Source organism: Poecilia reticulata, chromosome 5 (genome assembly GCF_904066995.2).
Source record: "Poecilia reticulata chromosome 5, P_reticulata-male-v2, whole genome shotgun sequence".
Taxonomy (NCBI): Eukaryota; Metazoa; Chordata; class Actinopteri; order Cyprinodontiformes; family Poeciliidae; genus Poecilia; species Poecilia reticulata.
In genome coordinates this window covers 18,952,643-19,187,621 of record NC_088834.1, presented here as the reverse complement: position 1 = coordinate 19,187,621, position 234,979 = coordinate 18,952,643, and the positions used below count along the sequence as shown (strand labels likewise).

Here is a 234,979-nt window from a genome sequence, read left to right as displayed (position 1 = left end):
ATTAAAAAAGACCAGGCATGCAGTATAAAATATAACAGGCTCAAGTAATGATGTTAACTAAAACTATGCTCTTATTAGCTGAGAAATGGTATCTTTTAAATTCATCACTTGTTTTCTTTTGAATGGAAATTATGTTTTCAGTTTTTTTCTACTTTCCATTAGTTTTTTCCTTTGTAATAAGACAAAACCAACTTACAAGTAACTTTTCAGCAAGAAATGTGACCTTGTATTAAGTAAATAATTCCTTCATATTTAAAAAAAGAAGTAGATCCATTGACAGATTATTTTCACAAGACATTTTTCCCATGTTATATGAAAAATAATCTGCCAATGGAACTAGTACTTTTTATCAGAAATGACTGACTTAACACAAGCTCCTATTTCTTGTAGAAAAGTTATTGGTAAGTTTTTTTCTTATTTCAAGTGTACTGAGATATTTGCACGAGAAACTACACCAAAAATACTTGGTAAGATTTTTTTTTTGTAACACCAGCAGTGTAACAGTGCAGCCCCCAGGGCATTATTCTTCTTCTTATTATTATTGTTATTATTATTCCATCCATCCATCCATTTTCTGCCGCTTCATCCGGGATCGGGTTGCGGGAGCAGCAGCTTCAGAAGGGAGGTCCAGACTTCCCTCTCTCCAGCCACTTCTTCCATGTCCTCTGGGTAAATCCCAAGGCGTTCCCAGGCCAGCCGAGAAACATAGTCCCTCAAGCGTGTCCTGGGTCTTCCCCGAGGCCTCCTCCCAGTGGGACGTGCTCGGAACACCTCACCAGGGAGGCGTCCAGGAGGCATCCTGACCAGATGCCCGAGCCACCTCAACTGGCTCCTCTCGACTTGAAGGATCAGCGGCTCTACTCTGAGTCCCTTCTGGATGACCGAGCTTCTCACCCTATCTCTAAGGGAGAGCCCAGCCACCCTGCAGAGGAAACCCATTTCGGCCCCTCGTATCCGTGATCTCGTTCTTTCAGTCATGACGGAAAGCTCATGACCGTAGATGAGAGTGGGAACGTAGATCGACCGATAAATCGAGAGCTTTGCTTTTTGCCTCAGCTCTCTCTTCACCACGACGGACCGGTACAGCGCCCGCTTCACGGCAGACGCTGCGCCAATCCGCTTGTCGATCTCCTGCTCCCTTCTTCCCTCATTTGTGAACAATATCCCAAGATACTTAAACTCCTCCAATTGGGGCAGGACGACCCCCCTGACCTGGAGAAGGCACTCTACCCTTTTCTGGCTCAAGACCATGGCCTCGGATTTGGAGGCACTGAATCTCATCCTGGCCACTTCACACTCAGCTGCGAACTGCAAAAAGCAGAGATGTGATCCTAAGGCCACCAAAACGGATCCCCTCAACACCATGGCTGCACCTAGAAATTCTGTTCATGAAAGTGATGAACAGAATCGGTGACAAAGGGCAGCCTTGGCGTAATCCAACTCTCACCGGAAACGAGCCCGACTTGCAATGAGGACAAGATTCTGACACAGGTCATACAGCCCGTATCAAAGGGCCCGGTATCCCATACTCCTGGAGAACCCCCCACTGTGACCCCCAAGGGACACAGTCGAATGCCTTCTTCAAGTCTACAAAACACATGTTGACCGGTTGGGCGAACTCCCATGCACCCTCCAGGACCCTGCTGAGGGTGTAGAGCTGGTCCAGTGTTCCACGACCAGGACGAAAACCACACTGCTCTTCCTGAATCCGAGGTTTGACTATCCGAAGGACCCTCCTCCCCAGGACCCCTGAACAGACCTTACCAGGGAGGCTTAAGAGTGTGACCCCTCGATCTCATCCACCCCCGGGGCCCTGCCACCTAGGAGCTTTTAACCACCTCGGCGACCTCGACCCCAGAGATTGGAGAGCCCGACCCAGAGTCCCAGCTTCCTCAATGGAAGGCATGTTGGTGGGATTGAGGAGGTCTTTGAAGTACTCTGCCCACTGGCCCACAACCTTCCGAGTCGAGGTCTGCAGCAAACCATCCCCACTATAAACAGTGTTGGTGCTATACTGCTTCCCTCTCCTTGAGATGCCGGATGGTGGACCAGAATCACCTCGAAGCCATGCGGAAGTCTTTTTCCATGGCCTCTCCAAACTCCTCCCACGCCAGAGGTTTTGCCTCAGCAACCACTCTAGCCGCATGCCGCTTCGCCTGCCAGTACCCATCAGCTGCTTCTAGAGTCTCACAGGCCTAAAAGGCCCAAAAGGACTCCTTCTTCAGCCTGACAATCAATATCCCTCACTGAAGGTGTCCACTCCACTCTCCGTTTCCTAGGACCTGTCTCCAGTACCCCCTCCAAGGACTCCAAGAAGGGTGGGCAATCTGAACTGTTGTTCGGTCCGTAAGCACAGACAACAGTCAGAACCCGTCCCCCCACCCGTAGGTTGAGGGAGGCTACCCTCTCGTTCACCAGGGTAAACCCCAATGTACAGGCGCCGAGATGGGGGGCAACAAGTATGCCCACTCCTACCCGGCGCCTCTCACCATGGGCAACTCCAGAGTGAAAGTATGTCCAACCCCTCTCAAGGAGACTGGTTCCAGAACCAGAACCATGCGTCGAGGTGAGAGGGAGTGCTCCTTCCCCACCAGAGAGGTGACATTCCACGTCCCAAGAGCCAGCTTCTGCCGCCGAGGATCAGACCGCCAGGGTCCCCTCCCTCGGCTGCCCCCCATCACACAATGCACCCGACCCCTTTGGTCCCTCCCACAGGTGGTGACCCCATGAGAAGGGGGACCCACGTCTCCTCTTCAGGCTGAGCCCGGCTGGGCTCCATGGGTAAAAGCCCAGCCACCAGGCGCTTGCCATTGTGCCCCACCTCCAGGCCTGGCTCCGGAGTGGGGCCCCGGAGAACTGCGTCCAGGCGAGGGAAAACCAAGTCCAAAGTTATTGTGCATCATAAGGGGTCTTCAGGCTGCTCCTTGTCTGGTCCCTCTCCTAGGACCTGTCTGCCTTGGGTGACCCTACCAGGGGCATGAAGCCCCAGACAGCATAGCTCCTAGGATCACTGGGACACTCAAACCCCTCCACCACGATAAGGTGGCAGCCCAAGGAGAGGTATTATTATTATTATTATTATTATTATTATTATTATTATTATTATTATTATTATTAGTTCAGATTTCAGTTTATTTACAAACATCACATGGTTGGCGGATTCTGTCTTTTACAGTTTTTTAATGCGTTGCTAAGAGACAGTTTTATTAAGATCATGTTCTCCAGAATTCCTTTGCTGACTCACTGTTGCAGTTTGAGTTGTGTTTTCTTCCTCCTCCAGCTATATCTGGTGACTTGTTCCTATTAGCTCCAAGCGGCTTTAGCGTTTTCCTAGATAAGGAGAATGTTATGGTACTTCTGGAGGGTCCTGGTTTTTCTTTGGAGTGAGTCAAAACCGACTACGCTGGTGTTTCATCTGAGCTCTTCTGGGATCGGCTGGAGCTGACACTTTAGTGCCATTTTTCGTGCCTTTATCACATATTTGCCTGAGCACCCCACAAGATGTTTCATAGTTATGAAATCCTGTCTGTGAGCTTCAGAGGGGCTGATTCGCTTGTCTGGATCTAAAACTATCATCTGCTTCAAGAGCTGTATGAAGGCTTTGATGTCTTCCTGTTCATATGGGTCCCGATAAGTTGAAACTGTCTCCTCCAAGTCGTGAAAGCTTTGTACCGGATTGGATGAGTATATGTGGTGTTTTGGCGTATCCTTTGACGTCATTATATATTCCCTTGCATGTTTGAGCTCCCAGATTTCTTCAGGGCTTTCCTGGACCAAGTTGAAAAAGTTTGAGGTAAGCAAACCTTTTTTCAACAAAGAATTATTTGGCTGGCCACACAACCTCATGTACGTCTTCATGTTTTCATATTGAGAATATGAAGGAAACAGGAGCCTACCCAGGTAAAAGAAGGCCAGCGTGCAACCGAGACTCCACATGTCCATACTCTCAGACAGTGGCAGGCCCAACAAAACCTCAAAGGCCCTGTAGCAGTCGGGCTGAATCCAAGTTCCGGTACGTAATTCTGATGCATGTTTAGCAATGCCAAAATCAATGAGTTTCACCTTGAAGGGAATTAACTTATGATTGACAAACATTATGTTGTCTGGTTTGATGTCGGTGTGAACCATGGCAATGCTTTTCAGCGCTTGTAGGGCCACAATCATTTGTTGTGCTATCAGTCGTATTGCTGACACGGACAATGGTTTAAAATGTCTGCCTCTCATGAATTCAAAAAGATCTTTATCCAGCATTTCGAAAGCCAGACACTGGTGATCCTTGTGCACAAAATGATCGGTCATCTTGATCAAGTTGCATTTGTCTGGGTCAAGCTTTCTGAGAGAAAACATATTTAAAATTTCACTTCTGCCAGTATGTGTGAGGTTCTTTTTTATCATCTTAATTGCCACTTTCTCTTTTGTGTTTAGATTCTTGCACTTAACAACTTTCCCATAAACGCCCCGACCAATTACCCTAACAACACTGTATGAACAGTAGCGACCTGTAAGAATTACTTTTCGACGCATCCAGGGACATTTGCACATCTTTTTACAACACTTGTTTCCCATACTTGAACTGAGATTGAACTCAAAGGGGCAAATGAATGAAATAAATTCAAATATCAACTAGTTTCTGGAATAATAAATCCCATCTCTCCCCAGCTTGTCAAAGTGCAGAATTAATTCATTTCTTTCAACATTCTTTTCCAACATTCCTCTTTGTGACACGTTATGACACACACGTTGTGATGACGTGAAGGAGCGCCTTTGCGTTCGCTTAGAAGTTCCGTGCAGCTATGGCAAGCCGTTTTAATATATAAAATGGTTTTGTTTAACTATCTGTAATTACGTTCTAAATATCTAAAAAAATTGTTTTGACTTGACACAACTACATTTTGACTATTCTGATTAATAATTTAAGATAATTTGGATTCTCATAAGAAGAACAATTCAAGACCTTATCAATTACATATTGATGGTTCAAACTTTCTTTCCAAATTCCTTTCAAATAATACCAAAGGTTTGTCTGTTGAAGGATCACACATTTGTAATTACAATTCGAGATATCTTGAACGTAATTATGTCTAATCCAAATAAAATTTTTAGATATCCAAATATAGAAGTTGCATTCAAGCTCCCATGTGTTCAAACAGAACAGAATTTATGTTCTGTTTCTGTTCTGTTATTACTTGTCTGATTTGTGATGGTTTGTGTTTTTCACTTGATGACATTTTATTTTTGTATCTTTAAATGACATGGAGTACTTTTTCTCTGGAAATAAAGACTTAATCAAAAAAAAATTGAGTCCGATTTTATGCTAAATCGGCCTGCCATACATGTCCTTGAAAAGCGGAAAAAAATGGATGGATGGATATTTATTCTATTTTTTTTAACATGTATTTTGCATTTGTATAAAGGTATAATATTACATGTCTGAAAAACATTATCTTGGTTATGTATAGGTTTAGGGTCGTATCACTGACTTATTTAATGTGCCAATGACAATCAAAATGTTTTCATGCCTTTTATATGTTCTATATTTAAGCACTTTGGATTTTCCAGCCTGGTAAAAACCAGCCTTCTGTTCTGTTCTTTGCAGAGTTTCTGGACTCTCTGAGAAACGATTACTTCCTCAATTGGTGACTGTATGATGTTTTCTTGGTGTGATGTGATGAATCTGATGGTGACACTTGTTCAAGTGTGCTATACAAATAAACTTGACTTGACTTCCTGGAGCCGTGACCTCGATTGAGGTTTTTTTTTTTTCACGTTCTCTGCTGCCATTGCTAAAACTACAGGCAGACGACAATTCTCAAACAGAAAATGGATGTCATTGTTCACAACTTCTCCTTCTGTTCAATGATTGGACCTGTTGGAAGTTCTACCGCAGGAATCCAAGTCAAAGGGAGAAAGCAAGATTAAAATCAAATGGAATTGCACAGAAAGGCAATGGCAAGGATATTTTTCACCTCAAATGTCGTCTGGACACCGAAGCATGTTATGAGATGAGGATGGTGTTTAATATGTTGATGCTCTTGGTTTCCTAAGATTTCTCATAACAATTTTCCTGTGATTTCAAATCTTTTCAAAATCTGAACTGGACGCTCAGTGAAAAAATGTGTGTAAATGGAGGGCTGGGTTAGAGAAAGAGCAACTGCATTTCCCACCACACTTCTATTTGATGGCTTTGTTGAGCGTGTATAACAGGTTTATTAGGTATCTCTTTGATTCTCACCTGAAAATGGATGGTGAGTTCATTTGTCTGTTTTGCAAGACAAAACTTGTAGAAATATGTAGACCTGAAACTCTAACTGAAACCATCTGGGTATCTGCCTTGAGTCTCAGTGCTCTGGTCTGATAGAGCTTTAGGTCATTAAACAGAGAAGCATTTTCAAACACGCTATATGAGCTGTATAGGAGTTCTTTGAGATTGCTGGTCATTTTGCATTACTTACTGAAGGAAAGTTATTTAGAATTAAAATTATTATGTGACAAAATGAACTTGAAGGGAATTAAGATTGTGCAGTGGGCTGCAGTGGGCTGCAATGAACGTTTACAGAGAGCATGTTAAGAATAAACGAAGACGTATTTTCAAATTCAGCTGACCAAACCTTTGGAAGTTAGTTCTGTCACAGCAAACGTGAAGCTGGAGACTGAGTGCAAAACAGATCCATCTGAAAAGATTAGAATGTCATAAAAAGGTTTGATCGTTTGTGTCACTCGTTTTAGAAAGGCAATTTTAGAAAGCAATGCTTTCTAAATGCTTTCTAAAATGCTTTCTACAGTGAAACTATTACAGATGTTGTAAAATATTGAAAGAATGTGTACATTTTTTCTTCGCTTACCCTTGCAAAGGAGTGGCACTTTGGATATGTACTATTACCTCTCATGTGTCTTTATATTTGTGTTCACTTTTATTGACATCATCGGCACTGCTGATGTGTTTTACTAAAATCTGCTTAAAGCTTCGGCTTACAAAGAGGCATCCAGATGCTGGTTTGTATTTATGTCTTTAAGGCTCGTGGTGAATACAGGAACACAGACCAACCCTCAAATACCAGAACTTGGACAGCACTGAAAGGGTCTCCTATGAGAGACAATACCAACAATGCACACATATCCTGTTCTTTTCCGAAATATTTCCTGTTCCTGTTTTGCCCTTTCTCTGAGTTTGTTGCTCTCTCTCTCTCTGCCTCATAATTGACCCTTCACATTATCCCTGGACATGCTCAGACCGGTAGGAATGAAGTGGTTTGTAGCTACATATGTGACTCTTATGTACAGCACAACAGTCTCAGTTACTAAATAACCATTGAGGAATGAAATCAAGATTTATTGATAACTGATATCTCATAAGGAGCTAAATCCTGTTTACAGTTGTACAGAGCAGATCACATTGTTTTTATGTGAACAATGGCTTAAAAATGTCTCTGAAACATTCCAGCTCACCTCTTTTTTAGAGGAGGTGGTGCAGAAAAAAGAAACTTTGATTATAACAAACTTCACTGTGTCAATGTTTCTAGATTTTTGATTTTTCAAAAAAAAATAAATCCATCTCTATTAACTGAAGTTCAATAGCAAACATTTTGCAAGTTTTAAAGAAGTACAATACAGTGCAATAAATTCAATACCATCAAGGTCAGAGGAGTTTACTGGCCATGATCACTGAATCTCTATATTTTGATTTCTCATAAAAACACGTGGCATGACATATTATTTTTATCTTGTCCTTAGGTGAGACTGCCCACTTCATCCGTCTTGCCGATTGTAAGGTAGCCATACTGTCAGTCTGCCCCGGGGCAGCTGTGGCTACAACATAGCTTACCACCATCAGTGTGTGAATGTGTGTGTGAAAGGGTAACTGAATGTAGTGTGTTTCCTCTGAAGTCAATAAAGTGCTCCACAAATCTTCCTGAACCTTAATGAGTCACTTCAGGGCAAACATCTTAGCTGCTCATCTGCAAACACCTTTCCCAAAAAGCCAAATCTGTTGTAATACGATTAAAGAAGTTAAAATAGGTACTAGCATAACAAATGTTAACATGTTGTAATTGTTCAAGCCAGGTATTTGAACCAGTATTTTCTAGTTTGCTATGAAATACACAATCATAAGTTAATTAACGATATGCACATGATAAGAAACTGCTTACTAGCAATAAATCTCTGTTGTCCTTCCACTTTTTATTATTACTCTCACCTTTAACCTAAATATCTTATCTATATCTAAATTTTTCCCATAATTGCATTTGTTGTTTAACATTGATCAATTCGTCACTGATTTGCTCCTTTATAGCAACAAAGCAAAGCTGGTTATCCATAAGTGTTACCTGTGTTTCATTTATTTTTAACAGTTACTCCAACCCCATACATGTTCATGCAGTCATCCACACACACACACACACACACACGCACACGCACACACACACACACACACACACACACACACACACACACACACACACACACACACACACACACACACATGCCTGCACCAGTATCGTTACAGGGACAGTTCAGTGGAGCAGTGGGTCAGTGCTCAGCTGCTTGAGACAGAATTAGAATGGCTAACAGCTGAGCTTCTCATGAGTGATATCATGTGACCTTTCCCACCCACAGGCCCAAAGCGTTAGCGTTACCATTTCCAATTTCCACAATGTCTAACATGGATGAGTGTTTATGTCTTCCTACATGTTTGCGTTACAGTGGGGGAGCTGTAATGGAAATCTGTCAGTAAACTTCTCCTCCAACCTGCTGCTGGTAGCCGCGCCTTTATGTTTGAACCTGCTCGCTCTGGCCTCTGTCCGTCCTCTTTCTCCTTTGACCCACTTAGGCATTTTTATTCTTATATGGAGCGGCGTTTTCGGCAGTAAAGAGACAGAACACCTCTGGCAGTTTCGACTCAGGCAGTGAGAATGTATCAAGCCGCCCACCTTACCTGTGATGAAAGGAACAGCTTCTGCAGCACATTTGGGATTGTTCAGATGTATTGTTTTCTTGTCTGCAGAATAACAAAGTGGCTTTTTTTTTCAGGGTCTGTCAGCAAAGCATGTAAGGCTGAAAGGGCTGAGCGCTGCACTAGCCATTACTCTTCTGAGTCACCTATGAAAGGTCTTGTAACAAGCCTCTCCACTACTGTTGGCGGCAACGTTTTAACTCACAGTTCAGTCAGATTTTTTGGTTACTCCTGCAACCTTCCGAGGCACTAATAGCAAACAGCAGCAATAGAGCTCTATTTAAAGTGATACATCAGTATCCAATAGCATTCAATAGCGTTTGTGTTTTATTTTGAGATTTTCTGTGATACACCAACAGAAAGTAGAACATAAATCTGAAACTGAAGGGAAATGATGCACTGTTTTTAAAGTGACTAAACTGCATCATGAACTCAACCAATCCAGCAGACAGGTCAGAGATGAAGTTGTGGAGAAGTTTTAAACATGAGGAGGTGGTAAAACAATAAGCATTTCGTGATGCAGTGTTCGATCCATGACGCTACTGCTCAAAAAAAGACATAGATTTGCCACAAGCCATGAAAGCGACTTAACAAAGATGTGATAGAAGTAAGATTTTGTCTACAAGTAGCACAAAAGTGCATTTCAGCATGTTTAAACCATCACCACACCACAGTGAAACATGGTGGTAGCAGTATTATGGTGTGGGGATGCTGTTCTTCAGTAAGAACACAAAAACTGGTCAAAGTTGGTGGAGCAACAGTCAAACATAGACAATCTATTAATTGCTGCAAAAGACTTGACACTGGCAGCAGATCAGCAACCGAACCATGCACTCAGAGCTACAATCAAATGGTTTATTCCAAAGCATATTCAGATGCTGAAACAACAAAGTTCAGATCTAACAGAGAAGTTGTGGCCAGACTTGAAAATATATGTCAAGAGATTGTATCTGTCCCGTCACTGGACGAGCAAAGCTGGAAGAGATAAACCCTGAAAACTAACAGCTGAATCTGGTTTTAAAGGGAGGATAAATGCAAATGCCACACATTTTCTAATTGGGGGCGGCAGTTTTAGGACCCCAAAACTTTAAACCATTTATTCATCTCACAAATACATGGTACTCTATGTTGGTCTATCAAATAAAATCCTCATGAAATACTGGATGTAAAAATAAACAAAATGTGAAACATTTAAAGGGAATTAATATTTTAGGCAGAGTAAAATTAAGAGGAAGATCTCACATTTTGCTATTGGCAACTAATCTTTAAAACATGGCTCACATGTGTCCAACATGTTCACGTGTGTGTGTAATCCTATCTGAAGCTGAAGCGGAGCATCCTGCAGCGCCATGAGTGTTTCTGGGTGGTAACATGAGCAGCCTATAACATAACTCTACATGCAGAGTCACAGCTGTGCTTCTGTGTGCAAAATTACCTAAATGTGTGTAATTATCGCCTCAAAAAGAAAGAAAAAAAGAATGTAACTGTGTGTAAATGTTTGGATTATCAAAATAAACTACAGGTGAAAAAGTGACTCCACTGAGTCAAATATCTGAGCTGATTTTACTGCATGTTTGCAGAGTGATGAGTGCTGCGTGTGTGTGTGTGTGTGTGTGCGTGCGTGCGTGCGTGTGTGCGTGTGTGTGTATGTGTGCGTGTGCGTGTGTGTGTGTGCGGTGCATTGAGGGGGATGGGTCACAACAGGACTTAGGTAATATTGACACGGTTGCTTCAAGCCCTCCCTCCCAACAACACTCAGATCAATGCACCGGATCGATAGAAGTCATTGGCAATAACTGAACTTCTCATGTGATCACTGAAGGAGAAAATTCAAAAGAAATCTGCCCTCGCATGTGTCCCAGCACGCCCATTCATCAAACTGAGGGCTTCCAATCTCCCAAGTGGGAGGACACTCCAATGCACCTCTGCACACACTGATATATATATATTATATTTATGCATGCATACATGCACACACAGCAGGGATCATTATGCTCTTCTCTGACACTGCATGATTGGTCACTTTTCCCTCTCCTCTCTTTCCCTTCCTGCTAGAATAGTTTGAACAAAAGACAGAAGGGGGAGGAGGTGGGTGCATGATTGGGGGAGGGGATGTGTGTGTGCGTGTGTGTATGTGTGAGAGGCTCTGTTGTCACCAGGAGGGAGGGACGGAGGTGGGAGTCAGATGGGGGAGGGAGAGTGGGAGAGAAGAGGATAGGGTCCCACAAGTGAGGGAGCGAGAGAGAGAGAGAGAGAGAGAGACCCCCCCACCCCTCCTGAACACTCAACTACAATCCCGTTTACATCGACTCCCCCCTGCTGTATTTTGAGGAATATTGGATTACTTTCCGCACCGGAGCACTAACCGAGCACATCCAGGGATGGTCAGGTCTGTAAGCATTTCCTCACTTGTTGAGAAAGTTGTTTTTATTCCCCTAAACGATGCAAATATTACCTCAGCTTCTTGAGCATTTCTGTCCATCCGCTGCCGTTCTCGTAATTTATTTTCTTTTTGCACACTTTTTTTTTTTTTTAAGTTTGTCTCTTTGCACTCATGGCCCGTCATTTTCTTTCGAGTCGTCATTCTAACACGTCAGTTCAGTCGGCCTGTTTTCGCTCGGGCTTGACTTTACAGAAACGGGAAATCGGTGTCAGGCAGGAGAAAGTCCTCTTTGAAGGAAGAGTGCAAAGTTCTGCTTGCAAGTGATATGGTTCCGAGTTTTTGGGATTTGAAAGCGCGATTTTTTTTTCTTTGCAAAGTGAAGCCTGTTTTGTGTCAGGTTGCTAAACTTTTAACACAGTAAAGTGAAAATAAGGCTTAGAAGAAGAATATATGCGCATGACAACCCCAGCAAATGTTGACGATTTATATATGGGGGTCTTTTTTTCCCTCCACTTTCCAAAGCTTGACCGCATTAAAAGTGCTTAATGTGTCATTAAAGGAATGAAATTAAGCATTAGTATGTTTTTATGTCAAACGTCGTAATATCTCCAAATGGTCTTTAACTTAAAGGTCGAAAAACATTCATATGTGGCTTCAGTGGCGCCACCAATGGGGGGCCAGTGGTGGGCAATAGTCACCCCTATAAATTTGCTGGGCTCCAGCAAATGGCCAGACAGTTTTACGTGCAAATAATTTTTTACGTGTGAATTTAAGACGGGGAAGGATGAGCTTAGAAAGGTTGCATACATTTCATTTGTTTATTTTGATTTCTTCGTATTGTCTGTTTTAATGTCTGTTTCTTAGTTATGGCCAAACTGCTGAGTGATTTCTGAATCGCATATCTAGGTGAAAAATCAGAAGCTGTTTTGTCTTTTAGTAATACGGACACTACATTTCGCTCGGGTTGAAAATAAAAATGACCTAATATGTTAAGTCAATTGATTATTGGTATGTAGGTACTTGAAAACAGGAATTTACAGACTATTAAACTTTTTAAAAATCCTTATTAGGGCTAAGATTAGATTTTTTCTGACTATTTTTTAATCAGTCCTAAGTTTGATATTATTTCCTTTTGTATTATAGGAAAAATGTGAAATAATTAATATTTACATTACATAATCAGGTTCTATCCTTTGGGTAATTATAATCCTTTTATATTTTTCACATAGACACACAAAAAAGATGACTTAAAAAAACACACTGCTGTTATTGCATAGGTGCAGGATCCCATTATTGCTCATTTAAAATCACACTACACTTGCCAGTATTTGGCACAGAGAATAAATCTAATGTTTATTCAACTATTTCATGGAAGCGCAGCAGAATAAAATGGCCTGTATGATTTGCTTTCTTGCAGGTTTGATTCAAGACATTATCAACCAACCACCCCATTCGTACACATTATGGGGATGTTTCACGCCTGCTTTGGCTAAATCTAAACTAAATTAATTCATCATAATCATAGTCTACAGTAGGATTTTTTGGCTCCAATAACATTTACTTAAAATGTTCTCACACTAAAATCCTCAGGTTCCTGCAACTTTTTGTGTCTCTGCTTCAACACACCTGACTAAAATAGTGACCTAATAATAAACCTCTGTTGAGCTTGACTAAATGCGAAGGAGACGTAACCTTTTGATTCAAGTGAGTGGGACCAGGAGTACTAATAAAAGTTGCCGCAACGTCTTATAACAGCTGGCGTTCTGCTCCAGAGATATTTCAGTTTGTTAGACTGGAGTATTTCACAAGGTAAATCTGCATCTGAACCAAAATAAGACAAAACTGGGTGAAAATCTTTCAGATAAAATAGAAATCACCACTGAAATGTTAGTTATTATTGAGGTTTCTGCATTATGATTGACTATCTCCATAATATAAAGTGTATATTAAAGAAACACACAATTGTTTACGTACATGAATGGTTACTTTATGGCTATGAAACAGATGTAGGAAGGGGAAAAATGGGAACTTGTGGCAATAAAAAGGTGTACAATTTGGCAAAAGGGGTGAAATGACCTGAAGCCAAATGAAACTTCTCAATATAAGTTATGTCTTTTAGTTTTGCTTTGCATTCTCAACATTTCTGTGTCCCTCTTTACACAAAAGCACTCCTGCATAAATAACATTGTGGCCGTTCCCCTCTTCAGGTGGAACGTTGGTGTTGAAAGTGTGAGCTGAACCATGGAGCTGTACTTGAGCCTGGCCACTTGCAGAGACAGCAGCCATACAGTCTACAGCAGGATCGACTTGGGCCCCATCAGCATGCAGCTGGGTCCTCAGTAAGGACAAGTGGACCGGGTCATCTCCTCTTCACCTGGGGCCAGGGCTGCAGAATGCTCAGTCCTGCCACCCCATACAGTAAGTCCTAGCAGCTTTTGGTGTGTGCAGATCCTCACCTTCAGACTGTTTTTCTGCACTCATTCTTCTTGTGGCTCATCTTTTGTCCGTCTCCTGTGGTTTGGTGAGAGGGAAGCTGCAGGGAGGGTGAGTGAGTGGAGGGAAATGAGAGGAGGAGGGGGTGCGGGGTGCCTTTGAGAAGTCATGTTGAGAAAGCAGAAATGCTAATGGTTTTAACAGCTGAGCCTCCAGGCTTCGTTTGGAGGAATTTCACAAAAAGTGTTCAGTTGCTGTTTTTCCAGCCTCTCCATGTGAATGGTGTACAGTTTAAACAGCTATTAGACTCCAAAACATGTTTTGCAGTAAAGCAACTTGTGCATCTGGTGCTTTTTTGTTCAAAGGAAACCTTATTTATTTTGACTCTGCAGTTCTATGAATAAAAACAAGCATTCACTGTTTGATCGGTAAATTCCAGGTTTTAAACTTGTTAAATTATTTTTAGGTGAAGAGGCAGCTCAGAATTAGGTAAGAATAAATATCAGTGTGTGAGCTAGTCAAACCTGGAATGGAAACAAAACAAAACAAACAAGGATCCAGTTTTCCCAGACATAAGGCCAAAATCTACTTACTTCTATTCGCGTGAGACTGATGTATTGTTACATCCATAAAATAAAATGAAATTACATTGTTAATTATTATTAATGTTAATGTGTTGAGTTAATGACACCAAAAACTGAGTTTTATTTTGACTTATGGAAAAGTAAAGCGACTTATCCCAGGAACACGTAACGGTAACTCATTTGCGCTAAAAATACTTCTGAGACAGTATTTTTATTTCTTTTTTTACTTCATTGTAATCATGAAAATAGTGTAAAATTTAAAGAGAATAAAAAAAAAATACAGGCAACAGCAGTTAAATCACATTTCGCTAGACTGCTATGACTTTTCTGAAGAAATAAAAATAAAATTAAGTAATACATGTGCCTGTGTACAATAATCAATTGTGAGGAAAGATGGAGAAATAAATGTGTATTCGTGGGATATAGTCGGATGACGTCTTTAGTTAATCTCAGATGTGCGTATTCTGGTTCCACCAGGGGGCGCATTGACATCGTAAATACAACTTTCACAGTTATGATAATTATTATTCATTAAGGACAAAATAGCTGCCTAGGAAAATAGGTTATTTTGCAGTTCATAAAAATAATTGTTAGTCTTTGTAGATCTACATTATAGCAATTATCCGGGAATATCTTTTTTAGCACACGTGCAAATGAGCTGCTGGTACTGACTGCGCTTCTAGGACAGATCGTGCAGCCACACTACCTGCAGCTAGCACAAGCTAATGCTAACTAATTTTTCAAATTGGTGTTTCGACCAAAGAAAAAATTATAAAGTCAATACAAATAAGCAATGTTGTATGACACGGATGCAGATATTTTAGACATTATGAGTATGTTGCCTTCACCTCTTTTTAAAACCCCTCGACTATCATGAGGACGCCGGTGTCTTGCATGTACGTGTGTTAAAGAGCTAAACTAATCATTTTTATAGCACAAATAAACTAAAAGTGAAAAAATATACTTTTTTAAAACTTGCTTATTAGTGACGTTTGTCACCTGAGGCAAATTGTTGGTTCGAAAACCCAACCCAGTTTGCTGGCTCAGCCATTACCCAATGCAAAGTATAGGTCCAGAACTTGGTTAGCAAAAAAAAAAGGCATGTTTTTCATCCCCCTAGTTTTAAGAGTCCAGGCTTTTTTCATATCCTTATATCCTTATATTGACTGACTGGGTTATTGATCAGGTCAGGCTTTAACAGGATTACGACACTAACCTGATTAGAATAAAGCAGAGGGAATTGCTTTCCATGTCTACGCATTGTGAATCAGACAGAAAAATGTCCTGTGGCTTCAACAGAGAATGAGGGTGTTGTCTGAGTAGATAGGAGTTTTTGGTAACATGCATTTGTCACATTCCTTCCTCAAAGTGACTCACAGCATTGTGTTAGATCTCCTCCGTCTTGACTAAATGCATTCCTAAGATAGCGTTCATTCGCTTTTTTTTCACCCCACAATAAAATCTGCCACACTGACCCATCATGGATCAGTCTGCAAAAACAAACAAGTAAACATGTAATCACCATGGTCCCACACCTCATTAAGGGCGCTCTGTACATAATGATGATAGTGTGACGCCAAGAGAGAATGATGAGGCGTTTTAGCGCTTTTTAAAGTCGACAGTTACCGGGGTGAAGCAGTGCTGTGAATGAAAGCCACATCGTTAGTAACCCGGTGTCAACAGCCTCTCATTAGCTTTGAATGGTGGGCCACATAAATGTCGGCCTCCACAAATGCATTACCCCTCTAACAGTAATTGTGACAGCTTGTTAAGAAAGCCGCAGCCCACCGTAGATTCCTCATTAGGAGTTTAGGTGAAGATGGGAGCTGCGGCGACTGAGGAGCAAGCAAAGGGAAGGACAGATGGGGAAGACGTGAGGAGGGACTGGTCAGCTGCAGGGTTGATATATGAGTGGACACAATGAGCACAGAGGAGGAGGTGGGGCGGGGGGGCACAGTCCGGCCTCTGCCACATGTGTGGAGCTAAAGGAGTGGGGGAGGGTAAAAAAAAGTGACCACACAGATTGGGACAGAGTCACATCTTTACTATATTGCACAAGAGATAAATATAAACGAAGCAAACATAAAATATTTAAAGCAGATTCTTATTAGTCTTTGGATCTTCTGGTTTGGATCAAACTGAACCTGGTGTGGTGCAGAGTTTGCACTGCAGCCTGGTTACACTTTGCACACCAGGAAAAAGGAGTAAAGGGAAGTTCGGAGAGCGGGAGGGTCCGTTCTCCTTCACTTTGACATTGTGTTTTAGCCAGTGGTCACTGCTTACATAACAACGTAGCCCTCATTTACCGTGTAAGCAAGGACACAGGCAGCTTGGCGGTGAGTCCACTGGCTTTAGCCTCAGTAATTATTACATATTTCTAATGTAGACTTGAGCCGATTTCTTGTTTAAAGCTACACCAAGGTTTTAAAAAGTTAATGTTTCAAACTGAGATTTGAATTATAGCTTTTCCTTTTATTATGCCAGAGAGAGTTCCTCCATTACCAGTGTTTTCCAGTTTCATACAATAGTGGCCCTCTTCCCCTGGCCATGGCTGTACACTGACTGTCAGCTGGCTGAAAGAAGACTGTTTTTTTTCCCTGGCTGGTTCTGGGTACGACAGCACAGCCAGTCAAGGTGTGGAAACTATGGATAACGCCACCTACTGGCAGGATGAGAATCAGCTCCAATCACAAAACCCCAACAGCTGATATGTCGCCAGCATTGTAAGCATTTCCACTGTCCTTTTCCCAGATTTTGGAAATTTCCCAAGTCTGCTGAGTGTATGGAAAAGATATCTGTGTTTCAGGTTAGATTCCTGGCATGCCTGCAGCCTGAATCATCCAATGGTTGGTCAGGAGTCCCTCTGCTTGCTGGCCATCCAAAACCCAACGCTGCAGGACGAACCGCAATGTGGGAGTTCACTTTGCTGTTGGGGCTTTTCTCTGTGTGTGCGTGTGTGTGTGTGTGTGTGTGTGTGTGTGTGTGTGTGTGTGTGCGTGTGTGTGTGTGTGTGTGTGTGTGTGCGTGTGTGCGTGTGTGTGTGTGCGCGCGTGCGTGTGTGTGTGTATTTCCAAGTGTCTGTCCATCTTCAGGGGATCTCTTTGTTTATTGTGAGTGGAGAAAAAGCGCTAACAGAGACCCTTCAGCTACAGAGGGGTGACTTTTTTTCTTTTTAACTCATCCAGTCCAGGAGCCATCTCTGATGCCCGACAACCCCCAAATCCCATCACAGCAAAGCCCTTCCCCCACACGCACTTCCATCTTATTAACCCCTAATTACTCATACTGACCATGCAGTGGATCGCCGTTCAAACTGGAGTCCACTCAGACCCAGAGATCAAGAATAACTCGTATATGCTTGCGTCCTTGAAAGATAAAAGCATGTAGTTTGAGAATAAAACATCCAAAAATGTAAGCAACAATGGTGACAATGCGGATGTTTGAGGTTTCTTTCTTCATAATGCAGTTCTGTGGAAAAATATTTGCCCCACATTTCCACTCTTTCTACTTTTTTGTCGCACTTTGACAATTCAGTTGAGCAAACAAATTTTAATATCAGACAGAGAAAACCTGAGTAAACACAAAAGTCAGATTTCAAGTTATGATTTTATCTATTATGCAAGGTTTTCTAAGCAAAACTATTATTATTTTTAAACTTAACCTGGGTTAAATTACACTTTCCACTCCCAGGTCTGATTACTTCCAAAGCTTTGGGAATCAACAAACAGCTTAAATATATCTGTCTGCTAACATGTGGCAGGACGGAAGGTCTTAAAACAGAAAACACCAGGCCCTGATTGAAGTAATTTGAAGATCTGCTGGATGCAAAAGAAAATCACTGACATCTATAAGACCGAAAAGGTTTACGAAGCAATTTCTAAGGATTTAGGACATCAGTGAACCACAGTGAGAGTCATCATCCACAAATGAAGGAAACATGGAACAGTAACAAACCTTAGAGGGATTTGGCTTATTGGAATAACTTCAAGAGAGCAGCAAAGACTCCTCCTGAGCAACAACCAAAGCACTGCAGGCCCCCACTTGGCCTACTGATCTCCAGGACGTTTGGAGAAATATTCTGTAGACCAACAACATGAAATTCACTTTTTGGAAGGAGTGCATTCTCATACGTTCTGCGTGAAACTAACAAAGCATTTCAGGAAAGGAATGTTGTGTCGACACGATGGAGGTGTGACGATCTGTGGTGCTTTGCTGCTTCAGGACCTGGACGTCTTGTGATTAATGGAGCCATGAATTCTGCTTTCTATCAGAAATTTTACACATAACACATAAGTTATGCAGCAAGATAGTGTTGTGCATTATCTCCACCCTACAGTCAGATTGTTTTGGATATATATTTTTTTACTCAAGTTATCTTTGTCTGATATTAAAAACAATTTAATATCAGACAAAGAATTTTAAATAATTCTGACAACAGAATTTTAAATAATTCTGTTGTCATGGCTAGGTCCGCCACAATATGCAACAAATCAATTAATTTCATGATAAATTAAAATGAGCTCAATAATTTCTATTTGATTGATTTATCATTTTTCTCATTTCTCTCTCTCTTCCTATCAAAAACTGAATGACAAAAGTCTTAAGTCTAGTGCTCTATTCTCCAGTAGTCTGGTCTCTGCCTTGCCTTCACTAATGATTATGAGCAGAAAAAACATGAAGTCTAAAAATCCTCCATGTATGGAATCGATTGCTGTTGTTAGACGGTGCATGTTTTGGGTATTCAAACCCAACTGAAGTAGACTAAGTTAAGTTAAAGGTTGAAAGAATCCTACAAAGTTATTTTTTTAGCTAAGAATAATTGATCTGATTTGAGGTCTGAGATTTGTGAACATTTTCCGATCTACAGTTTTTGTAGCGGTTTGACCAGCAGATATTGATTTTTGTCAATTCTGATTTCCTTTTAACACGTACAAGAAAATATTGAAACAGCCTTCAAAATAAGCTGTTCTGCCTTTTGAGGTGGATAATTATTTATATTAGGATGAGAGGCAGTAGAGAAAGCAGTAAAACATGGTTGTATTGATGCTAATTCAACAAAGACAATATTATGATGGAGGTGACATTTAAACTGTCATCAGCACCTTATATTAGCACCGAGTACTAAAACAGCAGACTCTCTGTGTGTTTTCTTCAGAGAATGTCCTTTCCTTAACGACAAACAAAAGTATCAAATCTTCACCTTCCTAAAACAATGGGGGGGGGGAATTGTCAAAAGACGTTTAGGCAAAAAAAATAATCAAAAATTACTTTTGGCATAAAATGACATAGACCAGGTGATGAAATACTGTTTATCCTCCCTGTTATCTGTTAAAGGTCAAGCTTGTGCTCTTCTGCAAGCTGAATGGGATTGGTCCAAGCTTTTCAAAGTGATTTATTCATCTGCATTAAACCACCGTCTGTCCAGTACTGCAGGCTCAGTAAGTAGATCTGCAGAAGCAGATCAGTCAAACTAATGGGTCCAAACATATAGGCTTCTTGTTTATTTCAACAGTATCAATATCCTACTTTATTCAGCTCTTCTTTGAAATACATTAAGCTTTGAGAGTAAGCAGTGAAAATTTGAGTTGCACATCTACTCTGTAAATTCAGCTGCTCTTATTTAACCTCAAATTAGAGACTTTTTTTACAGTGTAGATATAAACTTGTCACAGTTGTAACCAGCTCATATCATAGATTAAAGTAATAATAACAATAATAAAAAAAACCTCACAAATCTGCAGTGATTTATCAGTTTTCAGAGCATTTAAGCAGAATTTAGTTTGCTTTAATGAGCAACTTCTTGTAAGCACTTGGAACAAACATGCCTCATTATTATCATTATTATTATTGGTGTGTTGTATTATACAGTAGTGATTAGACATTTACACTCTTACAACAACATAGATAACATATTAATTTGGGAGATATGGGGTAGTTAGCCAACAAAACGTTTTTATGTATTTTAAAAACAAAAACCTCATCCATCACTTTAACTTTGATGCAAATGTATTACTCCTGCATTTTATTTGTCAAATTGTTTCCACGTTATATATTTTTAAAGTTTGTTTTGTTATTGTTCTCCATTTGCCTTAGTCATTACAACATGTACTTCTGCCTTTCTTGGCCCGGCTACCCTGCTGAAAGAGATATTGATGTCAATGGATCTTTCTTCTGGTTAAATAAAGGTTTGATTAAAAAATATGACAACACAGGCATATAATTTTAAATAAAAACTCAAATATAAACATAAACCCACATTAATATTTGCTGAGTGTTAGTTGGCATTCAGCAGGTTCTTGTCTATGAAATCAATTAAGAACTTGCATCATTTCGTTTTTGATACCTTTTGGGTGTAAAAATCTTTTGGATGCGCTTCAATCTTCAAAAGACTATAGTATTGAAATGTGATTAATATTGCTATTTAAGTCATTAATGTTAAAAGTCATGCATCCATTATTTATCCAACAGCCTTTGTGGGGTCACAAGGCGTGCTGGTGCTTATCTCCAGCGGTCAAAGGCGAGAGGCGGGGTCCACCCTGGACGAGTCGCCAGTCCTCTGCAGAGCAGCACCCTGCAACACTTTTATTATTCACTGTAAAAAGTTGCATCTTTTAGGAAGCAGAAGGCTCAGAAAAAGAAAGTAACTAATTTTTGGTTGTAAAATCCTGCCATAAAAAGGAAATGTTCTCCAAACCAGACTAAAATCTTCTGGTAACTTCCTCCTCTGTCCAGTGCTGTTGCAGGAAAACCCCTAGGCCTGAGATTGGGGTAGTTTAATAATGCTCTGCAATGCCTGGAATGTCAGCCTAACTCCAGTTCAAAAAGACCAGCCCTCAGCCTCTAAACCAGTGGATTACCCAGTCTACATGTGGACGTATAGCTGCTCATGTCACATGAGATTTACATTTGTTTATTCTCTGGCCTAATCAATCATAACTAAAGCGGCCATCTGTATACGAGTTCCAGTTTAGCCTCCATGTAACATGAAGGAACGAAATACTTAGATTTTTCTCCTCAGGGACCCCACCCACTTTCCCTCCGTCCAGCAGACCCCTGAGGTTTGGGCCGAATTAGATCACACGCCTGGTGGGGGTGGCTTTGTGGACTATGAGACTCACAGAGAGACAACAATGGCTCCAATGTGAGAGGAGCAGATTCAGAGGGTATAGCATGCAGGCTGATCGAGGCTTATCGCTGTGGAGACCAGGCTGGGGGGCTATGCTGGCAGTTTCTCATAGGGGTTAGGGTTGTTGTCCCCTGCCTGGATGAAGCTGAGTATAAGAGCACGGGAACAAGACTGTGTAAAATGCTTTGTTTTTATGGTGATTATGAAAACAGACGGTTTGAAATGACTATTGAAGGGTTCAGTGGTCAGTACTGCCATCTTGTGATCAATTTATCATTTTCTGCAGTTTTACAGATGCATCAAGCAGAGCTCTGCAGCTGATGCTCAGGTCTTCCATATTTGTAAAGCTTTAAGATGTCGACAAACATTAGCTGATTGATCATTTTAAATAATAGTGTTTATTTAATGTCCTAGAGAATGTAGATGCTTGCCAACCATTTAGAAATTCATCATGTTGCAACCTAGACAGAGGTTAAACCCACAAAATAATAAATCACAATTCTGCTGTAATATGTTCAGCCTTCTTGTTATGTTTGAACTATTTTTACATATCTGTGCATTTCCTCTGATGTTTTAAAACACATAACTGGGTGCTATAAGGGGCTAGCAGCGTCCACACTGTAGAGTGTTGTTGCTACTGCAATCTGCTATTGCTAAAGTACTTAGTCAAGACTAATCATTTTTGTGAGTTGACTCATTCTTTCTCGTTTCTTTCAGGTCTGTTGAAGATGCACTGGTCTCCGGAGCACGGCGCCCCTTTATCTCAGTGGCCTGAGCAGCACCTAGATGTGACGTCCACCACCTCCCCGCAGTCTGCCCACAAACAAGACCCCTACGGTACTGCTGCCCGGCGCACCTATGCCCCTGCAGGGTATCCTTGGGCCAGTGACGATATATCTGCTCTTACAGCTTCTTCGCTGCTCAAGCGATATGCGGAGAAGTACTCAGGTATGGAGTTGTCATATGAACGCCCTGCTGCAGGCGCCTACTCTGAGTCTGGAAGTTTCCTAAAAACTGAAACTGAGCCCTGGGCTCTGAGCCAAGGCATGGATTGCTACCCCGGACTCGAGGCACTAACTGGCTCCAAGGTGGGGTCTGCCTCTGTAGGAATCCCGGCCACGGGAAGTGTAACGTTAGTGAGTAGTAACTTGGTCACGGAACCAGGCTACGGTGGCACTACGTCCTGCAGCGCCCCATCATCTCAGGAATACCCTCCTGCCTACAACAGCGCCTATCTGTCGCCCGGATACTGCCCTCAGCCCAGTGCAGCACTTCCGCCTGCCCCTCTGCACACCTTGCAGCCAACCCCTACTCTTGTGCCAAGCTACAGCACCAGCACTCCGGTCTACAACTACCCACCAGGTTGCTACCCCCAAACCAGCCTTTCTTCTGGATACAGCCACCCCAGTGCCTCCTATCTTCCCTCAGGAATTAGCGCTCCCACACCTCTAGCCCCTCGGCCTACCGTGGTCGGAGGTAGTTATAGTTACCCATGCCACAACCTTGGAGGGAGCGCTGATGGAGGTCTTAAACGCAAGGCCTTTGAGATGACAGATGAAGTTCAGGAGGAGGTAGAAGCAGAGGGATCGCGCTACAAAAAGTATGTTAACGGTCCAGGAAACAGTCACAGCAAAGGTAACGGTAATAGCCAGGCCAATGGCTATGATGTTAGCCGTCCTGCCAACGACCAGCAGGCCTACAAACCTGGAAAGCCTCTGATTTCACCTCCATACAATAGAGCAGGGAACTACAGCCCACCGTCAGGCCTTGCAGGGGAAAGCGTAACAGGGGAGCACAGCTTTTCTCAGCAGCAAAGAATGTCTGTGAAGATACCTGCATCTCACACGCGAGCTGAGGACACCACTGGTGGCCGCTGATGATCCCAGTCAACATCAGGGAGGAGTACCTAAAGACTGAGGGGTTCTGGAACAACACTGACTTGTTCTGCAAAAGGTGTAATCTCTCTGGCAAACACAAGAGGGCACAAGACTTCTATTTCTTGTGGATGTCCATCATTTGTCTTTCCTCATATTTTTCCAAAGATTCACAAGTTGAGCTATTCTCTGCATAGACAGTCTAAGTATCAGAGTGTCTCTTTCTCTCAGGATCTTATCTATTTCCTTTTGGCTACTTGCCGTTGTTTAAGAAGTTGGTGTACTAATTTGTGGCCATTATTTGTGTATAAAGGCCTTTGACTGCAAAAATGCTCTTTGGCACCACAAAATGACCAAAAAGGAAAGCAAGCAATAACGAAAATGTTGAGATTGCCATTCTACTTTAGCATAATCACTGATAAATCTGACTGCAGGCCTTGGTGTGTCATTGGGCCTTGGGAGATTAATGTCACAGTTCTCTCTCCACCTTCTTTTGCATTTATTTCCTATCGTGGAGAACTATCTTTTCTGCTCAACAACAGTCAATGCTGAACAGCTTAAATGTACGTACAGTGCTGTGATAAAATATTTGTTACAGATTTCTTCAAGTTTTATATTCGGCAATAGCGTTTCAGGTCAATTAAGCTCCAAATAGCACAATAACAATTTCAAAATGTTGATTTCATTCATTAGAGGAAAAAAAAACCAACCTGATCCTTTCTGAAAAATGAATCCCCCCCATCTTTGTACAATCAACAAAAATAACAAGAACTATTAAGAATTTGCTTTGAGCTTTTATATATATATATATATATATATATATATATATATATATATATATATATATATATATATATATATATATATATATATATATATATATATATATATATGGTAATGGCGATAATGGTGGTAATGGCGAACCAACCGGACATTGTGGTGGTGGATAAAGAACAGAGGAAAGCCGTTGTGGTGGATGTAGCAATACCAAGTGATCACAACATCAGGAAAAAGGAGCATGAAAAATTGGAGAAATACCAGGGCCTCAGGGAGGAACTGGAAAAGACCTGGAAGGTGAAGACCACAGTGGTGCCTGTGGTCATCGGGGCCCTCGGGGCAGTCACCCCCAAACTGGAGCAGTGGCTCAAACAGACCCCAGGAGCAACATCAGACATCTCAGTCCAGAAATGTGCAGTTCTAGGCACAGCCAAGATACTGCGCAGAACCCTCAAGCTCCCAGGCCTCTAGTAGAGGACCCGAGCTCAGAGGATGAAACAGACCACCCGCGGAGGGTGAGAAGGGAATTTTTTTTTTTTTAATATATATATGATTTTGGCCCGCTTTTGCTTTGATTCAGTCACGTTGTAGTGATTTAGAGCTTGTAGACTTTGTTTAAGACAGTGCCACAGCATTTCAATAAGATTCAAGTCTGGACTCCAATTAATTCAGTCTGTCGTCTCTTTTGTTGGTCTTTTGGTCATGGACTTGTTCGTGTGCTTTGGGTCACTGTCCTGCTGGAAACCAAACTGCTCTTAATCTTAAGGTTCCAACCTGATAGCTGGACGTTCTCCTTCAGGATGTACTGCTGAATAGCAGAGTTCATGGTTCCATCAATTATAACATGATGCTATAATGACCAACCATCACACCACTATGCTTAACTGCTGATATTATAATGTTCTTTGTAAGACTCACCTTACAAAGGTTCCTTTTTTTGTCTCCTCGGTGAGCAGAATATTTCCCAGTTTTGTGGATCAGCAATCAGATATTTTTGGACTGCAGTGGCTTTGACTTTTGTTTGGTCCAGTCCTTTTCTTAACTTAACTTATGAACACTGGTCTTCACTGAAGCAAGATGCTGTTTTGGGTTTCTTTGTGACCACCTTGATGCATTGTTGATGCACTTTGGAGTAGTTTTGGTAGGTTAGCAACTCCCTGGAAGGTGGGCTACTTTTCAATGTTTTCTCTATTGTTGATGATGACACACTGTGTTTCCCTGGAATCCTAAGGCCTTTTGTTTCCCATCTATTCCTGAATTTCTTTAGCTTTCTGACAGAATATTTTAGCTTACTTCATTCTTTTTAGCTGATTTCTTGATTGTACAGGTCTGGTTGTGATTGGAGAAACTGAACCAGTAATACTGGATAATCAGAGTTAAAAAATTGATTATCAACAGGGGATAAATAGATTTTTACACAGGCCCAGGTTGATTTGGACAACTTGCTATAATAAATGAAATCTTCACAAAATCATTATTCTGAATTTACTCTGGTCATGTTTGACTAATATTTGAACTATTCAAGGTTAAATACTTTTTTCATAGCACTGTATAAAAATAAACTTCAGCAATATACATGAAGTCACTGTTTAAGCTTATTTCTATTACCAATGATTTAAGATTTTATTTCCATTCGAATGTATATTTAGCATTCAAAAAATTGCTAGACACAAATATCTGTAGGTTTTCTTCTAATGGTGTAGTTACCAGGCACATTTGTGGTAAGCTTAAGAAAACATTAATAGCATCCAGTTTACCATCCAATAAAGGTTCCTTATTGTTTGGATGCTCTTCATGCAGGTTCCAGTGCCTCAAACACTTTCTGCTCAACATTATAGTCTTTATGAAGAATTGCCTGCTTGTCTGCTTTGATTTACTTTTTTTAATATGCAATCTCTTTACTTAACCCTATTAGAAGGATGATTTATAGACATGTTATTGAAAAAAACTCAGGAAGAATATTGTTACCTCAGAATGATAAAAGTAAGAATGTATGTTATAACCTTAGGGTGTTGGTAGCGAGCTTTACGGAGCAAGATGGTGAAAGAAAACAGAGCCGTGGCTAAAAAACTTCAGGGAAACCACAAACGTTCAATGCCTTCAATAATATAAAACGTCAGCATGCTCGCACAATTGCACACGTAGGCAAACACAATCCCATCCGTTTTATTGCTCTGGGAAACTTGAAGTTTTCTCACCAAGGCCCGAAATGTTGAATGTAATTCAGATATTTTTTTTAAGGACAATACATGCCATAATGTACATCAGTGATGTTTTTTTGTTTTTTTTAGATATATAAAACATATTTTCTTTGTGTATAGCTGTAATTCTCCTATAGGTTTTGGTGGAAAAATTAATGCTATGTTAAGTGTTAGTGTAGTTAGTGTTAGGAAAAAGGTTTTGCAAACCAACTGTCAAAACAAAGCACTCCTTGTTAAAAAATAAAAATAAAAAATCATATATCAACACTTACATCATGTTGGAATGCTTGCTACATGTCTTAATTAAAAGTCTGCAGTTCACTGTAATTATTTTTTTTTATTTTTCAAATCTGAATCAAAATCCATAAAAAAATGTTTGAGAAGATGTTGCTCTAGAAGTTATTTGGTGATATTATCTTGCTTTCTCCTTAAACACTCAGACATCAAAAGAAACGCAAGTGTAGAAACTCTGCCGTTTTTTAAAAACCAAACTTGTGTTAAAATGTCACAAACAAATCCTCCTTAAACAAAGGCTCTGTACTATTTCTAAGAAAAAAATACAGATGTTAATAACGGATGAAAGCAACTTGACTAGACTTTTATAAATTTGAAGCGCTTAGCTGAAAGGACTATACGCTCTTCAGTGCCACATGAACTGCATGTTTTATAGTAGAATATGCACAGCAGCAATTATTTCACATTTTTTGTTTCTCTGATGCAGAGAAGGATGTGGAGTCAAATCTGAACTTCTGTGTTACCTTTTAAACTCACTCGTCATCATTTCTTGTACATTCTCCTAAACTGTTTCTACCTCACTTTTAAGACATTGTACATGGAAGTATTTATTTCATGTCATTTTTAGATGCCTGCATAAAGAGCAATGTTTTTTGCTGTTGACCTGTTTAAGTCTACCTCACTGCCGACTGTTCTGTCATGTTCTATCAGATGAAAATACACAAAAACAAATCATGCTCGACTTTCTTTGTCTTTTGTCTTTCAAAACAAAAAGGAGTTTGGTTCATTCATACAACTTATTTTGTGATATAAAAGGATTTTACAGTGTTTCTCTTCCTTGATTTTTTTTTTATCTAACTAATCACCGAGCTAGCTAGCACAACTTGATAGTTAACAATTTTGATAGCAAAGTTTAAATAATACCAACACTTCTGAAAAACTCACTAATTCATCTGTTATTTTCTTCTACAACTCACATGATGGAACTCCAATGCTGACATGCACAGTGTCAAAATATTCATAAGCCTTTCTCCCATCTGTCTGTCAGTCAGGACTACTAAAATAATTTAGATTTTCCATAGAGAGAAAGATTTTCTTTCTTCAAAGTTAGATGTTTTACTCAGGTTTGGATAGGGCGGATAAAGATGTCACAGTTTTGTAGCCTGGATTATATACAATTATACAGGTACATTTAAAAAATATTAATTTGAATATTTTTTGCCACTCATTTCAGAAAGTAAAACTTACATATTATATAGAGACACATGGGGGGAAATATTTCAAGCCTTTATTTCAGTCGTTTTGATAATTACGTCTTACGGATGATTAAAGGCCATAATTCAGCATCTCTACAACATAGAATAACACATAAGATAAAAAAAAAGATATTGTATGAAAAGTATGTTCATGTTTATAGTCTCAATTCCTGACTTTTGCATAAATCACTGCTCAATTCAGCAGTAATTCATGCAAAAGGAGGTAAAATGTCTTACTCTCCACTCTTCCTCCAGACTCTGGGATCTTGATTTCCAAATTACCTCTGAACTTTGCTTTCATCTGAAAAGAGGACTTTGGACCACAGAGCAGCGGTACCACACTCTCTCCTCAGTCCCAGTAAGACACCGATGTCTCTGGTTCAGGAGTAGTTTGGCACGAGGAAGTTGACATTATATTAATTATATATAATGCAGTCATTACAACTTGGAGTGAACATTCAAGGAGATATACCAAAGTAAAAAGAAAGTTTTCCAAATGGCTCCATGTGAAGAAGTAGTGTCCTCCTTATTCTACATAAATAGAAACTGTGGGACTCCAGTGATCCACAGTGAAAGACATTATCTACAAATGGAGAAAGCAACAGAGGTGAACCATCGAACAAAAGAGCACATTGATGACTTACCCAGAAGGTTATAAAAGAACCCAAAACAACATCAAAATCATTGCCAATCCTTCCTGCCTCATAGTCAGCAATAAAACATCAACCGGATAAAAACGTCATCTGTGAAGATGTCTAAGGCAAAAAAAAAAAAAACATTGTTGTCCTAAAAGAACAGGTCAGGGATGAAGCTGTGGAGAAATTTAAACCAGAAATATGTCATAAAACAATAAACCAAAATTCTGAACATATCCTACGTTCAGGATCAAAGAGTTGTTATACTCTTTCATCCAAAAATGGAAAGAGTATGACACAACTTGAAACCTAATCTGGCAGCCTGCTAAGATGGGTGAGAGAGTCAGCCAAAAGATGAAACTATGCAGTCAGAGCTAGACTCATAGGAATGGTTTAGATCCAAGCAGAGGGTTGTACATTAACAAGAAACCAAACTGATCAAAGTAAATGTTGAATTTTCATTGTTTCTTCTTGCATAGAAGAAACAAACCTTTTCAGAAGAGGACGTCAAACACGGAGTCCGTAACATCTATTGATTTGTTGCTTCAGGATTTAGATGCCGAACAGAAAACCTGCCATAAGTTTGTGACTTTAAACTCAAGTGCACTGATCCAAAACTACCCAGAAAGATCAAGAATGAATGAATGAATCAAAACCATTCTGCAAAAAAGAACGAAGCCAAACGTTACTCAAGAGACTCATCGCACGTTTTGACAAAAAATTTGACGGCAGTTGTTGCTTGCAAGGGTGAAAGAATCGGTTAATAAGTTACTTTATCATTTAAAAACAGCATTCACGTTTACTTAAATTATTGCTGTCAAATATTAAAATTTGTTGGATGACCTGCAACATCAGAAGGGGACAAATATTTGTCACAGTACTGCATGTAGGTGTTTTTTTAGTGACTTAGTTCCTTGTAGTTCACTAGAGGGCGGTAGAGAGCTGTAAGAAATAACCGGTTTATTATTATGTCTGCTTTATTACCGCAGACGTAATAAAGCAGTCTACAGTAGAGTTGCAGTTTGAGCAAGTAAGCTGTAGAAATGCAAATTAATTTAAAAACTAGTATGGCATATTTTGTCATAATTAATGCAAGTAATGAAAAGCTGTTGTATCAAGACTCAGCAGGAGTTTTTATGTGGGGCAGCAGTTGAATTGATCTACAAATATCCCCAGAGGTGGGATAAAATGCGAAATTCAGACGGGACAGGATCTGACTCACTTTGTGATCACATTGTAGAGACTTAAAAAAAATCAATAAGTTCATGAAAGTATTTGCTTATTTTGCTCTGTATTTTGTAATATGTAACATACTGTACATTAAGACAGAAGCCATGCTCCTCTGTTGCACGCAGGGAGGGACTTTGGTCAGAAAGGAAAATGGCTGTTCTGTGCTTATTTAAAGGAAACCACCTGACCGAGTCAGTTGATCATGACTCAGATTACACCAATTCCCCGAAGAACATCCTCCATCTCTGAATGCCCCCCTTACATAAACACACAGTCTACCTCTACACTTCTCAGATCTGCTGCCCAGCAGATCTCACCAACGACCCACTTAATCGATGGCCTATACCTCTGTCCTACATTCAGGTAGGTTTTTAAAAAGACAGAACCTTACCAAGGACAGAAATAAAACCAGAATGGTTTAGAGTAGATATACATGTAAAGAAAAACAACAGATTTATGCAATTATCAAAGAAAGAAATTCATTTTTATGTGACTCTTAATGATGTGATGTGAGTCGAATCAAACAGCTGGATCATTGGTAACAGGCAGCTGAAGGTTAAACCCTTAGCAGAGCATTTGCTTTTGACTGCGTGAGCCTGTGTTCATTGTTCTCATTTACGTTCCTTCTCCCTGAAGTGGCTGCCTCTCCCTCTGATTTGCTCGCTGTGGGTAAGTAGGTGCTTTACAGTGCACTGTACAGTCTGAGCCTGTTGGGAACATGCTGCTGACTCAGCCCAGGCCACTGCATTCATCTATCTGCACTGCAGTGCTCTCCCTCTCCCTTTCTGCTTACCCCCTTCGCACTGCTCCCTCATTCAGTGCTCCACACAAACACACAACACAAGGTGGCGAGAGACACCCATGCACACACACGCACACACACATGCACACCCCCGCACACACACACGCACACACACGCGCACACACACCAGCACAGTTTTGGTGCACAAGAATCTGAAAAGTGTGGTGTGTAAGGCGTTTGGCCCCTATTAATTGTAGCTATCCACCATTTGCTGCAGCTATTGCTACATGTTTTTTTTTCCAGTTTCTCCTACTCAGAGTCTGTAAGCCAAAATAGCTCAAGCTCAGTCAGATTGGATGGAGAGCATAATTTTTCAGGTTTTCCCAGAAGATTAGAAATGATTTAAGGTGTGGGCTTTGACTGGACCCTTCATTCCTATGTGCATAGCTCTGACTGTATGGTTACATCTTTTGGCTGACTCTCTCATCAGTATCCATCTTAGCAGGCTGTCAGTTTAGGTTTCAAGTTGTGTCATACTCTTTCCATTTTTGAATGAAAGAGTACGACACAACTCTTTCATCCTGAACGTAGAATATGTTCAGAGTTTTGGTTTATTGTTTTATGACATATTTCTGCTTTAAACTTCTCTGCAACTTCATCTCTGACCTGTCTGCTGTGTTCCTTGATCTTCATGATGTTTGCTCTCTAATATTCTCTAACAAACCTCTGAATCCTGGAATTATGTTGAGATTAATTTGAAACCTTTTTAAGAAAATTAATTGCATTGAGTTAAGTGAACTGAATACAAATGTTCGCCACATTTATATTTTTGTTAAAAATTAAAAAACATTACAGTCCTTCCACTTCACAATGATGCACTACTGCATCTCTATCACATAAAATCCCAAAGAGGAAGATTTTTACACCCAAAAACGACACGGGCCACACAGATAACTGGAAGGCTGCTTTATTGTTTGGAAATAGGTTCGTGCTCAAATGAAGACATTCTTTCACCGATTTCTCACTTAATTGTCCCATGTGGTGTGCAACATATACCCTCTTTCTTGACTGTAACAGTGGAAAGAAATGACAGTCAAAAGTTGTTCTTTTTTTTTTCTTTTTAGTTAAGCTATTTTCAAAGAGAAGAAATTCATCTCAGTCATGCTACAAAACAATGGCCTCATATACTGATTGATAAACCAACCTCTGAAAAAAAAAATAAGAAGAAAAGAAAACAGAAGTGTAAAACAGAAGGCAAGCTGTTGTCTCCCCGGCTGACGAGCCAGCAACACAACAAAACACAGAGAGAGAGAGAGCACTTCCTACAAGACTCTACACGATGTTAGTCCAGACAGTCTACGCTATAGGTGGTGAGTTTTCAGTTCGCTTCGAACTCAACATGTCGTCATGCTCCGCTTTTGATTCGCTCTGAGGGTGATCTTCGTTGCAGGATTTTATCGATAGAAAGCTAAAAAGGCACGTGCCGTTAAGATATTGCACCATAAACAAACATTACAGACAGTTAAGACAACTAATCCTTAAATTGTTAGATATACCTTATTAAAAGTGTCAGCAAAAAATCAAGGATCGACTCTAAGCTGCAGCAAATGTGTTTAAGGTTAAGGGTGGGGGCACATGACGGGTTAGGGGCTGCAGCAAGCAATTGAAGTGATCTGGTTAAACAGCAGTTGCCTACAAAAAGGCCAAAATGAGTGTCTGTCTGTGGTGTGTGTGTGTGCCATTTTGCATCTGTGTACACAAAGTGGGGAAACTATAGGGGCAAGACATCTTCACACACGTACAAAAAAAAGAGAGAGGAGCGTGTGTGTGTGTGTGTGTGTGTGTAGGGGAGGTTAATGGGGCTTGGTATGCTGGTAGTGCAATCCTCTCACCAAGGCAGGCTCCACAATTCTCAGCAAGCAGCCAGTACAACATCATGCATTGTAGGCCGATACTCGATACTGGGGAAAGTCCCGGGCAGGCCAGACTTTACGAAATTCTCTGAGCGTACCGCACAAAGAAAGAAGCGGGATCACTTACACTCAGTGGATCTGATGTCACCTCAATGAGAGTGGACAGGAGAGTTGAGTTACAGACATGGTTCTAACGTATTTATATATAGATACCTATACACATATATATACATATATACTTTATATATACATACACATATATATATATATATATATATATATATATATATATATATATATATATATATATATATATAGGTATAAAAGAATATATATATATAACACAGCTCTGAATATGTGCATTTTGATACAGCTTTACACACAATTTTCTGCTTTTTTAATATAGATTCTTTTCACTTATTTCCCTCTTTATTATGAAAAGTGACACAAAAAAAATCTACACCTTTTAACAATGCATCACAGCCTAACAAGAGTGACAAAGGGGCATCAGCTGGAAGCCATTCTATTTATGGTTATTTGTATTTAGAGTTAAAACTAATAGCTGTAGCTTTTTTCTTTACGGTAATTTTGTATTTACAAAAATAATTTTTAAAAAAGCAAAAAAAAAAAACTCAAAAAAGAAACTACACATGCGCTTAAAATGATATATTACATTATTTATAGTTCATTAAAAAAAGATAGCTTTTGCAATTTGTGCCCTATGGAGCATTTATTTATGAATTTGTGTATTTATTTACGGCAAAGTCCATTTTTTAAATCTCCCCCCCATCAGAAAAATCTTGAAGATGTTGGAGAAAATGCACGGTGATAGCTTTATGCTTGTCATTCAGATTTTTATTTGGTTCAAGTTGACACCCACACTGGTTCTGGAGATCTCATGCAGCAGCTGGAGCATGGGAAATAACGGATGAGGGGGGGCGGGGCTTATTCACAAACAGGGAAGTGACATCGCTGCACAGCAGGAAGTGCAAATGCTCCGGGTTGTGGTGCTCAGGTTCACAGTACCGTAAGAAGAAATGCATCCGGTGCTCTGTCGGTTATTTGGTATGGTTTTCTTTTTACAGGTAAGCGACATGAAGGAAAATGGAAAATGAGAAGCTCAAAACTCCTGCTTACATTTGGGGCTTTTCCACTTCTACCTGTGTGCTGCTAAAAACCCAACAAATCCCAACTCACTCTTGTGACATCTCCTCTTGTGACCTATGTTTTACAATCGGGGTGAACTTTTTTTTTTGTATTCAATTATTTCAATCCACACTGAAATGGCCCCAAACACAAATACGCCACCGGTTATAAGCGGGTCATGTCGCCTGGTCACTGCGGCGCCTCTAGCCTTTTGTTGGCAAAGCATCGGAAGCAGGAAGCGCTAAAATGACCCCCCCGACCGAGGCGGCTGTCGGACTGAGACGGCCAAGAGCCACTGTCCCCCAAGAGCGGCACAAAACAAAAACGATTAAACATGATTTTACATATAATGATACTCCCGCCACATTCAATTGCATTTTGTTGCAGAGCTCTTAATACATCTGTAATATCTCCTGAGAAAAAGGGAAGAATTTTTCAAGCATTGCATACATTTCTAGGGTCTCTCTGTCTGATAACGACAGCAGAAGGGAAAAAAAAAACCCAGAATGGGCAGTCCCACTCCGTTGGTAAAGGACAACAAGGGATTACAAGGCAGATCTCTTTGGCTTCTCCACACACAATGTTCTCATCACCCATTCATGAGTTTACATCTCTCACTTTTAACACCCCAATCATACCTTTCAGCACAAAACAACAGCTTTCCTCTCGGCTTGATGCGGTTTATAAAACTGTAATATAAGCCTCATCGCCCTCTGAAGCATCAGCATTACACAAGGGAAGAAAACAAACATTTACATTAGCGAATAAAACCGTTTAAAACGAAACTCCAAACTCTCCCCGAGCCCTTTTTATAAAGGTTAGAGAAAAAAATAAATAAAACAGGAACCGGAAAAGGGTTTGCCAAAACCCAAAACCCAAATCCCAAACTGCGGACAGTCAGACTCCCGCTCACGTTAAAGTAAAAAGGCAGATGATGCGAAACATTAGACAGGAGCATACAAATGATAAACATACACTTTTCAAGCTTCCTTAAAACATTCCAGTCCAAATGAAACATTTCAGTCCATTGATCCACTCGGACGTCTTTTTCTTCGTCTTACAGACCCAAAATCTTCCGAGCAGCAAAGAAAGTGCTTGCATTTCACACATTGAGGTGGTGTTTTATTCTACTGTTTATAGATTAAACATCTGAAATGTGTCAAATGATGAAATCAGTTTTAGCCGATCAACCCACATACCGTTTGTTTTTGTTGAAGAAATTACCTCCAAAACTCTTAAAATTTTGACCAAAAGAAACGCCTCGATCGTACGGATCATCAAGCCGCCGGTGAAGTCTGCGTATTAGTGTCTTGTGGACTATGATAATTCATGCAAGATTTCTGATCAAAACATGCCTCATGCAAGTCATTTCTATGCATTGAACAAGCACAATTATTTATGTATTTGTCTGGAAATCTTTCTGAGTAAATGGAAGCCCTTTGCCCCGAGTTGAACCCCTATTAATAAACAGACCCTTTAACCAATTTGGTGCAAAAAGCCCATGTAAAATAAAGCATTTTTGTATGTGGGTGTAACAAAGACAATGTGAGTAGTTGACCGACATGGGCAAACTGTTTGAATATTGTTCTCTTTTTTTCTTTTTTTTTGTTGGTTTGTTTCTCGGTTTGCATTTTTTGCTGCTCAAAAAGACAAAAAAAATTCTAGTTTTAATAATAAAACAAGATAAAATACTTTAGACTCTCAGTTTGTGTCTTTCTCTCACTCACCAGTCATCCCTCTGTTTGCTCATAGAGTGAGTCTGTCGTTTGTGTCTCTACACACTGACACAGAACCACTTTGACCGCTGAAAGACCGAGCAGCTTCCTTGTCATCTGCAGCCACACGGCGCTGGATTCCCGTTTTTGCTTTCCAACCTCTTGGTGTAGAGTTACTTGGTGGAAAAACGTTGGATTTTCCCCCTCTTCCATCTTCCTTCCCCTTTTTGTTAGGATCGGTTGTGTTGATATAACAGTGCCACACAGAATGCTGATTATGTTTGGTTTGACTAAAGTTCAGTCGATTCTCGCCCCGCTCCGCATCCATATAGGAATGAAGTCTGTAAACAAAATTATTGAGGACTATTTTTTTTCTGACTTGCAAATGAAATAATCTGTACATCTGTGTGGGTGAGTTTCCTCTCACTCTGCTTGAAGTTACATTAGTTAAATCTGTACTGTTATTAATGTGGTTATTCGTCACCCCTCCCCCAGCCTAACACTGAGACTCCCTGATGTCTTTTTGGTTTCTGCCCTTCTCTTTCCTCTCTCCCCTGCCCTCGTTGTTGTCGTCCTTCTTCTCCTTCTCAGGTTTGGTCACACTGTCATAAGAAGGCAGGGAGGCAGTGGATGGAGTGCCCTCCTTCTTTTCTTGCTCCTGATTCTCGGCTTTGTTGTTGGCCGGTTTGCGCTTGCACACAAATCCCCGCCGGGCCAGGTGGGAGCGGTAGGCCCGCTGGATGATCCTCGCAGACACGTCCTCCTGCTTTCGCCTCAGAGTGGTGGTAATCGGCTCATAGGAGACTTTAGAGGGATTGGCAGCCACAAAGCGCTCCTCCATTTGTTGCCTGAGCATGTCCAGCTCCCCGCTGTCACCCAGCACTCGCTTGGTAAAGGCAAACAGGATGTCCAGGCAGTGGATGCGGTCTCCACTCACCATAGGCATGTCCATAGCGATCAGCTCAATGGTGTTGGGCTTAGGGACACGCAGCGGGTGCTCAAGCGCGTCGGCAAAGTCAGAAAGCTTGGCATACGTAATGAACTGGCAGGCATCAGGATCAAATTTCTCCCAAATTTCATAAAAGGTCTCAAAGTCGTCCTCACTGAGTGGGTCTGCGCTTTCCTCCGTGGCCACACTAAAGTTCTCCAGGATGATGGCAATGTACATGTTGACCACGATTAGGAAAGAAATGATGATGTACATGACAAAGAAGAAGATGCCCACGGACGGGTTGCCACAGTCTCCGGTTGCGGGCGTGCCGGCGTTCTCTAAAAGCGGGTCGCAGTCCGGCGGGTAGTTGAGGATGGGCAGCAGAAGGCCGTCCCAACCTGCCGACGTGGTGATCATGAACAGGATGATCATGCTGTTTCCAAACGTCTCAAAATTGTACATGTCGTCGATGCCGGCCCCGTGTTTCACGTAGCCAAAGTTGGACATGCCAAAGATGGAGAAGATGAACATGACCAGGAAGAGCAGGAGGCCGATGTTGAACAAGGCGGGGAGCGACATCATGAGGGCGAACAGCAGAGTTCTGATTCCTTTGGCGCCCTTGATGAGACGCAGGATCCTGCCGATACGAGCCAGACGGATCACCCTGAAGAGTGTCGGCGACACAAAGTACTTCTCGATCAGGTCAGCCAGAAACATACCTGAGGTTACAAGGAAGAGACCAACCATGCTTGGTTAAAGTGTCACAATTTTTACAAAACGTGTCAGTCCAGACAGAAATTTCACAAAGACGACAATGCACTGTTTTTAGGCGCTCTTCTGTATTTCACCTCCACTTGTTGTTTATTTAATGCTATTTATTGAATTTATTTACTCACTACCTTAATTACTACTTACCTAAATACGTACACAACATTGTATGCATGTGTTTGGTATCTTAGATTTGTTCTTGCTCTTTATGTGCTAAAGACACATTAGGCTCAAAATCAAACCACGTCAACTAAAAACTGCAAAACTCCTTTCAGAAATGATGAGTTTTCTTCATATTCAAATAAATCCTTCAGTTCTAGTTGTGAAAGCTGCAAACCCAGTTTTGTCTTTATTTGTCTTCATCCATCTTTTTAAAAATTACCAGATAAATTAAAATTCAGGCTACAGACGTAAAGAAGTTAAATAATTACAATAAAAAAAAACTCAAGTTGCATAAGTTCCTGTTTATCACTGTCTATAAACTGTCTTTTTAGCCCATTTGAATGGGTAGTATTTAGGCTACACTCAAGCAAACTCTTGGTATTCCTTCATCCACACGAAGCATTTTCTGAATACTTGCCCACAATAGAGAGGATGACCACCACCACGTCGAAGATGTTCCAGCCATTGGTGAAGTAATAGTGGCGCAGCGCAAACAACTTGAGGAGGAACTCGCCGGTGAAAACCACGATGAACACGAAGTTGACCCAGTAAAGCACGACCTCCGTATCTTCTGACTGGTCGTCGGTCTCCACCATCATGGTGACCATGTTGAGGCAGATGAGGATCATGATGGAAATGTCAAACACCTGCTGTGTCACAAAGTCAAACACCATTCCTTGGATCTGGTTCTGTAGAAAACGGAGAGAAGAAAAATGATTATTTCTGGAGGAAGTATGAATTTGTTTGCAGGTGACAAGAGCAGCGATGTCTACCTGAGGCCTTGGTATTGGTTTTTGTGGTTTCTTTGACCCAAGTTTTTTCATTGCATTGTAGTATTTCTTTTGCTCTTCTGTCATGAAGATATCCTGACCTCCAAAGTAAAGGGGACAAAAACAGTTTGGTTACAATCTGCAGAATCTACTTATTCAAGAATTACATTAAAATGTGTTGACAGAAAAAGTGACCAAAGAACAACATGGTTGATAGTTTACATGATTAGGAGAAACTGCTTGGTAAATATCAGCCACACTTCACTTTAGGAGAGGATTAATTTTAACATCTGTTATATTTTTTCCTCATTTAAAAATAAAAAAAAAACAGCAACACAACAAGTAACTTTTTTCACTTGTTCCCCTTTTGCATCAAAAGAGTCACTTGGTTTCAGTGGATGGTATTTTTTCCCCTGCATGCTATGACAAGAACGTTTTTAAAAGTGCCAACATGTTAGGCACCTGCGTTTAAAAAACTAAATTGTCCTATAGTGATTAGTGTCAGATTATGCTACTACAGCGTCTGTAATTATAATAACGTTTTTTGCACATCTCTACCATGGATGCTAGCTGCAGATCTTCCCTTATTTTCTATAAGGCAGTAATCCTCTCTAATTCACACACACTGCTCTCTGAAAAGGTGAAGTTAAAGAAAACGGTTCTTATCTTTTTCTTCTGTTGATTGAAATTATCGATGATGACACCAATGAAGAGATTCAGGGTGAAGAAGGAGCCAAAGATGATGAATATGACAAAGTAGATGTACATGTAGAGGTTGTCCTCATAGACAGGCTGGTCTTCCACCTGTCAGATGGCAAAAGCACATCGAAGTTATTCTAAACTGTGAAGTGGAGGTCAAGCAGTCAGAGCTGCAGAAGCGTACCTTTCTGGAATCTATTGCTGCATACATAATGTCCATCCAACCTTTAAAGGTTGCCTGTGAAACAGGTGGAGAACAAGATGTTAGATTTAAAATTTGCAAGAGGGAAAAAAAAGTTTCCCCAAATAGAAAAGGTTTCTTACCACTTGCAAAAGTGCAAGATATCCTGCACCCACGTTGTCAAAATTGATCTTCACGTTTTTCCACCTGACTTCAGTGTGATTATTCTCAATCAGCTCCAAGCACTCGGTTTTATTGTTGACGTCTTCCGGCAGAAAGTACTCTTCCGCCGTCTCGTTGAAGCAGTAGTAGTATTTCCCGGCAAACAGGTTAACACCCATGATGCTGAAGATGAGCCAGAAGATGAGGCACACAAGCAGCACGTTCATGATGGAGGGTATGGCGCCCACCAAGGCGTTCACCACAACCTGCAGAGAGCCGTGAGGAAGCAAAACTGTAGACCGACAGTCGCACTGCAGCTGCACATAAACATCAACACACACAGAGAAATGCACACTCTCTTCTCACACAGGAGGCTCAGGTGTTTTGGTGATTGCTAAACCCTTTTGTGATGCACTGATAGGGAGTGTAACAATACTGAGCAGGACAACACACAATACTGAAGCCAAGTTTAAACTCACGGTAAAAACTAAACAAAAAGAGAAGAAGCGTTTTTCAGACATCTTCTGCGTCACAAAACAAACTCAAAACGTAATTGTGACTGAAATAAATGTAAACAGATGTGAAATGAAAGAGCTACGGAAAGCTTAAATAAGATAGAATTATGTAATGCAACAATAATTCTACAAAATGCAAAAATTATTATTATTAACAAGAATATAAGTAAAGCAAAAGGAATGTAGAAAACATAAATATGAAATAAATATTTCTAAAACAATATATTTATGAAAAAGTATAAATAAAAATGTGAAAACAGATAACCGCATGTAGAAAAAAAACATATCTGTTAATTAAGAAACAGCGAAAATGAGTTTCGGACTAGATTTCACATGTGACATATTCTCACCTTTGATGTAAAGTTAAACATGACATTTTGAAGCCTTGCCGTCTCCTAGCATATTTTTAAAGGTTGTGAAACTTTTGACAAGTTGGTCTTTAGCTGCAATTTGACTTATTAAATTGTTTTTACACTAGATCAAAAGCTTCTGACGGACGTTTTCTGCCATATCGTTTTGTTACACTCCTCCGAACCAATTTCAAATTTTCTATGTTGATGTTAAAATATATGTACGAAAGACCAATTGGGTGTGTAAATATAATCTCTAACAGTCCCAATGGAATATATGCCAAGCTAATTTGACAAATTAAATCATCTCATGTGAAAAGAAACTACTCTACAAAAATAGCAGGAAGGGATTGAAGCCTTCACAGGTGAATACATGAATGTGCATTTCTACATACAGAGGTGCCATGAATACGAAAAGCCAAACAAACCAAAACTATAAACATATACTTCTTTTTTCCTCTTTTTGCATTTTTTTTTGTTCAGCCCAATATCATATTAAAAGAGTCAATGCACTGATGTTAATATAATAGCAAAAGTGTGATGATGAAAACCATAGTGATGAGAAATCACTGAAGACTGATAAGCAAAGATGGCAGGGAAAGGGAGGGGGGGTATGCAACCAGAAGTTTGTTGATCTTCCAGTGTGACAATGCCAAAGCCAAACTGTGATAAGATCAGGTAACAGGACACCTCAGGCAGAGCAAAAGTCAGGATGCTGAGCCCAGACACGGACAGGACTTTTTGTTTTCTGCCAGACAACAACCAGAGGCTGATCGGAGCCATCACACAAATCAAGTGCCGCTCAAAAGTGAAGATAGTCGTAACAGGAGACAAAAGTTTTAGATTTCCTAATAACGTGAGGTGATACTGTAAAACTCACCAAAGATTTTAATATGGAGTCACATGAGACATAATTCACCCTTCTAATACTTTTCATATTTCACCACATGACAACCACAAAACACGTCTTTTGTTGGGATTGTATGTGATAGACCAACACAAAGTAGAGCAAAGTATGTTAACTTACAGCTCTGGAAAAAATTTAGAGACCACTTAAGATGGTCAGTTTCTCTGATTTTACTTACTTTTGTAGGTAAATGTTTAAGAAAATGAACATTGTTCTTTTATTCTATGAACTACTGACAACATGCCTCTGAAATTTCAAGCAAAAATGTGAAATTTCTCATTTGCAGAAAATGAGAAATGGTCAAAATAATTAAAAAGATGCAGAGTTTTCAGACCTCAAATAATGCAAAGAAAACAAGTTCATGTTTATTTGGAAACAACAATATTAATGTTTTAACCCAGGAAGAGTTCAGAAACGAATAGTTGGTGGAAAAACCAGGAGGTTTTCAATGCAGTGGGCTCTTCATTTTTTTCAAGAGCTGTATTTACAAATGGAAATCTGAAAAGTGTGGCAGGAATTTGTATCTGTTCCCCACTAAATCAATAATTGGTGCAAAAACACACCACCAGCCAATCACAGACAGGCGTTTTCCGTCCAATCAGAGTATCTGTAGGATGAAAAATAACCAATCAAATCAAAATAAGAAATTCCAGCATGGTAGGATTTAAGAAAAACACAGGAGAATGTTGTACACCTGAATTTTGAAACCTGAGGATATGTATTTCGGACAATACTCCTATATATAAAGAGGCTTTTATGAAATAGATGTTGCTCTGTATTTTCTTTAGGGATATCACAGCAGGTGGGTCTGAAAACAAATGCACACCACACTTCAGACATACTGATTTTCTATCCATGTTATTACTACATTGGTTTGGTCTATCCCATAAAATAATAATGAAACAAATCACAAGTTTCTGGTTGTAAGGGGAAAAAATCTGAAACAACACAAACACTTTGAAGGGTATTGTGAGTTAATTTGTCTGAGTACTTTAGGAAGACCACCAACTGGTAGCAGATTGGGTTTATTTCATCTTGAATTTGAATTTAAGGTTTTTGATGCGACAGTTCACGCCAGCCTCTAGTTGTTTCTCAGCTAGCACCAATCAGAGCTGACTTTTTTTTTTTTTTTTGCTGCATCATTCAGGTAGGTCAGAGCAAGATATCTTTAGAGTGGGTCATATTTTCTACAAATACTTAATCACTAGGAGCTTTAACAGAATGCTAAATTTATCATATATGAAATGAAATATGATAAATCAAATCAGATGTATTAAACCATCTGAGATGATCTTAATCCATGCAAAAAAAGCTTCTTGCCTATTAAAAGGGTTACTGCAAAAATTCCCCTCTGAGATTTTCAAGGGTTTATTTTTTGTTTGTTTTTTTGCCATTTCTAGCATGCGTTGATGCTTTTTGTTAAATCGGCATGCAAAAGGAGCAGCTGCCTGGAGTCTTAGGTCTTACCCTCATCCCTTCAAAACGTGACAGGGCCCTGAGGGGTCTCAAGGCCCTCAGTGTCCTGAGTGATTTAATCGGGCCTAGATCGGAGAAGCCCAAAGCATTAGCTATAAGGCTGACTATAGACACCTACACAGATAGGGACAGAAGGAGAAGGAAAGACAGAAGCAGAAGAAGAAGAAAGTCGCCACACAGTTAGAAGGGATATAGAGAGAAAGTTGGCCCTAAATCAACTGTAAGGACGGCTAAATGATTATATACAGAGTACAAAAATAACTCCTTTATGTGTAGGAATATTTCTACAACATAAAGGTTCAAACAGTAAAAAGGAAATGGTCAGTAATGTGTACCCAGAGTTTGTTTTTTTTTCCCCCTTGTTTAAAACCTCATGTTTGTGTTTGGTTTAGTTTTGGCAAGCCAGTCTAGCGTGACAACCAGCTTAACAGCACAGTGAGCACACCTGGAAAGAAACTTGTGGTTGACACAGTGAGAGGAAGAGAAGAGAGTCCAACAAAGGGACAAAATCGGAGGAGAGATGTGTTCACGAAACACTCAAAATCAATGTGACACGATAATATAACACACAGTACACAGTACAAAAACGGTACCAACACCAGCGGGCATTTCACTCAAAGAAGGGAGAGAGAGAGAGAAAGAGAGAGAGAGAGAGAACGCAGGAGGTTGAGGACAACTTTCAGGGTTAGAAGAGAGAGGGTAACCTGTGAAAGTAGGATCCCCACCACAGCACACAAACCTTACCCTGGACCCCCAAACACCGACCTCCCTGTCCCCCTTCTGAGGTGCACAATGTCTCTCTTAGCTTAAAGAGAGACAAAGTTATTGGAACCTGCTGTGAGAGAGAGGACAGGTCAGTGTTAGGGCAAAGGACCGAGTCGTATTTACAGGATGTGACGTAACTAGTAATGCATCAGCTTTGTATAATTACAGTCACCTTCATAAAGTTCAGCAGCCACAATGACTGGTCATTCTCTTGTTTTGACCCTCTTAAGGTTTTTATTGTTGAATCAATGTGTTTGCCTACTACACTCAAATTTTAACCTGGACTTATAGCTTATAGATGTAGGTACAGCCAGTGCTGTGATTAAAACGACGTGTTCATGTGACGGACGTCGCATTTGAGAACTCACAATTTTACTTTCAGTTTCTTTGGTCAAGAAATAAATTGTTTTTTTTGTGAACATGAAAAACCTAATCTGTCTATCAAATGCAAAATGGATCAAACTCTTAATTACTACAAAATAAACTTCACTAAATTTAATATATAAACAACCCATTCTCTCTCTCTCTCTCTCTTGAATATATATTTCACCCAAATTTAGTCATTTGTGATGAAGAATGTGTTATTTATTGCAAGTCCTACTGTAGTTTCCTATATTATTACATATTCAACACAAGAAGTAAAGAAGCTTGCTGGACTTGGCTGATTATTTCTTTGTTGCAGCAACCCCTCACAGCAATAAGGACATTACTTGTTTGTTAGAGTTGTGTGTGTGGGCTGTGCCCACGACAAAATTTACCCGATCCCCTTTGCCGATGCCAGACACCTTATTCTGGTGCCGACACACACTTGTTGGTTTTTCAGATGCCTGCAGTTTGAAGACATGTTGGTAATTTTAACAGTTCATTTCAGAGGTTTCAATAGTGTGAGGGAGAACCATGCAACCACAACACCCCGTCACCCTGTTCTGTTTGTCCGGTGGGAATCCCGTCCCCTCCTGTGGGATCAGATTACATTCTTTAATCTGGATTTGTCACAAATAGCCAGTCTGGGTGGTTTGGCCACTCTGGCAAGAATCGCACAAGATGACGAGCAGTTTCCTCCTCTCTTCTCCTGAAACCAGGATCAGCTCCGCTTCTGTGGAGGAGAGCGCTGACATCTTGGACGATAGAGTTTGGTTTCTAAGGCTGGAAATATGGGATTTCCATTGGTTGAATAATCTGCCTGCAGTGAGATTACCTCCAGTGATCATGAACATTACTTTGAGTGTAAGGCCACTCCTTCACACTGCCTTCATGAGTTTGGTTTTGGCAAAGAGGATTTAGCAAATTCATGGGGACAAACAGCATCACTCTGCTGCTCAACCCACAAAGGCTTTTTCCTTTGGGGAAAATGTTAAGGTAGAGTAATAATTAATTACTTTATTAATTAAACAAAACAAAACAGATACAAAGAAAACAATTTATGTTTTGCTTGTATTTTTTCAATCTTTAAAAATGTTACTTTTTTTCCACCACCAAAAATATGGAATGTGAAATAGTAGAAGATTGGACTTGTAAAGCAACAAAGAGAAAAAAACATCTAATAACACAACAACGTGTGTACAATGCGACTATGAAGGATATTCAGATATTCAGAGCCCCATTCTAAATAGATTCACACAAAAAATATAATTTGTTCAGCTTGTTTTATTATTCATTATGCTTTTAAAATGTAAAATTCAATATATTTTTAAATTGATTAGATTTTAAATTAGGAAATATAGTACGTATAATAAAATCTGGTATTCCAATAACGAATATTGTGTTTACTTTTCTAAAGCAAACACAATAGTTGTCATACAGACGTGTATGGAGATAGATTAAAATAAACAATTATTTTAAAAAAACAATACATTGAAAAATTTTATTTTTGGGGAGGTATGTGGCAAAATGACAGGTATACAACAACAATAACCTTTTGCAACATCTGAAGTTGCTGAAGTTTTTCAGATATTAAAAGCCGACTCATACTAGAGTGTAACTTTGGATTTACCCTTGAACAAAAATACAAAGAAGTATGAAAAATGAGTAGGGCACATTTCCGTCTTTTGGCAGGGAAGGATACACAGGCTGTATTGGTAATTTCTTCTTCTTGAGTTAGATTTACTAATGTAGGACAAAAAAAAAAACAGACACAACCCAAACTGGCATTCAGACATTGGCATTAAAAACAGAAAAAAAATAATAAAAAGACACAGAACAAAAATCAACTGAACTATCAACAGATACTTTGCAGCAGGTTAAAGTTGTGCACATTTCTAGATTATCTGTATTCCAGTCCAAGTAAAATTAAGCACAACTTCTTTTTTAGGGTTTTTCTGGGTTTGCTTAGTTTTCCAGGGACTTTTAACTGTTAACTGTTCAGTTTCACTTTTGTTTCATAATAGATGACATGAATAAATATGTGGTGTGTGGTTTTGTGCAGCTGACATAAGATTTCAGCAACTGTATAATCGGGTGAAGACCAGGTCATTTATACGTTAAAACCCTAGAACTGAAAGATGGTGTACTTTTTTGACTGTGAGAAGTTATTAGAACAATAAAACAAACATACTGAAATCTGAGGAAAGAGAGATTGTGTTAGGGGTTCCCCAAGGCTCCATTTTTGGGCCCTCTCAGCTAAGATTATGAAATACAATAACATCTCCTACAATATACTTGAGAATAACCAACAATTTCATATTTCTGTGCAGCTGCCATTTAATATTTGTGTCTGTAAAATGAATATGTAGAGCTTATTTATTATATTAATTAATATTCTATGTTTACCTATAGTTCACTTTGCTGTGAGCTGTAGGTCCTTCAGCAATGTCAGTAGATATCTGGACTCAAAAAAGTCTCATATTAGCTCAAATCAAAAGTTTTCTTCATTTTTGCACTGACAGATTTGCCAGTGAGCAGCAGTGAAAGTTTGGGTATTTCGTAAACAAGGACAATATAAAAGTAAATAAAGGTTAAAAACAATATCCAGCTCTACAAACTGCTTCAGTGAATTAAAAAATGGTCTGGAGTCTCTCTCTCTCTCTCTCTCTCTCTCTCTCTCTCTCTCTCTCTCTCTCTCTCTCTCTCTCTCTCTCTCTCTCTCTCTCTCTCTCTCTCTCTCTCTATCTATCTATCTATCTATCTATCTATCTATCTATCTATCTATCTATCTATCTATCTATCTATCTATCTATCTATCTCTTTCTCTCTCTCTGCCCATCCTCTCTTTTCTCTGTGCCTCACCTTAAACCTGACATCCAACACTGTCACACATCCAAATAAATAAAACAACATAACAATCTGACAGCCATCAAGAAAAAAGAGTTTTACAGTTAAGATCTGTAGGTTTTAGTTCAAACAGAGGATGAATTTGGACCTTGACTAAAACGAAAAGGTTCATCAGAAAGGTTAGAAATAAAACATAAGAACTTAAAACTGGAGATGAAACCTCTTTCTTTAAACAAAGAAATCCTAACCTGAGCACCTCAATATTAATTATAGTTTCAAGTCTATAATAGCATTATGTTCTAGATCACTGAAATGCAGCATTGCTACAAATTTGCTGCTTTCAGAAAAATTGAAAAACCATTTCTTCAATTTTGTCCTGGTAGATTTTCACCCACACAACTGTGACTGAACAGAGAAGGATCAAATATCGTACAGCGATGCTTGTGAAAGGTTTGTGCTGGTGTCTCTGAAGCTGGATTTTATGAGGCTGATCGGAGTGGGTTTGTCTTGGTCTGAGCTAAATTTATTTACATCTTACTTAGTAGGGAAGAAATATTTTGTGGAGCAAACAAAGATGACGCGGGGTACCACAAGGTGCATTTCTTGGGCTACTTTTGTTCAACGTAGAACAACAAGTTCCTGTAAAACTCAAAACATGTTGCTTTATTCAGCAGCACCAGACTTTTTAATGTTGATTATTAAAACATTTTTAAAACTGATGGGAAAAAAATTATGAACAACAATGAAAAACAAGATATTCAAAATAAAAGTTATTACTAAAATCATTTCATAACCTTAGATGTGTTTTGAAATATTTATTGCCAATGAGTTCTGGTAACTGAATTTATAATGTGCAATATTGTTTTAATCTTAAACTAACCCATGATATGCGTTTTCTGAAAACTTCCTCTTCTTAAATCTCCTCATGGTGGAGATTAAAAAATAAATAAATTGGCTTAACATCACCAGACAGAATATAAGTGTACTTACATCCACAATGAAGAAGTCCAGCCAGCACCAGGCATTAGTGAAGTACTTGACAAAGCCGTAGGCCACCCATTTCAGCAACATCTCCAGGATGAAGATGTAGGTAAAAACTCGATCGGCGTAATCTAGAATGATGCGCACCGTCTTCCTCTGTTCAATGTACACATCCTCAAAGGCCTGGAATGCAGCAGAATTACAGTGGACAGAAGATTAATTGTGAAGACCATTTCTTGACATCTGTATTTGTATTGAACTTGAGTGCTAAGGGAGCTAATTTAGTCTTTCTGACCAAAGAAAGCATAAAGCAAATAAAAAGAGCTGACATTTAGGGTGCTACATGTGCACAATGACACAACAAAAGCTATTAAATAAATACTGAGGTAGATGCAGCTTCCTGTCCTCCGGTCATCAACTGGGTAAGTCAAGTCTACTGGTTTTAACTTGAACTTGACATTGGAGACAAATCTGTTTTCAATAAAAGCAGAAGCTTTACACAACATAATAATAATAATAATAAAGAGAAGGGAGATAAATAAAATATGAGGACTGACAAGTCTCTGCATGACATGAACGCCAGAGGCCTTTTTTTTTTTCCTTCAGAAAGCTGTAAACCTAAGGTGAAACTTCTTGGTTGAAAGGTTGGTGCATTACAGCACTTTGCCATCCATTAAGGACTATAACATCAAGAAGAGCTGCAGCAAACAAGCAAGAGACCTGGATGCTCCCTTGCATCTTTAGAGGCCAGTGATTTTCACCACACATAGATGAACGTGTATTTATGCACTTATTATTGCAATCTACTTCCCCAGCTCTTTCTTACACCCATATTAAAGTTTAATATAACCCGGCAACTAACTATGTCTGATTCACTTCATAATAATCTATACTGTCAAATGTAATTGTTGACTACTTGGTGGGTGTGTTTGTGCTTTTACCAGAGCTCCACTGCTGAGGAGGATCATGAAGATGATGAGGGTCTCAAACCAGTTGTGCTCCACTATCAGGTAGCAGGTCTTCCTCAGGAACCACCAGTGCTTTCCCCATCCGTGAGTGATGGGAACATCGCAGCACTTGTATTTGGCCACACACTCTGCGTGATTAATGAAATATCCGAATATATATATATATAATGCATACAGCAGTTATAACATTTGCTTTATTTTGTGGTTGATAAATTACTGAAAAATACAAACAGAAGCATAAGCATGTATTTATTTACATATTTAATGTAAGTATTTGTATGTAAGATTTTTTATTATTATTATTTCAAATGCCCTGTTATGCACAGCTTTGGTTAATACAGCCAGAAACGAGTGATCAGGTCCGAAATCTGGGGTTAGTGATGAAGTCAGACCTGAATATTCACAGACACATAAACATAGTGAGAAAGTTGGCCTTCTATCACCTGAAGAACATTTCCAGGAATATAGGAGTAAAGCGAGATCCAGAGAAACTCATCCATGTGTTTATCATGAGTCTTATTGATTACTGCAGTCCAGAACGCTCTGGATCCAGGAAGTTAAACCCAGTTCTAAAGTCTCTACACCGGCTCCCTGTAGTTCAGAGAAGAAACTTTAAAATACTGTCGTTAGTTTATAAAGCACCACAGCACATTAAAGATCCGCTGCTGTTGTCTCAACCTTCCAGACCTTCAGGTCGTCTGGTTCTGACCTGCAATGCTTCCCTAGAACCAGAACCAAACATGAAGGAGCAGCATTCAGCTTCTCTGCTCCACTAATTTAAGCTCATGATGCCGTGGACTCTAACAGGGTTCCTTTGAAAGAGAAACATCCCCACAGCATCGCAAATCCTCAACGTCACTTAGTAGCGTGAAAGAGGCGTTTCACCACAAAGTGTTTGAGTTTAGCCAGCTCTGTGTTTACATTCAGATTTGCAGCACAGAGAAGGCTTTTGTCTTGGAATGCCTACCATACAACTGGTCTCCATATCGCAGTGTTTAATGGCTGTCATGAAGACTTGGTAATACTCCGCTGCCACACTTCAGTTTTCTATGTGGGAAGATTGCAGATTTTTATTTTCTTCTTTTTACCTCCCTTACTCAGCCACCAGGGTGCAAAGATACAGTTAACGTGAGATTCTGCTACTGAAGTAAATGCACTAAAACATACATTTTCTTTAAGGTTTTGTTTCACATCTGAACCACAAAGTCTGATAGAAGCTGAGCATCACGTACCGTCAGTCCAGCAGGCGTCAGGATCAAGATACTCTTCCACAACTTCAACCACCGCCACCTCCTCTACGTCCGGCTTGATGTCTATCGTGCTGCCCTCAGATGAACTGGTGTCATCCAACTACGACAAAAAAACATCAACCCATTCTTTACAACACAAGCTCAGCTAACTAATTCGATACAGAACTATATAATCTGCCACACAGCAGGGGAACAATACTTTTACGTACTTCCCAATTTTCTAAATATGCAACTGTGCTACTAACAGTTTTCTAGTAAAGTAAAAAAAATATATAATCCGTGTATAAATGTGAACATAAATTATGATTGTATTACTACTGATGCTCATTTTTATATTTATTTAAAAAATCCAGATCTATAAGCAACGAATGACACATTTGCTATGAACTAATGGACTAAACTGTATTAGTTAATCAAATAAAAACGAAAGAATATCAACAATGAGGCTTTCAAATATATAGTTCTGTTAGCTGCTAGCAGTTTTTCCTCTGCTAGCAGCTCTGCCTCCTCTGCGGGGTGTTCTGTTACTGCATGCTGTGCAGGGAGGATGAGTTGAGGTGACTGATGGTATAAGAACCAGCTGCAAGTATAATTGTGATGCAGCTGCATAATCTCAATTTTTCCCACTGTGAACCAAATGAAGGTGACCTGCATATTATAAATGCCTACAGGTTTTTGGTCTGGCTTTTGCTGTTTGTACATCATAACATACAGATGGCAATGCTTCTATTGCCTCATCAGACTTGCTCCCTGTCTGTCTCAGGCTTTTTTTTTTTTTTGTATACTCAGCATTCAGTGTAACAGCATTCCTGTCTAAATGGATGCTCTGAAATGTCACGCCAGCTTTGTGTTTTCATCTGGAAGTCGACACCAACTCTGCGGACCTTGGTTAAGATTTTAACAAATGTGATAGTGACATACTGATTGGAAACTCAAAAATAACATTTTTCTCCAATAATTTATGCACCACACATGTGGAAGTTGTTCCTGAGAAAGGAAGCGATTTATAAGACCAACAGGGTGTTGAAAATATGGTCAGAGGACGCAGAAGGATTGAATTATAATTTCTACACGTAGAAACATGTCTGTGAATCGTTCAGATTCCCAATAAGAGCAAGACTTTCAGCAGATGACAGTAAGGATAAAGGGGCTCCTGTGAAGTTCCTTTGTTTCATTTTGAGCTTTCAGCCTCTGCTGAGTAAGAAAATTGCTGGATTTGTAAATGTTGGCAACCTTTTGGAAATATCAAACTTAAGCAAACGATCAATAATGTCAAAACTATATTCACCAAGAGTGATGATCATGTAATGCTAGCTGGACTAATAGTGCTAATCACTAAAATAAGATACTGAGGACAGCTTTAAATGACAGTTTAAATGTGTTATTATAAAAAATAATTATAAAATTACCTTACCGAGGCTTCCTCTGCTCTTAAAAAAAGAGGAGTTAATGATCGCTCACAGCTATTACAAGAGCTGTTTTTATGTCTCTAATATAATTGTTCTGTGTCAAAAATCAGGCAAAATCATTATTGTTGGGTCTAAGCTTTACAGAAACTCACAATGAGAACATTGTTATTTTTCTATTTCAGACTTTTCAGTTTGAGACTATTGAATTCAAAGCTTCAGACAGTTTCATCTACCTGAAAAATCTACTGAATTCTCCTCAACAAGCCATTTCTACTCACATCTTTGCTGTTTTCCACATCCGATTCGCTGCTGAAGTCCTCCGTGTTGAGGTTTTCAAAGTCTGACTCTCCAACGGCGATGGGAACGCACACTGTGAGGTTGGGGTTGTGGATGAAAGACATGTAGTCGTCGTCAATCATGTACTTTCCCACACTGCTCCCGATGCCGCTGGTGGTGCCGTTGCCGTTTTTGGGGTAGTCCAGTTCTCGGTTGATTTCAACAGGGTGGTTTGCTATGCAGTTGAGCTTTTCCTCATAATCCAAAGGCTTCTGCTCGTCCTCTATAGGCTGCTCATCAGGAAGGTAAAATGAGACAAACAAAAATGCTGTCAGAAAACATGGAGGTAGACGATGACGTTGAGATTTTAAATAGCAGATTTTTTTCATAGAGCATATTTAAAACATTCAAAAGAAAATGCAGTTTGGGTAGCTGAAAGTCCCAGGTACAATGCTAATTAACATGCAGCCAATCCAGAAGCCCCATTAATTTTTCTTGCCAATGATTGGCTGAAATCCAATGTATGAATGCATATTAGGGTATATTTGGTGTTTCAACTATTCAAATAGGCAGTAAAAAGCGTTTTTATTAGGAGTCTCAAGCTTTTGCAGATTTCAGTGTTTTGTGGATGACTGTCGTCCCTGAACCCTCCAAATACTGGGGGTGTACCGTGTCTGTTGAGGCAGCAAGACTGCAGCTCTCTTCTAAACCGACCAGCGTTTCCAACTCTTCAGTAACAAACGTAGCTACTGGTTGTCCTAAGAGACTTTAAAAGTTGTTAAATGACCTCACTGTATACGTTTAGAAGAATGATTCCAGTCTCTCTTGCTGATCTTAAGTCTTTTTTTTAAATCTCCCTAAAGTCACAATTCCAGGACTCAATCAAAGATTACCCAGAGACCCTCTGGTTCTGTTACTTAGGCTTATCAATTTTCTTTTATTAATCAATATTTTTAAAATGTCTTTTGTTTCATTTTTACTGACACTTTCTCATGAACAGCCCTTATGGAAATCTTGGCAGCTTTAAAACCATAACTTTTTTAAACCTTTGGCACATGTTGATGCCTAAGCGTCATGTACCTTTTTGAGAACCGTGGCTACCAAGATTCGCATGTTGGCTTTAAACCAGGCGATCCCTATCTTGATGCGGGCAACAGCGAGTTGGAGGTTGTTGGGTTCTCCGTCGTCATCGGTGGCAGCGAGGTTGTCTGCACTGAACGAGCTCAGCAGCAGAGCCAGAAACAGGTTCAGCACCTTACAGGGAAACACAAAGCGTACTCTGAAACCTCAGAGCTTAGTGTGCATGCGCTACTACGATTGTGCGATTTTTTTTTTCTTACCACCAGATTTCCAATGACCATAACCATCATGAAGACGATAATGCACATGGCTTGTCCTGCCACCTCCATGCAGTCCCACATCGTTTCAATCCACTCTCCACACAGCACTCTGAACACGATCAGGAAGGAGTGAAAGAAGTCGTTCATGTGCCAGCGTGGGAGTTCGCAGTCCAACGCGATCTTGCACACACAGTCCTTGTAGCTTTTTCCAAACAGTTGCATTCCCACCACGGCAAAGATGAAGACGATGATGGCCAACACCAAGGTCAAATTACCCAGAGCTCCCACCGAGTTCCCAATGATCTTAATCAGCATGTTTAGTGTGGGCCACGACTTGGCCAGTTTGAACACTCTTAACTGTGAACGGAAAACAGGATTAATTGGTTTTATTTTGAACTCATTTAACACATATTAGCTAAGGTAGATCAAGTCAGAGTTTAATCCTAAACCTGAGCATCACATAACAGAAATCTGATGATTGCATCTCATATATCTGTGACATTAAAACGAGACTCAAGTTTTCGCTTACCAATCGGAAAGACCTGAGAACTGAGAGTCCCTCCACGTCTGCCAGCCCCAGTTCAACCAAACTCAGGGTCACGATGAAGCCGTCAAAACAGTTCCAGCCTTCCTGGAAGTAGTAGTAGGGGTCCATGGCTATGAGCTTGGCAAACATCTCACCAGCAAAGATGCCGGTGAAAACCTACAGGGGGAGGCAAATTTTAAAAGAGATGCCAGTGAGACTCAGGAGGAACATATCACTTCACTGCTACTCATAGGTTGAAGCAGTGATCTATCAGCATTACATAGTGTTGAGATTTGCATTATCTTAACACTTCACTCGGCATGCCTGGTGCTCGACACGGCTCAGATGTCATGGTAGATAAACTAACTTTCTGATTTATTTAACTGATAATTATTTGACAGTTTCTCTTTAAAACGTTAAGCTCTTATTCGCAGATGTTAATTGATAAGTAAGTTCTGTGTTTTAGAAAAAAAACAAGATGGTAGTATTATGGCAAAAGATCCTTACTCTATCCTAATGTGATAACAGACTGTAAATGTTACACACACTATGTACAAAATGTGGTCATGTGACAAGACTTGATATTTCATAAAAGACACTTTATTTTTTTTCACTTCATGTTTGTAGCCAAGACAAAGAACAGTGATTAAAACGCATTTTGGTATTTCCACTGTATAAATTTAGCATGTAATTGTTTAATCACAGTTTTAATAAATAACAATATGAGATCTGGGTCAGGTGGCACTCTGTGATTACTGTGATGGTGTAAGTACTTTTCTACCTTTGAAAACAATGTACCTCACAAGAAAAAACTTTAAAGTGGCAATCAATAAACATGCAGTCAGTTTAAAACAGATTTAAGCACGTTGAAACATGAGCAATCTTGAAACTTTAACACCTTAAATTACAGCCAGTCGCTATAAAAAGGAGTCTTTACATATAGAAGGCGTAAGTAAAAAACTTCTGTACGCTTAGATAAAAGTGGTAGTGATGATAAACCTCAAAAGATGTCATGTAAATTATCTTTGCACAACCCCAACTAGCTTGCTTGCAATGACCTTAAAATGTATTAGTGTTAAAACCTTAACTCTGTGCAAATTTTAAATGCCAGCATAAGGTCAAAAAATCTACACATTCACCAACCCGACAGCTAATCATGTGTCCAGTCAGTGCTGCAGAAGACACCCAGTGATTCACACTGCACCATCCAGCTTCTAATGCAGGGTGAATTAAATTCCTGTTTCACTTTGGACAGCTACCAACGCTTATGACCTCATTTCCTGTCTCAGTGCTGACGCAGAGTGAATACTGCTGTGCTACAGTGTTTTTTTTTTTTTTTTAGGAAGCCGGGGCTGGACTCAGTCAAATCAAAATGTCTTCTTGTTTGGCATGTTCACTGCTGAACTGTGTCGAACCACATCTACGTACGTCTTCAGGTGGAAGGAAGTGTGCCAAAAATATGAGACATTTCACGTATTTGTCGAAGCACAGACTTTGTGTAAGAAAAGTGAACGAAAAGCTGGTGATGAGACTGCAGAGCTGACTAGATGGCAACATTAAAATGGAAATAAATATTTAATGAGATTTCCATCTGATAACTCTATGTGGTCAGTTTGAGTTCTTAAGTGCACATACGAAATGATGCATTGTTTTGCTTAAGCGGACAAATGTGAAACTCCTCCATCGCTCCGGCGGAGGAGAAAAGAAGACGGTAAACGTTGTCGTCTCTCACCAGGTTGCCGACGGACAGGACCTCCTCGAAATGTGGCGTCATCGGGTAATGCTCCATGGCCATGAAGAGAGTGTTGAGCACGATGCAGATGGTGATGGCCAGATCCACAAACGGGTCCATGACAATTAGATAGACGATGTGCTTGAGTTTTAGCCAGATGGGGCAGCATTCCCAGATGAGGAAGATGTTTGCAAACTTGTACCAGCAGGGAGGACACTTTCTTTGAGACTCTTCTAACTCTGCAAGATGAAGGAGAACAGGTATTGTTATTATATGTTAAATTTAGGTCATGACCCATTACTTGCAAAAGTAATCCTACCCCTGATCTTTTTCACCTTTTGTCCCGTTACAAAAGAAAATGTCAATGGACTTTGATATTGCTGTGCACAGTCGCAGAGTGGGAGGAAAGCGGTACATTATTTTTTATTTTACAAAAAAAATAACTTCAAAATACCCCTGTTGTATGCTCAACTCCTGCTGAGTCATTACTCATTCACATTTCACTGGGCTGGACTTTAACTGGGCCATTCTAATACAGAAATACTTTTCTTAGCAGCAACATTGTCTCTCATGCTTTATGCTTAGGGTTGTTGTGATGCTGAAAGGTGAATCTCTGCATCATTCTCACGTCTTCTGCAGCCTCATGTTTTAGCTAAATCCTTCCTCCCATCAGCTTTGACTGGGAAAAAAATGCATGGTTTTCAATGTTTTTCAAATAAAATAACTGAAGGGTGGTGTGTATTTGCATCCAGCCCTATTGAATCAGCTGTACTGCAACTAAAGCTGATTAAAAAGTTAGGGCTGTCACCATTACGATCAGATTTGTGAAGTGCATGAATAATATTTGTCTCATCCAAAGAATGAACAATCAGAGCTACTGTGGGGCTATGAGAGGTTGAGCAGCTAAAACTAAAGCCTTTCTTCTGCCTACATCCCCCAGAATGCTGCGGAGTTCAGTGGAATTACTGACAATTTTTAAAAAAATGTATTTTCTCTTTATATTGATCATGTGTCTCTCGTGATATTTACTGATTTATCACCCAGCCCAGTTTAAACTTGCAACATAACAAAATGTGTTCAGGCTATCTAAACACATCCTGATTACATGTACATTTGAAAGCAGGTCATTTTCGCCATTTCTGTGAAAGCATTACAAGGTTTTTGTGAAATAAGCGCACCTTCTAAGAGTGTGTTGGTGACCACGCTCATCTGACTGTTGGCACGGTCCTTTCCTTTGAAGGAGGAGTTGAGCTGATCCACAGAAATCATGAGAGAGCCGGAGTGTTTCTTCTTAATCTCCACATCTGTAGTCTGTACTCAGAGAAAACATGAATGATCATTTAGAAAAGCACGAGACGCACACAGAAATTGAAAGCAATGCTTCAGAGCTACCTCAGCCACTAAATAATACCCGTGTTCCACTGAACAGACCAAATAAAGAAAACACATCCTAGATCTTCACTTCAAATCTGCAGATTACGCTGAACTCGTCCTAATGCCTTTGTAATATTGAAATTCATGCAGTGGCATGCATGTCATGTCAACAGAGGGGATCTCAAGACATCGTTAACATCTACACCATGCTAAACTTCAAAAGAGGTAAACAGGTAAGAGCAGGTTGGCTGGCTGAGAAAAGAGGAGGTCTACCATGCGTGCTGCAAGGGGAGAAATATCATTACAGAAAAACTGTTTCAAGCTTGTTTGTTGCACCATCCAGGGTTAGGAACGGAGAATAGATGAAGACAGGAGAGGAGGAGGTGAATGAAAGAGAAAGACAGACATGGAGAGAAGAGGGTTGATAAGAAGAAGGATAAAAGCTTAAGAATGGGATTTCTAAGTAGAGACATGAAGGGAAAGTTCCTCGGCAAGAAATGTTCATTTTTGTGAATTTTGTTGACTAGTTCATTGGTTTGGTGAAAATGGGAGTTTGTAGATATGTTTCTGCTTGTTAGTCATAAAAACAAAAAAACAAAAAAGCATTAAATCAAAGAGTAAGTGGCTCTGCAGGGTGACGTTTTAAACAGAATCTGGTTATTCAGGAGGAGAAAGGAGAGCTTAGAGTTCAGGAAACAGAGAAACAAGGGAGGGGGAGGGTTTGGGCTTCGAAAGAAGGAGCTGCAGAGATCAGGGCCGTCATCATGCCTAAACCGTATTGGTGTCCCATGGACGTCCTTACACTGTCATCAGTGGCTGCCTTATCTATTTTCACCTCAGGCAGAAGCCGTCTGCCAGGCCCGGGGCCGATGAGCGACACCACGCCGTTGCAGTCCACCGTGCTGTTCCTCTTCCCTCCAGAGTGTGGCGCCAGTGGGTGGATGCGGGACGAGCCCTGGCTGTAGCCGCTGTAGCTGTTGCGACGGTAAGGTATGAACAGTGAGCCTCGGCGGTCTTCACTCTCCTCCACAGTGCTGTGCTCGTCGTCCGCAAACTCGTTCTCCGAGCCCATGTCCTTGGAGCGGCCCTTGAAGCTGAAGATGCTGCTGCGGCTGTTGTGGCGCGACATGAAGGGCGAGCCGGGGATGCTGAGCAGAGACTGAGGAGAGACAGATTTAAACAAAAAAAAAAATGGAGGTGTTGAGGTTGCTGAAAACAGCTGGAATTAGAAAATACAGACCAAGAAAACAGAGTGCAGACAGAGAGACGAGAAGCAAATAAAAAATAAATGATAAAAACCAGGAACTGCTGGAGTTTACGCTGTCACTGCATAAATAACATTTTAAACAATAACAGTGATTTATTCCATGTTTTTGTCTCACATGTGTTTTGTTATGCAATTGATCAAGAATCACTGCTTTCCTAATTGTAATATTTCAATTTTGAGCACATTTTTAATTGCTTAGCAGAGAAAAACCTGAACAGAGTCTCAATGAAACACAAGATTTAGTGATGGAAGAAAAGCAGCTGGTGTAAAATGACCAAATTACAGTCAGACCTCAAAAGATCTGAAGATCTATAACATATATTTAGTTATTTAGCACAAGTGAAACTTGTGTATTATTATTTCATCATTACACGCAAATTGATATATTTGTGTTTTTTATTAATGGAGTTATAGGGAATAAAAACCTAAAATTCAGTCCCTCAGAAAACATTTTTCAATCTTACAAGCCAATAAAAATTCGGTTTGGGCCTGCACAGTGGCTGACAGCAGAACTGAAAAACTTCCTGGTTGTATTGGAATGAAAAATTACATCTAACTGAACGTTTAGATAATGCATCAGCTTTCCCACCTGGTTTGGACAAAACGTCAGCCAACACAAAATGGCTGCATATCCCCTGTTAAAGAGGAACCTCACAGGTCACTGGGCTGGATCAATAATTTAGGACCGAACTGAAGCCGAACACTTCCAACCACTAAAAGCTCATACAGTTTTCAAACGGATCGCTTTGCAGAAGCCGACACGTTCTCTTCTGACTGCACCTGGTTCATGATGGACGTCTTCCTGCCCAGTCGGGTTCCTGGGAAGCGGATGGTGCTCTTCTTGCTGCCGTCGTCCGACTCAGACTTGACTACCTTCTCGCTGTCTCCTTTCTCCTTCTCCTGCTCTTTCTGTCGCCATTTCTTCTTACGATTGCGTCGCTCTTTGGCGCTTTTTGAGCTCAGCTTGGAGACCTCTGAGGAGCTGCGGGACAAGTGACCCCCTTCTACGTCCTCCAACGCAGCCTCTGACACGGTCCCTGCCGATGTGGCCATAGCTGCAGCCTGAAGCGGGGAGAAAATAAACAAAATAGCCTCACATCGAGCACAAATCAGATGTTTGCATCTCAGAGGAAAGCCGAAGCTTACCTGCGTCTCCTCCTGCTGCTTTTTGAGCTGTTCCAGCATAGCTTTGAATTCGGCCTCTTTTTGCTCAGCCTCCTCCATTGTGGCCTGATTCTGCTCCTCATAAGCCATGGCCACCACAGCCAAGATCAGATTGACCAGGTAGAAGGAGCCCACAAAGATGACCAGCACAAAGAATACCATGTAGGTCTTCCCTGCAGCTCGCAGAGTCTGAGAAAACAAAAATAAATAAATAAATAACACGGAGGTCGATGCATGACTTTATGTTATGGACCAACACAAAGTATAGTCCAAAAATGTAAAAGCGCAACAAAAAGGAGTTGTCATCTTATTTATTTTATTCTTTATAGATTAAACATTGAAAAGTGCATTTGAAATGAGTCCCGTTGGTTCAATACTTCATGAAACTAAAATTTTATGAAGTATTGAGGTGGGGTTTGCTGTACCACAGTGGTCTCAAGCTCCAGTCCTCTAGATCTGGTGTCCTGCAGCTTTTAGGTCCATCTCTGCTTCGGCACACCTGCCTCCAATATTAGCTCATTAACAAGAGCTCGACTGCATGCCAGCGAGGCCGTTCAGCTATTTGATTCAAGTCCATAGCACAAGGGACACGTCTAAAAGCTGCAGGATTCTGGTCCTCGAAGAACGTAGTTTAAACCACTGCCTTCCAGATTTGAAAATTGTTCTTCTACCTGTGAGAAAAATCAGCTCAAGCTCCATCAGGCTGGATGAAAAACATCTGTTCTCATCAGTTTTTATGTCTTGCTATAGATTCTCATTTGGATTCAGATGTATTAGGTGCACAGTTAATAGTAGCTTTAATAGGCTGTTAGAACTGAGTTATGGATCTCTGCAGCTCCTCCAGAGTTATCATAGGTTCTTGGATGATTTGCTGGTTAATCATTCACTTTGCCTGACCTGTCAGGGGAACTCTGTTTAATTATTGGGTGACCTCTGGAAGAAACGGATTGTCAGATCTAAGCAGTGGGACAGAAGAGATATTTTATAGAAAAGATTTGTGACAAATCAGGAAAACTTCTCCTCACCAGCATGTAGAGATTTTCCCAGAAGTCTTGAGTCATGAGACGAAAGAGGGTGAGGAAAGCCCACCCGAAGCTGTCAAAACTGGTGTAACCATAGTTTGGGTTTCTTCCAGCTTTCATGCACATGAAACCCTCTGGACATCGTCTGAAAGGAAGTCACACAAATGTGTCTCAAAGAAACTGTTCAAATGAAACTAATTGTTACTTTTAGCGTCATCTCTGTGTGGTTAATGTGTCCCTCCAGATATTTGTGCGATTTTAAAGAGATAAAACCGCATTACACAATCAATTGTTAAAAAGGCGACATATAATTTATTCAAGTTTTAGATTAATTTTGCAATAAAAAAAACTATTTAACCAACTCCATGAACAGAGACAGAAAATATCCATCATGAACTCACATTAAATCGCAACTCACCCTGAGTCTGAACTGTTTCCACACAGCAGAGCGTCCAGAGCACCGGGCAGGAAGTAGAAATTTGCTGCAGAAAAGCAAAGACAGTCACTTTCACCGATCACTGCCTATAGGATAAATTAGTCAGTGTTTCTGTTTATGTTTCGTAAAAGCAAGATGAAAAAATATTGAATTTCAGTACTAGGAGTCTCAAACATGTCTAATTTATTTTCTATTCAAAACTCCAAATTTGTAAAACTCAAACTCTGTTAGTTTTTCAAAATATTAATGACAAAGTTTCCAATGAATGAATATTTCTGCAGCTGTTAGGCTGCTATGAAACGTGTAATAAACATAAAAATAAAAAACTAAAGTTGGACTTTTACAGAAACGTACACATATTTTTTCACGCTAGACTTGCACTCTGCACGAGCCCCCAGTTTAACCGAGGGTCAGGGGTCATACTCACATTCGTTATAGATGTATTTGTTCCAGTCGAAACCTCGGCTGCCGTTTTCCAGGTACTGCTCGGTCATGTTGATCGGCCAGAAGACGCACTTGTTGCGGAGGTTCCCCATGAACAGCTGCAAGCCGATTAGCGCAAAGACGCTGAGACAGAAGACGGTCAGGATCATCACATCCGACAGCTTCTTCACAGACTGGATCAGAGCGCCCACGATGGTCTTCAGGCCTGTTCACACACAAACAACACACACACACGCAGATGTGCACAAATGCACAAATATGGAAACGGCCCGCCTCACACATTTACACCATTGCACAGATTCACACGCAAACATGAAGGAAGGAGTAAGAGAAAAAAACGACTATTTTCTTTTTCTGGAATCGGGAAAATGATCCCAAACACATAAAAAGTGTCACGAACAGACAGACTAACATTTGGAATGAGCCTAACTCAACTTTATTAAAAATTTGTGGATGATGCTTAAAAGTAGAGGGAAAGCAACAAGTTTAAATGAACACCAAATTAAAAGGGGTCAAAGTTCACAATAGCATAACTCAACTGAATGCTAGGAAGTGTTATGACATTCATGCTGATGATGAATGTTCATACGCGTCTGAGTGACAGTGTAGCCTCATCAAACTGAGTCTTCTGCGGCGTTGCCACTAGCCTGCTCAACAGTGATTATAGCTCATCACTGAAGTGTCACTTCAGATAAGAAACTGCAGTAAAAAAGGTAATGAAAGATAAGTATGGTGTAATTAATAAGCTCCTTCAACAGAAACGTCTGCCGGAGCTCGAACAGCAGCGGGATCTCTGAGTTCAAATGAATTAAGCTGTTTCTTCTACATACAACTAACATAAAGAGCATCTGAACAACAGCTAAATTAAGGATGCAATAAATAATTTTTTTTTAATTGTTTTTGTTTAATGTCATGTTTCTGATTTTAGCAATTTATTTATTGTCAAGTCTGATCAGAGCAGATTGAGCAGAATTCCCCAAAAGAAAATGAAAATATGCGTTTCGGAGTTCAAAAAGGCTTTATTTCATAATAGAAGTACTTTAAGATTTTATGGGATGTACAGAATATTGTATCGCAATACTTTGAAGAAGATGTTTGAAAACTATCACAGCAAATACTCAAGTCTTGTGGGATTTTTCCATCAGAGAAATATGCACACGTGTAAACAGATCTCAAGAAATAAAAAGAGTAGAGCGACACGACAACTCGAGGAAGATTTAAACAGAAGAGGAACGGTTTTAACTTCATCAGTGGAGAAATCCCAAACCAACTTCAGGAAGCATTATGCACATCATATTAAACGCAGTACATATATAGTTAAAAAGTGCAAACGATGCACAGATGCAGGTTTACGCAGGGAAGCAAGAAATGAAGAAGATGATGAAAAGACATGCACAAAGATTTAGCTTCAAGGAGCTCTAGAGTTGGGGTATAGGGTCAATGAGAGGAGGCATGCAGGTCATTTAAACGCCAAGGCTGAGGGAAATGGCCACATCAGTATAAATAGTATTAAGCAAAATGATTAAATTATTCTAAATGAAAGAAGACTAACTTTTATCCCACCTTCTTTTCTTATTCTGAGTGCTCTTTGCACTCATCTCATTTAGGATGCTGAAGAGGGAATATCCACTGTTTAATGACACATTTTTGCACCATTTTTCTCCCTTATATATAAAAAGATAATATAAAAATTATTTTATATCAGTTATTATTATTTACTGATGTTATTTTTGTCGGATTTAATTGTTTTAGAGGATCTGATATGTGTCAAAAAACAAAGAAGAAATCTGCATGGAGAACATCATCCTGAAATATTCAGATTCAACCGAAGTAACTCCTTGATGGGCAGATGTTTTTTCACTATTTTCACAAGCAGTTTGCAATGTTAAGTCAGAGGTTTTGCTCTCAGGTGTGTTTCTTTTGTTTTTATTCCCAATGCCTTAATGGCTGGTTCTGTAATTGAATTATTGCCAACATCTGGTGAGACAAAAGCTCTGACTGCAAGGAAACGATACAAATCTAAACTATGTAGGATTTGCATAATACTGCTTATTTGACACATTTATATGATGTGATTATTGTAAAAATAATCTATAACTCAGTATGGACTTAATGAAAATTTAATTAAAAAATAAATCAATGACCCCCGAATTGGATTTGAACAGTGAGTTTCAGAGGATCATGCAGCACAGGCCTGGCAGTCTTACAGGATTAAACTGTTTACATGACAACAAAAGGCGGAACCGTTGGAGTCTGGACACAAACCAAATCGGTGCAAATAGCAGATGATAGATTTTTCCCCTCTCACATATTTCTCACCTAATATGTACTTATAAAAAAAAAATACTTATTGAACATTAAGAAAACACAATAAAACTTTTCTGGCAAATAATCCCTGAGTTTTCTTCATTTCTAGAATCACTTCCGCTTCGGAGCAATCCAAACATTTTAAGAGAGATGCAAGTTTTTTACAGTCATAGGGAAAAGAAAATAAGTTCCTTTTTCATTTCTGAGGGTTTAAATATTTTTTTATATCTTTAGAGGTTTTGGAGTTTGCTTATTTCCTCACAAAAACTTCTACTTGGGCAAAAATCTGCGTTTTGTGCGGTTTTACACATTTTAATTTGGATTTTTGAACTTGATACAAATCAGATCATATCAGGTTCAAACCCGGCAATTGACTCTTTTCACTATGACTGTACATTTGTCCTCAGCGTAATCCTACGAAACATGTAAGCCCACAAGACTGCCTGCAGACTGCTCAGCCAATCAAAAATGCTCCACATTTTTGATTGCAAAGAAAAAAAAAAGGAGATACACAAAGAAAAACATCTAATTTTAGGATCAGCCTTAGTGTTTAAATGGGAGTCTCACCTGGAATGACAGAAATAGTTTTCAATGCTCGGAGAACCCTGAACGTTCTCAGCGCCGAGACATTCCCAAGGTCCACAAACTCTGTTATATATCTGCAACAAGGTAGGATGACACACAGAACAGAACCCTATGATACACAACACACACGATAACAACACACACGAATGATTGTGCAAGAACATGACACCAGCACCACCACCGAAGACCGGGAGGGGACACAGAGGCTGAACACCTGTCCGCCCAGTGAGAGGAGGACGGAGGAGGAAGAGGACGAGGAAGAGGAGGGAGTGAAACACAACCACGACTAACATGAAGCCCCGTGGGTCGCCCTCCCGCAAGACAAACACCTGCCTTACCTGGAATAACTGAAATAGTTTTCAAAGCCCTCAGAACCCTGAACGTACGCAGAGCTGACACATTGCCTAGGTTTACAAACTCTGTTATATACCTGCAAGGTGGATCAGATACAGTCACTCAGGAGTTATCCAGGTTAGAGGAAGAGGAAAAAAGTTGCAAAATATTTTAGTAAGCATGGCTAACGTGACGGGACTGAATGCCCTGGAAAAAAGTAATTTCATTTAATCTAATCTAATTTAATTCATAAGGTCATCCAATCAGTCGAAACTACAATAGGTTGGTTTGTGTGAAGTGGCATTTTGAGAAGTACTTATGAGTCGTCAGGGTTTTTTTCTTGAGGTGGAAAACATATTTCATGTTAGGAAAACAGGAAGGAAATTTGATGATAGCTTCTCAGAGCAGAGCATCAGGCCGATAAAACGACTGAAATACAGAGATTATATGTTTTTTTTTTTGTTTTTTTAGAGAGAAAGGTGTGATTATGCAAGAACTTAAAAACAGTGTTAATGTTTACACCGCTGCTATACTGTAGGTACAACACTGACTCACTCTACTACTCCACACAACCCCTCTGCAAAGGTTTACCCCACCAGCTAGAAAATCCCCAGATATACAGAAAAATATAAGTATTAAACTTAAAAAGCTAAGGGGGGATTTAACCAGGCTAAAAACATTTTTTTTATTTTAAAAAAAGCTTCAACTGCAATATGATGAGAACATAAGCAAATTAATATTTATGATTTATGCTCCTTAACTTATGGAAGAATTTGACAATTTCTCATCACTTAAGTCGACTAAATTCTCTTTTATCTACAGTTTATTCTAGTTATTTCTCTGTTTTGATATTAAACTGCAATAACAATGCAATATTCAAAGATTTATTTTGAATTAATCAAAGAATACTCAAAATATACAGTGTCATGATAAAGTGTTTGCTTTTTTTGTCACACTTAAATGTCCCATCAAACAAATTTTTATGTCAGACAAGTATAATCAAAGTAAATAAAAAAAAAAACACTTTTCAATTTTTTTTCAAATGTATCCAAACCCAACACTAACTGGAAGTATATTGCCCATCTCCTCTTGAATTAACTCTAATTTACGCATTTTTACCCGACATCATTTAAACAGAACATTTTTGGCAACATGAAATGGGTTACAAAATCTAAAAAAAATAACAAATTCTGCCCCAATTTGAAGAAAATCAAGAACAGATACGAAACAAAAATCCTTTTAAAAGTTTTTAGTCCAATGAACCACAAGTGGAGGAAGCATGGAGAAGTGGCCAGGATGCTAAAACGACTCCAACAGCACATCAACAACTAGAACCTGGAGAATCACCTGAAGCAATGCAGACCTCGCATGCCTCAGTTACTGTTTATGATTCAAAATAAGAAAGAAAAAAACAGCTTGATTTCTAAGGCCAAAACCAACGGCGACCAAAAAGAGAAGACACAGACCCACCACACATTTACCAAAAAAACATTTTGATGAGCCTCAAGACTTGAACTGACAAGACAAAAATCAAACTCTTTGGATCAGTCACACACTAACGAGGCATTTCGGAAAAAAAAATAACCTGCCAGGGTGTTAAAGCCTCTTATCAGGCTCAGAGGGCAATTACTTTTCCATACAGTGCCAGTGTGGTTTGGATAATGTTCATTGAAACAAATCATATTTTAAAAACTTCATTTGGTGTTTATTTCTGCAGTGACAGAATATGAAAACACCTAAGAGGTATTAATACTTTTGCAAGACACTGTGTATTTTAAGTTAAGGTATATAGGTATTATTAATAATACACCTTCTCTCTAAGTCTTTTTGATATGCCTTTGGCTTTATATTGTGACTTTACAAGAGCAGTTATCCACTAATGCTGCAAAAGAGACAACAGGATCCTGGGATGCACAGCCGCAGCTGCTCATGTTTGAAGCTACACTTTAAATATACAAGTAATAAAAGTACAAGAAATGTTTTCACTGCTATTTTTAGTAGATCTGCTGAAATTTTATCACTAAGGCGGATCACGAATAATTTACACGTTGCGTTTATGTGCTTGTTTATGCAACTAATGAGTTTTCTTGTAATGTTACCTTAAATCTTTTTAATACACAACTACACCTCTTTTTATGTAAATAAGACAAGTATCACATAAACATATACTTACGCCATTGAAATGACCATGAAGTCCAGCCAGTTCCATGGATCTCTGAGAAACGTGAAGCCGTCGATGGCAAAACCTCGGGCAACGATTTTTGTGAGCGACTCGAATGTGTAGATACCCGTGAAGGTATACCTGTGAGAGAAAGTCCAGTGGAGAGTGAGGAGCAGCGACAGGATGCAGATCTGCAAGTAATTTGGGGCAAAGTATACTGTATACTTACTCTACTTGTTTGGACCACTCTGGCGGGTCACTAAATGTCATGAATATACAGTTGGTCAAAATGGTACACATGATGATCATGCTGAATAACGTGGAGGCACAAATGTTAAGGAAAACCTTGAACAGTGCGCACATAAAACAGCAAGATGTGTTCAATCTTTTTGGAAGGTAGGAAGAAAGACGGTAATGTGATTTAGAAAAACAAGAAAATTATTATTATTAGTTAACTTGTACATCTTAAAGTAAAGACGACACAATGTAAGTTCTTCCTAAGAGGAAATGTGAATTAACAAAGAGAAATAACAAATTTAAGTCACAGCAAAATATGAATAGATGTTTCATTATTAAGAAAGAAAAGGAGTCACATCAATAAAAGCTACCGTCTTCTAATTGAGGAATACGTTGCAGGTGATCATTTTACACAAATAAACCTTTAATATATTGGATTTGTTGAGCGTTGTGCAGTTGAATATGTGGGAATCAATCCAACTAATTTCCTTTTGAGCTTTAAGAGGCTCAGTTATCTAATGAACACAAATCTACATAAGAGTGGAAAAACATTCCTCATCAGTAAAGGCGGACTTCTGTTCAAAAGGCAGGAATAGCTGAGAAATATTTCTGTTTTTCATGGAAAATGACATGAAATCCTGTCAGTGTTAGAAATTCAGAGTGCCATGGAAATTATACAGTTCCATTAGTTCCTTATACTTTAACGCTTAATTACAAAACATATTTTCTCTGAAATTACAACCCAGCAGATCTCAAACATTTTAGGTGTAGATTCTTCAAGGTAATTGATGGATTTTCTGCAGCATCTCAAACAAGACAGATTATGTTGAATAGCAGCTTAAACGACGCGCATTTGTTGAGGCAAAAAAATTACAGCATCCCTGAAACGATGACCTAACATAATTTTTATTACTAACTGTACATACTCATAAAACTTTGACAATTGCATTTGAGTTAGCCACTTAAATAATTTTGTGAGACGGTGATAAAAGACGCCGATGACGAAAACGATCGGTTTCAATGATCGATTGCGACTTTAATTGATTAATCAGACAACAAAGTCTGAAGTTTAACATTAAATGACGGTCAAGTTGAAACTCCTGAGCAAAACATTTCACAAAAAACGTCTCAAAGCCTCAGATTATGTTGCTCCTTCAATTTCTTTTTTTATTTGGTTCGAGCACACGACATCAGTAACTTGAAAGGATATGAATGTATCAAAATCTTTATAGCTATTCGCCTAAATGGATTAAAAGGGCTTATGATGTACAAGGAGGGTGTGGCACTGAAGCGGAAGATTGTTTTCCCCTTGTTTAGGACTATAAATGTCTGTGGAGAGAAGAGAGAAAGAGAAGAGATGAAAGTTAGTCAAATATTTGATCCATGTCCTGAAAAACTTTCTGACGTCTCGCTTTAAACCAGGAAATTATTCATGACTTAGGGGACTTTTGTCATAGAGCTAAGCTTAGTAATATCACTGCCATGTTATACACAAGACTAAACATCATATGAAAATTATTGTATATATGTCCCACTCAAATGATCATCAAACTCATTTTAAGTCAAACAATGGTATGGTGATTAAGTAGGAAAAGCAGTTTTCTTACTTATTTTTTATGAAGCTTTTTATCATTATTATCATTATCGTTATCGTTGTCGTTGTTGTTATTATTATTATTGTTTGCATCCTTATGCAATTGTTCCTTTTTAATATCAATATTGTCTAGTTGTGGGAGCGATGTCTTCCTTGTTTCTATACCCATTTTATTTTTCCCATTTCTCAACAAACTGGCCCTTTTGCAATCTCAGTTCAGATGAGAGTTTTTCCATCAAGGAAATCTAATTCCTCAAGGCACAGCCACTGCTCCAATGTTGGAGGTTCCTCTTCATCCCATAATCATGTGATGACTTTTTTTACTTTTTTTTTTTTTGTACCAAGTATTTCTTGTTTTTTTGTAGTATGCCATGTATAAAGCATCCCAAATAGTGTCTTAGATGTCCTTATATTTGCTTTATCCCAGTATTCTGTTATTTTTTGACATGACTCCAAAAGCAGTTTTCTGATGGTGATTTCAAAAATTAAAGGAAACAAAGCAACCCAATTTATCATGGCCGATTGTGAAAATCTAAACCAAAGAAAGGTTTTGTCCTCCTTTGGGAACTCGCATTTTACATCGCTGTGCACAAATTTTGGCTCACTTTTCTTTGAAAAATACTTTGTATTCAACCAGATTGAAGTACTTTGGAGCATGATAGACCAGTTTAGTTCACACTGCTGCATCCTGATTTATTGTCTTTAGATGTTCCTGACCACGACACCGAAAAGGAGGTAAGTGAACAAAACATGCCACCACTAAATCATATCATTAACACTAACAAGGTCTTCCACATTTAACCATTTATAAATAATTTCAACCTGTTTATGTTTTTTTTTTTTTTTGACTGATACTTCAGAACCACTTATAGTAAGGAAAATGCATTCAAAATGAGAGCAGGCTTTAACTGGTCCGTCTGAAGAGTCTCTTTTTTACGCCAATCAGAGATGTCCTTCTGCATGACCCCTCTGCCCTTGAGCGAAAGGTCACAAACTGGTTTCTGGAAGAGACCAGTTTGTGATTCTACCAATTACAGCGAGTCGTCCAAGTCCTAAAGCAGCTGAGCAGACCATCACACCACCACCGCCAACATGGACTGTCAGAACGATTATCTTTTTTTTTTTTTAAATAAATGCTAGATTAGTATCTGACGTTGTCAAATGCATTTTCACTTTCATCTTTTTAGTTAACATAGCATTTTATAAAAAGTCTACGGGAACATCCAGACGTTTTGGGGAACGTGAGATAAGACGTTTTCTTTTTCCTCTTCATAAATGAAATTATCAATTGAAAAGAGCTAATATTTACTCACTGTCACACAGAAGAATAAACTGAGAACATCTGCATATAAATACATTTCCACAGCACTGTGGAGGTAGCAAAGAAGTAACACTTTCCCTCATTGACATCACTTCCTCTGTCAGAGGCTGTCAAAGAGCGCCCCGTCAGTCCCAGCAGGACCTTCACTGTGACAGAAGCAGCGAGCGATCCTAAAGACAGGCAGAGAGCCACACAGAGAGCTTCTCTGTGGCCGAACGGCTCCCTTCACGTCGGGTTTAAAGCTCTTACTGGAAAGGGAACAGCAAATGCTGCCATCGATCAGGGAAGATCTGCTGACTCGGAGCTCGCTCGCTCGCAGTAACCGCTCCCTGCCCATAAACAGCGCTGGGCCGAGTGCGAGGGGTGAGGCAGCAGCCTCTGTTTGTTTCTGTGTACTCATGTGTGGGGTCTGCAGAGGCCTGTGCCAAAGTCTTGGACAAAAGGCACGTGAGGTCAGCGTTACGGACACGAGCATCATTTACAAACAGACGGCTGAGGTGTCACACGTTACATCCAGGCATCCCAGCTCAGAGCTGCTTTCGCTGGCGGCCAGTTGTTTTGGTGAACCGTGGATATTTGGATGAGGAGGTTATTCTTCGTTTAAAGTAACTCAGAACACAACTGCAGTGATGCACAGATGTTAAATTATGTATTTGTGATAAGAAGGAGGAGGACATTTACCTCGAAATCTAATTGTTATATGACTGAAGTTAAGCTCGGTATTTTTCAGTCAGATCTGTTTCACTGTGAGACAATTAACAGAGAGCTGGTTGAAGTCGACATGACTATGGTCATTTAGTTATGCCTTGGAAATATAAATGAAGTTTTTCACATTTTGTCATGTTAAAACCACAAACTTAAACCATAAATGCCATAAAAAGAAAGCTGGAAACATGACATGACATGGTCTTTTTTTATGTTTTACAAATAAAATATCTGTGCATTTATTTAGCCCCACTGTGCGAATCTTTCCTTGCATCCCCATGTGCGGTGTCAGTTTTCTGCGAAATACAGCGTTCTGACCACACATGACCCGTCCCAAACTGTAGATGTGATTTCAAATGGCTTTTTCTCAACAGACAGGGATGGACAATATGGATCTGAAATTTCATTCTGGCATTTTGTTTGAGTTTTCTGCAATATATCTATCAATTCATGACGTCAGAGAAACTATTGTTCATTTAAGGATCCCTAAAATTAAACAGGCTGCCACTTACATTAGGTAGTAAAACTAGCACTAGTCAATACAAAGTAATTACATACAGTTACCCAGTTGTACTGATATTAACTTGTATTGGTGCTAAGCAGAGGGGCAAAGAGCTGAAACAGGAAGAACTTACAAACTCTGCCATGTTGACACCTTTAGCGTTATGCAAACATCATCATTTTGAGTTTAATTCTTTTCATAATAAATCACAATTTGTATCACAATGGTCAAATTTCAGAGTGCACAACAAATACAACACTGGAAATCATGCAGTTTTTGAATTTTCCCTCCGCTGTACAACAACACGACACTAAGTGTTGGTCTGTCACATAAGCTCCCAATAAAAAGCTTTGAAATTTGTACTTGTCGTGTGAGAAAACAACAACACCGCTCCTGACCTTCCAGTGGAAAATATTATACTAAAAGTAACCACAAACACAGAAAGTATAGGGCCAACACTGTAGAGAAGGAAGGAGGAAACAGAGAGGTTGTGTTTCATCATGTGTTTTCGTCATCTGGAGTCAAAGTCACACGAACAGGAAACCAAGGGACCTGAAGTCGTCTTTTCTCTCAGAGGTCAAAGGAAGTGCTTTGCTGACCGGGTCAATACGATACGAGGAAGGAGGTGGTAATGTCTCATTAGGAGTTAACGTGTCCAGCATCACTAACTGTGATTTGATTCACTTAATTGTTGCCCTGCCTGTAGATGTGGGTTATTTTAAGCAGGTTAGTCTGTTCTTGCAACCAAATCCGTACTTGTGACGCTCAGCACATATCTGCCTTTTGTGAATAACATTTCATCCCTTTACTCCCATTTTTATGAGTGCTTAAAAGAAATTAGCCTCTGTGTCATCATATCACATTTATATTCCACGGGAACAGGACGTTGTACATTACAAACGTAAGAATCACAGATAATCTTTTTTTTTTTTTAAAGTACAAATAAAAACATAGGCATGTTGTTACTCAACTGATTTAATGTATCCAAATTATAGGGGTGGAATATTTAAAAATTTTTTAATTGAGAGGTGCTTCATAGCATTAATTTAGAATTTGATACTCATTTGTACAGGAGTATTGATAATTGAGGAAAATACTATATGGGCCATTTACTATCTTAAAAGAGGGCTAGGGCTACATAGGATCCAAATAAACATGAAGGAATCACACATGGAAAAAAAGTAGCCAGAATGAGCAGTGATTGGAATAATCTAGATGACTAAATGCCTCCTTATAAGCAGCAATGATCAGTAATCTAATCCCTGAGAAGGCCTGAATGTCACGGCATAAATATACTATTGATTCCTGAAATAATGCTCAGATCAAATAATCACTTAGGATGGAGAAATAGATTTTTCAGACTGTATTTTCCAAAATCAGAACTACTATTTCAGGCAAAAAGATAAATAAGTATTTCATGTGAGGGATTTTGCCTTTTAAATGCAGCTTACGGGTTGCATTAAGTTACAGTAGATACACATTCCTTTCAAACTAGTTTCTGCTAGTTTCTGACAAACTATCTTAAGTCAGAGTTTTGACTTGTAAAGATGCAAGTAGCCTGGAGTTTGATATCAGAAATAGTCAAAGTACAATTTGCAAGTATAAAGTAATTCTCAACAGAGTATTTGGGAAAATTTCTCCTTCAACTTGCATTGTAGTTAGTGACACTAATTTTTCAACTTGCAGCTTGAACACAGAATAAACTGTTAATAATAAATAGACACAAAACCCACTGGACCAGGCCCCAGTCTATAGTTCGCCATATTATATGCAGAACAATTAAAATAACATGCACAAGCAAGAACCAGAAGGGGGCTGGCAGAGGCAGGACATCAGCAACGAGAACCGAATAGAGAGAGATTCAGGGGGTGAGTGATGCAGAGCAGAAAACCAAAGAGCTGCAGAGAAGAGAAAGCCACACCTGGGATAAATGGGCAGATGTAGGGAGGAGGAGGAGGAGGAGGAGGAGGAGGAGGAGGAGGAGGAGGAGGAGGAGGAGGAGGAGGAGGAGGAGGAGGAGGAGGAGGAGGAGGAGGAGGAGGAGGAGGAGGAGGAGGAGGAGGAGGAGGAGGAGGAAGTATGCAGCAGAGAAACTAAGGAAGGGGAGGTGGGAAAGACAGACAAAAACAAAGATTAAGATTTAAGCTGGAAAACAACAGGGAGGAAGTCATGGAAAGGGAATGCACTACTTCTTAAAGCAAAGAGCAGTTTTAGCGTTCTGAGTCAAAAACCAGAACACACAGCTGAGTTCTTTGGTTTAAGTTTCTCTGTGATTTATTAATCAAATATTTGCAAGCACATCTACTTAAAAAAAAAAATCAGTTGGTTAAATTAAAAAGAGGTACAAGCAAGATAACATGAAGGGAAAACTCCCTCCAATTTGCAATTTAACGTATCTGTTGTAAATAAATTCATACCGAGGCCTGATGAGGGTAAATTTTGCATCTGATAGGGATAGAAATGAAAGAATCCCCAATAAATTCTTTAAGAGGTCATTTTTGAGTTATCTTACTTTTTTCTTTTCCAGTGTTCATGTTTTTATATCTTATCTTGTAAAGCATTTTGTAGCTCCTGTTAATTAACAGTTGTAACTAAAGAAAGTTCATTTTTAATTTTTATGATGATTATTGTTGTTGCTGTCATTGTTGTTTGAAATTACAGTTGTGTTTTCCGTGTCTAAGCCTTTATGTCCCTCATGTGAGTAAATCTAATTTCAACAGCCTGCCTGCTTCAGCTAGCTAAGATCTGAATCAATGTTTTAGGATAAAATATGCACCACTTGTTACAATATAAATGTATGAGGTGACAGATTAAAACTTTTCCTCATTACTTCACGTCTTTAGCGGTAAAAAAAAAATCTATATTATTTGTGAGATTTTCTGACCTCAGCAGCCCTCAGAAGTTTTGCACAAATATTTATTTTTGCTTCCTTGACTTTTGTAGGATCAAATTAAAATGGTTGATTGTCTTTATACTGTTTCGGTGCGTTTCAATGCGTCTTAAAATGCTTATTGCTCAATAGTGGTTTTTATCATCTGGCTAACCACAGAGGGCATCATTTCATCAGAAAGCTACACAAGCACTTACAAAAGGAAAAAGTAATAATTTGTGACCCAAAAAAGTTTTCTATTGCTTGTATCTCCAGTGAATTTGGCCCCGTTTTGTTACGGGATAAAGTAAAGGATTATTTCACAGAGGAATCTGGAATGCTTTTGTTTATCTCTAACTCAAAATACAAAAAATTGGTCAGACCTCAAATTAGATTATTCAGGGTTCTTGAAAACATAGTTCATATTCACAGGACCTTTATTTTATTTGTAAAAGCAAAACGATAGTATGTTTGATGCTTTTTCAACATGAAGATAATTTTAACATAAAAAACTGGAATTTAAATACATATCAAACCTGGATTAATTGACATACATTGGTCACAAAATAGTAAAAATGACTTAGAATCAATTGTGAAACCTTTATTTAAAAAGAAATATATATGGGTGTCGGGTACAGATTTCCCAGGTTAGCACTCATTTATATTATTGCTAATAACAATAATATAAAGCACTGCAAATTGTTTTGTAAAATGTTCATAACTAACCAAAGCAGCTGCAGGTAATGTCACAATAACAACTGAAGGACTGGAAACTGATGAATTAATAAGCTGCAAATAAACAAAAAACCTGCAAAAACAACAACAACTGCAAAAGTAATTATATATATATATAAAAAAAAACAAAAATAAATTCCTGGCTTTCTCCAACTTTCTTTCTTCCTCCAGCCTGCATCGCAGTGACAGCACTCAACCACCCCGCTCCTCCCACCCCCATCCACTTTTTCACTCAGCCGAGTACAGGAGGATGCTGTGTCATCAGAGACTGAGGACTCAGACGGAGCACTAAAGCCCGGCCCTCGGTCTAATTTACTACGCCCTGATAGAAAGAACGCCAGAGACGAGGCGGCAGAGAGGAGAGGGGAAAAAGCATAATAATGAACGGTGGTGGACTCCAAGAGAGAGCAGGAGGAACATAATGTAATGCTGTGTGGAGCGAGTCTCGGTTGCTGCTGCCGCGAGCTCACCTTGCGCGCCCTCTAGCAGCTGCTGCCGAGCACAAACCCGTGCAGGAATTACTGCTCTGCTGCACACTGCTGATACAACCGTCACAGCAGCAGTGGAAAAACTAGGCTTCGGGGGGTAAAAAAAAAAACTGGGGTTTAGTGTTGCTGCGCATACAGGCGGCGTCCGTCTGCGCACAGGGACACACGTGTACATGTCCTCCGTCCATCACGTCCTGCTCTGCCTTCCTTTAACATTGCCTTGTCACATCAGACATTCGGAAAGCCCAGGCAGTATTCTCCCCGTCACAGGGGAAAACAAGAACTGCAACTCTGCATTTCTCTTCCTCGCCACTGCCTCTTCTTCCTCTCTTTTATACATGAGTGCTGTGATCAGGTTTCCTGCAGCAACACTAACACACAAACACACACACACACACACACACACTTAGACTCATTGACATACAGAGCAATGTGGAGCGATTGGACGGATGAGCGTCGGTCAAGCAGAGGAGACAGACAGCCTTGAAAGGTGAGGGCAGAGACAGGGGGGGAGCAGTGGACCCTAACTTGTTACATACTCGGAAAGACTTCCTCACAGAGGGAATAAAGGTCAAATATCGGTGGATTAGACATAGTGCTGCTTCAAATTATATAAATATGGTGGGCGTCTGTACAATAAAGAACCTGAATGCACAGAAAAGCCACTGATGTAGTAAAACAGGCCCATCTGCAACTATAAGCAGCACTGGTTAAGCTGTGCACAAAAGCCTTAAAACAGATGGTTGTCATGGAGACTTTATATGGCACCCTTTGCTGCAGCTCTCTGAAAGTGAGCTTTGGAGATATTATTTATCTCACTCCCTTTCAGTCCTCCTCCTTGTGCATGGTGGTAAGCTAAACCTGGATCTCCGTCCGGCCTTGGTCGTCCTCTTAAAACATTTTCATGACCAATCGGACTGCAGAAATTCCTTGAAGCTATTTCAAGACAGAGACATTTTAAGGCATGTCTGCTCCTCTTTCCCATTTTGAAGAGCAGCTTAGCGTTTTCCCCTCGTTGCATCGTCTCAGAGTGAGCGCACTTTATAAATGTTACAAAGTTATTCATTAAATGTCAACAGTGCTTTACATGAGAAGGTAAATAGAAAGAATGGATTAAAATCTGTTCAGAAGTGGTGTTTGACCTAAATGTCCTGCTCTTTGTCTTTACAAGCAACATTTTTACATTTTAAAGGACACCAATCAAATTGTTAATGAGATTTAACTGTAAACAAAAAAACAAAAAAAAAGGAGGGGGGAAATTATTTTTGACAGTTAGTTTTGGCAAAGACACAATCTATAACATGCTTTATTGCAGTAGGTTCTGCAGAATTACACTAGCAAAATTTGCAATTACAATATTACTGAAGAATAAATAATAAATACAGTTTCAGTTATAATTAACCCTCATCTCGCTCTTTGCACACATCTAAACATTCCCATCACTCCATGAGTTTGTGGGTGAGAGTCCACACAGCCTTCCAAATACTTCCCATTAGAAATATACTGAAACTGGCCAATTGACCTGAAATACATGTCATATGTTGGTCGGCAGTTAATTCAAAAATAACAAAGAAATCAAAACAAATATGTTTAATAGTTATGTTTTGTGTAATCAATTGGAAGAAAACAGCAAATAAGCACTGAACACATGAAAAAACAATTATTTGCAAAGGCAAAGATGAGTAAAGGTAAGGAACCTCCTTGATCAGTGTTTTACCAAGGTATTTCAAAAGAAGCGTCTCATGATGGTTAATAGCAAAGTGCTCATTTTTGGGCTGGTTACAGGTCCGTTTCCAAACTTCCGAGTGCTCCAGAGACCATATTCTAATATTCACCAAATGATCCTCCCAAGATGTTGGACTAAGTAGTCAAAAGAAGAGTAAAGAGCCAAGGACCATTCAGCAGCAGCTTCAGACAGACCTGGAGTTAGTTGACAACAATAAGCAACGTACAACCGTAACTGGCTTCATCTAAACTCACTCTACAAGACTCCTCTGCTTAAGAAAAACTATGTTGAACGAAGCTTGTTTCAGATTTGTGCAGAAAATTTGGAGAGTCAGTGAATCCTTGGAGTGCAGTGTGATACATAAGACCGAAACTGAAAATCTCAATGTCATTGTCTTTATCATGTCTGGAGAATCGGCATGCAAATAACCTCCCAAGTCGAGGCTGTTTTGTAGCTGGGAGACGTTTTTCAGAGTTTGGTACCAGTGGAATGCATGAAGAAATGAACCAGGGAACAACAATGGACCAAAATATAGTTTCTCCATACCAGAAACTTTATGAGGCTGCTGCTGACAAAAAAATACTTCCTGTAATTCAATACATATTTCTTATGCCATTTAACTTTATTACACACAATGTAAACTGTGGTCTGATGTTTTTTGATTTCTGAATTTATGTCAATTACTTAGATTGCTGCTAACATCTGCTGCCAGTTTCATGTTAATGACCTCGTTACAAAATATGTTTATTGAGTTAAATTCTTATTTCACAGGTGGAAAATAAGATGCATGGCTCTGGTAAGATAAAAACTTGACAAATATTACATCCAATCAGTCTTTTATGATTGCGACATTACACATATTGAAATTGTGCAATTTGACACACTGTGGATGCTATAAATAAAATCACCTGAAACAACAACGACAAGAGGGACTAAGTCTTGGATTTGCGATAGGAACTTTAAATCTCTAAAAAATGCATTCATAGTTGGCTGAAGTCAAGTATTTCTGTTAGTACAGAAATACAGAAACAGTATAAAGCAGTATTTCCCATAACAATGTTGTTTTAAGGCTTGTTTTAATGCACCAGCCTCTCACCACGCGTAACAGTCTGCTAACAAACAGCATCACAACAGAGAGACGGTGTTCCTAGATCAGCAAAGTAACTTTGCAGAGCAGAGAAATGAAAGCTAAGGAAGAATGCGCAGAGGATCAGGAAAAGTTTGGAGGGATATTAAAGGCCATAATGTAACCCTTCCTGTGGTAACCACCGACCTGGGACTGTGGATCAATAGATCACAAGAGGCACATGCCATTGATGGTTCCATCTACCTTGGGAGGGAGTGCTGCACTGTGCGATTGCCAGTCTTGCTGACTGGCCATCTTGCTTCTATAGAGCCCACAGATTGTCTTATACATTATCACTGCCCAAACACAGGAGACAGGAGAGTCCACACAGCTGCATGCCCCTGCACTTTTCTCTCCACTTCCTGTCCTGCCCTCCATCTTCTACTCTAACTTCTCTCGCTCGCTTCAACTGGTGCAGAGCTGCAGGAAGGACAGAGCTCAGACACGTCTCTGATAAATAAAAGATAACGAATTTGGCAATGGGCCGAAGGGGTTTGAGCCAACTTTTCCACATCAGGCTAATTCAAAACCTGATTGTCATTCTGTTTTTGTTTATGCCCCTTGTGAAAAAAAAATCACACTATGTTCAGAAATAGCGCTGATACTGCAGCAGTGCCAGAATCAAAATCTGCAGAAAATGACAGCACAGCTGTACGTATATATGCAAACGTAAAAAGAAATTAGGCCAGATTAGAAATGAAGTGTAGCTGTAACAAAGGTTTCCCCTGGATGCACTAATTTCAGCACTTTTACCTCTTCTCCTGACAAGCCGACAAAGCACTTACCATCTCAAAGTGTCTTATCCTGACCAAAACTGTTAGTCATTGGGGCTGATTTTATAGAAGGTCAAAGGCAGACCAGTCCTTCCCCTCTGCAATTTCATTGTCTTTCCCAGACATTAACAGATGCAGTGAATCAACACAACTGGACAAAACATAAGATCAGAATTGCTGTGCAAAAGAAACCCGCAGTTGCAGGAAAAATATCTCAACTTGCCCGTCTATAAAGGAAAGCTATATTTGTAAAGAAGAAGCATTTTATATTCTTGGTGAGCAAAATGCAGAGAATGAGCACCGCTTCCTACGATGACAGAGAATGTGTAGTGGAGTTAAAAGTATGTTTTACCTCAAAGATTTATTCTATCTTTAAATTTTGCTTTTTTTTAGCACCTTGTCAGACACAGTTAATCTTAACAAACACACAAAAATGGTAAACTGTTGATTTAAAAGGGGATAATCTGAGGAAATAGAGGAACAAGTGAGAAACAAGTCCATTCATATCCTTCAGAAAGGATATTAAGTCTATAAGTCTATATGGTTTTAAAAACCACGGTAAGAGTCATTATTCCCAAAACAGTAGACACATCCCAGGAGTGACTGGGCTAAACAAAATTACTCCAAGAGAGCATCAACAACTCATTCAGGAGGTCACAAAACAATCCAGAATATGTTCCAAAGCAAGGCAGACCTCAGTTAAGATACGTTTTCCTGATAAAGTAATAGGAAAGAGGCTGAGCAAACAGGACATCCAGTTCAAGGAGAAAACCACTGCTGACCCCCCTAAAAAAACACACACAAAGGACCGTCTCACATGTACTTAAACAAAACTTTGATTATCCAGAAGAACATTCTGAGAAGACAAAAGTGGGACTTCATTGAAACACATGGGAATTTACATCCATTGTAAAACAGGGCTGCACAATTATTGCATTGCACTGTATGCAATATGTTCATCAAAACGAATGACTTGAATGGCAATAAATGTTACTTAACCATTTAAATGCATTGTACTCAGGCTCTCCATACCTGTGCAGTATAAGTTAACATTTGTTCTTTAGTACATCATAAAAGTTTAAGAAGGTGAAAAGATGGTAAAGTGGTCAAGATATTAAGAAACCACAACTATGTAAAAAATAAAAAAATAAATCAACTGTTGTTAAGGTGGAAATAATATATTTTTGTTCCTGCACCTGGACAACATGTTAATTATCTGAGTAGCGTTTACTATAAACCCACAGCAGAAAGACATAAATGATGTTTGCTTATTTCTTTATATATCACAATCATGCTTGCTGCAAAAAATTATCAACATTATTTCATTTTGCAGGTTTTCCTAATAATGTGCAGCCGTGTTTCAAAAGAACATCATACAGACAGTGGAACATGGTGGTGGCAGTGTGATGATCTGGGAATACCGCGCCAAATCAGAGCTGCCTGATTGATTTGCTGCTATTGACGGTACCATGAATTATGGCCTTTGTCAGAAAAACTCCTAAAAGAAAATGTCAACACATAAATTCAGCCAGTGGTGTCTTCAGTCACCGGACTGAAGACACTCCTGAAACAAATGTGTGAATTATCTCATCATGCCCTCAACTTCTACAAAGTCTTGCATCTGAGTAACTAAACTGTTACCTAAAAGTTGCAGGAGCCCAACCCTTGAGGACTTGACTTTGATATCGGCGCCTTGAGCCCAAGCAGACTCAGGCTGTGCAGCAGGACGATGATCCAATGCACCACAGCTAGTCCAGGCTTATTGGAAAATGGTAACTGGCCTGAATTTCCATGGCGGCTTATCAAGTCCGAGGACTCCAAAACACTTTACACAATAATCAGTCATTCACACGCTGACGGTGGTAAGCTACACTGAAGCAACAGCTGTGGCTCGAAACAAAAAAAATGTAGGCCTAGCCAAAGTTCATACTTAAATCTGATTTATAAAGTTTGAATTTAAAATGGGTTTAGGGTTAGCCAGCAATTGCTTTTGGGTTTATGGGCCAGGCCGTTTTGAATAGTTTTTCTCCGTGGAGAAATAAAACGGTTATTTGAAAAATGTTTTTGGTATTTTTTCAGATTGGTCTCAGATTAAAATGCGTTTGATGAGCTGAAATATAAACACAATAAAAAATTTAAAAAAAACAAGTGAAGCATGAAATCCATTCAGCTGCTGTAAATAGTCAATTTAACCTGAAATACTTTGAAATATTATCTATAAGGTTGAAGAGAACATTTATCCAATAACTATTTGGCAGCATGATAGTGAAAGGTTCTGGAGAATAACATAAGTGTAAAGGAAAATAAGTCTGGTATTATGACAGTGCGTGTATTTTCTTACTTTCTGGTTCAAATAGAATGGATCCAAGTCCTCCAGGGGCGTTGCCGCCATTCCGTCAGGAATATCGCCGTAGATGAAGGGCAGGCTCTTGCCTGCCTCCAGGTCGCTGTTGGGCTTCGGCTCATTGTCGTCAGATGTGTCGCGGTGACTACTGTCCGATCTGGGCTTGGGAGGCTTCTTGTTTTTCTCTTCCTGAATGCGCTTCTCGATGTTAGCGAGAGACTCCGGGGTGAACTTCTTGAAGCTGTCAGGTCCTGGGGGTGCAAGAAGGGGTGCGGCCATGTTTTCATCCTGCAGCTATTTCCCTTTTATTTTTTTTCCATCCCCGACAACCAGCTCTGGGAAGAGAGAGGCAGAGTGATTAGAAGGAGGAAGAGCAAAAAAAATTTTACATTTTTAAAAATTAAGAAAAAAAGGCGTAGAACTTGAGTTTTTTTTAACTAAAAGTTTGAAGTAGAGATCAGAATCTGCCCATTTTTTTCATGATCATCTCTGATTATATATCAGCAGAAGAAATACTGGAATTTTTTTTTTTAGTACAGTCATAAAATGCATCAAAACTAAAAATTCTCAACTATTTTCAGTATGTACTTTGATGAAAAAGTTATTTTATTTGACTTTAAAAAAAAGAAATATATATATATATATATATATATATATATATAAAGGGTAGAGGCAAATGGTCTGATGCATAAATGGGAATAATTTTGTAATTCCTTTATTTTATTTTATTTTTTTATTCAAAACTGCAATCAGAGTTAGCTGACATCTCCTCCAGAAAACCAGAAATGCCTGATCGGTGAATTTTTAGCTTTGAGCATAGAAGTGGGTCAGAAACATCATGCCTTCTTGCACACAAGAGGATTATTGCAGAATAATTGAAGTTCTGACAATAATTTGTCAATAAACATTATTATCAGTTGTAACAACAACTTTTATCATATCTGCTTAATTTGTAAACCCATTATTGTGCATCTATTACAGACTTTACTTTGCTATTTTGCAAATTATTCCAAATGATACAATAGGAAAAACAATGTTTTTGTGCAGCTTCAGTTTATCCCTAGAGGTTTAGAGTAGTAGAAAAGGGGAATGGGCTGATTGAGCAAGCAAGCAACCTATAAAATTACCTTTTTTCTTTTTGAATGACCCTAATCAAGATCCTGATCCGGATGTTAATACTATCAAATGACAGAGATAAAAACCGCACAATTCCCTATAACTTATAAACTGCTAAACAGTGACGCAGAAGAAGAACAAATAATAACTTACAGGATGTGTTTAATATATGGAAATCTGACCTATTGCTAAAGCAGCAAAACTGTAACTATGGAAACAGAGTATCAGCTTTTATTTATGTAGCAATGTTTGAGTTTAGGGAACAGGACAGCTCTGAAACACTGAAAACATTTTAATACAGTAAAGCATTAAAGCAATAGAAACTTAATATGAAAAGAAAAATAAAACTTGTAACTAAAACAGCATTTTAACTCTTGGTGGTACCATCAAACGTGAATTTCACTCACCAGTCTGTTTGGGTTCTTGTGCTGCTTAATTGACTAAGCAGATTATAAGCACAAAATAAAAATAAAAAAAACACAGCAGTAAAGTCGGGTTGAAAACAAATTTTAAAAAGAATCTAGAGGAACTCCACAAGCCGGAAAGCACCTGACAATCCTGTTTCATTAAAGACAAAAGGGAGAAGAAGTCCAGTTAAGGAGGCCAGACGGTGCAGCCTCCAAGAAGAATCTTTCCAGAAAGTTTACATGACCAGATCCTTCCAGGCGATCCCAAATAGGACACAAGAACTTGACCAGCATTGCATGTTGTGTGATTTTTAAAGTTTTAAAGACTTTGGCTTATGGCTGCACAGAAACACCTGCAAAAACTGCAGGCATCCCACAAATTTTAAATAATCAATAGGCAGCTGATGCAACTTTTACAGCATTTAGCGGCAGGAAAAAGAATGGAGAAAAAAAAGCAAAACGCTGTTCCAAACCAATATCATTTCAGCAAATTGCACCCAGCGCAGAGTTAAAGAAATGATGACAAACATTTTAAAAACCCATGCAGCCTTTTACTGCTTTCCAAGCAAAAAAGAAAAACTGTTTCACTGTCCTGTTCAGCAGCGTAGAAAGGAAAGTGGGGCTGTGTCCTCTGTGGCAATAGAGGCATCCGACTCAGGGCGCCACGCATCCAGAAACAGCTCCCTTTACTCTCCTCTGTGCGCTCAGGCGATCATCTGATGGGGTTTGAGCTCACGGGACATAACAGAGATCCAAGCCAGGTGGTCAAATCCAAGCAGGTCGTCCATCTGAGTCAAATGAGTTCCTCTTGAACTTCAATTTCCTTCTCCTGCGGTGTATTAATGCTGCCTGTTCTGTGATAGATCACATCCACATTAGTAACTACGTAGCAGCAAGGCAGGTTCGTGTCTCAAATCCAGAGCCGTCCCAAGGTTGTCCGAGGCCCTGAGTGGAATTTCATTTGGAGACCCAATTCCATTTAAACCCACCAACCACTGCAGCACCACTTACCTCCTTTTTTATACTCTCCATGCTTATTTATTTACATGTTTTTTTCTACTTCTGTATTGGTGTACTCTGCATGCAGCATCTGTTTTACTGCGAACTGGCAAGATAATAAAAAATTCTACCTGTATTTAGTCAGCTTTTTTAATTATTATTTTTAAAAATTATTAGTTCTAAAAAGCTTTCCTGATATCAGAGGGTTTTGGGGGCGGGGGGTACCTTTATTTAACCAAGTAAGTTGATTGAGAACAAATTGTCATCGTCAACAACAACCTGTTGTGGAAACAGCAAAACATCTACAGCACAATATCATACAGTAGAAAACAGAATAATACCATAAAATAAACACAAAAGAAAATTCAACCACATTTAACCTGACTAAGCACATTACATACACATGAAAAAGAAATTAGAAAAAGGTGAAAACGATTAGACAGTCAATCATCTTGTACTTTAGTTAATATTAAATTCTAGAGCTATGGAGGTCAAGTCTTTTCTTCATTTTTAATCGTTTGTCCTTCCGTACTTAAAGTGAAGTTATTTTACCGTTTCATTATAGTCAAACACAACAGCTAGCTGTGTTTGACAGCTAAATTTTAAATATGTGACATTTAGTTTGAGGTTTGGTCATCCAGCAGCTCTTTTTATTCTTTTTGGGAATCTTGTAATTTTCTAATGAAATAAATACTTAAATTATGTTTTATTGATCAAGTTCTTCACTGTCCAGGTTTATATTCAAATGACAGCAGAACTCTTGGCTATATCTGGACTGTAAAAGATATTTTGTGTTCAGGTTGTGAGGATTCTTTGGTGCTTCATTTTTAATTTTTCATTATAACATTATAGTAAAGTTCATTTAGCTGCAACTTCCAAAGTTTTAGACTAAACATATTGCATTTTCCATTTTTTACATTTGTTTGAAGATTTCAGTAAGGTTCACTTCTCTCTCTCGCTCTCTCTCTCTCTCTTTTTTTTTAAATACGAATCATCCTTAAAATGAAACTGACATATTACAGTTCTGTTTTTTTAGTATGCATACACATTAAAACATTGACTGTCTTATTTAAATTTTTGTGCAGAATACGACTTTCGTTAAAGTTTTTCAGTGAAGAATTTCTGTCTATTTTTTTCCCAAGCTTTAATTTGGGTATGTTGAGACCTATTTTAAACTCCCAATGTTCTTATATTATTATCTCACCTCCACATGTTATTCGTTTTATCACTTTTGCTTCATTCTGAAACTAAAACTAGATTTGTTGTCAGTGAGAGCTTTGATATGGGCAGTTGCCCAGGGCAGCATTTGATTCAGGGGCTACAGGTACGAGATAAAACAACTTGTTTTTCTGTCAGATTAACAAGTTTTCTATTGCTTGTGTTCATATGCAGTCAGTGAGGAGTGAGCGCCCCCTGGTGATGAGTAGAGGCCACCTGATTACTTCTGAAATTAGACGAGATTACTAGCTCCGTGAAGGAATGCAGAGCAATTTAGCACTTTTGAATTTCTGCATTTTGACTGTTTTCTAAGAGGTACACATGTTGTTGTCAATCAAACTGTGCCCATGTCTTTAGCATGACAACCTGAACAATATATTTAACTACGTCCCATGGGGAAAGAGTATAAAGGGTATAATGATATTTATAAAGAATGTGTTGGTGCTGTTTCTATGTGAAACAAAAGTGAGTCACTGCAGATTTTATGCTGAGAATGACTTGTCTCAAAACCTTGACGTGTGTGTTGCTTCCTGCCAGGGTGCAATTTTTATTGACTAGTTTTGTTATTTAATATTTGTATAATTTATCAGAAAAGTCCTGAGGCTGGATTTGGGTTAGAGTGCAGGAGGAGGGACTGCTGCAAAGTTTGATTTCACTTCAGTCCGGCCCAACCTAAACCAGACAGGATATCTGCTTCCTTCATATTAATCCATACAATTAATGTTTTTCTTTTTAGATACTAAATGGCATAACTGCCATATTCCTGACAAGTGGGATGAATCAGTTTTAGGTTACACTATGTACTTGCAGAACATCGCGGTGTCATAACAAATCGAGTGGATTTTGTCTCAAAGACAAAGTAGATTGAGAAGAAAGAAAACAAAACTCACTCTCTCCTTTTCCTTTGATAACTTCCTTCAATTTCAAATGATGACCGGGCTGCTCTCTTTCACAATGTCATATCACAACCACAGTGCTATCCCTGCCCAGACTGAGAGCTCTCTGTAGCCTGCAGTCCTCACTAAAGTGTTTTATTCCGGGGTGCGTCGTTGTTCTATAGGGCCAAAGCCTGAAATGCTGCAGTGTGCTGCTATAGGTTCTAACTAGTAGGTCAGTGGAATCTACAATCTGAATGCTGACAACTCAAACCTGCAGTAGCCTGGCAGCACATATGAACTTACTGCAACGCAATATCGCAAAGACATGTTTATTTTAAAGGAACATTAATCACCAAAAGGGGAAAGTAAACCGCGCCCTGTCAGGCCGAGTCGACAGGGATACAGAAGTGCGATATGTGTTATTTAAGAGTGGGTGAAACGATGCGAATGTCGCGTTTTAATGGGAAGCCTGAATAAAAGGAGAAACAAGGTGCCGCGGTCCCTTCAGAGGACTGCCAAACTATAGACGCACCTTCTACCCCCTCACGCAATACAGTCTCCGGAGAGACTGCAAGCGTAAGGCAGGGGGGTGAGTTTGGGGGGGGGAAGTTTGGGGGGGGGGGGGGGGGCATAAAACTATTACCGATACAAAATAATGTTAGGAAAAACATGCAGGTACAGTTCGGGTGCAAGCGTCGCATTGTTCCTGTAGACAACCGGGCGTCTGTTTTCCCACTCAGAGAAGTTTACACTTCCACATCATGTTTCTCATTCTGACACTGAAATGTCATCCCATCCAGCTGCAGGCCAACTCCCCAACATAAAAATAATAAATAAACGAAAGCCTCGCTACCAAACGCGCCGCATCATATCTTTCCGTTTAAAAGAAAAAAAAAACACACACACACACACACACATTTCCCACTTCTGGCTGAAGCAATCGCATGCACATTTGTTCATGTACTGGCAAGGAGCCCCTCCACAGCCTCTACAGGGGGAAAGATGCTGAGAGAGGGACCCGCTCTGCGGCACTGGGATGCAGTCAGTCGACAAAAAGTACGGCTGGGCTCCATCCCGCGGCCAAACATGCCGGACAAAGACGACAACACATTGTTCACTTACTTTTTCTCGTATTAACAGATATCCTGACAGCTGGCACTGAACTGCAGATGTGGAAAAGAGTCGGGAGTAACTGCGGCTGTCGCCATATTGGTGCTGCTATCTTCCTTCCCAGTGCGTGCCGCTGCCCTGCATAATTGATGACTCTCAGCAAATTGTTAGGGAGTGTCGGTAAATGCCTTCCCTCCCCATAACGAGCAAGAGACCGCAGCATCGTAAGCACAAAAAGACGTTCATTTAAAACAACACGCACATATATTGCGTTCGGCAACATTATCAGCATCTTTCTTTAATTTTATGCTTTGTGTCAAATACTTTCGTGTTTTTATATATATATATTAAAAAAATATTGTATTAGTTAAAAAAACCGTCAGCTGCATTTGCCTTTATCTGAACTTTGACTGTGACGATATAAAAATAAAATGTGTCACGATTACCGTGTTTAGACACATCATGGTTATCAATGTTATCGTTGATTTAATTAAAATCTGCTAAAAAAAAAATGTAAAAATGTTTTTTGAAGGCAGCCACCTACAAAGTAATAATAAGTGGCTAAAATATATATTTTTTATTAGTAGCAAAAGTGTTACAGAGAGCAATCTAAGAACCATTCATTAGGTCACTTGCCGTTTTCAGCCGTGGTTCCCTTAATGTTGGGCTCCATCTGTGTCTTTTGGATACCAAAATGTTTTAGATATTCAATAACGATATTATTGAATATCGTTATTGAATCCAATATGTAATGGATTCCATCATTACATATTGATACATTTTTGTGTAAATAAATTACTCCATCTCTGCCCCTTTATCAGCAAACACTCTATTAAAGTTTGCCATATAGTCTTAATTAAGAAACTTGAATATGTTTCTGAAAACAGCAACCTTTGAGCTGGTATCAAACATACTTTACATCAAGATCGTTTTTCTATATTGTGTCAAAATATAGAAATGTTTTCATTAGATGTGATTGGAATCTCATCGTGACAATCGTTACAGCAGAAATAAAGTCTTGAAAACACCAGCCTTTGTCAGCTGAGTTTATCTATTTGTGGGTTTTGTTTAGTACTGCTTTGAAAATCTGGCTTTGTAACTGCACTTACAGTTACAAAGTATGCACTTGTTATTATTACAATTATAAATAAAAGTTTTTACAGTTTTCTGAGTAAGGCTTATATGCCTCTGAATCAATAAAGGTCAAATAAAATAAATAAAAATGTATCATTTCACCATACCATTATGAAAACAAGGTAAAAAAAATTTTCCACTGGAATACAATTATTTAAATACATTTATGAGTGTCTAGTCTATGAAATGAATGTTTATATTAAACATTACTGTTTACATATTTCAAATATTATCTACTCCTATTTGATAAATATGTGAAATTTGTACTTGGCATGGGCTTTTGAGGTTTGAAATTCTTATTTAATGATTAGTATATCCTCCTACACAGTAAAAATGCCAGTGTTGAATTAACACCCAAAAGTGTCTATATGTGTCCAAGTCAGCAGGTGTTAAAGTAACACTTTGAAAGTGTTAAAAGATTGACACCCATTATTTTTGTTAAATTAACATTGGTCTATAATACTGAAATGGGTATTAGAAAAGTTAAACTTTCCATTTCTGTGTATTGTTTTGAATATTTTCCACTGGATGTGATTGATATTGACACCTCGTGGATCAATTATTTACTTTTTTAACACCACATATGTTTTGTGATCAACACTACACTGGTGTTACTTTTAATATATTTTAACGCTAACACTGTTGTAATGTTAATGTGACACTCTGTATTGTTGAATTTAACACCAGCTGACTTGGACACATATAGACACTTTTGGGTGTTAATTCAACACTGGCTTTTTTACTGTGTACCAGTAGTTCCTTTTCGTCCTCTGTAGAGGACATTTCTAAACTTGAATATCTCCCACCCCCTGCATTCTACTGAATTAAATCCTTTTGGTATCTGGCGAGGATATTTAGGGCTTTTCAATGATACCACATGTGAAGGGGTGCGACTTTTGTACGTATCTTTTTTCTAATTCATAAATATGCCGTTCATCAGTAATAACAAATTTTATGGGAAGAGACAAAGTAAGTGCATAAAACATTTTATTGTACAAATTTTGGTTAAACATTTTGTTGGAATATTCTAAATAAGTCTTTTAGCAGCATGTTAAAACATTCTATGAATTATTTTGACTGTATTTTATTGTAGTATTTAAAAGTTGAAAAATTGTCCTCTGTAGAGAACACATCATATTTCAAAAATAAAAACTTTTTTTTCCCAAAAAAATGTTTTCAGTATTACCTTACAAAGACGGTGGGATAAAAAAAAATGGTGATTGGACAATTTTTTTTTTCCTGGTAGTCAGGAGGATATTCCTGTTTGACACATTATTCAGTAAACAGTGTGTGACTTTATGAGGCCCACTGTAGTATTGCCCACTTTTTTAATATACTTAAAATGAAAATAAAAAAAGAAACACATGGGTGTACACTGCTCACATTTGGTCACTATTTTGATTTCAAGAGTATTTTCAACCTAATATTTATGATTGTCGCACCCTAGTGGAAGAATGAAGAACTGCGCTCAACACGTCCAAAGGGGGAAATAAAAACCCCAAACTTGGGGGGCCTGCAGCGACATAAGGATGATGTAACATCAAGCAACCTACTTCACAAGTTAAGCACAAACTTCACAAGCAAAAATCAAAATGATAGAACAAGCCTACTTAAAATAATATACTTAATAAGCCAACAATTATAATTGTGGATGGCAATATTTAATCTATGATATTAATTAATACAATGAAAACATCCAAGTATATAATAATAATAATAATAATAATAATAATAATAATAATAATAATAATAATAATAATAATAATAATAATAATAATAATCCATCCACGGTCTATACCCACTTATCCTTGCAGGTTCACGGTGGGACCCAATTACTGGAGATGCATAAACAGGTGACAGACGGATGGACTTAACGTTTATTATATTTTAAAGTAATAATTGAGTTAAATTTATTACTGCAATTGTTATTTTTGTTTTGAAAATTTAAAGTAACTTATAATCATTATTTAGAAATACATGTTGCATTATTTCTTTAACTAAAATATATAAACAATATCTGTAAAAAACCGTGTTTGCATACATTTCGTATACCCCATTAACCTTTCCAGGATCTTTGCTGGCCTGATGCCAATTTAAAGACTAATTGATTTCTCTAAAACTTGTTTTACAAAGCACTTTGTAATTTTCATCTATGAAGGTGCTACATAGGTAATAATAATAATAATAATAATAATAATAATAATAATAATAATAATAATAATAATAATAATAATATAAACCAGTTTAAGACAACACGTATTAGGAAAATAAACTAAAAACGCAAAATCACCTTAAAATTGTTTATCAACAACTCACCAAAGTCATTTGTGTTCCCGATGTAAATTATGCAACTGTAAACTGTTTACATTAAAAGTTTTACTAAAGGTTTAAACAGAGGTCACAAAACGAAACAAATATGCGAGCTTTTCCCTTCAAACCAAGCCCCCCGTATGCGCACTTGACAACTTTTATTCTGAAAATCCGCACCGGACGTGACGCTGGCCCTTGCCTGTTTCACTTTGACGGCTTGTATTTAACTCGGTCGCTGGTTCCACACCGTGCGCCTGGTGGACTGGATCGTGAGCCAAGATGAGTCTTGCAATGAGGTTTTGGAGCCTGGTGGTGAACGCTTTGTGTATTCCGATGCATATAATCAAAGCACTCGGTCTGTACGAAGGTTATAAACGCGTCTTTCCCATTTGCCTGCAACGCATATCGATAAACTACAACAAGAAAATGCACGACAAGAAAGCGGAGTTGTTTCGCAGTCTGTCAGAGTTCACCAAGCCTGGCAAAAAGCTCACACTTCTGGAAATAGGCTGCGGCACTGGGGCAAATTTTGAGTTTTACCCGCCTGGCTGCAAGGTGATCTGCACCGATCCGAACCCACACTTCAAGAAATATCTGGACAAAAGCATGAAGCAGAACGACCACCTCACCTACGACCAATTCGTGGTGGCCTCGGGGGAAGACATGGCGTCAGTAGAGGACGAATCGGTGGACGTTGTTGTGTGCACCCTGGTGCTGTGCACGGTCGAAGATGTCCCGCAAACCCTGAGAGAGGTGCACCGCATACTGAGACCAGTAAGAGGTTTTTGAACTGGGCGAATATTTCAGTAGTTCAAAACCAAACAAACAAGAGGGAACTGCAGCCACGTTGTTAAGAAACAGTCTCTATAATTTCTGCTCAGCTTAGTCCTTGTGCAATGTAATGTAATTATTAACCTGGATGATGGGCTGAAGATCAGATGGGTTTACAGAGGATAATTTGTAAGGTGTGGGGACATATTAAAATTTAGGGTCTTAGTTTTCATTAGTATAAATTAATAAAACCATGGAATAAAAGCGTTAAGAAACTGTAACTATATGTTGAAAGTTTTTTCCCCAGTCATTAACTGTCATAAACAGTAACCAAAGGTAAACAGTTGTTAACCCACCCTGCTGTTATTAATTAGTTATAGATTTTGCTGAGCAGCAAATATTTTTTTTTTCTTATCAGGGTCTCTTATTCCCTCCCATTGCCTGAACTGGAAACATCAGGTTTCAGTTATGTAACCTGTTGCACAGGAACTGGCTTTCGAATGTAAAGCCATGAGAACAAGCCCCAGAGAAATTAATGCTTCTCAGACGGAGCATATTAAAACTTTAGAGAGAAACAAAAGGATTAGGAAAAACAGAACAGGGAAAGAGAGACAGTCGTATTTTAGTTGTTTAGTGTCTGGGGTGCTAGAGCGTTATGTTTTAGCTATCAATAATGTAGAATGTCGTCTTCTTCTGTTATTTAAAACATACTTTAGAATAATTTACAGTTTAACAATTGCAAAAATATTTTTAAATGGCTCACTGTTGTTACATTTTAATCACACACACTCAACCATGTTGTGTTACTCTCCTACCGACCTGTTCCTATTTCAAATCATCACTTCCAAATCACAATTTGCTATCTGTGTATGCTAGGAACATGGTTAGCCATCAGCCTCTGCAAATGGCGGCAAGTGGTTTGTTAACCTTTGCTTCATGCAGATAAAGAAAACTGCTGTTATTTTGTTAAGTTCCCTGGTATCTAGAAGAAAACAAAGGAAAGCTAAGGCCAGAAATTGTAGCAGTTTTAAAAGTGTAACTTTTTAAAACCTTGGTACATCTTGTTATGGAAAACCACTGCTTAGCTAATCAGTACTGACTGACAAATAGGACTAGTCTATGTAAATATGCTGTGTCAAGCTTGTAGAGCAGAAATAAGGCCATTCATTTCCACCTGTTAAAATATAAAACAATTTGATCTAAAACTTGTAAATATTCAAGCAGTAAAAATGTTTATCATCAGACCTAATTATCCAAGTTTAGCATTTTGCATGGTTTAAAGTTTAGCTTTGTAGCAAATGTATAAAGTTCCCCGGGACATAATGAACCAAACCAGTTTCTGCCAAAAAAATTTAAAAAAATAAATATTGAAGTGGTAAAATTGATTTGACTTAAGCTGTAATAAGCTTTGTAATGCTTACTAATATTAAATCTTTGTCTCTCAGGGAGGTGCCTTCTTCTTCATGGAGCATGTGGTGGCAGACCCCTCAACATGGGCGTACTTCTTCCAGCACGTCCTCCAGCCTGCGTGGTACTACTTTGGGGACGGGTGCGAGGCCACTCGAGAAACCTGGAAATACTTGGAGGAAGCTGGATTCTCTGAGCTCAAACTCAGACGCATTCAAGCACAACTTATGTTTATGATCAATCCGCACATAATAGGCTATGCAGTGAAATAAGTAATAACTTTTATAAAACGTCATTATGACTACCAGTACATGAATATAGCAAGCTTTGTATTGTGCCTATTGCTTGTGTGGGATGGTTACTAGGAGAAAAGAGCACTTATCTTAATTTTTGTATTCAAGAAAATGTATTTTGTAAAGATTATACCCGTTTAAAGACAGCATGCAATACTAATGTTTATATTACTGTTAACTACACATGTGATAGGAGTGAACATAAATTGCTCTGCCATTACTTATCTGTGAAGCCACTTATCAATAAGTGGCTTATCAACCATGTAATTGTGGATCCTCTTTTCAACTAAGATTAAAAGATTGTTTAAAAATGTGAAGTGTTTGCTGAATGATTTATTCCTGGACTGAGCTTGGGTCACACAAAGTTAGCTCAAGTCCTCATTGGTTGCAAAAGGAAGGAAAATAGGAGAAACTACTGCATTATTGTCCTTTGTCGCCATCTAGTGGTGAAAAAAGATGAGTACAGTTTAATCTTTTGATCTGCTTTAGTCTTTTCGGCCGTTGTTACTCTTAACCCGTTTTTCAAGGGAACATGCAGCCTTGTTTTATGAAATTTTGCAGACTACTTTGTTTCGCATTCAGCACCCCTTTTTATCTACTCCGGTTTATTGGCCTGTGTGGTATGTACAAACGAGTGTTTCCCTTCCTCGCCTACAACGTAACATTTTCATACAACGTTAAAACCCACAAGCTGAAGAGAGAACTGTTTCGGAACCTTGGAAGGTTCGCAAACGCTGACGGGACGCTTCGGTTGCTGGAAATCGGCTGTGGCAGTGGAGCAAACTTTAGGTTTTACCCCTATGGCTGCACTGTGATCTGCACTGACCCCAATCCGCACATGGAGCCGTACCTGCGTATGAGCATGGAGGCAAACAAGCACCTGACTTATGACGAGATGTTAGTTCTCTCTGGTGAGGACATGAGAGAAGTTGAGGACGAATCGGTGGACGTCGTGGTCTGCACGCTGGTGCTGTGCTCCGTGAACAACGTGGAAAGGGTCCTGCAGGAGGCCCGACGCATTCTCAGAAATGTGAGTTTTATAGCGCTGCTAAGTTTGCACTTTGCAAATCTGGCCTTTGGAAAGATTGCAGGCATGTAGCCATTGTTGAAAGAAAGACACAATATGGCATGTTTGCTGCATGTATGAATGAGACACAGAAAACATGTAGGTTAAAGTGCTCTAGTCAGACGATAACAAAATGACCTTTGAGTCCTATTTCAAAATGCTGCGTGAGTGTATAACTAACACACCATCCATCCCTATGGTGAAACATGGTGGTGGCAGCAGTACCATTAGGTTTCAGGAAGGCTGGTCAGACTTCAGACTAAACTGTTTGGAGCTAAACAGGGTAATCCGAGAAGAAAGCCTGCTGGAGACGGAGACTGGAAAAGATTTAAGACCGCAGCTGAGGTTCACCTTCCAAGCAGAACAACGGCTTGAACATCTAACCAGAGCTGCAATATAATGAGAATATTCATGTGCTAAACTGGCCCAAAGTCCTGCTCTAAATCCAATTATTTACATCAAATCTGTCTGAGGAACATGTAAAGTTTATCTTTATGTGTGTAGTGTAATTGGCAAGTCACCATTTATTTCTTAAGCACCACCTTACAGATTAAATACTGACATTGCATTACCTAAAAATAATCTAGTTAATTATGCACATTTAATCATGTATTTTTAAAATTGTTCTTTTCATGTATGCATATAGCTCTGAAGAGTAAGATGACTCAACCCAGCAGGATTTTACTGTGCTAATATTGCATTTCACTGGTTCAAATTCCATTACGTTTTCTTATCAAGGCAGAGTCTAGACCTCTGTGCTAGTTTAGCTCCTTGTTGGAAAATACATTTCATAGAAAATCAAGGATGCCTTGAAGTAGTAGTAAACTAAGGCAAGTATGATGCAAAAGCAAATACACGACTAGAGCAGGCTATAAACAATGCTCCCTTTACTTTAGATCCCTGTGATGATTTGAGTTCAGGCTAAACTGCTGAAAGCCTCACTGCAGATTTGACCAGTCAGAACCAGAAGGCTGTGTGGTTTGTATTGGAGCAAACCTGAACGATCAGAAACCCCACCTGCTGTTGGTTTTCTCTTTCAGGGAGGAGCCTTGTATTTTCTGGAGCATGTTGTGTCTGATCCCTCCACGTGGACACACTTCTGTCAGTATGTGTTTGAGCCTCTGTGGTGCCTCCTTGGAGATGGCTGCATGGTTACCAGAGCAACATGGAAAGACCTGGAGGCAGCTGGCTTCGCTGAGCTTCACCTAAAACACATAGAGGCTCCGGAGGTTTCTTTAATGATTAGGCCACACATCATGGGATATTCGATAAAATGAAATATGTTGTTTGTTGTTTAAAGACTTATTCATTTCCTTCTTTTCAAATAAATTATCTTTTATATTTAGGCCAAATGGTGAAACATTTTTTAAATCAATAGAAGAAACACTCATAGCAACAGATCAAATTTTAAGGAGCAAAAATACCAACATTTTCATGCACAACAAATGCAAAAAACAGCCACATTATACTGAGAGAAAATATATTTATTTACTCACCGAATCAGCAACATTTCATATACTGTTTGTTCTTTCTCACTCCTCCCAAGATGTACAAATAAATATTACCTGGACTTTGTGCTTTTTCCCTGATTGTCAAAGTAACTGCCAAGTAACAACCAAACCACATTTAATATTTCTGATACCCTTTATACTCCATTGCACAAATATAAGGAATGACAGTTGTAACATCTTTTTAAAAAGGGAAAAGAGGGGAATTGCTGGTTCACATAATTAAAAGAAAATGCATCTTTGTGATATTTATACAGTCAAAATTCTGCAGATGCTGGTCAATTAACTCCAATAGCAACAGGTTTAAAAACACAAGAAAATAGGAAAGGGATACATTTGGAAACTGAGACTCAACGTTAAAGCTCACAATTTCAAACCTCCCAGTATTAAAAATGTACACAACTATAAATGTTATAGCGTTAGCATTTTTTTTTTGTTTTGTTTTTTGCTTAAAAAAAAACAGCAGTTGGAAAAATGGTCAATTTGTCCAGTAAATCTCACTGCCAAAAGTCACTTTATATCAGAGTAAAAAAAACAAAAAAAAAAACACAGACTGGAGGCTTTTAGCCTGAAATGAAGTGTTCCCAGAAACCCAGACTTGTCCAAATGAATGAGAGCCGTGTCATTTCACACCGCCTCGATATGGATTGAAAAGGTTTATCCTGTTTTAACGCAGTACAGATCCTTTAATGTTTTCAGTTCTTCAATCAATGTCTTGTTTTGGTTCTCCAGAACTGCAACACGGTTCTCCAGGCATTTAACATATTCCTTTTTCTTTCGCCGACATTCGCGAGCAGCCTCCCTGAAACCAGGAAAACCATCAGTACTTCCAACTTTAAAACAATGGAACGAATGCATTGTTTTTTCAAAGTACAAATTCTCATAGCATCAAGATGGTGTGAACAAACAAGGTTCACCTCACACAAAAAACAACTGACTGAATATGAATTAATAATGAGTTTTTTTGGCTGATTGTTTTTTTTTTCTGTGTCTAGAGGGAAACTGAGATGATTCAAGCTCCTCCTAGCCAGGTAACATCATGTGTAGTAGCTGCAGCAGCCGAATCGCTTGACTACTGAAAAGCCTTTCCTGCTCAGCAACAACATAACAATTCAGATAAAGATGTTTTTCACTTTGGAAAATGGAAGCAGGAAGAAGTCTTATGAATGGAAACGAAATGTTTCCGTACTTAAAAAGTTCTAAAAAATAATCTGATTGCCTTACTTATCCTGACTCATTAAAACTGTGCAGGAGTCCGTCTTTTATAAGCAGTGTTTAAACTCTCATTAACGATCTGCTAACCAAACATCAAAAGCACCTCTGACAGATCTATTTTTTTCAGAATAAAAACTTTGTTCTGTCCAAACTGTTGTGAGCTTTTTAGTTGAGCCACCAAACTAAACTGTGTATTTACCTGTTTTTTGCAAGCCTGATTTCCCTCTTTAGTGTTGGATCATCAGTTTTAGTCTGGGACAGTCCAACAGGAGAGCTCATCACAACAGTCTGGGAAAGGGAGGCAGATGTGGGTGCTGTCCGAATCTGGTACGTTTGCACCTCTCCTCCGGCACCTAAACACGGGTCATATGAATCCTGTCACAACTTTTAGCATTTGACTGGAAGTTTTATGTTGTGACTACGCCACAACATATTTTACTTTGGATGTGTGATTTGTAAGAGAACCTTCGATGTTAAGAATCTTTTTTTTATTTTCTTTTATACATTCAATACTTTGAAACTGTTAATTTTTTTTTTTTTTTGCAAATGGCCCTTGGAGTCAGTGACTCATATGGGAGATGATTAATTGAGTTTTTCTGGAATCGCTTTTATCTGTTATAAAAATAGCTGAATACTATTTAAAGACTTTTTGGGAAATATTTAACCTGTTGCCCCATTTCAATTACAAAATAAGACTAATAAATAATTCTGGCAAAACAAAATTTGATGAATATGCTAAATGCTCACCTTGTACTACTACTTGGTTGCTAGGCACAAGTATCTGCTGGCCATCGGGTGTCTGGGCATACTGAAGGATGGTAGCTCCTTGTTGTGCTCCACCAGAGTTGGCCATAGTGATGGCCTGTAGACCCTGAATGCCTTCAGACCCTGGAGATGCCAGCTGGATTGTGCCATTAGCACCTATGGTAACTAATTATGAAGAAAAAATTAGAATGTGGTAAGTCACAACAACAAAAAAAAAGATATTCTTTAAAACATGACAGAAAACGATATTCCTTATTTCATTACATGTACTTATTTGCATATTTCACTCCATTAGAGAAATCAAAAGTACTGCATACTAAAATTAAATACAAATAGTAAGTGAGCTTCAAACATCCCCACATCCAATGTCAGTATCCATGTATTCGCTTTAAGCTGAAGGAGACGTTCTTACTGTACTGGCCGGTGCTGGTCTGGTAGATTGGTGTGCTTTGTACAGTAACACCTGTCACTCCTGTGGATGCTGGGCTGCTATCCTTTCCTTCTATGTGTGTCGTTTCCTCAGATGAAAGGTCATTGAAGATCTTTCTGCAGGACAAAAGAATTTAAGTGATTTCTCAAATTACGTTAAAGCTTTAATCTGGGATTTAATTCGATCAATTTCTTACCTGTACGACGGCCGCCTTGCCAGTATTTCTCTGGTCTTCTGGGTTATTGTTCCACTATCTGAGGAGTCTTGTGAATCGTCACTATCACTACCCTGGGCCTTGGCAGTAGAAGGTGAAGTTATAAGAGCAAGTAGTAACATAATATCCCTTCTTACACATCAACAAAAATCTTATTTTAACAGTGCCTTCTGAATGAGAAGGTGTACTATAGTACTGTAAAACTAGGAAACTACTCACTATGACCTTATTAAAATAATCACTCAAAAAAAAAAAGAAAAGAATATTTAAATACAGCAGTCAAGAAGCACACTTCATGTCTTATCTTTTTGCCACCTGTTTGACTACACCCTTTTTACTTCTAGGTTTAGTGCCTAGAGGAAACAAATATGGTCATTCAGTGTATATGACGGAATAAATTTTGGTTTGCAGTTGTCTTGTCTAGATTAGAACAATGAGAATGAAAAACATGAGTGCCAAGAAAAGCAGCTGTGCTCACCGTTGCACTCTGTGCCTGAGGGGACTGAATGACTGACGACTGTGCAGACTGGATCACTCCCTGAACCTGAAACTGACCCCCAGGCAGTTGCACAACTGCCACAGAAGAGCCTCCCAATGACATCTAGAAAAATTCAGATAGAAATAAAATACAGACAAAATATGGTTTGCCATATAGAACATTATTTCTATATGGCAATTATTTGAAGAGAATTTCCGAAAAAGGTAAAAACACACAAACCACATGTAAATGAGACTACTACAACATGTAGTCTCATTTACACTTAGGTTTTAAGTGAATTTTTGTTTCTTTAACTTACACATTAGAAAGGATTTTAAGCCAAGAGTCATAAACGCAATGTTTTTTATCATAAAAATGTAATACATGTTATTTTACATACTTCAGAGACATTAGAAAACTTAACTTGGAAAGACAGCGACAACACCTACAATTCTTTACCATGAAGTGTTTCTATGAATACATCATTTATATTTGTAAATAGTTTGTAGAATTAGAGCTCCAAAAGTGACCCAATTTAATAACAATATTGTTTTTAAATCAGCAAGAAATAATCAAAATAGATTAAGTTTTTTTTTTTATTAAAAACAAATATATTGATAATATAAATGCATCATTATTACTGAATAAACTATTCATTTTATTGATTGCACATGTTGAATTTATTTTAGTCTCTCAGCTGTATCCATAGAAATCAGTGGGCTGGACCAAGGATGCTCTTGTCAATGTAATTGATTTAAAATTGACTCATTGTCCTTGTTAATTAAATCAATCAAAAGTCAGTGTGTTCTTGATTCACTGTAGCTTAAATTATTTCATGTGCAGTTCAGCACATGAAATACCAAGTAAAAAAAGGAATTTACAAAAATAATTATTCTACTTTAAAGACATAGTGACATTATACTTGAATTAAATATATAAATATTTAAATATGTAATCAACAAATTCATATATTTAAATAACTTTTAATGCATTCATTTTTACATTTGAAGAAACTAGGGAAACACTTAAATAATTACAAACAGTGTTGATACATTTATATTACTTTGTGGGATTTTTTGGCACTCAATTTGCAAAAACTCAAACTCAATGTTAGTTTTCACACTGAAAAATTATTAGTGGAAATATACAAATATAAATAAAATCAAGCGCTGTAAATTAATGTTATATTAGTTTTCTGTGTAAAATCTTTGATCTGTAGCTTTTCAATTTAAAAATGATTATAGATATAAACTTTTTTTCATACAAAATGGTTTCATTATTTTCATAAGGATGTGGGATTTTATGCTGTCATCATATATCTTTAAACCATATTTAGACGAAAAGGCAGCAACTTGGGCAGGTTCTATGTCATTTTGAATTTGATTAGTACTAAATTATAAGCCGAGTTCCAACCACAGTTTAAAGTCGTAAACTGCTTGTATAGCTCCACAGAATGGCAGGTTTTCTTTTTAATGGCATATATTAGTTACCTGCTGCGCTATCTGAGAGAACTGAGAGGCTGTGATGGTAGTGGGAATGGTTGCAGTCTGTGACTCAGTGCCATTGCTGCCCTGCTGTACTTCTTCCATAGTAACTGAGAAAAAATAAATCAATATTACTGACTCACAGCAACTCTAATATAACAACAGCTGTTGTGCCGCGCCGTTCCCCGTCTATACTTTGCTGAAAACACCAAACTGCATGGTCCGACTGATTGCGCCTAAATAAACGTTTAAAATATGCGCAACCACTAAAAACCTCCTTCTTGTTACTTTTTGTGGCAGATCAATTATGATCTTAAATAAATGAAAATTAAGTCAACCAGAATACGACTTCCTCTTTGGTTGACTCAAATTTGGCAATGCAAGTAACGTTAATATCGAGTTACGAAACACTGCAGGGATCTGGAGTCAATACTGTTGACTTTTTGCCCTCATTGATTTGATGCCCAATCCTACAAAATGTACAACTTTATAACGAAAAAAAACTCCAGCACTTAAAAATATAGAGCTTTTACTTCTAGAACGTTCGAGCTCACTAATGTTAGAGCTACTAGTTAACGGTGGCTAACCACTTAAGCGGATGTAATACACTTTAGAGCGATAAAAGCAACCGTTTCTGAATTATATGCTTGGCAAGTTTCGTTAGGCTGGTATACGGCATGGATGAGCTTTTTGTCTCAGTGAGCAAATATATGTAACTCTGTCACTGGCACGCAACTTATCGCGTCAAAAGACGTCAGCGATACGAGGAGCCATTAAGCTAACTACACCTTCCCTTTTCGTAGAACGGCGAGCCGTTGACGAAGCGACGAGCCGCCATTACGGCCAGAGCGGAGCAGACAGACAGACGAGTACAAAAAGTACCGCTCAGCCAGCTGGATAATTTACCTTCTCAATGAAGTGGGACTGTTCTTGTTCACAGCGTGAAGCTCGGGCAATTGGTGTAAAGACTTTTATTTCGGTAGGAACCTGTAAATTTACTTAGCAGTAACGGCTAACAGCTAAAAACACGAAGATGTCAGCTTAAAAAAAATAGCTGACCACTTTTCTCCCCCCTCAAAGGAAATGGGCGGGGCTTATGAGTACAGAAAAGATTACGTAATTATTCCTTTGAGCTTTGTGATTGGAGGAAAAAGTTTGAGTGTACCGTGCCACAAAGTTGGAGTTTGCAGGAGTTGTACAATAAAACAATATTACAGTAGAATAAAATATTATTGCATATTGTAATTCTGAACTTGTAGTTGTAAAAAATACATATGGAGACATTTTGTATTCAAAGTATGTAAGGCTTCAACAAATATGCTTGCACTTGTGTAATAATACTACTGTTGAGCAATAATTCAATGGATTATGATCTTATTACTTAAATCCTGCTCCCCACTAAACCTGTATTAAGTCAGAGATATTAATCTGTGCTTTAATAGCTTTTTCTTTACATTCCTCCAAAATTGTACTGGGGAGTTCACTCAAATTATCATCTCTAAATAAAAGTAATATAATACAGACATTACATATTACAGTCTTTCCTTATTCTTTTATATTAACATCTATTTTAAAGTGAAGCTCCTGCCACTTTTTTAATGGTGGCAAGTCTTGACTGGATTTTGAACATGACATTTTCTGGGGCACAACATTTATAGTTCTAACTTTTTGTAGCATGATTTTCTGGTGTTTTCTAATGTTTTGAATTCTTTTTTATTATTAAATGCATAGTTTGTTTCTCTTGGATTTGCACTTTTTTGCATACTCTGCATCTGAAAGTACTGCTGAGCACACGTTGCTTTATGTAACATGTAGATTATGAATAAATTATGATACAATTTGAAGTTCTTGTCCCTATTTTACTAGGAACTGTATAGGTTTCCAACATGGTATGTGGTTTCAAATTCTTTTTATAATCACTGTGCAGAAATATGGAATATCATATAACACAACAAATTAACTGTTAAACAAATTAATCTTTTCAACATTAACATTAAAAGAGGCTATTTTTCAAATAATGTAAAGTCTAACATTTCAATACCTGTCATTCTATGTGCACTACGATAAGTACAGAAATATTGAGGCACATTGTATGATTAAATGTTTCGGTTTATTCTGCATTACTTATACATTAAGTATAAAACAAAGTACAACAAACCAAAATGGCAGAAAGCAAAATGGTAAAGGGTGTACCACTTAATATTTAACATATTGAGTTAAAACACCTCCATAGACAGTGGATTACGCCCTCTTGAAGCAAATGTAGATTTCACAGAGTAATTAATATACAACATAGTCAGAGTGCATACACAAAATATTGACAACTCAGTAGAGATGAATGCAACCTTAAGTACACTACTGGGTAAAACTGATCAGTTCTTCTTAGTTTTAAAAAAATTAGCATCATGTTTATTTTTCCATACTGTGCAAGCTTTGAAATTAAATTGCACCATCATTTGGATTGCATAGTGTAAGAAATCTGAAGTTGGAAAAAAAACAAAACAAAAGAGTAAGAACCAGAAGAAGCCCTTGTAGACTTCCCAGCAAAGCAGGTAGATGGATTCTGGTTGTCGCTTCAGACCTCTGATAATTTGCAGAGACTCATTTTTGTCAAATATCCAGTTTATGGATCCCACTCTTTCATACTTGTTGGATCACCAGGTCCAGTCCTGTTTTACCAGTTTTACTCCCTGAAGTTAGTTTCATACCTGTTTATCTCTTCTACTATGTCAAAAATAAGATGTACCTCGAGCCAGTCCCTTCGTGGCCGAGTTGTGCCAACATTCTGCTGCAACTATGAATCAAAGGGTTAAAGCCAAGATGAAGCACTGTTGGACCCTATGTTGTTAAAATGGGGCACTGTGCCATGTGAAGCAGGGTGGGGCAAAAACTATTTAAACAGTGCAAAGTGCATTATTTTGATATTTGTGATTACCGTTGAGGTTTGCAAATCTCTCCAAAATTGGGCTAGATTTGTTTAAATGGTAAAATGGGGCAACGGCAAAGCCATAAAAAAAATTTAAGAATTAGAACAAATTCTGGGCTGAAACAAAGGTTTCATCACTGAAACATTGTGCAAGTCATTATATAGAGTCTTTAAATGATGAAGCACAAGGGAAGCGCATGATTGCTGGTCAAATGTTTACATACACTTATCTTGTGCATAAATTTTAGAAATACTTCGACCTCAGCTGTTCTCCTTTTGGGGGTTAAATGATTATACATAAACAAACACGGATGCACAAGTTTGCATTTTTATAGATTGGGGCTGTATGAGTATATATAAGCTTATCTTATTACTTTGATCCCGTGTCGTTACGGGAGAGTTCATACTTGTGCACTCAGTTCTGGCTTATTAAGTCATTAAAGCTCTTTGTGGTACAATCACTTAACAAACCCCAAATTAACATGATGCTCACACTCACCATGAGTGGATGTAAACTTCTGAACAGAACATTTTGATGAGATGCAGTACTTTTATGCTCATCTCTGTTTTTATTTTCCTCTGGATGGCGTGTGGCTCAGCCTGCAGCTGCATTCGCGAGTGCTTAAATATTCCAGTGACGATGCAGAAAATAATTTATGACACAAGTTGACTATTTTCTGCCTGTTACAGTACAAACAACATTGCTTTGAGAATTCAAAGTAATTATATACAAAATGTTGCACAAACACATAAAAAAAAAAAAAAAAGTTTGAGCTTTTGACTGCTGAGAGGAACCTGGTTTGAACTTATCGCTCCATAATGTTGTACACAACTGTTTGGCAGCATGGTGGCCATGGATGTGGGATGAACAGAAGTGGACATCACTTTTTATACTTTTTTTTTTTTTATTCCACAAAGTAACCCGTCCGCCTGAAAACAGTCATATTATTAGTTCTGCAGCCTTCCTTACAGACACTAACGGGGGAAAGTTCCTGCATTAACAGTGATAGCCCTCCCAGTAAACGTTGGATTATTCTGCTCAGAATAACATGCTCCTGAACCATAAGCTCATAATGCCTCATTGTTATAATAAAATAGATCTTTTTTTGTTTGTTTCTTCAAAAAGTGCAACGTTATATCCATACCGATACATAATGATTTAAAGTTATTTATCTTCCCGACCCATATATAGCTAATATCCCCAAACAAAAGTACTTTTAACTGTTAGATCCTATTTACAATCTTCTTCCTGCTACTGTTACCGCCTCCCAGCTCAGTTACTTATTCAGAGAGGAGCAGCTGAGAGAGGTGAACAAAACAATTATACATTTATACAAATAAAAATATCTATACAGTGACATACAGTATCGAAAATACAAAGAGACCCTTTTTTTTGTTACAGTACAGAGTACGGGCTCTTGTTTTGTTATCATCCCTTTTGGATATTTGTCAGAACTTTTGCTCCACTGGTTAAGGAAGAATCTGAAAGCCATTAATAGCAATTTTATTAAAAGTTAAAGATAGGAATGTATGGCTGAAGTTTTGTAAGGCAGGAAATATATCAAAGCAGGAATTATCTATTTGGTTTCGATAAAAGTAGGGGAACAGATTTCTAAGTATGCACACTGGCTTAGACAGAGGTCTGTCTTCATGGCTTGTCCTCTTGCTTATCCACGTTGCTAAGAAATGAAATGAAGGGGCTCGGGACATGCGTTTGGGGGTGAGCTCGCTTGAAAGTTGCACGTACAAAAATACTTCAAGCCGTGTTGAGATTAGTAGCTCTGTGTGGACGTGAAGGGGACAGACTTTCACCAAGACAGGACGACAGTTTTTGTTATCAAAATTGACCTGTTGTCTTATTTTGCCATTTCTACACACACACACACACACACACAAAAAAAGTGCATCAGAGACTTTGCTTTGCTTTTCATCTCACGGTGTACGTTCACTGCCTTGTCTGCATGATTTTATGTTCATAGAAAAAACACAGTGTTCAACCCCAAACACAGACATGCAGTGGTGTAGATATGCTGGTGTCACACGTGGCTGCGTGTCTGTACACGTGCTTCATGCTTTTCTGCTCTCCACACACACGCACACACACACGCACGCACGCGCACGCACACACACTCCATCGAGCCTGCGACGCCGCAGAAGACGCATCCAGAGATTGCACCCATCGGATGGCCACAAGCTCCTCACATGTTGTACGCAACGTAGATGGGATCCAGCTGGTCGGCGAGGAACGAGTCACGTAGGTGCATCCGCTGCTTCTCGCCCCTGGAGTTGATGGGTATGACGCCGGGGTCGACGATCACCACCACGCCCACGATGAGGTGGTGCTCCTCCAGCACCACGTTTGTGATGAGGGGCACGAGGTCCAGCGCGTCCTGCTCCGAGCCGCACAGCTCCGACACCACCACCAGCAGGTTGGTCCATGTAAACACAGCACTGCGAGGGACGAGAGCGAGGAGGTTTACGTCGGTGAGGTTTAAAGAGAGGTCGAAAGAGAGAGAGAAAGAGGCACAGGGATGATGCCGAACCACCCGGAATGAGCTGGGATGTCGCCAAAATGTAATTGGAAACACAAACGGGAAGGTTTTTAGCATTAGAAAAGCATCGGCGGCACGCTCACCTCTCAGCTATACTCCGGTGAGCTCGCGACACGGATGTTTCGATGTCAGTGGGGTGGTAGCGTAACCCTCGTAGCTCTAGCGTCTCGTCCAGTGAGCCAACCACAAATAGAGCGTCATGCCGATCTGAGACACAAAGAAATGTTTGCAGAGAGCAAAGAAAAATTTTGTTCAGTTACTGTAGGAGTAATTATAGGGAATATGGTGTAGTGCCTTGCACAAGCATTCCTACCCCTCAACCCTTTCCACAGTCACGAGTTTCTTATCAGCATTTTATGTGATAGACCAACACAAAGTGGCACACAGGAGCAGAGTGGAAGGAAGCGCATTTTTGTTTGTAAAAAAGAGTTAAAAATTATGGATAATTTTTTTTGCACTACTTTGTGTTGAATTGTTGCAGAAAACCCCCAAAATACTTCAGTATATACTATTATTTTGCAGCTAATAATGAGAGAAAATGTGGAAAAGTTCAAGAGGTGCGAATAAAGTTTGAAAGCTTTGTCAATAACTGTTGATAAGCTTTGTTGTGACGTCTCCGTGGAATAATTTGTAAAAAAATAAAAAATATAAGCATTAGCACCAGTAGTGCTAATGCACTACTGGTGCATTAGCATTTTTAAATACCTAAATCGTCTGATGATCTGTTTTCACAAGCCCTGTATATTCAAACTTACCAACTCCAATCGTCTAATTTCAGTCTAACTTATTTTAAGCTAGTTTGAGTTTGGTCTGCCTCTTTACCTCCACTTGCGTCCAGCAGCTCTGTCCTCTTCACAAATCCCAAGTATCCAGTTCTGGCCCACAAAGTGTGCGGGTCTCCAAAGCTGAGCTTGGTGTTGAAGTGGTCGGCCTGAAGACTCTCCTCGCCGTAGATGGTGTAGTAACCGCTGGCATTGTGAGGGCTGTTCACCCAGATCTGAGGCAGACAAACAAAAAATTGTGTTTGTTCAACCATGGAGTGATTTTATGTTGGTACAAAGACGCTGTCGCCTCAAACGAGCAACTTCAGCCACTTTACCTCCCCCAGGTGAGAATCACCAAGTGGACCTTTGGTCTCTGGGTTCACGATGATCACCCTGACGCCTGGCAGGATCTTAAAGAAATGACAACAATATATCATCGACATGTTTTTGTGTGAGGATTTAGCAAGCCGCTCTGTAACAGTGGAGAACATTTTATGTTTCCCCACCTTGCCAGACTCCATCAGAGGAAGACTCTGAGGTGCTCCTCTCTCCACCAGCCTCACTCTGAAACGCCCGACAACATAAACAGTGAGACACACATTTACAAAAATGCAGAGCCTTAAACCTAAAAGGGACACGAAGCAAAAATATCATCAAGCTACGACTGCAGACCACATATCGCACCCCATTTGTCTGCTCAACAGAAATATAATGCAGGTTACGTCCACAACAGTGTCAGTGGGAGGGACTGAGGCAAGCGTTCCTGCACCAGATGTCTCGAGAGAATTCAGATGTGCAGAACGACCCTTTGACTTTTATAACCTTGCTTGAGGTGCGAGCCATTTACCGTCTTTTTCCATTTTAAAGAGCGGATGTCGCTGCTGCTTGTTAAACCTGCCCGCATTCAACAATCGGTAGAAAAAGAATCCGCAGAGGAAGCCCATCCCACTGCCACTGTAGTGGATTTATCGTGCAGATGTTGAGTCTTTTATTTATTTGACGAGCCAGAGTGGCGGGTTGAAGTGTTTCGTGGTGAGCTGCAGAAGCTGAACAGTGAAAATGGAGTAAATATTATAACAGATTAGGTTTTATAAGTATTATGGAATAATACTTGATTAGTTACCAATCATCGCTTCTTTTAATGGATTTAGAGACCTGCATACAAGATATAAAATATGTCCTAATATGCCTGCCCTCAGTTAATTTGCTAATTTAACAAATTGTGGACATGTAAGTAACTACAGATCTTTTTCATGATATGTATAAATAATTATTATCATTTAATTGTTGCGATTGTGACACTTTTGGCATCAAAAACAGAGCAAAATTAGATCGCTCCTTGTGAATTAAAAGTAAAACTGGTTTTATGCTACGAACAAATAACAAATATCAAAAACCTGAAACGAACACCTTGAACTGGACCGAGCTGTAAAGTTCGGTGAGGTGAAATCTGATCCAGATGGATCAGATTTTGAAATCCCTGCATCCTTTGAACTGACGAGGCGAGGAACCATCTGGCGCATTACCAGAACAAAATCCCAGAGTCTAAAAATCGTGACGGTGTTGGACAAGTTCAGACAGATGGTATGAGTAACTTGTCTTTCTGCGGAGGCTCCGTTAATGCTGGATGACACAGCTTTTACGCCGACATATGCCGTCGTCCATAACGCGTCTTTATCACGGAAGAATATTAAATACTTCGAAGAGACAACGTAAAAATCACAATTTGCATCCTGTTTAAGGCGTATTAAACGACTTAAAGAAAAAAATGTGGCATGTTTTTAAAACAGAAAACGCATTAAAAGATGAATGAGAATGTCAAGTACCTGAGCTTTTATAATAACCAGGAATAGACAAAAAATAATCTAAAACCTTTAAAGGATGTTGAGAACAGATAATACAGAGCATATAAGATAAAGAGGTTTTGAGCTGCTACGGTTAACGGCATCAAATTTAAAGACATCTTTAAGAGGAAAAAACAATCAGAAATTTGATCCTTAACATTATTTTTGTGTATTTTATTCAAAACTCAGGGTAAATGCATTATGCTCATAACAGAAATAGAATCACAGTTTAAAGAGTAAAGTACAATTTCTAACTTATTTTATATTGCCAAAGCTCAGTTTTGAAGCTTAAAAGCGTTGAGTGGTTTAATTAATCACGCAGTTTTAGTTAAAAACGAGCCTCCTGTGCTCCTACCTGTCATGACGTAAAGACTTCATGTCCACATACACCGTGCAGGGATCAGGGCCTGTGGTTCCCTGTGGCACGCACAAAACGTCAGACAGGTTCACACTTTTAATGTTGAAAATCCATATTGAATTATTTCACCGCAAATATAAAATGTGCAAAAAAAAATCTACATAAAGCAAATATAAAATGTGCAAAAAAAAATCTACATAAAGAAACTGGCAGACAACAGGCTTGAGCTAAAGAGACAGTGCCAACCTGTCCTGGGTTAGCATATTTTAAACAGTGAAAATACAAATATTACGAATCCTGGTTTCTTTTTTTGTTTTACAATTGTTCAGACCAGAGGAAGTATGTAAATCAAACTAAGACAGAACAAGTGCTGATGTTTGGTTTACCTGCAGGCAGATAGCAAGGTTAACTCTGGAGCCAAAAGCTGTGCTGACCGCCCTGGACGACAGCCCCACGTCCTTAAACAGCTTGGAGAAGGACTGTGAGAGGGCAAGACGAGGACGCTCCTCCGCTATCACGACGCAGCTCCGCACGCACGACAGGTTCACCCCGCGGGCCTTGAGCACAACCAGACGCGACAATCATATCCAAGTTTGTTCGCCACAAACCCTGATTGTGTGTTGTGTGCAGGCCCTCACCTTCAGTAAGTCGGTCTGAGTGCCCAGTCCTTTAGTGCACAGCTCCATGACGGAGTAGGAGCAGAAAGTGTCCCTGATGCGGTACTGACTGAGCGTGCTCAGCCACAGAGACACGCTGCTCTCCAGCTCAAAGGGAGGGATCAGGATGGACTGGTGGCCAGAGTAAACACTGAAGGTTAAAGTAAAAAAAATTAAATGATGATGAAGATCTGAGGAAAACCAGCACAGACACAAACATAACGTAAAGGAAGCGATGGCTTACTGCACCTTGCAAGGCACCACAAGACGAAGCCCAGACCACAGTAAGGATCCAGACAGATGGCAATTTGGCGAGAAGAGTAAAGCTCACACTGCAGCTTTATGGAGCGACAAAGGGCACTGACTGCTGCGTGAGAGATCTGTGATGAATACACAGAAAAGGTTTTTAACTATTGTTATTTTCTGGTTTCTTTTCAAATACGCTTCCATCTAGAGTTTCGTAACTTCACTAATATGAGGCAATAAAACTTCAAGCTTGTTTTTGTTATGCTAGCAGTTTTATATTTTCATGTCAAGACAAAATCTTAAACTTGATACGGTCATGAAAAGATGAGAAGATCTCAAGTTTGTTTTTTGGTCCAATCACCATTTGATTGTCTAATTATGTAGAGAGAAAAAGATCTCACACTTTTCTTTTTGTGATAAGGTTGTTAATACATCTTTATCTCAAGATGACAAGAAATGTAATTGATTTTATACAGTTTTAGGGTCTGACTATCTGATAACATTTCCTTATTTTTATCACAATAACATAAATAGCTGTCTAGATGAGAACATTCACATTAGATCTCAATCCTGTCTCATGATAACAGTTTTATCTTATGATTATGGCGAGATAGAGTCATCATATACAGGGATAATGACATTTTAAAGTAGTGTTTTTATATCATGATAATCTGACTGTTATATTCTAGAAATGGATTCGATTAGAGACATGCAAAAAGCAGGATCTCCCACCTTGACGCCAGTGAGCATGCCTGTAGTGGAGACGCTGAAGTCCAGATAAGCGATCATCTCTGCTGTGGGAGGTTTGTAGATCTGTGGAGGGCGTCGGCGAGGGAGGTCGTCTGCAAACAGGAACAGAGCAACGCTTTTAAAAGGACGAAAATGCATGTAGGACAGTAAGAAATAAGTACAAAATAATGTTTTGTTAAATAACATTATATGGGTATGTATCTCTCATAACTCATCTTTGGAGATTCTTGTTTTACAGAGAAATAAAAAGTTGCGATGCGAGCGACTGACTGCTGTCGCAACATTCCCGTCCAGGAGGAGCGAACGCTTTAAGTCAACGAAATCTGCTGGGCTTCAGTGCATAGAACATTTCTCTAACCAATTTTAATAATGAACTGAACTTTACTGGACTGCTTGTTAACTCGGATCTATTTGAATACATGTGTGATTGGACTGAACTTTTTCTTTCTCAAGTGCCTTGAGATGACATGTTATGAATTGTCCCTAAATGTTTAAAATGAACTGAATTGGTGGGTTTTATCACCTGTGTCAATGACTGTCGGCCAGGTTTTGATGTTGACGGATGCTGCAGCCTCTTTGGAGCGCAGGATCCTCATGAGGTTCTGCGTGGTGAGGATGCACGCGGCTTTGCTGACCTGGCAACAAAACACAGGTGTGATTCATAAGGAAAGCAGAAGCTGCTGCAGAATTTAAATGAGGAACGAACACCCACACACCCAATCGCGCAACATGATGCTGAATTGTTCAGTTGATGTTGCTGCTGATTTAGATTTGTTTTGTAAACAAGTCGTGCGTTCTTCAGGTCACGCAACTGTTAAACACGAAGAGTTAAAATTTGTCGACAGTCCAGGCATCATTAATGCCCTTTGGAGAGGATGAATGCTTTTCTTTTTGCAAAGCATTGTAAATATCCAAATAAATTAAATATCTCCAAGTTTCTGATTATATCTCAGTATAAATGCTAGCATGATTATTTAAAAGGACCGTGACCGAGAAAACATTTTTAAACAGGCGTACGTCAATGATCATCCGAACAGTCGGCAGAGTGGCTGCCAGGTTCTGCGGGTGCGGAGGCCTGACGTTGACTGGAACGCAGCCGGCGTAGAGACAGCCGTAGAAGGCCGCGATCAAATCGATCCCTGGGGGAAAACATGGAGGACGACCGCACAGTTATAAAAGAATGAAAATTGTTTAAGTCTCATCGTAAGTAATCTTTAGACAGAGTCAGAGGCAACTTGCCAGGAGGATAGAGCAGCACCACGTTCTCCCCGGTGTTGATGCTGCTTTTCTCAGAAAGGGCAGCTGCTATTTTCTCTGCTCTCTTGTGAAGCTGGACGCAGGTCGCCGTCCCAACTGTCACACCCTAAAAGACAAAAAAAAAAAAAGAGGAGATAAAGACACGTAATCTAGAGTAATGCAGAAATCAGTGTTGGGAAAAGCCGGACAGGAGTAACTTTGTACCTTTGCATTAAGGAGAACGTACAGAACATGGTCTGGGTCAGTCTGGGCCCTCCACTGAAGAGCTTCAGTCAAATACTGATGCTGCAATTTGGTAAGAAAACTAATGAACAGCAGCACATCTATAGAAGCACAAAGAATTACACAGGGCAAATCCTGATGGGAGTAAAATAAAGTGGCGCGTAGAGGCTGCACAGCTCGGTGACAAACAATCCAACATAAATATCCAACATAATGTATAACTCTCACTTTGAGTCAGAGGTGGGTAGAGAACCCAAGAATTGTACTCGAGTAAGAACAGAACCACTTCAATATATTTTACTAATCTCAGAGTAAAACGTATCCTCCAAGAAATTACTCAAGCAAGAGTAAAAAAAGTATTTGGTAAAGAGATCAAAACATCAGTCGTTTAATATTAAAAAAAAAAAAAAACATCATCAAACAGATCAAAATATAAGGTTGTGTGGAAAAAGTTGGTATTTCAAGGAGCTAAATGAAAACTAATTCATATAAATAACATAATTACAAAAAACAAAATCAGACGAAAGAAAATATTTCCAATTCAGTTTCTTTCAATATAAAATGTATTAAACTTGAACAAAAACTGAAAGTGTGTGGCTGGATCTGCTTAACTTTTATTTATAATCGTTTGCTCTTCATTCAGTGAAAAAGTCCAGCAGAGTAAAAATACTCCTAAAAGTAATTCCCCCCCCCCAAAAGTTACTCAATTAAATGCAACTAGTTACTACCCAACTCTGCTCTGAGTCAACACAGCTTACAGCCACTTGGGTGTGAGAGGTAGTGAACATCAGAGGATGCATATCTTATAAAAATCAAACAAGCATGCACCACAGCACAGGTTAACACGTGACCAGAATAAACACGGGTGTGGGGAGTCATGCCAGAGAGAACTGCAGTTCTTACCATCACAGTGGGCCACATACAGAGCTACATCCAAAAAAAAAAAAAACACGGAGCAGAAGGAAAGAAGAATCCAGATTTTTCTGTAAAACAAGCCTTTGGATCTACTGTGGCAGTCGATAGTATCCAATCATCACTTTTATAACTCTAACACCAAATATTGAGTATCAAATGTATCATCATTCCTGCAGCTTATGTAGCAGCAGGTGCTGTTAGTAATTCAATAGATTAGGATCTAGCGTTTGGTTGGACACGTGGGTTAAAGTCCTACCTTTCGGACCAGATCCTGGTCTTCGATCATGCCCAGATCCCTCCCTACAGCCTGGGCGATCCGCTTCCCCGCCACCAGGTTCCCCACCATGACGGACGCAGGACCGACTCCGACTACGAAAGAGGAAAACATCGGTAAGCATTGAAAACCCAACGCAGAGCTGACATAAAGAGATTTTCTTTTTATTCACAGTTAATTATGATTAATGAACTAAATGCAGTTCTTGTTTTAATGTAGCACGAGAGTAACACAAATATACAAATGTCAATATAGAGGAAAAGAAAATCTTATCAACATTGCTGCAAATCAAGTACTAAACAATAACATCTTAATAACATCAGGATTCAGGAGAAACGGAAGCCAAAATAATCCCTGAGATTAAAAACTGTATTTTCTTTCACAATTGGATTATTTACCTTCCCAGCAGAGGGTGAAGTAATTATGTTAACTATCATCAACTAGCATCTTACAATCAAGTACCCTGGATGTTTTTACTGACATGAGTGTACAATATACATCTTAATTTACTTTTCATACCCCCACAGTTACTGTAACAGGATTTACATCTAAAACAAAATATATATATATATATATATATATATTTCAACTCAAATTTACACAAGTTAGCACTTTATGATTTCAATATGTTAGGAACCAGATATTTATTGACCATAATATGCATTTATACCTTTGCATTGTTATTTCTAACATGCTTTTACTGTTGCATTTAAGATGATCCTAATCTTTGTGTACATTTTTTATTTTTTGGCCACTATATTGCCAAATTTAGTCAACAAAAAGTAGCACAACGGATTGATGTACAGTACAGTCATGGCCAAAAGTTTTGAGAATGATTCAAATGTTAATATTTACAAAGTCTACTGCTTCTGTTTTAATAATGGCAATTTGCATAAACTCCAGAATGTTATAAAGAGTGATCAGCTTAACAGCAATTAATTGCAAAGTCAATATTTGCCTAGAAAATGAACTTTATCCCCCAAAACACACTTCAGCTTCATTGCAGCCCTGCCTTAAAAGGTCCAGCTAACATCGTTTCAGTGATTGCTCCATTAGCACAGGTGTGGGTGTTGATGAGGACAGGGCTGGAGATCAATCTGTCACGATTAAGTAAGAATGACACCACTGGACACTTTAAAAAGAGGCTGGTGCTTGGCATGGTTCTTCTGTGAACCATGGTTATCTCTAAAGAAACACGTGCAGTCATCATTGCACTGCACAAAAATGGCCTAACAGGGAAGAGTATCACAGCTAGAAAGATTGCACCTCAGTCAACTATCTATCGCATCATCAAGAACTTCAAGGAGAGAGGTTCCATTGTTGCCAAAAAGGCTCCAAGGCGCCCAAGAAAGACCAGCAAGCGCCAGGACCGTCTCTTAAAAGTGTTTCAGCTGCGGGATCGGGCTACCAGCAGTGCAGAGCTTGCTCAGGAATGGCAGCAGGCAGGTGTGAGTGCATCTGCACACACTGTGAGGTGGAGACTCTTGGAGCAAGGCCTGGTCTCAAGGAGGGCAGCAAAGAAGCCATTTCTCTCCAGGAAAAACATCAGGGACAGACTGATATTCTGCAAAAGATACAGGGAGTGGCCTGCTGAGGACTGGGGTAAAGTCATTTTCTCTGATGAATCCCCTTTCCGATTGGGACATCTGGAAAACAGCTTGTTGGGAGAAGACGAGGTGAGCGCTACCACCAGCCTTGTCTCATGCCAACTGTAAAGCATCCTGAAACCATCCATGTGTGGGATTGCTTCTCAGCCAAGGGAGTCGGCTCTCTCACAGTCTGGCCTAAAAACACAGCCATGAATAAAGAATGGTACCAGAATGTCCTCCGAGAGCAACTTCTCCCAACGGTCCAAGAGCAGTTTGGTGATGAACAATGCCTTTCCCAGCATGATGGAGCACCTTGCCATAAAGCAAAGGTGATAACTAACTGGCTCAGGGAACAAAACATAGAGATTTTGGGTCCATGGCCTGGAAACTCCCCAGATCTTAATCCCATTGAAAACTTGTGGTCAATCATCAAGAGACGGGTAGACAAACAAAAACCTAGGAATTCTGACAAAATGCAAGCATTGATTGTGCAAGAATGGACTGCTATCAGTCAGGATTTGGTCCAGAAGTTGATTGAGAGCATGCCAGGGAGAATTGCAGAGGTCCTGAAGAAGAGGGGTCAACACTGCAAATATTGACTTGCTGCATTAACTCATTCTGTCAATAAAAGCTTTTGTTGCTCATAATATGATTGCAATTGTATTTCTGTATGTGATGAAAACATCTGACATACACACATGAAAACCAGAGGGCAGCAGATCATGGGAAAATATAATATTTGTGTCATTCTCAAAACTTTTGGCCATAACTGTACGTAGATAGACAATAACAATGAGTGAGTACTTCTTTTGTCAGACTCACCCGGCTGCTTCTGGCGGGGCTTCGGCAGGTTGGTGACGCACGTATGGGGGCACATCAGGATGTTGCAGGGGTGCAAGTTCCCATCCAAGAAGAACTGCTTGGTGTCGGAGATGTGGATGCCGCCGAGGGGTGTTTTGGGCAAGGTGTTGGCCGGGACCAGAGCCAGACAGTAAAGGCCAACCTGGTGGATGCTGTCGATGGCCTGGAGGGGGAAGCCAGGAAACCAAGTCAAACGTTGCTCGCTTGAAAACGGTAATTAAGACGTTTCTCGTTTACCTGAAGCACTCTGCTCATCCACTGGAAGCTGTCCTCCTCGCTGGCGTCTGGCCTTTGCTCCGCGACAATTACGACCCTCTCATCGTAGAACACGGTGACTGAAAACACGGCGATCCTGACGTAGAAATAGAAACAGAAACAAGAACAAATAGTGGAGACTTTTCAGAGAATTCAGAAACAGTTTGACATAGAAGGACTACAGAAAAAGTATCCATGTCCCTTTAGTAACTCACATAAATAAACCAACATAAAGTAGTTCAGAAGACAATATATTGTTGACTGCACAATTGTACTGGATTTTATTCAGGGGACTGAAGACAAACAGGTCAAACTTATCAGATTTATTCTCAATATTTTTTATCACGCATTATTTTTCTCCACTTCACAATTATGCAACACTTTACATTCATTCCCAGTAAAATAAGTTAAAGTCTGTGATTATGAAGTGAAGAGACATGAAAAGGTTTGCGACGAACTGAACTGTCCAACTGCATTTTTTTCTTTTTACATGCTATGTTTGCTTTCAGCCACTAGATGTCAGTGGTGACAAAGAGAGAAATCAACAGTGACACACGGTGAAACATGCATTGTCTACCTTCCACGGTACACTGTCTTGACCGGCTCTACGGCCAGAGCGGTGGCCACCAGGTCGTCGGCGTTGTGCCTCCGGCTGCTCACCATCAGTAAGCCTTCTATCTTCCCCACCACAAAGATCAAACTGCCCTGTGAAGGCGGGAGGAGTGGCGAAAAAGCTGAGTCAGTATCCTGCATGTTCAGGGAGCCATGGTTTCACACGACTAGAGATGATATAATGAGTTGTACTTACTGGGCCAACAAACCCCAGGAGTCCTGACCGCACAAATGGAATCTCTCCAATAGGAACTCCATTAGCGTTAACCGGTATCACCTGAGCACATTGCAGAGAGAAAGCCACATTAAACAGCTCCTTTCCTGTCAGCACACACACACACATACACACACAGCAGGCTGTTGGATCATCTCCCCCCCTCACACATACCTCAAAGGTGTTTTTGGTGAGTCCAGGCAGGCCATAGTACATCGTGCCTCCAGCACGGGAGTTGATTATTATCTCTCCTATCTCGTCGGTTTTACACAACTGAGGAGGCCCGTCTGGCCTAACTATACACATCAGAGCTGAAGGTACAAAAGAGGAAACCATGAAATAACTAGAATGCCTTAAACAATGACACTGAGCGTACCGGCTGTAATCCTGATGCCTTTCTGTCAGGGACATCAGCTAAATCTATGTCTTCTGCAGTTAAGTATGGGATTTGTTTGACCGCACTAACATGACGTGTCAGATGACTTGTTCCAAATTGATAGAGGTACAAAAAGCAGCAGAACCAACTGCATGTGAGTAGAAGCTGTTGAGATAGTTTCTACAAACCTGGAATAAATGAGAACCTGCTTACTTCAGCTGCTGCATGTTGTTGCCATCCAGAAAAATTAAAAAAGTTCTACAAAAATATGAACATGTGCCATCTCTGTAGCGTCATGAACCGACTCACTGGACTGCCGTGTCTCAAAAATAGCTCATATAAAGTTTTAAAAAGCAGAAATGATTCAGTTCAGTTTGTATTGAGAGTTTAAAACATGTGTGAAACACTACAGTCCCCGACACCATTCTTTTAAATGATCTATTGTAACCAGCTGGTTAATGCCCGTTTTGTTTTGCTTGGATTCAGGACCTGGAAAAGTGATTTGTCGCAACCAAACATAAAAATTTATGACTGATGTCTCATTGTGCGTTCTTCTGACTAACTATTTTCTTCATGCAGTGGCATTCCAGACGGCACCAGCACCAGACAGCAAGATGGTACTTTTACGTGTTTATGTTCCAGTTAATTTTGATGTGGCTTTGTTGCAGCTTCCTCTAAACTCTGTATTCGCATGACACTTATTTTATATGCATGCTTCCCTCTGTCCTCACCCCCAGGCATGACGTGTCCAACATCTTGTACGGTCAAGGCAGAGTTCTTGTCCTCGGTGTTGACCCGGATGACCCCGTAACTCAGGCCGCCCATGGAGAGGATGGCCCGCGCGGGGAGGGGCGCGCCTGGGACTCCCGGCCTAAAGAAAACGAAAATTCAATTAAATATTTGCAATTACATCCATCTCACCTCTTTGGTTACCATGTTTAACTATCAGCCAATGTGCAAGTGTGCATTTTCATCCATAAAAACCAACTGAGGTTGTTGTGTCTTTCATAGATTAATTATGTTACTTTGTGGCTCTGGTGGTAAAAAAATTCATTCTTCACACTCTTGACCCTTTCTGCAGCAGCTACCATTATAAACTCATAATCTGAAATCTCTTTTTTTAAGATATTCCTCTTAAAAGGTCACGTCTGCTCTCATTAACTGGACGATAACTCTAGTTAGATTTTAAAATATCAGACATGTAAAGCAGAACTGCAACCGTCTGCAGAAAATAGAGAAAACTAAAAGCATTTTATGTCCTCGGTTGGTGTCCGTTAATAGGCCCCTGGCTTAGTGAGCTTGGTTAAAATTAAGATAAGGCAACGTATCCATCTTGTTCAGGTTATTTTTGTTTCCCATCCTAAAGTCCACAAAAACAATGTTAAAAACAAAGGAAAAGTGACCTGCGGATAGCTACTGTCATGGCCTCAGGGGAGGCGGCACAGGGGCAGATAACTTCAGGCTTTAGTCCATGAGACTGAAACAGATTCAGGAAGGCATCACAGGAAGAGACAGACCCTGGAAAAGAACAGATTCAAAATGTTACATCAAATCCATGTGGGTCTGCAACAAGGCATGTTGAACGATTTTAATTTCAAAATGCCACATTTTGCCCCCAAAAAATACATTTATAGTAGGTTTTTGGTCAATTTTAAAGCACAAACACAAATGGAAACAAATATATTCATTTTTAAATTCTTTCTTCCATTTTTATGCAGACCTGGAAAAAAAAACTTAAAATAAACTCCAGACTCCTTCAGACATGCTTAGAACCAGGAGTTCAACCAAAGCGGGTTTTTCCAGATTTACTCACAGGGGTTAGCACCATCAGCGACAATGAGCATTCGCAGCGAAGCCAGGCTGACATCTCTCTGGTCCCGATGAGCCATCATGGCCCAGTGCAGATCACGGCACTTCACCAAAGCAACGCGAGCTGCAGAGCAGGAAGACAAAAACACCAAGTCACACGGGATTTTACATCAACGAGGCTCGAAGCGAAAGACTGACGTCGACTACCTTTATTCATGTGGACCCTCTGCACCCAGGAGAGAGGACAAGCTTTCATTACGGCATAGGGAACACTGATGGTGTGTATCCTGTTCATTACAGCCTGGAACAAAAAACAAACAAAAAACACACACCCGGAAAAACAGAGTAAAGTTTAGCTGGAGGCAAACAACAAGGCGGCATTCTTACATTTTGATGTTTTCAACTGTTATAATTGTCATCTGTTAAAATGTTATAATCAGATTTATTGTTTAATTTATTATTTTCCTTTTATGTTTTACCGTTTTTTCCAGACGTTTCTTGATCTGAAGGAAAGGAAGCTGAACTTTCACTGATCACAATCTAATTTTAAGACTAGGCTTTTTTTTTTTTAGTTGTCTGTTCTTGATGAACTTTCTTTATAAGAGTGGCTTTAGTTTTGTAGAAACATCTAGTTATTCTGCTATTGGCTAATGCTGCTGGACGGTACACTGACCACATCCCCTCTCTCAACTACCTGCCATCAATTCTCCAATTCTGCATTATTTACAGTTAATCCTGATGTTTTTTTTACTATAAGGAGCCACTGATGGAAATAACAATGCCATTAACTTTGTCTATTCTCTTTGTTTTGTTGAGGGTTCTTTTTCTTCCTGAAGAAATATCTATTGTTTAATGCTTCTGTGTTTCTTTCTTCAATAAAGCCAGGAACAGTGACAGTGACTCCTCTGTTAGGGGCTCCGGGTGTTTTTAGAAGAGTTACTTCACTTAAACCTGCACATTGCATGAATTTATTCAGAGGGAAAACACTCACAGTGAGAACACCGTGCCATAAGCCCATGTCCTTTTTGAAGTCCAGGACATTCACTAAAGTTTCCCCTTAAAACAGAAACACAAAGAAGGTGGTAAACATTTTGCCGTTCGATGTGTCGTGCGTACGACGCCGCCACCAGTCATCCACTCACCCTCGCAGTAGTTGCAGGCCTGGGTCAGCGCTTGACAGTGGGTCAGCATGGCCACTTTAGAGACGGCCACCCCAACCACCGTGCCCTCTTTACTGGCCTTGTACTTCACACAGAGGGAGCAAAATGCGGTCAGAAAGGTGCAAACATGTCCTCAAACATGCTGAAATGAATTATCAATAGGATTAGATGGGTCGTTCAGGCTACAATCGGAATCGGGAGGGGAGTCGGCGAGCCTAGCTCTGTTACCTCGATGTATGCAGGATCAGTGTTCGCCGTGGGGATGTGCGGCTGCCAGTCTTTGGACGGCTTGGTCAGGTATTTAGAGTCTGTTATCACCCACTTCATTCGAGGCCAACCTGGCAAAGAGCATCATCAGGAAACTGGAAGTTAAACGTTTAGATTAAAATCATTTGGAGATTTCACTAGAAAGGCACCGTCCATTTTATTTCCAAGCAGTTTAAAGTAGGAACCACCAAGACTAAGCTACTTACTGCTTTATAAGTAGTAAGTAGGAGAGTTGACTAGTACATAATAAAAACATGCTTCAGGCTTGATTATTTAGAGATTGACTGTTCTGTTCAAGAAATCCTTCAAAATGCAACGTTTAAAATCTTGTATTGGAGTTTTTATTAGGAGAGCAACAGCGACGATGTGACGCCCGAAGCCTCTCTCGCTCTTTATTTGATTTAGCTGAGATAGAAGCACGGCAGTCAAATCGGATAAAACCGAAGAGTTAGTTGTTGGTTCAGGGGAGATCGTTATTTATAGGCTGACAAGACACTTTGATATCTGCGGAAAAAAAGTAACACCAACAAAACCCCTCATTTCAATCTACACGACGCAGCTCACCACCATAAAGAAGAGCTTCGAGGTTCTCTGGACTAAAATACAGAACATTTAACTTTTTTTTTTTACCACACAGAACCAAGATAGAGCATTACTGAACTGCCTGGACTTATTCTAAGTATATTCCTAACATTACTCTGGCCCTGGTAGTTCACCTCTTCTGTCTTACTTGGTTCAAATGAGAATCTGCTTTAATTAAACATTTAGTTTAATAGAAAGATGCTGAAAATACTTTACTGGTCCTTTTATTGGTAAAATTCTTTGTTTTAAGGCATATCTTTTAGTAAGTGCATTATATTCTTCTCTGGACATATCTCTGCACACTCCAGGCACCTTCCATACCTTTGAATTGCAGTATTTCACCAGTGGGGGTCTTCGGCAGACCTTTCAGGCAGATCTCGCTCGTCAGAGCCAGACCGACTCCACAGCTGCCGAGCAGGAAGCCCACCTGGCTGATGCCTGCATCCTAAAAACACAGTGTGCAGTTAATCACAAAATATACGTCTAAATGAGCCTGTTTGCTGTGGAGGGTTTCATACCTTGCGAGACAGCGGTACCTCAATGGGTACAGGTATGACTTCAGCCAGGAGGCAGCCGTAGAAGGCCACCCAGAACATTCCTGGGTCGCTGTTTGGATACACCAGCGCCACCTACCGAGACAGTAACTTTCCCTTTAGGATTGCTTTCTGTCTCGACTTCTATTGATTGTGCAAAAAACTCTGCGGGATCCCTGGAGAAACTATTCTCATCCTTAGTTTTGTCTTTACAGAGAAACAAAAAGCGGGGAGCACTTGAAGCAATATCTGTGTCTAATGACTTTGTCCTGTCAACAGATCCTACAGAACCACCTGCAGTCTCTGTATTTTTTCTCAGATTTACTTTATACCATTGGACTCTAATTAAGGGACATTTGTAGGTGATTGCTATCACTGGATTTTACTTTGGCTTCAGAGCAAATGGGACTAAATACAAATGAAAAATAAAGGTATTACATGTTAATACAAGTTTGTATCTTTTCCCTTCAACTTTACAATCATGCACTTCTTTTTGTCAGTCTGTCACATAAATTCTCAATAAATCGCAAGAAAAACTGTGTTTTTATGATGAAATACTAAAAAGTGTAAAAGGTTTGAACAGTGTTGCAATAAATCAGACCTTCTAACAAGTGGAAATATGATAAGCACATTTTTCAATTTACTTGTAACTAGATTTTAAGGATTTGGCTTGTTGTTAAAATGGTACTGAATCTTCACAGCTAATGTTGGAGGTTTACAGGTATTTAAAAAAAATGCCTGCAGCACATTTTCCTGTCCTAATAATCCTCTACTGTGTCTGCGTGTCTGCTGCCTCACTTTGTCTCCGGGTTTGAGGATTTGCTCGTTCTTGGTGCCCAGCTTGTTCAGGAGTGTGTACGCCAGCTTCACGCTGCGACTCCACAGCTTCCCTAGCACACAGAAGGTGGGGAGGAGGCGACACGTTACCACGGCCAAAGCAACCTCATGTCACGGATAAAACACAGTTTTTACATTTTCAGTAAGGCTTTCAGGCAGATTTAAAAAAAACACACAAACAAACACAGACTTAACCAAAAACCTTAAATTCTTGGTCATACACTTGAATCTTGTGTCTCACCATAAGTCAGGGTGTAGAGAGGCTTGCCCGTGATGTCCAGAGCAGTGAGAGCGGGGCTCTTTCCCTGAGTGGCCCCCCAGCGGGCCAACGCCGCCTGCAGGGCTGGTGGCCAGTTGCTGACCACTCCCAGAGGCTCCCCTTTCACCGGGATGATCTGACGGCCCTCCGGCCGGGGAGTGTTAGGGTCCGGCTGGGGCACTGTGATGAGCAGAGACCACAGACGGTTTTTGGGTAGGTTACAGACTCTCTTTACTAGGACATCAAAAAAAAAAAAGTCAAGCCAAATGCATTCATTACAGCTTGCAGATACTGTCCCTACTGTCCACCTATAATCTTCTTTATTCATGCAGAGACAGGACACGTGTGATGTCATCAGACATGCACCGCCCTGAAGCTACATTTACTAAGTAAAGGAAAACAAAATCAGGACTTTATGTGCAAACCAGAAATAAGTAGACAGAGTTAATAATGTTATGTAATGTAATTAATTTTAAGAGTGAACAGCAAAAAAGATTGTTAGTTTATTCATTTATTTAGAGAGTACCACATTTACTTATTGCGCCCATGGCATAACAAACCAAACGGAAAAAAGGCAAACAATAATTTTTAAATGTCTGCCCAGGAGGCGGTGCTTGGAATATTTAATGATCTTAAGAAAATAAGCTCCACTGCACTGATCTAGAATTTGCTGGCTACAGATTACATTTGTAAACGTTTCCATAAAGACTTAAACACTTCCTACTCACTTATGGAGTTCCTCAGGGTTCAGTGCTTGGATCATAGGGATCAATTATGCTTACAATTATTTATTTTTTGTAAAGGTTGATTATTCCAGTTAGACTGAAACATGTGAAAGTGTTGCATTTTAAGAACTTCATAAAAAAAATGTCACTTTTTGTTGCTAAAAACACAAACATTGAAACACCTCCAACAATGCAAAAAAAAGTGTGCATAAATGACATTACATAACACTAAATTATAACATTATCTTATTGCTACATTTACTATCCACTAATGTGAACCCAGATGGTTTTCTGTTCACGTTTATGGATAAAGTGAACAGAACTCGATAAACTCGACTTCAGGGTCAGGGGTCAATGAGTTCTCTGAGCTAGTATACCTTGGACGATCTCCTCAGAGTCATCAGTGAAGAACTCGCTGAGCGGGGGTCTCTTAGGCCTCTTCAGAGTGTTTAGCAGCTGCTGGATCTTTGTGGAAACTCTGCTGCTCACAGGAACTCCTGTGGAGAGGGTAAAGGTGGAAACACACGAGAATTGAAGCAGTGACATTTCACAGCTCTAGCAAACATTACGATACATCAGGATGTGTTCAAATGCCTTAAAATCTTATCATCTGCTGTTCTTCATTCCATTTCATAAGTTTTAGAATGGGTTTGGGCTTTTAATCAGCATTAACTTCGACAATGGGGCAATGAAAAGCAGCAGCAGCTCTAGGTGGGTGTCATCGATACTGGGAAAACACAGAGAGATCTGGGAGAAAGGTTTTCGGTCTCAGGGTCACACATGAGGATTGTTTGTTGTATTCCCTTCTATGATCATCCAGTACAAACGACAGGGAGAGTGAGGGTTCACCAGGAAACAGGAGATAAGAGGCTGTGGTTATGAAAAGTGTCCTTACTCTGCATATTACCTCTCCCTGTTAGCCAGTCAAATAAGGATCAAAAAGACAAAAAAAAACATTAACTCTGATGCATGTGATACAAAAGATGAAAATCAACACCTTTCTCATGAAAGAGAAATAGGCAAATGTTAATAAAAAAGACGCCTAGGCTTAGGTTTGGCCACTGTGTGGCGTAGCCGTTACCATCGGCGGTCTCCATCATGCTGGAGCGGCTGTGGCCGCGGCTCATCCCTCGGACGACGGCGTTGGAGGGCAGGTCCACCCGCGGGCCTCTGGATGGGGGCGCCACAGCCGTCACATCTGGAGGAGGGGCGGAGTTCTCAGAAGGAGCTGAAAAGAAAATGAAGTGCAAACAAGTTTCACTGGAAAGAAGCAAGAAACAAGTAAGCGTGAGGACTAGATACGGCGAAATGTTTCGTCAAACCCCAGAGACAAAACATTGGAGTTATTTTATTTGAAGGTAAGATTTACTTATTTCTTCAGGGTGCAGATTACTTTCTTTTAACATATTTATTAATTAGGCAACATTGGGTGTGCTGTGGTGATGCAATGGTTAAGCACAACCCACATATGGAGGCCTTAGTCCTTGATGTGGCTGTCGCAGGTTCGATTCCCGGCCTGGTGACCTCTGCCGCATGTCTTCCCCCTCTCTCATTACCCACTTTACTGTCAATTAACTATCAAATAAAGGTCACTAGAGCCAAAACAAATCTTAAAAAAATAAATAAATTAGGCAACATTACTAATAAGCACAAAGTATAGTTTCTACTGTTATGCCGAGTATCACTTCTAGTTTAGTAAAGGCCAACAAAATATACAAGGAAGTCGTCGTTTACAAAAGCAGGTAACTTTATACTTTCTGCTTCCAAATTGAGAAAAATAAAACGATGATCTCAAAATGTCCAATAAACTCTAGTGAATCTAGTGAATAATAATGAGTTTGCGTTACTTGGACATCCAGTACTCCCGTGAGGAGTGTTAGATTTATGTTCTACATTCTTTTTTACCTCAAATGTAAAATGTATCATAACTCGACAATCAGGACAGCAGACAACAGCAGCAGTGAATAAAAACGTTTGATAAAGCTGTAATGTAGCTGAAAAACATCTTCTTAGTTTATTAAACAGATTTTTAAAGAGAAATTCACCGCTCATCACAAAGTAAAGAAGTTTCACATTAGACTTCTCAGGGTCCCTTAAGCAAACTTTGACTGTGTGAGCAACTTGTAGGACAAATGCAACACTTTTGTGTCCATGAATGTTTCATCAAACCCTTCCTCACCAATGCGACTGTGAGCCAGCATGTCCGCCACGGCTGAAGCGCGGCTCTGCTCCTGAGGCTGGCGGTGAGGTTGCTGCTGAGGTTGCTGCTGCTGCTGGGGCTGATGGTGAGGCTGATACAGCGGCTGGTACTGCGGCTTGTACTGAGGCTGAGGCTGGCTCTGCGCCTGAGGCTTGGCCTCACCGTGCGACATGGTGGAGGACGCGGAGGATGAGGTGGAGGAGCCCTGGGCAGAGCGGTTCATCCAGTAGTCCGAGCTCTGCAGGTTGGGATGGACTTGAGGCTGAGGAGCGGCCGCCGAAGACTGCCTGCGTGCAGACGTCTCATCTTCAGACCCTGACGAGGAATCTGTGAAAGACCAAAAAAGAAAGAAAGAAAGAGATCATGTTTAGTTTAATACGTTGATGTCTGAATTTACAGCCGCATTGAAAGAGAGACAAAAGACTTCTTCTGGGCATTACCTGGTGGTGTGCGGGTTTCAATGGGGGACTGCACATAAGTGGAGCGCCGCTTGGTTGGCATTGGCAGCGCCATTTTTTCCTCTTTGTTTTTAGCCAGTGCAGCTTGGACAGCCTCTGTATGGATATCTGCACAGGCAGAGGAAAAAGGACACACCTTGAGTCCAATGCACTGTAGTTCTGAGGCAAAAGACAACAAGAAAAACAAATAAAAAAAAGAAAAAAAATCAACTTAAATGGACTTAAAGTTTGAGGTTTTGCTGTTAAAACCCGTGGCCTTTGCAGGCCAACTTGCTAAAAATGGGACTTCTAGATTCATAAGGTGTGAACACAGCAAAAAAAAAAAATTTTTTATCATTGACACATAGATGTTCTTTTTCCACTTAGATCTCGCAAGCAAACTCAAATCAATAATCTTACAAGATTAAATCCATCTAGACTTGATGAGAAGGATTACTTTATTCTTAGCGATAACATTTTAGCCTTTTTGGTTTTTTCAGCGAGATCCTGCTTAAAATCTGAGAAAGAAGTGATGAAAATGTTTTCTCGCCGAAGAACGAAGCCACGAAGGAGAGAATAAAGCGGCGTATTAGCCCACTCGCAAGCCTACACAGACAAAATGCACACAGCAACAAACACAGCGATGGCTGTTCACTCGATGACACCCACAGGCGCATTAAGTGGCACCATGTGACCGGGAGCACGCTCAGACCATGCAACACAACATGTGCAAGAGAATTATGTGCTGAGAGAAAACACATTTATTACTTCAGTGAAATTGTTCGAACATCGAGAGATAAAAATAAATCAAGAGCGGCCCATTGCACAGCGACAACGGGGACTATAATTACGTAAACGGTGCTCTGATGAACAGATTACTGTGGGCTAAATTATCCTTCCTCATAATGTGCAATCCACCCCCCCCACCCCCCCCTCTCTCACACACAGGAGCGTACAGATGAATCCACCTGTAGCTCGGATTCTGTACAAGCCTGTTCCCATATCAGGCTTGTATTGTATCAGGGAATTCCTTGCCTTAACTTAACTTTGCTTTGTTTTTTTTTACAAGTTTGAGGTTCGATCTTTCATTTACACTTGAAGCGTAACAGTAAGATAAATAATGTGGAATTGGTAATAATGTTTATAGGCCATACCTTTTGAAGCAGTGTGTTTACTGCAAGCCCAACAGGAGTCGAGTTGCTTAAGTGCTGACATATCTGAAGGAGGCCAGGCTTTACAGCTTAGAAAATTATGTTTTACATCATAGTTTTCTGTTGTTTAGGTTTGAAGGTCTTGATTAGACTAAACAAAAACAACCCATCTGAACTGAACTGCACAACTTCTATGGAGAAGTAAAATTTCTACATATTACAGGTGATGTACACAAAAGTTCTGCTTTGTTTGTGGCGCGTGTCACAGCGGCACAACAGAAGTTGCTGCTTCTTGATGGAACTTTACTGGATTTAATTCCTTTCACCGTCCTTTTTATGTCTCATTATTATGAAAGAAATATGGTCACATACATGACATTGGATATCGTTTTGAATATTAGAATGATGACATCAAGGCCAATTAATGCACATTTCCTCACTTCTAATTCTTTTCCATCCATTTAACACAACATAAGCACCATTAGTCTTAAGTTTTAAGACATTAATCAGCAAAATCTGAATCAGGGTCAGCATAAAAAGATAGTAAAATCCATGCATCAGGCCAAATATACAAGTATTACAGTCTATTCAATATTTTTGTTCTGAGCAATTCTATGAAACTGCAATATTGCACACGCTGACATTGCTTTGACAAATCAATTTTGATGAATCGTGCTGCCGTGACAGAAAATCTCAAACTGGACTGCTTTGACTGAAGTCATTTATTTAAGTTATTTACCCCACAGTTGCATTTTTGAAGTTGCGCACTTCCTGTGTCAAAACTACAAGTATACATGTGCTGATCCACTATCTAAGCATATAGGGCAGTTGAAAAATTACTTACCTGAATTTTATAACCTGCAAAGTAAAATGCTAAGTTATGAAGGATTGTGACATTTCAATCTGTGTAAGTTTTGTCCACACACTGAAATATGTCACATGTCAAATAATCAAGGAGTCATATCAAAACAGCTAACATTAGCATTGCACTTTATCAAAATGCCACACAAAAAAACACTGGCAGCAGAAGCAGCATTGGGGGATTTTTTAAAGGTTATCTTTAATTGTTGGTTCTGATGTAACTTCTGAAACAAAACAGTTTCAGAAGTAAGAATGTTTAAGTGACGCTACAGATCACTGTAGTTCTTACTTAAACTAACTAATCCTGTGTTGGAGCTGCAGTTATTTTTTTTGTTTTTTTTACCTCGATTTAAGCAGGAAGATTGAATTGAGATTAAAAACCTGTTTTTCAAGGGAGAAAGTAAGCTGTTCAAAAAACAGACAGGAGAGACTGCAGTGTCATCAAAATAACTGAGCTAAGTGGGACACTATTCTAATTTCTGATGTTAACTCATGAAATATGTGCCATTTTATCACGTTTTAAAGCTGCCAAGAATCTCATTAGGACTTTGCGTTAGTAAATTCCTGTTGTTTTGATGACGCCAATCAGTATTCTAGAAGAAAATCATTATCAGAGCGTTACTAATTACAATTGCTAATCTGTCAAATCCGGTACAAATAATAAAATATTAGTCATTAACATCCAACCATCACTGACTTCACATTTTTTAAATCGGTCCAAAAGATAGCACAACTTCGTCATTTCAACACGGTTTTAAAATATATATTGTAAAGGGTTATTGATTTAAATGAAGTGCACATTCAGCAGAAGTGAGTTGGCTGTCACAGCAGCTCTCGCTGCATCTTGTTTCCCTCCAGTGACTCTGTATAGATCCACTGCTGCTGACATTTCAGATGACTCCACAGGTTTGTGCCGTTTTCTTATTCTCCCCTCTTCCAGCTCCCCACCCTTATCAGTCAGCAGCAGGTCTTGCACTTGGGGCTTCCCTGGATGTGGCTCAATAAAATACTTAAATAAGGGATCGGAACCACCGTTGAATTATTCACGATTCGTAAATAAAGAAGCCCAAAAGCTGCAGTCAAATGCGTGAATATTGAGGAAACTAAAACTGGGATCATTCCCTGATGAAAAAAACAGTTGAATTACTTTTCTTATTATAATCTGAACAGGCAGTGCATTGTTGTCACCTTTGAAGCTAAAGTGCAAACTGTGGTCCCCTGAGTGGGAAACTGTGGAGCAGCTGATCTAAAAATAGAAAGTGGAAAGCTTGCATGTGGGGATGCAGAAAAAAAAAACACGTTGAGGCTTTGAAAAACAGCAGATCTTTTTGACAAAAATTGACACAAACTAATAACAAAGACAAAGTGAAGTTAAATTTCTGGAAAAAAAAGGGTGGAGCTCTTGAAACGATTTTGTGGGACTACAATACTAGACAAATGTGGCTCACTAGCACAGGTTACTAATGCAGACTGACACGTATCTAAGGTATTTTTAAGGACCAGATTTTCACAGACAAATTCAATTTTTTTTTCAAAACAGAGAATGGTGTAACACAAAGTATTCATCTTGAGTAACATGAACTTTTAGCTTTCTTTTCAGGCCGAGATTTGAACGCAAGGCAAACGTGCTACCAACTGCAGCACAATTTACAGTTTACAAACATTGAGCTGCTCTGTGGTTTCAGTGATATATTGGATTTTTAGTTCACTGTGGAGCAAGCAAAAATAGAATATTTTTGCAGTTCTAATAAAAAAAAAAAAAATACTTTTAACTTTGGGTCTATATGGCAAAAAGTGTGGACACCACTGCTTTACCAGGGTTTCCCCAGTGTGTTATAAGCCTGGCAGGCCGCCAGGCTTCACTTGTGCCCAGACCAGGCTTAGCTTTGCTAACCTATATTACTTTATAGTTGGTGTTCAGATATTAATCCTTTCAGTTTAAAAGAATCTTTAACTCAAAAACACGGCGGGCCGCTGGATGAATGACTGCCAAGCGTCCCAACCACAGGGCTTAGAAAGTTTTCTGGGGGAAACCTTGTATTACTATTACTAACATTAGTTATATAAAACCAAAAACAATGTAAAATTGTATATTTTTTTAATGGTAATGATAAAAATTAAGTGTTCAATCATTTTGCATTCAGAAAAAGTTGTGGGTTCAATTCCAGCTTCCTCCCCTGAATGTGTATGCAGTGAATGTTGCTGTCGTTAAACAGCTTTCAGTGGCTGCCATGACTAGAGGAGCGCTATTCGAATTCAATCCACATCGTTCCTTCTGAATGCTTTAGTCTTGTCCAGCTTTTCTGGCTCTTGCTGCGTGTGAAATGTTGGATCGGCACGTTTAGAGTCGGTCCTATCCGAGTCGCCCTTGAATTTTTGAGCTCTGATTTCTCCCTCTGTTTTCCTGAGTTGTTTTTAAAACATTTGTTTCCTCAGTAACTCGGTATAACAGACACGCTCTGGTTCATATGGCTTCACGGCGAGCCTGCTGGAGTGTTACTGTGATTCCCACGAGAGCAGAGCAGAAAGAGACGATAACAAGAAGCAGCAGGACGTCCAAGTGAACACTAGCAGTATTGGTTCATGTGGTTTCGGTGACCTTTCACCTCGACTGCTCAGACTCCCCACCATCAGGTTTCCCCATCAAGATCAGTACCGTCACACACATCCAGCCAGTGACATCATGTTGCAGGGAGTGGGGGTCCCTCACAAAGGGGATCCCCAGCTGCAGCACCTCCACTGCTGACTGTTTCTCTAATCTCCTCACACTTCCATAAACAAACACGCTTCCAATAAACTCCTGTTTAATTGGTCCCTTTGAGACAGCTCAGAGTGCGAATTTTAAACACCAGCTCACTCATCAAGTCCGGCTCACGGAGGCTCATCAAAGGTGCTCGAAGTCTGAGAAGCAAGAAGCAAGCGAGGCCGTTTCCTGACCTGATCTGTAGCGGTCATCCCTGGTTCCTCCGTTGCGATGCGTCCGGCGAGAGCGGCGTTCACGGTACCGGGACGAGTTGGCGGGGGCGGGGGCTGGGGCAGGGGCGTGGCTGGACGAACTGGGAGCAGGGGGTTGTGCGTCGTTCTGAGGGGGCGCCACTGTCAAGCAAAAACAACAAACCTCTTTTAGTGTGAAAAATGTCCCATGTAAACAAGAACATCTGTAGTTTTTCATGTGAGCAGAACTTCTGTGTTTCAATACTGGTAGGCCTGAGGGAACAAAAGGTTGGTTATCACCCTGAAAAGTACAAAGACCTTCACTACTTTAACTTGATGATGCACAGGGGAAGTTCCAGACTGTGTGAGCTCACATTTTGGACAAAAAACAGTCCAGTAAGAGCTTGAGAAGCCCTCAGAAATGGGTTCGTTTTCAGCCCATCAGCCTCATTCAACGCAATTTCTGGACATACTAAGCCTGGAGTTTCAATAAGTGGCAATGATAGTAAAACTCCTCAGTGTGGAGGTTGTCACTGAGGCAAGAAAGGTCGGTTTCCTACCTTCAGCAGCAGAGCAGTGAGGCAATTTAAAAGGGAAACTGGGGAATTTGGATATAGATTGGAGCGTCTCTAGTTATGGCATTATCCAACACTTTTCTACTTGGAAGTCTTAAGAAAATGGGCTTTCTGATCGTTTTTATAAGCACAAATATTTAGAGGTTGCTCAAATAATAAATAAAAGGCTTTCTCAGATATTTGATGTTTGTATCTTACGGTACCATCAACCTCTTGATTTGGTTAAAATGTATTTAATTTTCAGGGAGTATATCTGTTTTTTGGGGGTATTTTTTTTTTTGCATTACATGGTTTCAGGAAAACATCTGGACAAATGCAGAACGGCCACAACAGTAAAGCAACCCAACACAACAGGCTGAAATGGCTTTCGCTGTGGTAGAAACCTTAGAAGTAATGCAAGGCGTCCAGATGTCCAGTAGATGTTGGAGTCTGTGTGAGTTCTCAGAAACTAAGAGGCGATCTGATCTTACCTGGAGTTTGGATAATGTAGGGAGCCAGGAGTTTAGTCCTCTTCTTCTCGTAGCCCTTCTGAGTGATGTCACCTGTGAAGCAAAAAATGTTGCTCAGATTTAAATTTGCAGAAAAAAACACACAAACAACAACTTGTCCATTGACTGCGCCTGACAAAATAAAAGACGAAGTTATGAACATTCTCTGCCAATGGCTGCATGAATTAACAGTGACTCCCTCTGATTTCGAAAGACACCATCTGCGATCAAGGAAGGAGAGAGAGCGACAGGGAAAACTACCCGCGTTGGAAACCAGTAGGCAGGAGGGTGAAAACAGATGGGTGCGCACAGTGCTGCAGTGATCTCTAGAGATGGCTGCGGGCATCAAAGATGAGCCTCAATGAAGGGAAAAACAAAACAGGACTAAATGTGGACGGAGTCGGAAGCGTGGGCTGCGGGGACAGGGTGATTCAGAGAGAAGTGACGACAGCGGATGAGAAGGTGGAAGATGAAAAGAAGATGACGAGAGGAACAGGAGATGGTGGCAGTAAGGAGAAAGTGAGCAGACAGAGGTGGACCGATACTAATTTATTGCCCTGACTTTAGCCTGGACCAGGAAGCAGGCGAGCAAAGCCGTGACCGGGACCGTGCAGTCTCGATGCTAATCCTTCATGTGGGTAGAGCTGTCAGATTTTCACATGTACAAGAAATCAATCTGTGGAGTCTCTCGCCACTTTTCCTGAAAAAAACCATCAGGGACGGATCGTTCATTCCCGTTTGTTCCTGGGTGAACTGAAGATAATCCCTGCCTCAATAAAGTGAAGACCTGTTAACTTCCTGTTAACAAATCATAAACTTGGTTTCTGAAGCGCTGAGCTTTGCTCGACAATTATTAAGACTTGGACCAATTAAAAAGTTTTCTGCACCTTGCAGTGACAAACAGGCATGCTTCATCACTTTGTGTACATTATGATTGACTGTTTCAATCAGCTAGTCATACTTTGATTGGCATTCAGTGGGTGTTTTCATTAGAAACGGAGCTAGCAGTGACAATAAACGTTCCTGAATCCAAATTCATCACTCATTATTATTTTCACCGTTTTTGAGACAATTGAATCTAAAAAAAACAAAAAAACAAAGCATCTTTTGCATAAAGTGTTTGTGCAACGCATGACGTTTTTGAGTCCCGGATCTTTTGGGACAGCAGCTGGAAAAAGATGAATCCAGGTCAGAGACTCCAGTTCGGTTCTGGAGGTTCTGGTGCCTGAAGAAACGCACGGAGGCAACATGCATCGGGAAGAGCTTTGAGGCTGACGAGTTAAAACTGCAAAAAACATAAACATGGGAGGTCGTCTAAGAACAATGACCACAATGACACTTCTGGGAAAACACAGATGGATTACCGACACATTTATAATACTTATTTATTTTTGCATATTTTGCTGAAGTAATTTTACATGCTGGAAAGTGAAAACTGAGGTTTACCGTGGTCAGATATTTGTTTTCGAAAGATTAGTACAAGCTCTGTGCCTCTATCTCGGTGGTTTATCGTCGCAGATAAGATGGCCTTGCTTAAATATTTGGCACATGGCAGCGGAAAAACCACAGACAGTGGGAATAAGCAAGCAAGCTCATGTTAGCGAGGACATCGCCTGGGAGCTCGCGCCGACAAAAATACCCACTCGGAGGCAGGGAAGCTTCTCTTTTTTTTGCAGAAGAAATGCGGAAGAAAGGCAAACACTTCCATAAGTAATGCATGCAGTCACATGATTTATTTTTAGCTTATGTGAACAGGCAATTTCTCTGCAGAAACACAGAGAGGGGAAGAGATGGAGACTGGGATGGGGGAGGGGTCAGCGTGCATTAACCAAAACCCAAAGTAATCGCTCCTCCATCTGGATCATTTTCCATCAGTTGGGGACGAGAGAGTTAAACTGTTACCGTCAGCGGATATGTTGGGGAGAAAAAAAGAGAATTGGAGAAACTGGTGGATAACAATCACTACCTTACATATTTGCATTTGCAAAATGTGCATCACACAAATGTGAACCGGTACTTGTCTGCTCTCAATTTACAGGGTTACTAGGGGTCAAACCACAGCTGCACCATGAGGGGGAGAGAAAAGGGCCTCACTTGTGATACCACACTTTCCCACAGTGACCCAGTCACGTCTGTCCCCAGCGCCGGACGCCACGATCAAATGATTTCAGTCGACCTTTGCACAAGACAAGCGCAGCTCGTCCTGGTTGACAAGCCGCATCGTAAAAAAAAAAAAAGAGAACGATGCAAAACATCAAAGTCGTCCGTCCTCTCCGGGCCGAACGCTCTACAACTTTCTTGTCATGATGTGTGGTGGTTGAAGGTGAGGAAGACGCCAGTGAACCCAGGTACTCATGATGAAATTATGATTTTAATAATGAACCAGGAACAAACTCAGAATCTCAGGCAGCACTGGAAACAGACAGACAAACAATTGACAGAGCAAAGACGAGGACCCAACAAGGAACACAGACAACAGGTGGGACTACATACACTGGGAGGGTAATCACAGGAACGAGACACAGCTGGGATCAATCAAGACAGCACAGAGACTCGGGGGAAAACAGGACTAGACAGAAAGAAACTCAAACTCAAAACACAGAACCCAACATTTCTGTTGTCAGGAATATTTGAGCTGCTGCTCGGCCGCTCGCTCTCCTTCTGCCCTGCGGCCTCTCGGGCTGAATAGTAATTGGCTGCACATCTTCATTCTCTTTCTCTCTCTCTCTGCTCTGCTTCCCACCCCCATCACATTACACTCAATTGGCCTCGCAAGAAAACAACCTAAATTTATGTCAACACCTACTTGTTAAAAGAAAAAAATCAAACAAACTATATGGAATATGACTTTAAATCTACAAAGTCTGGTCCAATCGTTGTGAGGCTGTGTGCTGACTCCACCGTCAAGAGCCAGTGAAGAGCCCACTTGCCTTTGTTGATTGAGCTCAAGTCAGTAATTTTCAACAGGATTGTTGTTTATTCAGCAAAGCGAAGGTCCTGAGGTCCAAAGAGCTGGCGCGGTTTTATCAGCAGAATAAACATCTTCTGAGACCTCCCAGAGGCTTCGTTTTCGCTCTAATCTAACCCAACTCGTCACGTACAGGCACCAGTAACCGGACACACACACAGCAAGAATATGGTAAACACCCTGCGTGCTTTTAAGGGGCAGCAGTGGCTCAGGTGGAAGGGGTTCGTCCTGCAACAGGGAGGCAGCCCGTTAACCCCCCCTCCCACCCCGCTCCATCTGTCTCAGTCACTTTGTCATTGTGGAGTCCTTGGACTTGATAAAGCACTATCCAAGTGCAGGCCATTTACCACTTAAACGACAACAATGTTTGGGTTTTTAATTTACTTAAATGAAATGGGCTCTTCACTGCTCAAAACCGTTTTCCTGTAGATTCAAGCAACAACTGTAATATTTAGGACAATCCTGATGATGCGAGCAATAACTGAGTGTTATGAGGTCTTGCAGTGGCTGTTATGAACATGCAGTTAATTTTTTTACACAACACAATATACAGCTCTATGAAAAATGAAGAGACCTCTGCACTGGACCCCACTGAAAACCTCGTAATTTCAGAGACATGTTGTCAGTGGTTCATAAAATAAGAGAACAATGATCATTTTACTCAAACAAATATTAAGAGGAAAATCAGAGAAACTCATCATTTGATGTGGCCTCTCAATTTTTTCCAAGGTTGTATATTTAACACCATGTTTCTTATTTACTGGCAGCACACAAATGTTTTCGTTTTTTTTTTTTTACTTTGCCTGAATGGTTGTGTATGATTGCAATGTGGAGCAGTTCAGAGGGTTTTCTTGCTTTTTCTTGCGCCTGTGCTTGTGAACTTGTGCATGTTGGTACAAGACCACAAGTATGTCAACACTAATACGCTGTATGACTGACAATTAGGCTTATGCAGCTACTCAAAGAAGCTGTGAGCGAACTCAAATTAAACCCTGCAACCATTTTCTTCCACTTTAAGCACACAAAATAGTTTCTCGCAATAAAATGTTTTCCACGGATCACACAGCTGTTCTCTTCGATCAGATTGCTCCCGACAAGTTATATTTGAAAAGGCATTTGTAAAGCTGTTGGTAATTTCGACATGCATTCTTTTCTTTTCTTTTATTTCTGTTTTAGAAGGCTGGAGCTGCAGAGACACACCAAAAGAAAACACAATTATCTCACGTATAATGAGACCTCTGTGTATATTCTGTGTATATTCTGTCACAGTGGATTATATTACTGAAAGAGAAGACACATCTGTACTTCTGTTGGTTCAGACCAAAACTGGTATTACGAGCCCAGCAGGGTGAAAATGGTCTCCAATCGTTCTCCTCCTGCCGAATAGGAAGCTGGGTGTGGCCAACAGGGGCAACAAAGAGAATCATGTTTTCCTCCACACATTCATTAAACTCATCCCTGATGGGACTGATGACATTAACACACACACACACACACACACACACACACACACACACACACACATTGTCCCGAGAGGCCCAGAAGCAGTAATAACAAGGGTCACAAAGATAAAAGGGAAATAAGTGCAGGTACGTATCTGATGTCCCGGTCCTGCCTCCGGATGCAAAGTTTTCTCTTTGTGATAAAAAAGCAGGAGGAAGCAGGGACTGACATATCTGATGCACACGTTAGCATTTACTGGCATCTGCTGCTACATTTGTTACTCAATATTTCTATTCAAAAATATTTCATTTGTCCCAAGTGCAAAATCCAAGTATCTTCAAAGAGTCGCTGTGGATGGCGATGCTGCGGGCAGAAAGGACCCCTGGTCAAAGTCCGACTTTCTACAAATCTTAAGAAGCCTTTGACTGACGACTGTTGTTGTACGACGCTCTCATGACAGTCACAACGTGCAAACAGCTCAATTTCGAGGCAACAAAGTTGATATTCCACACAGTAACATGCCCTGGATGACAATCAGTGGGGGACAAGCAACGCTGATCCTCCTCATTTGCTTTTGCTGCTTCTATTTTCAGATTAGGAAATCGGTCAGGGAGGAAGTTAGAGTCGGAGATGTGACCAGAAGAACAGAAGAGATAGTTTACATTTTCGGTCGCCACGGTTACACATCATAACAACTGAACTGTCCAAGAGTGAAAAAGTAAAAGCAAAAACCCTTTGCTTTCAAAACCAGAGGGAATAGCTGTCCAAGCAAGCAATACCTTAACCAAAAGAATTATGAACAAAAGTCGACAAAACGATCAAATTAGAGTTAACGTAACAAAGCCGCTGCCGCCGTGAGCAATATATTCTATATCCAACCTTATTTACTGTCTAAACACCTCAGAGCGCTGAAAATGAACAGTTCTAGTGGTTTGAAACCAGAAGCAAGTCTAGTTTCACGAGTGACGCAATTCCAGACACCAGCAAAAACCGGACGGAGATGATCCAGTTAGAGAGACAGTCTGATGAAAAGTCTGCAGTCCAGTTTATTTAAGCACCTCCTTCAACATGAAAACTCTTTTGTTGTGCTTTGACACGAAGTATGAATGTAACAGATAAACAGAAAAATATCTGAGGAACATCCTGAAAATGGGTGATTTAAAAAAAAAATTGCCATTTGTTTAAGGATTTTACTTATAACGTGTAGATTTTTTTATTTTTTTAACAGGAGCACATCCAGGTAATGTTGCTGTTTTTGTGGAGTCGTATCAGGTCAGTCGGTGGTCCTTCTAGTGTGAAAAAGTCCTGAAAACATTGTTTTACTCTACTGAGGTTCAGCTGGCAAGCCAGGAGCAATTACCACATTAAAAAACAAAACAAAAAAAATGCACAGGCCGGCTTCTCATGTTGCAGCCTCGAAACCACTAAAAAAATTTAAGCATATGAGACTCACAAAGACAATAAATTTAGCTGTTTCCTGGCAAAAAGAAAACAACAAAGCCGATCACTCTTAATAAGGCAATACTGTTTAAGGAACTACAGCTTGCAAATGATCACGTTTCATGTGTAACAACTTTTGCAGCTTGGTGCTGCAACATATGGCTATTTTAATCTGGAATAGTTTATGGAAATTTCAGAGAGTACAGCAGCATGTGAAAGTCTACGACGGCGGCAGCACGTGAGCTGGTAGCAACCAGGTGAAGCAAAAAGAGGCGACAACATGGGGTGACGACTAAAAACATACTGATTCTGGCAATCAGAAGGAAGCTGCTAAGGTAATGATACTTTTTCGTTTATTCAGTTTAGCCACCACTGAAAGAAAGAAACAATATTTACAGGCCGGTCTGTCATAAAGGAGAAAGTAACATGTGCGCTAGAAGGAAACAGATTAAATGACAGAGCGCTCACTGGTCTGCATTGCAGGCTGAGTCCTTCTTCTATTAAATAATTGAGTGAACACACACTGACCTATGAACCACTTAACTGCTCTCTATGCAATAACCACCAGCAACCTTGAATTATTTCTTTTAGCTTTTGCCATTTTTACCAGCCGAAGCCAAACAATGAATCGCAGAGCCGTAATAACGATAATGGGACGGCGCAAAAAAGCAGCCTAAAAGGTACGGACAGCTTAAAGCCCATGTGAGGCTCCCTGTGAACATGAAAGCAAGGTGATTCAGGATTCAGCTCCCCAGCTGACTGTGCAGCTCTCTGTGAAGGTGTGCACCGGAGTCTCCTCTAAATTATTCAGTCATTTCAGAACAAGAGCTTCATTTTTAACAGTGTTTGTCTGTGATCCGGTCCGAATTAAAGGCTTAATATTAAAAAAAAAAAAAAGACATGATCGGTGCCAGAACTTTTTTCTTTCATCGTGTTTGGTCGAGTCCAGGCTGGAAGGCAGAAAATCAGAGGGCTGTTCCTCTGAAACCCTAAACGACTGAAATCTGTTTTTTTTCCCCCCGGGACCTGTCAATGGAGTTTGCACACGCAAAAAAACAAAAAATAAATCCATCTAAAAGCTGTGCAACTCATACCTCATGCACAAACAGTCAGTGTTATCCGTTGGGTTTTAAGAAAGGAAGACAATATTTAAAAATTTCCCTTCCCTAAATAATCTACTCTAAAAACTGATCTAAAAAATTATTTTATTCTTCTGATTATATTTTTGACCACCTCACGTTTTTAGTCGGTGGCACTACAACGAATGTTTGACTGTTCCTTTATCACGACAACATTATATTTCAAATGCAAAATGTTTGGTCATTTCCAAAAACACTCTTTCCTTCCTAAGGAAAATAGATTTTTCCAATTTCATTTTGTTAATATTAAATGTTTCAAATCATGAAATGTACTTCAATCTCAGAGCAAAATAACCAGAGCAAACACTAAAAGTTGTTTTCAAATTATGATCACATTTATTAAGAAAAAAAAAATCCAAACCAATCTGCCTCTGCAGTGAAAAAGTAATTGCCCACTAAACATAATAACTGGTCGGGCAACACTACATTCAAGCCTTTGTGGTAACTTTTCAATCAGTCTTCAACATTGTTGCAGAGGAGTTATGACTTCCTCTTCATCACAAATTGGTATTTATGCAGCCACATTGGAAGGTTTGTTTAAGGTCACACCACAGCATCTCATTTGGACTTAAGCCCAGACTTCAGGCCATTCCAGAACGATTTTTATCTGGTGGATTTTCTGGTGCGCTTTGGATTGTTCTCTTGCTGCATAATCCGAGGGCTCTTAAATTTAAGGTCAAAAACTGATGGCTTAATATTCTTCTTTTTTTGCTAGAGAACTGATGGTTTCACTGGTTATATCAACTCCTAAATCCCAGGCTGTAGCACTCTGATGTTAGATTATTGGCATGATATTGTTTTTATTGGGTCAGTTTTATGCCGGATGTAACAGTTGAATCAGAATATTTCCCTAAAAGTCTTGGGGATTCTCAAGATATTTTACAGCCAATATGGGGTAAATGTTTGAGTTGTTTTTGGCCAGCAGTTAGCAACATTTCCGGCAAAAAAAAAAGATTAAAAAACAAAAATAGGTATCAAAATTGGTACAACTGAACTATCTAAAAGTGAAAAAGTAAAAGCAAAAACCCATAAATAGTCGGCAGGTCAGACTTTTTAAAGATCTTAATTGGCAATCAGTGCGCCCCTAGTTGTACTCATGCAAACTTAAATATATTAAGTCTGCCACACATTCACTGCTACACACGTTTCAGTCACGGGGACGATTGTAACTTGGATGTATATTGTGTTCGTCTAGTTGGCCGCCTTTTGGAAACCTCAGACTACAGGCAAAAATCTTTCCATCCATTCTCACTTCCAGTGCTGACTGATCCCAATAACCTTCAAGTAACTTCATTTCCAGACAACTAATCTCATTTCAACTAGATCTGTGTGGGTTCAATTTAAACGATTTTCTGCAAGATCAAGATTACCAGACAGGTCAAAGAGCTGACTAACGCCTGGCGGGTTTCCGACTCTAAACCAACGGCCTGATCATGTAACTTTTTGTTATAAAGAGACGAGGGGGGAAAAAAAAGAAAACCTGACAGGAAGCAGTTATTGTTGGTGGGCGTGTGAGAGGCAGAGATCCCCAGCAGCAGTTTCAGCCTAATGTGACTCACAGGCTAAATGAGCTAGGCTTGTTGCCCCCTGATGCTCTGTGACCTAGATTGAGAGATGCAGGCAGGACTATAATCTCTCATTTCTCTCCCTCTCCCACTGTGTAGAACAGGCTGCCGACGTGCGCGGAGACGAGAGAGATAGATGGTCTCCAGAAATTCACCAGACGTTATCGATCCTCTACAGCAAGAGCCGAGGAGATGATCGAATTATGAAACCGAGAAAAACCGCTCGAGTAGCTGCAGAGCGTGCCAAACTGTTTGTTTACGGGACACGTCTATAGCAGCACGCACATATGTGGAGTGGGACAGTGCAGATGGCATGGATCACCGGCACCGGAGTGAGTTTCCACTTGGCTTAAAGCGTCGACAGCGCTGCGAAAAAGTATATTTGCCCCCGTAATGGTTTCATTATGTTTTTGTTTTTTTTTATCACAATTAAAAGTGTCCAATATAGAAGAATCATATATCCTTAATAAGGACAGAAGGCAGTTTTCAAATTATGATGATTTTTTTATTATCACTATTATTATTATTATTATTATTTATTTTTTTGCCATATCCAGGGTTAGTTTCTGCAAGTCCTTTAAAATCACTCCAATAGAACCTACTTCCTGTCTGGCATCAGGAAGCTTAAAAAGCTCAAAAGGAAACAAATCATCAACTAAGAAACTAAAAACACACCTGATACTGATCATAATGCAAAAGATCACACAACAATTTCTAAGGTTGTGAGACTTCAGTGAACTACAGGGAGAGTCATGAACTACACAAAGCAAACATGATGAACCTTCCCAATGACAACTCACAAAGGAGGTCAAAAAAGAACAAAAAAAATTAAGGTTGTGGTGTGGCCTAGTCAAAGTCTGGACATAAATCCAATGAAGATGCTTTGCCATAGTCTTAAACAATCCTGTCACACTTGTGGTCGAATTAAAACAACTCAATGTACATGTTGATGGTTTTTGAACAGCTTTTTGTATTTATTGGTTTTACATTGAATAAAAAACCCCATTAAATACAAAGTTGCCTCACATTAACTTTTGTTTGATTATGTGAACCCTACATTTTGAGTCGAGATATAAAAGAAATCTCGAAGAAGGCAAATTCCTTTTCTACAGGTTTTAGAGCCGCTGAGGGGGGGGAAAAAAAAATTCAAAATTTATCTTAAAATTATTTTCTGACATTAGTGTGTGGTCTATCTCAAGATAACATTAGCATCCTCAAATTTCCCAGTGGAACAAACTACAACAGAACAATCCGTTTCTCGTCTCTCGCTTGGTCTGGAGTGACGTTTGATGTTCTGTTTGATCTTAACATTTTCCTTTCCACACATGAATAAGTTCATCTGATCTCTTGTTCTATTTATATCCTTATCTGTCTGCTCTACTTGGTAGCACTTCCTTGACAGCTACCACACTGACGCTGTTAGCTTTTCCCAGCTCTTCTACTAGTGTCCTCATAGTGGTTGCCTCCAGGAAAGCAAGATGTGGGCAACCACCATGATGTCACTCATTAGCATAGGGACGGCCATTTTGGAGCGTCAGGTTCAGTAATCTCCATCTAATTTGACGTTTGAACCCACTGATAATAGCAGTGACAGTCGAGACCTGACTGGGCAGAAATATGCATCTTTAGCAGCAAATGGTGCTAAAATAGCAAAGCAAAGCAAAAAAAAACCAAAAAAAAAAAAACCCAGCAACCTAATGGTGGCTACAGGCATTTCTAACTCAGCCTTAAACCAGGGGTTGGTTGTAAAACAATAGCCCAAGCTCTATGCATCTCACTGAGGTCTGTTCAATCCATTATCTGAAACCGGACAGAGTATCACATTGCTGCAAATCTACAAAGACATGGCCGTTAATCTAAACTGACAGGCAAGGCAAGGAACCCATCAATAAGAGAGGGAGCCAAGAAATGACTCTGGAGAAGCTGCAGACATCCGACAGCTGAGCAGGAAGTAGCCGGCGAATGTGGAGACAGAGCTCCTTAACGCAAACATCATCTCTGGGTCACAGTAGCTCACCACAATGCTCTCTCCCTTGTTTCTTCCCTTCCTTTTTTTCCCCTCTAGGTGTTGTTTATTTTTGTATCGCCCAACAGGGTTTCCTACTAATTAAAGCGGTGAGTTTAGCATTGCACTACATTAGCTTTGTCTTGCAAGTAAAGTTTTGGAAGTCGTAAATGAGGATTTAATCTGATCAGAGCTGCTTCTTCCACATGTTTGCTGAATGGCTTTCGTGGAACAATTGCTTTCTTTCTGACACTTTCTCATGAAGTCCAGATTTGTGTGTGTGCAATAGTTGTCCATTCGACACATTTCGCCACCTTCAGTCTGGAGCAGCTTGACAGATATGGCTGCAGCTCCACATTAAAATGGACGCTGCGTTCCACTTTGCTCACCAACACAAACTGCTGTTGCCCAGCACACATTAATACAAACAAAATCTGTTTCTCAGAGCAGCGCAGCCGATTTCACATCCCGACAGAAAGTGTGTTAATACTGCACATCAAACACAGGGTAGTGGCAGCAACATGCTGTAGGGATAATACTGTTTTTCTTAACCAGAAGGAGGAACACTGGTCAGAGTTAATGGAAATGAATGAAAGGCAATTCTGGAATCCCCCCCCACCCCCCCCCAAACATATAGAGCTATGATGCAATGGTTTGGATCAAGCATAATAATATTTTAAGGTGGCCTAGTCAAAGTGCAGACCTAAATTTAATTGAGAATATGTACGTCGATAAAACCAAAAGTCTCTTAGCTACTTCACAAAGAATTGCCGAACATGCAATTGATTTACTTTTCTGCAGCTCCGTCGTTGCTCACTTGTTTTTATAAGATATATTTAATGATAATTGAGAAGCATTATATTTAAATATATCCTAATTAGAAATTGAATTTATTTGTGTGAAGAATGAGCACTTTTAAGATCAAACTTTCAGACTGCACAAAATCTAACAGTAATGGCTTTTAAAGATCCTGTACATTTATCCTGATGTATTTGGTGACAGCTGTTCTCACTAGTGTCGTATGTTTCTTTGTACTGTCTTTTTTTATTACATTTTATCTTTGGTCCAAAGAAAATAATTTTTTTTTTTTTAAATGGTTAAAAAAATAGAAAAGAAACTTTAGTCTATAGCTGTGGAAAGTTAGTAGATTCATCCCCTAGTTAAAGCAAAAATAAAAAAAGGAAAACTTAGTTTAGGTATAAACAGGTGCATGCCACACTATTCAGGTCTTAAACTTAACTGAAATGTAAAAACAAACAATAAAAAGAAAGCACATAGACGCAATATATTATGAACTACTTTCAGTAGCTCAATCACATAAGAAAAATAAATAAATAAAAAACAATGGCGGTCTGTTATTAAGATGCTCTGGGGGACACATGTGAAGTCACCGGGTTGTGGCGGACATCCCATCGCATGAAGACCTTCTAAACGGAGCTTAAATAGCTACATGAGTCCGGCCGTGTGAAGAACAACAACCTGGTCAAACACCATAATCCCCATAGTGTCGGGAATAAGCACTGGACACTTGTACCCTCGTCCAGAGCAGCTTAAACTGTTGTGGTTTAGTGCTCTACATTCCAGCCCAGCTCAGTCACTAAGACCTTTTACCCCGTCAAAGGTTTTCTTTGTGTACTTCCAGTCATGGAAGTTAAAGTAGGTGGAGTTGCTCCGTTTCCTCTCCTAGCTGCGACTATCGCCACCAACACGCACAGGAGCAAAATGCACATCACACTGGAGCCCTATGTGTTTTCAGACAGGACATAAAAGAAGCTGATGCACATTTTTCCTACGCTTGTTGCTAGGGGGAATCCCATCTACGGGGACAACAATGAGGGGAATTGTTGCCATGTAAAAGATATCCATGACAAAGTTTTGGGCTCGCTGGGTGCCCAGCTGCTTCTTGCCTCGTTGCGGTCAGCCGTTTACAGCCCGAGTGGACGTCGGACAGACGGCGAGGACGCTTCGTGACACTAGAAGGTGTCGTTACAGAAGAGGAAGAAGAGGAAGCATCTGGAAAGCAGGAGGTTTTTATCACGTTTGATCTAATGTTTCAAACGACAGCGTGGCCCTCTGAGACGGACTGAGGCTCTTACAGAGGGATATGAGGTGTCACCTTACCACACAGCTTCAGTCAAGAGACTAAAACCGACAACAGTCTGAATGTACTATTAGCTGTGGAGCTGTCCCAGAAACTTCGACTTGACACTGAATCCAAGAAATGTATTTACTTTGATGACTAATTTAAAAATAACAGTCTTGTCACTTAAATAACTTAGATCAGGGGTGTCCAAAGTCGGTCCTCGAGGGCCGGCAACCTGCATGTTTTTATCATCTCCCTAGTGGTTGTAACAACCTCCTCAGCAAGTCAGTGCTCTGCTTATGCCTCTAATGAGCCATCATTTGATGCAGGTGTGCTAAACCAGGGAGAGAACTAAAACATGCAGGATGCCGGCCCTCGAGGGCCGACTTTGGACACCCCTGACTTAGATCATTGAACTAATTTTAATATCAAAGACAAAGTGAGTAAATAAAAAAACAAAAAAACAAAACAGGGTGGTGATTCCATCTATTAAGGGAATAAAGCAAAACAAATCTACCATGCGCTATGCGAAAAAGTAATCATCCGACTTGTTAAATCATTAAATAAGAAATGAACTATGACATTTTTCTTTCACTATCCACTCCGAGGCCTGACAGAACCTGTCTGACAACATGAGGTTGGCCAAAAGATCTAAAATGCAAAATGCCATTTAGACACAGATCTACAGAAAAATAAGAATAGATGAGAAAGGGTCACTGACATCTAATCATTCTGGAAAGGACTCGAAACCCATTTCTAAGGCTTTTCAGCTCCAGTGAACCACAGTGAGAGCCATTATCCACAAGTGGAAAAAACGCTGAACTGTTGTGAACCTTCCCAGGAGAGGTCGCCCTACAAACACTACTCCCAAAAGAGCATCAACCACACATCCAGGGAGCCACAAAGACTCCAGAACTGCGTCTAAAGAAATACATGCCTCACTTTAGGGCTTAGCGTTTATGATCTGACAATAACAGAAAGTCGTGGGAAAACATGGCATACATGGGTTTCAAGGCCAAAAGCACATCTGGACACAAGTAGCCATCTCCCATTCGCCAGAAACAACATGTAGACGACATTCAAGACTTTTTTGGGGGGAAATATCCTGTGAACTTACAAGAACTTACAAAAACTTACAGAATATTTACATCTGGTCTAAAAGCATTTCAGAACAAATCAGAACAAATCATATGTACAGTCAAACACGACGGTGGTCGAGTGATGGTCTGGGACTGCCTTAGGTCCAAGTCTGGACCTAAATCCAACAGAGATATTGTGCTTTGATCTAAAACGGTTTAATGTGGCTGAAATAAAACACCAAATCAATGTAAAAGACTCATAGGCAGCAATCGAAATTGCTTAATTGCTTGACGACAATTGTTTCTGTCAAAGTTTGGTTAGAACCAGTTAGTGGATTTTGGGGTAAAGTAGCTTTTTCGGGCAGAATCAGGTTGGTTGGAATTATTTCCCCTTAATAACACAAACATTTCATTTAAAAAAATGTTTTTGTGATTACTGAAGTGATATTTATCTGATACTAAAACCTATCTGATGGTGCAAAACATCTAAGCGCGAGAAGAAGGTAAAAACGGAAGAATGTTGTAAGGGGAGAAAAAGAAAAAAAAAATTCACAACAGTCAAACACCAAAAACAATACTTTAGAAGATTACCAGAACTATTAAGAGATGTTTTAAAGAAAGAGCTTGTGGTTTTTGAAGCCTATGTACAAAATGACAAGAGTTTTTTTTCTCCACCAAGGTTCCCGTCTCAAGTTCCACCTGTGCTCCGACAGACAGGACAGCTAAATGTATACATGGGGCTTTGTGTTGCAGCAGGGGCTAAGACATCATTAGTGGCACATACCTCTTCTTGTTTGGCTCTATGTGAAGCATAGCATTACTCATCCCTCCTCCAGGCACCAGAGAACTGCACGGCACAAATCAAGTTTCTGCCTAGTGATTCACAGCGTGACGAGGAGACTTGCATAACATCCAGATCCATATTCTCTATTCCTACAGCAATGGGTTTTTTTTTTTAAACAAATGAGCCTTCATTATGTGCTGCAGATCAGAGTTGAAGCTTTGAGAGCAGCAGAGATGGATGCTGGATGGGCCACAGCACCATCACTGTCCACTGATCCTCATACACAGGGCCTCTGGAATGACAAACCTGACCCACATTCAACAACAGGAGTGGATGGATGCTCATTTCACCAATATGGACCAACTACAGGATGATAATGCGGATTAAAAACAAGAAATCACTGCAGATGTCTCATAAAAAAATACAAAATAAAAACATAACCCCCCCCACCGCACACACAAACTATAAATGACAATCCCTACGTGTAGCAGTAAAAATGGCAGGGATTTCATGTTTTAAAAAGGGGGTCAGTGTGTGTTTATATTTTGCTACATTCGTGACTCGACCCACTGCAGTAGCTGGGATTCAACCAGCTGACACAGAGACGCTGTCAGTCCCCGAAGGAACACAACCCCGCCAATAAATCTCCAGTTTCCACCTAATCTACAGCATCTAAAGCTCCTGAACCCGCTGCAGGAACATCCAGCCTACCTTCGGACAGCTCCAGGTCCAGCTCCGCCAGCTGGTCCCTGACCTCTTTCGGCAGAGCCGACAGATCAACGCCGCGGTCGGTCATCTTCGGAGGCTCCGCAGCCAGCGGGGTGGATCTGATGAGCTCGAAGGGCAGCAGGTGACTATCCGGCGAGAGGCTACAAGAGGGAGCTGGGGGTTGGGGGGGGAATAAACAATCAAGACGTGGTAGCGGTGCTGTTTACTCCATCTGCGGGACTCCCCGACACCGCCATGACTGAGGGAGATGGGAACAAGTCGGCAGAGAGGAGTCCGTTAGTCACGTGACCCGGGATGATGGGACCCTGTGGAGGCAGGAAGTGGACTCGGTGCGCCCTCTGCTGTTAGCGGCTGGAAGTGAAACAAGCTTCTTCCACCTCACCTGACTCACCCCAGGTGGAAGATGGCAACCTAGCAAAGGGGCGATATGGACTTAAATTTTCATCACAATAGTTTGTGATACTCTTGTACACAATAGTTTGTGATACTCTTGTATCACAAACTATTGTGATACCCCCCAAATAAGAACTATTTGGGGGGTTTTTTCTCCGCCTTACCGTGTCGCCTGCATGACCCTAAAAATACAAATACTCTTGAAAACATACTCATTTATGATACGAGTGTGATTTTTATCTAAACTGCACAGTTAACTCTATAATGATATTTTTAAAATATACTGATATTTATTGACACTCTCATTAATAAAAAATGAGATAGTAAACATAATACCAATAATAAAATACAGTATTGGGGGATTTTAAACATTTTCAATTGGAATGTATTTCGAATTTAACGTTAAATCAAAATTATTATGATAAATGATAAACAACATAAATGAGTGCCTAATTTTTATTTATCTCTGGAAAATAAAATTTTATTTACACCTGAACACCAAAAGGTTTCATTATCTTACTCATTTACCAAAAATATCCAGTTTTTTTTCCATACATTAAGAAAATTTAAGATGCCTTGTGCATTGATTTCCTAATGTGGGATCACAAAGAGGTATATAGAAATCTAAAATTAAAAGACTGGGGAAATCTTGAATTTTGAATACCTACATAGAGTATCTGACATCTCATTATTTAAAACAATAATAAGAGCTAAGATTCCAGATAGGTAAAAAACAAACAAAAAGAAACAACAACCCACATTTACCTTTTGTTATACATTAATTTATTTCATCGTTTGTCCAAGACAACTTATTTATTAGCTGAGACTATACACAAGTTATTTCCCATCTTGAGGCCTGAGTATTGAACAAACTTACTCCACACAGATATTTTCAACATGCCCCCTTCCCACCCCATGTAGTAAAACACTAAGAGAAAAATAAAAATAAAAACCTCTAACCAAAAGGGTGCATACAATCACATGGAGAACACCTTAACATTCCCACAGAAAACAAGAAGCCTAAAACATGTTATAAAAACAGCAACGAGGAAAAAAATAAGATGATAGTCGATAGTCGTGGAAGAACAATGTCATATATTAAAAAGCTGCAAAAGAAAGTCAAAAGAAGCACCGTGCATGTATAATTAATCTGGTTCATAATGTAATAGCACTAGTTTTATGGTATAAAGCTCCCAATCAGACCATTTGTAACTCTAACATGTACACTGATTAACAGTCCATTCACTCAACAATAATCTTCTTCACATTTCCTTTGGTCACCTCGTAACTGTAGCGTTTGACTGAAATAGAGCAAACCCTGTCAGCAGCAGGACTACACACGTCCGCTCAAAGCAAGAACATTGATATTCAATAGAAAAATATATTGCACTACTCTTTACTCAACTGAAATGTCTGGGTAAAGGGTTTAAAACCTGTCACTTTTGATTATCAATTAAAAGTATTCCAATAGCCGGGCCAGTTTTCACATTTACAGATTGATGTTACAAAACAGTGAGAGTATAATGGGCTACATACAAACAGTGGTATTCTTCAGCCTTGAGTAATCCATGCAGTCAGTAGGGGGTTGATACAATTGACTAATATCATGATATCCATTCTAAATGGGTTACATGTTAATAAAAACAAGGGGGCCACACAATCACAGAATTAACTGTGTTCACATCTTCTATTTGTTTTGTTGTGAACTCAACCAACTTTCATTGAGTGCATTATTATTAAAAGAGTTGACTGGGAAAAAAAAGACAAACATTTATAAAATAAAAAAAAGTACATGACAGATGATAAAATAACAAAAGAAGAGAAAATCTTTCCAGACTGCATTCACAGCACTCTGGAAAGATTTTACTACAACTGAAAATGAGCATTAAAAACATGTCAACATTTTTATCTGTGAATATATTTTTAAATGGAGTACTGACATAAAATTCCCACCAGATGTTGGTGACAAAGAAATCAACAAAACCTAATCCATACATTTAGTTATGAAATCAAATGTATTTTGGAAAAAATGAGCCAGCCTGGCCTCTTTGCTCATTATATTCACAGCACAAGACTCCACTGCTGAAGAAAATACATGCTTAAGCTTCATTTCATTTATACTCTTTTAGGTATATTTGATTACATTGAAGTGAGTCAGCTTTCTTGCCAAACAGGAAACTTGACATAAATGGAAAGAACTGAAGATCTGTGCAATGTTGAAACTGCCACAACCAATGAAAGCCTTTCTACCAAGCAGTATATAGTTTAGTACATTTCTACGTTTAGCACTTATTCTTTAAGTTTTTCACTTTATTTCCATACAACTTAATTTCTGGAGTTATTTAAGTTGATTTCTCTGTATGTTTGGATTATTTATGCTAACAACAGGGACTGATGATCATCCGCTTCTTACTAAATGACCGCTGGAGATAGGCACCAGCCTCCCAGCAACCCTGCAAGAATAACTGGGTAGAAAAAAAATGGATGGATATTACCCACATCCGGTGTAATCTAATGCCAATAACTCCATTAGATATAAATTTATTGAGAAAAACATTGGCATATTCAATAATCTTCTTCCTAGATGTAACTAAAAACGTTATATGAACAAATGCAGATGTTCAAAACTCTTTTTTACAAATTAAAAAAAAAACAAAAAAAACAATCATGATATATTACAGTAAAACTGTTAGCATGGAAAGAAACAAACCTCATCACAGCCAGTGTGGGAAGAAGTTGGACTGTTGCTGCTTTCCAAGCTGAAATAAAATAACTAAATGGTTAAAAAGCCATTTCATATTTTTCTTCTGGATCTAAAACCATTTCTGTCATAACTGACCCCGAACCCTGCAGAGTAAGTGTTCGACACGTAATTCATATTTACATACACAGAGTGGTGAAGCGTTTCTGAAAAGGGAGCCTGTTGGAGGAGGGTTTGGCGGAGGTACCGCGCCAGGTCTTTGTGTGATTACTGTAGGATGTTCAGGAGGGAAAAGGGATGGTATCTACTGGAGTTAGGGTGGGTTCCCTCTTCACACCAAGCCTTGCGCCGGTGCGGCCTCTGAATGTCACTCGAGTTCATTCCGGCTGCCGTCTGCCTGCACATCATCTCGGGGTTGGCTGCAACTGCGGAGCGATGACGACCCCTCCAGGCTGGCCCGAGCCCATGCCGGCTAACACCGACATGGCCACCGCTTCTGCAGCCCGGACGCTCAGTCCATTTATGGTGGGCCCCGGGCTCGAGGCCACGGCGGCGGGTGACGGCACGTGCTGAATGACCGCCGCCGGGGAGCCGATGTGTTCGGTGGAAGCCTCCCTCGAGGCTTCCTCTCCTCCTGCAGCTATGGACAGACAGAGCAACATTCACCCTTAGAGAGGTGAGCGAGTAAAAATAACACATTAGATGGATGAGATGGTGGATGAGAGCTGACTAAAAGTTGTGACAAAACAAGGTGACATGTTAGTTAATGATCTTGAATGGTTACCTAAGAAAGCTGCCTTCTTCTGCATGACAGTGACAGGGCAGTCTTTGTGAGCTAGAAGGAGCTGTTTCAGCTGTGCCACCTCATTCCTCAGCAGAGTCACTTCATTCTGATGGCAACACAAAATATTCACCATTTATTCAGTCATCCCCAGACCAGTCACAAAGCACGTTTAAATGTTCAGCACAGCGCCCGCTGACGGCTTACTGTTAGGGAGATGTTCATGTTGGCGAGATCTTCTGCCTTCTTCTCCAAGGAGTTGACCCACAGCTTTCGTTTTTGTCTGCAGCGAGAAGCGGCCGCCCGGTTTCTTTCCAGAAAACGTTGCCTCCTCTCGTCGGGGTCCATCTCCGACGCACGCCGCCGCCGTCCCCCTGTTGGCTGAGCAGGGGACACCTGGAGAATGAGGAGGGGGGGTAAAAGTGGGCCACTTGCAGACATATACATGATCACTTGTAAATTACCCCTTGGTATGTTGCATTGCAAGATGATTTGTTGGGATTTTGTGTGCAAGACCGACACAAAAGTAGCAAATAATTATGGCGTTGAAGGATAAAAAAAAAAAAAAAAGAAAAAAGAAAATATGAAAAGAATTGTATGTGATTTAAAAGATATGGTATAACTATAGCTGTTTTGCTAAGACTTCAAAGGAACCCAACAGACATCTGAGGGATAAAGCTGAAGATGCTGAAAGGACCTTTCTGTTATTAACAAAATTGCTGAAGATCTTCCAGATTCAATCTATCATCTGATAATAATTATGGCACAACTGTAACCAAGACATGGTTACATATTACAATGAATAAAAAACCCCATGGTGAACCATGGTGGTGGCTCAATAATGCTGTGGGAACAGAAACAGGGAAGCTGGCCACAGTTGAGGTGAAGATAAATGGAGACAATTACAGGACAATTTTAAAAGAAAACTGACTATAGACTGCATAATTGCTGCAAACAGAGTTGCAACAAAATGCTTTAGATCGGAGTATAATAATGAGTTAGAATGGCCTAGTCAAAGTCAATGACTAAATCTATATAAGAATTGGTGGACTTAGACAAATGTTCACAGTCATCCAGTTTTTAAGCAGCATAATGCTTCATTTAATTGGTTTGCATAGGACATTCACATTTACCTGTTTTTGAAAATGAAAAGTGACATTAGTACCTTGCAACACTGTCCTAAAACAAACCATGAATGAAAATAATCTTTCTAAGACTTAAAAATACAACTGAGGTTATTATCTTCAGTAAATCTAATCCTCTAGATGTAACAAATGGTAATCTTGGTCTACTAACTTAAAAATGTCAATTTTGTCAGAGAACAGTTATAACTGACTCCTTTAGCTGAACAAACAGTTCAGATGATTCATTCTTTTGATGTTGCCTAATTATTTGTGCATTATACAGTGAATTATACAGCACTATTCGTGTGACCTTATGTGTAATTTACATTTATTAATTTCAAAGTATGAACCTAAAGTATATTTTATACCGTTTCTGTTTGCATGTACTTCACAGCAGATGTATTCTAAAGTTGTTACTCAATTCAAAGTAGGAGGTAATGAAAGATTTCAACAGTGTTGAGATTTCATTACAGCAGTAACTTTCTAATCCTGTTCCTCGGAGCACAGTGTCCTGATTGTCTTGGACGTTCTGGCTCCAACACGCACAATTCAAAATAATAAATCACAACAATGGCCTGCTGTCATGTCCTCCTTAAGCGTTTCAGTGACTCACCAATGGAATGTAGGTGTGCTTAAACTTTAGCATCTAAAACATGCAGGCGGGTTTACAGCATGTCTGGTTCCGAGCGAAGGGAAATCACGTCAGTGGAGCAAGACATGCATTCAAAATGTGCCTCAGTTAAAGTCTAATGAGGAAACAGTGAAAGTGCTGCAGTAGTCAGAGTTTTTCTGGCTGCTTGCAATCCATCTCGCACCTGTAGCTGCACATTGCTGATCAGCTGGCTAAAAGAAGGCCTCTCCACTTTTACCTTGTTTAAAAAGGACTTCTTACAACAGTGGTGGCTCAGACACCAAGGGAAAAGCACCCATCTGTCTAGTTAAGACAACTGGGATTTAAAACTCCTTACTAAGTCCCAGTTGCTAACTGGTAGCAAATCCCAGTTGCTACCAGTACCAACATTGTTAAGCACCTGTCTACAGGTGCTTTACAGGTGTCAAGCACCTGGGCGATATCAGCTAGAGTTGCTTTTTATTTCAGCGAGTTGATAAGCTACTTTTTTATTAGGGATATGAGTCAGAATACAAATAAATGTTACAGATCGCACTACTGCTGTAGCTATCAATATGTTGAGTTATTTTAGCAACAGCGAGAATAAACATTGCTTTTCTGTTTTCAGTGTGTGTGTTAACATCAGGATATAAGGACTTCTGGCTATGCTAGAGCAGCATTAGTTGGAGTAACAGTGTCACTTTACGCATTATTGTGAATCAACATTTCTTCTTCTCTGCCGCTTAGTCCAGATGTTAGTGTGTAACGAGCTAATTACTGTACCTGAGGTTGTGCAGGCGACGGTGTATCAGAGTTCTGGTTGGGCTGCTGGCCCTGTTCTTGTCGCTGTGGGATAGCAGGGATGGATCCTGATCCGCCACCTGCTCCATCTTGTGCTGCCGGGCCTTGATGAGACAGAGCTGCCTTCAGCCTCTATAACGACACATGCAGAACACTCCAGGTAAGTGGCAAACTCCTGAGAAATTTCTGGTGCCAGTCTTCGGCAGTCATGGGTGAAAGGGTGGAGGAGTACACCCTGAATGGGTCACCAGTCCATGGCAGGGCAATACAGAGACACACAGGACAATCATGCACACACACACATTTTACACAGTTTGGACAGAACAATGAACCTAGCAGTCATGGAGCTGTAAAACAAATTGGAGAGTAGGGCTGGATGATAAATCAATAACAATAGAAACAAGGTCAATATCAACAGAATATGGTCGATGGGATATTCCACAATTTCACTGAACTCCGATCCAGGACCGCACAGCATTCTGGGGGATGTAGGCAGAGGACAAGCTTTAGCTGCTCAACATCTCAAAGCTAGCAAAGCAAGGTTGCTGGCATCAACCAACTCATTCATTCTTTGTTTACCTAGCAATGAACTGTTGAGTAACTTGTGGTTACCTAGCAACAACCTGCTGAGTAACTTGCACAGGAGCACTTTAAGGTTTCACCTCTGTGTCTCATAACTGCTTAAAAATGAAAACTGGTGAAAACTGGATAAGACAGTACACTCACATCACCAGTTTGTTAGTATTTCAGATATTAAAAACAAAAAAAAACTAATCAATAATTGTTGATATAGACCAATATGAAACCCTTATCCATATCATCTAGGCCTATTGGAGAATATGAGAAATTTTAACATTACGCAAGTAGATCCCAATAAATTAGAATATCACTGAAAATGTCACACTCATTTTATATTGAGTCGGTACTAAGTGATACTATTCCCAATTTTTTATTCTGTTAATTTTTATGATTATGGCTTACAGATAATAAATACCAATAAGAGAAGGTTGCCATGCTAGCGCTTCCAGAGTCATAAGGGGGAATGCTGACTTGACAGTTGTCCACTCATTGGCCCGATCCACAAGGAGCGTGTAAGCCCACAGAGTGCTGCATCCAAGCATAGTAATGGAAAGTGAAACTTTTAACTGCAGCCAATGAGAAGATTGTGAAGCAACACCTACACACAGACGTATCCGGGACATGAGCTACAACTGTGGCATTCTTTGTGTTCACCAACTCCTGAATCAACATCAGAAGCGTCTTACCTGGGCTGAGGAGGAAAAGACCCAGAGTGTTGCTCTGTGGTCCCAAGTCCTCTTTTCAAAAGAAAGTAAATGTTGAATTTCATTTGGAAATCAAGGTCCAAGAGTCTGGATAATCCAAGTTTCTTAAGGTTTCCACATTCAGCGATGAATTGAGGAAATATGCTCCATTGTATTTTACAATGTCCAAAGTCAGCACAGCCCAGGAAAGTTTAGAGATTCCCTCTATTGAGACGCCTAAAGAGGATTATGATTTAGTTTTCCAATAGGAAAGGTATCCACGTTCAGTAGGTTGACATTTCTGTATTAAAATATTATTTAGAGCACTTATGTCATATCTTAATGCTTTGAAAAGTAACCAGGGTGTTTTGATATTTGTATTAATACAATTAACTGACAAACACTTAGACAGACACACAGGATTTAAATTGAAGTAAAACATTTTTCAATTATATTCTTATGTATTGGGGTGTATATTTGATAACCAAAAATGTAAAAAAGTAATCTTACCATTTTGGTCTCAGAGTGAAGACCATATCCAGACGGGGAGGAGGAACCGCTGCTGGCTCCCCCAATCGGAGGTCCTGGTATCCCAGGGATGTTAGGCACTGTGTTCACTGTCCTCGCAAGCTTCCAGAGACAACAAAAAGGGTAAATGAAATAACTTTCCCATCCATCCTCTCTGTTCAGTTCTTCTCAGTCTTTACTCACCGATATAACAGAAGTCATCTGCACAGGACTGGGTAAAAGAGGGACAGTCTGGCCATTAGGGAGGTGCCTCACCAGTGGATATGCACTTGTGGGAGATCTGTGTACATTTTTACATTTTATGATAACTTACTTAAGCGTCACAATGTTTATTCACAAGGACAATAAATGCAAGGGAACACAATGTAATTTACCCAAGCTGTCTGTTGGAGGGTGGAGCCTGTGTGATGACAGACGTCGGAGAAGGCAGAGTTGGGTGTAGCGGGTCACCGGTCAGGTGGAGGGGGAGAGAACCTGGACGAACAATTGTCGGAGTAGGGGCGGAGCTCGCCACAGGCTTAGAGAGAAACTCCTGCTGGGAAAACGATGATGTATTTAATCATGCATTACTGTAATTTTGTATCCAGCACTTAGCGACAAATGCATTACAAGCTTCGTCTCACCCTAGAGTCCCTGCTGTCCTCAGACATGCTGGACGAGGAATCCGGACTGTCAGGGGGAGAAGAATCGACTTGTAAGGACGACTCGTCCTCATCTTTCACTTCGGAGGGCGTTTGTAAAGGTGCAGCCTAAAAGACCAGAAAAGCATAAACTCTGTCAGATCATCTGGAGTAATGAGAAGGTCAACAGCTAAATTAAGAAGAAACAGATATTACACCCCTGAGTCAGGCTGCTTACTCACAGGGTGCTTTGTTCTATGCTCGTCTTCCTGTGTTTTACCAAACTCCTGATCAAAGGATCCGGCCAGCTCATTAAACAAACCGACCTCCTCACAGTTCTTCAGGAAGCGTGTAGGTGTAGGAGTCTGGTCTGGGAAAACCAAAAAAAATAAAAACCACATTAGGTCTTCAATGGGGGAAAGAACCATTACACATGGCCTTTGTTGCATTTTCTACAAATAACATACAAAACGGTTGCATCTACCTTGAATAATAACAGAGTCGGTCCTGGCAGGACCAAATTTTAATGTCATTTCATGCTTGTGTTTGTGGACCGAGAGGTGATCTTCATTTGTGAATCTCTGCGAGAGACAACAGATTAAACAGGAGAAAAACAGATACAAGGGAGCAAACAAAAGACTAACATATATTAAAAAAAAAATTAATTAAAGAATGAATTAAATCTGCTTATTTATTTATTTTTTGATCATTTAAAGATGAATAACAGTAGGTGTTCTTGAGAAAAACTACAATAGCAGTGTGCTTAATTATTGCTCATCATATATAGCAGTTTAATGACAAAGTTCACTTTAAGCCTGAAAAGCAGTGAGTTTTTCTGGAGGGATGATCCATTTACAACTTTTTACGGTCAATTGTGACTTTCAATCTTTTAGCATTATTATAGTTTTTAAAACTGAGAACTGGACTGTCACTAATATATTTTGTATTAACCTTAATTTATAGCATATGCAAATTTTATAGACACATTTTTTAGTTTATGTCAAAAAAGAAGCAATGCGTATAATATTGAACTGATGTATAGTAACTATATAATAAAAGAAACGATAACTCAAATTAACAGAAACGTCCGGTTTATATAAAATAAAACAAACAACAAAGCCCGTGTCGTGTGTTGGACGTGTCCTTAGTCCAACACACGACAGAGCAAATGGCTGAATTGCATCCTCGGGATGCAACAAAGTTCTACAACGCCGTGATAATTATCCAGTTATCTGGCTCATGTTTCAGCAGAGATCCCCCATAAAATAAATCATACCCACAGCATAATGCTGTCCCTTCCACAGTGGGGTCAAGGTGGTATGCAGAGGTAATTTACATGTCTTACATTTTGCATACAAGAAAAAAAATTATTCTGGTCTCATCTGAACCGAGCACCTTCTTTCAAATATCTTCAGACTTCCCAAGAGAATGGCACTACTTTGTGACACACTTTAAATGGAACATATTATGGCTATCTTTATACAATGGACCTATTTTGCCACTCTTCAAAAAGAAAAGACAGATTTGTGATTGCACAAGTAACACAAGGAGGGGAAACACATTCCCCCACCTGAGATGTGCATCTCTGCAGCTCCTCCACTATTACATTAGAGGCCTTCTCTGACGAATGCTCTCCTTGCCTGGCCGGTCAGTTTAGGTGGACGGCCATGTCTTGTGTTATAGTCACGATTATGCACCACTTGGTGTTGGTCTATCATGTAAAATCTCAATAAAATACAGAAAAGGATTTGGCAGTGATCTTTGGCAGTTCTCTCTGCCAGCGCTACTGAGGACAGTGACCTTCAGCAATCAAAAGGATGGTTCTTTTTTTTAAATTAAAATTAGCATATGTGGTTCTCTTAATCGAGCCACAAGCTTGATTTTCGTTCTGAAAGAAAATCTGATTTGCTAAAAGACAAAAATGAATTTTACGTCTATCTCAATGCTTTACTTCCACAACAACAAACAGATGCTTTGGGGGAAGTAGAAATAATGGAACATGTGTGTGTAAGGTTGTGATGATTGTTATTTACATGAAACATAATAGCTGGTTTAAAAGTCACTCTGAATTTTAGCCTTTTCTATTGAAACCGCTTTGCTTCTTCATACTGTTCCAGTTCAACCTTTTTTGTTTTCTGCTTTTTTCAAAAGGTCCTAACCTGTCAAATCAAAAGGTGCAGAAAGCGACTGAGGCAACTGAAATAAATGTAACAAAGTTGAAAGAAAATAATATGCAATAAAATCTAATTATATATATATATATACACATAAACTACCATGGGAGAAAAATGATGTAACTTCATGGGTATGAAATTATTTGTTTACGGTATGAATTAGAAGGAAGAGGCAAAATCAAACGGGTGTAGGCGTACAATGGGGTGTATTTACACAGAGCCATTCTAGTCAAAGGCCTATAAATCTTTGCTCGTGTAATGGAAGAAACTAAAGTTATTTCTGCAGCTAAAAGTTAGAATGCAAGGAAAGGATCATTTTTTTAAGAGGATGGCGAGTTGGAGAAGTTTTACCTGCCCACATCCAGGGGCTGTGCAGACAAAGGGTCGATCATCCCCCATCTCAAACAACGTTCTGCAAGGGACAGCAAGAAACAATATGGCTTTTTAGGACCACTCAGAGTAAACTATTACCCCAAGCCCTTTTCTTTACATCTATGCAGTCTTTTGCTTACTTTAGAGTAAGAAAGGTCTGGATATTTTATTGAGGAACGGTTAAGAAAATAGAGCTACTTTCAAACTTTCAGGATTTAAATTGATGACAACTTGCGTTTTAAGAGGCATGCTGATTATCTTGAAAGAAGTATCTGAATTTCCAGTAGCTCCAAATGCATTTGAAAAATGGGCAAAAACTCTTGCGTACAGTCCAACAAGGTGAAAATGTCTCCAGACAGGCAGCACTGATAAGGTGGAGCAAATAACACCTCATGTTTCTTCACTGTGGCACTTGCTAGTGGCTGGGGTATACTGGGCATTAAGTGAACATATCGTTTTCGAACTGAATGTGTTAGAAGCAGAAACGATTGTCAAGCATAAGGATTTGAGAAAGTTTGAAAAGGGCCAAATTGTGATGACTTGTCAGTGTCAGAGGATCTCCAAAACTGCAGATCTGGTGATCGTCGATGAAGGCAGGGAGCGAACTTGGGCTTGTTGAGTGGTCTAATCCACCAGAGGAGCTACTGTAGCTTAACTGGTAGGAAAAGGTGTCTAATATGCAGGGAATCCCAGTTTACTGCAAATACAGTAGGTTTGAATAGCTGCAGAGTGGTCAGAGTGCACATGGTGACCGCTGACAGCTGAAAGAACTAACAATGGCCTACTGAGCATCTAAACCAGACTTTGAAGCAGTGGAAGAAGGGGGTTTCAGCTGGGTTCATGTGCATCACTTACGCAGGTAACACATGGGTGAGCACTACAAACTTTAAATATTCTGGGCCACCATCCATGTGGATGTTACTTTAACACGTACAACCTACCAGGGTATTGCTGAAGAACCATTCACACTGTCACTGAAAATAATATTTTATGATGGCTGTTTCCTCTTTCAGCAGAATAATTCACCCTGTCACAAAACACAAGAGGGTTCTGGGGTGGTTTGAGGTGTAGTCTAGGCCTCCAATTCCCCAGATCTTAATCCAATTGACCATCTCTGGGCGTTCTAGTCTGATCCACTGTGACTCTGCAGCAAAGACTCTAGTACCAAATTTCCAAAGCACGCATTCAGGGGTCTGGTAGAGTCCATTGCTTTGAAGGGTCAAGGCTGTTTACACTGTAATAATGTTATACCCGATTAATATATGATTTAATGTGATTCACTCTGTTTTTAGTAGTAAATTCGAACTACGCTGCTGCTGTCTAGATCAGTAGGTCAAATCTGGTTAAATTAAGGAAATGGACCTTGCACCTGTTGAGAAGGAAAACCTGTGATATCACGGGAAATCCCCTGAGCTCACCTGTGACAGAAACCGCTTGAACCCGTCACCTTAACAACTGGTTAGAAAGGAGGGACACACAGGCCGAGCACTATCGGCCTATCTGAAGGGTTTTGCTTTGGACTCTGCAGGATGATCTGGGACAAAACGTTCAACGATGAGGCAGCACAACCAATACAAGCTACCACGCAACCCTTTCTGTGTTGCCATCGAACGGGTAAGCACCGATTTTACTGTATTTCTTCGCAGCAGACAGATTGAGCTATACAAAGCATAATCTTTGCTTGCTTTGACTTTCTCAGAGATGTTCCGCAATGTGTCCTGTCCTTACCACATGTATCACTTTTATTCACACTAAACGCGACATTAGAGCGAATATGTAAATTAGCGTCACAGAACCAGGGATAATTCAAGCCAAATAACTGTAAAAACATACATATTTTCACACTCACACATAAGCTAGCTGTGTTCAAGCTAACTGCTAGGCGAAGCTCCATTAGCTCACTTGGAGAATTTACACTACACGTTAGCAAGCTAATGCTAACGATAACTGTGGTTATAAACTCCCCTGAGTAAGAATATAAAATGCTTCACAAACACCAACAGTGAGCTCCGCTCAATGCGAGATGTAATGTTACATGATGTGAAATCCGTCCAAACTCACCGGACGTTTAAAGTGCCTCTTCACTCCCCCTCCCTGCTCCGGACAGCGCTGCTGCTGCCTGTCCGTTGTTGACACTCTGACACTTGCATTAGCCAAATCTCGCGACAGCTCGAGCTCGATGTTACGTAATAGGGTTGCTCGGTCGGGAACGTGTAAATTCTATGCATAAATCTAAAAGTGTTTTTAAATCTTAAGACCATGCAGTTTAGCACATCATTACTGGATGAACCGCTTATGAATGTCGTGTCAATGTTGAGCACCAACAAAATCTAAATGTCTCTGGTGAAGACAAACGTGACTTCAGCGGTTACATAATTTTTAAAAGTTATTTCCGGAAGTTTATTTGGCAGAATATTATGGTATGTTTCTCGAGATTTGCAAAAAGCGAAGACTTCCAAGATTTTAATATAACCCTATTCAATATACATACACACAACAAATCATAAAATCTTACTGAAAGCATTTTATTTTTACACAATTGAGAAACCAGTGTATAATTGATAAACGAATCTTCCCCCCCCATTTTTTTAGACAATACTTTAATGTTTGAAGTACAATTAACAAGTTGACAGAACTAATGAACAAGTTTAAATTTCGAGTTTGATCAACTGACCTGAATACATCTCCAATGAAGAAAGACATGAGCTGGAATGAAAACAAGTGCCCCTGGTAAATACATTATTTCATATTATTTGAGAATGAACCAGGAAATCCTGCTATATGTGATGCATTTAGGATTATTTCTGCTGAAACGGAACTAGCAAAGGCACAAGGTTTGAGAAAACATGCTTTCACAAACAATTAAAAATGTAGTTTTTAACATCTTGGCCATTTTTTCCTCCTTTTAAACAATTAGATCAGAACAAAATAGCACAAAAATAGCATTCAACCTTCCACCCCACATCTTTTTAAGCATTACAAAACTCAAGATCATATGAAATACATTTCATTGACCACCTCCACAGGTATGTTCAATGTTGAGACGAGTCAACTCATTTACTGTAAATAGTGAACACAATTAAAATCTTGAATCAAGCAATAAAAAATACTGCCTAGACATAACAGATTCAACAGCAATGACAACCCTGAACACAAATCTCTACTATATCATAAAAGACTAAAAAAACAGGTAGGGTGCCACAAAAAGAAAAAAAAAACAAACAAAAAAGAAACACAAACCAGTAGTTGCAGACCCCATAGCATTCACAGCTATTAAGTAGAGGAGAAAAAAAAGTTGGAAAAACCTACTTATCCTTAAGGTCCCTTTGATAAACACAAAAGTGCAAAAACAGAACAATTATGAACCCTTGATATATATATATATATATATATATATATATATATATATAAATAAAGCTGTTCTAAAAACATGTATTTACCAAACTATTCATTTTTTATACCATTACTATATATGTATGCAACCCCAGGTAAAACTCAACCCAAAGTTAGAGAATCTGATACAATACACAATTTTATCCTCTACAAGTACTGAGTAATTATATCACAGCTTTTGCTTTTGTTTTGGCAAACAACTCATGGTCATCCCCCAAGTACAAAATCAACTACTTTTCATTATATAGATCTTTGTTTTCAGAAACAGAAACATTCATGAACTAAGGAAATAGAGCAAAACGGTTACCCGACAATTTTCTTAAATAAGATTGAAATCAGAAACCGAAGAATACGTTTGGGGGAGTGGGGGGGGGATTAATCGTAACATTTATAGAAGATCAACCAGGGAGAGAAAACAGTAAAGGTTTTACAAAATGTTTTTTTGCTACATTTTTGGCCAGGGTTGCTTACCACTGACCATTTAAATTTAAAAATGAAATGTCAAAATAGTAAAGTATTGCCAAAGAATATAAATGATTAAAACAAAAGTACATTCAACATTATTTCCTAGTCAGAAATGAAAGTGGATAATTTGCCTCTGCCAAGTGGTAAAGTTTCATATTTTTCTTTAAATTCTGACACTTTGTCTGGCTTTTATACAAAATGCAAGTGAAAAATAAATGCTTCATAATTATTCAAGCACTAAATCAGCTCTAGCAGAGACCATTTTTCCAAATGTTAACACTGAACTAATATTTACAGCACCAAAGAAAAAAATGCCAAAAATCCCCCAAAACTTAAATGAAGTAATTTTCCATATTCAACACCAGCACAACTTAAAATCATAATGTCAACATTATTGTTACCCTCAAGTTTTAAAAGGCAACAACTTCACTATGCATCTGCTCAGGACTCTGGCAGTACCATAACATGATCAAACATTCTACATTTACAAAACACTTAAAAGATCAACAGAAAAATAAGATGGGCCGCCTTCTCCAATATTTACCAACTATATTATTGTGATAAAATACAGATTAAAAGGCAAAAATACAAAACTAAAAGAAGACCCAACACATTTCCTCATGTACACTCCATCTATGGAGGCTTCCATAACCTTTGGTTATTATATTAAAAAGTTGTAATCCATGATATCCAGGATCACTGATGGTGAAATGAAACCAAAGTCAAACTTTAAATTTTTCTGACATTTAGGTTTTTCAAGATCAGTGCTCCGTTTCGCTTCATCATTCTATTTAATGCCTTTTATAGTCATTAAGACGATTTTTCCACCAGAAGAAATTCTGAACTTTTGTCTCAAAATGAATGTGCCAGACTGCAAAAAAAGTTTCCTGCAATAAGACGCACAACTTGCCAGATCAGATGACAAACACACTAAAGTATGACAAAGGATTTCTGCTGACAATACGTTGCTCATCTGTATATAAGTGAAGTACTGATGTATTAAATATCAAAGTTAAAAATAATTCTACAATTAACCTTTAAGGGGTTTAATATAGCCCTCAGCCTTGAATTCTGTTGAAATACACATCTTCCTTTAAGGAATATCGACTTAAAGTCTCTGAATAATTTTAGACATCATGATTCTTTGACAAAATATGTCAAAAGAAATATATTCATCTGTATTTACATATTTACACATTTTAAATAAGGTCCATAAGGTTCCAGCTTCAGTTATTCTGCTGAAGCGGGGGTATGTTCTGTTCTTTGCCGCTGCGTTTGGGACCCCGCTGAGGGGAAAACTGCTTTCCAGCGTTCAGGCCTCTCTGATGCTCCCGGATCTTCATCCCTGAACCTTTCGCTCTGGCGTGACCAGCTGCCCCTCTGAATGGACGTGAAGGCTGCCGAGGAGGTTTATCTCCAACTCTCTCGGGACTCCTTTTAGAGTTCAGCTGAGGGTCCTTGACGGTGTTGACCTTGAGCTCCTTCAGAGGGTGGTCGGGTGAAGTGGCAGGAGGGGACGGCGTCTCTGATAGCGGTGGGTCTCTGGCTGGCCTCTGGCACACCTCTGCATAGCTAAGCTTTCTTGGCTCCTGCTTAGAACATTGAGAAATTAAAAGTATTTAGTAAAAATTAAAAAAAAAAACTGAAATCAAGCAAATAAAACTCAACTGAAACAGATGTGAGAGAATATGAGTGGCACATTTGGAGTTCAGGCCTACCAGCTCTTGCTCTGATGTTGAAGATGAAGATTGTTCAGCAGAAACACTTTTGCTGCTCGTGCTGGAATCGTGTTCTGGAGTGGTTTTAGAGTCAGGTTCAGTGGATGGAGGCAGGTTTCTCTGTGCAGCAGCTGGTTCGGTGTTATCTCCTTTTGTTACTGTTGGACAAGCACTAATGATGCAAATAAAAGAAGTAAATGTTATTTTAAATAGGCTATAAATATGTTAATTATTATTCTTAAACCACATAATTACCTTGGTGCTGGAGGAGTTGCTGTTTGTGCCTCAACAACAACAGCGGGTTTAGCAGGCAGGGAGGTAGATTCCTGTTTGCTTGCAGGACTTTCAGAGTCTTTTGAGTTTTGTGTCAAGTTGTTCTCCTGGTTTCCTGCCTGAAATACATTTTAATAAATAGATTAATTAAACAAAGTACAATAATGCAATGAAATCCAGCTATCCTTCTTCAACGTGTAAATGTTATGAAGAGGGATAGTCACCTTGCTTGTGAGCCTCAGGCCACGGACAACATCGGAGAGGCGCACCTCTGTCACGGTTTCCCCCTGAACAGGAACCACAGATCCTGGCAAAGGAGGAAAACTTGAAGCTGCCAGATCAAAGTTAGGAGGGGCTGCCTTGACCTCCATCAAAGGGACAGGTTTCTGTTTCATTTATGGGAAAGTAGGAAAAAAAAACATTCATGAACAAAGATTTGAGTAAGTACAATGTATTGAGATCATTTTCAACATAGAAACTTTGGAGTAAAACAGAAGAAATGCTCACCATAGAATGTTCATCTTCTCTTTTCCTCCTCATGCCTCTGTGGCCATTTCTCCTATTTTAAAATTTAGATTAGAAGTGAAAAAAAAACAACTGAAAAAACAATACATCAACATAATGTGCAACAACTTGCTTTTTAAGTAAAACTAATAATGAAAGTTACTCCTATATATCTTTTTTTCTTTTTAAAGTTAAAGGTTAAAAAAAACAATTAGTCGTGGACAAAATATCAAAAAAACCACTGCACTGAACAATGTTACATTTTTGTTGTAAAGGCTGACATTTACACGTTTGTTTGAATATTAAAGAGCTCAGCTGACCTGTCTCGTCCAGAGCGGCTTTGATCTCCATTGGATATGGAGGACAGTGAAGAAGAGTCTTTAAAGTGGAAGAAAGAGGCTGGCTGTGATTTAATGCCGGACAGAGTCCTTAGTGCCTGGATGTCCTGTGGACTCACAGGGCCAGAGATGCCATCCACCATGGTTCCTGGAGCTAAGTTAGAAGAAACAGCATCGCCTGGTCGAGGGTGACCTTTTATGTGGTTCCTAGGGACAGAAAACAATGTTTTGTTTGTAAAAGTGAAAAGAAAATGCTACAAATGCATTGATGCAATTCATAAAGTACAAGGAAAAATATTACGCGAATGTATATTAAAGTATACAGGTAATAAAGGGATATAATTCTAAAGGAATCTACACACGACTGCCTTCTGAAGAGAATAATCACATTCAACACAGCCATAATAACTGAACTGTTTGGAGATGAGCAATAAATAGCAGTGGAAAAGGAAAAAGTGGTCCAACATATATATATATATATACTGACTTCAAAGGCTATTTTTTTCTTCTTCTTCTTTCAATGTTTGCTAAATTATCTTCCAAGGCTTTATTTTTTGCTCTAGGCATTAAGAAGATTGCACACAGCCAATTTAAAGATTGATACAGATCTAATTGTTGCTTAAACCTGCCATCATTCAGCTCAAACTTAAAGTGATGAAGCTTGAAGCTTAAAGAACAAACAAGCTGTCAAAATAATTAATGTCTCCATTTGATGACAAAAGTTATTCAAGACCAAACATGAGCGATCTCTATCATAATTTGCAGGTACCTGTTCCTGCCAGCAGGACGGTGGCCGCTGCTGGAGTTTGGTTTGTAGTTCCCTGGATTGCTGTATCCATTCATGAATCCTGCACTGGGGAAGGGAGCCTGCAACAACGACATAAAAAATAAAATAAATAAAAACCCATCTACATAAAGCACATAAAGAAAACAATCTAAATTCTAATGAAGTAGGGCATCACATTAACTGGTCCAGAGATTGTTTGACTTTAAATAAGAATTAGATAATAGTTCTCACCAGTGGCGTTTCAAAGTGTGGCATGATGGAAGGGTTCCAGGTGGGAGACACCACAGGATAAATGGGAAACTCCTGCTGAGGGCTGTACACCTGCTGCATGTACACCGGAGACACATACTGGGCCTGAGGCTGGGCATGCTGCTGATACACTCCTGAGTCCATGCCGTGGAAGCCATTTTTTCCAAAGAATGTATTTATGGCTTTAATGCGAGCCTACAGAGAAGACAACTGGTTAAGCTTTCCAACACACAAGAACAACACTTGATAATCATTTATGATAATTAGTGCTGTTGCTTTATTGTTGTTATTCCCCTCAGATCTCATAATCTCACGGTCATGAGGCCATAAAACACTGCACTAACAAGGGGGAGAGAAGGACGAGAAGGGTAAGGGGACGAAGAGAAGAGGATGAGGGAGGATGGGAGAAAAGCAAAGATTAAGATTTATGTAGAGAAAATGAAGGGTCCTCCTGGATAGACAGTGAATATGGGTCCTTCCAAGCGCGATACTGATCATCACAGGGGCAAACAGAGGCCTTGAAGGAGGATTCATATACCTTGGACTGTTCCATATTATAACCAAAGATTATATGTATTTTTTATGTAAGTGACAGAACATAATTCATTTTTTCCTCCAAAACACAAAATTCTTAAAATTGCGGCATCCCTGTTTTATTCAGTTCTATCAATTCAATGCTTTGTAGCTCCACCTTTGGCTGCCATTACTGCAGGTCCATTTTTGTATGCAGGACAAAAATCTATTTTGGTCTAATCTACACCGAACATGTTCTCCCTCATGTTTGCCTCGTCTCCACATGACTCGTGGAAAGCTGCATAAAAGAACTCTTCTAGCTTTCTTATTGCTACCCTTCTAAAAAAGGTCAACATTTTGGAAAGCACATGTAATAATAATCCTATCAACATCTACTACAAGATGAGCTGTGCATCTCAGCAGCTTCAGAGTTACCACTGACCTGTTGGCTGCTTCTCCCACTAATGCTCTCCTTACCCAACTTGCCACCCAATTGTGCAATACTTTTTCTATTTTTAGATTGAACAGCATTCTATCAGATTCTGTCACAGTTTGGAATATTGTTTAATAATTGAACCCTGCTTTATAAATATCCATAACTGTATTCCAGACTTCTTTTTTGCTGTGTTCCTTGGTTTTCATGATGATCCAAGGCCCTTTCAAAACAGCTGGATTTACGCCCACATTTAAATAGACACAGATGAACTCAATTTACGAAATAGGTTGCTTATTGTGTTGGCATATCTTGTGTAATTCCGATAAAATATACTGAAGAGTGCGGTTGTATTGTGACAACTATGAAACGGTTTAAAACAAGCAGCTTTCCAAGGCAATGTAGAGTATACACTCCTCATGTACTTTATAGATTTAATCTGATTTATTGTGGATGGGTGGGAGTAAGCAAGGGAGGAAACAAAAATCTACAAAATGCTCAAGATTCACATTATGATGTTAAAACTATATATCTGGAAAGTTTTATCAACTTTCCTTTTTCACTCTTGACCAATACTGGCAAAAATGCAGCTCGCTTTATCTGGTTTCTATCCAAATACATCCCAAGGTAAACCTGAGGCTAAATCACACAAGCCTTGCCCTGAGGACATTCATGTGACAGCCCATCTAATGCTGAACAGGATTAACCATCCAGAGCGACACATACCGTTTTTTTCATGACAAATAAAAGAAGCAAGTTGGGTTTTAAACTTGGCAATGTAAATTATGTCATGTCATTTACCATAATGGGTTTCCCCTGGAACATTTTCACTTCCTCTCGTAGGTATCTGTATGCCTGATCAAGAAAAAAAGAGGGAACATATTTTTACTAAACAGCAAATTCAGTTTTCTTTTATTTTTGGTTCAGTGACTTCTGTCTCCTAAACCAATCTCGTAATGTAAGATTTTCAAAATTTAAGTCATTAGTAAGTATTAACATGCCTACTAATAGTTTTCTACTAGCTCCTAGTGTTTTTAATAGTAATCAGTTAGAATGCTGAAAAACAGATGAAGCATTTATTCCAGAAGAAAAACAGAAATAGGACAAATATCAAACCTGAGAAATTAGGTAAATGATTATTAATGGGAATGCATCGCATACCTGCAGGGCATCCATGTCGGACTGAAATGTTATATACCAGTTGCTATTGTGAGCAAACTCAACACCCAACACCTTTGGACAATTTTCACTCTTGAATAAATCCTCTACTTCCTAAGAAAAGAAAACAAAAAAATATTAATTTATTTTCTATCCCAAACAGAGAACACTACTTAACCCACAAAACAATGGGTAACTTTAAGACACAACAAAAACTAAACAAGCCCAGATTAGCCATTTTCCATATTTTATAAGAAATCATTACTGATATAAAATTTGTTATAAAAGTATTACTGATTGCACTTTAAAAATTAGGTAACCATGTTATTAAATATAAAGTTTAAAGGGTAATGATTTCTTGGTTAATGTGTAGTTGTCATAACAAAGACATTTTTGAATAATGTCAACTTTGTATTAAAAGTGTCATAATTTACCAAATGACACTTTATGAAAACAGTCAAATATTCATGAAGGTTAATTCATGTTCATGACAGGTGTTATGTCATGTTTATGAAAGTGTCATGACAGTCTTATTCATCCCCCTTCAAATAAAGTGTTACCGAAAAATCTTATGGCAACATTTCGTAAGTTTAACAGTTTATTTGCACAATCCAGAAAACTGCATCCAGAAAACAATCCAGAAAACTGCTTAGTTTTCTGGATTGCATTAGGTAATCTTTACCTCAACTGGTGTAGTCTCTGGCACTTCTCTTAAAATAATGATGCAGCGGCTGTGGTTAGGTCGAACTTTTTCACCAGCTTCATCAACTTGTACTAAAGGAGATGCTGTAAAGAAAAACACATTCTAACATAAGCTTTATATTAAGAACATGCTAGATTTAACAACATCTAAATAAAAGTTTCATAGTGAAACTATGTAAACTGATCTCCCCGTGTTGCCAACACAAATTTTCTTTACCTTTTCTTGCCGCTTTTTTTTGTGACAAAGTCTCTTACTTTCTGGGACTTTCCACAGAAGTGGAAATAAAATATGTTTATTATTTAAAAAAACAATGTTTGCTATTTGACATATCAAATGTGTTAGGAATAAATATACTCAAGTTTGTTCAGCTACAAAAAGTTAACACATTTTCTATTAATTTTTAAAATAATTTATAGACAACAACACTGCTGTAGTGGAGAGTTGGGTAACCCAACAACGGATCCTGTTGTCCGTTAACAGACTTTGCCTAACTGAAACCACAGTAATTATGCCATGCATTGTGACATAACCAATTTGTGTAATTTAAGTCAAGATTTGCAGCTTCTTTATAGGATGCACAACTTCTCTTTCTCAGTTTAAAAATTTGATCCTGAATAAACTGATATTAAAGCCAATTGTTAAACACCAAACCCCTGGTTCCTTTTATCTGGTTACAAACCAGCAAGGTTTCTTGCCAAACTACTGTCACATTGAGTCCACACCACTTTCATTCAATGGCACATGACCAGAGTAGTACTGATAATAAAAGCCAAAGGAAAACTTTTTATCTTTAAGTGGAGAGAAAATGCCTGTCAGCTAAAGGTTAGCATAAAATACTGGCCATCTCAGAGCGATCAAAGTTTACTGTACTCATTAATAGCTGATGTCATCAATATGCATGACAAGAAAAAAAAAAGATAAAGCAATCACATCAAGCTAAACATAATGTTTTCTGCAACTTAAGTCTACATCTTCGCCAGAACTACAAAATATATCAAATCACAGTTGACATTGCAATATCCAGTTTTAGGTAGGTGGGTGTATTCCAGAGGTCAATTATGCAATCTCAAACTTCCAAACAACCTGTCTTGTTTTATGAATATACACAAAATATGCCTACATGGTCCTGTGCCATGCACCGGCTCATATGCCATTTAAATACTATGCAGAATACAAACACTTAGTGAAGTAATAAAAGTAAAAGTTTGTTGACATCATTCTACTTCCTTCCTCAATTTCTGCATGAATTTGGCCGTTAGATGGTTGAAGATTTTCAGCTTGTGCTGCTCTTAGTGAGTTTTTCCACTTGGTTAACACCAATAAACCTTTACATTTTTAAATTAACAATATCTTAACTGGCAATTACAGGGAGAAGAGTAGCACTGGTACCTCTCAATACTTCCAGGATTAGATCCATGTCAGTGGTGAGCGCTTTGATGTCCTCCATGCAGGCAACAGTCCAGATAGGAATAAACTGATCACTGTCCATCTGGGATATCAGGTACAGATCCTTAGAGAGGTTCTCCCTGAAAGAACAGAACATTTACATTGTGTTTGTATCATACATACTAATGTTTCTATCAGAAGTGGATAATAACCGTTATTTGAAAATAAATAAAATTATATATATATATAAATATATACACTTTTAAGAGTAGTTTTGCTCGACCTTACTGAATACTTAAGCAATACTCTCATGAAGTATTGCTACTCTTGAGTACAATTCTTGGGTGCTCTATCCTATTATTAACAACAATGCTAAAATGTAAAAATTGTAAATGTTTCACCAAGGAATGGTTGAATTGAACTATTGGTCATAAAACAATTACTACTTTTATGGCTAAATCCTTTGAGGAATATACACAGTTCCTTACAACACACTAATTATGTTTAGTTTCCCTGTTCTTTAAACCATTTACATGTGCATGCAAAAGCCTATAGTGATGCAACAAGCAGGATTTACCTAGAAAAGCAGAACTCCAGTCTTTTCTTTAATGACTCTCGTAAGCTCTCCTCAGTCACTACTTCTTCCTTAGACAGTTCAGTGTCTATGGCAGAGTCGCCCTGTGCATCAAAGACCAAATATCCCAGGTCTGTATGCTCCACATCCTTGGTTGTGGAGTACTCATCAGTGCTACTCAGGAAGTCAACAGCATATCCTTTACTCTCCAAAGAAAGAACGTCTGAGAAACCTACGACAGGAAGGAAAACAGCAGAAAGATTGGGAAATGACTGCTATGTTTTCAGACCAAAATAATCCACCAAAGGAGTCACAATTTGAATTCACCGCAGACACGTAAGGCCAAGAGTTAACATTTCTTAATAAGCTGCGTTTACTCATAATTATCAGCAAATATTGTGTCTTAACCTGATAAAGCCACTTTTCAGTCTCATACTCACTAAAGAGACAGATATGTGGCTCACGCTGCCTTATCAGAGAAAATTATACCAAACAAGACCCATACCATCAGTCATCTCAGGGGGGGAAGAGTTGGTGTGGAGCCAAGAAGAATCCTCCGATACTTCTGGGATGTCATTTTGTTGGGCTGGGATCTCTTGCCACACTTTGGCATTGGGGTTAAGACTTGTTCCCTTGGTGGTAACCTGCATAATAGATATCAAAGTAGCATGGGTAAAAAATTATTTAGTAGGAGTTTTCAAATGTTTTTTTGTGCAGATTATAAATTTTTGCCATTCTAATCTTCATAGACCAATACTGGTAAAATAAACTGATACTAGCTGCTTAATTAGTTACATTATTTGCTCCAACAGAGTTTATAATTGGCTGGTAAACTGCCAGTTTTTCCCGACTGGACACACAACGACTGACAAAGTTTTTACTTAAAGTAAGGGAGAATATAGTAGCTTCATTCAGACAGCTGATTGGCAGTATGCAGCAACAGATGGGGGAAGGGCACAACTGAACCACTATACAAACCGAGAAAAATTACTCCACCTTCTTTGGCACCTCAATAAAAACTTTAAACCATAGAAACAGCTTGACAGAAAAACATGATGCATTATTTATTAGGTTTTTTTTTAAAAGGTTTGTGGGACTGCTGGTTTGAACTCAGTAGCCAGACAGTAAGATGGGCAGAAAAAGAAGGACACATCCACTAAATAGCCCAGGGTCAGATGCGTTGACTGTACCCCCCACATAAATATGGCACGTGTTGCTCTTGTTGTATGCAGTCAGATGTATTTACCCCCAAAATTGATGAAGCTTTCAACTTTTTTCCCCCCCATTAAAACAATATTACAAAATACTGCAATCCATTTAAATCCATATTTGCATATCACTCCAATGATCTCAGATTTTCACAAATTATTAGGAAGAGAGATTTTTCAATTTGCTTAAAATTAAAGCAAAATCAAAGAAGTCAAACGTTGGATGGATAATAGCAATCTACTTAAATATAAAAGTTAAGATCAAATGATTAGATTGTGAATGCATTTTGTTTGTAAAGTAAACTTCTCTCTCTGTTACACCTCCTTGAATTTGTCATTTAAAATACGCTGTTGAGAGTTGAGCAACCTTGGATTATAAAATCCTGCTGTTTCATCACACATTCGCTAAATATACCACATCCAATCCAGTGAATGAAGTAACTGGACCCGCAAATCCAGCTTTACACACAGACACACAACCCTGAGCTTTCATTGGTCAGCTTCACTCTTCCCCGCCCCTCTGTGGTCACATGGATCAATACTCCGAGTTGATCCGCCTCTGAATTTCAAGCTTGCCTTTCACAACGCTGCGCAACCTGTCATCCAATCCCCCCCAAAAAGCCAAACACAAACATGAAGGTGGATTGGTTACGAACATATTTTGAAATCGTATATGTGAAATCAAATTGTATGCTAGCCCGGGTTTCAAATCTGAAGGTTTACTTCACTTCTTGTTTTTTTTTTTTTAACATAAGAGGTCTTTGAGTTTCGGGAGGAGCACGTGGCGCCGACGTGCTCCAGTTACTTTTAAAACATAACCATACGCTGAACGCCAATTTCTCTGCTCATTCTAGACACACATGTTGTCGCTAATCGATAACTAACGTGTACAACCACAAAAACGCCTTTTCAGATAACGTCCCCGTCGACCTTCGGCAAACACGCAGCTACAACTGGGAGTAGCGGCTAGCGTTTAACCCAAAAACACGTGCAGAAGTTACTACACGTGCAAAGGCGAGAAATTGCTCAATAAAACTTTCTTTCACACCAAAATATGGCAACTAGTTGTGTAAACACTAGAACGTATTTTTTTTAAACTACTGTATTTGGTTTGTAGTAGTTCCTTGGTGTTACCATATGTTAACTTTGTGACATCAGCGTCACCGGCGTTAAGCTAACTAGCTTATGTTTACTACTAGCAGACCAGCTGGAACCGGCCTGACTTTACTTTGCTATTCTAAGCTAATTTGTTTGACGGGTTGAATAAAACGTCGTCGAAAGGTAAAAAGTCGTTTTCTTGATTCGGACTCCCATCTTTTAAGAACGTTAATTATGAAAACAGTACAGCTGCTGCAGAGTGTGGACGACCTTCAGATAGCACGAACTGTGTAGACCAGAGAACAGGAAAAACTGAAACAGGTTGGCAATCATTAGCCGAGGTGAAAGCCTCCAGGCCGCGTACTTACCATGTTATCGTAATCTTCGTCTTCTACCCTGGTCTGCGCCGGTAGACTTCACTTATCTGACCCCGTTCCTATCCTGTAAACGATTTAAACTGCGAAATATCTGCTGCTTTTAAGTAGTAGAGTCCTCTTCTTTGTCGGTTGTAACTGCCGTCTCCAGGACTCCTCGGGCGCGTGCTCCTCTTTCAACAGTTTGCCTCGCGCACCGTAACTTTAACCAGTGACTAGCTCTACAGCGCTCTTTCGATAAATTTGCGATAAAATACCCACTTGTAACAGTAGATAAGGTAATTCTGGCTCAATTCCTCATCTCTGACTGTCAGCGACGCCGCGGTTACTGCAGCATGTGACAGCTGCTTCTTCAGACTGCCTGTCTGCCTCGGTCCGACCCAACAACAGGCTGCACCCCGCCCGCTCCGACCTCCAGTACAACAACGCAACTGCTGTGACCTCCCCGGCGAGGCCGCTGCAAAAGAGGGTTGATGTAACCATGAGAAACACGTAACAACTGACTTCATCTTGTGAAAGTTTGCATTTTTAGCCGGTGATGAAGCAGCTGGCTCATTTAAAAGTCGACCACCGGTTTCTATTTAGTAAACTTAATGAATCGACAAAAATTTAAGTTTCACAGAAACTGTTTTTATCAAATGGAAAAAAAATAGATAAAACAGATCTGCAAGGCTACTGACCACTGTATCCATTTACTGTACAATATTTACACTGAATACTTGGTGAGTTTTCTAGCTTGGATGCTTTAATAAAGACCATGAGGTCACCTGCATTGTTTCCTCTTCTATCACATTATTCTTAGGAACAATTCATAAAGTCTCTTGTTTTAAATTCCTCTCATAGCTGTAGTTAACATTTGTGCACCTTTGTGAAACATATTTTTCCATCCACCAAACTTTTAAAGTGACCTTTTTTGACTAAGCCTTCTCGTAAAGCAACAAGTACCATTTCCATGTATGATAATTTTTACACATTTCAAGTAGAAAAAATAACTAAGCTTAGACAAAGTTTGAACATTTTGGGCAACATCAAACCTAAAAATGTATATGGCTGCCATATGTTTAAAACATGGTGATATGTAAACTGATGAGTTGGTATTTTTGTATATTTGAAATTATGTACTTCTGTTACTGTACCAGTTTTTGAAAAAAATATATGCAGAGAAATGTGTTATTGCATTGTATTGATTAATGAGCAAAGAACTCATCTCCAGAGTCCTGTTTTTACTTTGCAGGTCAATGGAAAATCTCAAAGGTAGTCAACATTTCATTTTTCTATTCAGTCATCCAACATATTAAGACATAAAGAAGTGCATGAGGGTATAAACTTATTGGAATGCAGTAAAGCTGTTTTTATTTGCCCCGTAACAAATTGTTTTGGAGGATTAATGATGGTATTTTGCTGAATAAAGCTGTTTTCTAGACCAAACAGGATGGCTAATATTTGATACATTATGCTTGCAACTTCAAAATTTGCACAGAAACCAAATGCATTTAACTGAGTGTTGCATGCTGTGTACTTTATGTACAATTTAGTTTTCCAGTTAAAAATCACAAACTTTCTAAAGTTAGTTTGCTTAATTTATGATCTTGCTAAGGTGCATGTTTGCTCTTAATGATTTATGGAGGCCCAAATGAAAATTGAAGAACTGCAACCTCCTGTATCTCCACATAAGTACGAGACAAAGAAAGAACATTGTTATAAAATCATGAGACCTGGAATGAAGAACTTCATTTATTGCCTCCCAGGAAAAGGTCACTCTGCACTTAAGATTCATCAGCCTTACAATTCTCATGGAAATTCAGCAGGTCCTTGGGAGACCCTAGTGATGTGATGCCATCATCAAAAAAACTTTTATCACTCAAAGGATGTAATGCCCCACACAGTGTAGATGGAGAATGCAACAAAGAAGCAACAGCTTACATGTAGTCCTGTTTCCTGTGTAACTGAAAAAAACACCAAAAGTAATAATGTACATGACATTCTGTGCGAGATGTCTGTGTAAGAGAGTAAAAAAAAAACACTTAGCGTCAGCAATTGGTAACTATGCTTATTTTTCTCTGTCCCTGTCCATCCCAAAAGTAGGTTTTGGTTTACTTTTGAGTTCCAAGGCTGTCTGGACATTTACCAGACTGTCAAGAGTTTTTATGAAAGTCCTACAATCTATAAAGCTGCACTGAAAAGCAGCTTTTTGTTTGATGTCATTGCACTGTTTCAGTATGTTGATGACATCCTCATCTGTAGCCAATTCCCTGCTCAGTGCACAAAATACAAGTTTCTATATTGAAACATTTAGATGCTTTTGGCCACAAAGTTGGTCAAAATAGCAAGTTGTGCAGGAAAACGTTACATTTTTAGGACATGTTATCACTGCTGAGGGATGTTTCTTGTTCTCACATGTTTCTGCTGTTCAAAATATCCCCAAGCCCACCACTAAGAAATAATTTAGGTCCTGTTTGGGAATGATAATCACGCAGAAATTTAATTCCCACTTGCTCTGCCTTTAAAGCAACTTTAGAGGCCCTCAATCACGTTAAGGGAATTTTTAAGCCAAGTTAAAGTTGGCCTTAAAAGTTAATCTACTTTTCCTTTAATTAAACATCTTTGCCGTCAACAAAACTATACAGAATCCCAGCTAAAATTATTACACTGCAGTTTTGTCCTTCAAGACTAAAGATGAGTCACCAAAACATCCAGTCTAGATAAACTTGTGCACCTTTTGACAATATGCAGGTTTTTGCAACATATGCCAAGTGGAATGGAGAAATAATCAAGAAAAGTCTCAAGCCTTACCTATTAGGATGAAAGTATTTATGATTGACAGATCTAGCGACAAATAATGAGACAAGATTTTTTTTAACCCAGACTTAACTAGCTTTAATGACTAAAGTTGACACCAAATTTTATTTAAATTTCTGCAAGTATACAGGGAGTCTCCCATGTACCCGCCAACCTACACTTCAAACATAATTTGTGCATTTTGCATCATCTTGTGAAGGCAAACTTAGAAAAGGTCTCTAATCCTGAGTAGCTCAAACTATTGTTCCCATCAGGCCTTTGTGTTTCCAACCATCTGTGATGCCTGTTGGCTCTGTTGTAATTGCTGGATCTTCAGATTCATTACTTCAATGACAGCTGAAAAACAGAAAAAGTTATTTTTACCAATCTGCCATTATGCGGGGGAAGTATTTGCCTCTTTGTTAAATCACATAACTAACTGATTAACTACCTTTTTGGTTCACTAGCTATGAAAATGCTTAGAGCTCTTGATTTATCCTCATATTACCTTGTTTCATAGCGTGTTTCTCTTGAAGAGCCGGCTGAATTTTCTCTATCTGCTTTGTGAGGAAGTCTATTTTACGCTTGAAGAATGCCTTTGACTCCCCCACATTCTAGAAAGACAAAATATGATCAAGTACCATTTATTCTGACATAGTTGACAGTAGTACACATTCAAAAGCAAATATGTTACCTTTTCAACATAATATCCAGTCCCCACATCCACTAAGACATGTTCCACATCATTTAACGTTCCAGGAACGTACATCTGGGTAGAAACAGCTAAGGAACTCCAACGGTACACAACATCTTTCAATACACATTGACCAGCCATAATATGACCATTACTGGGTGAGGTCAACACACAAATCATGTCCACCTTGGCACCTGTTAGTGGGTAGGATGTTGGAAACCAAGCAATTTGTCCTCAAAGTTAATGAGTTCACATAAATAAAGTAGGCAAAGTTTTTAACAAACCTAATAAGGAACAAATTTTAAATTGTAAATGTAAAGTCTTTCATAGCGACAGTACTCCATGATGGCAGTGCAATAGAAGGATAATACACCTTTATATAAGCAAAACATTTTACAGAAATAATTTAAAGACCTTAGCAAGAGGTTGAGGTGTAGCTTTGCTCCCAGATCTCAATCCAATCTAGCATCAGTAGGCTGTGTTCGACAAACAAGATTGATCCATTTTTGTCCCCACCTCGCATCTTGCAGGCCTTAACATAATCTGATGCTAATATCTTAGTGCCAGATACCGCAGCACACCCACTGTGGCCCAACACACCATTAACCATGGAGTCATAATGTTATAACTGATAAGTGTGTATTGCACCATAAAGAAATATGTTTGCTGTTGCTTTTCATAGACATCTATAGATGCAACATTTACTTTAGACGTATCAATGGGTGTAAAAACTATTTCCTTAAGTGATGCAGTTTTAGTTAAGATTGAAAAAATAAATCCACGATGTCAACTGAGGCTTGAGTTTAGTTTGAAAACTACACCTATAGATAAACGGATAATAAGCTACCAGTGGCATAATGTCTTTGATTCCTATTAGTCTTATTGCAGTATTCTGATCGATTGATGGTGTAGAATGGTGAAAAGGATACAGAACTGGTGAGAGGCACGAGCAACTCTTTTCCTGTTCAAGAAAACAAAAAAAGCATAGTTACCAGCAACTGATATAAGCCACATATACTCAGATAATTTCATCAATTATGAACCAAAAATAGTTGAACAACAAAAACTGTAATCCTGGGAATTAGATTGGTAATGTTAACATATTTATTAAGACATGTTTTATAATAACTGAATAAGAATAAAGTATAATCTATAAATACCATTTAGTTTTAATTCCCTACATTCTATTTCAGCAGAAATTTAATTAGTTTACGTACCTTTATTGTTTGGGTTCAGGACAGTTAAGCTGTCTTTTGCTTCAACAAACTTGTTCTGGGCAATTTTCAGCTGACTTATGGAAGACGTCAAGAACTCAACCTCCTGAAATAAAACATCACTAATTAAAAATTAGCACAATAAAGGGAAGCATTGTAATATTGACACGCTGCAGCTGTACAAGAATCGACAGCGGTAGAGTTGGAGCCATTTTCCTTTTAATTGGGGGAAATACTGTTATATAGTCACACATGGCAGATAAACTAGTATCTGAAATACTGAAAAAAGAAACAATACCTGGTCCAGTTGGCCTTTTAATCCTTCCAATTGAGGAAGGGAGAGGTCTGTGAGATTCACCGCCATATTGGAAGCGTGACGAGAAACGAGCTGCACTGGGTGCGCACCATTTGTCAGCCGGAGAACAGAGCGCTGCGCCGGGTTGGCGGCGTTTATACACAATTTTAAATGGAGAATCAGATACCCAACAATCTTCGTCCAGATAAACAGTGGGAAAAAGAGATTTTCTTTTTTGGTGTAGCAAAAGTAAACATTAATTGAATAACGAATATGCACACTAAATATGCAGACCATCGCAAACCCCATACTGTGCCGCAGTATTAAGCAACAAATAATGTATAACTCTGTCATCTTTATTACGAACGTCCTTAATAACGTAATAAGCACAGATCTCTTGGTTTTCCCTCGTTAGCTAAATACTTTGCAATTGTTTTTAAGATGTAAACTCCCCCACCACTTCGTCATCGCTTCTACCCAAGCCATGCACCGGCTGACTGTTAAGAAGTATCCCATTAATTGTGCTTCCGACTGAGAGATGGAGCGAGATTAATCTAAAACACTGCCCCCCTGTGGTCAAAATGGCATCCATCAACGCTTTAGACCAAAGAAATTTAAAATCTCCCATCTGGAAAGAATTAATCTGTTACAGTTACTCTCATTTATGCTATCCAAGAGGGGATTTAATAATTGTGTCCAGGAGTTGATTGAAGCTTATCCATTATGAAAAGCATTTTCTTTACTATATTCAATGTAAAATACTAATAAAAAATAAATTATCTTAAATAAATAAAAAAAACAGCATCACAAGGTAGGTCATTTTAGTAAAAAAAAACAAAAAAAAAAAACATAGTCTAAGTGATGTTTAAAAGATTGCATTTAATATCCAAATAAGACAAAAACTTTACCAACAATCCTGCGTTTGTTTTAGTGTTACATAAATTAAAGAAATTAGTTTTTGTTTTTAGTAACATTCAACAATAAAATGGCTATTTTAGTATAACAATGTATCACAGCATGTTTTTCTAATATTACAATCAATATATTCCTGGGTTTTAACATACAGGGGAAACATTTTGAAGAAAACCCCACATACCGCACATCCGAGCCATTTCACCCAAAAAACAGGGCACAAAAATAAACCTTTAAAATATAAAATTTTTAAACCAGCAACAACTCGAATGAAAACAATTAACTTAAGAAAACTAATAATTAAACTTCAGAGCGGAGCTACGCCTCATGTGAGTGCTGACACAACAACCCCTGGATACTCGTACGGCAGGTGAATTCATGACCCGTGGCTGGCAGCTCCCGTTGTCGGAATAGACGCCTTCCCTCCTGCAATAAAGGAAAACTTTCTTTTTAAAAAAAAATAATTATACATGACGGCTGCTATTCGGCGTTCAAATATATTTTCGGGTATGTATGTATAAAAATGTATTATCGGGACATGAGGTTTTAACCTGCAAAAACCCACAAACTGAGGGGATGATTGGACAAAAAGTGGAAAACGTATAAATGAATGGCTGGACGCATGAACAGATGGTTAATGGAAAAAGATGAATGAATGGAAAATGGACAAAGCAAGGGACACATGGAGGAAAAAACGGACTAGTTGATGGAAAACCACTGTATTAAGTGAAATAATAAAAACAGGAGATTCTCTTTTAAGAGAAATCTCAGCTTACCTTTGATGATTAAACATTTCTCCTCAACAACTGACTCAACCTTTTCCACCTGCTTTGAGACGAGGTCTATCTGCCGCTTTAAGAAGGCCTTGGCTTCCTCCATGCTCTACACAGGCAAAAACATAACCAGCTTTACGTACTGAGAATACACCTTCACCTGGACTTAAACTTTATATACAATTCGTTTTATTTTCACTGAATCTATTCTGTTCATCTGTGGATTTTTCACATTTTGCAGATGATTCGGTTTTGGAACTTTTGTCAATTTATTAATCTCACTTTATTATTAAACAGACACAACAGATCCCGACATTCACACAAAGATGATAAAAACAAAAGAAAAAAAAAACCCTACTAAACTACAGATGTGATAAAAACACAATATCTCATTTCTCATCAGACACAACCTGAACTTATTAGTTCTACACATAAGTTTTCATAAACAAGCAAATGTTACCTTTTCCACATGAAATCCGGCCCCGATGTTCACCAGGACGTGGTCCGCGTTTAAAGCTCCAGGAACATACATCTACATCAACAGTTCAGGTCAAACACGGATCTGAAATCCCTGCTTTTGATTTATATGCCACCACAAAGAAACCACCCCGGATCATATTTAGTTGAGTGGTAAGTCCGCAGGTGTTTAAACTAATGTGTGCTCTCACTGATGACGAGGCGGTGGACTTTGTAAGCAAATGCATCATGCTGGTGTACTACAGCGACATCTCTAAAGATCAGACTGTGAAAAAGTTGACTCTTTCTGCTTCATTAATTTTTTTCTAAACCGACCTTATTTTTAAAGACGCTGAACTTTTGGGTTTTCACAATCTGTAGACCATAATTAGTAAAATATGCTCTATATCGTATTAAAATCCAAAGGTAGAGGCCACTGATTTCACCATGTGATCAACGGCTGCTGGATGGACAGATTCCAACATTTATTTTGATAAAAACACCAAAGACTCAAAGGATACATAGCTAGTGAGGGGCACAAGGAATTCTCCTGTTTGTGATGGGATAGAAATGAAAGGATGACTACACACACACACACGCACACACACACACACACACCCACACTTTCATACTTCATCTCTGATAAACACTACAGACGTAAAATAATAATCCAACCATTCAAACCTCGTAGTATTGAATAAATAAGGATCAAGCTGGACTACAACTGAAATTTTTTGTTTTTTTCGATCTTTCACACACCATTTCTGTTTCTGTTCATGATCTCTACGCTCTCCAGTGCGTGAGTGTACCGGGCCTGGGAGTCTTTCAGCTGTCTGACTGAACACACCAGGAACTCGGCTTCCTGAAAGAAACATCAACATAAATAAAAGAGGAGCAGGCATCGATGCAAAACAAACAGCAAACGAGAATGATTCCAAAACATTTTACATAAAAAGCATTTATGATGGTGGATTCATCTAGATATCTGAGCTAAGAACAATGTTTTACCCAAAAAAGAGCTCATTCTCATTGCCAGATGGAAAACAGTGACATTTAATACTTGTTTTGGTATTAATTAGCTGCCAAATATAAGCCAATAATATATATATCCCCCCCCATTTTATGTGTTCAAAAAGTAGAGGAACAAGTTCACAAATAAAGGGAGTACAGTAAGAGATCTGACACTGGATTGTTATAGTATAAATAATCAGAAGTGCTAACAGTAAAATGTCTGAACTCGCATAGTGCTTTTCCAGTCATACTGCTTCACATTAGAGCCACATTCACAAACATATCTATAAGTGCCTTGCCCAGGAGCAGATTGACATGCAACAGGAGGAAGCTGGACTTGCACCTACAACCTTCCAATTACAAGATCAAAAAAGTCTCCCAGTGTATAAAATATGAATATGTACAGGAAAAGTTTCCAACACTGTACACACACATCTATATTTGATATGAAACTTCAGGCTAAAAAAAATTTACGTTTTGTTTATTCTCAACTGGCAAAAAGCCAGATTCGAGCAACTTCCCAGTATAAATGGTGTACATATATCAGCTTCTCCTCATCAAACAGATCAATTACTGGTTTTAGTAAAAACACTTTCTAAATGGTTTATAATTTATCAAGAGGTTTGACAGATTAATGGAAAGTCATTAGTTGTGACACATGTTGCTATGGAGCAGAAATGCTAAGTGAAGGGGCTGGGATGCAAATATCAAAATGGACTTTCATCAATAAGGCCCTTCATTCTTGTGCAGTATTTTCAATTATTTGATATGGACAGAAAAGCTGATATAAGGACTTTAAAATAAAAGCAGTTTGTGTATAAAAGCCATTAAGACTCAACACAGCTGCATGTTTTGGTAAATGTGTGTGGACATTGGACAAATTGGTATTTTTTAACATTTCAATTCAAAAATACTTTCCAAAGGGAGATGTTGTCGCTCATATCATTCAAGTATCTTCAAAAAGCCGTCGTGAATGGTGACGTCGTTGACAAAAACTGCTAACCCACTTCATTTGCTTTTGCCGCTACTCTTTAATATATTCAGAAGCTACAAATACGATGCAAATTTCAACTCCAGAAAACACCAAAGCTAAAAATTTCAAGAACCAAGAGAAATCTCGAAACCACACTGCAACGTTTGTTTAAAGTCATTTTGTTCCACTAGCCTTTAGCATTCCCCTGATAGTTGGGCGGTTACACACACATGAAGCTAATGGTAGCGTTAAACAATTCGTCCCGTTTCATTCCAGGCCAGTGTCCTCATACTGTAAAAACAAATAGATCAAAAACCTGTTGTAGTTGATTAAAGCACTCCAAGCCAGGCTGAGAGAAGCTTGGGAGATTTACCGCCATGATGCAAAAGAGCCGAGAGAGGAACTTTTCATGTTTCGTACTAAATGATTTGAAACACTGCCCCCATGTGGAAGAACTGTCACGCAAGCTCCAGTCATTCTTACCTACCAGTCATTCAATTTAGGGGGAATTAAATTCCTGTTTAATTCCCCTTTTTAGGAGGAATTAAACAGGAATAACTTATGGCAAGCACTACATCAAATACGTTATTTCCAGGACTTATTATTGCGTCTTTTACAAGCCAACAACTTTAATAGCTGAGCTGCTGTTTTAACTCCTGTTCATTCAAACCAAGTGATGATTTTAAAAATACTCTAAGAATTGCATCTCCATTCAAAACGATGAATACTATAAGTCTACATTACACCACTGTATCTGTATAAAAAAAACAAAAAAACAAAAAAACACGTCCTAACCAGACTGGATGTGTCATCTCATTTATTCAAAAATATGCAGCAATTTTAAAAACAAAATTAGAAAAACAAAATGAGGGTTAGAAAAAAACAACAAAAAAAAACCATTCAGTATTCATAATAAAGCGTCATGAGATTGGATAAACGAGATGTTTATTCTGTTTGTTGCTAGGTATTTTAAGGCTTCCAGTCCTACTGCAGGTGGATGGGTAGCCCATAGACGACGGGTGCTGCTCCTATGAGGTATTTAAGGTGTGTGGCCTGACGCGATGAATCTATGAACTCCAGGAGTGGCGCTCCGGATCCTGCAGAGAACCAGGACTCCAGCAGGACCTTGGTGAAGCGATCGATATCCCGATCAGTTACATCCCACAAGTTGCCCAAAATAAAGGGGCTAGGAGAAAAACAACACGGTTAAAGACACCGCAACAATTCAGGCCACGGACTCAATGCAGACGCACACTGTCGTCCCAAAAATGAATTACTGCATGTGGATTACAAGCAGAAAGATCCATCTCACCATCCTGATATGAGGTAGTTCAGAATGATGCCCTGTCCCTCCTGTTTGCCTTTGACCGCCAGAGCGGCGCTGCTGCAGCCCAGAAGCAGCGAGGCAGCCCTCATCTGCTGCATGAGGACCGCGTGGCTGTCCAGGAACCTGGCTCCTGCTCCATGTCCCACATAACTACGGCACAAACAGAGGGACATTCAGTTTTTAAAAAATTAATAAATACATAAACCAGAAACTGCTTTATTTCTACCAACTGATTCACAATAAATTGCGCAAGATTCATACAAATTTCAATAAATCAAATTTTGGGTCTATTTATTTAAAGCCTGGGAACCAGAGTAGCAGTTGTTTTCCATCTAAGATTTTTATTTATTCTTTATTTTTTTGACAGTGCTACAGATGAAACGGTACAAACTGACTATACAGTGAAGTTGATGAAACATTTTTAAGTCTTACTGTACATCTAATGAATATTAGAATTTTATCTCAAACTCACATGTACAGGTCCTGGGAAGCAACAGCTTCTTGTAGTTGTCCTGAGTCAGGAGCAACACCACACACACCCTGCCAGCCCGGTTTACTTTCAGACACACACACAAACACACACACACACACACAAAAAAAAGGGTCATCAGTAACAGGACAGAATATAGACTGGTGACAGAAATGAGTCACATTTAATATTGGCCTCACGTGGAAAACCATTCCTTGAACCGATCCTGAGCATTTTTCAAATTGCCATCAGGGTCCAGAACGTAAAACACCTTCTTCAGGTCCACACCCTGCCTCAGGACGGACTGAGGATCCGTCTGACGAGGGAAACGCATCACGTTAAATCATCTCCACAACACACAAATGGTACGCTACGAGTTGGATCAGGACCGTAGACGGTACTAATGATCTAAACCTCACCTCCTTTTGAAAGCTCAGTCCGATCAGAGAATGCAGTGAAGGCATCCGGCTGATGGAGTGAGACCTGAGGGCCGACATGCTCTCCCACGGCAACCTCTGAACATACTGCGTTAAAAACACGGGGTGGGAAGAATTAAACTTTTTTCACAAATACAAAAATCTGTGATGTTTTATTTCTGACCAGCAGAGTGGGTCATGCGGGACAATCCGACCTTGTCCAGGATTAGAACCACGTGACCTTTGGCCTCCGTTTTCTCCGAGAGCTGAGACGCTGCTGTGCGGAAAAGATGATCGCAAGCCGTGTCCCACTTCGGGGAAAGTCCTGATCCAAATCTTTTAAGATCTTCTTCAGAGAGCGAGTGAGAAGCTGAAAGCACAATCTAAGAGACAAAGAATGTGGTTTAACAGTCGATACACAACAAGACAGACCACAGCTTCGATCTCCAAGGAAAAAAGAAAAAAAAGCAACATACCTTCAGCATCTTCTCACTCACAGCGACTCCTTTCTCAGATAAAGCCCGACGAAGTTCCTTAGCCTGATCGGAGAGCTGTGGATCTTGTGCAAGTGGTAGAAGAAAGCTCTGCCAGCAACCGAGCATTTTCTCCATTTCTTTTAGCATTTGCTGAAAAATGTCATTAATTAGTAAAGATTTGATAAGAACCCAAAAGTGAAAACTACGGAATACTAAATATTCTCTGTAGTTGAGTATTTTTGTAAATAATAAAAGAGCATTAGTCACAAAAAAACGAAACAACTCAGTTTTCATAATTCCATTCGATATCAGGCGACGCCACCAAAACCTTTACCTGAACTCGACAGTCCAGAGCTCGACGACCCTCCCACCACTTGGCTTTCTCAGCCACGCAGCTCACAACCTTTTGCTCTGCCAGAATGCTGTCCATCTCCTGCACCAGCCACTGAACGGTGAGCTTCACAACACAAAGACAGGGAACATTTTCATGTATAGAAAACCAAAACGTCACGACAAATTAATCATTTTAGCAGACAGCAAAGGGTTCTCTCAAAAAGAATTTCATAAGTCATTTCTGTAAGAGTTTCTGTTCTGTTGTTCTGTGAAAAGACGCTTTGATTCGTTGTTGTCGACCTAATGAAACGTTAATCGAATCAAGGTGCATTCTGAAGAAAAGGTTTCAAAGTTTCACAATGGAGACAGAGACCGAAACGGCAACGGGGAATCTTTCAGGAAAGAGACATTTTATTTCATCTGGTGTTGCTGCTGAGCTCAGTGACGCTCAGTGAATGCAGCTTTACTAATCCGGCGCCCGACATAATGGCCAAGACAACATACTTAAAAACTCTTGAGGCAAATTTAAAATTCCATTTTAGATCATGATTTCTTCACATTCCTTTGATGAAAGTTGTTTTAACAGTAAAACAACCTTTTTAATCGATCAAACCTCTTGTCTGGAAGTGGAGATATGAAGAGTGATGGGGGAAGAGTCCTTCTCCAGACGTGTCAGCATTAAGCTTTCCCCCATTTCCCCTGGTTTCACTCCCAGCACAGACATCAAACACACCGTTACTCCTGAACACGGAGATAAATACAGGGATCGTTTATCCGTGTTCGAGTTCAGAGAAAAATATTTAAAATGAAAAAGCTTTTGAGCTCTAGGAGAACAAACAGCGTCTACCTGGTGGAAGCTGCTGGATTTGTTGGGTGAACTCTTGGCACGGGTTCTTGGGGAAGGAACAGAAGTCTGCAGTGGGGAAGGAAAATATGTCGTCCATCTGACACAGCTTCTCTTCAGTCAAACTGGGCTCATTCAGACTCAGAGCGTCCATTTTTTCTGATAAATTGCTGGACCTCTTTTTCAGTTTTCTAGATAAAAGAAAAAAAAAAAGCAAAATTAATTTATAAAATTAACTACATCGATTTCAACTCAATAACTGATAAACTTACAGGCGAGAGCTGTTTAAGTAGCGGATTGTGCGATGGCGACTGGTGACTCCCAGTGACTGGACGTGCAACATTGCTGTGCTGCTAGGGTCGCTCTGCCCCGTGGTCAGGGCCAGCAGAGTGCACAGGCTTGGGTAGATTGTTGGACAGGGGAAGTGATGAAGAGTCAGCAGTGCCGAGTGCAGCAGAGCCTGAACGTCCTCCACGGAAAGATTGTCTGAGGACCAAAACAAACAGGCGCAACAAAGTTAAGAACTTCAATCTTTTCAATAGGAATATATTTCTATTAGCCAAACTGCCAGGGATACATTATCAAAAAGAAACTTGGAGTCACATACCTGGCGTGACGTCTGCGTGAGCGACGTTGGTTGATCGATCTTCTGTTGGACGGCTGTTTCTCTTTTCAAGCAGCCCATCTTTCTCCAAATCACAGCACATATCCCTCCTCAACACCTCAAAGTCGAGGTCTGAGGACAGAGGAAAGATTTGATAGCCACAATTTTAAATCACTGGGATTCTGATCAAGAAAACTCAATGAGCTCTATACTCAAACAAAACATTTCAAGCTGTTTTAGAACCTAAACTAAAGATGGCACACGTTAGTCTCTCCTAATGTTTTTCTTTCAGGAACAACAAACATACTAATGTCTTTAGCTGCAGCCGACTGATTCTCCTCAGCGTCCGACATCCTGAGCTGCTCGATGCTTATGTCCAGGACACCATCAGCTTCTTCCGCGATAGTCCTCATGGTGTCCGGCTCATCCTGCTCTTCAGTCTTGGACATCTGTTTTCTGCTTCTTCCTCTTCTGCTGGACGCAGGCCGACGAAGCAAAACCTCGTCATCCTCAGAAGAGACCAGAAGAGGCTTTGCCACGCTCGTTTTTGCCCTGGTCGGCCTCCTGGTTGCAGGCATCTCCGCAGTTGGATCTGTAGCTGTCTTAGGATTAGCAGTAGAAGCTCTTCTAGACGTTCGATTTCTACGCACATCTGCAGGCACTTTGAGCTCTGCTTGGGGAGCTACGTCGGAGTCACTCTCATCGCTAAACTCAACCTGTGACAAGATGAGGAGACAGTTTGTTGATAAAACGTCTAAAAGTTCATTTGTACAAATGGAAATCATTGAGAAGTTTGATTTACTTAAAAAAAAACTGATTTATTACAGGCTAAAGTGGAGGTGGACATTTATCATAATGTTCATCAATTATTGTAATAAATTTCTTAATTTCGATTCACCGGTGACACAATAAATTTCAAAAATGTCTGCATTGTTGGAATTGTAGTAAAAGAGACATATGGAGGATCAGATAGCAGATGGCGCACCGCTACAAACACTCACCCGGATTAGCATGATGGTCAGAAAGCTAAACAAATAACCTGCAAAATTATTTAAGTCTTCGAGCTGCGATGTAAGACGCTGGTTCTGCTCTCACTGTTGAACCACTGCTACGCGCTACAGGTAGTAATATTTCACAGACGGAGCGCCGCTTCTGCTCCACCTGGTAGTGACTCTCACACCGAACCTCTGTTTAAAGCTGCAGCATCTAACTTAAAGAAATACATTTTACATACGTATTAAAACTTTTGCTGTCCTAACATGAGACAGATAATCTCTAAAAAAAAAAAAATCGATCTCCTCCCTGTTCTGCATAATTACTCCGCTCAGTCAGAAACAGCCACTCAGAACTAGCAATAATCAGCTAGCCGCCATGCTATCAGGAAGTTTTCATTCAGTAACTCTGGATTGTTTATTGTAATGGAACCTGTATTTGCCTTTGAATGTTAAGTTTTATACTCTTAATTTTTTTGGCAATGTTGAGAGATTTTATTTTGACTCTTTGCATTATTTAGCCTCTTCAGAGCCTTCATATGTTATCAGTCTGTTAAAGATAGTATTACTGATAGCAATACAATTTGCACAATGCCCGTTTAGTTTTCTTCTTGGAAAAAGTTAAAAACAAGTTTTTGTCTAAATTAAGGTGAATTCATGGTTCCTTTTTCGACATAATGTAACCGGTACTATTTATGATAAAAAAATAAATAATTATGTGATCAGTATCAGTGATCGGCCCTCATGGGTGATCGGTATCGGCAAGAAAAAACTTGATCGGCACATCTCTAGTTCTTATTGTCACTTTTATCATCATCTCAATAATACCACAAAATATTGTGATAAAACTAAGTCCATATCACCCATCGCTAGTGTTACGAATGTCAGCTTTTATCAATTTATCACACAATATTCCAGTAAAACATACAGAACATTGTGGTTAAAATGCAACTATATAAAAAAGTTAAAGAGGCGCAAAAGATTTGTTCTCCACTGCAAATAATAAAAAAAATATATATATAGATATTCTATATAAAATAATTTGCTTGAGACATGTCCAACCATCTTTTGTTCTGACAGTAAATCTGTTTTCTGCTTACCTTGTAGCGCGTTTTCTTGGTTCGTTTCGGAGCGGCGGGCACAGGAGGAACCTTGTTCTGAACTGGTGACAAATCTTTGTACACGTGAAACTGGAACTTAGTCGTACTCCTTGACACTTTCTGTACCGAAGCGTGGCGCTGCACATTCTGAACAGGAGTGAAATTCAAAGTAGGAACTACCGTGTTGAAATCAAACACGACAGAAGAGGACTTGGACTTTGCAACAACTGGCGTCATGGGAACCAGACCCTTTGCTTTGGTTGAGGGGCCGGTGAACTGACTGTTGGATTTGACCGCTTTGACGTTTTTTGATTCTCGTTTTTTCTCTGCAGCGTCCAGGTTTCGAATGGGGGCCTTGGTCTTCTTTAGTTTGGAAGGTGGGACAGATTTCTCCCAGGACTTGATGTCCTTCAGCTCCTTTGGTGCGTTCCATGACCAGGCCTTTGAAAACAGCTCCTCAGGCCTGCACCCTTTTTTGGCAGCAAAACTCATCAGTAAGGCAATGGCTTTGGTTGCCATCAAATGCGCCCTTACAGGTTGCAGCGCAGGAGAGGACGTGGAATCCATAAATGCAAAGCCGGCATCTAGTATTTTCCACAAGCCAGAGACCTTGTTGGCCTTCGTTTGGAGTTCGGCCTGGGCCATGCTCAGGTACACGCGGCCCACCACATCCTGCATCAGGGACGGTTTGGAGATGCCTCTTGCAGGGTCGCAGGGAGGGAAGAGCTCAGTCAGCTTCTCCTTGAGTCGCGTGGTCACGTTTTTACAGCAGACTAAAGTTGCCCAGTGAAGCTTAGAAGTAGCACTGAGGTCATTTGAGTCAAGCTGAAGAGCGAGCCCCGCCTGCGTTGCCGCCCAGTGAGCCGAGGCTCGGCCCAAACACGGCTCCGAGCAGCAGGAACACTGGCAATCAGGTTCATGGGTCAGAGAGGAGAGCCAGCGCAGAGGAGGAGCTTTGAGGGGCGGAGAGCTGGCCACATCCTTCATGACCACTTCTTTGGCATTCCACCTGATGCTCAAGATGTCCTTTAGCTCGTTTTCCATGGATGGAAGAGGCGACTGAGGTCTTCGAGCAGGACGACCTTTTCTCGGTTTGATTTTGACGTCCGTTCTTTTAACCTGATCTGATAAATCTAAGGGAAAGAGAAAGAGAAGTAAGAGTGTTTCCATTAATTTATGATTATTAATCCTGTCACATTCTGCTTCTCAGGGGACCCATATTTATCTAGTCACCACATACACTGAGATGAGTGAAAAAGGAAGTTAAAAAAAAAATAAAATAAAAAAATTAAGCTAAATAAAAACTACATTACATAGTGACAAAATGACAAAAGTGTAGGACCTATGATTAACGTATTTAAGACCAACTTACATTTTTATGAATTTAAGACATTTTATGGTCCAAATTTAAGACTTTTTAAGGATGCATGGACACCCTGCACTCCAGGTAGGTTTTGCTTTGGTACAAAGGATTAATATACTGTATTTTCCGCACTATGAGGCGCACCTAAAAACCTCAAAAGCCGACAGTGCGCCTTATAATCCGGGGCGCCTTATACATGGACCAATATTGAGCCACAACAGGTCTAGCAACTAAAAGCAGCCGCCAACTTCATTTTCACTCGTAGAAGAAGCGTGTGGTGCATGCTGGGATAGTTGTCAGAACGCTGGTTTGTTAATAAAGTTTGACTGACCTTCCTACCGACCGTCTAGAATCAGGTCGTCTGCAGGTCATTTAGCACCACGTTCTCCATGAACATGCTGTGCGCGAACGGAGAAGGGTGACCATCGTCCGACCACGCCCCGGCCCAGTCGCGGAAGACTCTCCTCGCCGACCGGAGTCGGACTGTTTTGTTGATATTCACTTTATTGTAGCTCCATCTAGTGGATGCATAACGTAACTCCAGCCTATCTTGCAGCGTCTATTCTATGCACCTTATAATGCGGTGCGCCTTATATATGAAAAAAGTTTTAAAATAGGCCATTCATTGAAGGTGCGCCATAGAATCTGGTGCGCCTTATAGTGCAGAAAATAAGAACTTTAAAAAAAATCCATGTTAAGGACGATACCCAGAGCCACTTCCAAAAGCCATTAGAGCCTTGTGGATTTGATACTGAACTCTTTAACATTAAAGGATTTTAAAGAATATCTGTTGGCCAGAAATGTCAAAATTAGGTATTTCTGTCTGATCTAAATCCTACAGAAAACCTGGGAGGGAGCGTTCAAGAAAAGATCCAGTCCTTTTAGTTTCACAATGTTCTAATCACTTGTGAAACTGAATTTTTGGTTTTTGTTATCCATGATCTATGATCATCAAACTTGCAAGAAATAAAGGCCAACATGTTTAAGTCTACATGTCAAATTTGCATGAGCTTCAATATTCATAATTTCTGATGTACCAGCAATAGGAAAGCAGCTCCTTTTGAACCGACGCATCAGTGCGTTCACATACCTGTGTCGAGCTCCAGGAGGGTTTTGACAAAATTCAGATCCGTTCGGCTTTCTTCCGTTTCCCCCTGCATCAGCTCCAAATCTGCTTTAAGCACCAATAACTCCACACATCTTGAAGAAATAAATGCAAAGCAAACAAGATAAAACTGCATGTTAGATTTACTGCATTACTTGTGCCTAATCAACTAACATAGCCAAGTTACAATCAGAGCCCTGTGTGGCTCCAGCTGCATACCGGCTGAGTGCCTGCAGCTTGATAGCCAGTTTCAGGGCTTCTAAACACTGGAACCTGGCATCATTGATGGCGCCAGAGCCGCTCCGCACGGCGACCAGCTTTACAGTGGAGCTCAGCAGCTCCGACAGCAGCTGCCACTTCATGGCCAGGTTTTCTCCTAGTTAAAGACGACAGACGGTGATGAGATCTGGCTGTTCTTGACAAAAGCCACAAACAGGAAGAGAGTCTTGTTATGGGGGAAAATGTCTTTCAGTGATACCTTGGTGAACAAAGCGCACTTCTTCGTTATGTGTCGTGTTCCCATACAGGCCTTTTCCCACTAAAGTGATCAGCAAGCTGCAGAGAAGCTTAAGTCCCTCATATATGGCAGTATCAGGAGAAGTTATACCTGAGATACACACAACATATCATTACTTGGCTTTAAGAAAAAAAAAGAAAAACATCTTATACAACCCCTTGCCCAAGTATTTACACCCATTTAACGTTTTCATAGGTCAGGTTATATCCATAAATGTCAGGGAATGTTTTGTGGGGTTTATGCAGTAGATCAAACTAAAGTAGTGCAGAGTGGTGAGGAGAACATAATATATTAGAAGTGCAACCCTAGACTTTAGGGTTAGCTGCAAGTGCAGCAGCTAGTCTTTAGGGTTGTGTCTCTTCCAGCTCTGCACATTAACAGAAAAAACATTTTGTCCATTTATCTTTGCCAAGTAGCTTTATAATTCAATTCAGCCAGAGTGGATAGATGGCATCTGATAATCAGTATTCAAGTTGCTACAAAATTTAAATTAGATTTAGGCCTGAACTTTGACTAGGCCATTTTAAATGAATTTAAAAAAAAAATCTAACTTCTGATATTTCATCCAAAATATGGATATCATATTAATAGTTGGGATAAACTTTGCTGAAACTTCATCCCAGTCTAAAGTTACACAGTTGGACTAATTAGGTGATTTTTCATAGTAATGAGTGAACTGAATACTATTTGGCATGCATTTGTATCTTCCATCTTTTTTTCTTTGATTAAAACTTAAGACGTTTTACTTGTAAAAATGTTAAAAACATCCCCATTTGCCTTCTCTTTACCCTTGTGCTACTTTTTGTTGATCTATAACATATGACTAAAACACAATGACGCTTATAGTATTAGAACAAAAAAAAAAAAAGGTTCAAATGTCCTGAATACGTTTGCAGACATTTAGATGCAAAACTACCGCGTATGACCTCCACTCACCAAACTGCGAGATAAGGCTTCTTTGGGCTTGAGGCAGCTGACTGACGTCCAGATTCAAATAGGAGCTGCAGGTCTGCAGAGTTCGCGCTCGCAGCAAGTACCAGTTCTTTGACTGTTTATCGTCGTTTACTTCTTCCAGCACTTGACACAGATAAGGGAGTCCGATGCTGATCTAAAACATAGGCAAAAAACAAGGATCAGTACAATAAAGTGACAAATCAACCATGTTGAATGTGCAAATATCGCATACCTGTCCTACACTGTAGAAGTACTGAGCCTTTAACAAGACAACCAGAATAGAGAGAAATGGAGGACCATCATCTTTGGCGTTTGAAGAAAGCATTTTCTCCGCTTCCTCTATCGGGGCCTTCAGATAAATCATAAGTGGATTACAATAGTTATATGGCAGATTTAAAAAAACAAAAAAACAAAAGAAAACTACCTGTTCCATTTTCCACTTATTTAATGAAACAAAAACAACATTCACCAGAGCTAGGTCAGCAGAGCCCAAGTCCAGGAGGATGCTGGCTGTTTGGCAGAGAGCTGCAGCACAATAACCAGTATCAGCAAGTTCACGGGAAAATTTAATCACAAGGCGGTACGCCTCCAGAGCCTTCAGGGGCTGTATCAGAAAGAGGAAAAAATAATAATAATTTTTACCTTTTAATGCAATGAAACTATTCACAAATGCATGCAATAAAATGTTTCAAGATCAAATGTAGTTTCTCTATTTTTCTAGAAAAGTAAAAAAAAAAAATAAACACCTTCAACTAATTCAATTTAGTCAAGATTAACCGTTTTTTTTTAAGCCGGAGTTTGGTGATGCATAAAAAAACAGGACGACGACGTAATGAAAGAAACACTGAAAAACATGTTTGAGTTTTTCACATTAGTGAATATTTTTAGTCCATTTTCATACTTAAACATATATGAGGGGGGACCCAAAAGTTTCCAGAATGACGCTGCTACACGAGCAGTTTTCGTAGTACACTATTCTGCCGCTAGGTATTTGTTCAACCACGCCTTCTCAATCAATGTGCCAAGCAGCGTTGATGTGGAAGGTTTCATCTACCCGCAGTGAATTTTCTTGTAAGAGCTATTTTGTCCAGCCGTCGCTTTTTTCCGGCTTCACAGCGCGGCTGTGAAGTTTTGCTTCCTGCTCCGGAAAAAAGCGGTTGATCATCAATTAACATTTCACCATTTTTGAAGTTGGTGAACGACGAGTAAACTTGTGTTTGACACATAGCGTCATCCTTGTAAGCGGTCTTCAACATTTGAACGGTTTCTGATGCTTTTTACCCCGAGCAGGAAGCAAAGCTTCAGCCGCGCGCTGCTCATAGAACTTCTCCATGAAGAAAAGCGACAGCTGGACAAAACAGCTCTTACAAGAAAATTCACTGCGTGTAGACGAAACCTTCCACATCAACGCCGCTTGGCACACTGATTGAGAAGGCGTGGTTGAACAAATACCTAGCAGCAGAATCGTGTACTACGAAAACTGCGCATTCAGCAGAGTCATTCTGTAAACATTTGGGTACCCCCTCGTAATTCAATTTAATTAGGCGTTTCCAGTTTATTTTAATAATATTCTACATAAATATGCATTTAGTTTTACAACTAGACAGAAAACGGGCAAAGGAGACACAGTAGTTGTGATACATTTGCTGTCATTACCTTCCCAATGAGTCTGAAGAGAGCAGCAGCAGAAGATATGGAGCTGCAGGTCTGCTTAGCATTTCTGACAGCAGGCACAGCTCGATTCTTAAAAAGGTCACTCCAGACCGCCAAAGCTTTTTCTAGTGGCTGACACAGCTCTTAAAAGTGAGAGAAAAAAGAAGAAATTTATTCATATTGTATTTCATGACTGAAAAAACCAATAAGCCAACAGAAGCGACTCCGGATCTGCAACCAAAGTCAATTAAAATTCTAAGACGGGCAGAGAAAAATGATCAAATTAAAATCAGTCGCCTTACTTTTTTCTGCAGACAGGTTCAGATGAAGCCCTTCGTACACCAGAGTTCTGTCCTGCGTCTTCCGCTTGTCTTCATAATCAAAGTCATTGTTGCCTACAGGAATGGTCGCATCCTCTGTGTTTTCACGCAGCTCTTTACGTTTTTTATCATTTTCAATGGCCTGGTGGAAAAAAAATAAAATAATTCACAACATTTTAGAAAGTGTTGACCCAAAGCTGAAGTCTAAACTACTAGATATGGGCCGACGCTAAAAGGTTGCCCTTTCTAGTCTTTAAAGGTGCTGCAAAGAAGACAAAACTCAGTTTGACAGAGCACAGACACAACGCTGCTAAAATTTCTAGTTGCGAAAAACACAGTAGTAGTGTTGAAGCTAATTGGCCTCCATCCATCACTCCTATTCTCGTAATACCAAAAAAACAAAACAAAACAAAAAAAGACCAATCACCTCCTGCAGGTTCTTCTCCAGAGTGCAGATATAAAGCCAGAGTAAGGCTTGTGCTTTGTCATCTTTCAGCCTGTCAGCATTTTCTGAAGTCTCTGGTTCTTCGTCAAGAAGCCGTAAAGCTTCGTTGGTGAAGTCAACGGCCATGCTGTGTTGGCAGAACAACAAACAAGAACCAATCAAGATAGTTCTGTGGTATCAATTTGTTAAAAGACAAAAAAAAATTATTAAAAAAGGCACTTGCAGATGATGGTTCATTATATTTTACGTAATAAAAATGATTACCAGTCAGTTTGCTCACTGAAATCCTGGAAGCACACCACTTGGGCCATTTCACAGAGGTAGACGGCACGTAGATGTCGGTAAGCACTCCTCTCCTCCTGGCAGATGTCCAGTAGATCACAGAGTGTGTTGTAACGTTCCTGAGCTGTGTCTCTGGTCGACTCCTTATAGGCCCGCAGCTCTTCGTCCAGAAGGCGCAGCATGACTTTCTCCTCAAGGACGTCAGCACCAAACCCATCACGTAACGTCCTGATTTCAACAATATAAATATTAAAGTTTACATACATACATACAAAATAATAATAATAAAAAATTATATATATAAAAATACTATTTTTCTGTACACGAGTCTTATATCCTCATCGTTACTGGCGCCGTCACCCTTTGTTTTGACCCAAAGAGAGATAGGCTCAGCCATAAGAGTCGTGATTTGGTCCCCCAGGGCCTTCAGCCACAGGATGATCCAGTCAAGCGCTCGCTGCAGTTTTCCAGCCCGCCGTGAAGTTTGCACAGCCAGCATGAAGGGTCGACTTAACTGGTGTGCCACAACAGAAATAAAAACATTTAAGCTAAATACACAGTATATGTAAAATGGCAGTCTGGTAGAGAGGATCGTATTTGACAAACTTACTCTGTCAGCTGAAAGCGTGTTGGGCCATTTCCTGATCAGATCCTTGCAGACGATTTCCATCAGCGTAAAAGCCTGCTCATACAGGCGCCGATTGAACATGCAACAAGCCAAATTGCTCACAGCAACCACTATAAGGCAAATTATGCACAACAGCTATGATAGTCAAGTTACATTCAGGTGGTCATAAAATTATGCAACAGTCTCAGAGTTGACTTGACGATCCATATTGAAAAGAAACAAACCGGTCACCTGATTTGCTCAATAGGCTTTCATTTAACAACTTGTGAAGTTCAGTCATCAGCAGCCCAGTTGTTGCTTTGCAGTAGAGCAGAATCCTGTCCAGGATGTCACCGTCCTCCAGCTAAGTACAACAAATCAGATATATTAATAAAAACTCAAAACTAAACGGTGTGTGCATACAAAGTTGATTCTTATAGAGTTTTTGTTCATGTTTTCAAAAAGGCAAAAATGAAACTATAAAATCTGATTAGGTGTAAGCTTTTTTGAACTTCAGAAAAGCTTACACAGCAACATTTTCAAAAACCTGAGAGATCACAAAATATAAATTTTATTTGTGTTGAGACAATTTTTTTTTTACGTTTAGCAAACAGTTTTAAATGCAAAGTTTACCTCTGATGTCTTCATGCTCTCATAAGCCAATGCAAAGCCGTGGTAAATGTTCAAACAAAGTGACTTTCGCATCTTCTCCCCCACCACTTTAAATTCTGAAACCTGGGAAAGCAAGAAAATTTGGTTTTTCTTCTACAGTTTATTCAAACACAGATCTTTAAACCTAAAACAGTGTCTCTCGATTCCAGTTTCCAGCGACCACTGCCCCGCGTGTTTTCCCTTCTAACAGGATGCTGCAGCACTTGATGATGCAGAGGAAGTCAAGCAATCATTTGAATCAGGTGTTACGAAACAAAAACATCTAAATGCAGAGCAGTGGTCCCCGAGGACCAGAATTGAGGAACATCAGGAGGCAACACTAACCTTATCAAGCATCCTCAGTGTCCGCTCTTGGTAGTCCTCCAGAAATGAAAACAGAGCCAGTAGCTCTGTTCCACTCAGCTCTTTGCTGTGTCCATTTTCAACAGCCCATACCAACAGGTTGCAAACTTCAAGAACTGTGTGACCTTCTCTGAAGTTCAGCTCAGTTGAAAGAGATCTCAAAATTCTAGCACAGTCTTTCAAAGCCTCGTGACATTCTTCGTCAGCCCTCTTTGCTGAGTGAATCATTACTCCCCTTTTGCAGAGATCCAGTGGTGTCATCGGAAAGCCAACACGGTTCATAGTCATCCTCTTGATGTCGGCCAAGAAGCATTGGGCCAGATTGTGGTAGCCGACCTTACAGATCGCCTTCACTGACAGCAGTATAATTTCACATAGCACATAATAACGTGATATTGGTAAATGTTGCATTTTCTCCCCTTCTTCACGGGTTTCACTGCCAGCATTAGTTCTGTTAATCATCGTTTTTATTTCCTCCAGCAGATATGAAGCACCCTCCATGGTTAGGAGTTCAAAGCTACTCTCAAATGCAGTGATGGTGTCCTGCATGTATTCGGAGGCTTTCAAGGAAACAGGAGTCTCGGTTTCTGACTCCAGCAACAATAGGAAGCTATAAGTTAGAATCTGCCAGCGCAGTTTTTCCCGAGGATTCAGTGCATTCTTTTCTTTAGCAGCAGAAAGGCCGTTCCAAAACACAGCAAAACAGCTTCGCAAGAGAACATTGCAATCCTCTCCAGTCTACAAAAAACACAAAACATATTAGAGCCGACTGTCAGTAAGTATGGATTTTAAAATACTTAAATAAAAAAAACAACAACACACATTTCCTGTCAAAAATGTAGAATCTACATCGGCAAGAATATATTATTTTGGGCTTTTAATAATGACTGAACTGCTGTTTTTTTCCCCCCAATATTCCAAGGATTTTGACAAAAACTCAAAAGTTTAAATTTGTAAATTTGCTTCAAACCTCTCAGGTTGAAAAATAAACATGTTCCCACTGTCTTATCTCAGCATGTTGCACCTCAACCACATGCTCTCTGTAGACAAGTTTCTGGCATAATTGTGGCTAGATAATTTATCATTTTTCTTGTCAAATATTGTAGAATTCATTCGTATATTTTTGGCAAAAACCAAGCTTTTAAGAACAAGCCACAAATTTGCAGTATGATTATGATAACGTTCATCTGAAACTTGTAGAAAAAGAAATGGGTTGCACGTAATTACCGACAACCCACCTTTATTCGCTATCATCAGACAGAACTAATCACATTGAGAATATGTTTGGCGGCGCCAAGGCTTTCAAACTTTAACACTGTACAACTGTCAAGCATAGCGGTGGTAGCATAAAGCTGAGGGTCGTCTTCACTGGCTGTGGTAGAGGTGTGTTGAACAAAAAGAAATCAACAAAAAGAAATCAACAAAACTTGTTAAACAAAACACCGCTTAACTATAAATTTCTGGAACAGTCCCAATCTCAGGGCCTAAAAGCTGGATTGATATCAGGGGACCCAACTATTTAAATAATCTCTACCAATTATTAGTAGTATTTTCAAAATTAAAGCCAGAATTATGCCATAAACTTGTTGGGGGCTGCAACAACTGTTGTTCCTATGTAAAATGTAAAAACCCAAAATAAACAACATTTAAGTCAAAGATGACTGCCACTGTCGACGATACACACCTCTTGTACTTTTGAAATCCTGTAGCAAAGGATTCCAGCCAGTTGACCGCAAAGAGCGTATTCCCCTAAGGAGCATAGGTTCTTGACAACGTGGAAAAGGATCATCTCCATATATAACGGACTGTGCCGCGGCACAATCTTTACAGAAGTATCATAGGCATGAAGAACCAGCTCCACCAAAGTCACCAACTCTTTGGCGTAGTCAGAGTGACAGGATGCAAGTCCAAGCTGGTGGTTACAAGCTCTGATAATCCTGTCACATAGTACGCGAACATGAAGTCCAGGATTGCTATTCGCATATTTCTAAAGATGAAAAAGAAACACAGTTACGTTTTAGTGTAAGAAAATATAAGTCAATTTAACACACAATGGATTTATTTTTGTAGGGTAACTGATTAGTTAATGTTTAGAAAATATGTTTTACAGTCGAACTGATTCACGTAAATCTGCAAATAAAATCTAAGCATTTGGTTGTTATGCCAACCTCAAATTCCTGAGCCAAACGCCTCGTCTCTTCAACTGAGCCGGTCTTCTTGATGTAGTCTTCCACTTTCAAACACCTCATGTCGGCTCCTGTAAAAGACGAATCATTAAACGCTACCGCCTGCCCAATTCGTGTCTAATAAAGTGACTAGCTACCATTTATTTCCCCGCGGTTCAATATGACTCTGGTATTTAGCTAAAGTCTGAAAGTCTGAAACAGTAGCAGCATAAACTTACTTGATGTATTCACTATTGGCGGAAATATTGTCCTCACGGCCGAAAAATTAGACAGTTGTCCCTCATAACAAAAGTTTCAGAAGGAGCTTTTAATGAAAATTTCAGTTACGTTTGTGCTCCATTTCCCAACGGCACCCGCGGCGGACGGTTTTTGAATGATCTCAGCGAACCAATCACAAGCTGTCAAGAAAACGCTTGGAATTATGGGCGTTTTATTTTTAAAGAAACATGCACAAGCCTGTTTAAGAATATACTACAAGAGTATTCAGTATATTTCAACTATATTTTAACTATATTCAGTATGTTTCGGCTATTTTTTTCAAGATATTTAAATAGATAGCACGTCTTCATTACAGTTATTCCTCACGTTTTTATAGCATGCTGCAGGTTTAAACATTTGGTAAACTGGTAAACTGAGACAGGTTTAAGAGGCGTCCTTTGTTAAGGAGAAAATATAACATTTTTACAATGTATCATGTTTAATTTTGCTTCAAATAAACTTAATTAAGCATGGATATCTAGTGACCAAAAATACTATATTTTCTTTTAATTTAAATGTTCAAAAAACAGTAAATATTGGATGTATTAATTTTCTTCTTTAACCCTCATGATTTATTCATGCTGTAACATCAAATGCTATGCAAAAATCTTGAACACACTTCATTTGGTCTTTAGAGATTCACTGTAATTGAGGCATTTATAATTACTAACCAACATAGAACTATATTAGATAGTGGCACTATCTAATATAGTTACACACAATGTTGGATGGAACAAGAAATCAATCAGAATTTAAATTTCCTAAAATTATGCTGTTTGTACAATTTAGCAAATGCATTTCACTCAATTTATCTAAACACTGACAGTATGATTTGTAAGTACTAGTTGTTAAACAACATTTTTATATTAATGTCTTTATTATTGCACAATCCTCAAGTCAGAGTTTACAAAGTGCTTTAAAAAGAAAACAATGAATTGATGTCTCTTGGGTAGTGACATAGAGAAGCTACTGAGGAACTAAGCCTCTCTTCTTGATGACATGTTCCATTGCAGTCCTCTCTGAGGTGTCCAAGTTGATCTTGTACTTGGCCAGGATCTTCAGGATGGGCCTCAGCTTCAGCCACCACTGGATCTTTGGGATACGGTGTCTGCAAAGGACAATGCTTATCAGTGAAAAAGTCTATTAAAAAAAAAAACCCATGTTAAAAAGGCCAAATAAATGTCCTTCAAAACCTATTTACATTTTTGTCCTATTACAACCACAATCTTTTATTTATTTTGGGGGGATTTAAATGAAGGACCAACACGCATAGCTGAGATATCTTAGGGAAAGGTTACATGGCCCTGTTAAAATCAAAACAACTGAGAATCTGTACAAAGACTTTGAAACTTTCCATTGAATTTGACTAAAATTGAGCAAATTTGCAAAGAACAAAGTGAAGAAAGTTCAGTTTTCATAATTCAAAATGGTTGCCATTGTAACTGAACCAAAAGGTTGTTTAACAAGGTGACTGAAGTAGAGTTGTTGAACAAATGTTCATGTCACAGTTTCCAAGTTTTACTTTGTAAAAAGATTTGAGAAGGCATCCATTTCTTCCACTTTACAATGACGTCCTACTTTGTGATTGTCTATCAGGGAAAATTGGAGTAAAATATATTATAATGTATGCTAGCAAAATCAAAGATTTGATAAGTCCAACGGGTTTTAACACATGGTACTGTAAGTCAAATTTCTAGGGTCTTACTCAATGTCAGTCTCAGTTCTTAGGTCTGCCAAAGGCTGGAACACCAACGCTCTTTTCCTCATTCCCAGCACACAGGCTGAGTCCTTAGAGTTGGCAAAGATGCGACCTGCAGGTTTAATTTATAAACAGACATCATAGAGTCAAGAAGAGCATACTTTATTAAAATTATAAACAAGAACGCCAGATGTTTTATGTTTTCAAACACTCACCATGTCTGTAGCATTCCTTCAGCTTGTCGGTCAACCAAAGAACAGACTTGATTCCCATCTTTGTGCCAAAGTTCCTATCAAAAGGACTGGGTGTTCCACCCTAAGAAGAAAAAAAAAATTGTATCTTTCACGGTGGCTGCGCCAAACTATGAGAAGTGGACCAACAAACAGAGAATCACAGAGTAACAAACCTGCTGCATATGACCAAGAACATTTTTTCTGCAGTCAAACACACCCTTCCCCTCCTCTGAATACAGGTTGAAGATGAAATCAGTCGTGTAGTTAGCGTTGCACTTCTCATTTCTGAAGCAAAAACAGACATTTCAGACAAGACATAAACACTAAGAGCAGTGAATGTGAGCAGTATGAAAAAACTAGTGGTTTCATTTCCCACAAACCTCAGAATTAGCCCTCTCTTCACAGTTGTCTTCATCTTTTCCACCAGATGATCAACGTTCAGCTACAAACAAATCATCAATCAGACTGACAGAAATATCTGCCCATCTCTCACTGATGAATGCTATGATTTTACTTATTTTTATCTTTTGGCCATGAGAAGACATGCAGACAGACCTCGAGGTCATGAATGTTGAACGGTTCCTCATAAATGTAGGCCGCATCTGCTCCAGATGCCAACCCAGCCATGGTTGCCAGGTAGCCACAGTATCCCCCCATGGTCTCAACAATGAACACTCTCCTCTTGGTGCCGGCGGCAGACTGCTTGATCCGGTCACATGTCTGCAGAACGTGAACAAGCGGCAGGAAACAACAATGAGTGAGAAAGACCTGATTGTTTGTGGATTACTTAATGTTTCTACACAGTAAGATGTCTACCATGGTTATGGTGTTGAGGGCTGTGTCTGCGCCTATGCTGAAGTCAGATCCAGGGACGTTATTGGAGACGGTAGCAGGAACGACGACGAGGGGAATACACAGTTCCTCGTACTTCTCTCTAGCTTCTACCATCTCTAGACCTCCCAGGAATGCCTGTGAGGAGGAAAGCCCTAACTCTTTTTTTTTTCAAGCATTTGCAGTGCAGGATTCAAGTTTGCAAACACTCCTCATTGGCAAAATTTGTATTTTTATTGGGGGCTTTTGCTGACGCATTTAAAACATCCCTTTCTCATTACAGAATGGCTGTACATCTCCAGTGAGTTTAAAACTTGTGAATTTTTTGCAGCCCAAATATGGTAAGCTAATACAAATAGGTTCAAATATGACATATACATCCTCACTGATGTTTGGATTAATATCACACAGCAACTTGTAGAGCAACAACACGCATTTTGTTACCACCTATTTCAGCTGGTTATTTGACAACTTTTCTCATCACAAATGGTGGAGCTCACTGTATACTATCCTTAAGAAAAGCTGGGCTATGTCAAGAAACAAAGTTATTTGAATGAGCTGGCAAATATCAGCCAGAATTAAGCCATAACTTTATGACAACAAGAGTTCCCAGAGGGACATTAAACCAGTGGTTACTTGGAGAGACACACATTTATATTGAACTGTATGCAGAATTTTGACCAACTTGTCCATTCTTAATGTATTAACCTTTTAAACTTCAGACTGATTTTGTTGCTGAAGTCAAATGGACTTTGTAGCATTTTAAAACTGAAGCAGTCAACAGTGTCTCACCTCAAAGCCTCCAATAATGACAATACCGTGGATGTTGAACTTTGTGATGTTCAGACTGATCTCCTCCAGAACCTGCTTAGGCAGAGTCCTTCAAAACAAAAATAATGAACATTACATCATGTCAGTACAGATTTTGATTTTCATTAAGGCAACCAGCATTCAAAGAAGTATTAAAGAATCTACCGAAACCCAGATCTTCTTGAACTGGCTCACCTCTTGGTGCCAAGCATGGAACCACCCTTTCCAGTCCATCCTGCCACTCCAGACCAACCGATTGGCTCAATCTGTACATGCAGTCAGACCATTTTGTCCCATTATAAGTTCAGGTTTTACATTGTGATGATAAAACAAGATAATGTCCTAATAGTCTATGTTTATTCATAGGGACAGTGCTCAACATGTGTCATTTACAGCCTGATCTAATGCGTTACCAGCCCATGTGCCAAGCCATCAAAGCCTTCATGCACCGCCAGCATCTGGTGGCCCTGAAGCAGCCCAATCCTGACAGCTGCACGTACTGCAGCATTCATTCCTGCACATGGAGCGCCGACGTTCAGTATGGCAATGTTGATATTGCTCTGAAATTATATGCGTATATGTATATATACATATATATATATAAATAACCCTCATCAGAAGAATTTTGGGAATTTTCCACTAAATCTGAGTAGTTTCTAACCTTTGTTTCTGGAGGGCTTACATGGGCGAGCATTTTATACGTGTTCCAGTTGTTCTCAAAGCTCCTGTCATTAGAAAAGCAAAAGTGAACATTCATTTGAAAACAAACACAGTGGGGAGAAATTAAAATGAATATAGGTGGAGGCCTTACTTTCCCCTGAGCATCACTGCATCGTCATACCGTCCTTCAGCCATGGCTGTGGTGACATCTTTAGTCTGGTATGAAAAGCAAATACATGAGTTTTAATCAAAAAATTTTAAGTCAATCGAAACCTTTGCAAAAACATTTGAACTTTTTTATATTTTGCTATTTTACAATGGGAAACTTTAATGTATTTTGTTGGAATTTTATGTGATAAACCAATGCAAAGTAGTGCCTAAACATGAAACGAAAGGATAATTGAAAACTGTGGTGTGCGTTTGTACTGAAGAATCACCTATTGTTGGAAGTACAATAATTTTAAAGGGTAAATTAAATTTTAGACATTTATCAGACATTGTCAGATAAACTTGGGCCTGGACTTTGACTGGATCATTTCAACACATGCATATACTTGGATTTAAACCATTCCACTGTAGCTTCCATCTTCCAGTAGATCGCTGATCTACTGGAAGATGAACCTCCATCCCAATCTCAAGGGTTTTGCAAGTTTTAACATTTTCTTTTCCACCTACCTAAGATATTTGACCAGCTTTTCTGTTTCTTCTTCTAAAAAACAAAAAACATCCACTGAGAATAATGGTGCCACCACTGTTTTAAATTCCAATAAAATACATAGAGTAACAAAAGGAAGAGCAACTGAATTTAGTGTCTTTTCAAGTCACTGCAGAATCACAGTTTTTCACCTAACGAACACCTGTTCATGAATGTATCGTCATGCTGACTTACCACTTGCACACATTCCATTAGAGGCAGCCTGACGGCCATGTTTCCAGACAGGCTGACCACACAGGCAGGAGTATCTGGTGTGGCTTCCAGCAGAGCCATGACAGCCTCCACACCCATCCTGCTAGACTGGGTTATAATAAAAACAAGAGATGCTCTAACACAATCAATAAATCTTATAAAAGTTGACTAAGATAAACTGGTTTATTGAGGCATCACCAGGATCCTGTCAAAAGCAGAGGGGGTTCCTCCTCTCTGCACATGGCCCAGGATGGTGGTTCGGGTGTCGAAGCCCAGCTGCTTTGACACCAGCTTGAAAAAGACATTGTTTATGAGAAAACCTCCTGGCATAGTTTGTGCTCATTTCCTGGTATTCTGGTGCGCTGACCTGTTTGACTAGGTCACAGGTGATTGGTTTTCCTTTGCGGTCTATTGCTCCCTCTGCAACAATGATGATATTCAAACGGGAACCACGGCCTCTTTGCTACAATAGGGCAGGTAAAGATTTAGGGCAGAAGCCAAATTAAACATAGACGTGACACTAAAGAGCAGGAAATTTACATCTGTAAGTCTTCTACACAGATGTTCCTCCCATCCTTCATCTGGAGGCACCTCTGGGATGAAGACCCAGTCGGCACCACAGGCCAGAGCAGTCACCAAGGCAAGGTAGCTGTACACAATACAATATTATTGCAGCATGGAATTACAATACACAGAAACAGAAACAGCTGTTTAAAGCTTTACTCTGACTGTACATGTGGGAAACTTTGGAGAATAGTTATTTCTCTGTGTTTCCTGATCTACACGTCTGCTTTAATTGAAAGGCCTGTTCCTTTTCTGAAGAATTTATGGGCCCGTACGTCAACAGAGAGTTCACTAATTATTAGTTTAAAAATGCTTTAATTAGATGATTTTAGTACAGTAATGTGCTTTGATCTAATCCATTCCATTGTTGCACTGACTGCAGGTGAACCCCCTCTTCAGTCTTGTACAGGTTTTCTTCCAGGTTTGACTTGTTTTGACCTCCATCCGTCGTCCCATCAGCTGTGATCAGCTTCATTGTTCCCAGTACGATCAAGGTGATAAGAAGTGTTTTTTTCTTTCACGCCATATGTTTTCATACAGGTTAAAAATATCCGATTTTGCTCTCATCTGAGCACCAGGTTTGCTGTTGCTCTCACTGATTCTGGAAAAACGCAAATGGGATTTCTCATGGCTTTCTCTCAGCAAGGGTTTCCTTGTTTTCACACATCTATAAAGCTAAGATTTGTGGATTGCACTAATACTACCTATCCTGTCAACAGATTCTCGAAATTGTGAATCTCTTCCATAAAAGTTGGTTATGTGGTTGTTAGGTGAAACTTTATTCTAATTCTTCCAAAACACACATAAAATCTGTACTCACCCACAGTGCCTACCCATTACCTCCAGGATGAAGGTCCTCTGGTGACTGCACACAGAAGCACTTATCGTCAAAAGCCTGCAAACGTTTCACCTGCTGCTTCTATCTTTGAACATTTTAAAACCTACATGCTTACCTCTGTGCCGTGGTTGTGATGGCATCCACTATTTCAATAATGCGATGCAGGGCGCTATCAGTGCCAATGGTCATATCGGTTCCACAGAAGTCATTGTCGATGGAGCCCACCATGCCGACGATGTTGAGGTGGGAGGAGTTCTTTGCCTCATTTGCTGTGATTTTTCCTGAAACCGGATTCAAACGTCTTAAAAAAAATGCTGACATGGCATATTTATACTGATCATTTATTAGAAATCTTGCATTCATATTGTGCACTGTAAAACATCTGAGCCGCATCTACTGTCTTCTACTCTTTTAGTCAAATAAATTCAGCGAGTTTTAGATTTTGAACCTAAATGTGCGAGTTTGTGAAAGACAAATTTACTAAGTTGTGTTAACTTTTTATTAATTTTGCCAAACTTACAAGAGTTGAACAAACTTGAGTTTTTAGTTTAGCAACTAAAAAAACTGAAAGAAGAAAAAGAGAAGAGTGGGAACTGTTTCCCAGAATTCTTAGCGGCTTAGATGGACGTGTGTTACATCGATCTGACTCTTGTGCTTTATTAAGGCTATTTTTTATTTTAATTCAAGTTTCTATAGCTTGAAGATAATGTTCTGTTCATACTAAATGTTTCTGAGCAGATTTCGTTTTGATGGTTAATAAAATTCATTATCAGATTAGAAATTTTGTTCATGCAATTTGAAACAAGAATTTTAATTATTTTAAAATTATATAAGTAGTTATTTTAACTTGATAAAGTGAGTGAAAATAACAGAAAAATGTGAGCTCTTTAGGTGAGGACAGTATTTTCTTGCATATTGCGAAATAATGATTTGGTTTAAATTGCAGCATTAAGTTAAAACTCACAAATCAAGATTAGTGAACTTAAAAAAAAAACAATTTTTAGAAACTTGTTTCTTGTTAAATCAACTTTTCAAACTTTAAGTTCTGAGTTAAAACCAAAAGAATTTCTTTGTTGACTTAAATTGCATTTTCAAGGCAGCAGGTGGGCTTTCATTTTCAACTTAAAGCATCTTCAAATGTTTTACAGTGTGCAGCTCTTGGAAGGTGGATCTCACCTGCTTTAACCAGGTCGGCCAGCAGGTCTTTCCACTCCGTTCTGAACTGGTTGGCACCTGTGAGACTGCCGTCACCTCCAATAACGCACAAGTTGGTGATGCCCAGCTTGACCAAGTTACAGGCCGCCTTGGTGCGCCCCTCCTTGGTGCGAAAGTCCTGACAGCGGGCGCTACCGATCACAGTCCCACCCTGATGTCCGACGAGGAGAAAGGATTTCAGCCTCAAACGTGAAGGACACGGCTCAGGTTGTGGAATTTGAAACCTTCACACACTTGTCGCTGAAGTGTTGCTTTCTAATGAACCTTGGCATTTAACTGACTATTTGACCTTCAACGCTGCACCATAGAGAGTAAAAGCTGGACTGTTAGTACACGTGAGAGATTATTTATAGTGCACATGTTATCATTGCCTGTGTGTGTTCGTACTCACCAGCTGCAGCATCATTGACACACTTTCCCAAGTAGCTGGGCGGATATTGTCTCCACCGTCAACCAGACCCTGGTAACCCTGGTAACAATACAGTGTCACCATATAACAGAAAATTAGCCCTTTAAAAATAATACTTGCAGTGAAGCAACTTCATGTTAGTCACATTCTTTTATTTTCGCCGCTGCTTTAGTCCTACTAACATTCCTGTATGAAAGATTGAACCATTGAAGTGATGCTGTTGAATAACAATACATTTAAAAAAAAACTTAATAATTGACCAAGTTATTTTATTTTGTTCAGGTTATGTCATTTACTGTAGTAATGGATAGAAGTGGTACCAACCTCATGGACAAAGTACACCTTGGCTCCAGTGTACAGCCCCACTCGAACGGTGGCTCTCACAGCCGCATTCATTCCTGCATGGACAGAGTGCGGGTCTTGATTTGCACCGTCCTTGTGACTTTACTTTAATTTTTTTGTAAATTATGGGGCATTCTGAAATATGCTGGGTGAATTCAATATGCAGAGAGTTTTGTAAAAGGATTCAGCTCATATGGGGTATCTCTACCAGTTTGCCCATTCTTTCTTGCAACACAGCTCAAGTTCAGTCCAATTAGATGGAGAGCACCTGTGAAGATCAATTTTCAACTCTGTTTCGTAATTCTCAGTCGGATTTGGGTCTGAACTATGACTGGGCCATTTTAACACCTAAACTTTGTAACTCTAGCTGGATGGTTGTTGTTCTTATAGAAAACAAACCTCTGCCCCAGTCTCTAGTTTTATGCAACTTCTAACATGTTTTCTTTCTTAAACTCTTACTAGCTTCCCTGAATTAAAAAAAGTATTCCCAGAATCATTCCTGACAAAGCAGAGGAAGCATTCAAGATGATGTGCTATGTTAGTTCTTCCCCATATGTTATATTTTGGATACAGACTGAAAAGATAAATATTGATCTCATTAGACCAGAGGACCTTCTTTAACATCTGTCAGTTTCTCACATGGCTCATAGGAAACTGCAAATGTTAATTCTTTCTTTCAATAATAATTTCCACTCTTTCATAAAAAAAGATCTGTGGAGTGCATAATGTCCTGTGAACAGATTCCCACACCTGAGCTGCAGATCTCCAGATCAGCAGCTCCTCCAGAGTTAGGCTGTGTTCACACACCAGCCAGAAGTTTTAAATATATTTTTGCCTTAATGCGACCTATATCTGATTTGTTCATGATAGTTTGAACAACACAGGTCAATTTTTTTACGAATCCGACCCAGGCAACTTGGATATCCGATAAGTATCTGATTTAAATGTGACCTAACGGCTAGGTCGCATTCATCTACCTGAACGTCACTGATACTCGACAAACGTCACTATTCTGCATCCTGATACGTGCAAGCGGGAAGAAAAACAACAACCATAGCGGACTGTAATGAGGATTAAGTTGTTAATGTGCTACTCCACTCGGACAACAACTTTAAAATTATAAAGTAAGCTCCACCGTTAGCATCCATGTTTACTTACGCAAACACTGAGCACTTCTTCTTCTTCTTTATGGTGGTTGGCAAAACCATAGACATAATATAAGATGGCAAAAAAAATGGTTTTGCTACATCTTATATTATGTCTATGGGCAAAACACTCTATATATATGCCGTTTTGCGCCCTCTACTGTGCATGCGGGACACTTTCAGATCATTTGAGCTTCACACTGGAGATTGCATACAAGTCGCATATATTTGGAAGTGTGAACGGCCACGCAAAACAAAAAAAAAAATCGATTTGACAAAAAATCGGAATTAGGTCACTTCAGGCTGCAGTGTGAACGCAGCCTCACTGTGGGCCTTTTGGCTGCTTTTCATGATTTTCTTTCCTACCCATGCTATTTTCATTTTCAAAAAATGGTTTGAGCAGAACAGAGAAATGTTCAAAACCTTTTTATAATCCAACCTTTAAACTGGTCCACAACCGTGTGTTGGTGAAGCCCAGGCAAAACACATTTTCCTTTGAAAGTTTAAGAGGTTTGAACACTATTGCACTAAATTCGGATTCCTCTTACTATCATTTTAAAATAGTCTGTCCATGAGTGTGTATCAGCTCCATGTAGCACTTGATAAAAAACCCTGTCAATAAGCGCAAACTTTAATTTCACCTTTAAATCATAATGTTTACAGTTTTCTTTTAGCTTGCATGTTAAGTTGTGAGTTTTCTGAGACTGAATGTTGTGTCACTCGAGTGCTGAATAATTTCAGAAATGCTATATTTGGCTCCTATGAAAAACTTGTGAATGCGAAACATCAGATGAAAGCCACAAGTGCCACAACAAGACAGTGTGAACCTCAATGCAGTCTTCTGAACGAGGGGTTACTTAAAGGACAAGCTGCGGATAGATTAACTTAAAGGGTGCCAAAATCATCTCCTCTTACAGTGTAAAAGGAAAGAGGTAAAGGAAGGAAGAGCAGTATGCTTTCTTGTCCTGCCTCACCAATGTACACATAGGAACGAAAGGTCATGCTTCTAAAATTAGCAGTCGTAATTGTTGCGTTCCTTGAAAGAAATGAGGATTACTTTACAGAAAAATGCATATTAAAAGACAAAAGTTGTGTTGAAATCAATGTGTAGTTTTGGTTTTACGTTTGAGATTGTGTCCAATGCTGGAGAAAGTTCACATGATAAACCAAAGAGAGAAATCTCAGGCTCTCACATGCTGACACTTCAGCTGTGTGGGGTCACTGGCAAACCTTTAAAAGGTCACTTTGGACATATTCCTCATCAAGTTAAAGGTCAGAATATCATCTGCTATTCTCCTTCGTTCTAGCAAATCATGTCTCCCTTTTACCTTACCGAGTTTTATGACAGCTGGGAGAAATTACAGAGTATAATCCATATTTAAAAAATCCAGGATCTGATGGGGAGGATTAAATGTTTGAGCACGGTTGTGTGTTTGAAATCATTTCTGTTTACTAATGAAGCATCAAAAATAGCCCAGGAAGTGAATGGCAGATGAAAAATGGTCCCGTGTGAGCAGTGAATAGGTAGCCTGATCACAAATAGCAATGTCATTGACATTAAAGGCTTGAAAAAGATTTTTAAAAATTTAATATTAACTTAAGCAGATCCTCCAAGTCCATGCTTTGCACAATTGCACATTGTGGAAAGCCTGCACTTACCCTGAGCATCGCCTCCAGAAGTGAGCACAGCAATCGCCCGACCCTCACCCATCTTAGTGGGGTCGGTTTTAACGGGTTGCGCCATGGTTCTGGTTCTGGTCTTGCTCCTGGTTGTGGTCCTGGGACTGAAGCTGGCTGACAGAAAGAGGCCCTGAGTTTAAAAATCTCTGCTGCCCTGCTGGAGTCTGAGGAGCTCAAGGTGCCTCTGCAGTAACCCAGTCTGCCTGGTATGAAAAGTGAGCGCAGTTGCAAAAGTACCCAGCTTAACTACTCTATTGGCAGCTATGTAGGCACACATAGTTGTGACGGATTTAGACACAAACACACACACATGCAGTACTGTACACACAGCTAGTTAGAAATATTTAATACCCTCACCCTTTCATGTTAAACTAAAACTTTTTTATCTTTTAGTTTTTATCTTATCATTTTTGACATGCTTGTTATTAAAAATATTTGCCTTTCAGAAATTAAACCGTAAAACCAGCCGTATTTTTTCAATGGTAGAGTATCCGCTTGTATTTTCTTTAATTGGTCATTTTGGCTTTAAACCTCGTAGTACTTTGAATTTACACTCAACGTTTTAGAGTATGAAAAATGTGACTCTTCGCACTCACAGTGTGTTAGGTCAGGCCTATCTTGTGGACATTTTGTACCTACTCCTTTGAAAACAGGTTTTCTATATTCTTTACATGGTGTGCTGTAAGGACATATGGCTGTGAGACTTCAGTGAGTATTATCTATCAGCAGGAGGTTGCTAAGAGTTATTTTTGTTTTGATCAGCAGTACCAGTCAAATGGCCCAAATTGGTAATAAATGTATATTTCATTTTCATATGTAATGTTATATTTCTTTTTATTTATATGTTTATTGTATTATTTTTCATTATTTAATTTAATTTACTTCACAATGTGATGTGAAGTAAATTCACATTATTTCACATCAATGTGAAGTAATTGATGTGAAGTAATCACATCAACTGGAAAGTGATTTGCATGATTACTTGCCAGTTTTGCAAGTAATCATGCAAAACTGGCACAAAAACTATTTTCATAGTTTGCTATGAAAACTGGCAAATTTTTTTAACGGCCATGTAAAATTTTTTTTTTGCCGTTATCATTTATTTTATATCATCCATACTTTGCAAAATAACTTATGGCCATTTTACACCAATTTAGTTTTCCTTTAATTCCCGTTAATGCTGACAGGAACTTTTTCTACTAAAAGCTAAAATAGTGAGTATTTCCAGGATTTTTAAGATTATTTATCAACATTATTTCATAAAAAAATAGACACCAAGAGAAATGCACAGTTGTTTAATGTGTAGGTCTAAAGGAAGTTGGCTGATTTGTTCCATGTTTTCCTAAAACATAAAACAGATTTTAGTCTTCAGACTTCATAAATCTACAGCTTTTTCTTCCAGATGAGGCTTGAATATGGATGAAATTTCATACCTTTTTCCAGAAATTTCACTAATCAGAAGATGCATTTTAAAACGCACATTTGTTAAAGAGCTTGATTGCAAATGGATAATTAAAATTCAGAGATCCCAGATAAAAGATGATGTGTAAGTGCTACTGATAGAGCAAGACGCTGTAATGAGCTCCAGACCAGTAAAGCTCAGTTTCTTGATTTTATAAACTTGTCTTAAAATCTACAGTTGCAGATGCCTTGATGGTTGTCCAGTTTATGTTTTTAAGATTTAATTACATATTGTCTACATCAACAATCCTAAAGATCATTTTAAACCACTATTTGTGCTTTGCAAAAGGATTTATACCCAATAAGCCTTTTTTTATTTGTCACATTACATAAAAAAAATGATAATAATTACTTTTTTTAAAAAATAAAGCATAAAATATACTTGGCATTGATACACTACCCATTGTAGAACTACCTCTTGGTGTAATTACTGCTACAACATCTTTTAAGAGGTTTATGTCTCTGCAGTCTTTGCACATTTGAAGGCTGATTTTTTCTTTTAACCAAAATACATCAAGCTAAGTCATATTTGATGGACACCATCTACTTATTCTGACTGGGTCTGTCTAACACATGAAACTCCATTTATCTAAGTCATTTAGCTGAATGTTTAGTGTTGTTGTCCTGATGGAAAGTGAACCTCTGCCTTGTTTCAAGTCTTTTGCTGCATATAAATTTATTTTCTTCCAGGACAATCTTGCGTTTTGCTCCATTCATCTTCCCATCAACTCTTATAAACTTCTTTGCTCCGCCAGAAAGAAAGCAGGTGGCATGGTGACACCGCCACATTTTACTGCAGATGTTTTCAGGGTCTTAGTTTCCTTCACAGCTGACATTTTGCAAGAAAGACAAGAAGCGTGGTCTCATCTGATAAAAGAACTTTCTTCCGTGTGTTTGTTTGCAAACTACAAAAAGTTCTGCTGATGGTTTCTTTCAGTAATGATTTTCTTCTTGTCACTCTGCCATAAAGATCAAATTTGTGGAGCGCACATAGTTGTGCTGTCAGTGTCAACAGATTTCTCCCTGTGGAGCCGTGGACTTCTGCAGGTCCTCCACAATTACCTCTTGGCTGCTTTTCGGATTAATGCTCCCCTTGCTTTGCTCAGCCTATCGGTTCAGGTAGACAGCCGAGTGTCGGTAGGTTTGCATTTGTGCCACCGTCCTTCCATTTTCAAATGACAGAACTGTGCTCTGCAAGATATTTAAATATGGCTGCAATGTGACAAAATGTGGAAAAGTTAAAGGGATTTCAATTCTTCTTACAACGCAAAACATGTCGATTAATTTTTCATCAGTGATGATTGTCTGTGTTGCCTGTGTTGTCTGTGTACTCTCCAAAGTTTAACTGCTGTTAGCAGGCACTCATCTACACGTTTCATAACAAAACTGAAAGTCTTTCTTTCTTACCAGCACTGCCTCCTGAATCACAACCCGAGTATCTCTCACCTACACGTTCAGCTGCAGAGTCATCTCCACCTGGACAGGTAGAATGAAACAATTGAACTCGGGCCGCAAAGGAATCTTCACATTTTGCTGTAAAGTCATCTCACATGATAAACCTTCTCTACAAATGACAAATTGCTCCAGTATATTTCTCCTCTTTTATCCACTTTGTTTATTGGAAACATTTCCCCTTCAGTGAGTAAAATCCCATATCTGTACATTACAGACGTGCCTACTCCCACTGGTCGTATCTTGATAGAAACAGATGGTGGAAGGTTGGCTGCTTTAGATTTTGTGTGAAAGCAAAAACCAGATGGAAATGTGTTTGTTTTGTTTAGCCTCATCAGAAAAAAAAGTCTTCCCTTGAGTTCACTTTGGTAGCTAGGGCTAGGTCACAACAAGGGCGATGGATATTTGACATTGATGGCTCCTACACACAAAGTCTGTAATTTGCAAGTGAAAATCTCTGGTTGCTTTCTGTGCGGCCTGATTCTACTTAAGTTACTTTCTGAAGAACATTGGCCAAAAGATTTATAGCTTTGAGATTTTTAGTCATAAAAAAAAAATTACAAACAATGTATCCCTACTGTTTTATAAGTTATGAACCTCTCTGTGTTAATCTGTCACGTAAAATTCCTTTAGATTTCTGTTTATGAAAAGATATGAAAAAGTTAAAGGAGTTTGAACAGTAATGCAAGGCAATGTATCAATTACAATCAGGCTGCTCAAAATCAGTGAGACTACGGAGGACGTCTGTGTCTCGCCTGCTTCAGGCACGTGACCCGTCCCGACTGCAAATAGATACAGCGACTATCTATAAAACTCACAGTGACTCCTCCTCCTCACCACCATTACTATGAAACTGCACAGTCATTCCTGTAACTGAACATGCTAACATGTACCATGCTTTACTATGTATTATGTAAGTAAACAGAAACAGAAAGTTTGACCTGTCTCTAGTTTTTGTCTTTTGAAGAATAAATTTGAACGAGCTGACAAATCCTTCACTGACATTCAAACATAAATAGACTGAAACAAACATAAAACACATGAAATACGTATATTTACACCAATTACTTACCATGACCTTTGATTCTGAACCATCGCAGTAGACACAAGAACAACGCAAAGCAGAGTATCTGCAGGGTTGCAGGAACATCGAATTGCCACATCCTCTCAGTGCCTTTCTTGCAGAAAAACTATTGTGGATCAGATCTGTATTAATAGCTCATATCGCTTCTATACTGTGGAGTAACGGCGCTCATCAGTAAAGCATGCTCAGTACGCAAAAACAGCCCACAGTACGGTCTGCAACCATCTGAGGGCGAAGCAGCTCCATGTTTAACTGTCAGGTTTGCTTGAGTTAAAAAAGTTAAAAAGGTGAAAACTTAATGAACAGAGATAAAGTTGCTCCAAATGCTTCAGGAATTGCACTTTATCAACAATTTATAAGAAACAGAAGATGGTAACACTTTATTTGAAGGGGTGTGCATAAGACTCACATAACACCGTCATAAAAACGACATAACACCTGTCATGAACATAAAGAAGTCTTTATGAATGTTTATGACAGTTGTCATGAAGTGTTATTCGGTAAATAAAGACACTTTTAATGCAAAGTTGCTCTACAAGTCGTATTAAAAGTCCATTAAAAATGCCAACTTTGCATTAAATTATCATAATTTACAAAATCATGCAAAGTTGGCACTTTTAATGGACTTTTAATATAACTTTTAGAGCCACTTTGCGTTAAAAGTGTCATTATTTACCAAATGACACTTGATGACATCTGTCATAAACATTCATAAAGACTTCTTTATGTTCATGACAGATGTTATGTCATGTTTATGACAGTGTCATGTCAGTCTTATGCACACCCCTTCAAATAAAGTGTTACCCAGAAGATAATACCTGTATTAATCTGTTTTTATTTGCAAGATTGAAAAAAACAACAATGAAATTGTTTACAGTCTGTCTTGAGGGGCTTTAGTTAAGTACAGTGGTATTATAATACGGTGTCAGTGTTTGCGTTCAATTCGCCGAGGCGACTCTGCAGTCTGCAGACTGGGAGTTACGTTGCAATGTGACACCAGCGTGACTGTCATACCAGAACAGATTGAGATTACGACTGTGAAGCGCAGGCAGCTTGACTCTGAATGTATTCAAACACAGACACATTCAGTAAATATGACGAATTTCACTCAACAGGTTTTATTTTGCAGTGACTCATCAACTTGGTGAATCTCTCCCGACTAAACAGACACTGCAAATCAGACGAGGCTGAAGCAGAAAAATGGCTTCTAAAAACGGACACATCACTGAATACAAAAGGGAATTCATCAGATCCACACGACTCAGGTGGCATTTGTGCTGTTACCTCTTTCTGCACCATCTTTTTTGAAAGAAATTTGTGAGTCTCTGGGGCTGCTGAGTGGCATGTAGCTCTCTCCTGAGGCAAAGCACACCAATCGATAGCACCATTTCCAGGTAATCCCCGCTCCTGTCTTTCTGGAGACTGTTAACACTCGGGTGGCCTGTAATAAACCATATGGATCAATAAAACAACAGTTCAACACAAAACACTTCCACCTTCAGCTAATGCAGTGAGACGCAGACTGGATCTGACTGCAGTCTGACCTTTCACCAATTACCTGAATTACTCAGTTCGTAATCAGATCATGTTGTGTGCGTAATTGAAGCAGGTGCTTTAAAAGAGACGCAAAGTTACGAAGCGGATGTCAAAGGTTTGCCCACAAATGTTGCTCTGACATTTACAAGTTTGTTCAACTCATGTCTTTGCATCCTCTGGCCTGTAAGTTGGTGTTTATCTTTAACTCTGGTTATTTACAAAATGAGGCACCTTACATTTTTTACCTTTGAACTGTTTCACCTGCGTTCATTCCTCACAATAATAACCATCTAACAAAATGGTGGTCCTTGTCTGAATCCTCACCTTCTGCTCCAACCAATCAAAGTGCAGGAAATCGTCTGGGTTTCTGGGGTGGGAATAAAGGCACAAGCAGTTTCACACCTGTTAGCAGCTGCAGAGAGGGGCGTCTACTGAACACATGGGGGCGCTAAATCCCCATTGACTGTGCATTCACAAAAGCAACAGAAAACTTGTCCAAGTCACAGCTGACAGAATGGTTACATATTTTTGTCTGGTGCTTGTGCTCCCCTTCTATAATGCCACCCTGGGCAGCTGTCCATATATATTAGAAGTCCCTGCTTCCCACACACATCCATATGCTATATATGTATCAAATATGAAAATCCTGCAGTGGACTTTTGTTAAGCTTAATGGCCACTGGCTAAAAGAAACAGGAATGTTGTATTTATACCCTAGGAGACAGAAACTCATGGTTCCTAGAAGTTTTGATCAATTTAAAAAAGTAAAGTATAATTAATGAAAGACATAATTCAGCCCCATTTATTTTAAAGTGGTTGTTAGAGGTACCAAAGACTTTGCCACCTCTGCCTTCTTAGCATGGGAAACTATGATACTGCAACGGATGTTTATACTTCTTCATCAGATGTGCCAGTAACTGCAGCTAACACTTATATATAAAACTTATAAATAAATAAACACACACTGGTTAAAGGTGGCCTCTTGCCACTGACAAGAGGTGAATCCTATGAAGTCAATTTTGAGATAGATTGTTTTGTTCTTCTCTTACTTTATGTCCTTAAGTCATATAGAGTAATAGCAGTCGGCCAAAAGGTGGCAGCAGTATCTGATCTTTCCCTTCCTTGGGCTCTTTATCAGTGATTGTGAGACATGTGCGCCGAGCTCAGGCCTAATAAATCATGTACTGAATGTATCAGTGGAAATTTTGTTAGATTTTATTGCAGTTTAATCAGCTCAATGAATGTTTTAATAGGCTGATATTTCAGAGGGCGAGCAGCAATACAGTGATGAATTACGAGGGGTGAGCTGCCCGGGCTCTCCCGTCCCCCGCTCTTGTGTGTGTCTCCAAAATCATTCAATTATTTTCCTGCGGAGAACGGATACCTGCACAGCTATCTGTCCACTCGCTGGTGCAGGCGAGTGTAGTATGACTCACAAGGATTACTCATTTTCAGTTTAAAGCAGACATATTTATAACCTTTGCCCCCCACAGTGCTGCACAAACTTCTTTGTTTTGTTTTTTTTTGTTCGTAGTTTGCTTCCTCCTATTTGGTGGATTTTTTTTTTCACTCCACAAAGCGTGAGGCCAATGCATTTAACACGTGTTTAACCCTTCTTTTACCTGTTAGGATTTCCCTTTTATTCTGTCATTTGTCATCCTTACTTCCTTTCTTCTCTTCTGTATTTCATTTCTTTTTAAATTTCTATACTTATACCTGACCTTTATTCACATTTGTTTCACACTTATGCACCTCCCTAATGGGCTGGAGGCTGTAATTATAGACCATTGGGGACCCTTGTTGGATAAGTATGAGGGAGAAGCATAAGCGGCAGCTATCTGCTGCTGCAACAATAAATCAACCTGCTCCCTTTCGCCCCCCTCTACACAATATCACTGCATTCAGCTCCTCTTCTTTGCAAAAGCAATTCCGTCATGTCTTGTTAGCTCATTTGTCTTCATCAAGACCAGTGGGAGGTCCAAACCCTGTCCTCTCGCCCCCCAGCCCACCCCATCAATGCCAAGCACCATTGGTCAAAGCAGAAGCAACCTGTGCACGGGCGCTAGTGCCGTTTTGCTCCATGCAACAGCTGAAAAGAGGGATGGCTCTTCAACCAATCCCAGCCTGGCCCTTCAGATCGGCTGCGATATTATTAATGAACGCCTGGTTAACACACAAGGCGTGCTAATGACATTCAGGGCCAATTAAGGGATGACTAATTAATGAGACATTTCCTATAAGGCTTATTGATATGTTAATTTGCAGTCAAATAAATCACAGTCTTAATTGTGCTGACTTGAGATAAGATTTTCATTACATGCAATGATGTATTGTTAAGATGACTCGGTTTACCGGGAAACGCAGTCTCTTTATGCAAACTTTACCAAATTTATAGGGGATGTTGAAAACAATGTTATTCTTTTTTCTTTTAGAGACACTTTATATTTAGATGGATTTAGATGGATTCTAGTTTTCCTTTGCAGTTACAGCTGTGCTCAAACTTCAGGTTAGACAGGAGGATTGCGTCGGTATTTGTAAGTAATCCATGTAAAGTAAGACATGCTGCATGTTGGATTGTTCTAATGGGGAAACAGCAAAAGTTTTTGATATTTTTTAGACTTGTTCTACTCGACACTTCTGTGCTGTTTTACATTATAGTTGTTTTATTTTACCTTTTATTTATAGAATTAGTGAACAAGTCATCCTCATTTATTAGGAAGTTAAGCAATTTATTTTTATTCTATAACTTCTCTCATTCAGTGACGTAAATGAAGAGCCATTCAGTTTACGTCACTAATTTTGTTAGAAGGAAAAAAAGAAAAGCATTATTCAGATATTATAGGGTATATCTCACCCAGCTTTGTACATCTTTATACACAAATGTTTGGTTTCGCAGTGCAGATGGTGTCCAGGATAAAGTGTAGGATGTAGACCGAGTTAAACTTGGATCTCAAGATAACCAGAGGACCTTCTCCCACATGTTTGCTGCATTTCGGCTTGAGGCAAACTGTAGTTTTTCTTGATGCTTTGCTGAAGGAAACTGGGATGTACTCAGCTGTCATCAACCTCATCATCTCAGCACAGCAGAAGTCTTGCAAATGTATTCATTTGGATCGATCATCCTTTTGCAAAACGCATAACACAGATGTCATTCAATCAGTCCAGAACTCCATTGCTCTAAATATTGTGACCAAGTAGAAATCACCTGTTCATAATTATTAGAAGCTACCAAATGACGGTTTGACTCTCCTCCTCATAAATCTTCAATTAGAAGTCAAAATTCAGGCCTTAAAAGCAGTCACGTCGTTCTTTTATCAACATGCATGTTAAAAAACAACAGATATGCAGCGTGTCGACATGTCGTCCCACACTATCCTGGCAACAATCCTAGTCAATTGAAAAAAGAACAACTCTACAGCAGAAAAAATATTGCATCTGAAATTAAGCATTACTGTGTTTGTGCCTTTGCTAAATAAACCTTTAGGTCTGACTATAAGCTGCTGAACATGGAGAGACATTGTCCGAACGCTTAGCCATTAGAGGTTTGGAGCCAGTTAAGAATAACAATGCAGATAAACAATGGATGTTGCTCCCACACAAACAAAACAAAACAATGAACAAACAGACAATTCGAAAAATATGCGGCTCTTTGGCTGCACCCTGAAAACCATTAAAGCTATTTGTTTGACTCCTTAAGACAGCAAAGAATCCAGTTTTAAATGAACAAAACTACAAAGCTAAACTCCTGAAAGCTTGGATCGATAAGCACACTTTAGTTTGGACAGCTTTGATATTAAAGACGCACAAACAGCGACTGTTGTCAGACGCACCCCTCCCATGTCACAGACGTTTGATTGGCAGCCGTCAATCCCGCTGATGAGAGATGACTGAAGGGGTCACCAGCGATACCAGTGGGGATGGCTGTTTAGTCAGCGGCTGACCGGTTTGGAGGGGGGATGGAAACAGACACGGTCCACTGTGCTCTACTGGGATCTCCTTTGTCTCACCCAGGAGGGACGTGCAAGTCAGAGGGGTCTGTCATTCACAAACCTGTTCGGTGTAGACAGGGGATAACAGCAGGACCTGTCTAAAATTAGACCTAAATATGTCTAAGCCCCTTTTCTATCCATCAGAAGATGGAGAAGGAGCATGATAAGAGGAGACATGCAGATTAAAACAAGGAGCAGAATGCATCTCACGTCCACGCTCCTGCCAACTGGATACAAATAAAAGGAAGAGGAGGGGAATTGAAAAGAAGCATGAAACAAGAGAAAAGCTAAATGGCTGGAGGGAAGCATACAAGTGTGCTTTTTTAAATAAGGTTGTATATTTTGGTCACCATCTCTGCAGTGGTGGGAAGACGGGATGCAAGGAGGGAGAGAGGGTTTATAAAGCGCCAGGAGAAAGTGTCAAAAACGGGCAGCTACAGAGACAAAAGCAGGATGCTAAAAGTATTCACCTTTTTAAAAAAGCAGACAGAAAAAAAAAAACACTGCAAGCACTGACAGAGGCTATTAAGAGTCAGATGTTGCACTGAAAGAGTGGAGAGATGAGGCTGTATTCAGAATGAAGATGGAAAACGACAAAGAGGAGCAAAAGAGATGTAATGGAAGAGGAGTCATCAGTGCTCTTTGGTTTTTTGGCCCATGCTAACCTGAACCTTTTAACATGGCTGTTGGTTTCTTTCTTTCACACACACAGTGTTTCTTCCTATCTTCACAAGGACTTTCCATTGACTTCAATTCATTTCTACCCTAACTCTGACCCTAAATCTAACCAGTACATGCCTAACCCTACGTCAATGCAAAAACACAAAATCACACCAAGAATGTTTGGTCTAGTTTCTAGTTAAAATATTGTCCTTTTCATCATTAATTCCTTGATATTGATGAAAAAGTACAAGTTTCACTGGGAGATTATTTAATTTATAAAATGGGAAACATGTCTTGTTAAGTCAAATAATCTGCCAGTACTTTTCTAAAATCAATATTAAGGAATTATTAACTTAAAACAAGTTCCTATTTCTTCCTGGAAAGTTGCTTGTGGCATAGTTTTGTCTTATTTCAAGTGTACTGACATATTTGCACTAGAAATAGACCAAAAATAGCTAATAAGATTTTGTGTTTTTGCAGTGAACCCTAACCCAGAACCGCACCTCGTGTGATGGGACCTAGGCTTTGGGCCCCATACACAGCAGTCGGTCCTCACAACATAGTATTTGTTGGAAAAATGGTCCTTAAACTGTATCGAATAAAAGGCCACACACACGCACACACACACATATATATCTACCACCGAAAGATTCATTCCTCCTGCAGACAGTCTGATCCCGTCCCCCTGGGGAGGTGTTAGTCAGGAGGAATGTGAGGGGCTTCGTTTGGACACCAAAGTGAGGGTGGTAATAATTCCCATTCTACCCTCAGTGCAGACACACCCACCATCCCAAAACACACATCATCTCTCACACACACATACACACAGAAATCTACCAGGACAGGTGAGTGTGTATTTAGGATGGTCACCCATTACATGAGATCCTACTAAAATCCTTCCTCCTCTGGATGGGAAATCTTGGTGGAGGTCGGCTGCAAACTGGGAAATATAACTGGTTATAATAAAAATGTTTGGATCAAGAACATTTTACATCAGACATGGGTTGGTTACAAACTAATTTTTTACAAAGTATTTTGAAAAAACTATAGTTTCAAACCCAAATCAGTCTCTATTCATAAAAATATATTTGTCGCCCATCTTGAGTCTCCTTCTCCCTGGTCCCGCCCAATACTGTAATTGATTGACCAGTTACATCCAGTTCCGGTTACTGTCAGACTGTCAATATGAAGAAGTCACTTAAATAGAGCCAGTTTGACAGAATGAAGTAAACTAAAAGATCGGACTCTGATGAAAAACAAAAAATAGGAACAGATTAGAAACAAACCAGTGACATCACTACAAAGACATTTTTTAAGGATTTGGGGTTCCAACTAACCACAGTAAGAGTATCCGCTGCTGAACCTTCATAGAAGTGGACAACCTGCCAAAAGTAGTCAAAAATTACACTAATGTCTTATTCAGTAGGTCCTCATAACATATTGTGAGTCGGGACGCCATGTGTAGTCAGAACAAACATTTTATCGTTGTTCGGCTTCTTCTTTATGGCATTTGGCAAGCAACGTATTGATGTGCATGCCATCTACTGGAGTGAAGTGTGGACCGTAATGCTATATGTATATTAGCCCCCCTCCGCCCCCCCCCCCAAAAAAACAACAACAAAAACATTCTCCAAAAAAAAATCACATTCACATGAATGGCTTATGTAACACTGTTTAGGTTGTAGAATCCCACTTGGTTTATATGTATCAGTGCAATGGGGAAATAGCGCCCCCTCTCGGTGTGGCTGGTTATACGTTGCTGGCTCCTGTATTCAGTGCCTGCCAGTCTGTGAAAGCTCCAGAGGTGAGTTGCATTCTTCATTCAGCACACAATGTAGAAAAGTGTTAATAAAACATAATTTTTATTACGGCAACTTAGATAAATAGAGTGTAATTAATATTTACTAGATGTGCGCCTGGCACCAATTGTTGCACTTTTAGTTTCTTTAATGCTATAAAACACTCTGTGCTAAAGTTTGTCATGATCTGTGTTTCTGTGTGTTTATTTTTGAGTTTTTCTGTGTGATCCTGTGAGTCCTGTCTCTGTGTCTTCCCCGTTGATTGTCTCCCAGGTGTGTCTCGTTCCCTTAATTACCCCGTGTGTATTTAGTCTCACCTGTTGTCTGTGTTCTTCGTCGGATCCTTGTCAATTGTCTAACGTTGTCTGCGTTTGTCGTCACGTGCCAGTAGAACTGCTAAGTCCTGGTTTGTGTTCGCTCATCTGATGTCCTTCAAGTCAGTTGCTACCGGCATTTAGCCGTGTGCTTGTTTCCTGCCGTGCTGCCTGTCCTGGACAATTACCGAGCATTATATCATTAAATCATATTCATCATCTTACCTGGGTCTCGGCGTCATTCTCCACACCACTTCCACCCACCATTCCTGACAAAGTTAGAAGCTAACATAACGCTCTGTTGTAGTGACTGGAACCCCGATAAGTTCTCATTCAGGAAATAAACTGCATGATCACCCAGAAACTCCTTGTCTTCATTAAAAAACTACACAACACAGTCGAGGGGCTACTTGGGTCAGCCTGGTACATTGGAGTGAAGCAGAACCTGGTTACACTTAGAATGGTCTAGTCAAAGTCATCACAACCTTAAACCAGCTGCTCATGCTAAAAAAATATCCAATGTGGATGAATCAGAACAAGTTTTGCAAATATTATGGATTATAATTATATGAGGCTGTATATTTTGGTCACCATCATCGTTTTCTTTTTAAACAACTGAATAATTAATTGTGCGTACTGCACTGTTAGATATTTAGGATGAACTGTAATGTAAGTGTGATTGAATTAAAACAACTGTGTTGTAAAATGCCTTGAGACGACATTTGTTGTGAATTGCTGCCATATTAATAAACTGAATTGAAGTCCTCGCATCAGTCCAAATCTTGTTGAAAGATTACAGATACAACGTATTCACAATTTAGTTTTGAAGGCTGAATGTTCAATCCCTTTGAAAATAAAATATGACTCCAACCGTGTTAACATGGAGGAGATAAAGCAGTTACAAGGTAGACATGGAGAGGTGAAAGAATGGGTGTTTGTAGCAAGATCAATACAAAGCTGTGCAGTGACACCATATTCATCCTGGGGGCCTATCAGCGAGAATGTCAACAGCCTCTGGTGAGACGGTCTCCCCAAGTCACCTTTTTTTTTTTTTTTTTCTTTTCCTGCTTTACCAATTCATTATGGACGAGCTTGCTGGGCCTCATTAGCAGAGAGCCACACAATGCTGCTTCCACAAACAAAACAAAACGCCACACAACAGTAATTGCCTTCTTCGTGCGTGTCTCTGCCTCCGAGCTTCCTTCTTCAGCTGACACCTGCAGTGGAGAAGTTGCACAGAAAACTAAACGTCACACAGAGATGTCTCTCTGCAACCATTTATTATTTTTCCTTCACATTCGGCCGCTCATTGCATAACCAACAACCAGCATGTAGCCTCCTCAATTAGTTTTAGTTTTTACTTATTTATATGTCATCATTTTGACCATTTTTAACCCCCCCCGCTCCCTTTTTTGCTGCTGATAATGAAACAAAACCTGCTTGGAAATCAACAAGAACGAAAAAGGGACTGTAAGAGAGAGCAGAGTAGGGAGACAGAGAGCAGAAGCAACAACGAAAATTGGCAAAATAGACAGAAGGGATGCTCTGCTGCTTGGCTGACACACATGGGGGTCTCCACAGACTGAGAAGATGCTAGTAGAAGGGAGGGGAAAGAAAGATGGAGAGTTTTGTGGTGTGGTAAGCAGCATCCACCCCTCCTCCTTTGCTTCCAGTCTCTGCTCCCCCCACCACGGTGGAACTGTATGCTTGGCTTCTCCCGGTTTCTTTAGCATTCCTCTCCATGCTCTCCTAAAGCCTGGGAGAGGACTGAGGCAGACAGCAGGGCTTGTCATAGTCACAGGCCCTGGTCTAAACAGCAAGTGTGGCTGAGTGCGTGTGTGTGCGCGCGTGGGCGTGTGCATGTGTGTGTGTGTGTGCAGGCCCTTATGAATGCATACTGTGTCTGATTATGGTTAAACATGGGCTAGATAAATAAATAATGTTTTTAATAGCAGTGCTGCTAATTTGTTCATTCATGTCTGCTTGTTCTCTGGATTGTACCCAAAAAAAACTACATACTATCATAAATGCATAAATGTCAAATGCAACTCAAAACTTTTCACCGTTAAAAACAACTTCAGTCACGGACCTACAATTAAATGTAACAGCTGTCACTGAAATTTTGTTAGAAGATGCAGACAGTAGAAACTAGACATTTGTTTACAAATCTGATGTTGTCCCAAAGCAGTATGACTTGGAAGAAATGTTTTATATTTCCTTTCACAATCATCTCACTCACTACAGTTTGCTGTAATTGTAGACCATTTCTCTTGCTAGAAATTACGTAATTGAGCCGGGTTTATATTGTGATTTAACTTTTACTTTATCAGGTCAGTTTTTTGAGAACAAATTCTCTTTTTCAGCAGCGACCTGTCAAGGCCACCTTCCTTGCACACACACACTTTCTCAGTACTTCCCAAACCTTTTTTTCTTTTTTATAAAAATTATATCAGAAATTTATGTTTACTTCCTTGTCATAAAGCAAAACTTTAACTAATCTAGAAGTTTTCTTAGAGTCATTGTCCTTTTGTAGGATCCGTCTTTGCTTGAGCTCTAACTTCTTGGCTGATGTCTCCAGATGTTGGTTCAGTATTTTCACATGCCTCATTATGCCATTTATTTTGTGAAGTACACCAGTTCACCCTGCAAAAATACACTCACACATCATAATACTGCCGCTCCCATACTTCATGTTGGGGATGGCTTCTTTTGCCTCCCAAATGAAGACCTTTGGACACGTTATGTTGCTTTTAACATGCATTTAGGCTCTCTAGCTCTGTAATATGTTAGGTGACACTTGTTTAATGAAGTATGAAAATGTTTTAGAAGGTAAAGAGGCTCAAGCTGATAAGGTCATTATGAAAAAAAAAACTGTTTGAAGCTAAAATAACATGACACTTTTCAATGACAATTCATTGAGAAGGAAATGTGTTTGAGTTTTTTCAGTAGAAGGATCGACTACTTATCATGGGATCTATTTTTGTTGTTTATGAAAAATAGAAAGACATTAATATTTATTTATTTATTGCAAGTGATATCATTACTGTAACAGCAACCATTGTCATTACACGTTTTTCAAATATGCAGCCTCAGCATCAACATGTCCTTTGTATGTAGAACGGCGTGTGGTTTGTGGTAGAACAGGATCTTTGGCAGTAATGACAGAAAAGCTCACTGAACTAGTGGAAGCATAAAAATTCACTGCTACATCTGCCTGTCTTTTGTTTTTTTTTATATCCACAAATTACTCACCAAGCTTTGATCAACAAGAAGTGGAGTCTAACGAGTAAAATCTGTCAGGAAAACGCGGAGCTGCTACGTGTGAGCCTGATGAAAGAGTAGGAAAATACACCATGTTCTTCTTCACACTGAGGATGTTTGGTCAAATAAATTCTTCCACAACTTACAGTGATTAAATAGCAATTATGTTAGCTTCTTCTGGGAAATCCCCCACGAACACAGAGACATTTATTGGACCAAACGTTGCCACAGAGTTGCAGAGAACAGTCATAAAGTAGATCATGCTCAGCTGAAAATAGATTTTTACACAAAGGACACCCAACCATTTTCTTCACTGACATTCAACATTTTCTTAAAAATAATTTTATTATCACTTTCTTTAAAAGCAGAAGTTTAAAGAGACACATTCCCCTCTCTTTTAAGCATTTTAGGAAATGAAAATGATGTCATAATTTTTCAAGGTTCTGGTCAGGCTGAAAAATGACCAGTCCTGATCCAGCACCTCTGAAGATGTGCTTAAAAGACTGAAATAAACTTGTATTTGATTAATAAAAAAAAAAGATATAAAATCCAACATTTAATTTACATTTGCATATCATTTAATTAGTGGAGATTTGAGGGGAAATAAAGACATGTTTAATTATGATTCAGCATATCTTTGCGAACTTTACAGTGGTGACTGAAGTTCACCAGCCCTTGAAAACATGCAGATCTGATGTTTTTTTTCAATCAGGCAATTCAAAACTATTCTTTTGCACATGACTATTTTTTGAGTTATCCATTTATTATCTATTAGTGTAAGTTTTCAGGTTGCTTTCACGTTAATATTGTGCTGTATAATTAGTTGCATGCTTGCTTCCTTTGACATAGATCTGTTTTCACCTTTGAGTTGAGAGCAAAATGCTGTAAAGTCGACTCATTCAGAAAGGCCGAATTCCCCGTCAGAAAAAGCCACATAAGCATATTTTCTAAATCCTCTAACTTTCTCTTTGTTCTCACAGCTTCCAAGGATATCTAGAGTCTTTTAGCGACGCACAGCAAAGCAATCTGACCAAAAGGCAGATTACACAGACACTGAAGTTTCTTCCTCTCTCACCTGTCAGCTCTCTCTTTCACCCCACAACAACCCCCACAACACCTCTTCCTGTCTGTCTCTCTGTTACCTTGGAGTCTGGCCGTCATGCTCTTGTGGCTCCACTCTAAAGGTTACGCTGTGTACCCACCGTCACTGCCTGTCACTCCCCTACCACCACATGCCACACTTACACACACGCACACACACACACGCACGACGGTCTCATCACTCTTAGGTTCTGTCTGTGAAATACTGCCCAAAGAATCACTGACCTACCTTTACAAAGGAACGCTAAGGGCGAATAATGTTGGAGGGCCTTGTTATAAGCTCTGGTGATAGAGCAGGTGAAAGCTAAGTACTATTCTGTCTCACAATAGGCTGCATGGAAGAGCAGGATATGCTACAATATAACGAACAGGTCAGATCACTGCTTTCTGCTCTTTTCAAAATAAAATACAGCTTAATGTGGTGTCAAGAACACATCAACCCTCAGTTTTAATATTTGTAAAGGGTTTGTTGCCACAAAATATCAGCAAAAACCTGAAAAATAAACTCAAATTACTCTGCAACTTAAGTTATTTGTAATAAGTAAATAAAGGCAGTTCCTGCATTTTTGCTTTTCATCTGAAACCTTCGAAGTCTGTCAGTACAATACAGTACAATGCATTCAGACGGTAATCACTGCACTTGTTTCTCCCCCCACCCACATTTTTGTTATAGCCTTATTCTAAATTGAAGTGAATCTCTGTCCTCAAAATTCAAAACACAGATACCCAATTATGATAATGTGGAAACATGCTTGAGATTTTTGTTAATTTATTAAAAATAGAGAACCAATAAATTCAATTTATTTTATGTTCACAGCGTTTTCTCACTGTTGATCCAGCCTCAAGTCTTTTTAACTATGATGCCACCTATTTTCACCAGTTCTTCTTTGCAGTTCTTCATCCATCATCAGATTAGATGGAGACACTGGATGGAGACTTGTGAAGAAATTCACAAGTCTCATCTTTCTAATAGAAATAAAACACAGGTTCTTCAAAAATGACGAGAAGTTTCCTGTCAAAAAGTCATGTGGCAATTGTAGCTCTGAACATGCTTTATTATATCATGAAAAACCTATCAGGAACGTTTCATGTCAGTTGATATTGATAATTATTGATTCATTCTCTAGTTGTAAATATCTGAAATATCACCAGACTGGTGATTAAATATTTCCTGTTTTATCCACAGTTTTCTCTGCAAACCGTTGTTTTTTTAAATGATTATTTTTAAGCAGTTTATGAGGCACAGTGGCGAAACCTTAAACTGCTGCTGTGCCAGTTACTCAAAAGGTTGTTGCTAGGTTACCACAAGCTACTCAGTGAGTGGTTGCTAGGTAACCAAAAAGTGAGTGAGTTAGTGGATACTACCCACTTTGCTTAGCTGCGTGAGAGTTCAGTGAAATTATTGAACGAATGAAGATAGCTACCTAGTTAGCTAGCTTGGTAGACGGACGGACGGACGGACGGACGGACGGACGGACAGACAGACAGACAGACAGACAGACAGATAGATAGATAGATAGACTGTGTGCCGTTTATTTTTGTGTGTTCCTGCAGAGACACATTCTCCAGGGAGGCTGACAGAACAAAATGAACAAAACCCACAGGAACAAATCTGTAATTAGGAAGTGATCGACATTTTGAACTGAACGTAACAAGGTTAATCTGATCTCACACGCTCACTACTTTTGCAGAACTGTAAAATCCAACAACCGCATGCAGCTGCTCGCCTTAACATAACACCTCTACAGTGTTTTCAGCATCTTGAACAAAAAGCACATGTATTCTTCTATATCTGTGTCTCCTCACTCCTCCTCACATCCTTCTACCCCCTTCTGTTTCTCCTTCAGTCCTCCTCTCTGCGGGCCATACGTGGAGCGTTCAAGCGCTCTGACGACATGCACCACTGAATTCTCAACATCTTGTCTTGTCACGCCAATTACACTTACACTCACACTCATACACACATACACACATTTAACATACCCAGTGCACTCTTTTAAACTGAACAATGCGATATATCCTCGGAAGTCATACATAGGTATACCAAAACAAACTGTTTGGGATTCAAAATGGAGGGAAAAAGCCGCTTCAGCATGGCTGTGTCAAGCAAATAACCACGGAGAAACTTAAAAGATAGTTAAATTTCAACAGAAAGATGTGACGGTAGTGAGCAGGTGGTCTGAGAGGTCAGGCCGTGAATCGGTCATTGACCCCACCCCACAACCATGAAAGGATAAGGGTTAATTAACTGCAGGCTTTAATCGCCTCTGATGAATGATTCATAATTTCAAGTCTATGACTAATATTTAAAACACACGGACACAGGCAGAGCAGATATGAATTATTCAGATGCAATGATACCCGGCACTACATTTCACTCACAGTGAGCAAAGACAGCCGAATTTCTGGCTCTCAGTATCCGTGAGATGAACAATCTAACGACAGCAGAGTGAAAGAAGAAGAAGATGACTGTTTTTTGAACATTCTCTAAAGTAAAGCAGATATGCTGCAATTTCAATATTCGGTGGAGTAAATGAAAAAAAAAAGGAACAGAAGCGACGGACAAAATGAAGGTCTGACTAAAAAAAAAGAAAGATGAATGACCAAAAAAAAAAAAAAGAGAGGGAGTGAGGAGTTTGGTCAGCTGAGATTTACTGTCTTGTCTGTGAAAGTTGCAGAGAACAAGTCGCAGCGACGAAGCTTCAATATATTTTAAAATCCTGTCTTGTTCGTTTCTCGTCCATCGGCTCCAACAGTTTGAATAGACTTGCATGAAAAAACAAGTTTTATATCCCTTAATATTCTTGAGCATGACAACTTCTCCTTTGATTTATATGCAACCTTGGACTTCCTCTTGAAACTGCTTACAGGTTTGTAAATGTGGCTTGTTTTTAGGAGCTATTTGGAAAGCGCTTCTGAATTCCTATCTGTTTATCATTTTTGAGCCAAATCAGCATAAAAGTTGCAATTAGTGTTCATACCCAGTGATTTCTCCCTCACGTTTTCTTACAGTTCAATTTTAATGGGTTTTATTGGTATTCTTGCTGGTAAGCCAACGTGTGAAGGTAGTGACTGTACTTTTTGGGTTTCTTCACTCCTATAGCTTTACAGAGTCTGACCAGCATCACCTCCTCTGAGTCCAGCCTTTCATCTGTATCAAAAACTGAATAAATAAATATATATATTTGACCACATCTGGTCCTGAAGGATGTCTTACTGATCATCACTTGCAAATATCCAAGTGTAAGTCCAAAAAATGTGGAGTGAGGTATTGAAATCACAGCAGTCTCACCTCAAGAAATGCTTACGCTTAAATTAAAATGTTTCAGTGCCAAAGATTTGAGAGCACTACTATTAGTACTACTGCTGGTAGTCTAATAATAATTTACTTCTTGAACATTTTGAATCAGATTCACAGTCCCAATAAGATGTTGGCATAGATCTATAGAGTCTAGACCATAAACAGACAGTTCCTTCAAGAAGACAGTAAATATTGTTTTATAACTCAAATCAAAGCAGTTTTTTAATCTACATGCTGCCAAATTACATTAGTATGAAAAAATGTTCAATATTTTTTAACTTCAAGAAGTTCTCATTGAATGCAGAGATTCCTTTATTCATATTTTAACAGTTTAATGTGTAGAAATCCCTTTGATAACATTCATTATCTTGATACAGCTCCAAATAAAAATGAGACGCCTCTGTTTTAGGGGATGCTCTATCCAAAGGTGTTTTCAATTGGCCTTGAGCCAGAAACACAGCAAAAAATATTTTATAATTATTACTATTATATTATCAACATAGATTAAAATCTCAGGATTTTTTTCTCAGCTCTTGTCGAATGAAGAATTAAAGCCGTTCTGAATGCAGAGTGGGGTTGCACCTGCAAACTGCAGACATGTAATTCCTAACACATCCATACAAATTTAGTCAGATTTATAATGTTAATCTTTCAGTGTCCGTCAACACAAACGCTCTCATAAGCTGCTGTACGTCTGCACCGCTGCAAGAAAACGTGAACAACCAACAGCTTTTAGAAGTGACTTTTCCTCCATGAACCTGTGGCCCCTCGTGGAAAACGGAGCGTTTTCTATTCACCGGTGGAGCCGAGCTCGGGCTAAATGAAATGTTGTTAACTGCAAGATAAAAGCAAATGAGGCCAGCTCACTTTTCGGCTGGCGAACAGATCAAGACTGAGAGCGCGAGAGCTGGAGGTAAGGCTTCAAAAAGAGGGAGACCGTATTAGACTGTGTGGGAAGAAAACAGAAACTGTGCAGGAGGGGGAGATTTATTACTGTAATTGTGCCCAGGGCACTTGTTTACCCAGCGGTGGAGGCAGGTAGGGGCGTCAGATTAAGGACACAGACGGGTAGATCAGGTTGAGACATCCAGAGTGCGAGACGAATGATATGTCAGTGCGACTCCACGTTTATTCCCAGTGAATATGATGGATGACCTGTTAGCATCAACTTCCATTACCGATTCTTATCTAATTAAAAACAGAAAAAAATGTTAGTTTTAGTTGTTTTGGATGAAGTAATGTTCAGTGTTTGACGCTATCTATATGTTAGGAGTGTTTCTTGCCTCAACTCTTACAGATATAAAAGCTATTTTGAGTTTTAGTGACTTTTGTCTGCAGTTACAAGCAGATGCATCATAAATGATTGTCTAGACAGAGATTTGTCAGTGTGTGATTTAGAATAAAACATCAGATTTATGAGATGTTTTAGAAGTCGTTGATTCATGTTACTCTTGTTTAGTTTTGTGGCTTGCTGTACACAGCAGGATTATTCTATTGTATGTTTATCTTGTGCATCTCTTTTTTGTTTAAAAAACACTTTACTTTTTATATTCTGTGCAGGGATCAGATGTATTAATTAGCAGGTTATGCAGATGTGTTTTTACTATGAAAATAAGACACATTCTCGAACATGCATTTATTTTGATACATTGTTGTTCTTTTCTCTGTGTTAATCAATCTGGGAACCCTTGCGTATCTTTACCCTCAGGGTTAAACTTCCTGTTTCAGCTCAATAACACCAGATTTACATTCCTCCTAAAATGTGTTGCAGACATCAGCCAAAAAACGCATGCATTACTTTTTTAAATAATTTTTTTACCAACAAGATTAGAGCTTCAGTAGAGTCAGTAAACTTAAATTTATTTTCAGTAAATTTGAATTCCATCAACACCTATGTCTCATAAATATGTAAAAATGACAGAAGACACAGTTTAAGCTTAATTGCTCTTTTTTTTATATAGTTTTAGATGAGGATATTTAAGGTGTACAAAACATTTCAGCAGACACTTTGGCATTAAGTGTGGCTCTCAAACTTGACCTCCCAGGTTAAAAATCTCTAATCTATTGCAGACCACCTAACTGTACTGATAAAAAAGATGCAGAGTAAGTAAAAAAGCTACTTTACTCCCAGTTTTTCATTCAATAATTTCACTTCCAATTCCCCCAGTAAGCTCTGGTGTTATTTAACTATATATATATCTCCGATGTAATCAACCCCTATTGTGGGTAAAATGGCTTAAAAATGTTCCCGTTCTTCAGCTTTTCAAGATCATTTTCAGCCAATTAAAGCTGGATGATATGGTCAGTCTGTAACAGAGCCTCTAAGTCGCACGTTACGCTATGCATTAACCGGTTCTAATGAGGCACTTTAAATGAAAAATGCATTAAAAATAATTTGTAACCACACAAAGCCCAGAGAGGAACACTGTGTGTGTGTGTGTAAGTGGCTGTGTGTATTAGACAGCATTGTCCAGTGTATTAGACAGCCCTGTCATGTTCATGTCGCAGCAGCAGGGTATAGGAGGTGTTCTTGTCTCTGAGTGATGCGATGGCATGAACAGCATGGTTTAAGAGCGAAAAGAAGGTCATCGATGTCTCGCTTCACTATCCCTCCCTCCTTTCCTCTCCTCTCTCTGTTGCCCCTGTCATCCATACTGGATGATCCCTTGCGCTCTTATCCAACCCGCCTGTCTTTCTGTCCTTCGTCACGGGTTGGTACTCCACCCTCCCCTTCCCGCATCCTGCTTTGTGTTTAACCACACTCCTAAAAAACGATTTTTATTTTTGCTGCATTCACGCTCCACTGTACGAAGTATTTGTAAAGTGTGAAAGTAAGAGCTGTGAGGGATTTGGCGTGCAGCGTGGGATCAGGGTTTAAGTTCGGCCTCGGGGAGCGGGCCACACAGGGACTCACCTGAATGGTTTAACAGATCCACGGCATCAAGCCGAGGGCCGGTTACCATTCACCAAATGTGTTACTCTGTTTGTGCTCAGTTCAGGTTTCGAGGACTTAAATGACCTGCTGACGCCTTTGAGCCTGAAAACTAAAACTGCATGCCAGTTTTTAATAAATCAGACTAAATCCCACCACATCAGATCTGGTCATTTCAGTACAAATATCAACATCTATATCACGTTGCAGGGTGCGATACAGTAGGATTGGATGTATATCAGCCTTATCTGAAATGACCCAGTTGGCAGGAGTTTTGGGTGAATGTGACCCTGTAAATGTTTGCCTAACAAACAACCAGCAGCCAGTTCTGGTTCTTGCATGAATGTCTGAATGTCATTTAAAATGCAGGAAATTATCTAAATCAGACTACAGTCAGACTACAGTTTTGTAAAATCCTAACCTTGCTTTATGCAGCAGCCCTGCATAAAGCAAGTAAAAATATTCTCCCCTTTCTCAGCAGCAAGCAGAGACTGTGAATGCCCCGTTTAAAGCAGAACATCGTGTTAAGTATTAAGTCAAGAGTTGGACCTAAATGTGGACAGGGATCAGGATCATGATTATGTTGAATGGAACAATGGAAAAAACAAAAGAAACCAGAGTCCAAAGCAGAAAAACAAAAAGGCACAGGGTTCTGTGTTGGAGCACGACTTGAAATGAAACAGAAATCCTCTGAGAGTTTAAGATCAGACAAGATAAAAATAGGAAGACAAATCCAGGTTAGGATTTTACAAAACTGTAGTCTGACTGTAGTCTGATTAACTGGCAGCAGCTGTGAACACCCAAAGAATAAGTAAGGCAATTCAATAAACACAAAATGGAAAACATAAAAAGTTACTGAACCAAAAAGATGATACTTAAAATAGCAGAAAACTGACCACCAGCGTGATCAGCTGACATACTGGGTCCATTTTCATGCATTACTGTACTTTAATTTACCTCTGGAGTCCCAAACATTAGTCTTGAGGGTCTGGTGTGCTACCACTTTTAGTCTCTTATTAAATAAACAGTTAGGTGTTAGTTATTATTATCATTATTAGGACTTATGAAAGCTTTCTTTAACCCACCTATTAACATATTAATATCCCATTAACATTAGTTTGATGGTCGCTGTTCTGTTCATTGCATCTTGGGGTTGTATCTGATAAATCTCCCTCTCAATTTAATGATCTAGTAAACGTTTATTCATGTGTTAAAGTTGTGCAAATGTGGGATTTCACCTAAATTTCAACAAAAAAAACCCTTGTAATTTCATTTTCATGCTTGTGTGCATAGCCAAGGGAGCTCTCTCTCCTCTTTGAGGTTGTCTTTTCCTAGTTAGTAACCACTGCAACTTAATAAATAACAAGTTGCAAAAGCCATCTCATTTTTTTTACCCAAACCAGGTAATAAAATGTTTGTGCAGCTAAATAATGAGGCAACATTTAGTCTCTATGCTCCTCAGCTCTGGAAGAAACTCTCTGAAAAGAGCAGAAAAGGTTCACTCCTTTAAATCAGGACTGAAATAATTGTCTACTGCAGTTTATAACTGAGCGGTTTCACAAACAAACACTGATGAGTTCAATCTGAGACATAAAAGTATATCGCATTTCTTTTTTGCAATGTTTTAACAATATGTTTTTGGGTCATTTAATATTTCTCCTTTGAATTTGTGTAAAGCTCTTTGCACTGCCTTGTGTATGAACACGCTACTGCTTTTCTTGCTTAATGTAATCTGTACCAAAACTCTTGACTGACGATCAGACAATAAATTGGATCTTAATTATCAGCAGATGTCCATTACTTCCAGCGTAATTGCAATAAAACAAGGGGATACTTGATATTGTACTGAATTAGTTTCCCCCTCTAAATAAACATTGAAACTTTGAGTCCCATAACTATGCACTTTAATTTTCCTTTCTGACGCTGACATTCAGAAAGGATTGTTTCTGAATGTCTGAGTGGATTGTTGTGACCGCCTGGTCACAACAATCCAGTGCTAAATCTGACAGAAAATTAGAGTTGTCGCCTTTAGAGCGCTGTGCACGACAAATCTCCTCACCATCGGTTGAATCTGGAGATCTTTTGCAGTGCAGAATGGGCAAACGTTAAAAAGCCAACATGTTGGATGCTGACAGAGGTTTTAAATTGATTTATCATGATCTTGATAAAGGTGTGCAAGAGCAAAACCAACAAACCAAACACAACATTGCACAAGTGGCACATTTT

At 39.4% G+C, this 234,979-nt stretch overlaps 11 protein-coding genes across 24 annotated transcripts; 3 read left to right on the top strand and 8 right to left on the bottom strand.

Annotated features, from left to right (window-relative positions):
- The first annotated feature begins 11,060 nt into the window (after positions 1-11,060).
- LOC103465358 (fidgetin-like protein 2) lies at positions 11,061-24,142 on the top strand. Its single transcript, XM_008410104.3, has 3 exons — positions 11,061-11,339; positions 13,541-13,751; positions 22,194-24,142. Exons 2-3 carry the CDS (start codon positions 13,727-13,729, stop codon positions 23,351-23,353), a joined length of 1,185 nt encoding a protein of 394 aa, XP_008408326.1. The 5' UTR covers positions 11,061-11,339; positions 13,541-13,726; the 3' UTR covers positions 23,354-24,142.
- A 7,234-nt stretch (positions 24,143-31,376) lies between these two features.
- scn8ab (sodium channel, voltage gated, type VIII, alpha subunit b) lies at positions 31,377-86,007 on the bottom strand. 5 transcript variants are annotated; one of them, XM_081607233.1, is made up of 28 exons: positions 85,831-86,007; positions 80,088-80,425; positions 67,119-67,236; positions 65,900-65,990; positions 65,683-65,811; positions 63,515-63,606; positions 60,268-60,489; positions 59,823-59,886; positions 59,408-59,549; positions 58,365-58,571; positions 57,999-58,280; positions 56,754-57,110; positions 55,756-55,888; positions 54,578-54,816; positions 52,849-53,022; positions 52,320-52,676; positions 52,060-52,233; positions 50,982-51,269; positions 49,277-49,394; positions 48,018-48,172; positions 47,086-47,259; positions 42,112-42,234; positions 38,854-39,138; positions 38,714-38,767; positions 38,497-38,634; positions 37,834-37,938; positions 37,479-37,749; positions 31,377-36,849 (listed from the first exon to the last, which is right to left on the bottom strand). In XM_081607233.1, exons 2-28 carry the CDS (start codon positions 80,367-80,369, stop codon positions 35,696-35,698), a joined length of 5,928 nt encoding a protein of 1,975 aa, XP_081463359.1. In that variant the 5' UTR covers positions 80,370-80,425; positions 85,831-86,007; the 3' UTR covers positions 31,377-35,695. The 5 variants fall into 5 exon arrangements, with proteins under 5 accessions (XP_081463359.1, XP_081463361.1, XP_081463358.1 ...); XM_081607235.1 differs by having other exon boundaries at positions 56,787-57,110; positions 85,831-86,006; XM_081607232.1 differs by lacking the exon at positions 63,515-63,606 and adding an exon at positions 63,159-63,250 and having other exon boundaries at positions 85,831-86,006.
- A 3,446-nt stretch (positions 86,008-89,453) lies between these two features.
- Positions 89,454-92,050, top strand: LOC103465360 (thiol S-methyltransferase TMT1A). The gene is made up of 2 exons (XM_008410112.3): positions 89,454-90,036; positions 91,479-92,050. The coding sequence occupies exons 1-2, from the start codon at positions 89,542-89,544 to the stop codon at positions 91,710-91,712; spliced, it is 729 nt and encodes a 242-aa protein (XP_008408334.1). The 5' UTR covers positions 89,454-89,541; the 3' UTR covers positions 91,713-92,050.
- Positions 92,051-92,218: 168 nt separating this feature from the next.
- Positions 92,219-94,369, top strand: LOC103465363 (thiol S-methyltransferase TMT1A-like). The gene is made up of 2 exons (XM_008410115.3): positions 92,219-92,763; positions 93,840-94,369. The coding sequence occupies exons 1-2, from the start codon at positions 92,266-92,268 to the stop codon at positions 94,074-94,076; spliced, it is 735 nt and encodes a 244-aa protein (XP_008408337.1). The 5' UTR covers positions 92,219-92,265; the 3' UTR covers positions 94,077-94,369.
- On the bottom strand, positions 94,263-99,972 carry atf1 (activating transcription factor 1). Of its 2 annotated transcripts, XM_008410113.3 has the most exons (8): positions 99,800-99,972; positions 98,900-99,003; positions 97,410-97,532; positions 96,914-97,011; positions 96,700-96,833; positions 96,270-96,452; positions 95,722-95,875; positions 94,263-95,109 (listed from the first exon to the last, which is right to left on the bottom strand). In XM_008410113.3, the coding sequence occupies exons 2-8, from the start codon at positions 98,996-98,998 to the stop codon at positions 94,965-94,967; spliced, it is 936 nt and encodes a 311-aa protein (XP_008408335.1). In that variant the 5' UTR covers positions 98,999-99,003; positions 99,800-99,972; the 3' UTR covers positions 94,263-94,964. The 2 variants fall into 2 exon arrangements, with proteins under 2 accessions (XP_008408335.1, XP_008408336.1); XM_008410114.3 differs by lacking the exon at positions 98,900-99,003.
- A 1,009-nt stretch (positions 99,973-100,981) lies between these two features.
- On the bottom strand, positions 100,982-146,029 carry dip2bb (DIP2 acetate--CoA ligase B (putative)b). 4 transcript variants are annotated; one of them, XM_017304845.2, is made up of 40 exons: positions 145,600-146,029; positions 130,365-130,436; positions 129,323-129,481; positions 124,377-124,502; positions 123,916-124,263; positions 122,818-122,964; positions 122,632-122,649; positions 122,114-122,233; positions 120,994-121,191; positions 120,714-120,805; positions 119,901-120,011; positions 119,704-119,827; positions 118,762-118,871; positions 118,516-118,618; positions 118,365-118,429; positions 117,581-117,674; positions 117,378-117,497; positions 116,968-117,082; positions 116,296-116,435; positions 115,363-115,499; positions 115,171-115,251; positions 114,940-115,067; positions 114,345-114,459; positions 114,069-114,270; positions 111,640-111,752; positions 111,372-111,395; positions 110,451-110,531; positions 110,229-110,352; positions 110,007-110,128; positions 109,513-109,624; positions 108,972-109,081; positions 108,243-108,373; positions 107,976-108,144; positions 107,724-107,894; positions 107,335-107,396; positions 105,642-105,699; positions 105,471-105,545; positions 105,194-105,368; positions 104,455-104,578; positions 100,982-104,270 (listed from the first exon to the last, which is right to left on the bottom strand). In XM_017304845.2, exons 1-40 carry the CDS (start codon positions 145,682-145,684, stop codon positions 104,018-104,020), a joined length of 4,914 nt encoding a protein of 1,637 aa, XP_017160334.2. In that variant the 5' UTR covers positions 145,685-146,029; the 3' UTR covers positions 100,982-104,017. The 4 variants fall into 4 exon arrangements, with proteins under 4 accessions (XP_017160334.2, XP_017160336.2, XP_017160335.2 ...); XM_017304847.2 differs by lacking the exon at positions 111,372-111,395; XM_017304846.2 differs by lacking the exon at positions 122,632-122,649.
- A 741-nt stretch (positions 146,030-146,770) lies between these two features.
- atf7b (activating transcription factor 7b) lies at positions 146,771-159,157 on the bottom strand. 4 transcript variants are annotated; one of them, XM_008410120.3, is made up of 12 exons: positions 159,045-159,157; positions 156,963-157,023; positions 154,922-155,018; positions 154,680-154,807; positions 154,441-154,566; positions 154,192-154,352; positions 154,001-154,097; positions 153,800-153,919; positions 152,010-152,159; positions 149,700-149,873; positions 149,496-149,601; positions 146,771-149,351 (listed from the first exon to the last, which is right to left on the bottom strand). In XM_008410120.3, the coding sequence occupies exons 2-12, from the start codon at positions 157,008-157,010 to the stop codon at positions 149,116-149,118; spliced, it is 1,443 nt and encodes a 480-aa protein (XP_008408342.1). In that variant the 5' UTR covers positions 157,011-157,023; positions 159,045-159,157; the 3' UTR covers positions 146,771-149,115. The 4 variants fall into 4 exon arrangements, with proteins under 4 accessions (XP_008408342.1, XP_008408339.1, XP_008408340.1 ...); XM_008410117.3 differs by having other exon boundaries at positions 149,700-149,888; positions 159,045-159,156; XM_008410118.3 differs by having other exon boundaries at positions 149,700-149,888; positions 154,192-154,349; positions 159,045-159,156.
- Positions 159,158-159,487: 330 nt separating this feature from the next.
- On the bottom strand, positions 159,488-172,660 carry larp4ab (La ribonucleoprotein 4Ab). 2 transcript variants are annotated; one of them, XM_008410122.3, is made up of 15 exons: positions 172,152-172,660; positions 169,983-170,121; positions 169,481-169,709; positions 168,907-169,043; positions 167,497-167,600; positions 166,818-166,928; positions 166,458-166,511; positions 164,693-164,905; positions 164,444-164,541; positions 163,657-163,881; positions 163,340-163,391; positions 163,057-163,218; positions 162,815-162,951; positions 162,560-162,731; positions 159,488-162,433 (listed from the first exon to the last, which is right to left on the bottom strand). In XM_008410122.3, the coding sequence occupies exons 1-15, from the start codon at positions 172,152-172,154 to the stop codon at positions 162,068-162,070; spliced, it is 2,202 nt and encodes a 733-aa protein (XP_008408344.1). In that variant the 5' UTR covers positions 172,155-172,660; the 3' UTR covers positions 159,488-162,067. The 2 variants fall into 2 exon arrangements, with proteins under 2 accessions (XP_008408344.1, XP_008408345.3); XM_008410123.3 differs by lacking the exon at positions 172,152-172,660 and having other exon boundaries at positions 159,488-162,430; positions 169,983-170,127.
- Positions 172,661-173,878: 1,218 nt separating this feature from the next.
- pfdn5 (prefoldin 5) lies at positions 173,879-177,291 on the bottom strand. The gene is made up of 6 exons (XM_008410124.3): positions 177,142-177,291; positions 176,847-176,949; positions 176,559-176,590; positions 175,630-175,704; positions 175,444-175,549; positions 173,879-175,292 (listed from the first exon to the last, which is right to left on the bottom strand). The coding sequence occupies exons 1-6, from the start codon at positions 177,205-177,207 to the stop codon at positions 175,207-175,209; spliced, it is 468 nt and encodes a 155-aa protein (XP_008408346.2). The 5' UTR covers positions 177,208-177,291; the 3' UTR covers positions 173,879-175,206.
- A 706-nt stretch (positions 177,292-177,997) lies between these two features.
- LOC103465368 (prefoldin subunit 5-like) lies at positions 177,998-182,072 on the bottom strand. The gene is made up of 6 exons (XM_008410125.3): positions 181,580-182,072; positions 180,039-180,141; positions 179,801-179,829; positions 179,284-179,355; positions 178,827-178,932; positions 177,998-178,476 (listed from the first exon to the last, which is right to left on the bottom strand). The coding sequence occupies exons 1-6, from the start codon at positions 181,640-181,642 to the stop codon at positions 178,427-178,429; spliced, it is 423 nt and encodes a 140-aa protein (XP_008408347.1). The 5' UTR covers positions 181,643-182,072; the 3' UTR covers positions 177,998-178,426.
- A 119-nt stretch (positions 182,073-182,191) lies between these two features.
- Positions 182,192-210,089, bottom strand: LOC103465369 (ATP-dependent 6-phosphofructokinase, muscle type). Of its 2 annotated transcripts, XM_008410126.3 has the most exons (53): positions 209,841-210,089; positions 207,019-207,092; positions 206,677-206,754; positions 206,247-206,436; positions 205,186-205,351; positions 205,053-205,097; positions 204,209-204,317; positions 204,036-204,131; positions 203,867-203,959; positions 203,651-203,776; positions 202,913-202,977; positions 202,763-202,826; positions 202,515-202,661; positions 202,297-202,367; positions 202,084-202,171; positions 201,277-201,429; positions 201,016-201,180; positions 200,841-200,902; positions 200,634-200,745; positions 200,443-200,542; positions 200,234-200,339; positions 198,489-199,636; positions 198,253-198,341; positions 197,769-198,071; positions 196,067-196,822; positions 195,704-195,805; positions 195,323-195,434; positions 195,074-195,201; positions 194,787-194,977; positions 194,446-194,691; positions 194,164-194,308; positions 193,719-193,878; positions 193,420-193,559; positions 192,233-192,367; positions 191,996-192,112; positions 191,746-191,917; positions 190,771-190,899; positions 190,512-190,668; positions 190,278-190,387; positions 187,825-188,957; positions 186,040-186,448; positions 185,736-185,864; positions 185,401-185,614; positions 185,132-185,319; positions 184,898-185,025; positions 184,286-184,408; positions 183,952-184,101; positions 183,691-183,858; positions 183,479-183,583; positions 183,260-183,375; positions 183,063-183,146; positions 182,576-182,740; positions 182,192-182,449 (listed from the first exon to the last, which is right to left on the bottom strand). In XM_008410126.3, the coding sequence occupies exons 23-53, from the start codon at positions 198,331-198,333 to the stop codon at positions 182,248-182,250; spliced, it is 6,498 nt and encodes a 2,165-aa protein (XP_008408348.1). In that variant the 5' UTR covers positions 198,334-198,341; positions 198,489-199,636; positions 200,234-200,339; positions 200,443-200,542; positions 200,634-200,745; positions 200,841-200,902; positions 201,016-201,180; positions 201,277-201,429; positions 202,084-202,171; positions 202,297-202,367; positions 202,515-202,661; positions 202,763-202,826; positions 202,913-202,977; positions 203,651-203,776; positions 203,867-203,959; positions 204,036-204,131; positions 204,209-204,317; positions 205,053-205,097; positions 205,186-205,351; positions 206,247-206,436; positions 206,677-206,754; positions 207,019-207,092; positions 209,841-210,089; the 3' UTR covers positions 182,192-182,247. The 2 variants fall into 2 exon arrangements, with proteins under 2 accessions (XP_008408348.1, XP_008408349.1); XM_008410127.3 differs by lacking the exons at positions 182,192-182,449; positions 182,576-182,740; positions 183,063-183,146; ... (26 more) ...; positions 197,769-198,071; positions 198,253-198,341 and having other exon boundaries at positions 198,684-199,636; positions 209,841-210,006.
- Positions 210,090-234,979: the final 24,890 nt, after the last annotated feature.

What these genes read in the sequence shown, in the direction of transcription:
- larp4ab (XM_008410122.3), bottom strand. An exon ending in CCCCCCTGAGATGACTGATG is followed by an intron (nt 169,710 to 169,982) that starts GTATGGGTCTTG and finishes TTCCTGTCGTAG; the next exon opens with GTTTCTCAGACGTTCTTTCT. An exon ending in CCGACATGGATGCCCTGCAG is followed by an intron (nt 166,512 to 166,817) that starts GTATGCGATGCA and finishes TTTCTTGATCAG; the next exon opens with GCATACAGATACCTACGAGA.
- LOC103465358 (XM_008410104.3), top strand. Translation starts at nt 13,727, where the DNA reads ATGCTCAGTCCTGCCACCCCATACA. An exon ending in CAGTCCTGCCACCCCATACA is followed by an intron (nt 13,752 to 22,193) that starts GTAAGTCCTAGC and finishes CGTTTCTTTCAG; the next exon opens with GTCTGTTGAAGATGCACTGG.
- LOC103465360 (XM_008410112.3), top strand. Translation starts at nt 89,542, where the DNA reads ATGAGTCTTGCAATGAGGTTTTGGAGCCTGGTGGTGAACGCTTTGTGT. An exon ending in TGCACCGCATACTGAGACCA is followed by an intron (nt 90,037 to 91,478) that starts GTAAGAGGTTTT and finishes TTTGTCTCTCAG; the next exon opens with GGAGGTGCCTTCTTCTTCAT.
- LOC103465368 (XM_008410125.3), bottom strand. Translation starts at nt 181,642, where the DNA reads ATGGCGGTAAATCTCCCAAGCTTCTCTCAGCCTGGCTTGGAGTGCTTT. An exon ending in TTGTGCCCCTCACTAGCTAT is followed by an intron (nt 179,356 to 179,800) that starts GTATCCTTTGAG and finishes CTGTTGATGTAG; the next exon opens with ATGTATGTTCCTGGAGCTTT. An exon ending in GAAATGTTTAATCATCAAAG is followed by an intron (nt 178,477 to 178,826) that starts GTAAGCTGAGAT and finishes CCTTTATTGCAG; the next exon opens with GAGGGAAGGCGTCTATTCCG.
- dip2bb (XM_017304845.2), bottom strand. Translation starts at nt 145,684, where the DNA reads ATGACCGACCGCGGCGTTGATCTGTCGGCTCTGCCGAAAGAGGTCAGG. An exon ending in GGACCTGGAGCTGTCCGAAG is followed by an intron (nt 130,437 to 145,599) that starts GTAGGCTGGATG and finishes TTTGCTTCACAG; the next exon opens with GTGACATCACTCAGAAGGGC. An exon ending in GGATGAGCAGAGTGCTTCAG is followed by an intron (nt 114,271 to 114,344) that starts GTAAACGAGAAA and finishes TTCCCCCTCCAG; the next exon opens with GCCATCGACAGCATCCACCA.
- atf1 (XM_008410113.3), bottom strand. Translation starts at nt 98,998, where the DNA reads ATGGAAGAAGTACAGCAGGGCAGCAATGGCACTGAGTCACAGACTGCA. An exon ending in TCTCTCAGATAGCGCAGCAG is followed by an intron (nt 97,533 to 98,899) that starts GTAACTAATATA and finishes GAATTTTTCTAG; the next exon opens with ATGTCATTGGGAGGCTCTTC. An exon ending in GCAAGGCGGCCGTCGTACAG is followed by an intron (nt 96,834 to 96,913) that starts GTAAGAAATTGA and finishes TTTGTCCTGCAG; the next exon opens with AAAGATCTTCAATGACCTTT.
- LOC103465369 (XM_008410126.3), bottom strand. Translation starts at nt 198,333, where the DNA reads ATGAGGTGTTTGAAAGTGGAAGACTACATCAAGAAGACCGGCTCAGTT. An exon ending in TTCAGTGAGCAAACTGACTG is followed by an intron (nt 194,309 to 194,445) that starts GTAATCATTTTT and finishes CTGCCAACACAG; the next exon opens with CATGGCCGTTGACTTCACCA. An exon ending in TTCAAGGAATGGTTTTCCAC is followed by an intron (nt 183,147 to 183,259) that starts GTGAGGCCAATA and finishes TGTGTCTGAAAG; the next exon opens with TAAACCGGGCTGGCAGGGTG.
- LOC103465363 (XM_008410115.3), top strand. Translation starts at nt 92,266, where the DNA reads ATGCAGCCTTGTTTTATGAAATTTTGCAGACTACTTTGTTTCGCATTC. An exon ending in CCCGACGCATTCTCAGAAAT is followed by an intron (nt 92,764 to 93,839) that starts GTGAGTTTTATA and finishes TTTCTCTTTCAG; the next exon opens with GGAGGAGCCTTGTATTTTCT.
- pfdn5 (XM_008410124.3), bottom strand. Translation starts at nt 177,207, where the DNA reads ATGGCGGTGAATCTCACAGACCTCTCCCTTCCTCAATTGGAAGGATTA. An exon ending in CCTGAACCCAAACAATAAAG is followed by an intron (nt 176,591 to 176,846) that starts GTACGTAAACTA and finishes TTTCTTGAACAG; the next exon opens with GAAAAGAGTTGCTCGTGCCT. An exon ending in TCGTGCCTCTCACCAGTTCT is followed by an intron (nt 175,705 to 176,558) that starts GTATCCTTTTCA and finishes GTTTCTACCCAG; the next exon opens with ATGTACGTTCCTGGAACGTT.
- scn8ab (XM_081607233.1), bottom strand. Translation starts at nt 80,369, where the DNA reads ATGGCCGCACCCCTTCTTGCACCCCCAGGACCTGACAGCTTCAAGAAG. An exon ending in AACTATTTCAGTTATTCCAG is followed by an intron (nt 60,490 to 63,514) that starts GTAAGGCAGGTG and finishes GTGTGTGAACAG; the next exon opens with GCCTGAAGACCATCGTGGGC. An exon ending in ATCTTGCACTTTTGCAAGTG is followed by an intron (nt 38,768 to 38,853) that starts GTAAGAAACCTT and finishes CCTGTTTCACAG; the next exon opens with GCAACCTTTAAAGGTTGGAT.
- atf7b (XM_008410117.3), bottom strand. Translation starts at nt 157,010, where the DNA reads ATGGGGGATGATCGACCCTTTGTCTGCACAGCCCCTGGATGTGGGCAG. An exon ending in AGGACAGCAGGGACTCTAGG is followed by an intron (nt 154,353 to 154,440) that starts GTGAGACGAAGC and finishes TCGTTTTCCCAG; the next exon opens with CAGGAGTTTCTCTCTAAGCC. An exon ending in AGATGACTTCTGTTATATCG is followed by an intron (nt 153,920 to 154,000) that starts GTGAGTAAAGAC and finishes TGTCTCTGGAAG; the next exon opens with CTTGCGAGGACAGTGAACAC.